Raw genomic sequence first — 238,633 nt, 5'->3', positions numbered from 1 at the left:
CCCACATTGACCCCAAGCATTTAGCGAATGTGGCTCGCTAAAACCTACCCGTGTATTCACCCCTTAGTGACCCCGTACACCCCAGCGAGTGTGTCCCGCTAACCCACTGGCCGAGACCTACGGTAGCTAGAGGTCAGGTTACGTCCTTCATCTCATAGTTTTACTCCATAGCATTAGTGTGTAGATTCTTACCTAGTCTAGAGACTAAGTCTTGTACACAAACCTATGTACCGAGAAGTTATTCCCTTTCCCTTTTCCTTGAGGATCAGTTCCCCGTAAGGCTCCCACGAGTGATCCTACTTCGCCCGCTAACCACTGCTCTCGGACTTTCTCCCACTAGAATGTCTAAGTCAGTCGTGTACAATTCTCCCATAGAGAACTTTCCCCATGCCTTTGTACACGGATGCATTATTCATAACTACCAGAATCCAATGCTCCCATTGGCTAAGACGCGCCCCCAAAAGTGTATATAAAGCGCGCAGAAATGGCAGTTCTGGTCATTGTTGATCTGGGCTCTGACCCCGACAGAGTCCCTGACATGTACACGTAGATTATCGAGCTGTCCGCTCACTGGCCATAGACCCTACGTCTGTACACAGATAATCATGTACGCCGTAACTTTACATTGTATATAGTGCGCCCTCTATTGACCTGAGATGTAAATAATCACGAATAAAGTACTAGTGTGTGTGTGTAAGATATTTGTATCTGACTCTTTATTTGATAATGTCTCTCAACCCAGAGAGACGTTACACTGGTGGCCAGCGGTGGGATACGAACTTACACACACCATCGAACTATACCATGACTTTTAATTAAGTCACTTCATGTACCCCTCCACTGAACGGATCTCCCAGCTTTAGACTCTGACTTTCTGCTTGTCAATATCAGCAGCCAACATGCCTGCCAGGCGAAAATCTCGCAGGTTGCAGTCGTTGTATGATGATGATGACACCAACCTGTATTCAAGTCTACAGGCAGAGAGTGCAGAACTTCAAGAACTTAAAAAACAGTTCGAACTTTTCAAGCTTCGTTCAGTGGAGGCGGAGAAAGAGCTGAAACAACTGCGAGCAACTGCTGCATTACACAGCCCATCAACGGCTGAGCAGACAGATGCCAATGTTTCAGCGAAATTGCCCAAGGACTCACAGCCAGTGATGTCTGCTCCCAGTACTGCCCCTTCCACCGTTCCACAAGCTAAACCAACAGCAGCAGAGCAAGCAGAGCCCCGTCCTCTCCGAACCCAGCCGAGTCATAAGCTGGATGTTCCTCTCCCTCGCCAAGGAGAATTTGACGGCACGAAGTCATGGGAAGGCTTCGTCCGACCTCTGATGGGTCTCGCCGAGGCTTGCGGCTGGTCCGAGGAAGAAAAGCGCTTCCGACTTGTCAGCAGTCTACGTGGAAAGGCGGCCGAGTACGTGTACCAGCAACTGGATCCCGAAGCAATCAAGTCGTCCGACACCCTGGTGAAGGAGCTTGGTAAACGATTTGGCGAACGACAATTGCCAAATTACTACATCGCTCAGCTAGAAGCGAGGAGACATCAGCCGAAGGAGAAGCTGGCGGAGTTTGTAGCCGACATTCGCCGCCTCGTCTTCCGTGGCTACCCTACGGCAGATCCAGTTACCAGAGAGAGCATCGCCCTTCGCCATTTTCTGAAGGGCCTCCCCGACCAACAGATGGCAGTTTCCGTTGGCATGACGAATCCCCAGTCCCTCGAGGAGGCAACAACGGCGGTGGAAAACTTCCTGAGCCTCCGTGACACCACAAGCTCGGGAAAATCACATCGTGTGAACACCGTACAGGCAGCATCTGAGGCTGATCCCGGGTTCGTCAACCAAAAGCAGTTTAAACAGTTCCAAGACAACCTCGACCGACGGTTAAACGGAATTGTCAAACTGATCAAAGATAAGCCCGCCTACAAGCAGAAATCCGCCAAGCCTGCTGAAGCCAAGAAACAGCAGATGGATGTTACTTGTTTCAAATGTGGCAAGCCCGGCCACTTTGCAAACAAGTGCCCCGACATAGCGGCCAAGGAGGTCGTCGTCATACAGACGGAAAACTAACGCGGACCGTGCCGTCCGGCCTGGCACCGGTCCGTCCCAATGAACAGAACACTATCCGAATGGGTAGACAGCAATTTCAAGGCATGTCTGCATTTTTGCGAGTGCAGATATGCGACCAAGACAGCGAACTTTTAGTCGACACCGGAGCGGCGGTGACCATCATTTCTTCAGCACTTTTCAGCCAGATCCCTGCTGAAAAACGCCCTGAACTCAAACCCCCGTGCAAAAGCACAAAACTAGAAACTGCAAACAAGGAACTCATTGACATTGAAGGTGTTGCCACAATCGACATGATGATTGATGAACAGCACTTCCATTGGGATGCATTTGTCGCCCCCATCAGCGATCAAGGAATCCTTGGCTATGACTTTCTATACCACTATGATTGCATATTGGAGGCACGCAACGGCATACGAATTGCTGGTAACTGGGTTCAGTGGACAGTCCAAGGAGCCCCTCCCCGTGTAGTTAAGATTGCACTGAAGCAGAACACTACAATTCCAGCATGCAGCGAGTGGGTAGCAGAGGGCATAGCTGATCATCACAAACTGAGTTCCATGTATGCAGTCGTTGAACCTGCCAACCTTCGTCACAATGTTGTGGTTGGCAGTTCACTCATTGATCCCCGCCGAGAAGACATCGGCATACCTGTCCGACTTGTGAACACTTCACCCGAGAACATTGAACTTCAGGCAGGTACAACGCTTGGATATCTGCATGAAGTTGATGCGGTTGAACTCATAGCCGAGCAGGAAAACTGTGAAACCGATCACCTCTATCGAGTAATGTGTGTGTGCAGAGAGCATGCCCGTCCAATGTCATACGCAGTCAACCCAGTCAGTCCCGCCGTCTCCGACACCCCAAATCCTTCTGACAAGTGGTCAGAAAACCTACAGAAACTGTACGAGAGGAGTTGTGAAAACCTGTCCCCACACCAGCAGAAAGCATTGTGTGAACTTTTGGCCAGCCACGAGAACACTTTTGCCAAATCCGCGGAGGATTTGGGAAAAACGTCAATAGTGCAGCACACTATTGACACCGGCGACGCACGCCCCATACGACAGCCTCCCCGCCGTCCCCCCAAGGCATTTCAGGGCGAGGAGGAGAAAGTTCTCGAGAGCCAACTCAAGGCGGGTGTGATCCGCGAGTCAACATCCCCCTGGGCATCACCAATGGTTTTTGTTAGGAAAAAGGACGGCACAACTCGTCCGTGTGTCGACTATCGTAAGCTGAACGATGTTACGCGCCGTGACGCGTATCCCCTACCCCGTGTTGATGACTGCCTAGATTGCCTGAGTGGGGCAAAAATCTTCAGCACCCTCGATCTGCAGTCGGGCTACTGGCAGATTGAAGTGAAGAAGGAAGACCGTCCCAAAACCGCGTTCGTAACCCGAAGTGGACTGTACGAGTACGTGACCATGCCTTTTGGGTTATGCAACGCACCCAGTACCTTTGAGCGCTGTATGGAGCTAGTACTCAAAGGTTTGCAATGGCGAACTCTGCTGATATATCTAGACGATATCATCATCCTGTCATCAACATTTTCCGAGCATATTGAGCGTCTTGGTGAAGTCCTACGCCGACTAGGAAACGCTGGACTGAAGCTGAAACCGAGCAAGTGTGAACTCTTCCAGACGGAAGTTCTGTTCCTCGGTCACATCATCACACCAGATGGTGTCAAACCAGACCCTAGTAAAGTTTCTGCTGTGCAGAACTGGCCCACCCCCAAGAACATAACTGAAGTACGCTCTTTCCTGGGACTATGTTCTTACTACCGTAGGTTCATAGCCCAATTCGCCACGATAGCCAGCCCCTTACATCGTCTGTTAGAGGCCGGACAGACGTTTAAGTGGACTCATGACTGTCAAGCGGCTTTTGAGAAATTAAAGGCCGCCCTCACCGGCAACGAAGTCATGTCATATCCCAATGATGATGGGTTATTCATCATTGATACCGATGCTTCAGATAGTGGCATCGGAGCCACTCTATCGCAACTCCAGTGGTGTGATCGGACCCAGAGGGAGGAAGAACGGCCGATAGCATATGCTAGTCGGTCGATGACAAAGCCGCAGCGTCGCTACTGCACTACGAGGAGAGAACTCCTCGCAATTGTCACCTTCCTTCAGTACTTCCGACACTACCTACTGGGCAAACAGTTCCTCATCAGAACTGACCACAGCGCTCTTCGATGGGTCATGTCTTTTCGTGAGCCTGTCGATCAGATGGCAAGATGGCTTCAAATCTTGTCTCAGTTCGACTTCAAAATCGAACATCGACCAGGGAGGAAACATGGCAACGCAGATGCCCTCTCTAGGGTGCCATGTGACCCTGACGATTGTCCGTGCTACGACGGAACGACCATACTCGCTGAACTCCCCTGCGGCGGTTGCGAGAAGTGCAAAGCCAAAAGCGAGCTGTGGTCCGATTTTTCGAAAGTCGACGATGTGGTCCCCCTTTCGACCAGACGAGTAAACGCTACCTCCGCTGAAGTTCAATTCCCAAAGAGAACTTCAGCTGCTGACGATCAGCCCTCGAGCAATGACGTCAACCCTCAGGCCAAACCCGTATCCCCACGGACAGTCCTCGTACTGATGGCAACGTTGGTAACCCTCCTACTGGTTCCTGTGTGTAGCATTGGTAAACTTATTTGGCGCTCGTGCAGTGAGTTTACCTGCAGCGACTTTGACGATGGACAGTTCAAAGGTCGTTTTTCGCACACAGCCACGCCTACTGGAGAAACTCCCGGGCAAGCCAATTTGCCCACAGCCATTCGGGTAATACGGCCGAACAACCGAACTAAACCTGCTACAATATCCTCTGATTCGGCTGGAAGAGAGTTGGACTGCAACGCGCCCTGCATCCCGCAAAAGGATGCCGATGCCGGTTCAAGTACCGGGCAGCAACTTGCAGAACAATCGAATCCAACCGGACAGCAAGACGACCAAGATGGTGAGGTCACGAGTGATCGTACCCCTTCTAGCGCCCCCGCCGGTCCCAGCGCCGGACGAGCCACATCTTGGGTCGGTGGCTACACGACAGAGGAAATAGCTAAACTGCAGAGAGCAGATCCAGACCTAAGGATCATCATGGAGTTGATGACCAAATCACCTGAGAGACCAAGCAGAGACCAGATAGCACGCGAAAGTCCCACCACTAGGAACTTGTGGTTGCTATGGCAACAGCTGGTGCTGAAAGACGGTGTTCTTTTTAAAAGATGGGTAACTCCTGACCAGACCCAATCTTACCTGCAACTTGTGATTCCTCAAGCACTGCAGAGTGCCGTTCTTCAAGCTGCACACGACGCCGTCACCTCTGCTCACCTCGGGGTGAAGAAAACTGCTCAGAAAATCAAATGCCAGTTTTACTGGTACAGGCTTAAGGAAACAGTTCGTGACTGGGTCCGCAAGTGTGCTAAGTGTGGTGCCCGCAAAAGGCCACACACAACCCCCAGAGCACACCTCGAGGATTATCGAGTCGGCGCGCCGATGGACAGACTAGTCACGGACATCCTTGGTCCATTCCCTATCAGTGATAATGGGAACAAATACATCCTTTTAGTCGGTGACCAATTCACAAAGTGGATGGAAGCTTACCCGATTCCCGACCAAAAGGCAGAGACGGTGGCTCATAAAATCGTCTACGAATATATTTCCCGTTTTGGCCCACCCCTTGACATTCACTCCGACCAAGGCCGAACTTATGAGTCTCATCTCATGCAACAAGTTTGTAAGCTGTTGGAGATCCACAAGACTCGAACTTCCCCATACCATCCATCCGCCAATGGACAGGCGGAGAGATTCAATCAAGTTCTGGTTGACATGATCGCAGTGTATGTTGACAGTGACCAACGCAATTGGGACATCCACCTCCCACTTCTAACTTCAGCGTACAGAAGTTGCCAGCATGAATCTACAGGTTACTCGCCTAATATGCTTATGTTAGGCAGAGAAACCCATCTACCAATTGCGCTTGTACTCGGTGGCCCCAACACAGAGGACCAACCTCAAGATGAATGCGAGTATGTTGCATCCGTGAGGAAACGGATGGAAACCGTCCATCATCTGGTTCGCCAACATCTTGGTAAATCCGCTGAAAGACAGAGGAAAGACCACGATCCCCGAGTTTCCCAAAGAAACTATCAAATTGGTGACTTGGTGTACATGCGAGACAGCACAAAAACCCCTGGGTTGTCTCCCAAGCTAAAACGAGCTAAATGGGCAGGCCCCTGCGTCATTCTCAGAACATTGAGTGATCTTCTGTTTGAAGTCCGGTTCAAGCAACGGGGAAGAACAAAAATTCTTCACCATGACCGACTTAAGCAGTATCTCAGTGACGAGGTCCCAAAATGGATGCTGGACCTTCGTAAAACTTTGATGGAGAAGGGTTCTCTTTCAAAGGATGATGCTGTCCCCCGCAGTAACGCCAGGAAAACATCCAGCACCAAACGCGCTGATGACCCCTCATCAGCCCCGCCTGCTACAGTATCTGTTTCCCCGACACCAACTGTAGCGCCCTCTGCGACAGGAACTTCGCCCTTGTCAGAGAGGAGGAGTACCCGTTCTAAGAGAAGGCCAGCGAGACTTCAGGATTATTCCTAGTCTCCCAGCTCCTTTTCCACGACGCTTATTCATGGTCGATGAACTGCGTCGAGTGAATGAACTCAGTGTTTCACCCTCCATCACTATGGACACTGAACTTTTATTTTCGTCGTTTTAGATGAATATTTACTCTTTTTGTTTTGATTATCTCTCATTTATCCGCATTTAAAGGAAATGTAACCGTTCGTTGTTTTCTTTATGTTCACTTTTAGGTTTTACACTTTTTGCATGTTTTTAGCGCTCCAGTTATCTTTGCTTTTCCTTAACTCTTGTTCTTCCATAATTCCTTTTATTACAACGAGGACGTTGTAAAAACTAGGGGGAGATAGTGTTGCGTTCCCGCAAATTGCGTAGTTTACTTCTTTCCCAACCAGTCCATTCCACTCCGTGCACAGCGTAATGCTTGCAGCGATCCTGTGTGCCCTCACACAGCGCGAAGCTTACCACGAAGTCTTAGACACACGTATAAGTGTGCAGCACATTATACAGTACGCTATTGTATAGCGCGCAATGCATGTAGCTCTCACTGCTATTGAACATGTACCGCCATGGGACATGTACTTAGGACTTGGCCACTTTCCCTCCACCTTTCCCCGGAGTCGATGCGAATTCCCCTCACACACCTTACCTCGCATCCGACCCACATTGACCCCAAGCATTTAGCGAATGTGGCTCGCTAAAACCTACCCGTGTATTCACCCCTTAGTGACCCCGTACACCCCAGCGAGTGTGTCCCGCTAACCCACTGGCCGAGACCTACGGTAGCTAGAGGTCAGGTTACGTCCTTCATCTCATAGTTTTACTCCATAGCATTAGTGTGTAGATTCTTACCTAGTCTAGAGACTAAGTCTTGTACACAAACCTATGTACCGAGAAGTTATTCCCTTTCCCTTTTCCTTGAGGATCAGTTCCCCGTAAGGCTCCCACGAGTGATCCTACTTCGCCCGCTAACCACTGCTCTCGGACTTTCTCCCACTAGAATGTCTAAGTCAGTCGTGTACAATTCTCCCATAGAGAACTTTCCCCATGCCTTTGTACACGGATGCATTATTCATAACTACCAGAATCCAATGCTCCCATTGGCTAAGACGCGCCCCCAAAAGTGTATATAAAGCGCGCAGAAATGGCAGTTCTGGTCATTGTTGATCTGGGCTCTGACCCCGACAGAGTCCCTGACATGTACACGTAGATTATCGAGCTGTCCGCTCACTGGCCATAGACCCTACGTCTGTACACAGATAATCATGTACGCCGTAACTTTACATTGTATATAGTGCGCCCTCTATTGACCTGAGATGTAAATAATCACGAATAAAGTACTAGTGTGTGTGTGTAAGATATTTGTATCTGACTCTTTATTTGATAATGTCTCTCAACCCAGAGAGACGTTACAATACGTATTCCTCGATACCGCGTTACTGTGATAATTTATCACAGAAATCCAGAAATCAGAGATAATTCCTTCCGCGATACCGCGTTACTGTGATAATTTATCGGATCGGGGGGGGGGGGGCAAAGGGGGCCATGCCCCCCCCCCAAACGAAACCAATTTTTTTTTTAGTTTTTAGGTTAAAGTGGTCAGAAATTGCCTCAGATCGCACCACAGAGCATCTAGAATCCAATTTTTTTTCGGGGCCCTTAAGCGGGCCCCGAACCCCACGCCGTAATTTTTTTGACCCACTTTCTTGGGGGACCAAATTTTTTTTGGCCCCCCAAAAAAATTGTGTTCTGGATCCGCCCTTGCCACAGTAACGCGGTATCGAGGAATACGTATCTTTGATTTCTGGATTTCTGTGATAAATTATCACAGTAACGCGGTATCGAGGAAAAGGTATCTCTGATTTCTGGATTTCTGTGATAAATTATCGCAGTAACACGGTATCGTTGAATGATTTATCTTTGATTTCACGATTTCTGTGATAAATTATCGCAGTAACGCGGTATCGCGGAAGGAATTATCTCTGATTTCCTGATTTCTGTGATAAATTATCGCAGTAACGCGGTATCGTTGAATGATTTATCTTTGATTTCACGATTTCTGTGATAAATTATCGCAGTAACGCGGTATCGCGGAAGGAATTATCTTTGATTTCCTGATTTCTGCGATAAATTATCGCGGTAACGCGGTATCGCGGAAGGCAATTCAAGCTTCCGTATTTCAGTCACACTCAATCAAGAGTTTGGAAGGGAATTCCCTAACTTCGACAGACAAGCGCCACCAACGTTGAAATCTATATTATCTTTGCACAGGCCGTGTTGTATAATGTAGCGTGAATATCCGAGGGACTCATTGGTAGTGTCACGCCCCAACTATCGCATCGGTCCCAACTATAGTTGGGACTGTCCCAACTATAGTGCGGCAGTTGGGTCGGCCCAACTATAGTTAGGACTGGAGTTGCGCCGGATGCTTCATGCTTGATAGATCTTGTTGGATTAAATGTTCCGCGGCGCTGGCACCGTGTATTCGTCGTGCATGCATGCCGCAAGGCTGGCCGGTCACGTGGTACTGCCTAGTTGGATGAGTTGTCCAGCTGCTGGGTTGATTGTCCAGCAACATTTTGCAAAATTCATTACCATGGCCGGCCAACTAGTATAGATGGGCCCCACCCATAGCTAATGTCAAAGGTCCCAAGTAAAGTCGGACAGTATGTAACAGAGCTGTAGGGAATGTTTTATAGTCGTCGTACATCAATGTAAACTATAGTTGGGACCGCCAAATACAAATATTGCGGTGGCCCAACTACAGATGGTCCCCACCCATAGATAATTTCATTGGTCCCAAGTAAAGTCAGATGTGTATTAGAGTTGTAGGGAATGTTTTATAATCGTACAACAATGTACACTATAGTTGGGACCGCAAAATAAAAAGATTGGAGTGGCCCAACTATAGATTCGCCCCATCAATAACTAATTTCAGTGGTCCCCAGTAAAGTCAGACGTGTATCAGAGCTGAAGGGAACGTTTTACAGTTGTACATCAATGTAAACTATAGTTGGGACACCGCAAAATAAAAAGATCGGAGTGGCCCAACTATAGATGGGCCAGCCCAACACTGGAACTTACAGTTGGGACCGTCCCAACTATAGTTGGGACAGGCCCAACTATAGTTGGGACAGGCCCAACTATAGTTGGGACCGATGCGATAGTTGGGGCGTGACAGTAGTATTGCGAATGCGTAAGTACGATAATATGCTATTTTTAGGATCATATATGGGAGATTTACCTGTCACGTGCGAGGGATTAGCCTATAAATAGGGACAAGGAGTCGGATTTTCATATGACAATGTGTCCAAATTCCTTTGGCTGGCTGCCAAAACTCATGTCACATACAATGTCAATAGCTCCATTCTTGCATATTTTCGTGCATAATCACAATACTATTGAACTATTTTGTTCGCGGGCGACTTCACACACAATATGGGGACGGGAATCAGGCTCTGCATGCCGGCTAGCGCTAGTAGAGGCGGGAAGCGTGGCACTAGTATACTATCAGGGCGAATTGAACACCACCAGGCACCAGCTGAATAAGTTTTGACGGCGTTTTGAGATTTCTGTAATGTTCTGTTCATTTTTTTTGGGGGGGGGGGGCGTAAATCGCGCCAGTTCGGGTGACGGCAAACTAAACACGGCCGGGAAGGGGGGGGGGGGGGGCTCGAGTGACAACCATTCGGACCGTCAATAAATCAACATGCATTTACTACCAATCCGTCTAATGAAGGCAAAACAGTAAAAGAAAACTTTGCCGCGCCGCTCGCGCGGGCAAGGGCTGCTGCTTCAGAAAACTCAAGTTGTGGGCGGGGATAATATTACCTGATAATATTAATTAATTACATGGGGCTCACGGATGTGTCCAGAATGGCATCATTTTGGACCTTGTGAATGACCACAATACATACCCACTAACTGGGGCGCTAGAACTCCTTTTTTGACATTTGGGATTTTGGTTTGTCGTACCATGTTTTATTTCTCCATGGTCGTATCACGACAGACCAAAATCCCAAATGTCAAAAAAGGAGCTCTAGCGCCCCAACAGTTAGTGGGTCTAGCCACAATATTTTTGGCAAGGAGGTAGGCCATATATGCTTTTTTATGTCCAAGTGGTTATAAGTATAATTATGTAGAAACACTTGTGAAGATTACCAGTTTTATCCAGCTAGGGAAGGGGCGAGGGAAGGGGATGGAGCCCCCCCCCCCGCACGAAATAAAAAAAAAAGTTTTTTCTTCAAACAAAACTACAAGTATCTAAAACCGGAAATTTACAGGCTTCGTGGTTTGATTGACAGAGTAGTACGACTTACCCGTACCAGGAAAAACGGTTCGAGATGGAAGACCAATTATTTTCCAGCAAGACTCAGGGTATGTCAACTCGAAATGGACAACATTCAAGGAGGGGCGAAATTCAAGGGCGTATTTCACTTGTTGCAGGCGCGGTTCTAGAACCAATATTTTGGGGGGGCTAGCACGGTGGATCCTGAATTTTTTTCAGGGAGGCGTGCTGAAATGTTGACCGGTTATTTTTTCCAGACACTTAGGCCTCGGGGGGGGGGGGGCCTAATGCCATATTTTCAATGGGGAGCGCCAGTAAAATCATAAAATCATTCACACTATATTAACTAATGCACCCTTGTCACGGCTATTTCTTCTTTAGGGGGAGACCGTTCGCATGTACATCACAATCCTTCTTTTTGCTAATGGAATTTTTTTTTTTACGGAATTTATTTTGGGGGGCTAGACCAACTTTTGGGGGGGCTACAGCCCCCCCCCCTAGCCCCCCCGTAGAACCGCGCCTGACTTGTTGATCTCTCTTCACAGAGATAAGCGATTCCGAAGGAGTGCTCAGTGATGAGGCGAGCTTGATGCTAAGTCTTGGCCCGCGACCTTGCTCCATCTGACGGTATAGGGTCGGACTTGCATCCAGGAACACCTCCGACCAAGTTTTGGTAAGTGGTACTTCCATTAAGTCGTTTTTCCTCCAGATTTTTTCGAATTTGTGTATTTTCTCTGACACGTTGATCAGAAACGTCTTCGCATCTTTTCCATCCATGGTGCAATTGGTACAAAAAATCGTTGCTCGATGAATTAATTTTGATCTTGGAAACGTCAAATACCACCGGAATGCAATTTTATTTTAATTTTTATTTTAAATCTTTAGACAGTTCATAAGTACAATCTAAAATGTAAGCAGGGGCTGTCACGGAATGAACAAAAGTTTAAAAACTGTCATCAAATGATGTGCTCATCCATACCCCTGATTAAAACTTAAGGTAAAATTACAAAGGTTCAGATATAAATCGATATTGATAACCGAAATGAAAAAACAAACCCCAAACCTGGAAAATATCAAGAAGACCCCCTCCACATCAAAAAAGAAAAAACGCACCAAAACAATGGCCACCCCCAGAACTGTATAAACAGGACTAAAGACAATTGGAATTCCCATCCAAGTAAAAAGATTCGAAAAAGGGCTGATAAAAAGGGCTGGAAAAAAAAGAACTGATGAAAAGGGATGGGAAAAAAAGGCTGATAAAAATGACAAAACCCAACAAAACGGGCCACATGTTATAACAATTAAAAATTGCTAAAACTCTACAACAACCGAGCTCTGAATACTTTAAAAGACTCTTCCACAAGACTGTTTCGAATCCCCCCCCCCCCAATCAAGCTTGGGAAAAGCCTTAGGAAAACGAACTACCCCACAGTATTTGTACGCGTCAATACAAGCTTTGTTACGGTGAAAAGTGTAAACATCCTCGTGTCTGCAGTTAACTAAAAATGAATCGATAAAATCATTCATAAAATCAGATCTAGGGGAAACTAATAGTTTGGCTATGAAGGACAAATTCAAATACTCCCTCCTGCTTTCAACAGGTATTAACCCCAATGACGCCATCCTGTCTTCATACGACTGTCCTAAATAACCCTGACGCATATATCATGCGAGTGGCTTTTCGCTGCACAGACCAAAGTTGATTGATATGCTATTTAGTATTACCCGATAAAGCTACCAGATCGGTAAACCATAGAGCTGGGTCCTAGCTCTATCGGTAAACCCACCAGACAATGATTTTATACAACTGCGCACTACAATCGGGCACTACAATCGAATTAACCACGTATCATGGTACATGGATGTAGGGAAGAACCCGCGCACCGCCGATGTGTTTATGCAAATAACATCTTGATCTTTCGCGGCAGGCACTGTCATCAGACCAATGAAATAACAGTATCTACACACCTGCAGCTGAGCTCGCTGTTGATTGGTGCGCACGCACGTGCACGGGGCGACCGCCGATACCGGCCCCGCGCTGGGCCATTACTACACTATAGACTGCGCCATTCATAAAAACGAAGGGTTGCAACGATCCCCGACAATTTTTTTTGTTCAAAAGGGGTGAGGCGTGCTTCAACAGCTTCAATTTTTCTGAGTCTCATACAGGCATACATCTTGCTCTGTATTGGTTTAAAAAAAAAGGACACCGAATGAAAGATAATGAATGGAATTTTCATTACAACATACTTCATTTACATGGACTGGAGGAAGGAACACAAAACGAGGATGTTTGATTGAAAACCATGTACAACAATGCATTTCGTCGCTGTGTGCTACAATGACACACACGGAAGTATTGTGATGCTACTGCACGTCATTCCATGGCGGCACATCTATACTGTCCCCTGACATGGGCGTCGCCAGGATTTTTTCTAGAGGGGGGCAAAAATTTTTTTTGCCAAAAAAATGCTTGTATTTCTCAATACATTCTCGATTTATCAGTTTTAGAGGGGGCAGGGACATTTCCCCCCCCCCCCCCCCCAACTCATTAAATTTACACCACTTTGTCTTCGCGCCTCTTTTTCTTCTTTTTTTTCTTTTCTTTTTTTTCTTCCTTTTTTTTTTTTTTTTTTTTTGCTTTTCCGGGGGGGGGGGGGGCAAGTGCCCCCCCTTGCCCCCCCCCTCGCGACGCCCATGTCCAGGACACAGCCATTATTTTCCTGTCATATTGAAATATTGAACAGTTCTTGAAAAATAACTGATGTTTACAAAACGGCATAATTTTTGTCATGTTTTTTTCCCAAACGACATCCGCATATGGTGTGCGTGTAACGGCGAAAAATGGCTCTCTAAAAATCCTGGTCCAAATGATTATGTTGCGATTTAGTTTTTAAATTGCAGAGACATTTTTCAAATTGCGATTCAACATAAATGACGAGTGTCTAAAACCGAAAAATTACAGGCTTCGTGGTTTGATTGACAGAGTAGAACGACTTACCCATACCAGGAAAAACGGTTCGAGATGGAAGACCATGCATTATTTTCCAAGACTCGGGGTACGTCAACTCGAAATGGACAACTTTCAAGGAGGGGCGAAACTTCAGGGCGCATTGCACTTGTTGATCTCTCTTCACAGAGATAAGCGATTCCGAAGGAGTGCTCAGTGATGAGGCGAGCTTGATGCTAAGTATTAGCCCGCCACCTAGCTCCATCTGACGGTATAAGGTCGGACTGGCATCCACAAACACCTTTGACCAAGTTTTGGTAAGTGGTACTTCCATTAATTCGTTTTTCCTCCAGATTTTTTCGAATTTGTGTATTTTCTCTGACACGTTGACCAGGAACGTCTTCGTATCTTTTTCATCCATGGTGCAATGCATTTCGCACTTGTCATCGGAACGACAGGAAGATCATCCTCCAGCACCGGACCAACTTGAACAAAATGAGAGCGCCCAGTCGAATCGCTTCACAAAAAGTATGTCGCAACCAGAACATGGAAAATATTGATCAACAATGTTTCACCAACCCCAACCCCATCAACGCCCCCCCCCCCCAAAAAAAAAAAACCCCATAAAAGAAATGTTTGTTTCTCTTTTCAATTATTACCACGACTTACCTGGCACAATGACAACGTTGTCTACAACTATATACGCCCCTATTTCATCAAATGGAACCATCCATTTCGGAATCCCCAACGACCTTTCTATTGTCGAAGTGGGTTTTGGCCAGCCGCGGGTTTTCGCAATGCATATATACATCATAGGAATTCGTACGATCGACTGTGAAAGGGTTTTAGTTTGGTTTCGAGATGTATGGTGGCCCTGAAGGGACATGCGATTTTGTTTGCAATGTCGTGAATTTTATTGCATACCTTTGTCGCATACCTTTGGGGTGATTTCATTTTTGCGGGCAATTTGTTAGTGACCTAGAGAGTACGCAAGTGGCGTTGGTCCCATTTTGTATACCCAAGATACTTCAAGGCAGGAGCTTGGGTACCAGGCAGTTACCTTTGTCGCATACCTTTGGGGTGATTTCATTTTTGCGGGCAATTTGTTAGTGACCTAGAGAGTACGCAAGTGGCGTTGGTCCCATTTTGTATACCCAAGATACTTCAAGGCAGGAGCTTGGGTACCAGGCAGTTACATTTCAGCGTGGCCAAGGTCATACCAAACTAAACTTAGCCGCGTTATGGGCCCAAAACCTAGCCGCGTTCTTAGCTGCGTACTTTTTAATACATTTTATTTGCTGATGACTCAAATTTCATAAAGATATTGATGTTCTAATTAATACTGCAAATTCCGAATTAATTAAAATATCGGACTGGATCAAAAGAAAAAAATCACAGGAGTTGTTGAGAATATAATACATTTATCCAGATTAAAATTAAAACATTGTGACGATTTTTAATGTTGGTTCTGCAGCGATAAAGATGCCCCCTCCTACGGCATCGGAGACAGTACGCGTATACTGCACATACCGTGCATAGGCCTATTTGCACACAAAAAACCTAGGTGGGTAAAACGCGGAACTCTCATTTTAAAAGGTCTTCCCGGGTGAATTTCCGAAAGAAAAAAATCACAGGAGTTGTTGAGAATATAATACATTCATCCAGATTAAAATTAAAACATTGTGACGATTTTTAATGTTGGTTCTGCAGAGATAAAGATGCCCCCTCCTACGGCATCGGAGCCAGTACGCGTATACTGCACATACCGTGCATAGGCCTATTTGCACAAAAAAACCTAGGTGGGTAAAACGCGGAACTCTCATTTTAAAAGATCTTCCCGGTTGAATTTCCAAAAGAAAAAAATCACAGGAGTTGTTGAAAATATAATACACTTATCCAGATTAAAATTAAAACATTGTGACGATTTTTAATGTTGGTTCTGCAGAGATAAAGATGCCCCCTCCTACGGCATCGGAGCCAGTACGCGTATACTGCACATACCGTGCAATAGACCTATTTGCACAAAAAACATGGGTGGGTAAAACGCGGAACTCTCATTTTAAAAGGTCTTCCCGGGTGAATTTTGGAAAGAAAAAAAATCACAGGAGTTGTTGAGGATATAATACACTTATCCAGATTAAAATCAAAACATTGTGACGATTTTTAATGTTGGTTCTGCAGCGATAAACATGCCCCCTCCTACAGCATCGGAGCACGTACGCGTATACTGAACATACCGTGCAATAGGCCAATTTGGACAAGAAAAAACAGGGTGGGTAAAACGCGGAACTCTCATTTTAAAAGGTCTTCCCGGGTGAATTTCCGAAAGATAAAAATCACGGCATCGGAGCCAGTACGCGTATAATGCACATACCGTGCCGTCGTATATTAATAATTGTGTGTAGTATTTGCAGAACAGTGCAGAACACATGCTGTACAGGGATACATGCCGTTTACAAACCAAGGGTGCAGCTTTGACTCAGTGCTCTGTGAAGCACATGTTTTAAACAGTTGATAGGGGGATAATGTACCGCTGCAGAACGAATTCTGCCGAAGTAACATTATGGAATGATCGTAATGTTTTATTTGCAATGTCGGCAAGTGTCTTATATCCTCCACAAGTTCATGGGAAGGCCCTCTGTATTTAATAGTTCCATGTTTTACCCAGGCAACGCGATCAATGGGTGCGGGCCTCCGAGAGTTTCGCCTTTTACACAGGCAGAATCAAAATTAAAAATCATCACAATGTTTTAATTTTAATCTGGATAAGTGTATTATATTCTCAACAACTCCTGTGATTTTTTTCTTTCGGAAATTCACCTGGGAAGACCTTTTAAAATGAGAGTTCCGCGTTTTACCCACCCTGTTTTTTTTTGTGCAAATAGGCCTATTTCACGGTATGTTCAGTATACGCTAGCCCGACTGCGTCTGGCCGTACAGTACTATCGCAAGCTCTGTAGTACGGCCAGACGCCCGATGCTTCCACAGAGACGGAATTTTGTTGGCCGCCGATGTAGCGATTTTGCTACATCTTTCGATCGCGATTATCTTTTCATCCAGGACACAAATTTCCAAAGTTAAGGTTCGTAGTGGTAGAGCAACTCATACCTTTTCGAAAAAACGTTGTTTGGTCTCAATATTTTCATCCATCTGGCCACAAGACGAATTTCAGTCATCAGATTCCACAAATATCGTCCCCCATGCGATCCCCCATGCGATTTCAAAATGGCGGCCGCGCTGTAATGTATGCAATATGCAGGCGCGCCCGCGCAAACTCATGAATATGCATAACAGTCTGTGACGTATGACCTCGTGTTTTTGGACGTGCGTGCGGCGGGGCCGTACGTCCAAAAACACGAGGTCATACGTCACAGACTGTTTATGCATATTCATGAGTTTGTGCGGGCGCGCCTGCATATTGCATACATTACAGCACGGCCGCCATTTTGAAATCGCATGGGGGATCGCATGGGGGACGATATTTGTGGAATCTGATGACTGAAATTCGTCTTGTGGCCAGATGGATGAAAATATTGAGACTAAACAACGTTTTTTCGAAAAGGTATGAGTTGCTCTACGACTACGAACCTTAACTTTGGAAATTTGTGTCCTGGATGAAAAGATAATCGCGATCGAAAGATGTAGCAAAATCGCTACATCGGCGGCCAACAAAATTCAGTCTCTGTGGAAGCATCGGGCGTCTGGCCGTACTACAGAGCTTGCGATAGTACTGTACGGCCAGACGCAGTCGGGCTAAGTATACGCGTACGTGCTCCGATGCTGTAGGAGGGGGCATGTTTATCGCTGCAGAACCAACATTAAAAATCGTCACAATGTTTTGATTTTAATCTGGATAAGTGTATTATATCCTCAACAACTCCTGTGATTTTTTTTCTTTCCAAAATTCACCCGGGAAGACCTTTTAAAATGAGAGTTCCGCGTTTTACCCACCCATGTTTTTTGTGCAAATAGGCCTATTGCACGGTATGTGCAGTATACGCGTACGTGCTCCGATGCTGTAGGAGGGGGCATCTTTATCTCTGCAGAACCAACATTAAAAATCGTCACAATGTTTTCATTTTAATCTGGATGAATGTATTATATTCTCAACAACTCCTGTGATTTTTTTCTTTCGGAAATTCACCCGGGAAGATCTTTTAAAATGAGAGTTCCGCGTTTTACCCACCTAGGTTTTTTGTGCAAATAGGCCTATGCACGGTATGTGCATTATACGCGTACTGGCTCCGATGCCGTAGGAGGGGCATCTTTATCGCTGCAGAACCAACATTAAAAATCGTCACAATATTTTAATTTTAATCTGGATGAGTGTATTATATTCTCAACAACTCCTGTGATTTTTATCTTTCGGAAATTCACCCGGGAAGACCTTTTAAAATGAGAGTTCCGCGTTTTACCCACCTAGGTTTTTTTGTCCAAATTGGCCTATTGCACGGTATGTGCAGTATACGCGTACTGGCACCGATGCCGTAGGAGGGGGCATCTTTATCGCTGCAGACCCAACATTAAAAATCGTCACAATATTTTAATTTTAATCTGGATAAATGTATTATATTCTCAACAACTCCTGTGATTTTTTTCTTTCCGAAATTCACCCGGGAAGACCTTTTAAAATGAGAGTTCCGCGTTTTACCCACCTAGGTTTTTTGTGCAAATTGGCCTATTGCACGGTATGTGCAGTATACGCGTACTGGCTCCGATGCTGTACGAGGGGGCATCTTTATCGCTGCAGAACCAACATTAAAAATCGTCACAATGTTTTCATTTTAATCTGGATAAGTGTATTATATTCTCAACAACTCCTGTGATTTTTTTCTTTCCAAAATTCACCCGGGAAGACCTTTTAAAATGAGAGTTCCGCGTTTTACCCACCCATGTTTTTTGTGCAAATAGGCCTATTGCACGGTATGTGCAGTATACGCGTACTGGCTCCGATGCCGTAGAAGGGGGCATCTTTATCGCTGCAGAACCAACATTAAAAATCGTCACAATGTTTTAATTTTAATCTGGATAAGTGTATTATATTTTCAACAACTCCTGTGATTTTTTTCTTTTGGAAATTCAACCGGGAAGATCTTTTAAAATGAGAGTTCCGCGTTTTACCCACCTAGGTTTTTTTGTGCAAATAGGCCTATGCACGGTATGTGCAGTATACGCGTACTGGCTCCGATGCCGTAGGAGGGGGCATCTTTATCTCTGCAGAACCAACATTAAAAATCGTCACAATGTTTTAATTTTAATCTGGATGAATGTATTATATTCTCAACAACTCCTGTGATTTTTTTCTTTCGGAAATTCACCCGGGAAGACCTTTTAAAATGAGAGTTCCGCGTTTTACCCACCTAGGTTTTTTGTGTGCAAATAGGCCTATGCACGGTATGTGCAGTATACGCGTACTGTCTCCGATGCCGTAGGAGGGGGCATCTTTATCGCTGCAGAACCAACATTAAAAATCGTCACAATGCTTTAGTTTTAATCTGGATAAATGTATTATATTCTCAACAACTCCTGTGATTTTTTTCTTTTGATCCAGTCCGATATTTTAATTAATTCGGAATTTGCAGTATTAATTAGAACATCAATATCTTTATGAAATTTGAGTCATCAGCAAATAAAATGTATTAAAAAGTACGCGGCTAAGAACGCGGCTAGGTTTTGGGCCCATAACGCGGCTAAGTTTAGTTTGGTATGACCTTGGCCACGCTGAAATGTAACTGCCTGGTACCCAAGCTCCTGCCTTGAAGTATCTTGGGTATACAAAATGGGACCAACGCCACTTGCGTACTCTCTAGGTCACTAACAAATTGCCCGCAAAAATGAAATCACCCCAAAGGTATGCGACAAAGGTATGCAATAAAATTCACGACATTGCAAACAAAATCGCATGTCCCTTCAGGGCCACCATACATCTCGAAACCAAACTAAAACCCTTTCACAGTCGATCGTACGAATTCCTATGATGTATATATGCATTGCGAAACTTGACTTAGGAATGGCTATAGCATGCCTACGCGTTTGACTAATCCACGACACATATTTAATGTTTGTTTTTATTTTGAAGGTTTAGGCCCCCTGAAATTGATTTGTGTATACATGCTTCTTGGGACCTACAATTGTATTGAATTATTCCAGCTGGGTTGTTTTGTATTCCTAAAACCTCAAAATAAATTTTAAAACAATTCTGGATTTCATTATTTGTGGGTCATGACCTTTTATCAATGGAAAACAATCCTAGACCCAAAGCCAAACCAGATAGCCTATGGGGTCCGTGCACAAGTATCCTATCAACGGCCAGAAAAGGAGAGTTGGGGGTGATCTAGACTGCATCCCGATCCATCCACTGCGTATTTCAAATGTATAAACGTTTATTGGAGGCGGGGACTAGTCTCGGAGACCATTGCAAGTTGAATTTAAACGTATTCGCTTGCCGACAACGCCTGATGCTCACGCGAAGACGCGGTGGCTATAACTTTTGCACATTCAGGAAGTTGTGTGTATTTCACGTGCGGAACAGTTCATTGACTAAGTCACAACTCTGCCTTCCACCTTGGCTTGGGGTCCCCAGTTCGAATCCTACCTGGTCAACATGTGAATTAGGTTATTAGTCCCTAACCCAGTTTATTACAGGGTTTCTCTCCCAATGCTTAAACAAAAACATTCACATCTGTCCCCCCCCCTCCCCTATTGAGCCAAACCTCGATCCCTCCCTGCATGTTGCCACTACACGTCATTCTACAACTTTAATAGCTATATTCTGATTCAATGTAAGGCTTGCTTTCTCTAGTTTTGATTGTATTTGGCCTTTCGTTTTTTTTAAAATTGTTTTCCCCTCTTTGATTCAGGGACGAGGAATTGTTGTTGAACTATATGGCCACGACGTCGAGTTAGGCTCCACGCCTAGCCGTGTGGTCGGGTCACAAACCACACCTCCATCGCCGCACCTTTCCACATCACTCTGGAGCATTTCGGATCGGCCGAACCAACACCACCAGACAAAGACAAGGAGTCCGAGGATTCCTAAAAGAGGTATAGTGAGCATTTCCCCCTTTATGGTGAGGGTTTAACGTATTAGTCCGTGTAAGTTAACGCCCTAAACCAAACAAACCCCAGCTATCCCTATTGATATCAGCTTGTGTTACCCACCAAGTAGGGGTAAAGTGCCTTGCCCAAGGACATAACGTACAGTCAGCAGTGAGATTAATGACTGTCTATCTTGAGCAAAGAACCCTATCCATATCGATATCAGTTTGTGGCTGTGCTAATACCCACTTATTAAGAGAGGCAAATAGGTGTAAAGTGTCTTGCCCAAGGACGCAGCATATGGTACGTCAGTGGTGCCGGTGGGATTCAAACCCTGGACTCTCTGATAAAAGGCAAAGGTAAAACAAACTCCTTTTGTCTATTTTACAGGTGTGGCTTGCTGAATCGCACGCCCAACCTGGCCAATCCGCAGATGACCCCATCCTACCTGGACTTTGGCACGTGTCTGGTGTCGCAGCAGCGGGAGCTGGAAGTGACCATCAGCAATCCGACGGGCTCGGCCAGCTTCTGGACGGTCATTTCTGGTGAGACTGGACTTTTACGAAACATTGCCCAGTGGCGTAACTCCACTTACGCATAATTTACGTGGCGCAAACTGGCATAGCATTTCCATTGCGCAAGATTTCAGTTGTGAAACATTTCACGAAAGTGACTTACACCGTGACTTAAACTTCCAAGTTTATCTGTGACGGGAAAGCCAGAAATCTCTTTATTCAGAACAAATTGTCCAAAATTCACTAGAAAAGGTAGTCAATGCAGATCTGTCATTGAATGGGCCCTAATGTAAGACTGTCAGCCATTTCATACTAAGCAATGAATGGGTTCCAACAAGTATATGGGTTCATATCGTTCAACTCTTTCGCTACGGCGAGCCGCTGACAGCGGCACACAAAAACTGTACATGTCGTACGGCAAGCCGCTGGCAGGGGCTCGGTGACATCACTGTAAATAAACAGGGTAATCCCCATGGTGTGTGCCTCATTTACATAATTTATATCGTATAACCTCCGACCCTAGTTTGAGCCGCTCGACCAACGGCTCTCCGTCTCGCCTAGCTGGAGTTACCCAGCCCTGATAAAACTCAGGGCTGGGTAACTCCAGCTACGTCTCGCCGGGGTCTGCTGCAGGTTATTTTGAGCAGGTTGTTTACAGAGAGACATTTAAAGATGGCGGCGTCCACATCGACACACGGCGGAATTTCCAGAGATTTATTACGTACAAACGTGAAAAAAATCGGGAAATTAAATTCAGTAGCGAAAGAGTTAAGTTACAAAAATTTCCTTTTTTGAAATATTTTATTTCCATTCCTCCCCAAAACAGATCCCCAGAAGCAAGCGGAGGAATTGTTCCGCGTTGTGCCGTCATCCGGCTTTCTGAAAGCGCATGTCACCCACGTTTCTCGCAGCAAAATGATCCACAAAGTTCACTTCACCGCCAGGCAAGCTACTTGGTTATTGTTCATAAATAAATAACAACTGAACACCGGTCACTTACTGTACATCTTGGATATTGTTCTCAAAGTTCCATAAATATTGTACACAATAGTCCAAAGTTGCCTTTCTTTTTTACAAGCAGTTTATTCCAGATTTGCTTTTAGTTGCTCACTGTTACATATACATGTAGGATAGATATGCTTGTCAAGGCCCCTACACACAAACTTCAGTCGACTCTCGTTAATACAAACTCAGCAAGGCCTAGCAAAATGTTTGGCATTTCAGAATTTTGTATTAAGTGGAGCATCGGTCCCATATAAGTCTTTATGTTCTCTAGTAAACCAGAATTTGTTTTAACAGAGCTTGTTTTAACGGAAGTCGACTGTAACCATACTTCTGCAACCATGTTTTCTTGATACAGTTTTCTAAACAAAAACATAAGTATTTTTAAATTTTTTTGATGTGTTACTTGAAAAGCATGATACAGGGCAGTAATTACAGTAATGACATCCAATTACTCCAAAAATATAATTATAGCAAAAAATATAATCTTCCTTTCTTTTCGGTCATTTTTGTTTTCAAAACAGGCACAACGTGGCCTACAGGGGCAAGTTTATCTTCCAAGGCATGCTGGGGGAAACACCTCAGGAGCTAGAGGTCAGAGGTCAAGGGTCATACGACAGCCGCCACGAAGCCTTGGTCGACGTGTGACCAGATTCTTTAAGTTCCTTGAAGGGGATGGACACCATGCAAATATTCAAAAATGAAACTGTCAAAAAATTGTGAATTATCCGTCTTGATTGCAAGTAAATGATAGGATCAAGCACCTTGTGAAATTGTTGCGCATGGTATGCTGTAAGTTTTGCGCATGGTAAGAGGAATTAACCATTATTTCCTTGTGATGGTTAGGGCCAAACCACTGTGCTTTCAACGGAAACCTGCTCTTTGTGTCAAGAAAAATAAAGATGCATTTTCAGTTTTCTCAAAAAGTATATCTAATAAGCTGCTTCTGATTCACTGTATTGTTGTTAATAAAATCAGCAAAAATACAAACAAAAAAATTGGAAATGGTGTCCATAACTTTTAACAAGGAAGCTTCTTATATCACTGGACATGAACTTGGCGTCAACCACATGAACATAAAATTATCCGACCAATATGTAGAATGCTGGCCAAAAATGTATTATTAAAATAATTGAGGAAAAATTTCTGCATTATATGCCTCATATGTTTGGATTTTATCAGTTAATTTCTATATATATTTTAAGCAGTTTGACTTCATTGTAAAGTCTTTGCAAATTTATAAATATAGGTCATCAACTGTATATAGTTAAGGCAAATAATAAACATGTACTGCAGAATTTTTTTTAAAGTACTGAGTACACGTATTGTCACAATATTGGAAACTGAAGCATATTTATTTCGCTTTCATTTTTTTTTTTTGAAAATCATTTGTATTACATGTAACTTTGAGAATTGTTTTATTTGATTTATTTTCCCCCTATTTTGGAAGACAGTAAGAATTTGAAAAATGAAAATCAAAAACTTGACAAAAAATTCTATGCATAAGGTCCAACTGGGCATTTGATGCCTTGAATCTTATTATCGCACAGGTTCCAATATTGCTGATACGATGAAAAAAAAATTCATTAATTACTTAAAGGGAATAACGGCCTGGAATGCACCCAATTGGGCTACAAAACACGTTTGAAATGAAATGATATTAATTGGAAAGAGCATTTAAAAGTTGAATATGAACGTCCACACAACCATCCGTTATAAACTGGGCGTTTTTCTGTTATATTTGCAAGAACCATGCGAGAACGAATTTCAGGGGTCACTATTTTGACATTTTGAAAAAATCGAATTGTTGAGTGCTAGTTGTGAATCCAGTCGCACGGTATTGCATTCTGCGGACGTCCAGAAATAACATTTTGTGTATCAGTGCTGTGTGTATTCACATATACACACACAGAACGTGTACGAAACATTGAATAGATACAACTTGAAATATGTATATATACTTGAGTGTGTCAAAAAATATTTGTTGCGTCCGATGTGAGCAACCGGGCATTTTCGTCTTTGCTCGGAAACAAAAAGATATTAGGGTAGTTTCCTTTCAACCAGACCTTTGAAATATGGTAAGTAAACAATCGAAATCATGAACTTTTCGGGATTTCAGGCCGTAATGCCCCTTTGAATAAGCTCTACATAGCTGCACATAATTTTATATTATACAGTTAAGGCCAAAAAAAAAAATATCCGGTCTCTGGTCAGACCGAAGTTCCGAAATTGATGCGGCGACGCGCTTTTTTTTGGGGGGGGGGGGGGGGTTGGCTTTTTTTTTTTTCAAGCTTGAATTATACAGACAAGGTGGGTAGGCCTACTATTTTGCTTTTGTGTGTCCTCATTATACATTGATGTCCTCCATAATTTGCCTTGGTGCCCTTTCATTTGCCTTGGTGCAATTTCCCCATTCCTTGGTGCTCCTTGGTACAAAAATTTGAGGCACGGCAATAGAGGGTGCTATTGTAGCTTCCGTGTTAATTTGAAGAAAAAAAAAAGGTTAACGCGCATGATTAAAATCAACGCGCGCGCTGACCAGAGACCGAGTACTTTTTTTTTGCCTAATGGTAGTACTTGAAAAAATTCACCCGAATGCAGCGTACATACGGTTATCTAAACTAAAGCGCTTTTAGCTCTATAATCCATTTAAAACAATCTTCATGCAATTTTTATGTAGATGCAAGACACTGGTATCAGTAAAAGAAGACAAGGCATGCCTGGTAAAGCAGGTCCTAGAGTGCACAAAATTCTGTATAATTGATTTAGAATGGTTAAACCTTTCACAGTGTAAGCTGAAAAATGCTAAAAAAAGCCAATTTTGCATCCACATAAACTGAGGACTCTTGACTTAATATTTCCTACAAATAGAAGTATATGAAACCATGGAGGAATAAAAACACATTCCTCCATGATGAAACACACGGTGCCAGACTAAAGGCACATGTGGTGTAGATGCCACACGGGTGCTGGGATCAAGAACAAAAAAATCTTTGGTCGTGGAACCATGGTCTAAAAAACTAGAGAAGAGGAGTTCTCAACTTGGACAGATGTTGCTCCAATCCAAACATTGCTGATTTCGTTTTGCGTCCAATGAGACCCTCACTGTTAAAAACACAAAGGAAAGAAAGCAATTTTTGTTTAAACTTTGTTCTTTTTTTTAACAAGATTTACAGAAAAAAAGTGACTTTTTTTAACAGCAATATCTATACTCGGTTATTTTTATTTTTATATTCACAGAATATGTGACTTATTAACAGCAATATCTTTGCACTGTTCTGGTTTTTATTGGTAGCTGTCCTTTACCAAACGGATCTCATATACCCAAGGGCCAGCCTCAGCCAATCGACAGGTCTCCTATACCCTTGGCAACCCACCCCTCTGCTTCCCCAGTCCATACTGACACACACCACCGACATGTCATTTGAAATGGGATTCATCATTTCAGAAAAGCCTACAGTAAACAAATAATGAATGTTTATGAGAGCAATGGTTCCATTGTCACTAAGTGAAATTATTCTTTGCATTGCACAAATTAGAAACAACACCTGAATAAATCCTCGTCATATGATTGGTCAGAGCCACGAATAGTGTGACCGTGCAATGGAAGTTTCATTTACCGATGAATAGAACTTGGGGGGGGGGGGGGGGTGGCGGTGCGGCCAGACCTTCGGTTGAGATGAATAATTCAATGACGTGATCCAGCAACCTACTAATAAGATATTTGGGATTTATTCGGGCATTGTAAAATATGTACGAAAAGAGAAATAACCAATAAAAGTCAGCAATTTCTTTGCACGTTCTAATTTCAGCAAACCACTGGGCAGTTACTACATGTAAAGTTTTGCCTTTATTCCCCCCCCCCCCAAGCATTAGTATTTTCTTTTTTACCAGCATGTGAAAAGGGGCCATGGTCTTCAGTCTGGGAATATTGCTTAAACCAGCAATTGTAATACAAAACGCTTACCACTTTTTCCCGGCTGGAGACTTAGACGGAGCTGTTATTGCCCTTCCCAAGCTTGTCAAAGGCATCTTGTTGGGATGCCATAGCTGCGGCTTTTATCTCAGCCAGGGCCCTTGCTCCTTTGTCCTCTTCAGCACCTGTTGCTTCTGGGCGAGGCGAAGGGCAGGACTCGGGATGCTCGCCTCCAATGCGGACACTTGCCAAACCTTCCTCAAGGCTCTCATCTCTGGAACGCAACGGCCCCGGTGCAGCATCGCCTGCCGCGTCAGTCGAACCATCCATGCTTGACACGCCATTGCCCGCTGCGTAACGATGTGGAATAATAATAACTATTATTCATTTGTATAGTGCATATTCCATCATAATAATGTTCAAAGAGGCTTTTCATTTTACAATTCTTTAAAAATACACAAATAAAGATGATGCAGGAAGAGCCTTCATCATCTTTATCTCTTTTTCTAGCTCTTTTATATGATCACTGAAAGATTTCTTCGCCAAGAACTACGCAGCTTTTTTACTCCTTTAAGTCTTGGTTGCTGCCGATCCTTGTCGAAATTTTCTTTGGAGATAATTCAAGGTGTAACACTAGCGTTTGCAACAACAGATCATGGATTCCTCCATGAACAGATTAATCTGAAATTCGGAACATACTTGAGGGCCATTCAAATTGTTCCATGTTTTTAAATTTTGATTTTCTATTGAAAATGTGGGTGGATGGGTCAAATTAATTTATTGAAATTTTTGTTAAAGAAATTCACTTTTTTCAATTAAAAAGATAGAAAGTAGCTCTTTTGACTGGCCAATACTACTCTCTGCGTTCCGACTGATTCGTACATCCTTTCGCTCGTAACCCCCCCCCCCTTTCCATTCCCACCCTGGGACGCTGGGATACTCTGATAAATTCACGCTCTGATTATACGGTTGAGTTGTCTCAACGGTCGACTTGTCCCGAGTCGAGTTGTCTCAACGGTCGACTTGTCCCAAGTCAAGTTGTCTCAACGGTCGACTTGTCTGACCCCCCTGCGATAAAGTACTGTACGGCATGCAGTCGGGCTGTTGTGCGCTTTCTTGTGATTTGCACAATCATAAGAATGCGCATGCACATTCTTGTGACTGCGCAACCGGACCCTTGCGCAATCTTCGCAAAAAAAAACCTCTTTCAGATTAAAGGGACACTAGGTCCTGGAACAGCCCAATTGGGCTACAAAACGCGCTTTGAATGAGATGATGATAATCGGAAATAACTTTTAAAAGTAGGATATAAACATCCACACAACTATCCTTTCAAAACTGGGCGTTTTTGTGTTATTCCTGTATTATGCTTGCGAGAACGAATTTCGGGGTCCACTTTTGCGACCCCATAAATTCGAGCTGTTTGGATGCTAGTTGTGATTTCATTCGTACTATGCTACGCCGATAACCGGCCACAGCTGTAACCGGCCACCGCGAGAGGGCGCTATCACGACCAACCAATATCACCCACGATATCCATGTTCTGCGACAGGTATCAGAAGTGACGGTCGATTACATACCATGCACAGCGCGCTGGTGCACAGCGCGCATGACGTCACGCGGAAGCGTAATACCCGATGACTGTTTTATGCACCGACATGAGGTTTACCACTCGCATCACGGCTGCGGTACTGGAACGGCAACCGATAGTGCATAAAACAGTCATCGGGTGTTACGCTTCCGCATGTCGGACATAAATCACGGCTGTGATTGGTCAGAATACCATGGGGCGGTGTTTACTGGATCGGTCCCATTCATCGCCACGTGCCAGATGTTATTCTTGCTGTTCTAATTCTGGTGTCGGCCCGTTTGTTATTGGAGCTAGCTATGCTATTTTTAGGGAGAGTGACGCGTGCGCAACGCAACACAACACAGTACCCGCGAACTGACTTAAGTAGGCGCACTCCAACCAGGGTCTTGCTCAAACAAGTAGCTCCATGGGTATCCTGACCATTTTGCTGTTTTTCAAAGTTATTTGTGTAAAACAAAAATCATTGATCCTTATGCTGTAGTGAATTTTGCTAAACTGATAAAACGGAAGAACCGTTTATTTATTATTTATCTTAATACCGTTTGACCGTTTTACAAAAATGTAAAACGACGTTTTCTTTTTTGTTTTTGAGGAAATCCAAAACGGTGCAACGAAATAACGGTGTGTACCGGGATTGTCCGGCCCTTTCTGAAAGTTATCTAAGTTTCCGTGTCAATTATTGAGTTCAAGCATGCAACTTTTCCTCGGATCAGCTGATTTCCTCTGTGTTACTTCCCATGTGTGCCATTGAAAATAGAAAAACACCGTACAAAGTCTGGGAAAAATTTGAATTTCCTTCTTTTTTTGGTGATTTCCCAGTTGCATGCCTGTGAGTGTGAGTTGTAAAGTCACCCCAAGATTATTAATCTTGGGGCGACTTTACAAAAACACAATAGAAACAAATCTTATTTACCGTCCGGCCCATATGATTTTGTATTCATGAAAAAATAAGTGAAGAAGAATACAAAGGTAAAAGGGGGTAAGAAACACCTGCACAATGACCGGCAACTACGGCACACACCATGGGCCGCCTCTGATGCTCTATTGCCATCAATAATTTTAAGATTGTGAGGTTGACTGATCTATTTTGTATTTAAATGTTGTTAAATGTGTCCAAAATAAATTTCAAAAAATAAAATAAGGATGAGTCAACTATTCTATTTAAATATTTCACAAGTTCAAGCTAAATCAACTTTAAATAAAAAAGAAATAACATGAAATAATCTCCGTGGCATGGAAGTGATGAACAACAGTAGCGCTAGCACAACTTACCCGAAAAAACGTATCGAGATGGATACTCGGGATGTGTCAGCTCGAAGTGGACTATATCCAAGGAGGGGCGAAACTTGATGGCACAGCTCACTCGTTGATCTCTCGACACAGAGATAGGAAGAGAATCCGATGAAGCCTCTGATGATGCGAGCTTGATCTGAAGTCTTTCCATCCCCCCTTGGTATAAGCCCGGGCATATATCCGCTAATACCTCCGACCACGTTTTTTCAGGCGATATTTCCATCAATTCGTTTTGCACCATGTCTTTTCGAATTTGAGTGTTTTCTCGAAGACGCTCACTAGAAACGTTTTTGTACCTTTTCCATCCATAATGCAATTAGTAAAAAGGAATATGTTGAATTGTTGAAGACCACTAGCACTATCGATAAGAGCATGTTTGCGCTATTCTTCTTATTTGTGACTGGCTCCACAAAAAGGGCATTAAGTCACGCTGTGCATTATTGTGCAATGGCCCGCTCAACATAGAGAGGGTGAAAATTTTGTCAAAATGTGATTTTCATTTTTTGTCATGATTGACATCTTTAATACCTAGAGTTTCAGGTTTCATTCACAGAAATGTTGATTTTGATGAACAAAGTGGAAAAAACAACCAGTTTGTGTGCATCGTTCTGTTGTTCTACAACAAAGCCAGCTATTTCAAAGCCTGTTTTCTCAGTTGTGTAATTTGAACTCCAAGGAAGTACATGTACTTAATATGCAAAAATACGTCATATCTCCAGAACAGAATGGGCTATGGAGCTCTATTATATACCAAATGAAAGCTTACATTGTGGGCTTTCCAACAAAATATATAACTCAATTTCACTTTTTTGCAACATAATACCCTTTTTGGTGGAGCCGGTCACATTTTGGTCGAATCCATTTCTTAATGGCAGGGCGGTGCAAGTTTTTGGAGGGGCACTTTATTCGCTGTGTTTTGAATTTATAAGATATACATTTCGACTTCGTAACGCGTGCTGTCTGGTATATGATTAAGTCCTTAAGTCATTTTGCATGATCGGAATATAAGCACCCCTTGTGGTAAGTGGTTGGAGTCCCCATACCTTATTTCCCAATGTTTGTAAAACCATGGACAAATAAAACACAATGCATGCATTATGACTAAGGCCAGGGTTTTTAAAACCCTAGCTACTGCATAATGCATGCATTGTGTAGTAGGGTTTTGTGGTTTTCGAGGGTTTTGTGGTTTTCGAATTGCGATGTTTGCGCAATTCGAGGGAACTTTGATTGTTTGTATGCACTGCGTAATTTGGCTCTGTGCATATAAGTTAATTCCTTCCTCCAACCGTCCAATCAGTTACCGTTTGAAAATCGTCACAAGATTATAATACTAAAATAGGGTAAACGGTAAAGGGTTCGTTTTTTCATTTTTCTTTTGACAATTTTCAAAAGGAATATACATCATTTGCTTTTGCTGTAATTTTCAGAAATGGATGGAATTGGGGGTTTGGAAATATAAAGCAAATATAGCTACATTGAATTTGTGGAGGTTTTGGGTTCGAAAATGCTATAAAAACCAAGAAAAACGATCATTTTCCTGTAGTCTGGTTCCCTGACTCCATATAAGAAGAAACAGAGCAGTTTACATACATTGGGGAATTGTAAGGTCAGGGAACCAGTCTAGCTGGCTCGTACCCGTTCATAGGTTTGTAATCGATTGCAAACAAGTGCAATGGTCAATTGGGGTCAGTATTTGAAAAAAAGCCAGTTGTTTCCAACGCTGATCGGCCGATCAGCGTTGGAAATTGATACAAAAATAACACTTTTCTTGAAAATGACAGTATACCAGGTGCCATAATTTTACAGGATGCTTTAGACTGTCATTTACCAACATCCTATTAAGGTATTTCGCAAAAACTTGGTAGCTTTATTTTTCGATGTTTGCAAATGTTGTATATTCCCTTTAACTGATTGGACGCTAGCTCTATGTGTACATGGACCAAGTTTGCCTGTGTTTCTGTTGTTCGTCCCATCGATCCCTAGTTAATGTCGTTGATTGTTGCATGCATGGAGGAATAAAAACGTAGTCTAGGCGATCGTGTAGTGTCGGGCCCCTGTTTTGTTTTGATTAAATAAGAGTAAAAAATGTTTTTTATTGCTCAAAAATCACCTTTACAATCAAAAGCAGACTTTTCTCAATTCTAATGACACACGTTTTGCAGTTTTGAACAGTTTCTTGGTGTAGAAATCACGATTTCCCTGCGCGGTTTGTGCCTTGCGATTCAGCGCGCCGTGCATTTGTGTGACTCACACCGTGACGGTCATGACGGTACAACTACAAGTACATCGGCCGGTGATTCGCCATCTTTATTTTCGTGTTGTGTGCCGTGGCCTAGCCCCATACTATAAATGTGGCCAATTTACTGGACTACCTCCGTAAACATAGGCCACACTTAGTTCCACATGTACAAAAACGTGTCGCACTTTGTCAAATTTTGATTTTCACATTTAGGCTTAGTTTGTTGGGGTTTTTTGCTTTAGAAGCATACTCATAGCCTCTTTAGGCATTGATAGGCTAATCAGAAAGTGCTGCCTTTTTCAGATGTCTAATTTTTGTGAAATTTCATGTTGAAATTTTGATACGCAAACGTGTGCAAATGAATCTGGAATTTTCACTAAAATTAGACATTTGAAAAAGGCAGCACTTTCTGATTAGCCTATAAAGAGGGTGAGTATGCTTCTTAGTTCTAAAGCAAAAACAAACTACAAACTAGGCCTAAGCCTAAATATGAAAATAAAAATTTGACAATGTTCGACATGTTTTTGTACATGGTGGAAGTGTGGCCTTTATTTACGGAGGTAGTCCAGTAAAATTGCTGTGTGGAGTGTTGTCGCCGCGCTGTCATCGTCATTTTACCCCCAAATTTCCCCTCAAAAATCTATGACATACCTGTTTATTGAGAATGTCGCCAACTAGTTTTGGTCTAATAATTTTACAGTGGATTTTGTTCAACCGGGCCCTACACTACACGATCGTGTAGTTACGGGCCCGGTTCCCTAAGACAGAGAGAACAAAATCATTAGAATTGAGAGAAGTCAGCTTTAGGTTGAAAAGGTCAATTTTGAATGATTAAGTTAAAAACACCCTCGACTCTTTTGATCAAAACTGAATTACATGCTAAAGAGGGGCTCGCAAACTGCACAATCGCTGAAATCATTTCAGGAAAGAACGAGGAAGCCACTCCATTTTGAAAGTATTTTCATAACAAACTTTTGTGGAATGTTGGAAATTCCACTACTGCAATTTCAATCCAAGGTATTAACCAATTATTGTATCTCATCAAGTGTTATTCTTTCCTGTTATTTCTATACTGCAACCACATGCCTTCTTATTAAAGTTTAGCTCTGCCCACGTTGATGGGTCATATAATCCCTCAACTTCAACTGTACCCTCAATTACAAGCAAGATTACAAGCAAGATTTTGCTCTCTAGCAAAGCACTCGAGAGGCGAAAAATCAAGTGCGCAACAGTCAACTGAGTCAAGAGAAACATCTGGTACTGGTCTCTATTTTTGAACATCGCTCCATAGTCTGCTACCAGAGAGGTCAGTCTTTTCAAACAGTTGGACATGTACCACTCTAGTCTTTAAGGCTTCAAATTGAAATCACTTGGTTTCACTTAGCATGTAGAAGTAGATCTGTGGCTTTGCGGTGCCCCATAGTTCTAGGGGTAGGCTTTACTCTCTCCAATGTTGAATGCGGAGGGTGCAGAAGAGGCCCCCCCCCCCCCACCCTTCGTCCCCCTTTTGATTTGTCACATTTTGATTTTTTTTATCCATATTAACAGGAAATGCTTGACGATGTGAAGATTCCGTGTTTTGTCGAGGGAATGGCCAACCCACTCGTCCACTTAATTCATGTATTGTGAGCGGCCTTATATGCCTAGTGACTATCGAGACCCCGAACCCTAACTGGGAACATGGGTAAGCTTAGCGAATATCCTCTGGTAAATTCTTCCTTGGTAGATGGGAGGGGCTTTAGTAAAAAAAAAACGAAGTAAGGTAGACGCAGTGGAATTTCACTTGCCTTCCACCTTGACTTGGGGGGCCCCAGTTCGAATCCTACCTGGTCAACATGTGAATTAGGTTATAAGTCCCTAATCCAGTTTATTGAATATCATTGCAGGGTTTCTCTCACACCGCTTAAACAAAAACATTCACATCTCCCCCCCCCCCCCCCCCCCCCCTATTGAGCCAAACTTAGATCAACCCCTGCATGTTACCGCTACAGTTTATTCTTCAAACTTTTTTGCTATTTCGGTTCGGTTGAAGGCTTGCTTTCTCTAGTTTTGATTGTATTTGGCTTTTCTTTTAATTTAATTTTTTTTTCCCTCTTTGATTCAGGGACGAGGAATTGTTGTTGGACTATATGGCCATGATGTCGAGCTAGGCTCCACCGACCCCTAGCCATGTGGTCCAGGTCTCAAACCACACCGCCATCGCCGCACCCTTCGAATCCACATCACCCTGGAACATTTCGGATCGGCCAAACCCCCGACACCACCAGACAAAGACAAGGAGTCCAAGGATTCCTCAAAGCGGTATAGTGATACATTTCCCCCTTTACAGTGAGGGTTTAACGTATTAGTCCGTGTAACGCCCGAAACCAAACAAACCCCAGCTATCCCTATTGATATCAGCTTGTGTTACCCACTTTTTCTCCTGGGAGAATGATTAAAGAGAGACAAGTAGGGGTAAAGTGCCTTGCCCAAGGACATAACGTACAGCCAGCTGTGAGATTAAACCACTGATCTCTATATAAAGACTGGATGGCGGATACCCATACACGAGTCACAGGCTTGAATTTACATTTTGACCAGATCGCCCCAGGTCTTTCAAAAATGGCCGCGTATATATACAAACGTTCTGCGCGTGCATACAGCGCGCGCTGTATCATGAGTAAACGCGCATTTTGATCACGTACACGTATTGTGATGATCTAAAAAAGGGACAAATTTCTGTCGTGATTATATTTACAAACGTAAAAAGTGAACTGCGGCATTCAAAAGTAAACCACAACATTTGACAAGTTGTGAAACGTGGTCAGTGGCGGTGGACAAAACGTAAACCACGCGAACTACGCATGGGCGTCGCCAGGATTTTTTCTAGAGGGGGGCAAAAAAAGTTTTTGCCAAATAATGTTTGTATTTCTCAACACATTCTCGATTTATCAGTTTGAGAGGGGGGCAGGGACATTTTGCCCCCCCCCCAACTTATTAAATTTACACCACTTTGTCTTCGCGCCTCTTTTTCTTTTCTTTTTTTTTCTTCTTTTTTTTGTGTTGTTGTTGCTTTTCCGGGGGGGGGGGGGGGGGGGGCAAGTGCCCTCCCTTGCCTCCCCTCGCTACGCCCATGGAACTACGATGTTACAAAGACGGCAACTTGTCCTTCATAGATCACCAGCCGGTCTCACCACTATGGCGTCAAATGAATTCATTGTGCGGTTCTTTATCCGCTATCCAGTCTTTATATGGAGATCAGTGGATTAAACCCTTGTCTGATCCTGAGCAAAGATTAACCCTATCCATATCGATATCAGTTTGTGGCTGCGCCGATACCCACTTATTAAGAGAGGCAAATAGATGTAAAGTGTCTTGCCCAAGGACGCAGCAAATGGTACGTCAGTGGTGCCGGTGGGATTCAAACCCTGGACTCTCTGATAAAAGGCAAAGGTAAAACGAACTCCTTTTTTCTATTTTACAGGCGTGGCTTGCGGAATCGCACGCCCAACCTGGCCAATCCGCAGATGACCCCATCCTACCCGGACTTTGGCACGTGCCTGGTGTCGCAGCAGCGGGAGCTGGAATTGACCATCAGCAATCCGACGGGCTCGGCCAGCTTCTGGACGGTCATTTCTGGTGAGTCTGGACTTCAGCAACCAATGGACCGATCCAGTAAGCACTGCCCCATGGTATTCTGACCAATCACAGCCGTGATTTATGTCCGACATGCGTGCACAAAAGTCCGACATGCGTGCACGCGCGTATGATGCGCGCGGCAGGGAAATGCAGTGCGGCATTGGAGAGGAGCACGTGTTAATTTGCCCACGTGCGCAGTGGGAGGAGCTTACTGGATCGGTCCATTTTACGAAACATTGCCCAGTGGCGTAACTCCACTTACGCATAATTTACGTGGCGCAAACTGGCATAGCATTTCCATTGCGCAAGATTTCAGTCGTGAAACATTTCACGAAAGTGACTTACACCGTGACTTAAACTTCCAAGTTTATCTGTGACGGAAAAGTCAGAAATCTCTTTATTCGGGACAAATTGTCCAAAATTCACTAGAAAAGGTAGTCAATGCAGATCTGTCATTGAATGGGCCCTAATGTAAGACTGTCAGCCATTTCATACTAAGCAATGAATGGGTTCCAACAAGTATATGGGTTCATATCGTTCAACTCTTTCGCTACGGCGAGCCGCTGACAGCAGCACACAAAAACTGTACATGTCGCACGGCAAGCCGCTGGCAGGGGCCCGGTGACGTCACTGTAAATAAACAGGGTAATCCCCATGATGTGTGCCTCATTTACATAATTTATATCGTATAACCTCCGACCCTAGTTTGAGCCGCTCGACCAACGGCTCTCCGTCTCGCCTAGCTGGAGTTACCCAGCCCTGAGTTTTATCATTGGGTTGTCTATAGACAACCCAATGATAAAACTCAGGGCTGGGTAACTCCAGCTACGTCTCGCCGGGGTCTGCTGCAGGTTATTTTGAGCAGGTTGTTTACAGAGAGACATTTAAAGATGGCGGCGTCCACATCGACACACGGCGGAATTTCCAGAGATTTATTACGTACAAACGTGAAAAAATCGGGAAATTAAATTCAGTAGCGAAAGAGTTAAGTTACAAAAATTTCCTTTTTTGAAATATTTTATTTCCATTCCTCCCCAAAACAGATCCCCAGCAGCAAGCAGAGGAATTGTTCCGTGTTGTGCCGTCATCCGGCTTTCTGGAAGCACAGGTCACCCACGTTTCTTGCAGCAAAGTGATCCTCAAAGTTCACTTCACCGCCAGGCAAGAACTTGATTTTTGTTCACACAAAAAAAAAAACCCAGTCATTTACTGTTTATCATCGATATTGTGCTCAAAGTTTCATATATTGCAGTGTTGTACACATTTTATTGCTCAGAATGTAGTCATCCAGAAATTTCTATTATGATCTGACATAAAGTTCACATCACTAAAAAAGAAATTATAGGACTAGAGAAAACTTGGACCTAAATTAGACACCTCAATCCCACTCCGGATGTCTCAGTCTGTAAATGAAATCTGCACACCGTGGCACTAAGATTTCTTTATTGTTTATAAGCAGTTTATTTCAGATTTGTTTTCGAGTTGTTCATTGTAACATGTAGGATGCTTATGCTCGTCTAGCATGAACCATACACACAACTACACACAAAATTCGGTCAGCTCTCATTAATACAAACTCACCACCAAAATCTTTATATCAGAATTTTGTATTAAGAGGAGCATGGCTCCCATGGACATAAATTCACAGTGAGGACCAAAACTTTATGTTCTCTATAACCAGAATTTGTATTAAGGCCAAAAAAAAAATACTCGGTCTCTGGTCAGTGCGCGATTTTAATCATGCGCGTCAACCTTTTTTTTTCTTCAAATTAACACGGAAGCTACAACAGCGCCCCCTATTGCCGAACCACCTCAAATTTTTGTACCAAGGAGCACCAAGGAATGGGGAAATTGCACCAAGGCAAATGATAAAGGCACCAAGGCAAATTATGGAACAAAAAAAAAAAGCCACCCCCCAAAAAAAACCGCGTCGCCGCATCAATTCGGTCTGACCAGAGACCGAATATTTTTTTTTTTGTGGCCAAGCAGAGTTTGTTTAAACAAGAGTCAACTGTAACACCATACTTCTGCAAGCAGTTTTCTTGATACAGCATTCTAAAAAATAAATCAGACCTTTTCTTTAAAGTCTACACATTTTTAACGAAAACAAAAGTAGTTTCCCTTTTTGACTTGTTACTTTAAAAGCATGATACAGGGCAGTAATTATAGTAATGACATCCAATTACTCCAAAAATACAATTATAGCAAAAAATGTAATCTTCCTTTCTTTTCGGTCATTTTTTGTTGTTTTTAAAACAGGCACAACGTGGCTTACAGGGGCAAGTTTATCTTCCAAGGCATGCTGGGGGAAACACCTCAGGCGCTTGAGGTTAGAGGTCAAGGGTCGTACGACAACCGACACGAAGCCTTGGTCGACGTGTGATTGTAAAGGTTGGAAGGGGATGGACACCATTTGCAAACAATAAAAAAAAAACATCAAAAAATTGTGAAACATCCTATAAAATCATTGTGTGTGGTAAGCTGTCATTTTTGTTTAGAAAATGAGGACTTGCCATGTTTTCTGCACAGTGGTTAGCACCAAACCAAAGTGCTTTGACTGGAAACCTGTTCTTTGTGTCGAGACAAAACAAGATACTATTTCACCCTTTTTCCTAAAAAAAAGGTATGATGTCAACCTCGTCCCCGGGGTGTCAAGCAGTACGCGCCCATCACTACCTGCTCTCTCACCCTGGTATTGGATCATTTGCATGTGCAAGATTTTTGAACACGTATGCAAATGAGGAATAGTCTGGTGCCTGCATGTGCGTTACATTAGTGTTTGTTTTTGTATCCAGTGTCTGGGGTAAAAACAGAGTCGATTCGTGGCAGCGCGAGCATGGCTCGAGTTACGAAAACACGATTTATTTAAGTAAACTGTTACGATTTTATCGAGACATCATGCAGTATCATATTTCATATTAATATGAACAAATTGGAAAGGAAATGAGTATTTTCGAGAAGGCATAGACAAATAACACAGAAAATACATACTGCACGTTGTGAATAACACCAAGTACACGATAAAAATCCATTACCAGCCAATTGCGGTATCAAATCAGGATACAAAAAGAAAGTTTCCTATCCAGGGCTTACTCTTGGGAAACAGGTTTGGAAATAAAGTAAGCACAGGGGACGAGGTTGGTATGATGGCTACTTAGCTGAAATTTTGACACGGTTAGTTTTTTAATTCCTGCTTCAGATTTATTGTATTTTGTTCCTTGAATTGGCAAAAATACATATTGTTTTGCAAATGACGTCCATTAACTTTAACAGAAAAGGTTCTTATATCACTGGGCATGGAAGTGGCTTCAACCACATGAACATAGGACCATCAGACCTATATGTAAAGTGCTGGCCAAAATTTCTAATTAAAACAATCGAGGAAACCATTCAGTATTACGTCTCGTTTTATGTTAAGAGTTCATCACAGATAACCTTTCACTTCATACTTGGAAAGAATTTGCATAAGTTGTTACATATTTTTACAGAATATAAACTGTTTTAAAAACAGTGCATCTTGTTTATACATGTTAATAAATTTGATAAAACAAATGAATATACCAGAACTCATCGTACTAAAGATTTTTATTACAATTACCGAGTACATAATATTGTCACAATATTGGAAACTGCAGCATATTATCCTCCCCCCCCCCTCCCTCGGCCTTTTTGAAAAGCACTTGTATTAATGTCAGTTTCAGAATTGCCATCTTTTATTTCCTTTTTTGGAAGACATTAAGAAATTGAAAAACAACGAAATCTTACAAACTTGACAGACAATGCTATGCATGATGTTCTACCGGACATTTTGTTTCGCAGGTTCCAATATTGCTGATCACGATTAAAACCAAAAATCTTCAATAACAAACTATGCATGGGTGCATATACGGGAATAATAATGAGGGAGAGCATTTGTAAACATCTGGGTTCAAACTGGTTAGTTGCCTGGATGCCAATAATGAGCCCGAGCCGAATACTGGCGATGAGGCCCTACACCAGTTTTAACGAAACGTTTAAAACTGCTCCACCACACACTATAACTCCCATCATGAATACCTTTTTGGTCAAAAGTTCATAAATGTCAAAAAAACTGACGAAGTTCCGACGATGTTTCGGTTCAACGTTTTACTCCATGTTCAGGCCACTTTTATGGTGCATGTCGCGTTCCGACGTGTAGTTTGCTAAACGTCTCATTCTCCTTATAAGGAGATCATATCAGTGGATTTGAAGCAGCAGGATGTAGCTGGCATGTGCGGTGCGCACAACACCCATGCGACATGGAACGCTGTTTTAAGCATCGGTCTTTAACGGCAGTATAAGACCACCCATGTGATGGGCTCTCAACCAATGGGAATGGCAAAACTGCCCCAGGTATTTATGAATATACATTTAAGAGATGTTACAGGTTACGTTCAACAATGCACAACTGTAATCTGCTAAACTAAAGCGTTTTTATCTCTATAATCCATTTTTAAACAATCTTCATGCACATTTTAAGTTCATGTTGATTACATTGAACAAAATCAGCTACTCTTTTTAACAGTGAAGCAAAAAAACCCCCCAAAAAACCACAATTTCAATATACAAGATAACTACGCACAAAAGTATACCATTAAACTCAACAACTGGATTAAAACCTTCAAGGTCTTCTATATTTTCTCTTTTGCAATCAATTGAGCCCTTTTTTTATACCACAGATTATATTTCTTGTGTCTGTACATATTTGTTAGTCGTGATGCTTGTAAACAATTTTCATAAGGTACTACAAATATTTATAGAATAAACAATTTGTTTTTACAGCAGTGATGTTTATACTGTTTATAACAGTTTCTTTTTTTCTTTTCGTTTTTTTTTTTTTGTTGGCCATGTTCCTATTGACCAGTTCAATTAAACCAGCTCCAGTTACTTATGAGATGTAAAACACAATGGAATGCGATCAACACCAATTTTTGGAAAGAATTTAAAAACTACAGATATTTATCTCTGCTTTTCAAAAAAGCACAGGTATACTATGTACACGTTATATAAACACCTGACATGCTTATGACATCCCTTCTTAGAATTTACATTGAATAAAATCTAGCTTCTCGTTAACGGTGAAGCCAAACAAAAGACGTAATTTCAATCACGAATCCTGTTTAAATACAGAATAACTGTGCACAAAGCCGTAACTCCTGTAAGTTTTGTCGCATTCAGCACGAATTTAATGTATCTAAACATATGTCGTTTTGTATTACGTTATCAAACATGCAAAATTTTGCATGAGATACGGCCTACTATCTTTGAAATGGGAGGCCGTACGGACTTCAGCGTTCGTTGGATGGAAACAGTTGCCTCCGTAATTCCAAAAATTGACCGTATCTCAAAAAGTCCAAAATTCAAATTACAGTTGGATGTGCAACATACAAGTCACCTTATGTACACAAAACGCCATCTTGGAATCGCTTTAAGGAACGACCGCTAAACAAGACAATCTATTTTTTGCTACAGCAGTGTTCTACCTAACTTAATTATTCCAAGACCTTTGCTATATCCAGGCGTCCGTTCTCCACCAGCCACGAATAGAGGGCGCCCACTTTGGCTTGGGTGGTGGTCTCCCAGACTTGTAAGACACTCTTGGCGCCCTTGCGTGGGTCAGGGTCGTTCTCCCAAAGTCGTATCTTGTTCTTGGTGACCGGCTGAAAGACGCTCTGGTGCTGCTTCCTCAGCCAATCGGCTAGATCCTTCCAGTTGCGCACACCTGGCATACACAGACATGATAAACGGCAATTCAAGGGTTCATACCAGGCTTGCATGGATGCTTTTTCAGTCGCTTAAAGGCACATCCGAACATTGGTACGATTATGAAACTACACATTAAAGGCAAAAACTTCAAGCTCAAATTGGAGAAAAAATTCCTTGCAACTTGTAGCAAGGCAGGAAGCATATCTCACTCTCTCTCTTTTAAAATGACCACATACAAAAAAGTGCCTTCCCTTTAATACGTTTACATGATTGAAACCACTCAGATTGGTAGAGAGTGAAATTCTTGTACCAATGGAGTGGACTGCATCAATGATCAAACATTGAAGTAAAACAACTAAGGAAAAAGTAGATGACGAATGGTGTTACCATCCATGCAACCTTCCATTCACCCACTTCTTTGATCCCGCAAACAAGTGTTATTCAAGTTGTTTATTGACTGTTGTTCCATTTGTTGCTTTGTGATTTCCTGATGTGAAAAGTTTTTCACTTCACTTGATGATTCCTACCAGGTCCCTGTTAAAACTTACACGTGACTAGTCGGCATTACTATTGGCACAGGTCTGATGCTGTGAACGTACCTGGAGCTTTACGCTTCATCAAATTCAAGGCTAGCGATCTATTCTCCTCTGCTGGAAAAAAATCTTTTCATGAGCCCCCACACTGTATACACAATTTTTCTATACAGCTCTATTGTTACAAGCGTGATTTGTGATGGGTTCATTGGCTCCATTCAGTAAACTGACGCACGAGATGTTTTGTGAAAGCATCCATGTGCGTAGGCGAAAATGAGACATACAATTGTGAAAAGGACTGGTAACCTTGCCGTTGGCCCGGAACAAAATAAAATGTCTCAGAGTTATTCAGGAATCGGAATGTATGCTTTGTCGGACTTGTCCCACAATTATTAAACTTCAACTGAGAAGGGACTTCAACTGTGAAATGAATCCGTCTGAAATGGTATCACTTGGAAGAAAACAATCATTAAAGGTGGTTTGAAAAAAGTGTGCCAACAGACACACTTCACAAATTTGTTATTTATTAAAACAAATTTGTTATTTATTAATTACTGCAAAATTGCGTTCCAGTGGGAATCTTCGTCACATATACTAACTGACTGAATGAAAAATCATGTTCCGAGTGCTGATTTAAGAAATGTACATTTATGAGAGTACGTGAACAAACGAAACAGTATCTTTGGAATCTGAAGTGCTAGCAACGGAATCCTCTTACCCCCCCCTCCCCCCCCCCAAAAAAAAGGGCATAGATTTCTCTCTGTTTCCCAAAATGTATAGAATCTAGTCAACTTAAAATTCAAGAAGTTAGTTGCCAGGACCCAAACTCTACAATAGCCCCAAAACACCCACCGTCAGTGTAGCTCAGCATCTCCTCAATGTCTTGAATCGTTGAGTAGGGCAAATTGCCAATCTTGGCATCATCTCCCGCAGCAGGGCCTGTGTCAAAGAGGAACAGAAAGCTGAAAGCCAACTTTGAAGATGAATGGACAAGATAAGTTTGCGGTAGCACCATGTGAATAAATCTCTTTTGTGAGTATGTGTGGTTCTGAAAAGAACCGGAGGGACTCAACGTTTCAAGCAGTATGCTCTGCCCGTCGTTGGGAGAAGAATGGAAAAAAACAAATCTGTGCTTAATAAATTGCTCTTTTAAGAATGAAGCCGAGCCGTTCCATTTTTTTTGCAGATACCAGAGGGCTAGCCTAGCGTCCTGCTTTAACCTTTCTCACTCACTGACTGGACTGGTGACTGATTGTAGACTGGTAAGGAGAATTGGGAAGTGCTATTGTATAGGAGCACCTCATAACACCAATGAATGAGTATTTCTTGAAGGTATCTCGTACGTCCTCTCTGCAGTTCTGGAGAAACTTCTGAAGTGCCCAGTGTTTGAGGAGAACCAGGCAGTGCTATTGTATAGGGGCACCCCATAATGCCAATGAATAGGCGGAACTGTTTATTTTTTATTCATGTTACCTATCACTCCTCCCTGGTTGACGTGTTTCTTGAAGATAGCTCGTACTTCTTTTCCCCAGTTCTGGAGAAACTTCCGAAGCGCCCAGCGTTTGTCCAACTCGCTGTCCGAGTTATTCTTCTTGTAATACGTAGAACTCCAGTCCTCCATGACAGTGTCAAGTCGGCCGTTTCCCTAATGCAGAAATAAATACAGTATATTGTATGTGCACAGTTAAATGCTCAGTAAGATGGGGGTGGGGCATCTTTTTTGTACAGTCCATATTGGGATTAGGCTGCCATTTGGGGCATATTGGGCTAATAGGGGTGCCAATGGGTGCATTGGGGGTGGGGTACATTTTTGTACAGTCAATGGGCGTATAGGTATTATTGGGCAGCCATTTTGGGCGTATTGGGTATATAGGACTGCCAACAGGTGTATTTGGGGAGGGGTACTAATTTTGTCCAGTCAGTGGGCGTATTGGGATTTGGCTGCCATTTAGTACAGTCAACGGGTGTATTGGGGGTAAGGTACCATTTTTGTACAGTCAATGGGTGCATTGTGGGTGGGGTACTGTTTTTGTACAGTCGACTGGCATGTCAGGCTGTTGATGATGTTTTCTCAGACACGGATATGCCTGTGACATTTTGCCCTGTGGATGTCCCATGGGTAGTCAGTCACAGACTGCTTCGTTGGTAGGTTCAACTTACCTCTTGCGATCGGTATCCGATCTTGAGGCACTGCCCTGGAGAAATTCTGGGGCCATTGTGCAGGTCTTGCTTAAGGGCGTCGAAGTCAGCCACAAATGGATCCAAGAACCTCTCCAGGTTACTTAAGAAATTCCCTGTGAAAAAACAACAAAACAAACAAACAAAACAAATGAACAAGCAACAGCTTTTTGACTTTTTTATTAGAGAGAACAGAAAACACACTCATTTTCTGGATTCAAACCCCAAACAAAATCACGATGACAATTTTAGCGCGGAACCAGCCTATTGCAAAATAGCAGCAACGTGCAATTTTTGCGGTGATGAGCTTAAATTTTCGCTAAATTCGAAAGTATCTCTGGACACTATCAATAAAGAGAGATACACTACTTTTCACAATTTGAAACCTATCATGACTCTGCAGTTGAAACGCTTGAAAGTTGCCTACGTGGAGACACTGGCAATTTTGCCTATTAGTTATGGTATGGAGATCAGTTTTTTGATAGACATGTTTTCAAATTTCATCTACGCACAATGCTGCAAAAATTGTATTTAAAAAGAAATAATGTCGCGCATGCGCAGAGCTGAGCTGCTTTGAATGGGAACTAGCAACCGGTCCTCATATTTTAAGGGGGGCGGAGACCAGTCTAGCATGGAGCCACGCAAACTCCGTCGTCAGACTCACTCGTGAGCTCAGGTGTAGACTCTCGCTTGGTTTCAACAGGGGAGCTCTCCGCAGGGAACTCCTTGCAGAAATCCCTGGCCAGCTGATGCAGCGACTTCGCACGGATGGCGGTCAGCAAGGTGGGGACTGTGGCTGATCTGGAGTGCGTCTTACGCCAGTGCAGCAAACACTGGTAGCGTTGCTCCACTACGTGTGGGTGGCCAAAACTTGCATTCCCGATCTCGACGTCCGTAAGTCCCAGCTTTCGCATCAACGGTTTCCAGTCAGCAAGGGTGAGATTTTCCGAGAGCCATTCCATCATTTCTGTACTGACGGGACACTCGGTCTGATTTATGGTAGAAATATAATTTAATGAAAAAGAAGCAAGGAAACGTAATAAATGGAAAATCATGTGGGATCCATCTTTTAAAAAAAAAGTCTAGTGTATACCAACATGAGTGGAATAGTAAGAATAATTTGACAGATGGAACGTTTTGCCTCATGGATTTCATCTGTCACCCAGTTTTTCATTGCACGAATTAGAAACATGCTTAGACAACACGTGAATGAAACATAAACTTCTATTCACAGTGGAATAAAAGTTCTTTTCATTTTGCAATGTGCCCGGGTCGTGGATTGGGACGAATAACTTAATGACTTGTCATCAACAACCTACCAATCAGATGACCCGGATTCATTCAGGCGTTGTATAAAATGTGCTGAAAAAAGTCATATGCAACAGAATTCGGTAATTTCTTTGCATGTTTTATTTGTCCCCAAAGCATTAATACTATTTCCTTTTTTAACAGCATGTGAAACTGGGCGAAGGTATTCAGTCTGAGAATGCACTTGGACCAGCAATCATGATAGTCGCTTACCACTTTTTCCTTGCTGGAGACTTGGACGAAGCTGTAACTTCCGCTCTCAAGCTTGTCAAAGGCGCCTTGTTGGGAGGCCATAGCTGCGGCTTTGGTCTCAGCCGAGACTGCCGCTCTTCCTGCCGGTACTTTGCCTCCTCCTGCAGCTGTTGTTTCTGTCTGCGGAACGTCGGATCCGGCCTGCAGTGCTGGCTTCACATGGGTGTTGGGCAAGTCGGTCATCTGGCCATCTGTTTCCACAAGATGCTCCGAGCAGACGGGCGAAGGGCAAGACTCGGGATGCTCACCTCCAATCCGGACACTTGCCATGCCTTTCTCAAGGCTCTCAACTCTGGAAAGCAGCGGCCCCGGTGCAGCATCGCCTCTGCCATCAGTCGACACGCCCATGCTTGACACACCCATGCTTGACACACCCATGCTTGACACGCCTGCTGCTGGACGCCGTTGAAGATCCTGCAGCATCTTCAACTCTCTGTCAAGCTTCTCTACACGATCACTGAGAGATTTCTTCTCCAACATGTCCAAGAACCACGTGGCTTTTTGACTTTTCAAGTCCAAATTTTCACTCTCAGCCGCTGCAAGTTGAGCTTTCAACTCCTTGATTTCTGCATCTTTGCTGGAAGCATAAACCGCGACTGCTTGCACAATGCTCTCTGATGTAGGGGTCGCCATTTCAGAGGATTCATTTGGATCTTTAGCAGGGTTGGTACTTGCCATAGTCAAACAATTGTACGAATCTGTAAAAGAGTATCATATAGGAATACGTAATAATCAATGTCAGCTCTTTTGACCTCAAAGAAAACTAATGAGAAGTTGCGCATTGACTGAACTTTTGTATTGTCCTTGTTGTCTTGTCCTGATTGTTTTATTCATTTGTGTGATTTTTGTTAATGTAAAGTTAGTCGTACTTCATTTCTTCATTTTTTACAACTGTTGGTCAGATTTGAATTATAATGTATGTTTTATCCAAACATTGTCTGTATAGTACCGCATGTGTAATTGATCTGGTATTATGATTTTAGGAATTTACTTTTAACCACTGTAATTTTATGAATATATCATTGTCCTAGGCCTGTGCATCCGCGGGTAGTAGAGGAATTGCTTCGGTCTGTATCCCGGACCAGCCGCATTGCTAACCTGCATGAATGGAGCCAAAGACAGAGCCGAAGCCGGGGTTAAAGAAAAAAAACCAAGAGGGCGTCCTCCAGCACAACGACAGGTCTCCGAATTGAATGGACAATTTCTCTTTTCTTCCCGAACGTAAGTGAACCTAACCACCACCAGTTTAATTTCAAATTCCCACAAAAGCCTGTTAGGGGCACATAAGACAGTTTCAGGACCTTTTTTTGTGGTGAAATCTGAAGATTTTGATTAAGGGTATGATGAGTGTTACTGATTTGATTAATAGTACACACAGTGATTAAGGGATGATCCTAAGACTCTAGCCAGACGATGTCAAAATGTTAAAAAAAAAAACGATTTGAAGAGTCTACTATATAATCGGACTAGTCTCCCTATGTCAGTTAAATTAGGCAGTGCTGTTTTTTCTTATGCGGTCAAAAAACCAATACCATATTTTTACCAGTATTAAGTACAGTGGGAGTATTCAACTGGATGCAGACCATATTAAGGTTAATGCTAGTCTGAGTAACTTGTCGCCTTTTTAACGTACATGCGCGGATGCGGGGAGGGCATGGAGTAAATTTTAATCAATAGAGGGCACATTATTGGAAGCCTGGATGCACGGATGCGGGGTGGGCATGAAGTAAATTTTAATCAATAGAGGGCGCTTTATTGGATGCCTGGATGCACATGTGAATGAATATGGAGCATGTCAGCTGGAGTTACTCAAGCTAAGTCAACCCCAGACAGGGCTCCGGAGTGCTCTGAAATGTGCAAAACTAAATACGGCCCACTTTACTCACAGTTTAGCCAAGAATTCCACTGGAGCAAAAAAATGTCCTCAGACTTCACCAACCAAGTTTGCAGACTGAATTCAATTTTTAAAGGAGACTTTTCTTCAATATTTTGCACATGAGAGGGAAGTCAAGTGATTTCAAAATGATTGACCTCTTCATTCAGTCTCAATAGTCTGGTGGCTTGACTATGGAGAAATGTGTAGTAAATTGAGACTAGTTCCCGCTTCATGCTTCTTTAATTCTTTTGGCATGGTTGATTGATGCAGTACTGAAGCTGTGTTGGACTGGTTGTTTGAATGTTGGACACTTCGCCCCATTTCCACGTCGCCCCATGTCACTTCGCCCCTAACCACTTCGCCCCATCCCCACTTCGCCCCATCCCCACTTCGCCCCATTCCCACTTCGCCCCATCCCCACTTCGCCCCATCCCCACTTCGCCCCATTCCCACCTCGCCCCATTCCCACTTCGCCCCATCCCCACTTCGCCCCATCCCCACTTCGCCCCAGCCGTTACATGTAAAAAAAAATCTCATCTATTTTTTTGGCTTAAAAAAAAAATTCAACAGATTTACTCATTGCTAACCAACGGAAAGAATTAGCCCATCACCAAATGAAACAATTCATAACCAACCTCTCAAGCTAGGCTCTCCCCTACCGACAAAAAAGCTTGAAGTAAAAGATCCAACTTTGTTCCCAACCCGGCTATACCAACCCGTCTCCCACTTATCTGAGAACGACAATACCTTTGACATCCTAATTTCATTCTTGGAGAGTGAACGGACTTGAACATTTTCCTCAAGGCAGTGAGTTCCTTCACTGACCCATGCCTACGGATTCTTTTGAATCCATCGGCTGATGATTTTATTCACAAGCCAATAGGAGAGGCGTCTCTGAATGGGATAGAGCCATCATTTCTCTCATCTGTGTCTCGAGCACCTCATCAGAGAGTTTGTATTTTTCCTAAGTTTCTAGAATTGGGAGCATTTATTATCTGGGGTCTTTTGCAGTTTATTTGGTCTGCACCCCAAGCCTTCACCTTTTTCATACTACATGGGGCGAAGTGGGGATGGGGCGAAGTGGGGATGGGGCGAAGCGGGGATGGGGCGAAGTGGGGATGGGGCGAAGCGGAGATGGGGCGATGTGGGGATGGGGCGAAGTGGGGATGGGGCGAAGTGGTTAGGGGCGAAGTGACATGGGGCGACGTGGAAATGGGGCGAAGCGTCCGACAACCGGTTGTTTTAGGTGCCGGTCTATTTTCTTGTTTTGCATGTTTTCAATACCTTCTCATAGTACACAGTATTGAACATGTTGAATGAGACTAGTCCCAAATTTTGGACTAAGTCAACCCCAAACCAAACAACCGAACAACATTGACCAAACAACATGAACATGACTGACATGACCTGATGACTGATGAACAACATTGACCAAAACCACACGAAAATACGAACCGATTTTCCTTCCTGGCTATGAACAGTTCTCTAGGGAAGATTGTCACATAATTTCGGTCGTAACCATGGTAACTGGTAAATGTATTACAAAGCTACGGAAAAGTTTAATGCTTCAAGCATTTCGTTCGCAACGTCCACAGCTTTCAGTCACACTCAATCAAGATTTTTTATGGAAGGGAATTCCCTAACTTCGACAGACAAGCGCCACCAACGTTGAAATCTATATTATCTTTGCACATGCCGTGTTGTACATGTAGCGTGAATATCCTATTCAATGAAATATGGACTCATTGTAATGGTAGTATTGCAAATGCGTAAGTACGATAATATGCTATTTTTAGGATCATTATGGGAGATTTACCTGTCACGTGCGAGGGATTAGCCTATAAATAGGGACAAGGAGTCGGATTTTCATATGACAATGTGTCAAAATTCAAGTCCTTTGACCGGCTGCCAAAACTCATGTCACAATGTCAATAGCGGCATTCTTGCATATTTACGTGCATAATCACAATACTATACTATTGAACTAGTTTTGCACGCGGGCGACTTCACACACAATATGGGGACGGGAATCAGGCTCTGCATGCCGGCTAGTAGGGCGGCAAGCGTGCCACGAGTATCAGGGCGAATTGAACACCACCAGGCACCAGCTGAATAAGTTTTGACGGCGTTTTGAGATTTCTGTAATTTTCTGTTCATTTGGGGGGGGGGGGGGGGGGGGCGTAAATCGTGCCAGTTCGGGTGACTGCAAACTAAACACGGCCGGGAAGGGGGGGGGGGGGGGGGGGGGGGGGCTCGAGTGACAACCATCCGGACCGTCAATAAATCAACATGCATTTATACCAATCCGTCTAATGAATTCAAAACAGTAAAAGAAAACTTTGCCGCGCCGCTTGCAAAACCGAGTCTTTACTTATTTGCCGGGATGGGTTGGACGGGCAAGGGCTGCTGCTTCAGAAAACTCAAGTTGTGGGCGGGGATAATAGTACCTAATAATATTAATTAATTACATGGGGCTCACGGATGTGTCCAACTTATGGCATAATTTTGGACCTTGTGAATGACCACAATACATACCCACTAACTGGGGCGCTAAAACTCCTTTTTTGACATTTGGGATTTTGGTTTGCGGTCGTACCATGTTTTATTTCTCCATGGTCGTACCACGACAGACCAAAATCCCAAATGTCAAAAAAGGAGTTCTAGCGCCCCAACAGTTAGTTGGTCTAGCCACAATAAATTTGGCAAGGAGGTAGGCCCTATATGCTTTTTTATGTCCAAGTTGTTAAAATTAAGTATAATTATGTAGAAACACTTGTGAAGAGTACCAGTTTTATCCAGCTAGGGAAGGGGATGGAGCCCCTCCCCCCCCCCCGCACGAAATAAAAAAAAAGAGTGTTTTCTTCAAACAAAACTACAAGTATCTAAAACCGGATATTTACAGGCTTCGTGGTTTGATTGACAGAGTAGTACGACTTACCCGTACCAGGAAAAACGGTTCGAGATGGAAGACCAATTATTTTCCAGCAAGACTCAGGGTATGTCAACTCGAAATGGACAACATTCAAGGAGGGGCGAAATTCAAGGGCGTATTTCACTTGTTGATCTCTCTTCACAGAGATAAGCGATTCCGAAGGAGCGGTCGGTGATGAGGCGAGCTGGATGCTAAGTCTTGGCCCGCCACCTAGCTCCATCTGACGATGTAACGTCGGACACGCATCCAAGAACACCTCCGACCAAGTTTTGGTAAGTGGTACTTCCATTAATTCGTTTTTACTCCAGATTTTTTCGAATTTGTGTATTTTTTCTGACACGTTGACCAGAAACGTCTTCGCATCTTTTCCATTCATGGTGCAAATAGTACCAAAAAAATGTTGCTCGATGATTTAATTTTGATCTTGATAACACCGAAATGCGATGATATACAACTGCGCACCGGCGACCCGTGAGTGACTCTATACTCGAACATGCTCGTTTACCGTGCGTGCGATTTATTCCCGATAATGATCAAACCAACGGCCGCCGGGTATGTTAGAAAACTGGCAGGCGCTAGGGGCCTTTACTGAGGATCTTTAGTATGTACCGCCGTGATTATATTATGCAAATGCATGATACTTTTCAATGCACTGTAATGTCAGATACACTTGGCTGTCCTATTTTAGACCAATAAAATTACAGTATCCTATAGACACACCTTCTGCTGATCTACAGCGCCGGGTAAAAACAAGCAAATTGCCGCCCACATTTTGTACCCACCCGTACTGCGCCATTCATAAAAACGAATCCCCGCCTCTTTTCGCTCAACGTACAATGTACATGTTTTTTTTTGTATTGTACATGTACAATGGCGGGGATTCGTCACAGTGCTTTTCCCGGCGCGGCGCGGTACGTGCTTCGCTCACTGTGTGTCAACCGGACGTTTTCTCAGGCATACTTGCTCTGTATAGGTAAAAAATTTTGATTGATTGAAAACGCATGTATATTTCGTCGTTGTGTGACGAATTGATTCTATTTTTACTCCAGACACCGCATACAAAAGCAAACGCAAATGTAACGCACCAGACTACTCCTAATTTGCATAAGGGAATAACAGTGTGAGGAGCCGATCTTAATTCACTGCGTGTTATGCATGACGGGACTTTTTCGGAAAAAAATGCGCAGCCCGTACAAAATGGCACTCAATCTTTACTAACAGGGGTGTGTGACTACAAATTTGTATCCTTGTGGAGACACACACACAATAGGGAACAAAACATTGTAAAGGTCTCCACAGGGCAATTTCTATAGATGAATAGGTCTCCACAAGGTTTTCACGAAATAGATATATGGGTTTTACTCAAAAACTAGGAATTTCCAAGGTGGGTTGATCCGTCGCAAATGAAAGAGTTTTAGAAAAGGGATATTAAGTCCAAATTTCAGCCAAGGAAACTAATTCTGGTTAAAATAAGAGCATTTTGAAACTTCACTTTCAAAATTGAACACTTTACTACACGAGAACAAAGGAATGTCTCCACAAGGATACAAATTTGAGAATGTGTGTGTAGGCTGTGTGATCTTGTTATACTTTACGACTGAGGACTTATTGATGGGACAGTAAGGTGTATTTCTTCTTTTTTTTTCGTTTAACGTGTGCACACCGACTTAATGTACGGTTTGGTTTATAAATGTTATGAACTATTGATTTGTATTTTGTGTATTGTCCAATTTTTTATGCAACACGGCCCCTTGAAAAACCACCTTGGTTGAATGGGTTATACACAAGTTTAAATAAATAAATGAATACGGGATTATCAATAACCGCTAGGACCCAAGCCAAGTCCTCGGAAAGTGTTCGTGTACAACCTTATGGGACGTGTTGAGAAAAAGTTACAGTAGAAACAACGGGAACAAAAGAAGGGAACAATATGAGGTCCTCATAAGTATAGGATAACACGACTGTGTGTATTTTTTTGGGGGGGGGGCTGAAAAATATTGTCTTATGATGATATTATTAACCCTTTCATGCACGCTCAAGCCATATATCGCGCATGCTTTGGTTATTACCTATAGAGCTAATTAAAATATAGCTCTATGTTATTACCACACTAATGACATGCCAGTTCTTGACCACAGGTTTTGGACGAGTTTTAGTAAACATCGCCCTCACAGGACAATGCTATGAAAGGCATCTCTTTACTTAACTTGTGGTGTGACGTAAAATACACCCAGGTCCATGGAAATGTATGTTTAAATAAATAAATTATTAACACAATTATGGCCTCTGAGGGGGATAACACTCTCTGGTGGTTTCACTAAATTAATAATGGCACAGACTTGTAAAATGAGTTTTATCGTTGGGTGCATGCAGTTAAAAAGTTAAAATGACGCTGAATTTAAAGGTATTTTTTTAATGCAAGCAATGAATATTAACCTTTTAAAAAAAATTTAAACACTCGCGGAAACGGGAGGCATTCCTCCCGTTTTTTAACGTGCCGTGGCGGTAACCTGACCGTGAGATTCATCAGAATTAGAATATTATGGGAATCAGATTAGCATTCTGTAAACCAGACTGCAATAATGAACTTCGGTCATAAAAACACCATCTATTTTTAGTTTCGTTCAAGTGTATAGGCTGAAAAAGAGGCACTCAGCCTCTAAACAAACAGGGCCTATGTGTTACCGTTTTGGCATGCAGCCTAACTTTTAATCTATTTTTTTTTAAATAAATATGAAAAAAAAAACATATTCCATGCAAAAACCGATGTGGGCGCGAAAATGATAACCTATAGTATTTAATTTTTTATGGGACCTTACTGCATGATGTTTCCCAAACGGCATATTTCGGACCCTGTGAATGGCCACAACATTTTTGGGGGCTACTACATGATTTGTGATACGTACATGTATGAACTTGTTGATTAAAATCTCGAGGTTACCCTAAAACCGAACAGACCTTTAGAATAGATCTCGATGGCATAAAGAGATCAACGGACTAAGAAGTCGCACGACTTTAATACCCGGCAAAACGTTTTGAGAGGGAAGACACATTTTCGAAGACTCACCGTTTGTCAACTCGAAGTGGACAACTCTCAAGGAGGGGCTAAACTGGAGAGCGCATTTCACTTGTTGATCTCTCGTCACAGAGATAATTGATTCCGAAGGAGCGGTCGGTGATGAGGCGAGCTGGATGCTAATTCGCGGCCCACTAGGACCCAGCTCTATCTGACGGTATAAGGTTGGGCACGCATCCGCTAATACCTCCGACCAAGTTTGGTTAAGCGATACTTTCATCAATTCGTTTTTCCTCCAGATTTTTTCGAATTAGTGCGTTTTGTCTGACACGTTGACCACCAGAAACATTTTTGTGTCTGTTCCATGTAATGAGTGCAAAAAAAGCGTTGCTCGATAGTTTTGCACTTGCAAGTGTATAATTCATATCGAAATAAATGGCATATGCAATTATCGCCGCGGCACAAATGGGGAAGTATGGTAAAACCCGACAGGTCACACAAATCAGGAAATGCTGGGGCGATCCATATTCATAATGGGGGCCGCGCGCGGCAAAACGTTTGAGTTATGATCCGTCTCGATTTAAACAAAATGTGCGTGGCCCCCCCCCCCCCATTATGAATATGGATCGCCCCAGCATTTCCTGGTTTGTGTGACCTGTCGGGTTTTTTTGTCTGGTGGTGACAAAAAACCCAAGTATGACGTCATTCGACGGAATGTTATGCTATGCTAAATTCCGCGTCCAGAAAGTCACTGCATTGTAATATTATTACAACGCAATGACTCTCTGGACTCGGAATACAAAAAATGTAGCATATCTGTTATTGGACAAAAGAACGAATTTTGCACGATGTGTCCCGGCCGCGGTGCGGGGAACCGTTGCTCTCTATTCAACCTTGGAGCTATATCTGAGAAATTTAGGAATTTCGTTACACAAGAAAAATAATAGAGATTGAAAAAAAAAAACAATTCACCGATGGACCGGATTCGGAGCGACCCCAGCTAAAACCGGTTTTGTGCGTATACACGGTAAACACTAATACAGTCATGTGAAGCAAAAGAGACTACTTTACCCTGTGGGTTTTAGGAACAAAAGTACACTCTTAAACAAAATTAATTGATTATGATCGACCAATATCAGAAGGTTTTAACCAATTTTATTGGGCAATAATTATGTGTCCAGCCGACTTTTTGGTCAAAATGATTAAGAGACCTTTAGTAGCTTTTTACCAAAGTATTTAAAACCGAAAATTACAGGCTTCGTGGTTTGACTGACAGAGTAGTACGACTTACCCGTACCAGGAAAAACGGTTCGAGATGGAAGACCAATTATTTTCCAGCAAGACTCAGGGTATGTCAACTCGAAATGGACAACATTCAAGGAGGGGCGAAATTCAAGGGCGTATTTCACTTGTTGATCTCTCTTCAGAGAGATAAGCGATTTTGAAGGAGTGCTCAGTGATGAGGCGAGCTTAATTGATGCTAAGTCTTGGCCCGCCACCTAGCTCCATCTGACGGTATAAGGTCGGACTGGCATCCAAGAACACCTCCGACCAACTTTTGGTAAGTGGTACTTCCATTAATTCGTTTTTCCTCCCGATTTTTTCGAATTTGTGTATTTTCTCTGACACGTTGACCAGGAACGTCTTTGCATCTTTTCCATCCCTGGTGCAATTGGTACAAAAAAAAATCGTTGCTCGATAAATTAATGTTGATCTTGGAAACGTTAAATACCACTAGAATGCAATGCTATACAACTGCGCAGTGCGCTCTACAATCGGGCGATCCGCGAGTGACTCAAGTCTCAACCTCGGTTCAGTTCGGTCCCTTTGAGAGCCCTGTAACGGGAATCTACTGTGTATTGTATACCACGTAGCTTAGCCTATCACGTTACATGATGTGGGGAAAGCCCCGCGCGCTGAGCTCGCTGTTGATTGGTGCGCACGCACGTGCACGGGGCGACCGCCGATACGGCAGGCAGGGCGCCGGGCCATTACTACACTCCGTGGAACTTGACTTTTGTGGGCTAAAGTAAACCATGGAGCTATAGCTCCAATGAGTAAACAAACAAGGGAACACACTACCAAGAAAAAAAGGGGGCATCTAATTTTCGATTGAAATGATTTTTTTTTTTAATTTAAACACTCGCGGAAACGGAAGGCATTCCTCCTGTTTTTTAACGTGCCGTGGCGGTAACCTGACCGTGAGATTCATCAGAATTAGAATATTATGGGAATCAGACTAGCATGCTGTAAACCAGACTGCAATAATGAACTTCGGTCATAAAAACACCATCTATTTTTAGTTTCGTTCAAGTGTATAGGCTGAAAAAGAGGCAATCAGCCTCTAAACAAACAGGGCCTATGGGTTACCGTTTTGGCATGCAGCCTTACTTTTAATCTATTTTTTTTTTTTTTTAAATATGAAAAAAAAAAAACCCCATATTCCATGCAAAAACCGATGTGGGCGCGGAAATGATAGCCTATAGTATTTAATTTTTTTTATGGGACCTTACTGCATGGTGTTTCCTAAACGGCATATTTCGGACCTTGTGAATGGCCACAATATTTTGGGGGGCTACTACATGATTTGTTATACGTACATGTATGAACTTGTTGATTAAAATCTGGAGGTTACCCTAAAACCGAACAGACCTTTAGAATAGATCTCGATGGCATAAAGAGATCAACGGACTAAGAAGTAGCACGACTTTAATACCCGGCAAAACGTTTTAAGAGGGAAGACAAATTTTCGAAGACTCACCGTTTGTCAACTCGAAGTGGACAATCCTCAAGGAGGGGCTAAACTGGAGAGCGCATTTCACTTGTTGATCTCTCGTCACAGAGATAATTGATTCCGAAGGAGCGGTCGGTGATGAGGCGAGCTGTATCCTAATTCGCGGCCCACTAGGACCCAGCTCCATCTGACGGTATAAGGTCGGACACGCATCCGCTAATACCTCCGACCAAGATTGATTAGGCGATATTTTCATCAATTCATTTTTCCTCCAGATTTTTTCGGATTCGCGTGTTTTCTCCAACACGTTGACCACAAACATTTTTGTGTCTGTTCCATCCATGATGACGAGTACCGAAAAACAAACATTGCTCGATCATGAGTTTTAATATCGGATTGAATGGCCTATTATATTTACCGCCACCGCAAGTTATAGAAGTTAACAACATTAGTTTTGGCGGGAAACATCTTTGGACTGATCCATTCCCAGAATTCCAGTATAGGAGCCATGCGAGTTTTTGATCGGAGCACGAGCACGATTGTGCAATGGGCATATTTTGTGACGCAGCAAGTCAAACAGCAGCGTGAATTTTAGAAAAGAAAAAGGCGGGACAATTCTGGGAGTGATCCATTTCCATTATAGGGGCCGTGCGAGTTTTTATCGGAGCACGAGCACGATTTTGCAATGGACGACGCATTTTATTGTAAAGTATAGGTAGAGCCAATTGAGAAAAGAGAAGGCGGGGAAAACCCGGGAGTGGTCCATTTCCATATTAATGTCAATTTAATGTTAACCCAAAGGATTTTTGTTGCTGTGCCATCATTAATCATATACGTGTCTTTGTTGGATACATGCATGTACATGTACATAATTATAAACGTGATTTTTTGTGTACATAATATTAGTAATAGGAAATAAATACATATACAAAGAATTGACCAATCAATCAATCAATCTTAACTTATTAACCACCTAACAATACAGAACAATATGCAGTTTTTCGTTCCGCATGCCTATCACATACCTGTACTGGTTTTTTTTTTTTTAGCTTATTGCGAAACCGTGAACAGCCTTTTCACGGTCACTCATCCTAAGGGAATTCCCGGGTATGGCGAGATAGCTATTCATGTTATACGCGGTACAATTCTAGAGAGCGCCACCAACGTTGAAATCTATCTCATTCACTGTCAGGTTGCCGCGGCGTGCACTTCGTACGCGTAGTCTAGTTCTCTATGGGATTTATACATGATTGTCATGTACAATGTACATTAGTGCATGTATCGGGCCAATGAGTGGCGCTAGCAGCCGAGCCAGACGGCCGGTGTGGACGGTAATTCTGTCCCCCGGTAAAAGTGTCCGGGGGACAGAATTACCTAATATATTTTCATTGGGTTAGCCAAAGCGAGAATTTACATTTGAATGGAATCAGCGGAGTGTGACATTAAGGTGTGGTTGAACAGGCGTGTTCAAGTCACTGACCGAATTCACCAGCAAGCAGTACGGACGTCAAATTTGTGTGTGTTCTTTTTCGTGCCTAAATCGATAGAGCAACCATGTCCTTAAATGAACAATCTTCTTCTGCACAAGAAGTACCTGTCTCCCTGAAACTTGTCGGAGATACCATCAAAGCAGCATTGGGAGATTTCAAGGGGTATTTGGATACCTCGCTCGCCTCATTCAAAAAAGACAGCGAGCGTAAGCAACAGACGACGTCGGAACAAGTACAACAGCTGAAGCGAGCTTCGGAGCTGAGTTTCCGGTTCAAAGGAAACAAAACCCAATATGATTTCAATGCAGGTATTGTAGAGAAATTAGGAAGGGCAGAAAATTGTCTCAAAGAAGACGACGGTGGGTCAGCAAAATCCCTGGTGACAGAGGTCATTGCAGATGTAAAAAAGCGAAACAAGCTGATAAGACTAGCCGATAAATCTGACGCAGGTTAGTGGATGAACAGAGTATTGTCATTCAAATGCTTTGTAATTAGCTCAGCCTTTTTCCTTTGTACTTGCCAAGCTTGGAATACCTGAACTGATGATGAGTTTAAACTTAGCTTATTATTCAGCAAATACAAGTAGTAGGAATTGTTTTTATAAAGCAATGCCTATAGAGGCATACTGCGAATTCTGTAAGATGTATTCAAGAGAGCCTAATGGGCTTTCGGTGACATTCTTTACGAAACAATTAGCATAAAACGTGAATTGCATTGACAGATTAGCCACTAAAGATTCACCGATACGTAAAGTACATTTCTTTAACCTATATCGCTATACCCTTCTTACAGGCTGGACAGCTGTAGATGAATACCTCAGTGACGAGCTCGCTAGTAACTCCGAGGATGACAAAAGAATCAGACAAGCTCAAGCAAGGGCGGTACGAAAAAAGCGCCTTCAGAAAAGCAGTCAGCTTGCGAACAAGCGTCAACGTCAAAATGCTACATTGGAGCAGTTTTCTCCTTCTACTTCTGGCACTGGGCTTTTTCGAAGTTTTCAGCCAAACCGTAGATTCATGCCTGGGGCTACCTCTGCTTGGAGCGCAGGACCAAAGCCAACGGACTTGTGCTTTGCCTGCGGGAAACCAGGCCATTGGAGACGCAACTGTGGACAGCAAAGGCAGGCAATGGTGGGAGGAAAAGAACCAGCAGGGGGTAGTACAACTCAGCCCCGACAGTGGTGAATCAGACGACTCACATAGTGTAGCAGAAAATGTAAATACAGAAACAGGGTATGATATCGACTTTTTTCTTGCAAACTATTATGAATATGAACAGGGCAATGATGAGCCATTGGTCAAAGGCAGATTGAAAGCGGCTGTAGAATTTTGGAGAGGAATAGACGCAAATCCAACAATCATAGATATTATTTCTAATGGATATAAATTGCCTTTCATTAACACGCCTAATCCCAGAAATTTCAAAAACAACAAGTCGGCACTAGAAAATAGCAGTTTTGTTTCTGAAGCGATATCAGATCTTTTGAGTAAAGGATTGGTTGCCGAGTGTGACAAACTACCACATGTAGTTAATCCATTGACTGTAGCTACCCAAAGTTCGGGAAAGAAAAGATTAATTTTAGACCTTCGTTATGTGAATCAATTTCTTTGGAAGGATAAGATTACTTTTGAAGACTGGAAAGTAGCAGAGTCATATTTCCAGAAAGGTGATTTTTTATATTCTTTTGACCTTAAGTCAGGTTATCATCATATTGAGATTTTTCCTGAGCATTGCAAGTTCCTTAGTTTTGCTTGGACCACAGAAGGGGTCACCAAGTACTATTCTTTTTTAGTTTTGCCATTTGGTTTATCCACAGCCCCATATATTTTTACAAAGTGCTTAAGACCACTAGTAAAACACTGGCGTACTCAAGGATACTTTGTAGTTTTGTACCTCGATGATGGTTGGGGCAGAGCGGGCACCGAGGAAACTGCCAACTTGATTGCTTCAAGGGTAAAGTCTGACCTTTTGTCGGCGGGACTAGTGCCGAATGTTCAGAAGTCACAATGGGTAGCTACGCAAAGTTTGACTTGGTTAGGTTTGGTATGGGATTCAAAAGACTTTTCAATTAGAGCCTCTGACAGAAGAATTGAAGATATTGTTAGCTGTATCAATGGCATTCAGATCAAGCTTCCCTATACCTCAGCTCGGAAGCTGGCCTCAATTACCGGTAAAATTATATCTCTTGGTCCGGTAGTGGGGAAGGTCTCTCAATTGAAAACAAGGTTTCTGTACATGGAAATTATACGGAGAGTTCACTGGGACTATGAATATAAACTTGCTAGAGACTGCAGAGTCATTGAGGAATTAGTGTTCTGGAACTCAGAAGTTCAAACCTTGAACAAACGGTATTTATATGAATATTCTCTTCCCAAATGTTTTGTATATACAGATGCGAGCCAAGTGGGCTGTGGTGCATGGACAGTCGGATGTGGAGGGGAGTTGGTCCTGCAAAGGAATTGGTCGAGCGCTGAAGAAACCAAAAGTTCCACGTGGAGGGAATTACAGGCGGTTTCCCTCGCTTTGCAAGCATTTGCGAAGAGTTTAGAGGGTAAAGTAGTGAAGGTTTGTACTGATAACAAAGGCGTTGTCTCGGTAGTCAGCAAAGGCAGTATGGTAGAAGAGTTACTTGTACTCAGTCTGGATATATTCCAATTCTGTAGAAAGCATGGTATTCAACTGGAGGTACAGTGGATACCCAGAGAGCTCAATCAAAGAGCTGATGAGATTAGTAGGGAGATAGATTGGGATGATTGGGGTGTATCATACATATTCTTTCAATTCATTGATAAAATATGGGGACCTCATACAGTTGATCGTTTTGCAGATGAAACCAATGCAAAATTGCCTACATTCAATTCCAAATACTCATCCCCTGGCACAAGCCAAGTAGACGCCTTTTCGTGCAATTGGCAAGGAGAAAATAATTGGTTAGTCCCCCCTATAAACTTGGTGGCGGACGTCCTAAGACACTTGAAGTTGTGCAAAGCAGAGGGCACTTTGGTTATTCCCTGCTGGCATTCAGCCCCTTTTTGGCCGTTGCTCTTTTCCCATCAAAGTTCGTTTCGAAGTTTGGTCAAGCATACCATGCATTTTTCTGATTCGTCAGATATATTCGTCCAAGGTCGGAATCACAAGTCTTTGTTTGGATCACCTTTATTCAAGTCCGAAGTCCTTTGTGTCAGACTGAAGTTTTCATTATGATGAGGAATAAGCCGCATGGCAAGGTAGCCGCATGGCAAGGTAGCCGCATGGCAAGGTAGCCGCATGGCAAGGTAGCCGCAAGGCAAGGTAGCCGCATGGCAAGAAAAGAATTGCCGAATGGCACGTATATAAAAGAATAAATATTAAATATAAATTACTTTATTAATTACCTATTTCTCTGCAGAAAATATAAAGACGATGAGTACTCTTCAACGTTGGCCATGATTCTTGACGCATCAAGAGCCCCCAGCACCACTAAAAAATACAACGCTGCTTTTGCCGCATGGCAACAATGGTGTAAGGTGGAGAAGATCAATCCGTTACCAGCCAATGCCAATGACGTGTGTCGTTATTTTATACATCTCTTCAATATTGGTGCTCCATTCTCGAGAATCGAATCAGTTTTCTATGGCCTAAAATGGCGTCATGATTGTTTTGCGGACTGTAAAGAAAACCCATGTGACAGTAAATTTTTACATAATGTATTGCAGGGATTAAAAAGAAGATTAGCTAAACCTGTTGAGAAGAAAGAACCCATTACACCAGAAATATTAAAGGCTGTCATAGACAAGTACGCAGTTCTGAACAGTCTGTTAGATATTCGATTATGTACTATGTTGCTTATTTCATATGCAGGTTTCTTGCGTCATAGTGAACTTATCAACATCAGAAGATGTGATCTCCAATTACATTCCTCATATGTTAATATCTTCATAGTTAAAAGTAAAACTGACATTTTTAGACAAGGAGCCTGGGTGATCATTTCAGCAACAAATACATCTACGTGTCCAGTCAGAATGTTAAACAGATACCTAATCCTTGCAGATCTTGTAGATGAAGATTCAGATGAAAGTTTCCTTTTTCGACCAGCTAATTATATTCGAACAGAGAACAAGTACAAACTAAGATCAGGGCAATTATCATATTCAAGATGCCTTGATATATTTAAAAGCGCCTTGTCTTCGGTAGGAGTCAACCCCAAGCGTTTTGGACTGCATAGTCTTAGAGCTGGGGGAGCAACGGCTGCGGCTCGTATTGGTGTGCCGGACAGGCTTTTTAAGAAACACGGACGTTGGCGTTCGGAGACGGCAAAGGATGGCTACGTCCACGAGTCGTTGGAAGACAGACTTTCTGTATCCAAAATGCTGGGTTTATAGATAGTTTATCAGCTGTATGTTGGTTCAGTAAGTTGTAATATGGGCATTTCAATCCCTGGATGTGTTAAAAAGTGGAAATAAAACTTGATGTTTCCTGATTATGATTGTATTAAAAAACCCTTATTTCCCGCTCTTTAATTCCTGAGTATGATAATGTGGAATAAATAATATGGGCAATGCTTGCCATCGAAGTTCGGTGTTTCCCAAATGGATTGCATTATTTGTTGTTGTTAACCTATTTTCTTGCAGGTTGGGTAATACAGGGTGGGAAAATACGAGGGTAGGCGGCATTGAAAATAATTTATTCGCGATTGAGGGGCGAATTAGAGAATAAATATATTTTCATTGGGTTAGCCAAAGCGAGAATTTACATTTGAATGGAATCAGCGGAGTGTGACATTAAGGTGTGGTTGAACAGGCGTGTTCAAGTCACTGACCGAATTCACCAGCAAGCAGTACGGACGTCAAATTTTCATGAAAATGTGTTAATGATTGATATTGAAATTGAATGCCTCTAATCAAGCCACTTGTTATCCAGCTTCATTATATTGACAGATACAGTAGAAGTAGAATGCCGTTAGCAGACGATTCCCTATCTTGGCTGTCAACTTTCATCCTACAAGCACAGAGACGGAAACTCAAGACCTTGAGTTCGGATACTTCTGTCTCGACGCAGCTTAAACTGTCCCCAAGATAGCGACGCATCCTGAGCCGTGTCCGCGCAATGCTTGCCATCGAAGTTCGGTGTTTCCCAAATGGATTGCATTATTTGTTGTTGTTAACCTATTTTCTTGCAGGTTGGGTAATACAGGGTGGGAAAATACGAGGGTAGGCGGCATTGAAAATAATTTATTCGCGATTGAGGGGCGAATTAGAGAATAAGGTAAAAGTGTCCCCCCTGTCCCGTTAATTGTGTCCCCCTTCAGGTAATTCTGTCCCCTCCAGTTAATTCTGTCCCCCCTGGTTTTGCACGCATAAGTTGCTATATTGATGTTATTATAATAAATTCAGCGCACAGGTATACATTTTTAGATTTTTCCACCCTTCATCAATAATTATCAAAATGAAATTAACGTTTAGATGTTAATCAACCGATCTATGTTTCTGCAAGAAGGCACGCGTAGTAATACTCAACCTATCGCTAGCGCGCACGCGCATCAGCCACCGATACGCGTGTGACTGTCATGGCGGACTTCAATGAGGAGAATTGGCAAAATTATACGCGTCACGGGTCACCGCGCCGCAGGCCTGCTGCTGGTGCAATGTTGTACCCGTCCCCGGCCGCGGCCCTGGCGCCCTCCGTAGGTGCGGTACACTTGCGCGCACGCCCACCATGCAAATCGTTCGCTCCCGAAGTCGTCATCAAAACGGGAGTTGTGCTTTGACGTATAAAGCACCATTCCCGAATTTAGCAAGGCGCCGCGCAAAAACAGTTAATAACTTCACTAATATACAGTCTGGGTGCTAGACTTGTGACGTTGCACGGGGGACACATTTACCAGGGGGGACACATTTAACGTCGTGCAGGGGGACACATTTACCTAGAGGGGGACAGGTTTACCTAGGTAAAAGTGTCCCCCGGACAGATTTACCGGGTCACGACCCGGTAGATCTGTCCGGGGGACACATTTACCAGGGGGGACAGAATTACCTGCCACACCGGCCACTGAAGCTGTATTGTCAACAACAACAAATGATTAAAAAAATACACATTCCGTTGTGCACGCCATGAGTCGCAGCTAATATTACGATATTTACTCTAACTTAAAATATGCTGTTTTTTGCCACCCACCCCCAAAAAGTATTGGAGTTAAGCGGCTAAGATCTCAAGATTTTTGTGGCTAAGATTTCAAATTCACAAAAATGATTCTATTTCCAACTCCCTCTATTCTATCCACATTTTTCTCAAAAATGTGAAGAAGCAGTGGCGCACCCAAGATTTTGCTTGGGGGGCTAATTTTTTTTTTTTTTCGGCCGCAGACAATTTTTTTTTTTTTGGGTGGGGGGGGGCGTTTTTGACGTTGTCGTGGGACTAAAAAAAATTTAACAAAATGCTTTTAAAAATATATATAGTGACAACTTCTTGGGGGGGGGGGGAGGGCCTCAAGCCCCCTGAGGGCCCCCCTTGGGTGCGCCACTGTGAAGAAGTATAGAGTGCAGCAAAACATTATGTATACTCCGACATGCATGAGTTTTCAACCCAGTAGGCCTACATGTCGCAAAAAGGCAAACATTCGAACTTTAAACTTATTTTTTTTTTCTTTCAGGGTTGATGTTGTCTGCCTGTAAAGGCCTTGTTTATACGCAATCCAATTCTACCCTTTTCACTCGTTTTGTCAGTATAGCTAACTGCGATATGAATTCATAGGCCTACAGCCACTAAAATCAATAGCTCCATTAGTATGGACACTTCTGTACCGCATTCAATCAACCGAATTAACCTTTAGACACGCACTATGAAAATCCAGAATTGAATCTAGTACGACAATGCAGTCAAGAGTTAAATAACCAGCCAATAGAAATGTGTGAAATCGCAACGGCCCATGACGTCAATGACCTAATATGGAACATACGGGCGTAGACCATTATGATTGACGCGCATCATTTATCAGCGCATAATACCGCGATCACTTCGTACGGCATGTAATGAGAATTTAATAATAACATGCACAAGCACTGTTGTGCAATATGCTTGGTGTGTCTGATTGTTATTAAATTCTTACAACCTGGCTCACTTACTAAGTATGCAGCAGTGTTCATGATACCATATAATTGATGTACCCTACACGGCAACCTCGTCCCCAGTGCTTACTTTATTTCCAACCGCGTTTCCAATAGTAAACCCTGGATAGGAAACTTTCTTCCTGTATCCTGATTGGATACCGCAATTGGCTAGTAATGGATTTTTATCGTGTACTTGGTGCTATTATTCACAACGTGCAGTGCGTGTTTTCGCGATCATTCGTCCACGCCTTCTCGAAAATACTAATTTCCTTTCCAATTTGCTCATATTAATATGAAATATGATACTGCATGTTGTCTCGATAAGATCGTAACAGTTTGATTTCAAAAATCGTGTTTTCGTAACTCACACCGTGCTCGCGCGCTACGAATTGACTCTGTTTTCACCCCAGACACCGCATACAAAAGCAAACGCTAATGTGTAACACATATCCAGGCACCAGACTGTTCCTCATTTGCATATACGTTCAAAAATCTTGCACATACAAAATACCAGGGTGAGAGAGCTGGTAGTGGTGGGCGCGTACTGCTCGACACCCTGGGGACGAGGTTGCCCTAGGCCTAACGTGGCGCAGCCCCCAAAGTGGCTAACTTTGATTTTTCGCCTGTACCGCCTAGCTAGAGCAAACGTTTTAACTGAAATTTCACAGAAGTGAAATTTCATCAAGTTCTAAACACTTCCGTTCATAAATCGCGAGTTTATTTACCCATTACAAAGTTAAAAGAAACATTTATTTTGGCGTGATTTTCCGATTTTATTTTCAAGTGCAAAGTGAACCCTTTGAAAATGCCCCGAAAAATAAGAAAATAATTTTCTGACAAACATCTGGATGGGTTGTAATTAGAGATAGTAAATACTTTATTTATTATCAAGTTTACAGAAATTCTTAAATGTTAATTTGGAATTTTCCGAGATTTATTTAAGTGCGCCACGTTAGGGAACACTCCGCCAATTTGTGCCCAATTTCCGGACGCCACCGTTTTTGAATTTCGGATTAAATTTTATGAAACCGAAATTGTTCACAGAGGTTAAATAGCAAGCATTAATAAGGTAAAAGTACTCGTATTTTACTGCATGAATTTAAGGTTTTTCAACAAAGAGGTTTGGCAACACTACACGAGGAAAGTCGGGTAAGCTTCGAAGTGCGCCACGTTAGGGAACACGACTATTATACTTTATAGTGACTGAATTTTTACAAACTAATAGGTTTAAACTAATTGCAAGGTGGTACTCGAATTTTTATCACATCAAGGTGGTCGAGTTAAAAAAAAAAAATTGGTATTTTTTAGCGAGCTATACTGCCGGGGGGGGGGATTAAGAGGGGAAACTACCCCCTCCCTCTTTTCCCGACGTGTTGCCAATTTTTGCTTCATATTAAAAAGATATTTATCTGTAAATCAAATAAAACTGGAATATTTCTCGAGCCGACTCTGTGACCATGCTGTGATATATAAGTCATGACGATCAACAACAATGAAACAAAAATTGCATAATTGAATACACACTTACCTGGCGCAACGTTTTGAGATGGATGACCAACTTTCCAAAACTCGGGGTATGTCAACTCGAAGTGGACATCTTTCAAGGTGGGGGAAACCTCTAATGCGCATTTCACTTGATCTCTCGTCACAGAGATAAGCGATTCCGAAGGAGTGCTCTCGGATGAGGTGAGCTTGATGCTAACTTGCGGCCCGCCCCCTCCCATCTTCGTGTTTGTTTCATCCATGTTGCCTCAAAATAAAAGACATAAAATAAAGTGAACATCAACTTGATAGCCCAGCCAGAATAGAACTCATCGCCACGAAATTGTGTCCGCGGCATGCATTTATATCCATCGGGTGAATCCATTTCTACAGATAGGGGAATACGACTTATGGCTGGGACATGTTTTTAGAAACGTGTGTTGAATTTAAACATGTTAATTGCGTTTCGACTTCGTTTCGACTTCGTACTGTGTCCTGTAATGTATACATTATCTGATTTTTGAACCTTTTTTCCCCCAAACCTTACTATCCGCATAATACTGCGATGCGATAATAGGGATTCCACCTTCCTCCATTGGGCAAGTCTATTCACAGGCGTCGTTAACCACACCTTCATAGGATGACTGGCATGCCCGCGTGTGCTCACCCTTGGCCCCCTGCGCTCGCTGTGGACACAAAGCGTCCACTTTTGACATTGTTTAGCGCTAAACAATGTCAAAAGTGGACGCTTTGTGTCCACTGCACTATTGACATGTAGCAAGGCTGGGAAATGCTTCTAGCGCGCGGTACCTCTACATCTATTGTCAGCGCGCCTCCGCCTATTTCTAATGGAGCGAAGACCTAGACCTAGCTCTAGATAACAGATTCGGCTGCAGCCTAACAAACTTTTTGTCACCAGACTTTTTGTGTGCTGTTGACAGAAACTCAGAAAGTACGCGAACTTCGTCGTTACAGTTGTCTGTTGAACCTTTGCCGACAAGTAAATGTAGTCACATTCAAAATCGGTGCGGTGGCGTCCGGAAATTGGGCACAATCAGCCGAGTGTTCCGTATCGTCAGTTCACCTAAAACGACGAGAACCTATTTTCACGCACTCGCATTCAATTTGCGTTGGACAACGCGCGCACGTTGCCATCTCAAGCTACATAATGCATGTGCCATGGTCAAAAACAAATTTTGTTAATTACTAACATTATTGGATCATTATAATTCAGGCCCCATTCGGTCCCCGAGAATTTCGCCGGACTGCCGGATGATGGGCGTCATTCGGTGGAGGACGGGGGCAAGACCTCCTCCCCCGCCCTATAGGGGCACCATGGAGAAATAAAACACATTGTGTTATTTCTCCATGGGGACACTAACTGCATCCTGGAACCGTTGAGACCAATTGTGCTACAAAACGCGCTTTGATTGAATCCGATGAGGCAAGATTACCATATGCGAAGTTCACTAATTTTCCTCTGTATTGACTAACGAGCCCCTAGATAGCAATGTCATGTCATCAAAGTCAATTTGAGCAGTGAGAAAATACAAGCATTTTTTTAAAAACACTTAGAATTGTTCAGTCCAATCTCATAGGGTTTGTACACAGGGTGTTGAGTGAACTTCGTATATGGAAATCTTTCCCAAGATGATGTTAATCGGAAATAACATTAAAAAGTAGGATGTATCCTAAACATCCACACAACTATCCTTTCAAAACTGGCGGTTTTTGTTATTCGGTTTTTGTGCTTAGCCCTTGCAATAGTCGGATAGTTCTGATCAACGAATGTCCCCCCCCCCCCACACTTTTGAAAAGCGATCATTGGCGCCCTTGCGCCGGACAGTTGATATTAAATAACGACGACAACTCCCGGGCGGCAAAACTCCCGGTCAATTTGGCGAGGAAAATCGCTGAAAAATGGAAGTGCGGTGTACGATTACAAGCAATGCCTGGATTGTCTTGTGCGATATGTTAATGAGCTATTACGTATGCAGGCTGGCCGACACGTCACCACCGTTATAGTAAAAAAGTTAAAGAGAACTAATTTAGCCAACAAGTAAATCCCGCTCTAAACTTCCTTTTACAAACCACGAAATGAAGGTTGTGTTGTCTTTAATACCTATATTCAAAGCCGCGTAATTTGGAGACACTCTTTATCTCAATATGCTAAAATATAGCAGCCGATGAATAACGTAAATAACTGAGGTATTCAAATTTTGTAATAAATATTCCACAGAATTGCGGAGTCCAGTGAGCGAGGGCTAGCTGACATCTGGTTCAATTTCATGGTTCTGCTTTCGGTGGGGAAATCCCTTCTTACTGCAGCAGACATTCCACTTACGGGTAAGCGAGGAATTGTGACTTATGAGCATGTGTGGGCTAAGGATGTTGTGCTTACGGTGTAAGCGCAGAATTTTTCTGCTAGTGCTGTTAGCACAGAATGGTGATTGGAAGCGCGGACTGCTGTGGTTAGCAGAGCCAAATTTCATGGCGTTGCTAAGCACATGATTTTCTGATTACACCTCTATGTTCCGACACCCGTATGTTCCGACTGCACATATTCCTATTCCTAACCCTAATCCTAACCGGGAGTAACACAATCTAGGTTGTCGGAACATAGGGGGGTCGGAACATAGAGCAGTCACCGATTTTCTGCTAGCCTCTGTCTATTTCATGGAGACCATGAGCATAAGCACAGCAAAAGGCACGCTTACTTCAGAGGAAAAATTTGATTAACTTAGTGACGTAACAATAGAAATCTCCATGCATGCACGACCGTTAGCACATCCACACCGTGAAATAGTGCTTAAGGTTACGAAATTTGTCTGCTATGCCAAGCACAACTTTTCTGCTAACTGTTGAGCAGTGCTGTGAAATTGGGCTCTGAAGAGGTCACTCATGGCGCTGCTAAGCACACAATTTTCTGCTAGCAAAGCCTCGGTCTATTTCATGGAGACTGTAAGCACTTAGCAGTAAGCACAAAAGTTTGCTTACTTCGGAGGAAAGAGTGCTTAACTTTAAATCAGTGATGTAACACGTAACGATAGATATCTCCATTCGTGCACAACTGTCAGCACATCCACGCAATGAATCAGCGCTTAAGGTAAGCACAATTTTTACCTAACTGTAGTGTTAAAGAGGTGGTGGAATGCTCGAAGACATTTCCGTCATTTTTCGGGTATATGTAGCCTAAGGTGTGATGAAATAAAAACGACTATTGTTTCCGTCATGAAATGAGTACAAAGGTACTTTTGGAGCTGTTTTTTAAGTCCTGTCATGCCTGTTTCGACCTGAACGTGCAATTTGTGTAAAAGTCGTCGTTGCGGGCAGCAAACAAAACCAGTAAATCGTGACGTAATAAACAGGACTCCCGATGCGCAGAGTAGCATAAACGAGTCCTGTTTATTACGTCACGATTTACTGTGTTTTGTTTGCTGCCCGCAACGACGACTTTTACACAAATTGCACGTTCGGGTCGAAACAGGACCTGAAAAATAGCTCTCAAAAGTACCCTTTGTACTCATTTCATGACAGAAACAATAGTCATTTTTATTTCATCACACCTTAGGCTACATATACCCAAAAAATGACGGAAATGTTTTCGAGCATTCCACAACCTCTTTAAGCAATGCCATGAAGTTGGACCCAGCCGGTAGTTTAATGAATACTTATTCGCACTCCTATATCTGAACACATCACCAGACTATTTGAAAATGAAGACAAAATGCACGTAAATAAGAAAAGAATGGATACACGAGATAAATTCTGAAGTATGAGTCCACAGAAGATTTTATTGAAAGTATTTTTTTTTTCTAAAGGTATCTTTAGAGATAAATTGTGATCTTAGGAAACGATGGAAAAGTAGTAATCTGTATACAATTGGCACCGAAGAAAACTATGCCAGTTTCACAGCCATGACAGCAGCGCTTGGCATGAGAACGGCATCTCAAAAAAACAAAGTTTAAATTTCAGAAAATAAAAGAAATGCGTAAAAATCTACCAACAGCACGCAGGACCCGTACGTTTTGTCTCGACTTTGCTACTATAAACAGTGCTAACTTTTTAAGCACCACGTTAATAAATTGCTGATGGTTAAACAGAAAACAAGTGCTGTATTTTTCTAGTGAAGTTGTCTTCCATTTTACGTTTTTAAAAACTTTCAGTAAAAAATGATCCGAAAATACACGTAATTTGATCCAGTGACTGATGACTACATACAATGTATACAGCTCTGCTGCCCACCAAGTGGTAAAACATCACCCATGCACAGTCGAGCCAATAACAAATCATTATGACCAAGCAAGCAACACATTTTGCTCATTGGAACCAGTGAAAGCAATAAGGTCACATGTATGTGAAGTCTTTGAGCAGTAACCTATTTCTGACCCCCTATCCTCACTGTACACATACGCTACCAGGAAGTTGATACAAGAAAGATACCTACACATGTATACACATGTACACTACATTTCCTGTACATGTGTACTGTACCTACTACCTACATATTACAAAGCAGTACGAATACCCAAAACTTGCCGGCTAATTGAAGCAGCTAGTCTTTTTCATTTAGTAATGTTGCAGTCTCTGAAGTTGAATGTCCTCTACAAGCATTAGCTAGTGGTGGCACAGGGAAGATGTAAACATTTTTAGGGGGGGGGGGGGGAGGGGAGTGAAGGGTGCAGCGTTCTAACAATTTGTGATTCATAAAAGCTGGTCCTGGTAGGTATATGAGAGAGTGCATTGATTTCGTGACAATTTATTAAAAGCAAATTGTTGCTGTGCATATGTATACATTAGCTCCCCCCCCCCCCCCCTCGGCATGATGTATGCAATGTTAACAACTCCCCTCCCCCCCCCTTCGTGCATATACTTTAAGAGCGACCCCATTAGTAGCCATTAGCCAAGCCTTCTACACTAATAAGAAAAAGAAAAAACTGTTGGGATAAACTAAACTAACTTATATGCTAAAAGTGGTATTAACTAGCACCAATACCTCATGCAAAAATATAGTTAAACCTCAACCAAAATAATTAGCCTACCGGTAGATCGATCAACATCAATTTGCAAATTTTCTGTCCAAAACTTATAAATCCATAATTGTATCACCTTATTGTCCAAGTTCACATTAAAATTGTACATGTTAAAACAGAAACAAAAATCAATTAACAGTACATTTGCTGTCTGTAAATGTGACCTTGTAACAACTTGTCAAATGCTCACAAAAGAGTTACTGGAATTCCCACAGACAAAAGAAAAACCAGAAAAAAAAAATGTACCAGAAATTTAGAACAAAACAATTGTCCAATTGGAATGCTTTACTGCTTGGTTAAGTCCCAAATATTAAAGTGAATTTTGGTTTAATAAAAAAAGAGGATGAAAATCAGTATTTTAGAACCAAGAAATATCAGAAAAATTACTGATTTCATCTCGACACTATTTTAAGTGGAAAGTTCAAATTTGCGCTGCATAAGTACTCGTTGCTTGTTAAACCCAGCAACATATACATACTTTATTACCACGACAGTGGGGAGGGGCTTCATCGGGTCAACAAGAGGGTCCAATTTTGTGATTTGGCAAGTGGAAAAAAATGTTTAGTGGATTTGTAAGCACTTAGACTTAGCAAAAGAATCGTCTTAAAACTAGTAATGATAATTTTGGTTGGTCATTAATTCTTGGGTTATTCGTAAGCAAGAAAAAATTCTGTTGCACTAAGCAGGACCCAATTTCAACGCTGTGCTTACCGTAAGCCAAAAAACCCTGCTTACTGTAGCAGAAAATTTGTGCTTACGGTAAGCATGTTTCACAGGTATGCAAGAATTTTGGCTTATGCGCATACACCCCGTAACTTTGGATCCTGTGCTAACGGGATAAGTGCAGAATTTGTCTTCTAGCGCTGTTAGCACAGAATGGTGATAGTACGCGCAGAACATATGATGTGGTTAGCAGAGCTACACAATTGTAAGCGGCTCTGCTAAATTGGCCCTGGGGTCGTTGGCGCTTTGTTCAGGCATTGATGGCCTCTTTCTGTTTCTGCACGTCGGACTCCTTGTAATGCTTGAGCGAGCGTGCCGAGGGGTCGTCTGTGTAGCCGCACCACTTGGGCATCCAGGTGTACGGGATCCACTTGGAGTGACTCCGGAAATGCTTCTCGAAGATCTGGCGGTAGAAGAACGCCTCTTTGGTCTTGGGCGGGTTGAAGGGAAACAGCTTAGGGGAGGTCTCAAGCATGGAGTCGTCCACCTACGTTCAGACAGCAAACAGAGTTATCGGTTAAGCTATACACTGTATACTCGCGAAGGCCCCCTTCAATGGTGGAAGCGTTGTGCTAGCTGTTGACCAAAGCAACTTCCCTGTAACGGAATATCTGGACAATTCGGGTGCGTCACAATGCAGTGCGCCACCAAGAGTTTGCCACAGAGAGTTCATTTTTCCCAGTGCATTGTGGGAGATGGTCAAATTATTTGCATCACGGGACATTTGAAATTGTTGGGTTTTCCAGTCCGTAGTTTTGAAAGCGTTTGATTCGAGTATTTGTTTGCCCTTTCTTTTCTTTTCTTTTTATCAATATGGTGTTTTTTTTTGTAAGGCGGCAGCACGCTATGCTCCACTCTATAACAAATTAGCTGAAGTTGTTTAGTGATTCAACACTCAATCAAATGGGCGGTTTTGTCGAACTTTAACTTCAAAAAATGGACTCTCCGTAGCAAACTCTTGGTGGCGCACTGCATTGTGAATCACCCGAAAGCCCTCTCGTAGACGGCCATCTTTGTAGGCAACCTACAACTGCATATACTGTATTACAAGGAGGTAGCAAAATGTTCTAAACACGCACGCATGTCGCTCGAAATTTCTTCAAAATATGGCACAGCCTTTGCAGGTCCCAAAAATTTGACTCCCGACATGCCGATACACGTGACTATCTGTAGGCAGTGACGTCATTTGAGAGAAATCTATAAGCTAATACAATTGAGTGTCCACTAGCAGGGGGCGCCCTACAATGAGTGCATGTGAACTATGTGTACAAGTACTCATTGGTGGATCCATGGGAGTGTTACAGAGGCTAAACCTCCCCCACCCCGGCCCACCTTTGACCCAACCCCACCCACCTACAATTGTTGATTCTATTCAAATGGCTCCTCTTATACATCCCCATCCTGGTAAAAAAAAAATTGCACGCACAGGATATATTCATTTTCACCCTCACAATATCTTACGACGTACCTCTTGACTGATGAACTCTTGCAGACTCTCGAACCACGACTTCTTGACGGACGACACGCCGTCGCTGAAGGCCTCCTTGGGACGCCAGAGGATCTCCGCAGGCAGCAAGCCCAGGCCGTCAAAGGCCTTACGCAGGAGGTACTTCTCAATGCCCTGCTGGGGGCAGCGCATGTCGGCCGGGAGCGACAGAAAATAGGATGTGAAGTGGTGATCCAGGAGTGGAACGCGGAGTTCAAGGCTTGGTGGGAGAAATAAAGACAAACATTAACAGGTACACTTTAAAGATCCAAATTAAAAACAAGCAAATTTAGTATTTTCATTGCTTGCCAATCAAAAACATTTGATGAGCTCGGTACATTTGATGCTGTCTGAAAGCTTACAAGAATAAAACAAGAATTCCCATGTTTGCTTGCTAGCTCTTTCAGAGAACTGGGTAGTAAAAATCCAATGTTAAAATTTACATCTCGCCATTGGTATAGTCGATTCCTTTTAATGCAAAAGCAAACATTTTTGTGAGGCGTGACCAAAAACAGGGTGGGGGTGGCCAAATTGTGTTGTGAACCCTGTACCAGGGGCTTTGAAGTAAACAAAAGAAGAAGAGGAAGACATTCTCACCCATGAGCTGCCGTGGTACGGTCTGCTCTCAGCACGTCGTAGAGGTACAGGTCCTTGAGAAGACGTCTGCTTTCCTCGTCGCCCTCCTCTACTGAGGGTTGCTGGTGGAAGTAGATGTAACCCTGAGCCAACTCGTCCGAACCCTCTCCAGAAAAGATCACCACCCTGTCAGTCTCTTTGCGGATGTAGCGCGCCACTAAGTACATACCTGTGAAGTATAAGTGGAAAAGATCTTGTTGATGTTGTTGTTTTGTAATGTTCTGCTTGCACTGCTATTTTTTTTTACAACTTGCAGGCCAAACCACTGAAGAGCCAATCAGAGTGCTTGTAAATACCCTGGTCACTCATGGACTACAGGAAAGTGTACTGTCTATACAGTGCTTCATTCACGGACACAAGCGGTGATTCAATGAAACTCGTTCTCCAACATTTCAATTTTCCTTCTAGAGTGAGTGGTATTTTGGTGACATCACTGGTAAGTGTTTCTGTAAATCAAACTGGAGGTTCTATGATCCGTGAGGGTTGAAGTTGTCCAGTTTTTAAACCTCTGTAACTCGACATGAATTCAACTTGGGGACGCACACAATGCATCTAAATTCATCATTAACTTTGGGCAATGTCACAGAGTTTGGAAACGGCGTAATGGAGGTATCTGTAACATTGGTCCTGTCAACGAAACCCCTAGGCCTCGGCGAATGTGATCTCTCGCTGACTGTGCTCTCTGCAAACAGTCCGCTAATTAATGTGCATGGTGCAACGTAAGCAGCCTAGTTGAAACCATCAACACAGCATCCTGCATACTGACATTTTGGGGGAAGGTTTTGGGTAACCCCCTCCCCCCAAAAAAATTCTTGCTAGCAACTGAATATAACTATTGGTGGCAACCATTAACTTGTTGTCATGTTATGTTACATATATCATTTCTGAATCCAAATACATTTTAATGGATTTCTAATTTGCACTATAACTTTAATTATTTAAAAAGGCAACACGACGTATCCAGCGTTTTCTAATGTGCACTTTAAAACCCATTAACTAATTAACCACGTGTTAGATTACTTCAAAATGACAGCTTGCCAGAAAGAATAATTTCACAGGGAGGTTAATCCCCTTTTTATCTTTCAACCAAGTATGTTTTTCAACAATAATTACGCCAGTTACTTTTTGGATAGCTGCAAATGATGGACTATAGCTTTAAATCTAGATTTTGGTTATGAAAACCTTTATGTTTACAGTTGGTAATTAACATGTTTACCGTTCAAGCATGACAATGTGGCAAACAAATTGGTTATATTTATGTACTTACCAACTGATGCTCGGATCGTTGTGATGTCGTAGCTTTCTAGCGAATAAATGACATCCTCTAACGCAGCGATTCCTTCTTCGGGAGTGAACGACACCTCATGGTGCTCGCTGCCGATGTGTGCTGCCACCTACAGTCCCCAAAAAATCGGAAACAGGAGGTGCGATCAACTCGTAATCGAAATAATCACAGAGCACGCCAGATTTTTTAGGGAAAGAAGTGCTTCAATGATGCCATTTTAGGAAATCAAACTTAAAAATGTAAGGTTACTAACAGAGTTTACATTTTTTTTCCAGTCAAAAATTGCATTTTGGCAATCTTACAAATTAATAAGTTCGCGCTGGAATTATTTTGACATTGACCAGACCCAGACGCGGGATTGTTTTTCACATGTCTCGATGCCAGACGGGTTCAGGCCGTCATCTGCGGGTAGCACACCCTGATATTTCCTTCCTCGTTTGCTGCGAGCGGGTCGCTGACAGATATTTCCGGCCTCGCTCGTTGCGTGTTTATTTGTCATCCATTCTGAATACCGCAAAACCTTTGCGTGTATACAAGTCATCCAACGTGAACAGGTAAAAGTCTGGAAATTTGCTTTAATAAATAATACATGTAATGATATTTTGACTTTTTTTTGCCCCCAAACTGGCATCTTTCAAATATCTTCATTCACCCATGGATACAAAAAGTTTGTTGTGGGCGTTGGCCCAGAAATGGGATCACTCACAAGCAAAAATTGCAGCAAGTCACTATGGGACGATGGTCTTTTTTTTTACTAAGTTTTGTGATATGTTTTTTGAAATCTTTAATTTTTGAAACCAATGGTTTTGTGATAGTGTCCTAATTAGTCAAAAGGTAAAAGTTGTTTTTCTTAAAAAAAAGTAAGAAATAAATAATGGCAATGTAGCCTTTAGTGTAACCTAGAGATGCTTTGAGATTTCATTTTGGACGTGATTGCAATGCATTCTCATCTAACTAATTGACCAATCCACTAAGAGGTTTCGACCAATCACATCGAGAACATGCACAGTGGGCGGAGCTGAATGGCTCAGTCTATTATGACATTTAAAAAAACAAACAGAAACCCCCAAATAGACTGGTACCTTTCTGGCGGCTAAGACATCAGGGCTTCCCTCCATGCCAATGGCGTAGGTCTGAATGGGATACTGGATACCAGACTCCTTGGCCAGCTTGACCACTAAAGAAGCAATCAGACTTGAGTCGAGACCGCCTAAGAATCATAAAATGACACAAGAACGTGCACATGCGTATGACAAACAAAAAAGTAAAAACCATCAGTCAGGTTTGCAAAGGCTTCCCCAATGTTTGTAAATTGGGGAGTCAGGTTGGCGTAGCGGTACTTTCCTCGCCTTCCACCGCTGTGACCCGGGTTCGATTCTCGCCTGGGCCAATATGTGGATTTGCTTTTCAGTCCCTACCTGATTCCATGGGTTTTCCTCAGAATACTCTTCTGGGCTTTTCCTCCCACCTCTACAACTATAATATCTTCACATTGTCTTCTTCTTTACTGGGCCCCATGGGAAATCAGTGGATTCCACTGAATCTAGCAAGTTAAAATAAGAAGTAAATAAATAAACAAATGTTTGCCATTACTTGAATACCCAAAAAATTGCAGGGGGCCACCTTTCTTCTAAATACAGCAAAATTGCTAACAACAGAACGTATATTTGCTTCGAAATATTTTCTCAATTAGCCACTTGTGATAAATGCCATTTTGTTCCAAACACTCGTAATGGCTGGTCTAACTCACCAGACAGCAGGCATCCGATGTGACGATGAGTCATCAAACGTTTCCGCACAGCGTCAGTGAGTAAAATGCGAATGTTTTCATGGATTTCATCAGCTAAATAAATAAATAAAAAATACATTTTTTTAAACGTAATTTCATATCTTTAAAATTCCAGGATTTGAGTTTGGGAGATTTGCAGAATTGTTCTTTTGTTTTTAACTTTTTCTTGTGTTGGGAGAAATTCTGAAAAAGAGTTGAGTAGCCTACATACAGCGCGTACAGAACGGGACATTTTTAGGACAAATTCTCCAAAACTGATCATAAAAGTGTAAAATATACTAGAAATTATAACAGCCCGTGCCTTCAAAACAGGACATTTTATGTCGAATTATGTGACTCATTTTTCTGTCCTAAATTTATTTAAATACAATTTAAAAATATTCAATCATGAAACAGTTGTTGGCTTTACAATTTGGTTGCAAGAAAAATTAAAACATGAAACAGTTATGGTTGTATAATTTGGTTATAAACAAACTCAAACATGAAACAGTTCTGGTTTTATAGTTCGGTTACAATCAAATTCAAACATGCAACGGTTGTTGCTTACAAGTTGGTTGTATGGCCAATGAAATGTCGGACCACTTGGGCTTCTTCTCAATGGTGTGGAACTGAATGCGCTCCGCCAGCGTTACTTTGCCAGTGGGGGCAAGGTCGTAGCTCTCAATGTGTCCCGGCGGAAAGGGAATGATTTCAATTTCGTGGTCTTCATCTCCGTGTGCTAACCCAAGGAGTCCTGTGTTTAAAAAAAAAATGAACAATTCAAATTGTCCAACTGTAAACTTCCATTTAATTTGGCTGTATACGTTTATCAACTGCTATTTCATGTGCAGCAATAAGAGCAAGGCAATAAGAGCAAGGCAGGGCTTTGGTTTTAGTACAAGTATCATTAAAAAAAAAAGGCTCCAATATTTGGCTACTCACATAAGGCATTTAGAAACTCCCCCCCCCCCTCCGGAAAATAAATATCAAATTCGAGCAAGAATTTGCATCTGTGAATTAACCCAAAATTTGTACCCAACTTAATTTCATACAAAGTTTTATGATATGATAGTAATATCCATTTTTTTCCTTTCTTTCAAATCACTGTTTAAAAACACACGACATCCAGATTGAAGGTTAATGGATACCTTTGGCCTCTGAGCAGATAGCTAAGAGTCCGTCGTCTTTGAGAAGTCTGAACATCGGCCGGACGCCATATGTGTCTCTCCCGAGAAAAACCTGAAAGTTTACCATAAAATGAAAAAAAGGTTTTGGGACCCCAAGCCATTAAAATCTGCAGAGTGCTAGATCTTCTGATATTATTGAAAGCCAAACTAAAAAAAAAGACAAAGGGTTAATAAGGATTTAAAGAAAAAATGTCAAAGTATTGTGTCTGTTAAACTTACGTGAAATTGTTATTTAAACATTACAAAAATTTACCGTAATCAGTAATTTTTCTAGTGAACAGACTAAAATTGTAGTCTCAGCTTTTGTTCGAGGCACTGCAGGGGTGCACGTAGTTCATTGGCTATGGTATCTGACTTGTGTGCGATGGATGTAGGATTGAACCCAGGTGTAGAAGACATGATGCTTGTGTTCTTGGGCAAGACACTTTACTACAATTGCCGCTCTCTTCCACCTAGATTTATAAATGGGTACCTGCGAGGGTAAAGACCAGATTGCTACTGCAGGAAACTGGTTTCTTTGCCTGATGAACAGGGGTAGTAACTGTGAAGCATTGCGCATTATACAAGTGCTATATTATTAATATTTTTACCTTTTTTGCGGCTGTGTCGAGTATACAGAACGCAAAGACTCCGTCGAGCATTGATGCGGCATACTCGGCCCCTCCTTGGGCATACAGATGAATGATGGCCTCTCCATCGCACTCCGTCAGGTATTTGAAGCCGAACTGCTTCTGCACCTGCGAGCCAAAGCATGTAACATTTAACCCTAACCGCTCTGAATCCTTCAAAATCCTCTTTGCCAAAGTGCAGGAATTTGGAGGATTGAGGTTACATGGCCAAAGTGGGTCACTGATTTCGTAGGATGCACTTTGTCAAGGTCTTGGGCCGGACCTTGTGTTGTGTTTGCTCAGCCATGCATAAATATAGGCCTGGATTATGCTTGGAATCCTCCATACTGCTTCAGGATGTCGCTGGCCAAGCTTCAACATATTGACAGTCACTGCTGCAGGATTTTGCAGGATTCAGGCAGTGGTCAACCCTCCACGGGCCATATTCAAGAAATAATGGGGGAATTGCAGGATTGAGGCTATGCTATTTTCCCATGAGGCCAATTGGAGGATTTTGCAGGATTGAGGCTACATCCCAGCTAAAAGGCCTAGAGAGTCATGGTAAAAAAAAAAACTTAACCAAAAAATACTTTTATGAAGGTATTGCAAAAGGCTTGATTTTTTAATGGGACCAAGATTTTTGTGAGATGAAGTGTTTGCAAAAAACTCTTGCGCTCACCGTGCGGTAGTTGTAGATTTCCCCGTTGTACAGGACGTAGATGTGAGGATGGCTCCGGATTCTCATTGGCTGCATTCCATAGATGTCGTCCACGATGACCAATCGGTGGAAGGCCAGGCAGCAGTTGTTGTAATGGTTGATGTTCTCGATCCGGAAAGAGTCCGGGCCACGGTGCGCGATCTTGAGGGCGCTGTTGCACTGCTTGGACACATCTTGGTCGCAGCCGAATAGAGCCCAAATGCCACACATGGTTTAATGCTGATCTCGCTTCCTGGTGTAAAACTGATTTTTTTTTTCCAGAAAATGTTAATAGCAAAATTTTGCAGCAAAAACTACTACCTCTGATAGAAAAATACTTACATAACAGCAATGTGCAATTTTCTTAATACATGTAATAACCCTAACTGAATCATCAATTTTGACGTTTTGAAGTTTATGGGTGTGGCATCTTAAACACTTAATCCGTGAACTTCAGTTAAACAAAATGAAATAAATTAATATTCATGTTCATGGTTAAATATGTTCTGTCCATGCTATACAACAAATTTGATTTTTTTTCTCACAACAAATATTGACCTTTAAATTATATATTTTTCAGTGAAAAAACTGATTTTTTTTATAATTTTTTTTATTTTGAAAAACAAATTTCAATGATCGAGATTTCAAATGATACATATGTGACATTAACAACAATGACTACAACTGCAATTTAAAACAAAATTCAATTCAATTTAAATCTTCATTTTAAACCCAGCGCAGATACTTTGATAGGGAAAGCAGACCATACAAATTTTGTAACTATGTGCTCATCAGCGCTTGGAATATGTAGGCAACTAGGCATACTAAAGCATGCTTGAGTGACCAAGCTTGTTTATTTCCCAATATGCATTCCCAGCCTACATGCCATATGGCTGTCTGGTGGTCTTTATTATTACAGCAAATATAACAGTCCATTTAATAGTATGCAAGGCCTTGGGACTATATACCATTTGCAGTCATCCTTGAAAAAGTGTCAAAAGCCTTCTGGATTGATTAAAGGGAATATACATCATTTGCTTTTGCTGTAATTTTCATAAATGGATGGAATTGGGGTTGGAAATATATAGCAAATATAGTTACACTGACTTTTTTGAGGTTTTGGGTTCGAAAATGCTATAAAAACCAAGAAAAACAATCATTTTCCTGTAGTCTGGTTCCCCGACTCCATATAAGAAGAAACAGAGCAGTTTACGTACATTGGGGAATTGTAAGGTCAGGGAACTAGTCTAGCTGGCTTGTACCCGTTCATAGATGTGTAATTGATTGCAAACAAGTGCGAATGTCAATTAGGACAGTATCTGAAAAAAAGCCAGTTTTTTCCAACGCTGGTCGGCTGACCAGCGTTGGAAATTGATACAAAAATACCACTTTTCTTGAAAATGACAGTATACCAGGTGCCATGATTTTACAGGATGCTTTACACTGTCATTCACTAACAGTCCAGCAAGGTATTTCAAAATGATTTGGTAGTTTTATTTTTTGATGTTTGCAGATGTTGTATTTTCCCTTTAAGTCCAAACAAATATACTGGTAGATTAAGTCAACTAGGCATCATATTAAAATTTATATCATGCTGAAATTAACCTCCAAAATGAAAAACTGGAATGTTTCTAAAATTTGGTGTCATAAAAAGTTATTTCTTTTTATTTATTTATTTGTTTTCCTGGGGGGGGGGGTGTTTGAAATATTTGTAAAATTTCTTATTTGTACTTTTCTTATTCTTAGACCGACTAAAAAAACAAATAGTTTATCGTCTGGGATTTTAGAAATAAATGAAGGAGGCGGGTAGTGTTTTTTTCTTCCCGAAGTGTTTTTTTAGCCGTGTACTGGTCTCGCATTTTTTCCGTTCTTTAAGCTGGCATATTCTATAGCGCCCTCATCAAATGTGAGTAGGCCTACACCACATAAGATATTAAATCACCATTTCTCATTGAACGAACGCGCGGCCTAGTTGATAATGCACCTGCCTCGCAAGCAACAACACCGCTCGAGTTTGAGTCTCGGTGACCAATGTTTTTCAAGCTTTTTTTTTGCCCCCCCCCCCCAAAAAGTGGTTTTTTTTTTTAATTTTCAACCAAATCCTACATTTAATTGAGGATTTCATTTCTTTTTTATTGTGATTCGTGGCTCTGGAGGATTTCTATTAAAGGGAAATAAAGTCCGAAATTGTAATAGGTCTGATTCCCATCTCTTCAACACATAAGTCGCAACGACAATGTTAGCACGGAACCAGATGAAGATTCGTCATGGTAACATTTCTAAGTCCCAGGTTTCTGCGCCTGTTCAGATCTGTGCCGGTGTAGCATGAATTTAGGTTTTATGAAATACGGACTCATTGGTGGTATTGCGCATGCTTATGCATAGATAATTCGGAGAGGGACCGGTCACGAGAGAGGGTTTAACCAATAAAATTTTCATACGAGTCTGATTTTCATATGAGTCTGATTTTCATATGACACTGGTACAATACTGAAAATACCTGGGGATCGGTTCATGGTCAAATATCCACTGCCTTCTGTTTTTTTTTCCAAAGATGGCGTCTTTTCTAAGATGGCACGCGGAGGAAAGATTCCCATATCTGGCCATCACTTGTCATCCTGTGCACAAACCCTATGAGACTGGTCTGAAAATGTCTCTGTTTTCTCAGTCAATACTTCAATATTTTCCCTGCAAATTTTGTATTTTTATGATATATATATATATCACTTTCTGATGGCTGATATGTCACTGAAGGGAAAATTTAGTGATGGCCAGATATGGGAATCTTTCCCTTGTACGTTTTGTTGGAAACAAATAAAAGACAATATGTTGACAATGTGTAAAATATTGCAAATGACATATGAATTTAAAAAAGAAAAGAACAAAACTAGGCGGGTGGAAAAAAGGAAGCGGGCGGGTACGAGAATCTGGTTTATTATTTTATGTGGCCTTATCTTTTACAGGCATTTTAATGTTAACGATGTGAAAGTAAACTTTGAACAAATTTGCAATTCATCATCTGTTAAATTTCCTCCCTTCATGTTGCAACTTATTTAATGCTACGTTTTGCTGGTTGAAAAAGCAAAAGAGTAACAATTTGTTTATCAGTTCATTTCGTACCCGCATCTAAATCGCAGACTTTGCATAGGCTTAGGCCTTTAAACTTGCAGTAGGCCTAAACATTACATAAACATTTAAAGTTAACGTGATAAAATTCAACATAAATCAATGCGATTTACAAATGTAATGCATTCATACACAGAGCAAGCAATGAACATATGGTTCACATGAATGAACATGATGAACCCGAACATTAAACAACAAAATCGGGATCTTTTACGGAAAATCCAAAAACTCACCTTGCACGTTTTTGTAGACAAATCTACGATGGACTACGGACGATGTGTCGCTGATTTACAATTGCCGTAAACAATAGCATACATCAGCCTTAACCCAAGCCTGACCCAGGCAAGTTTCCTTGAAAAGATGATGATGAAACAACACGCGCGAACTCTTCCCCCCACCACCCGTGCGCCACGTGCGTGACGCGGTCGACGAAAGGCATTTAAAAATCATTAATATTCATGTTAGGAAGTTGCCCAATCAGAGGGAGGAAATGGTAATTTATGATGGCGCACAACCAATGATATCGAAGGACTGAATAATTTGCATATTAAAGCTCAGCTGGGAGCGCTGAGAGGAGGGGAAACGCGTTCCCAAAAAGTATGGAAAGCCAGGTTAATCTAACATTTCCTGCGTTTTATATTTTTGGATAAAGCCACTCTGTAAAAGCAGCGTCGACTTAAAATGGTTTTACCAGTTCATTTTGTAATAAGATAGTGTAAAAGTTTATTTCAATTGACAGTTGATGGTTGATTTAACAATAAATGCCACTTTAATCAGAAATATTTCCGATTTTTAAAAAATCCTTTTAGGCCCTAAGTCATATCCATAGGTAGGAAAACATGCCCGCGCTTGAGGGCGCTGTGCTACAATAACTCGCACCTAAACATGTCCTCTGTTTGTGGGAAATTGTGCAACATTTTTCCAACAAAACGAACATTATTTCCCAAGTTTGCCATGTCAGCATCACCGTTAGTGTAGCGGTTGGAATATTCGCAGCCTTTTGGTAATCGTGTTTCACTTTGCCAGTTGTTAAGAAAAGGGTTGGAGCGAGTTTGAGCCATGTTTGGAAACTTGTTCGACGACAGTGGCGAATCGGGTGGCACCGCCGCAGACAAGGGGAAATCCCCTGTCGAGAAATCCGGCGGCCGACCGGGGGGAACGTCGTCGCTTCCGTGCCCGCCCGCTCCTCGCTCGAGTTGCGGTTTGTCGGGAATAGACAACAGGGGTGCAACCTGCTACATGAACGCCCTTCTACAAACGCTACTCTTGACCCCAGAATTTAGAGGTAAATATTGGGGTTTTTGGGGGGGGGGGGGAGGGGGGCGGGTTGTGGATTTAGGAAGGGGGGGGGGGGGGTTCCCCCGGCAGCGGAAGTTCTGTTGTGACCGATATGATATTTGTTCGAAGTGGCTATCGTTACGGCAGTCGTTGTTTAGCGCCCTCTACGATACTTTTTTGATACGCACGCACCTGTATATAGTTATTTGTTTCCACACGTTTTAGCGAGCAGTGCGACAGCTCAATCGACAGAGGGTAGGATTTAGCACCGCGAGGTTGCGGGTTCGAATCTCAGTTTTGCACTTGAATTTTTTTCCTTTTCTAACCTGAGGCTTTGGAGGATTTTTTTTAAAAGGGAAATAAAGTCCGAATTTCATTAACGTTCAAATTCACTTTTTTCCTTCTAATTTTATATTTTCTTGTCATGTTTTTATAAAAGTTGCAGTGTACCGTAACGATAGAAAGTGGGAAATGCGTTACGGTTGCCGTAACAATAGCCACTGCGTCAAAACTACACTGCGAATTCCTGATAAAAAAAAATGTGTTTAGAATAAACAGAAATTTCTGTTGTGACCGATATGATATTTGTTTGATAATATATAAATAAATAAATAAATAAACAGTCTTGTCCAAAATTGCAAATATACATGCCATTGCCCTAACTCTGTTGTACTGAAGTAGCAAATGAATGTTTTTAGATTTTAATTTTGAAAGTTGTTCTAATTTGTCAATTTATCTTCACTTGCAATAAAAAGATCATGAAACTGTACAGCAGGTTGTCATGAAAATTTTTTAAAACTATTTACTTTCAGAGTCCTTGTTTGCACTCGGCCCGTCAGAGCTCGGAGTTTTGACTGATCAGAATGAACCAGGAGCAAAGGTATGAGTGATGGACAAGATTTTAGATTTATTTTCAGGAAAGAAGAGGAAACTGCATATTGGCTTAGACTAGGTAAAAAAAAAATAGTTCCTGCAGGCTTTTTTTGCAAGAAATTAGAAAGTATCCTGAATCCACCAAAATCCACCAATTTTGCCATCTAAAAAATCTTGGTGTCCTGAGTCCATCAGAAACGACAAGTGAGTCCATCAGAATCCACCAGTGTAGTACATAAACCTTGTCATGTACACACCAAACATATAGCCAAGGAGTTAAACTGTTGAGATCCTGAATCCATCAAAGTCCCCAACTGCTCAATATGGAGGTATCCTAAATCCATCAGAATCCTGCAGTGCCACTAGGTTAACTGTCCTGAATCCATCAAAATCCCTCAACTTTTGCAATAATTATGGAGATATCATGAATCTGCACAAATCCTCCAAAACAGGGGTGTGGATATTGATGGATTCAGGTACGTTAGGCATGTTAGGGTTAAAAAAGGAAAGAGGCGCCCCTTTTTTGTTTTCAAGATGGCAGATTGTCCAAGATGGCGGTTGCATTCTACCATTTTCCCCACTATTTCGCCGATACTTTTATGTCCAAAGAGGCCATCACCCTTTCTACCAGATTTTGAAATTGCCTTCATAGCTACCATTTTGCAGGGAACAAATAAAACGACAAAAATGTTTTTATTCCAAATGTGATATCACAGAGATCTTGGCTTGACATTCTCTTAGAGCATCCTCTCAGCTTCTCACAATATACAATCTAGGAACACAATGAAATGACAGAACTGCCACTGTATTGTATTGTTTGTTTTTTATCTATTTATTTCATATTTTTATATCAGGTGCGGGTTATTCCCATCCAGTTGCAGAGATTGTTTGGACGTTTGTTACTTTTAGACCAGCAGAGCGCATCTACTGAAGAGCTGACCAATAGCTTTGGCTGGCAAAACAGCGAGGTCAGCAGTAATTTCAATTTAAAGGGAATATACATCATTTGCTTTTGCTGTAATTTTCAGAAATGGATGGAATTGGGGGGTTGGAAATATATAGCATATATAGTTACGCTGACTTTTTTGAGGTTTTGGGTTCGAAAATGCTATAAAAACCAAGAAAAGCAATCATTTTCCTGTAGTCTGGTTCCCTGACTCCATTGAAGAAGAAACAGAGCAGTTTACATACATTGGGGAATTGTATTTGTAAGGTCAGGGAACCAGTCTTGTACCCGTTCATATGTGTGTAATCAATTGCAAACAAGTGCGATGGTCAACTGGGGCCAGTATTTGAAAAAAACAAGCAAGTTTTTTTCCAACGCTGGTCGGCCGATCAGCGTTCGAAATTGATACAAAAATACCACTTTTCTTTAAAATGACAGTATACCAGGTGCCATGATTTTACAGGATGCTTTACACTGTCATTCACTAGCAGTCCAGCAAGGTATTTCAAAATGATTTGGTAGTTTTATTTTTTGATGTTTGCAAATGTTGTATTTTCCCTTTAAAAAAAAAATTAAGTGACAAACAAAGTTTTATTAGGTTAATTCACGGAAGTGTCACGTATTGTCTTTGTCAAAATAGTTGTCTTAGTCATTATAAATATCATTGTCATAAAAGTTTCGTTATTTTGATGATTATAAATATCATTGCCATGAAAGTGTCATTATTTGTATAATTTTCGTCAGTGTCATAATAATAGTCTTTGCCATTACAAATGTCATTGTCATAAAAACATGTCATTTTTTTTCTCCCAGGAATTTCAGCAGCACGACGTGCAGGAGCTGAATCGGATCCTCTTCAGCGCAGTCGAGGACTCCCTCATCGGTACGTCGGGCCAGAACCTGATATCGCGCCTGTACCACGGCATAAGCGTGAACAAGGTGAGTCTATCGTTGCAGTGCGTGCGCAGGTGAGGGCGCTCTTTAACCTTACAACCATTGCGAGTGAAGGCGCTTGTCCTGTACCCTGCACTGTTTTCAGCAAAGTAAAAAAAATCCTCGTCCGGGCTTTTTGAAAAGAAAAAAAAAATTATGGGAGAGGTGCCCCCCTTTTTATTTCCAAGATTGCGGAAGGATTGTTCCATCGTCTTGACATTTTACTGACATTATGTCCCATCATGTAGAGCGCTGTGGTCCAGTGGTTACGGTGTTCGACTCATGTGCCATGGTACATGAGGTCGAAATCCTGAAAGGGAACATGGTGCATGTGTTCTTGGGCAAGGCACTTTACTACAATTGCCCCTCTTCTACCCGGGAGTATAAATGGGTATCTGTGATGGTAGAGACCAGATTGTACTGATCTCGAGCTGCAGTAGAAAAATGGTCTCTTGGCCTGATAAACTGGGGTAATAATTGTGAAGCCTCTTTAAGACCTTTGGTATAAAGCACTAATTAGGCCAAAAAAAAAAGTCTCCGGTTTCTGGTATGCGCGCGCGTCGCCGTAGCCATGCGCGTCGGCAAAATGAAAAAGTTTTTTTTTCAATGAAAGATGATGTCTCAAAACCGCCAAACTCACTGCTTTGACTGGAATCCTGCTGCTGCACAATTTTAACGTGTTTTTGGATGGGGTTATGATCGAAAATAAGCTTTATGTGGCCTCTCTGGACTCCCATATATTTGCACTTAAAGTTTAAATAGTCGGGCACCATTTGCAGTCATCAGCCGACATTTGAGGCAAAAAAAATCAGGTAAAAAAAAAAAAAGCCGCGTCGCCGCACCACTTTTTGGGCAAGCTCCATACCAGAAACCGGAGACTTTTGTTTTTTTGGCCTAAGGTACCATATTATTATTATTATCAAGCTCAAGGATACAATGGATTTCAACTTGATCCATGGCTAGACTTGCCTTTTTCTAAAACAAAGATAACTTTGAATTATTCATCAACATTTGAATTATTCATCAACATTTTTGAATTTCTTTGCCCAGATTGCCTGTGAGGAATGCGGGAGAGTCAGTGAAAGAGAGGTATGGCTTCCATTGTTTTTAAATTATTCAAAACACACCTCCAGCTGATTCTTTATCCTGATTGGCTAAAACACAGTCACATGGTGTTGATGTATGCAAACACATATTGCATTATTCATCACCTAAGCCCACAACTCAATTCTGTGCTTTGCAGTTTATAACTGCAATATTTACACTAATATATTGACGCCGAAGTCGCCCTGAACCAAAATGGCATTTTGGAGCAACTCAAATCGACCAGAATAGAATTTGGTTTCAGCCAGGGGAAGTTTATGTAATTTTTTTCCATTGACTGGACTCTTGCGTCGTTTTGAGTGACAGAAACAGTCAGTCTTTCACGTGAAGTCATACCAGAAGAATTAATTTCACCAATCTGGAATTGTTTTTTCCTCCGTAAATCCAGGAGGATTCACTGGACCTAAACCTAGCCCTAGCCCTAGCCATAGTTTAGTATTGATTCCCCATCCCCCTTCCAGTGTAAACAAATATTTGATCGCATGAAAGTAGAGAATTTGAAAATTCAATTTTTCGAATTGACACAGCACTAAACCCTAGCCATAGCCCACTTTACATTTATATTTTTCCCCCGTAATCCAGGAGGATTTCCTAAACCTAACCCTAGCCATAGCGCACTCTTATGTCTAAGTTTTTTTCCCGTAACCCAGGAGGACTTCTTAGACCTAACCCTAGCTGTAGCCCACTACTCAGGCATGGAGGACAGCCTCAAGACCTGCTATGTGGACGTGGAGCGGATGGAGGGGCGTAACCAGTACCACTGCAGCAGCTGCAACAAGCTGGTGGACGCTGTCAAGGTCAGGGGTCATGTCCTTGCTAAGTAGCAAATTAAACCGCTTACTAAAAAAAATACCCCCAAAATGTCCAAGAAACAGTTACGGCAATATTCATGGCATCAGATTTTAGCTGGTAACCTGGCTAAGCAATAAGCAAGTCTTTTCTGCGCGTAACTAGGTTTGACCACAGGATGAGGATATCACTGCTTAGCTCAGATGTCTATGCTTAGCGTAAAAGTAGTTTACCGGTAAAAGTACCTCACTGACTCATTGAGGACTCACTGTCACTTGTGAGCCGGGCAGTGCTATCTTATAGGATAACATGTGACACTAATGAATGGGCTAAGTTCGGTCCATTGTGTAGACCAGATGCATGAAAAGAATTCCAGTGAATATTTATTCTCAATAGAATTTAGCAAGCGCTGGGACTAGCTTAATATGCTTACCTTGTCTTGTCATTTCTTCACAGAGCGCCAAGCTGCGATTGTTACCCCCGATCCTGACCGTGTCGCTCCTGCGGTTTAGCTTCGACTACCAGAGATGCGAACGCTACAAAGAGATCGGAAAGTACACTTTCCTGAAAGAGATCGATATGTCGCCCTACACTGAAAAGGTATGTGCATTCCAACTTTTAATTTTTAGTCAGCAGTTTGATAAAGTTTCTGTTGATGAGCCACGCCAAGGCACATTTAGCACATTTGCCACACGAGGCACATTTGCGAGGCGTTCTGGCAGAATGATACAGAACTGGGCCGAGGTTGAAATGAGGGTTTGCAGGTATTAGGAGAGAGAATAAAATTCTCCTTATAATTGCACTTTAATCGGACATTCCGTCGACAAGTTATGTCTGTTTGAAAGCTCGCATTTATTTTCACGTCAAAAAAGTGGAATACCAAGAAAAAAAGGCCATAAAAGATACAGCTGTTTTGCAGTCGTGAAATGCAAGATGCAAATTGCCCAGTTCCAGGATCATTTTGCCAGAAGGCCTCTCAGATTTGAAAACAAGCTCTTTGGTGTTATAGTTGAGCTACCTATGAGGGATACAGGTCATTACAAGTCATCACAAGCTATTCAAATGAATATGACGAAGGCATTCCTTTGTTATTAATCATCCCCTGTTGCTTGCGACTAGACTTGTGATTTACTTGTGACTGGAGTTGTGATGTACTTGTGATACATCACAAGTACCTTGACAACAAAACTGCAGTTTTGAAAATATAATTCTGAGAGTAGAATACTCTTTTCTGTAACCTTTTTTAACCTGACATTTTTTGTCGTTTATTATACAGACGGAACCCAGTGAAGACACGGTGTATGAGCTGTTCTCTGTGCTGATACACAGTGGCAGCACACACGGAGGGCACTACCACGCTTACATCAAGGACATCGACGGACTCGGCACCTGGACAACACCGGTTAGGTTCCAAAGTCTTAGTTCTTGGTTCTAAGTTCCTGTCGCCTAAGAACTGCTTTGTCTTTGGTTCTAGATTTTGTGTTTTTGCAAGTTGGCAGGTCAAGATCAGGGTATGCCTTTGGGTCCAAGCTTTCAAGAATCAGATCTGGAGCTTGTTGATACTGAGAGCTTGCTCTGGTTCTGGGTTTGGTTCTGGTTCCGGGTTTAGATCCGGGTTTAGTTTGCGGATCGGGCTTCCATTTTAACTGTAGAAATTCCTTTGGTTCTCAACTGCTAGAATTTGAGCAAGGTACTAGTTTTATTGGTTCCTTGATCTTGCTCTGCTTCTGTTTATCGTTCTAAATCAGGATTAAGGTTCTCGTTCTTTAGTTCTGGATTAGGTTGTAGTTTTGGCTTTTGCTCATGCTTCGGTTCTCATCTGCCAAAATCTAGATCAGGTACTACTTGTATTTGAACCAAAAGTTTGTTTTGTACAAGATTTTGTTCTAGTTCAGGGGAAGGGTTCTAACTTAACTCTTGGAGTTTTCGATCAAGCTTTGGTTATCGGCTCTTACTTTGGTTCTAAGTTGCAAAAATCTGGATCTTTTTTGTCCGAACTCCAAGGAGAAGGAGATAATCCGTCTGCCGAGCAGGCCCTTGCCCTCGTCGGAGGGCAAAGTGGACCTGATTGAGCTGAGCTCTCCTGGGGAGTTGCTGGCCGCTATACTGAGGAAACGCGGCGGCCTTGGCTGCACGATGCCCATTGATAAACTCTGCCAGGTGAGAAAGTCAATACTGGAAGGCAAAAAAAAACTAGTACCATTTGAACCAGATCGCGCCGGAGGCAGTGTATACACGCAAACATTTTCAAAAAGTCAGATCAGTTGACTGAAAAACGACAGAGGCCGGAAAATATCTGTCAGCGAGCCACTATGTATATGTACATATTTATACATATATACTTCATTTTTTTTTCCCAAAATTTTAAATAGCTTTGATTGCATGGAACATGACTTATGTTTTAATTCAAATTTTATTAGAGGAATATATTGCTAGGTACGTGTACATATTTAGAGATGTAAAATAATTTCATTCAAAATTTTTAAGTAGTTTTCCATGTGTGAAATTGGATTGTGTAGGCCCTCAGTGAAGAGACCGGTGTTTCCTGGAACAAGAGATTCAAGAAAAAAATTGGTACCGTTACCAAGGTGAGTTGAAATTTCAAATTTGATCGTTAAGTCCAGTTTTATCCCAAACTGCAGTTTTAACCGTGAGGCTAGAAAAATGACTCGCCTTGGTTCTTCCTTTTTTTTCTCAGTTTGTCAAAGCTCACGAGGAAATGTTCACCTATGATCCCCGCACGAACTCAGTGTCGGTCACGCAATCGTTGCAGAGTCTTCCTGTTGCCATGGCAATTGGTGAACTGAGCCTCTCCGACCGAACAGTATCCAAAAGCGAACCCTGTCTCACCTCGTCCAAACGCGCCGATGTCGACGAGACGTCTTCGATGGAATCAAGCCTCCAACCAAGTGAGTCCCCGCCCACGCAAGGCACCCATGGGAGGGGAGATAGTGACATACCAGCTACAACTGAGGTTGTAGAGGGTGACACACACAGTGGGGGAACTGTGGACATCAGCAGTGACAAGGCCCCCTCCCCCTCGGCATATAAAACAAGCCAGAACCAACCTGGAGTAGAAACACAAAGGGATCCTGTAAAAGAAACCCACGAAAGTTCCCCCAAAGGCTCAGGAACTGGACAAGGGGATGGTGTGATGCAAAACAACCATCACCAGGTCTTACAAGAGGCTGAAACTGACACTCGGGGAAGTAGCATCGGTCTTACGGAAGCATGCGGAGACTGCAAACCTGGCTTCCCCCAAAAGAAGGTAGAGAACGACAGATCCGCAGACCCAGCACCACATGCCTCCTGTCACTGTCAGAATGACCAGTGCAAGGCCCAAGACAAAGACTGTTGGTTTGACTTCAACGATTCCAGAGTCTTCTCCATCGACGAAAGCTCGGAGCTCACGAGGCAGTTCGCTGGACGGGAGAGCGCGTACATGCTGTTTTACAGACGGAAATCGATGGCAAGATCTAAAAAGGGTAATTTTTTTTTTCTTTGGAAGTTGTTCTGAAACAAGATGACCAAAAAAATGGCATTCTTTCGCATAAGTTTACCAGTGGTAACTTAAATCTGGTCAAATTGGGCGTAAAGGCCAAAATATGAACATTTGTACACAAAATTCGCCAGAATGATTAATCATCTTTCAAAGCTTAAATCATAAAAGTAAATCTCTGTTTAGCTTGCTGGTTTATAAAAGAAAACAAAATTCTGCATTTCAGCTGAAGCGGACCCATGCCGCGATATGCCGGAGTGGTTAGTCAAGGAACTCACCGAGGCCAACGAACAACTGGCAAAACAGAGGTAGTTAATAATGTCTTTGTCACTCTCATTGTTTGTCTGTTGCAGTATAAAACTAGGAAAGCATGGGGTTTGTGTCCTTGGGCAAAACACTTTACTGCAATTACTCTTTTCTCTTCAGAACTTATAGATATCCTCATGGATTGATTTGTAAGCATTAGCGCAGTCTTTCTTTCACAATCTTTTTTTATGAATCTGATAATTTCTGTGCTGGTTGTCCATAGGCAATACACTTTACAACAATTGGTTCTCTCAACCCATTTCTTAACAAATGGGTACCACTTCTAAAGGGAGAATTGCATATATTGCTTACTTTTCCATCCATTACTAAAGGTGGGAATCTTGGGGGGGGGGGGGGGAAGACATTCCTGTTTACTCAAATTTTCTACCGAACTGGACCTCTTACATGAAAAATAAGAAAAGAAAAACAATCGACTGGTGTTGCTTGTTCCTAGGGAAGAATATGACCGACTCACCAACGCCATAGGTCTAACCCTGTTGGAGAGTGAACACTACGAGTACAAGTCTGGCACCCTTCACAGGAAACCGGTCGACGGGGAACCAGTTACCCTCACTCTGGACCGGAGACGATCAGTGGCCGACCTGAAGATGGAAATCATTGAGGTAGGGAAGATAGGAGGAACCGGTCCAAGTTTTGTGAGTGGTATCGTGATTTCTCTAAGCCATTACTTTTCTTGTTAACAGCTTTTTGTTCTTCGAAGCTGCATAAAGTTGGCTATAGGCAATTGCCTGTTACTTAACTTGAGACGTAAGCACTTGTGAGAACTTGTGAGGACTTATGTGGACTTGTGAGGACTAGTGAGAATCTGTGAGGACTTGTTTGGACTTATGAGGGCCCTTGCGGACTAATGAGGACTTGAGGACCTGTTTGTGAGGATGTGTGGGGGCTTACGATGACTTGTGATGACGTATGAGGGCCTTTGGGGACTGGTGATAACTTGTGATTGACTTGTGTGGACTTGCAAAGACTTGTGAGGACTTGTGAGGACTTGTGAGGACCTTTGCAGCCAAGTCATGGACTTGTGAGGACTAGTGATGACTAATGAGGTCCTGTGAGGACTTGTGATTGACTTGCAAAGAATTACAAGGACTTACGAGGACTTGTCAGGACTTGTGAAGCCAACTGATGGAAATCTGAGGACTTGTGATGACTTCTGAGGGCCTGTGAGGACTTGTGAGGACTTATGAGGACTTATGAGATCTTTTGAGAACTTGTGAGGACTTTAGAGGACTTGAGAGGGCCTGTGAGGACTTGTGATGACTTATGTGTGACTTGCGAAGACTTGAAAAGACTTGCAAAGACTTGTGAGGACTTGTGTGGACTTGTGAATCCAAGTGATGGACTTGTGACAAATTGTGATGGCTTGTGATGGACTTTCAACTACTTGTGAAAACTTGCAAAGACTTGTGAGGACTTGTGAAGGACCTGACTTATATTATGAAGTTGCCATTCCCGTTAGAGTTTGTGGTGAGATTTTAGAATAACATTCTCGTCATCTCATTTGCACAGATACTAGGTGATGCTGCACTGAACGGCATGTCAGCCAAGAGCCTACATTTGCATACGGCCCAAGAGCTGCCAGCTGGTTTGCACCTGTACGATTGCATATCAGGTGATTATTCATTCATGTAGTCATTTGGCATGCAGCTTGCTTATTTGAATGTTTGCATATTCATGAGAATCACAGTTAATCTGGGAGAACCGAGTTGATTTGTAGCAGTTGAAATGTAATGCTCAATTTTGAGTCGCCAGCCGGTTTGCACCTGTACAACTGCATATCAGGTGATTATTTATTCATAAAGTTATTTGCATGCAGCCTGCTTATTAGAATGTCTGCATATTCATGAGAATCACAGTTAATCTGGGAGAACCGAGTTGATTTGTAGCAGTTGAAATTTAATTTCCTCGATTTTGATGAATGGTTTGCAATTGTTTGTAATTTGTAAATTGTTTTTTTCTAATTGCAATGAACTTTGTGCACTGTTTTGCGACTTGTGTTTTTGGATTTCTTTTTTCCTTCAGAAAGTGACTCGGCCATCCTGCAGGATCTTGAGCTTACCGACGGGTCCATCCTCTTCCTCTGGGACGGCAACAAGGTCGACGGCATGCCCATGAAGACCGGCGCGGCCTGCGTGCCGGTCCTGATCCACCTGACCTACGCCGTGACGCGCGACAACCGCGAGACCGGGGAGACCTCGCGGGGTTTTGCCAGGGACCTGACGCTGGGGGAGCTGCGGGCCCAGGTCAGCGTGCAGTCGGAGATTCCCCTGGGCCTGCTGCGGATGAGCAGGGTGGTGTCGGAGGAGGCGGTGGTTGTCAGGGAAGAAGATGACGGCAAGACTGTGGAGGAGATGGGAATGAGAGACGGGGACAAGATCATCGCCGAGTACAAGAGGAAAGGGTGGGTGCCGTCAACTAACCCTAACCTTACTGAATCCAACAGGATCCAACGATATCATATTCCCGTTGGAGCCTGTTGGATTGAGCAGTAAACCCTGTGTGTACAATCCTGATGCAAAATGTTGGATTCAGCAGGCAACTGATCATGAACCGCATTATAACGCCATGTTGGACTCCATTGGATTCAGCAGACAACTGATGGTGATGCAGACTTTGCGGCACTCGGATGTAGACCAGGTCATTGGAGAGCCCTTGTTTAAAAAACAATTACAAGAAATAGAATTCCCTTTGATCATGTGGTGTTTTTGTGTTTGTTTCTTTGACAGGAAAGCTTCATCTCTGGCGGCTAACGAGGCTTTGCGTCATAGCAGGCTTGTGTGTTTGACGGTGGAGAACCGTTGCGCAGCCGTGGCTCAGGCAACAGATTGGCCATTAATGCAAGTGGAGATCGACAAAGATGTGGTAAAACATATTTTTTAAAGTTCCTCACTCTGTTGTTTTTTGTTGCCCCTGTTTCCAAAGGGCCAGCCAGTAGTCCTCTTCGCACCTATCTCACTGATTGACTGACTCACCGACAGACTGTCCTTGTGACTTAAACTTGTTGATGGTCTGGACACTTGTGCCCTTAAGCAAGGCACTTTACCATTATTGCTTCGTCCTTCGGATGGGACGTAAAGCCGTAGGTGTGTTGTGTAATGCAATGCATGTAAAAGAACCCAGTAACGCTTTTGGCTAAGAGAAGGGGGTTTGCCCTGGTGTTTCTGGCCTCCTGTTAAAACTCCCTTGCGGAGTCCTTAGGAGAAGAACCAACCAAGATACCAAGAATTAAGTCGGGCAGTGCTGTAATATAGGATTACCCCATAACACCAATGAATGGGCTAAATCTTGTCCATTGTGTACACAGATACCAATGTGATACAAAATACCAATGAATAGCCATTCTGTTATACTATTTTTTCTTTTCTGAAAAACAATTTTGCTTAGCAATTTTCTTTTCTGATTATTTTGTTGTCCCAATCCATATCCAGACAGTTTCTGAGCTGAAGTCCGTCATCATGTCCAGCCTCAAAGAATCAGGGAGTCAACAACTTGATGCACAGCGTCGTCTCAGAGTTAACGTGTACGGTGGGGTCCTTCAGCCTCCGCGTAAGTAGCATGTAGCTACTCTTCCCCCCACCAAATGCCTATGACCCACCCACAAGACAACCACAATACAGACCATCTCAGCTGCCTGGGGAGTGTACAGCTCTATAATGCTAAATCAACCACACTAACCATCTCTGCCCTCACAGGTACCCTGGGTGGGGAGAGGCCATGAATGACAAAGTGCCTTGCCCAAGGGCACACGCACCAAACTTTGGGCATTACAGGGCCAAGGTCCCATATTTTCAGTGTTTGCTTTGTAAATTACAGTTATATTTTTTTTCTGCTTGTAGTTCATGAGAATCTGAAGATCGCAGAGGTGGGAATCAAAGCAGGAGTGGAGGTCGTCGTTGAGCCTGGCGAGCCGCCCAAAGAAAAAGAGGTTGCCAAGTTTTCATTTCCTCGAGACCAGTTCTCAAGAATTCCTCAATAAATTTTCTGTCATCATCGACCTCATTTATCAGCCACTGACAGAGAGCCTATTTTTTTTCAATCTTCTCTGAAACAAAAGCCTTTACTTACAAGAGCAAAGATTCAATTCATTGGTCCCTGCCTGTTACTCCCTGTACTGGCCTTAACCATCCTGCCTGTTACTCCCTGTACCACCCCAAACCACCCTGCCTGTTACTCCCTGTACCACCCCAAACCACCCTGCCTGTTACTCCCTGTACTGCCTCAAACCACTCTGCCTAGTACTCCCTGTACCGCCCCAAACCACCCTGCCTGTTACTCCCTGTACCGCCCCAAACCACCCTGCCTGTAACTCCCTGTACCGCCCCAAACCACCCTGCCTGTTACTCCCTGTACCACCCCAAACCACCCAGCCTGTTACTCCCTGTACTGCCCCAAACCACCCTGCCTGTTACTCCCTGTACCGCCTCAAACCACCCTGCCTGTTAGTCCCTGTACCGTCCCAAACCACCCTGCCTGTTACTCCCTGTACCGCCTCAAACCACCACATCGATGGTTTTTGTGGATTTATCAGGAAATAAATACAACGTATTACAATATAGTACATGCTCTGATGGGTTGATCTTGTGTTTTGGTTTCAAAATTTTGATAAACTGAAATTTTGATTGCAGATTACAGTCAGCTTTGCTGTTTGTTGTGGCGGAGTTCAGAAAAACCACCATGAAACAACCGTTGACAAGAATTCAACTGTGCAAGAGGTACAAATGCTTGTCTGTTCCATTTATTACGAGTTCTCCTTTTGTTTTCTTGATCCTGATCCCCTTTAATTAAAAAAACAAAAACAAAAAGAAAAACAATAAAAAGATCGAGTGTATTAAAGTTGGTCACAGGGCGCATAAAACTCTGTTCAATTGATTCAGAATGCCCAAAAAAAGTTAATAGAATTGGCTGTAGTGGTGACATGATGGAAATGAAAAATCCACTTTGGCAATTTGCTTGGAGACTTGACTAATTACCTACGTATGTATCATGAAAGTATGTGCAATAAGGCACCAGACTAGTGGTATATCCTGCAGACGGACTGAGAGTTTCATTAAAAGAGTCCAAATTTGATGCTTCACAGAGTTTTCTGTTCCTGTCAATTTGTTCATGTTTAGACTCTAGAGCTGATGGCGGGCTTAGCCGGGGTGACGGGGGACCAGTGGCACCTCCGGAAGAGCAACTGGTGTGGGGAGGCGGCGGAGTTTCTCCAAGACCCTGTAAGTTGGCCGCTTCTCGTGGGATCTGAAACCCACGACCTCGGATTACGTCTTTGTGATATTGTTCTTCCTTCTTGTTCTGTTCATGAACCTTTGAGTCCCCCACTGCTCTCATGCACAACGTGGCACTCGCAATGCCGAAGCCAAGTAATTTGTATGTAGCCACCGATATTTCATAGCTGAATGTCTGGTTTTTATCCCCCTGGCTTTCAAGCCACTCAGACAGGGAAAAGGGAAAAGGAACACACGAAAATCCTCGATTTACACCATAAAGAAACGTGCTAGGGTCTGCGTGTTCCATTTCACCGTAAAGTTCAGGCATCAATCTCAACCAGACTTGAAAGGTGGTCTGTGGAGAGAACGCCTATGTCAAAAATCTTTTCCAATATGGACATTTACGAGGTCTCTGGAGAGATACTAATGACTCCAACATAATGTTAGTCCCGTGTCTCACCCAAACTCTACATTCAACCCAAACTCCCCATTCAATTACTGGTACCTGCAGGTTGGACAATCAAGGCTGTCACTGACAATTGTCCTTACTAACTGCCTGTACATGTACATGTATACAAACTGCCAGGATGCCAGGGGAATTGCCCAAGTTTTGCTTGCAGTATTTTTTTTCTTCATCTTGGCACAGGGAGTAACTTTGGACCAAGAGGGCGTCCAACATGGTGGCTTGTTGCTCCTTGAGGAAGGCCGCTTGCCCCCCAGGGGTTTTATCCGTCTCCCCGTCTGGCTTTACCCCTCCCCGGACAGGGGAGCGGCCACGCCCCCTAACGCCCAGGGGGAGATGCTGCAGTGGATCCACGGCCACATCATGAGTAAGTCTTGATGCATTTTTCGAAATCACGGCTTCATTGTCAGCATTGACAGCCAAAGCCAGAATGAAGGCAATATTTCGTTTTTTTTTTAGATCTCGTCTCCCAAAAGTCCAATCCGGACGAAAGTGACAACTCCGACCAAGACCCCCTTCAGTCCCAGCATGCCTTGCTGGGCAACGTGGAGCTTTCCCAGGATGCCACGCTGACGGACCTCAAGAATCAGATCCAGACGTTGCCTCCGATGGCCGAGGTCGCCCTGGCCGGTCCCGGGTTCCTGCGATTGAGACTTGTGGAGGAGGGCATTCTGGGAAGGGTTCTGCGCGACGACAAGCAGACATTGAGGTTAGATGGTCAGCCGCTGATTCAGGGGGGGGGGGGGGGCAATGTGAGTCAAAGCAAGCCCCTCCCACCCCCCTGGTTGAAACCCCCCAAAAAGAAATTATAACAATTCTGTTAATAATAATTTCCAATATGTCAACCTGTCTGCGACACTTGGACACAGAGGTGTACCATCGGGGGTAAGGGTGTTATTTTGTCACTATTTTGTCACTATTGTGCGATAGTGTGCATGATCATCAAATTTGAACTCTGTTGGAAGATGATACCAGCCTCCCCCCTCCTTCCCCCCACCCCCCACCCCACTGTTTGAAGTTATGGATACCAAGTGTCCGCAGAATAAAAAAAATCTGTCTAAATTTCGGCACTGTTTTGCTGATTTAAAAAAACCTGACAGGCCTGACGTGGCTATGTATGCGGCTAAATCCGCATGGTTTTGTGTCAGTGTGTTACCGAAAGTCATAGACTTAGTATAACAGAACCCAATGTTGGCATGTTCGTCGTACCCAACTTTTTAGGTGTATTGAGCCCTTGTGCGGCCGGGTGCTTACGTCCTGTGTCTTACAAAATCCTTCAAATCCATGGAATTGGTCCCTATTCCGATGGTTGGGTCTGTTGCAAATGAAACAGCTTTTTTATATCTTCTGGGTTTTCACTTGCAGGAGGTCAAAGGTCACAAGTGCATCTCACATCGCTGCTCAGATACTTCAAGACGAAGAGAATCTCAGGTTAGGAGTGATTATTGATAAATATTGATCAAATTGTGCAAATTATTGATCAAATACTGTGAATCAAACCCGCAACTAAGCATAGCTCAATGATCCAGCTTTAATCAGTTTTCTTCATTTGTTCTTCATTAGTAAATTTCCTTTCTGTCCCTGAATTCTTTTAATATTTAGTTCGAGTGCAATAGTCTTAAACATTTGCCAAAGAATACCGGAAACCCGCAGCTACGCCGGCGACGAGGAGCTGATATGGGACACGGCCAAGGCGGCCACAGCGCAGAGCCTTCGGCAGGTCATCGCGGACCGACTGCTCCTACCAGTGGAGCAAATCGCGATTGCGAAACACCTCCGCCAGAAGTTTGAGTGGTTGCCGATAAAGGACCAAGTGACAGTGAGTTGTTTAGCTTAGAAAAAATCTGCTAAGGAGCATCGTGTGACCAGCTAAAACGTAATGGGATTTGTATTGCTTGTGACTGACTCCCAGTAGACTTATGCTGAGCAAAATAATTTGCTTAGTATAAAACAAAATTTCCAGAGATGTTAGGTTACCAACCAAAGTGTCATGTGATGCATATTATCCGTAACTTGTTCCCAGTTCATTAGCGCTTAGCAAGCAAATTTGAAACCCCTTCAGAACAAAATGTTGCAACCTGATGCCACTTCAGCGGTCTATGGAGAGTCAGAAAAAAATATTTCCTAACAATATTTGAAATGCTTGTCAGTCCCAGATTCATGTCTTAAAATCATTTTTGCAATGACTGAATTTCATTAAGATGATATATGAAGAAAAACATGGTGTCAGAATGCATTGTTTTCCCTCGCTTCCTTCAAATTTTTCTTCCACTCAAAAAGCCATTATAAGTAAATAATTTCCTAGTCATTGCTTATGAAAAGTTTAAAAATTTACTGATTTGTACCAGGCCAACTGAGAAACTAAAAAGACAATCGCCACATTTGTAGACTAAAAAACAAAATTGGATTCATGATTTTTGTTTTTGTATTTTAGGAGAGCAAAACTGGTAAGGGGAGAGGCAAGAGGAAAGGAGGGGGCGGGGCCAAGCCCAAAGTCAGCCTGAAACAACCCCCATACAGTCTGAAGGACGGAGATACAATAGGTGTCAAGGTATGAAAATGTTCTCAATAAAATCCTTGATTCTCTGGGATTTTTTTTTTGGGGGGGGGGTCGGGTGCGTCCTTGTTTATTCAGCAAACAAAAAAAGTGAGTTTAGCTGTGTTGCGGTCGAGTTACTTGTGCGATGGATCACAAGTCATCACAAGATCATCACAAGTCCATCACAAGTTTGTCACAAGTCCATCACAAGTCCATCACAAGTCTGTCACAAGTCCATCACAAGTCCATCACAAGTCCTCCAGTCCCATGTCAACTCCCAAGCTATTCAAATGAACCGTGACGAGGGCATGTCTGCCTATTAATTGCGACCAGACTTTGTGAATTGACTTGTGATGGTCTTGTGACCAGGCTTGTGATGTACTTGTGACTAATCTTGTGATGTTCTTACGATCCATCACAAGCACGTGTACATTTACTACAACACTGGGTGGAAGCATTATATTCAGTGGTGATACCTTTTTTTTCTCTTCGTATCATTGTCTGCAGGACTTGAGGTTTGATCCTGTAAACCAAGACGACTTCACGACAGAGGAAGACCTTGCAGGGAAGAGGCGGCTAGAGACAGAAGCTGAAGAAAAGAGAAAAAGGTAAAAACACAGCAAGCACAGTGGCTGAGTGGCTAAGACGTCTGCACTAGTATTCTGAGGGTTATGGTTCGAGTCCCTCCCAAGCTTCTGAATTTCATTATAACAAGCACTCAGACTGCACCGAGTATACAGTGCTATAAAATATAATGAGCACAACCAAGGATAGCCCATTAATACCTGTACTACATTGTATTACATTGTATTACATTGTATTACATTGTATTACATTGTATTACATTGTATTACATTGTATTACATTGTATTACATTGTATTACATTGTATTACATTGTATTACATTGTATTACATTGTATTACATTGTATTACATTGTATTACATTGTGTTAATTCCTTAAGGTATCTATAAAACCATAGAGTGCTTGGGCGGTTTCGGGCTCCACAGTGGCTTAACCTCTCTCTTATTGAAATGTTGTTTTGTTAACTCTGCCAAATGGAGGTGCTGCCCTCACGGGTTTTTGATTTCTTGACAGACGACAAGAATTAAAGGAGAACAATGCAGCCTGGGCATTTGAAGGGCGTCGACCCAAGAAGCCGGAGGTGGGGCTGACCATCCGTGTAGCGGACTTCAGATGACGGCCTTTGTATGTGCGTGAACCAACGGGGGCGCTATTCAGTATTAAAAGTTACGTTCCCTGTGCTGTTTTTGAGTTTCATCGTGGAAAAAAGTAGATTGCTTTTTCCAATGTGCTATTTTGTAGCAATTAAAAGTTAATCACTTTTGAATGAGACATTTACTACACACACAAAAATCAGCCAACGATTAGTTACTTAAGTTTCAAATTACTGTTTTGAATTGGTTCAAGCCAAAAATTCCGTTTTTACGGGGAAGGCTGGTTCCCACACCACAATCAGTATTGATAATGTATGGACTGGGAACCAGTCTGCTGGCAATGTGGATCCTTTGTGCCCAAAACAAAACCCTTTTTTTTTTAGAGGGTTGCAGATGTAAAAAAAAAAATGGGAAAAAAATGAGCTTTTTTGGTTTGGAATAAAACATACGAGTTGTAAAGTTAGTAATAGAAAGAAATCAATTTGTTTAGGAGCATGAGAAACACAGACTTTAATCAGTGTGCAACCATAGGTGTTGCCAGAACGCCTGGTAGGGTTGTAGGCGATCGTAAATTGGGGATAAAACACAAAAGAAAGTAACATAGGGGTGGGGGCTGGGCATGATCTAACAATAGAGGGGGCTGTTCAAGAAGGATACGTCTGGACACCCAATGACACTGGATGTTGTTGTTTATGCTAGACTTTGTTTTGACCGTTAATTACATTATTTTACGAACAAGAATGACAAGTTGGCCAAAAGTGACAAATGGAAGTGTTACTTCACCCCCCACCCCAAAAAAATGCCCCCTCTAGTGACACAAATTGTGTTCATGCACTTAACAAAGTAAGCTGTAATTTCCTATCAACAAAAATCAAAGTAAAATTTCAGTGTTTTTTTTTGTTTTTTGGATAGCTGTATACATTTAGGTTATAATAATAATAATAATTTTTTTTGGGGGTGGGGGAGGGGAGGATGGGGTTTTAAATAATGGCCGACTGTTAAAGCTTCATTTTAACATGCTAGTAAAAACTAGTCCTGTCTTTATACACTACATATTTTTTATTTATAGAAAAGTGCCTTACAAAACTACATGGTTCTTCGAGAATGGAAAGGGGAGGAGCCAAGGGATTTAATTGTTAGCCCCTTAAAGACAATGGACAGACACCTGCAATCACAAAGGCAATCTAGAAAATAATGTCTACTTTTGTTCTTAAATAAAATCTTATAAATGAAGAGTTGATTTCCAAAACGTGATATATCCATTTGAAAAAAAAGTTGAAAATGTGTATGTTTTATGTCAAAGTTTTATGACTAAAAGCAATATAACCAACCGTTTCTAAACTCCATTTTTGGCTCTGTTATTTTCTTAAATTGTGTTAAATTATGATAAAACCTATCGGAACTGACATTGGGCACCCAGGAGAGAGCGGGAATCTAAAAGGGAACAAAATGGTGTTCATCACGTTTTGGGGAAAAAAAACTTGTCAAATCTAACGTCTTCCGTTCTTCAGCATTTGTAAGAGAATAGGTCATAAGTCGGGCTTTATTCATAATCATTGATTAAAACATCCAGTACTATTATTTTGTGGTTTATTATGTGAACCCCAGAAATTGTTTGAATAAATCCTCAGTGAATAATCTCCATTCTGTGTATTGTTTTTTTTTAACTACCAGGGGCAGATTCAGAGTACATGTACCAGTTAATAGAGAGGGGGTTGGGGGAAGGGGCAGGGATGGGGAAGTTGTATCTCTTCCAAAAGAAAGGTTTCTTGATTTATACTCCCCCCCCCCCCAATTTCTACTTCAAAACAGGTTTCCCACAAAATTAAAACAATGAAAATAGTCCTTAAATTAATTTTGTAAGATTGAATTTGTATTAAACAGATGCTTATTTTCTAATTTTTAGTAAAAATGGTCAAGGTGTGTTTCATTCTGTTGTACAATTCAGTGGCAGATCCGGCGTTTGTCAAATGAGGTCATTTTTTTCACTTGAAAGAGCCCTCCCACCCCCACAGCCTCAATCCCCGCCCCCCCCCATAGCCTCACCCCCCCCCCCCCCCCCGCACTAAGTTCTCTGGATCCGCCCTTGCAGTTGGCTGTTGAAATTTGATTTTCAATTTTTCCCCATGTAGACTCCGTAGTCCTTTTAATTACAAAACTTAACACTCCAATTTAATAATGTATTTCAAAACGAACCACATTTTTAGTCCCAATGTGTACACATAATGTAAAAAGCAAAAGGTTACAATTTAAACCAATTATTTTCTGGGGGCGGGGGGGGGGGGGATAATAATCGTGTTTATCAATATTGTAACATTTTTGGGTCAATTTACTTTCTTGGCAAGAACCGAGTTTTTCGTGACTGTGATTTTGGCCACAAGCCAAAATGACCTGGAATAAAAGTCGAAAGACTTCTACGTGTGTCATTGCAGTCCCGCGCAACTCGTTTCATTCATGTTTTTCGGATCCATGTCCGTTGAACATTGTGACAATTCTTCTTTAGTAATTTTTTTTGGGTAGACTTTGACTTCAAAGATAACCATCAATAAATAACAAAATGTGTCCTAGCAGTGATTCTTACGTTATACAAATGGATACTCATTAGTCTGAACGACTAGTATTTCAGTCAATCAATTAAAATGTTTGGGTATTTAAATTGAGTAGGAGCCTTGATTTAGCAAAAGCTACCTGATTGGTCAATGTTCCAATACGTGGTTTGCCCGCGTTTCATTATCCAATCAACGCGGGAGGTTCACGCAGCCACCTGCCAATCAAAATCACGTGGGGAGAGCACGTGGGCAGGGCGAAAAATTTGTGGTATTTGTGCGTGCCGAACGAACGCGTACGCGTTAAGCGGCCTCTCTTTCACAGACACAATCCCAACACACAGGCAGTCGAGCAGTTTGGCTCTTTAGCCACTTTATTCCTCCCCAAAACCGGAGACAAACTCACCCTAAATTTCAATAGGCTTGTAAACTCAACCCTCAACAACCACCACAATGAATAAAATCTACTGCGGGAACCTGAGCGAGGACGTTACGGAGGATGCCCTGCGCGACCTCTTCGAGGAAAATGGCGTGCCCGTCTCCAGCATGGTCGTAAAGCGCAGCGCCAACCCGAACAGCAACGCCAGCCCCTTCGCTTTTGTGGACGTTGAGAACGAAGAAATGGCCCAACTTGCCATCGACAAGCTCAACGGTCAGTTGTGTATATCACAGTACAGTAGTGTGCCACATATTTGACAAGAATTTGGTCACAGATTTGACAGGGGACGGCTTTATTGATGTGAATTTTACGACGATATTGTACGAAGAATTGCAGAGATGTTTGCGTGGGTTGGGATAGGTCGCCATATTGAAATGACGTAAACCACATGCTCGCCATGTGTGTGTAACTCCGCATGCATTTATGAACGGTCGGTTACTTTACCCATGGCCATGCACAGTCGTACGTGTATGCCGTATCACGTGGAGTGCATGGTGGGCCCATTAACTTACACGAAGTTTAATTTTTCTGTCCTTTTTAAGCTAGCTGTTCAAAGGTATTTGTTGTCTTGCAAAATTGTAATGTTTATTGTTTTAACTGTCTGTGAAATTAACATGTTTAATAAAAGATTGAATTTAATTTGATGAGGTGTCCAGTCATTTCTCTAACTTGTTTAACATGTTTAAAAAAGTATTATTTTAACAAAACAAGAGGCAGGTAATTTCTTTCTCAAAAGTTTTTTTTTCTCAACTCAAATTTGTTACTGTGGAATCTGTGTTGGCAGAAAAAGGGGAAATTTGGATTGATAAACTGTCCCCAAACTTGTGACAATACACTTTTAAAATGTAAAAACTAAAAATAAAAATCTCATCTTCTAAAAAAGAACTTTTATTTTTTTAAACATGTTCAACCAACAACTGAATCATATATTTTAATTATTTTTCTAATCTTGTTTTATGCCACATAAATTTCCACTCAATTAATAATGAAATTGTGTATTTTTCACTGTGGAAGTAAATCACTCAACTCAACTTTTTACAAGGGAAACATTTATTTTGGGCATGTACATGTAGGATACAGGAAATTGGGATTCTATTTCGGATTTTTTCCCCATTTGTCATTTCATTTTTTTGAACAATTTATTTATTCAGAGGGAATGTTGAACATTTATTTGTTATTTTTGCAAAATTAAGGAGTTTGTTTCAGTCATGATTTTTTTCTCTCAATTTTGTTTGTGTATTGAAGTTAGGTTTGTTTCATACTTTCAGATGAAAGAGACAACTTGTTAATTTGAAAAGAAACTTTTGTTCAAAGATTGGTGTCTATACTCTTTAAGTAGAATTTTAAAAAATTCCTGTATTCCTAGTCCTACTGAATCGAAATAATAACAACTTGTTAAATTTAGTGCAGATTCTCATAAGTACTGCCCAAAACATTTTAGAGTATGTCTCGCTTGCAGAAAGTAATGTGCAGGATAATTGAAATTGCATTTATGATAAAAGTTACTTTTTTTTCTTTTCAATTTCAGACTACAACTTACTTGGATCAGTAATGGTTGTGGAGCACTCTGTCCCCAAGCGTGGGAGAGGCAACAGGTATGACAAGATTTTCAAGTATATTGTCACTAAAATACAAGTTTTTTTCCCTTTTTTATTAAATGGTTTTAACCACAATTTAATTTTTGCAATGTGCAGTTAAAGAAATCAAACCTAAGATTTTTCTGACCTTATCCGAACAGTCGCCACAAACCTGTGTTTTATTTAGCCATCAATTATTGAGATCAGAGCAATTTTTACAAAAAAATCACAAAATTAAGGAAAGAATGTAGTATCCAGATGCAAAGTCTTCTTTAGTTTTGTACTAAGAGTGCATTTTCAAAGTATTTTCTAAAAAAATTGGACATTTTTCTCAGTCCCAGATTCATGTCTTGACAGCATTTTAGCAAATGACTGACCTTCATTGAGATAATTTATGATGGAGAAAGTGGCGTTAGGATGCATTATTCTTTCTAAAATGAATGCCAAAAATTATCCAAAATTGTCTCCAAGTTTAACAAAAGAAGGGAGGATACACCTTTGGCTTTTAAAATGAGGACAGATGAGGACAAAGTAGGTTGTTGTCCTCCATGGCAACTCGTTAAACGAAAAGGTCAGGAACCCTTTTTAAGAGGGACACTCAAACTTCACTTCTGTATGCATGAAAAGGAGTTAAAAGCACTGATATATAATAGTGTAATAGAGATCAGTGGTTAAAAGCAGTGATCCATTATATCAAGTAGGATTCTAGTAATAGGGGGCAGGGTGGTTGGTCACTTCAGAAAGTAGGGGGGGGGGGTGTGTTACACATCCATACTTTGGCCTCCTGCTGGCCACATTTTTTTCTGTAATATAAGGCAGGTTTTGTTAGCAGGCCAGACACAGTGGTATGTCACCCTTGTTCACCTTCTGTCTGGAACCTGTGGGCAATTTTTGTAACTATTAGGGATATAAATTACACCGCTTACTGGTTGTCGATGAAACTGCTTACTGTTACAGCCAGCTATTTGTGTCCTTGCTTTCAACTAACTCATTTAACCTTGGGAGTGTTTTTTTTTTTTTCGTCCCTGGAGTATTAAAAGTTAGTAATTCACTGTTTTGTCTTGAAGCAGTTTGTCTAGACAGGATATTACTGAAATGATTGTAGATGGCAATATCTATTTAAACGTGTCCTGTCTGATAAAGAAGATGATATTTATAGACCATTATTATGTTGATCATTATTTTTCCCCATTTAAATCAACGTAACCCAGTGCGTGAAATTACGGTCGGACATCGGACATTTTCCGACCACTTTCATGGTTTGTCCGACCAAATGCAGATGTGCTCGGACAAAATGTCCGAGTGATTTATGTTTTCTTTGTGGAGTTGTCTTTTTCAGAAGTATGAAATAAACGCTTGCGCTCAAAAGTATTTTGTTGGTTATTTCCGATGATCCGGTCTGTAATACTTACCGTACGCTGAGCTGCTGCTAACTACATGTTGTCTTATATTCACGCAATAGATGCAACGCGTTTACACCCCAATCATTACACAGTCTGGTACAGCGCGGCGTGCACAGCGATAGATTGGCATTCGTACGTACGTGCCGTTTGCCAAAAAATAGACGTGAAATCAAGTCGATAAATTGTGTTTCGATCAGCAGTCTTCGTGTTTCTTCTACAAATCAATTAATACAACTTTTTGTACTTTTCAAGTCATTTTATGGAAATGAGCAGTGGCCGTTTGTGGAATTCCCAGTTAATTTCTATTGGGCAAAAGTGTTAAATTGGACCTGATTCAACCTCTATATATTCCTTGCTATAATGATTCGATCGAGCCTCTTTGGACATTCAGAACTGCAATTTCACCCAGTTTAAGTTATGTGTTCTTCAGACTTGAATGAGTCTGTATAGTGACGAGTCTAAATATTATAAGGACATTGACGCGCATACATGTAATGAGAATTTAGCAAGATCAAAGTAGGTTGTGTTGCGCGGTATGCTTTAAGTGCGTGATTGTTACTAAATTCTCACAACGTGGCTTACTACAGAAACGAGCGCGTGAATGCCCGGCGCTTGTCATTGCAACTACATAGTGTGTATTATGGATACGTACGTACGTAAACATACATACTGTACATGTACACACGTGTATGTACCGTCCACGTGTTTGAAGTATAGTAAACGTGGCCTTTTGAAAGTTCGTCTCAGATGGCAGATCAAAACTTGACAATGGCAGAACACTTTTGATTGTGCTCGGACATTTTGTCCGACCACTTTTTTGGTCTAATTTCACGCACTGTAACCAAAGCAAGGCTGGAAGGAAAAACAGTGGTCGATTTAGAGGGGTTTTACATGCACAGGTGCATGTAACTTTGACTCTGTGCATGTAAAATTGTGCCTGTGCATGCAAAATTTTCTGTTTCTCAGCCCCTTTTCAAGGAAAAAGCTTAGTTGTGCATGTAACTTTTGTTTTCTAAAGCGACCCCTGAGGAAAAATAGTCTGGTTCCTTTTCGCGCAAAAAAACTATCATTCAGTACTGCTATTGGATACAGGGAACATGACTGAAATGATGGCAGCATGAATAAGGTCTATAGCCTTCCATTAATTTCAAGAACCCTTGTTTTAAAACTTACTACAGTGTGACTTTATATGAAATAAGCATAGTTTTTTTAGAGCATGGGGCCAATGTCATAGTGCTGCTTTAGCACAAAATTTGCTTAAGCACAAAAACGTCTTGCTTAATAAAATCAGGTTACCGGCCAAAACTCCATGCGATTGTTATGCTAAGTAAACAACAGCTAAATACCAGTCACAAGCAATGTACATCACATGGAGTTTTGGCCGGTTACCTAATTTTACTAAGCAATGTTTTTCCGTGCTTAAGCAAATTTTCTGCTTAAGCAGCTCTATGAAATTGGGCCATGGTCTGAAAGCACATGTAGTTGATACTGATAGACAGGAATGTATTGTAGACTTATAAAAAGTGCTGGGCTTGCAGTAATAAGGTTCTCTCTCTAAAGAAAAAAAACCAGTTCACCAATTTAACCTACACTGGCGCTCTCCAATGACTTGGCTGAATTGTCTGGGTGTGCAACTGCAAGGGGGCCAGGTTCACTGAAGGTTTTTCAAAGGGGGTCGAAAGTTCAGACTGGGCTGGTGCTACCTATAAATCACACTGTCTGGTGTGTTAAAGGGGCAGTTGAAGTGACGGTGGCAGTTGCATATTTGTCATGCTGTTGAATGGTGTGTTTTGCCAGTGGTGTTCCCTTTAATTTATTGGCAATTGAGATGGCCACCTTTTGAAGCCTAATTTTGCCACGCAGATATTTACAAAATTGAGGTGTTCCCATCTTCCATAAACCCTTTATCTCTGGACATTAATTGCTTGAAAAAAAAAAAGACCTGCCAAGATCTTACAGTTACAATTTGTGCATTCGTACATAAAAATCAACCCCCAAGTTTTGCCATGTTGAATCAATTAATTTAATTTACCCTTTTCGGTGTTGCTGTTTCCACAGCACGTCCTTGATTTCCTGTGAAAACATTTTTTTAACATAGGACCCCTGGGACGGGCCGCCTTCAAGACAAATGATTTTTTTTTCCTTTCTTAAAAAGACTGTTTAAATTCTCCCAACAAGATACCCAATTGGCATGAAGCTTATGAATATTCACAAGTAGTGTGATTGTATTGGGAGTCTGGCAAACCCTGCTAATTAACCATTGTTACACTGTATTACATTGTATAAGTTTACTCCCTAAAGGCTGATGACTCTATGAAACTCAACATTGTCAGGCAGTATTATTTTGCTTGCCTCTTTTGTGTGCAAAAGCCCTGACCCCCAGTTTTTTACCTCAATGGCTATTAGGATTTTGATGTGCCCCATATGTTATGTAACCACCTGTTGTGATAGTTTGGTTACACACAGTTATCATCTTTCAGATCTGGGGAGTTATTAATGTTATCAATTTAAGTAGAAGCACCTACACGCACATGTATGTAAGCAGATTTGTGGTTGAATAATACCATTGGTAATTCGTTGGCATCTATTAGCAAACTTTCAAGTTGGAGGCTGCACTGAATCTAATGCTGACAAATTTATGAAATAATTCTCATCACCTAACAAAAACATTTTTTTAATACTTTATTTAATATTCAAGCAGCAAAAATCTGAACAAATTTAAATTATTAGTTTTAACTAATAAATTTGATTATGTTAAAATTCATGGGCTTTGCTGCACCTAGAGTTTGTTGTGGTAATTTTGCCCCATTTTATTTAAAATAGTATTGGATTTAGAAATATTAAGGAAGCTCTGAAGTAAACGTTTAAAAGAATTCACAATTCACAAAAAAAAATTAGGTTTTTCAATTTAGAATATAAACGTGTTTGCATTTAAAAAAAAAAAAGAATAATATATTGTGATAGAGAAGTTTGAAATGTGTGGTTTTAAAGGGTTAGGGGCCTGTTTGCGGATAATGGCAATCATAATTGTGGTTTTCAATCACTCAGTTGTAGTAGGCACACACAGCGCGTAATGTGCGCGTAAAGCATGAAGTGCAGCTTCTCGCGAATTGTGACCAGTTTTAAACAACGCTGACTGGTGTTTAAACCACGGTTTAAGATCACCCACGTGACGTCTTGCAGGCCTGGTTTGATTCAATATTGATGGAGTATGATGGACGTGGGCCTGGAGGTCTAAAGCAAAGCATGCATTGGAAGCAGTGTGGTTGATGGATTTTGGCTGACTTGGTTCAGAACTTAAGAAAAGACAGTAGGGATCTAGGGTTAATGTTTAGGAGAGTGATATCAGGAAAGTTATAAACTTGTTCCGTTGTAAAATTAGATAATTATAATTAAAAAAAAGTATTCAAGTCGCAGATCTGGCTAAGGCCAGCTCCAAGCTTGCACATGCTCAGTTGTGAGTTTGGCGTTCCCGCTGCGAACATCAAAACCCAGTGCCGCTATCTTGTGCTGTCTTTAACGCTGTGATGCCATGAGACGAAGCACTGGAACACAAAACCCATATTGGAAGCATCCGTATATGTTTCTGTGCTCAAATGTCAATTTCTTTATCAGGAAATGTTTAGTACAGTGAAACCCCAAGTCAAACCTCAAGGGAACAGGTTCAAAGTTTGACTTTAGCAGAGTGTTGAGTTAGGCATGGTTGTATATCATTGTTATACTACTGAAGGCAATGGATTCTTTGTTTGACTTAACAGTTGTTTTGAGTTAGGCAAAGTAAAAAAAAAACCAAGTTTCTCCCTTTTTTTTCAATACTTTATTTAATATTCAAGCAGCAAAAGCTGAACAAATTTAAATAATTAGTTTGAAGTAAAAAATTTAATTTTGTTAAAATTCATGGGCGTAACTGCACCTAGGGTTTGTTGTGGTAATTTTGCCCCATTATATTTAAAATAGTATTGGATTTAGAAATATTTAGGAAGCTCTGAAGTAAACGTTTAAAAGAATTCGCAATTCACAAAAAAAAAAATAGGTTTTTCAATTTAGAATATAAACGTTTTTGCATTAAAAAAAAAGAAGGAATAAAATTGTGATAGAGAAGTTTGAAATGTGTGGTTTTAAAGGGTTAGGGGCCTGTTTTGCGGATAATGGCAATCATAATTGTGGTTTTCAATCACTCAGTTGTAGTAGGCACACACGGTGCGTAATGTGCGCGTGAAGCATGAAGTGCAGCTTCTCGCGAATCGCGACCAGTTTTAAACAACGCTGACTGGTGTTTAAACCGCGGTTTAAGAACACCCACGTGACGGGCTCTGGTCCAGTAGGATTGGGTAAACTGTCTCAGGTATTATTAAAGCTTTTTTAACTTTCATTTGATTTTGCAGGAGCCGCTCCACCAACATCCAGGTGCATAACATTCCCCTGAACACCCCGCTGCAAGAAATCCAGGACCTGCTGAAGACATTCGGCGAAGTCTCTTCCTGCGAAAAAGGTAATACAGCCCTTCCACAAGTCGATTTTCATCCTCGAGTCGAACAAAAATAACCTGTTTCATTCATGTATTGCGGTGCTTAAGTCAGTTTGGGTAGTTGATCAGCTGAGCGTCCCAGGTTCAAGTCCCGCATTAGTCAACCTTTTGTCTTCATATTTTTTTTCGTCAGGCCGGGAGGGTGCTAACGGTTACGGTGTAAACGCCACCTATGCAGCCGTGGAGCAAGCCCAGCAGGCCATCAAGCAGCTCAACAACTACGAATTCAACAAGTCCATGCTCAAGGTAAGAACACCAATTAAACCCTAAACCCTACCTCAATCCTACAAAATCCACCAGACGGGTTTTGGAGGATTTGAGCTGTATTGCATAGTGAATAAGACTGTTGGTCCTCTAAGTACAAAATTTGAATATACGCCCTTTTTTTTTCTTTGTCTTTTGCTCGTCAGGTGAACTACAAGACTTCCGGGTCTCGCCAGGGCAATCGCTACAATCGCAATCCCAACCGCAACCAAGGGAACGCTGTGTTTCCAGTCAGGTACGAACTTAAACCTTAATTTTCAAGTTTAGTAAATTTTATTTTTGTTGGTAGCATTGTGAAGTATTGATCAAGACAAGACGATCCTAGTAGAGCTGTTACATGAGTGCACAAAACTATTAATTTGATTTAGAATGGCTTTTTTTGTGGGAGGGGGTTTCGTGCATCAGTAAACACAATGGGCTGGATTTAACCCATTCATTGGTATAATGGGGGGTCCTATGCAATAGCACTGCCCGGCTCGCAAGAGACTTGGAGTCGGTGTAGTACAAAGAGGACTTGAGACTGGCCCACTCACGGACCACCAACGATTTTAACTTCAACGTTGTCATCACGGAATACATTTTCGTTGGCAGATTTTCTTGAGAGGAAAATAAAAATTGGAGATTTTGAGAGAAAATAATGTAAATTATGATTATTTTTGTAATTGGCCTGTGTAATTCCCATGTGCTTGGCTCTGTTAAATGCCCTGGAATATCCAGCAACATTATGTAGTGCCAGCGTTGTGAATAAGACTTTCTATCACTTCAGCCGTGTGTGTGGGCCGTAGCTCTATCAAAAGCAATCATCTCCCAAGCTCTGCTGACTTGAAGCCACCCACAGATTTTAGCCGCCCACCCCATTTGTAAACACTATCCTTTTTTTAATAATCCTCAGACAAGATCAGTTTCAGAAGTAGTCATTTTGTAATGGTATTGACACCGAGTTTTGCGTGGGAGGTTTTTCGTGTCGTTTTGCTTGATTTGGAAAGGTCGACAGGTTTTGTATCTGTTGGGACGCTGTTGTAGAAGGGTATTTAAAGTCGTGCTTAGGTCTCGTAGTCAAACATGAGTGCACACAAGTATATTGCTAGCAAGGCGCATGTATTTCTGGCAGTAATTTTTGAAATTTAATTTTTCAGTTTGGTAGTTTGAATTCCGTGAATTTCAAGGACACTGCAAAAAATAAATAAATAAATTTGAGGTACTGACAGATTTATACATTAACATCAATTCAACATTCAGAAAATGCATTTAACCCTAACCTCCCCAACTCCATCAAAATCCATCCCCCATTTTGGTGGATTTTGGGGGACTTGGTCCTGCAGGCCTGGTTTAACTCAATATTGATGGAGTATGATGGACTTGGGCCTGGAGGCCTAAAGCAAAGCATGCATTGGAAGCAGTGTGGTTGATGGATTTTGGCGGACTTGGTTCAGTACTTAGTAAAAGACAGTAGGGAGTTAGGGTTAATGTTTAGGAGAGTGATATCAGGAAAGTTATAAGCTTGTTCCATTGTAAAATCAGATAACTATAATTAAAAAAAAGTATTCAAGTCGCAGATCTGGCTAAGGCCAGCTCCAAGCTTGCACATGCTCAGTTGTGAGTTTGGCGTTCCCGCTGCGAACATCAAAACCCAGTGCCGCTATCTTGTGCTGTCTTTAACGCTGTGATGACATGAGACGAAGTACTTGAACACAAAACCCATATCGGAAGCGTCTGTATATTTTTCTGTGCTCAAATGTCAAATTCTTTATCAGGAAATGTTTAGTACAGTGAAACCCCAAGTCAAACCTCAAGGAAACAGGTTCAAAATTTGACTTCAGCAGAGTGTTGAGTTAGGCAGGGTTGTATATCATTGTTATACTACTGAAGGCAATGGATTCTTTGTTTGACTTAACAGTTGTTTTGAGTTATCAGAGTTTAACTTAGCAAGATTTCACTGTATGCTATTGACGGTTTGCCCTTCAGAAGGGTTGTAATGTGCGTTGGTGTGATTTGTTTTCTCAGAATGTTGGTTCCCAGCGATACGGTGGGTGCCATCATTGGAAGAGGCGGCAAGACCATCAAGCAGATCACTGCTGAAACCGAAGCAAGGTAAGAAAATGGAGAAAAAAAGTCTTTAAATTCTTAAAATTGAAGAAGAGAGAAAAATCGCATTCATAAAGCACATCCATACCGAAAAAGAAAGGAAATGGATTAAAAGAGACAAAATTGCATTGATGAAGTACATTGATTAAATTACTCTTTCATGAACTAAAACCCCTCTCGCCCCTCCCCTTTCCAACCCCTACCACCCCCCCCCCCCCCCCTTAATGACTGCCTGCTTACACTAACAAATGAGGTCGTCCTTGATTCCTGGTTGTGTTTTCATAATACCACCCACGTTGACCATTGATGTACTGGCTATTTTGTAATTCCCCCCCCCCCCCCCCCCCCCCATGTGAACAACCCACATTGTGTAATTAGTGCACAAAGAAATCTGGTTTGCCGAGATGAGAAATCTCTTGCATGTCAGCGTCTCCTTGACGACAGTTAACCATGACAACAATCGCTATGGCAAAACTGCCTAGCCTGTATGTTGCCTCATCCATCCCCCCCCCCCCCCCCCCCCCCCCCGGGAGCGACAAGGCTGTACTAATGTAATAAATTCAGAGAGTATGATATTAACACGTACATGGAAGCAGAGAAGAGTAACGATTGCAATTACGTGTACTTCATATTGTTATCAAAGATGTTCTGATGTATTCATTGACACAAAGGTTTTCATTTTTTTTAATGAGTTTGCGAATGCATTTGCAGTGTTTTACATGGCATCTCATGTCATAATTGGTGTGAGCAAAATGTCACAGATGTTTGTTTCAAAACGCAACCGATGAATATTTGGGAGGTTTTTTTTTAGTTTTGGGGATTTTTGGTTTTGTTTTATTGCTTTTGTGTTTTTCACAGACGTCTTTTTCACTTGAGTTTATCCTTAAATGTCAGTTTGACTTTTAAGTAAACAAGAATTTGTTTTACATTGACTTGGTGTAATGAAGGGGATGTGGGTTAAAAAAAGAGCTGTAAAAGCTTCTTTTAAAAAAAAATCATTTCAGAATCTAACCAGAATTATCCCCAGCTGTATTGATTTTGAAATCCTTGTTAAATATGTTACTGAACATGCTGAATTTATTTGATTTCCAGAGCTGTGCACCTCTTGCAGACTGTATAAGGATTTTTTAAACAAGAAAGAAATGGTTTCTGTTTCACAAATGAAAATCAAATCTGATGTAGAAAACAATTTGGGCTGGCAAATATTTGTTTTTAAATATTTTTTATTAAAGGTAGTGGAAAATATGTTTGCAGTTGCTCAAACTTGTTTGAGCAGGGTTATTTTCATGTTCTTCTTTGCCACTTGATAGAATGAAAATGAATTTTCCCCAGAGAGATTAAAAATTTTTTTTTTACAAGTACATGTATAACTCGATGTCAAAAAAGGTTTAATACAGTCTTCCACTTTTTATCAAAAAAAAAACCAGATGTGATTTCCGTGGATAGGGACTCCTCCCCCCCACTTTGCGTTGTTTTGTCGCCCTTACACAGACCCACTCTGCCTTTGAGTCATCAGTGAATAACGGGCCCAGATGGAGGTTTTATAAAAAGCCAAGGCTTCCTGTATTTAGGGTTCCCGTTCAAACCAACCAGAAGCTAAAAACAGACGGTTTTTGTGCGATTGTGTTTGGCGTAATTGATTATTTCCTGAAAAGGGACACAAATTCCACGGGGTCAACCAAAGGGCAGCTGGCCCATTGGTCAATGAGTTTGTCTTTGAACATCTTTAAGAAGGATATTCTTTTTGAACACGTTTTAGATGTGCGCCATTAATTTGCTGATTTTAAGTTTGGTTTGACAATGGAAAATAAGGCAGTTTGTACATTTATCTCCTGCATGCCAACATCAGAACAAATAATGGACAAACTTTATTGCCGCATGTCATATATCAGTCTTGATGTTCCCTGTTCTGACAACGTATTTCAATATTGAAGGATTCTATCCCTTATTAATCAAAATCCGAGATCTCATATTCTAATGTGGGGCAGCTTATCCCTAACTCCCTATTCCCTTTTTACTAGGAATCATCATCAATCCTCCAAGCACTTGGAGCACTTGTGTTCAAAAATGAAGGATACCTACCGCCACAATCCTTCAAAATCGTCAGACAGTCACGCCTCAAAAAATGCATTCATCCTAAATCCTCCAAAAGCCTCCTCCCTTTCAAACACCCTTCATCCTCAATCCTCCAAAATCCTCATGTGCTTCAACACCATTCATTCTGAATCCTCCAAAATCCTTATGTTTCTCAAACACCATCCATTCTGTATCCTCCAAAATCCTCATGTGCTTCAACATTATTCATCCTCAATCCTGCAAAATCCTCATGTGCTTCAACATTATTCATCCTCAATCCTGCAAAATCCTCATGTGCTTCAACTTTATTCATCCTCAATCCTGCAAAATCCTCATGTGCTTCAACATTATTCATCCTCAATCCTGCAAAATCCTCATGTGCTTCAACACCATTCATCCTCAATCCTCCAAACCACTCTGAGGACTTAACAAAATACTTCCAAACCTCTCTGGTTTTTATGAGCTTGCCCCTACTCCGCCGATTTTGTCACTTTTCCCTTCCGTTCTGTTTCAGCAGCTGGTGTGTTTTTTTTTAAGCAGGATGTTATTCCTTGTGTCATTTCTCTTAAAATAGCGCCCATGCCGAAGGGATACTGTGTAATGCACGCTTGGTCTGATTGTTGCTAACTGGATGTGATAGAGGGCGGCATTTGCATTCACTGTAACCCTCACTTTAGTTCAGACTTCGACCTTGTTAAAATCTGGCTTTTTTGTGACTACAAGACCAAGTTCTTCTGCTGTTGTGCTGTAGTACATAACAAAAGCCATAGCCATGGACGCAAAATTTAGATGTGGCTTCATATTCATTTGAAATCAAGGTAGTACAGTCGACTCTCGTTAGTACAAACTCTGTTCATACAAATTCTGGTTATAACAAACATAAAGCCTTGGTCTCGACTGTGCATTTATGTGCACAATGAATGGGACTGATGTTCCTCTTAATACAAAATTCTGATAAAACAAACAATTTGGCTAGGTCCGAACGAGTTTGTATTAACGAGACTCGACTGTACTTGTATTGTCACGTCATTGTAGAAGTGAATAATATTGAGACTGTTTGGATTGTCTTGGTTGTAAAAATGTCTTTACAGTCATTTAGTAATGATTGTTCGTTGAAAGCGCAAGGTGCTTTTTCACATTTTGTAAAATGGCTAATTTTTTTCTTCTTAATTTTCCTTTGAATTTATTTCCAGGATCGACATCCATCGCCACGAGAACCCAGGATCTGGAGAGAAGGTAAAAGTGAGGAAACAGTTCCAGTATTTGTTTGGGGTGCTTAATTTTTATCTTTAATCCACTAAACACCTCAAGTCAGAAGTAACCTTTTACTTGACCTTTCCCTGGGCCGTTTTTGGCTAGGATCTATCCGCAATCCTGCAAAATCCCCCAACTGCCACCATGTAAAAATTGGATACAGCATCAATCCTCCAAAATCGTTAGTTTTTTTTGTGTGTGTTTTTGGTGTACGTGAACTATATACACCTCGAGGACAGACAGACAAAGGGAGAACAACAGATTCTTTGTTGTCCTCGAGAGTTCATCTTTTGTTGAAATCGGTCCTCGGTCGTGCGTTTGTGTGCTTAGTCTATGGGAGAGTGTTATATTACAGGGACAAAGGAAAAGACAAGCATTGTCCTCGAGAGTATAGTAAAACACGACTGTGTCTTTTTGTTTGTTTGATCACAAAACATTTCAAATTTTGTCTTAAATAAGTGTGAAGAAAAAAATCCATCAGAAAAGACATCTGAACATAGCGCAACCCCATACACTTTGTCAGTATGGAAACAAAAACACTCCACAAAATACGAATAGTTGACCATGTTTTTGGGTGTTTTTTTGAATTTCATTTAGGCTGTGACCTATTTTGGCAACCCCGAAGACTGCACCACCGCTTGCAGGAAGGTCCGAGAAGTCTTGAGCCAGGAGTTGTCCCAGAAAGGGTAAGGTCGTGTCAAAGGTCATTTGGGGTCAAGTCCAAAGGAGGGTCATTTCTGTTTGCGTAGTGCCCCACAGTTACTTCTGACGTCCCTTGAAAGTACATGTTCATTTGTACTCGGTAGCTTTGTACCTTGTATGAAACTTTACCTCAAATTCATCTGACCTCTCTTTTACTTCTCTTGATCGCCATAACAACAAATTGAAAAATACTGGGGTGGGTCTCCCAAAGCTTGGGATTTCCTATTTATTTTTGTGCGACTTCCCAGATGAATGCTTGAAGTACAGAACATGAGCCATTGGTTAGTGTACATTGTTCATTTTGGGCAGATTTAGAATGGTCATAACATGAAGGGAAAATGTTCAGGATTCAGTTTCATAAAGCCTTCTAAGCAAGAAATGCTGCTTAGTAAATTTCTGTGTTAAGCGAAAAATTCTGCTGGGGACCAGTCACAGGTCGTGTATATCACATGCCTTTTTGGCCGGTAACCTGTTTTTGCTAAGCACATTTGTTACGCTTAGCAAGTTTTCTAGGCCAAAATTTGAAATCACTTTTTTTTTGGCAAACTTGTTTTAATCAATCGTTTCTCATTTCAGGTCCCTGCCCCCACTCAAGCTGCTGGCCCACGATGCACTGGTGGGCCGTCTGATCGGCAAGGGTGGAAGCTCCCTCAAGCACATCATGCAGGAGTCTGGTGCCACTATCACCATTTCCCCGTAAGTATGAAAAAAAAAAAAAGACAAGGTCCCGGACTTGTCTTCAAGTCCTACAAAAATTATCTTCAATGGTTTCAGAATGGCAAATCAGTGTGAAGTCAATTCGTGTCTCTGGTCTACACATTAGCCATGTTTTAACCCATTCATTGGCTTTACAGGGTAATCCTATATGATAGCACTGCCGGGCAGTCACAACTCCCAAGTGACAATCAGTCCCTTAGTAGTCAGTGTTAGTCAGTGACATAAGTACGAAGAGGACACCAGACCGGCCATCGGACACCAGTCAAAATTCTTACTCGTAACATGTCAAGTAGTTTAACGAAACCAAGAACCGCAGATCTGGCCAAGGCCAGCTCCAAGTTCACACCCCTCAATTGTGAGTTTGGCGTTCCCACTGCGAATATTAACACTCAGTGCTCGCTATCTTGTACCGTCCAGTACCGTGGTGATACGAGACAAAGTACTGACACAAACCAGAACAGAGGCGCAAGCATCGCCTGTCCATAAGTCATTTAAATATACATTTGAAGACTGTAAAGGTATGCTTGTTATCAACTCTCTTTCCCCATCTTGTGCATTTCCCCTCAGCTTACACGAGCTGACCGTCTGCAACCCTGAGCGCACCATCACCATCAAGGGCACCTTGGACCAGGAGTCCAAGGCCGAGTCCCTGATCACGGCCAAGCTGCGCACCGCCTACGAGCAGCACATGCAGAGCATGCAGAACCAGCAGCAGCAGATGTTCCCGGGCATCAACCACATGGCCATGTTCTCTGGCGGCGGCGAGCACAACCACGGCGGCTACCAGAACCAGGGCATGGGGGTAAGTCACAAGTCACTAACAAGGCCATCGCAAGTCAGTTACAAACCCATCTCAAGTCAGTCACAAGCCCATCTCAAGTCAGTCACAAGCATCGGTGTTGTAGGCAGTCCATTACAAGCCATTCACAAGTCATCATAAGGCCATCTCTAATCATCACAAGCCCATCACAAGTCGGTCAAAAGCCCATGACAAGTCAGTCACAAGCCCACTGCAAATCAGCCACAAGCCCAACGCAAATAAGCCACAAGCCCATCTCAAGTCGGCCACAAGCCCATCACAAGTCGATCACAAGTCGATCACAAGCCAATCTCAAGTCGGCAACAGCCCATCTCAAGTCAGTCACAAGCCCATCTCAAGTCGGTCACAAGCCCAACTCCAGTCAGTTACAAGCCCAACTCAAGTCGGTCACAAGCCCATCACAAGTCAGTCAAAAGCCCATCACAAGTGGGCCACAAGCCCGTCTCAAGTCGGCCACAAGCCCGTCTCAAGTCGGCCACAAGCCCGTCTCAAGTCGGCCACAAGCCCGTCTCAAGTCGGCCACAAGCCCGTCTCAAGTCGGCCACAAAGCCATCTCAAGTCGGCCACAAAGCCATCTCAAGTCGGTCACAAGCCCATCTCAAGTCGGTCACAAGCCCATCTCAAGTCGGCCACAAGCCCATCTCAAGTCGGCCACAAGCCAATCTCAAGTCGGCCACAAGCCAATCTCAAGTCGGCCACAAGCCCATCTCAAGTTGGACACAAGCCCAACTCCAGTCAGTCACAAGCCAAACTCAAGTCCGTCAAAAGCCCATCACAATTCGGCCACAAGCCCATCACAATTCGGCCACAAGCCCATCAGTGTCCGCCAGTGACATTGTTACAAAGAGGACAATAGGCTGGCCCTCGGGCACCGGCCAAAATTCGCAATCCGTAACATGTCAAGTATTTGAACAAGGTCAAGAATCGCAGGTCTGGCCAAGGCCAGCTCCAAGTTCACACCCTTCAACTGTGAGTTTGGCGTTCCCACTGCGAAAATCAACACTCAGTGCTCGCTATCTTGTACCGTCCAGTACCGTGGTGATACGAGACAAAGTACTGACACAATCCCATCACAAGCCATCACAATTCGATCACAAGCACACCAATAATCAGTCACAGTAAAAAGTTGTATCTGTTTAAAAATCTTTTAACAGCAAGGACCTATTCCTGGTCTGTATTATCCCAACCCACGTGGCTACAGAGATCAGCGCATGCAGCAGGAGTATCCCAGAGATGTGAGTAACTCGCTTCAAATTCATTTTGTTCTCATTTTTTTAAAAATTGTTCTCGCTTGCCTGTTTCAGCCTTCTATAAAAATGTCACATAAAGAAGATTCATAAACAATTTAAAAAAATAAGAAGTGAAGGTTGGTCAAAGTTTAGACAATGAAACATTCAGATTGACCATTGGTTCAAATAACTTTAGAAAATGTAGTTCAACTGTAAAATGTTGTCAAGGAGGAATTCCATACATGGACATCATTAATTTGTCCTTGCAGTGACCTATCAGCCATCGGAAATCGATAACATGTCCTTCAAAGTTAAACTTGGCAGGAAAAATATTGAAGCGTTTACTGAGAAAACACTTGGAATTTTTCAGACCAGTCTCATAGGGTTTGTGCACAGGGTGTCAAGTGATGTCCAGGTATGGTTCGATTCACTCAAATTGTGCACTTTTGGCAATTTTGAGCGCAAGGTACCTTAATCTAAGTGCTATTCTATAAGTTCTAAGTTTTTGGAACCTTGTTTGGCACCAGGCAAATGAGACCACCTTTCTGTACGTGCCCAACGAAGCCGTGGGTGCCATCATCGGCGTCAAGGGCGACATCATCAAGAGCATGTGCCACACATCCAACGCCTCGATCCGGGTGAGTGAATCCACCTGTCCCATCCCAAAATACTTACCCATTTAATAATCTGCAACATGTTCCATACTTAGCATGAAACTGAACGTGTATAGACCAAGCCAACAGGCCCCTGCGCAGGCGGGAAACAACACACAGGCAACAACACGCGTGCCTCTCCAGTGCAACGCATTTTCCAGTCGCGCGATGTTGAAATGTTAGCACACGCATCTCGGACATTTGTGCGCGCACGTCGGACATCTGTACGAGCATGTTGAATATTAATCACAACTGTGATTGGTCAAAACGTTATTGGGGCGGAGCTTAGTTTGTCTGTCTATTTGTGACGTCACCAAGTTTTCGCACTGCTTGGCATGTACATTTGGGTAAAGTACGAACTGTACTTAAGTAATTTCATTATCCTATAAATCATAACGATATTACTCCATCTCATGTGCAGTCTTTGTTAAAGGTAGAGTAGATCTTTTGCAGCTGTCCAAAAACTAACTGACGAAATTATTGCTGAAAAGCTTACTTGGTTTAAAGGTAGTAATGTCACTAAAATCCCTGTGAAATTATTCTTTATGGCATGCTGTCATTTTGAAGAAAACAATGAAAGAAGGCCTTTTCCGAAGATGCGTCAAGTGACGCATTTTTGGAAACCTCCGTTAAAATTTGGTTTGTAAGTAGGCGAATCTGTGAATGGCTGTGTCGAAGTGTTAACACGATGTACACACGCGCGCAGTTGCTATTATTCGTCAGTTCAGTGCATGATATCACATACCTGCCATCTACTGAATGAGAACATGTCTTGGACACCGATTTCTGGGCACAATTCAAAATATGACTCGGCAACTTAGAATGTTGTTTTCTCAGAAAATACGGCATTCACAGAGCTAAAAGTTCATCATGTTGGTTCTTAAACACCCATCTTCAGATTTTGCGCACATTTGTTTCTTTTATAATGAAAAAAATGCACAAATGACAAAATGATCTACCCTACCTTTAACGAAAACTGGTACCCCGCACTAAATCCCAATTGAAGTTACATGTTAACACACACCCATTACCCTTTTTCCCCAATCATTTCAGATTGCTCCAGCTGAGAACCAGGTAAATATAGTGTGTGGCGGTGTCAGAGCCCTTTTTGCTCTTCTTTTTTTTTTGCGTGGAACTGGACTGTAGAAACGTTTTTTTTAACTGTCTAGTAGCTGCGTTGTCCATACTCGCCTTGAAAAGATATTTTTCAAATTCGTCAAAAAAATTTAAAAATGAATGTAATAACTCTGATTTTTCTGCTGAGAAAGTATAAATATAGCAAGTATATACCCACAATTTTCCAACTTTCGAGAGCAAAATGAGAAAAAAAAAGTGATAATTGAAGAGTTACACTTTTTAATTTAAGGTCGAGCTTTGGACAGTGCATCTTTTTAATAGTAGCCCCTAGCTGTGTGTGACTACAGAGACTTGAAGACCCGACATTCCCAGACTGCTGTTCCTTTCGTAGCTAGACAGAACTAACCTTTGATTTCTTTGCTTCATGTGTTTTCGAAGTAAGGAACCCTTCTCGTCTTGAAATCAAACATTGCACATTGAACAATTTTAACACAACTTTTGGTTAGGTGACCACTGTAGATCAGTCACACTAGGCCCCAAGAACTGTGAAAAATTAACATAAGCCAAAGGTAGGCGGGGCTTATGGCCAAACCTGGAACGGTCCATTGTGTGACGAGGTATATCGGGCAAACTTGGTCACACATCGCTGTAAGAAATACACACTAAGAAATGTACACTATCAAAGGTAGGCGGGGCTAATGACTAAATCTGGAACGGTCCATTGTGTGACAACAGGTATATTGGGCAAACTTGGTCACACATCACTGTAAGAAATACACACTAAGAAATATACACTATCAAAGGTGGGCGGGGCTAATGACTAAATCTGGAACGGTCCATTGTGTGACAACAGGTATATTGGGCAAACTTGGTCACTCATCGCTGTAAGAAATACACACTAAGAAATATACACTATCAAAGGTGGGCGGGGCTAATGACTAAATCTGGAACGGTCCATTGTGTGACAACAGGTACATTGGGCAAACTTGGTCACACATCACTGTAAGAAATACACACTAAGAAATATACACTATCAAAGGTGGGCGGGGCTAATGACTAAATCTGGAACGGTCCATTGTGTGACAACAGGTATATTGGGCAAACTTGGTCACTCATCGCTGTAAGAAATACACACTAAGAAATATACACTATCAAAGGTGGGCGGGGCTAATGACTAAATCTGGAACGGTCCATTGTGTGACAACAGGTACATTGGCAGGTGGCCACGGTAGCTCAGTTGGTCATACTTGTCACACATCACCATGAGAAATATAAACAAACCAAAAGAAGGGCGGGCTTCTTGCCAAATCTGGAATCGTCCATTGTAAAGCACCTGGCTTCTATTCCCCCCCATTTGCTTATTCCAGATTGCCCAGCGCGAGAACGAGGCCGCGACAGAGCGCAAGGTGACCATCATCGGCTCCCCCGAGTCCCAGTGGAAGGCCCAGCTGCGTCTCTTTGAGAAGGTCTGCGGCCAGGGTCACTTTGAGACCAAGGAGGAGCACCTGCGATGCGAGATAGGCGTACCCGCCAAGATGGTCGGCCGCATCATCGGCAAAAAGGGCACCAAGGTAATAGGATTTGTAGGATCCCCATCCCTTCAGATTCCTTCAAATGCCACCAGGAGTTTTGGAAGATTTTTCTGATATTTTTTTTTTTGGTTGAGAAATAATCTTGAATTCGTAATTTGGTTATTTTTTTTAAGGTGCGTGATCTGCAGCGTGCAACCTTTGCCCGCATTGAGGTCCCCCGGGCCAACAAGGAAGAGGAAGACGCTGAACAGAACCCAGACGACTCTGAAGCCGAAGTCATGGTCAAGATCTATGGAAACTTTTTCTCCTTGCAGGTCAGAATCATTCCTATTTGTATCCCTCCCTCAGCCCCCCCTCCAAAAAAAACATGACAAAATTCCACTTTCTGTCACTATACCAAGTCTCATGTTCAGAGCTCCTTAGCAATAAACAGACCAAATAAACAAGTCTGTCGCTAAGGTCCCCAGTACCCCCTACTCCCACAAAATTAGTAGGCATGACCTCTCATGCTCTGATGTCCAAACCAAGTGAGAAATACTTTGAGCTTAGGGTCCCATTGCGGGATGTTCTCGGTCAGAGTATGTAAAATGTCCCCATTGCCCATCTCACAAAAAAAATGACTTGTACTCTTTTCTGTTTCCTTTCTGGACAGGCCGCCCAGCGTCGTCTGCGCAAGATGCTTTTTGATTTCACCAACCGCGGCAACCAGAACCAGTACAACAACTACAATCAAGGCGGGTACAATCAAGGCGGGTATCAGCGCCGCGGCCGCATGAACGGTCCAGGGCCACAGTAAGAGGACCCTCAGCTACCCCCTCCCCCCAAAAAAATACACCCCCTACCTCCCAATAACCTCACCCCCCCCCCCCCTCCCCTCAACCTCAACTCTGGGGTCCCTGTCCTTGTTGCCATCTTGAAAAGAACGCTTGTGACTTCCTGATTTGTGATTTGGGGTCTGAATAAATTTGCTCCAATGTATTCTCTCTTGTGAACTCGAGCTTTCTTTTCAAGATGAAGCCTGAACCCTCAAAACGCCCGAAAAGGCCGAGATTTTTTTGGTTTAATCTGGAAACCAAAGTTTCTGGTTGTGGATTTTTTTCCCCCCCCCCCCCCGAAGGTTTTTTTGGTTGTGGTTGACAGTAGCAGAAGTTGATTATTGGTGCATACGTCGGGCAAATTCGAAGCCTTTTTTGATTGCTGAGATTTGCACCAGATTGAGATGAATTTGTGAATGAATGAATACCACCGACTGTGTTTTTTTCCCCGGCTGAATTGTCGGGCCTGGCTCTTTGACATTTGGAATGTCGGAAAGGAAAGAGCCAAAATTACAAACAAAAAAAGTGTGCTGGGCGCAGACCATGACACCTTGAGGGTGACCACAGGTGGTGGTGTGCACTTTTTTTAATTAAATAATGGACCGTTGAACTGGTTCTTCTGCTTGTTTTTATTCCCCTCCGAAATTCTTGACTTGTCACCCCTCCCCCTAGAAATGGTGGGACCTTGCTGGACGCCAGCTGTTTAGAACCATCGATGGATGGGAAACTTCAGTACCCGACTGAACCTTCAAATTGAGTTCGATGAGTCAAAAGTGTCAGATTTCCCAGTGGAACAATTATGTTTGTTTGTGAGGGGTGAAAGGTCAAGAAGTCAACTTGCAATGAGTTGTCATGCAAGTTTTAAATTTCAGTTTATTTTTTTTATGATTTTTTTTTTTTTAAACGAGAGGGAATGATGGATAATTTTTTGGCTGAAGTTATGATGAAAAGTTGAACAGCTATGAAAACAATAAGAGGCATTAATAATATGGCATTCCGGCACAAAAGTTATGGGAGAATATTAAAGAGAAAAAAAAAGGTAAAAAAAATAGTAAAAATAAAAAAATGCAAAAAAAAATAGTAAAACATAAAAAAAACTTAAAAAAATAAAAATATATATTATAAAGAGAAATTTAGTTTAAAACAATATGGGCCATTATTTTGTGGAGAGAATTGTATATTATGGCCATATTTGTTACTTTATTTTTTACTTTTTGATAAAAAAAAATATAAAAAAAAGATTATTAAAAAAAAATGGAGATTCCATCCAGTGCTACCTCTTGTCCAAAAGTCTGTAATCGATAAACTTTTTTTCCCCAATGTTGGAGAAAAATTTCACAAAGATGAGACTCAAATTTGGCGTTGAAAAAAACAAAACAGTACAAATCTGTTGGATCGATCAGACTTTGTTTTACAGAGCAACTGCTGCTGCATTGGTGTAATCTACATTTTTGGATTTACGTTAAAAAAAGAAACAAACAACCTGCAGACTTGATCAAAAAAGAATTTTCAACCGAGAGAAACACAAAACAAATTCCAACTGGGTTATTTGGCAATAGAGGATATAAATCTCATGGTTGAAGGACCCGAATTTAATGTGGCTTTTTTTTGCTCACTGAAAAGGCGTTGGCTCATCATAGACAGTGACAAAATTAGCTTGTTAAATGAGGATCCTTCTAACTTTCCTTGCAACACCATATCGTAAACGCGTAGCTTTCTAAGTATTTAAAAGTTTATAAATCCCAACTCAGAAGACAAACATCAAGTATTATTTGTGTTACTTAAAAGTATGGAACGTTTTATCTCCCATTTCCTTTGGAATGGGTGGACTACATCAAAACGAAAAAAAAAGCAACATTTGAGTGACGTAACGTAGTCCCTTTTTTTCCCAGTGCCGTATAGTGTTAACGAACCAGGCCGTTAAAAGCCTAGCCTCCAATTTCTCTATTTTTTTTTTTTTTTTTTGGCATGTTTCTCAGAGCAATCAAATAGGAAGAATTTAATATCAACTGGGTGTCATTTGGCACATGCGATGTGTTCTGTACTTCAACTTTTGTGCCTTGTGATCCTGGGCGAGTATTGAATTTTTAAATTTGTTTTCAACTCGAGCACTTGCAAAGAAAAAAACTCAATAATCGAGACACTTGCCCAGTGATTGGTATTGTGATACTCTCACTTTTTCATTTGAACAAATTCTTTCAAATGATTGATTTGGGATTCATCCAAAAAAAAAAAAAAAAAAAAAACACCAACCAAACCAGTGTCTAACTCAAGCAGGTCCGTGCATTTCTTTCAAGAGAAAACGGACAATCTCTTGGTTTGCTTAAGTTAGCATTGACTTTTCATAGACGACGTTTTTCAGAGCGAAACCACACGAGTTTCCATATGACTATGGTAATAAAACGCATGTGGAAACCCACCATGACATTTTGTGGGGATAAGATAGATCAGGGTTCTGGGATAGTGAAGATACATTTTTCTCGGACTTTATTGGACTGTAGTTTCTTGAAACTAAAAAAAAAAAAAGAGGCAACAAAAAAACAAGCAGATCGGACTTGAAGACAATATCATTATTGTCATTTTTACTTCTTTTTTTTGAAAAAAGGAAGCAGCACTTTTTAGTGCGAGCTTATTGTCTCGTCACCTTGGTGACGATGATTTTTTGCAATCTAAAAACCTTGCAAAAAAAACCAACTGAATCGTTGACGGCTTGGGCCAGAATGCATGAACACTGGAACCCACACCATTGTCCAGGAACATTTTTACAATGCTATATTAGACCGTTGGAAAACATGGTAGTCTGGCATCCAAGCCCACTGTGACATTACAAAGTCGAGTACCTGCCTCTACTTGGAAGTTAATGCAGAGAACAACCCAAATTTCTGTGTTAGGAGGGAAAAGGTGACCAATCAGTATTTTGGAGAATAGTTGGAGGGAAAAAAAACATAACAGGAGTAGAATTTTGTGATTCTTTGGGACAGCTCTTGTTTCAGCGACTGTGTGGTGCAGAGTGGCAAGTGCTTTTGACTCGCTGTGATGACTATTTAAAGGTTCCATGCCATGTTATTAACATTTTCAGGGATAGTCCGAAACACATGCTAAAAAAAAAAAATTACACCTCACACTTGGCCTTAAAACTTGATGGAAGCCACCTGACGATTTCTTTTAGCATCTGTTTCAATATGCTGGATGTATTTTTTGTTCCTTCTGATTTTGGTGTTTTGTCGCAAACGGGCTTTAATTTCTTTTTAAAACAATTATTTGTTGCTTTAATGATATTCATACAAACAAACAAAATGTAATCTTTAAGTAGATGTTGAGGGATCCGTTGACCCTAAGTCATTCACTTTGGTGGGACGTGCCCTGATGTAGTTGTAATTTTAAACTGGAGTCAAAAAATAAAGTTTAATGTTTTGTGTTTTATGGTACGATAAAGAAGAAAACAAACAGAAGGCTTTCGGGCCGAGCCGTTTCATTGTTTCAAACTAGAGGAGTTTAATCGGATAAATTAACGTTGCACTTGTTTCCAAACCGTTTCCATTTGTTCACTTGTTACTAACAGATTACAATTTTATTAGATTTAGCGTCATTATGTACACCACAGAAGAGCATTATTATTAGTAGTAATTTTAAGTAGACTTTTAACTTGCCTGAACGGCAAAAGATTGATTCTGACAAGTTATCCAAGGCAATTCCACCAGCTGTCATGAACTTGCTCACGAGATGTCGCTCTTTAAAAAAACACACGAGCCATCGCTTTGATTATAAAAAACAGTGTTTACAGATATAACACCAGTTTCATGTTATATGAAGTTTAACCTAGGTAGGAATTATTAAGTACGTTAATTCATTAATCAGAAACTTATCTGAAGTTTAAAAAAAAAAAATTAACAAAAAGTCTGCATACTTTTGCATTGTACACTTTGTGATTAGTGGCATTTCGTTTTTGTTTCATTATACAAATGTAGTAGTTTTAAGAAGATTTTTTTCAGGACTTGACTTGATCATAACATGGCATGGAATCATTTTGGACTTCTCTTATTGTATACGCTTATTACACTTATTGGTTCAATCTAGCAGTGCGTTTGTAACGATGTAACACTTTTAATTAAAAACGTCTAGAGGATTCCCGATTTGAAATTCTTATAACATACCAAATTCTTATTTAAAACAAAAGAGCGGAACCATTTTTGAAGACTTGACAAAGCCTTAGATCTTCTAGCTCAAAAAAAAGTATGGACACAGCAATTTTGTCAAAACGGGTTTGGAATAAAGTCTTGCCGCTGTTGTCTACGATTTTTTTTTTGAGATGGAGGTCGAACATTTGAAGAATTTCAGAGTGTCCACAGAAATGTATTGTACGGGTGCTTGGTCACTTCTGAAATTCTATGGCCAGTTTCCAAGAGAGTTGCTTAAAATGTGAAGTAAGCAAGCATGCTTACTGCTTTTGCTTAAACAGAGAACTATTTCTGCTTAAAACTCATTTCGGTTGAGGTTGAGTCATTTCTCACCGAAGAACTCATTTTCATGTGCTGTAGATTTTGTGCTGCACACCACTTTTCAATCGTTCAATCGAAAAACAAAGTCACCAATTTTTTGGTAAACCATTTTTCGCACATCAATTTCCCTCGCATGGATTGGTGTTTCGACTCGCTGTCAACATCATTTGCTAGATTGAGCTCAATAATTCGTCGGAAAAAAATTTGGAGGGCAACTCGACCAAAAAAACCAAAGTATAGCACTACTGAGCTCTACTGTGAAAAGTAAAGTTCAAATAGTTTGCCAGAACCAGTTAGCCCGCCAAATTTTTGTAGTCGACACTTTCAGGGAAAATGGTATCCATTACCACATCCCTTTTGTATTAACTGCCCGTTTGCATTTTCTCATTTACACATTTTATGTTTACTCTTACTGGATTAAAATCAAATTATTCATGTTCAGTGACATGTTTGTGTGGTTGTCTCAATTATTTTGCGTTTTACCGTGAAATTCCCCAGCTATTTTAATGGATATGAGTATATGCTGCATTTGTCAACCATATTCCAGTTCCATTCGTGTGATGGTGCATCTGTAGCCACACTTTCCTTTAGAAAAAGAAAATTATTTTTGAGTGAGAAATGAATGATCTCATGTCGAGATAATTATAGATTTATAGTGGGAACAACCTGCCTTTTGTCTGGAACAAAGACAAATGATAAAATGAAAATGTAAGACATTGAAAAGGAATAACGGTCGCGTTTATTTTCTCAAAGTATTGCCGATATGAACCAAAGTCGATGTTGAAATAGGGAAAACATTTTCATATTCACCATGACAAAACTTGGAATAGGACTGAGGGCGCACTTCACGAGTGTGGGCAACCATCGATCAATGTATTATTCTTAAATTGCAAGGCCAAATTGGGTGGGTGTGTTTTTTTTGTTAAACGAATGAAATAAAATGACCTTGAGAATTACACGTCGGTGTGTAGTTGAGAGAAATGCTCTTAAGTTTCTAAAGAAAGTACTTTTCATTGTTCGGGCAAGGACATAATCATGACGTAAACGGCAGATCCTTTAGGGATTAAAAGTTAATCTCACAGGAAAGGAAGTAATGGAAATCTTCAGTTGTTCAGACCGTCGCTCGTAAGACTATAAAACCCCGAATAATCAAAATTATATTATTCATAAAAAAAGTCAAGAAGTTGGAAGTCGTTATGCGCGTGCGCCAAACTTCACCTGCCCAAAATGTAAAACTTGCGGTTTCATGCATGCATCAGACATTGCATGCTGCATAAAACGTATGTAGGCAGGCGCGCTATGTACATGTGTACATGTACAGTACAGATACTGTGTACATTTGAATATCATTGCTGCATTTGGTTGTGTGCAGTCGAGTTGTGTGCGGACAGAGCAAAGGAATTTACCTTCAAAAATGACGAAATTCTAACAGGTATGTGTTCAGTTTTTTATTGAATTGACCCCAAAAGCTGATAAACCTTGTCATTATCTTCACGAGGAGAATTTTTTGAAACTGTCACCTGTTGTAGAACGGAATTATTTGCGTTTGAAAATCGGGAGAAAATGACCGGCATAATTTTGTGCACTCGCCGTGCTGACTGTACTGGCTGACTGACATGAGTGACGTCGCCGCGTGGAAAAACCACGGAAGTTATCTTGGAGAAATTTCCCCTCAGCCGGTTGGCTCGGACATGTCGGAACGCGAACGTGGGCCTGCCAGTCAGTAACCACTTTTACGGAGAGACTGTTACTATGTAAACAGTTTTGTTTGTCTGATAAAATATGGTTAACAGTTTTATTCAATTATTACCTAAGCCTATGCTGTGAACATTATTTTTGGGTAAGTAGACAAGCCTGTCATGCCTGTAGTGTTACAAACCATGCATAGCAAACTAAGGACAGGTTGTGTACAAATTATTGAAACTGTACAATGTACTTCCGGGAAGTGTGAAATGTGTTTTGTGCCAAAATATAAGAGATGGTGTGTCTCAGAGTTGGTTCTTTATTCCTCCAAGTTTGAAAAAAAAAAACCCACAATTTTGCTATCACAGTATTGGTAGCTGCACTGTAATGTTTTGAAAATTGAAAATTTATCAAGAGGTTTAAATTGTGTCTTCAATTTTTAACAAGGTTAATTAACTTTGGCCTTTCATTGTTTCTTGGTCGTATAAAAAAAAAGGAACAATGCAATAAAGTTTAAATGTTGACTCGTGATTTAGACAGCATTTGTCAACCTAGTTGTGCACGAAACATGTGCACGAAATATATATGTGCATAGGTTAACGCTTACTTTATTTCCAACCTCGTTTCCAATAGTAAGCCCAGGATAGGGAACTTTCTTTCTGTATCCTGCTTCGATACTGCAATTGGCTAGAAATGGATTTATATCGTGTACTTGGTGTTGTTATTCACAACGTGCAGTACGTGTTTTTGCGATCATTCATCCACGCCTTCTCGGAAATATTAATTTCCTTTCCAATTTGTCAATAGTAATATGAAATGTGATACTGAATGTTGTCTCGTTAAGATCGTAACAGTTTAATTAAAATAAAATCCTGTTTTCGTAACTCACGCCATGCTCGCGCTGCGACGAATTGATTCTGTTTTTACCCCAGACATCGCATACAAAAACAAACGCAAATGTAACGCACAGGCAGGCACCAGACTATTTCTCATTTGCATACGTGTTCAAAAATCTTGGTTTTGCAAATGATCCAATACCAGGGTGAGAGAGCAGGTAGTGGTGGGCGTGTACTGCTCGACACCCTGGGGACGAGGTTGGCTCAAAACGTACTGCGCATGGCCGAATTATATATTTGATTGTTGGATGGTACCGGTAGGAAGTATGTAGGAGTCGGGCTTCTTTGGTGGTGAACAGAGCTACATGTAGCGGTCGGCACTAGACGTAGCGTTCAAGGGAATTAACGGCGGTCGTTAAAATGCCTTGATGCGCTGCGTGATATCCCATAGCTCACCACAGTGGCCCGGAAGGTGCTAATTGGGGATTAAAACCAGGGGGATTTCCATGCTAACTCCTTCTATTCCTACCTCCATGCTCATACCTAGATGTTTTTGCAGGAACTTAAAATTTCCCCCAATACAGCATTTATGTAATGATGTACAAGAAGTTGCATCAATGAGTTTAAAAGAAGACATAGAATCATGCAATCTTCAAATACCTTTAGTTTAGGACTTACAAATTCTCTTTAAAGAGCAATATTGATGAGACCTTGTGGATAATGAAATGTGCTGACGAAGAAAATGACATCACCCCAACGATCAGCATGACGCTGTCTCCTAAAATGTTATAGATCACGTCCCTTGGCTACTGGTTTGTTGATTAATTTGAAGGTTACGTGCTGATGTTATTGTAATGTAAACTAATGATTCATGCGCTGCCTATGCACGGGCAGTTGTATAGACTATAGGGTTTAATGCACTGATAAACGTGATAAGGCCTATAAAAAATTAAAAAGTCGTTAGTTGCTATCTGTCACTGTCAGTTACGTCTCAACGGACTTGAGAAAAATGTTTATCTACTGGTACATGTGAAAGTACTTTTTACCACATACTTGTACCGGTACGTACAATATACTGTTGTACATGAATGTGTTCATGTTGATGTAGTGTATACATATGTATGTTCTTTCTTGCATGCATGTATTTCGTTAAAGGGGCACTAGGTCCTGAAATCCCCGAAAATTTCATGTTTTGGATTGTTTACTTATCCTATTTCAAACATGTGGTTGAAAGGAAACCAACCTAATGTCTTACCGTTCCTGAGAAAAGACGAAAAAAAACCCGGTTGTTTACATCTGACACGACGGAGTACGAATACGTTTTTCGTATCGTTCTCTAGTGTACGATATACACGTTGTGTGTCTCAGGATCAGCGGTGACCAATCACCAATGCAAAAAAATTGGTTTCTTCAACGTCCGCAAAAGGCAAACACTTTACGCATACGAATAAAATCACAACTAGCATCCAAACGGCTCGAATTTATGGGGTCGCAAAAGTGGACCCCGAAATTCGTTCTCGCACACATAATACAGGAATAACACAAAAACGCCCAGTTTTTAAAGGGTAGTTGTGTGGATGTATATATCCTAGTTTTAAATTTTCTTTCCGATCTTGAAACATAATCTCGTTCAAGCACATTTTGTAGCCCAATTGGGCTGTTCCAGGACCTAGTGTCCCTTTAATAAGAAAGCAAAGTCAATTGACACACATGTAATTTCGTAACAGCGCTGCTTTCATGTTCACCACTTAGGAATAGCTACCGGTAGACTAAGTTGTATACTTATGGAGCAACGAAGAGAGCACGTTCTGTGATTGATGAAAGAGCCAATGTTGCGTACAGTGCATTAGGTTTTACTTCTTGAAGGAAGTTTTTCAGTACGTCTAATTCCAGGCAACAGCGGCAAGCCAGAAAACTAGCCAACAATGAATGATCCTGCTTTATTACACTCGTCAAGTACAAGTGGGATGCTAGGATAGATTTCACAGGTTGCCAGGTAGCAACTGACCACCACCAAGTTCACAGTAGGAGTCCTGTTGGGTTCAATTTGCTGTGGCATGCCTCAACAGTGAGCGACTATTAGCAATGTGGTTGGCCATTACTTATTTGATACACCAAAGCTCGTAAGGAAATGAAGTACCTGTTTTCTTGGCCTTTTCACACTGCCTACCCGTGTTAAACTCTGTTAATTGAACACAGGTCAATGAGGCACATATACCGTCTACATTTCCGCCGGTGTGTACATGTATCGGGTGTAGATTTTGGACTCTGTACCGGGTAGAGCCTCTCAACGCTGGGCCTGACCAGGGTTGGATTTTACTATTCAGGCATGCAACTTTTCCTCGGATCCTCTGATTTCCTCGTTTTTGTTACAGGTTTCTCATAAATGCCATTACAAATTGAAAAACACTGCACAAAGTCTTGTGTGGTTTGGGATTTCCTCGTTTTTTCCCCTAAATTCCCAGTTGTATGCCTGACTATTGTAGAGGGTTATTACTGTGTAAAGATGGATGTTCACATGTTTTTCTTGCTAGTTGTGTAAAAGATGTACACATGTTTTTCTTGAAAGGGGTTCTCCAAATCTCTCTGCTTGACCGGGGTCCGAAAGCGACATTTTGCACAGTGTGAAAGGCCCTGTTTAAAGAGGGCACAAGGTCAATGTTGTGTGTGTTGTGATTGTTGAACAGCTCAGGTATTCTAAAATACATCCATCTGTAACCTTTCACAAAAAACGTAATGGTAATATTGTTTGTATTCGGTCTTGCATGTCCAGTGACCCAATCCATGCCACACTGACTCCATTGTATTGACAGAAGTAGGTATTTTTGATGAACTCACCAACAAGGCAGTGTTGGATGTGGGGTCAGTTTGATTTTGTAGGTCAAACTGAAACCGCACACTTGATGTGTAACCCAAGTTCAGTCCCCCATCTTTCACTGTCCATTAACACTTTCTGCTAGAAATAGCAGGGAGATGAGAAGAGCTAGAGCCTAGGGGAGTAGCTCCGATACGTCAGGGGAGTGCGGCTTATTGGAAACAGATTGCTCTTGTTCGTGGCATTGGCATAATGTTCTGTGGGGAGTTTTGACACACTTTTATCCATACATTTTCATGGGGTGTGAAATACTGTACACTTACACACAGATTACTTACTCAATTTTTGTTTTGTTTTGAGGGGTTGCAGATGTTTCAGGTAACATGATTAAACAGCAAAGTGCAAGAGAAACAAGCTCGATCAGAAATATCTGGGGTCAACGAATTAGTGTTCTTGCATGAGTCATGTGATTGTGCCATGTAATTTCTGGAAGCAGTAGTGTTTTGAGTGAATACAAATCAGGTTTTTCGACCCCCGTGACCCCATGCTTACCTCTGATCCCAGTTTGGTCATGTGACATGTTGGGGCTGGGCTACTGATATTTTGACAAAGTTTGGTTGAAATTGGTTATAATATGTGGGAGCAATAGACAATGTTAACATTGGTTACAAAGTAACGGACTAACGGAGAGACATGATGATTTGTTGAACTGCTACATGTATCCCACAGCTAAAAATGATCTTGTGCTCAATACCAGCTGTAAACAACACTTTAAGTTTTGTGCATTTCAATTAATGAATTTAAATTTACTATAATTAGCACAATATATGTACTGCATTGTATGACATTTTTGCGTGTGTAAATATTTCCTGATGATTTCGTAAGACCATAGTGTGCTTGGGTTATTTTGAGCGGTACAGGGAATAATATAGGAAGGCAGTTGGGGGCAGTAGAGGTTCTAATGGGTTAACCCTAACCCACCTCACTCCTCCAAAATCCTCCTGGCGGTTTTGGAGGATTCTAGAGGATTGAGGATGAATGGTGATTGAATCAAATGAGGATTCTGGAGGATTGAGGATGAATGGTGATTGAAGCACATGAGGATTTTGGAGGATTGAGGATGAATGGTGAATGAAGTACAAGAGGATTTTGGAGGATTGAGGATGAATGCATTTAGAGGCAGGACTGTCTGATGATTTTGAAGGATTTGGCGTTGGTTATCCTTCATTTAAACACGAGTGCAAAGTTTTGGGATGAGGAGGATTTTGGAGGATTGAGGATGAATGCATTTTGAGGCAGGACTGTCTGACAATTTTGAAAAATTTAGGCGGAGTTGAAAAATGTTGGCGGATTTTGGAGGATTGAGGATGGTTGTAAGCAACAAGGGCCTAGGGGGTTAGGGTACATGTACAACGGTAGTTTTTTTTGTTAATCTGTTGACTTTTTTCAACAATGATGTTCCGTACGTTTTGTACAAAACCGGGAGCCAAGGATGATGTTCGGTATAGCCGAATGTTCGGTATAGGGGTGTTCGGTATAGCGGCGTTCCACTGTATGTACTGCATTGTATGACATTGTGCGTGTGTAAATATTTCCTGATGATTTCATAAGACCATAGTGTGCTTCACTGCTTGGGCTATTTTGAGCGGTACAGGAAATAATATAGGAAGGCAGTTGGGGGCAGTAGAGGTTCTAATGGGTTAATGTTTCCATGTGAAATTCATTGTAAAATTTCTTGGGGGGGGGGGGGAACCAGAGGGAGAGGATTCTTTGCAAGTTTAGCACAGGCCTTAAGTTTTACTTGGCTCGAACTCTCCACCCTTACAAGCCTCACTTGCAAAGTTCGCACAGCAATCATGAATCATCCAGCTCTCCGCCGCACACACGTCGGGGCTCTCAAATTTCACAACACTGATGAGCGACTGTCCTCCCGCCAAAGTTGATGCATGCAGCATGTGTTGCGCAAAAGCAAACCGCTAAAATTGTCACCCATCATCATCAGTGAAAATGTTGCATTATTGACGAGCGTTCTGATGAGAACGAGAGGCCGTCATTTTGTTTTTAGGGTCTCAAGGCTAAGCCGTGTACATGTTTAATGGGTTTCAGGTAAGATCAAGGCTGATCTGTGGTTAATTTTATTTAGGCAAATTGTATAATAGCCATGCAATTTGAGCAGTTTACCATATGTTTCAGCTTGGAGTACCCAAGGCTAAGAAAGAATCCACATTCTAGCTAGCCTCTCATTACTTAACTTAAAAGTTGAATAATTGGTTTATTAAATTTTTTCATTTGCTTGTTTTATTAACCTAAAAATGTTTGGACAATTTTTGATTGCCCTGAATAAACTAAATCAATTTGTCCGTTCATGAATGTCCTTTCCTCAAATCCTCACAGGCTTCTTCTGTACAAATGTATACAGTTGTACGCTGTACTTTAAATATTCTTGGGACAGACATTTTGCTAGTATAATTTTCCAGGTACATGTACATCTTTATTACTAGGCCGTGTTAGAAACGGGCTTTCAGAGCTGCGGCTGTTGCCATATCATATTGTCTTCTGTCAGCATGTTCTCATTATAGTTGGTAACGCCAGCTCATACTCGGTGCAAACGCGAAATTTGTGACGTCAGGGCAAGTTTTCGCACCGCGAATTCGCTAAAGTTGAACACATTTCAACTCTGGCGAATGTCGCAGCAGCTGCTTCGTGACGTCAAATTTGCACGGCATTCGCATGAAGTACGAACTGGCCGTAATACTAATAGGCAAAGACCTGGACAGTAGCTGTAGACAAGTAAATCAAACACTAGCAGCAGTCTTTGTATACTGATTTACACCATACATGTACACGTATACAAATTTTGAATGGTAAATTCATTCATAGTTTTGAATGTTTACCTGGATTTCACACCTGTGTTTGTACAGTAGTGCATGTCTTTGTATGCTTGCAGTGGGAGTTATTATAGTAGATGGCCGCCTTATCAAGTCAACGTCAATAGCAATTGATTTGTTTAACAGCATTCATTGATTGACACTAAGTGTTTTACGCTGTTTGGATAAGAGTTGATCCTGTCAGCAAGGTTTGCACACAAACCTTGCATTGGTTTTCACTGGAAGTCTTCCTGTACAGTTGCAGATTAATCTCATTAACGCTGCAGATTGATTTCGCAGGGCATTACCTCTGGCATGTGTTTTAATACAATGTACTGTACATGTACATGTTCATGGTTTACCGGTACTTGCAGAAGTTTTCACTAAAAAATATGCCACTTTTACTGCTTAAGTTGCAGCTAAATTTGAACCTTCTTTTCATACTCATAGTGGTTAGGATACAGGTGTTATCATGGAGGAAGGAACACCCCTTCCTCCATGGTGTTATAAATGATACATTTTGTAAAGCCCCCCCCCCCCAGTCCCCTCACGCCATCTTCTATTTCCCAAAACTTTTTTTGGAGAGGGGTGTTAAATGAAAATTTGAAAACATAATTCACAAATCCTGAAAATTCTGACAATGATTCCATTGCATAGAAACTTGGGTTACAAAATACAATGCATACGTGTGCAAATGTACATGTAACAACTCAAAAGCGAGTGTACCAAAACAAATTTGAAACCCCTAGCCCCCACCCCTATAAAAAAAAATCCTTGGTCGAAGACTCTACCTGCCTGCAAAAAAGAAAATATTACACATACATACACAATGTGCAGTGAACCATCTAGAATGTGTACAAAATGTACCTATAGGCAGCATCTGCAGTGTTCATGACATGAAATCAACACAATCATCCCAAGGACATTTTGACTCAAGACATAGTAATTGCATCAGTCATCATCACTAGTGGATGTCCCAATGTTATATGAAGCAGAGCCTGGTGTGTGTATTGTCCATGGTAGCATGGTTTACGGTTTGTTTATTTGAAATGACACATGGCGGCCAAAGGCTGAATCCTAGCCATTTTTTACTGTCAAGTAAATATTTGAAAGACACAAACTAACCTCAGGACGTAAAATATACCCTGCAAGTGTAAAACCCTGTAGAATAGTCGAAACAACAGAGAACTCTATTGCCAGATGCACACTTACACCTTTGGCCAAGAATACGTAAAATGTCTTGGAGTTTTTTTTGGGAGAAATTATGTAAAATCTAGTGTATTTTTTTCATACCTGTGTAAATTACAGAATAGTTGTGTTGACAAATTGGGACCTGATTATGAATTACAAATATTATACATTGTACATCAGCTAAATGTAAATAACTTTGTTTGTAGTCAGAAAAGTATTTACCATCCCAACTCCATCCAAATCCATCCCCCCCCCCCCTCATTTTGGTGGATTTTGGGGGACTTGATCCAGAGGGCCTGGCGTGACTAACTATTGATGGAGTATGATGGACTTGCGCCTGATGGCCTGAAGCAGTGCTAGGGGTATCCGATTGATTTTGCCTAGCTTCCTGTACTGCTATTGTGATAAACGTCATGTGTAGCAAGTCCATGAATGTCAACCAGTGCGTCAGTGGTGGATTCCATTATGTCATGTACAGTTTTGTATTGGACGCACAGCGATTGATGGATTTTGATGGACTTGGTCCAGTTCCTAGTAAAAGACGCTAGGGAGTTAGGGTTAAGTTTTATAACAGAACATATCACAGAATAGTGTGGACCTTCAGTAAGTTATGATCTTTAAAGTCAATGTCACTGTCACTTTGTGTGATTGTCAGTTTGTGTGACTCGTACATTGTGTGGTTGCCACTTTGTGTGTGTCACTTTGTATGATTGTCTGATTTTCACATGGTGTACATTTGTAAATGTCAATGTGTGTGATTGTCACTTCGAATGCAGTTAAGCTGTGCACTTTAATTCCTTGGAATGGTTTAAAAATGATTGGATTGACATTGTAAGCCACTCACTGTATTTTGATTCTACACCATGACTCCCCTCCGGGTATGAGGAGTTTTGGTTTCATAGATTGGATGAAACCGTAGATGAAACCTAAATAGTTATTCCATTGTTGGAGCATTGAAAGGGTCACTTGTTATTGGTTTGTTTTCATAGCGCTCGCTCAACTGTTTAACTTACAGCTTTTGTAATCTTCCTCTTTCTTTTTTAATATTTGGTGTAAAGAAAATATACTGCTAAATTTAATTTCAGTACATGTATGTGATGTAACAGTGCACCTAATGGACGTAACTTAAAATTACTTTTAGGTCTGAAAAAATATATTGTACACTCTGAACTTGACTTTGTGTTCCACAACTGCATCAGATAACCGTACAGGCATGCAACTTTTCCTTGGATCAGCTTGTTTTTCACTTCACACTGATAGCATTGAAAATTTTAAGGTAATATACATGTATTTCAATTGCTTTTGCCGTAATTTTCAGAAATTACCAGAACCCCGGATTTGGGGGTTCGTATATTATAGCAAATATTGTTCTACCGGTACTAACCTGTTTAAAGTTTTGATTTTATGAATGCCATAAAAAAAAAGAAGTTAAAATGCTGTTCTTGTTAGTCTGGTTCCCTGACCCGATGCTTCAAATGAAATGGAACAATTTACAGAGTATACCGGTACAGACGTCATGGAATTGTCCGGTCAGGGAACCAGACTACTGGTACCGGTACATAGCTTGCAGAAATGTGGAATAACTACCGGTACATAAGGGCAATTGGGGGCAGTATTTGCAAAAAAAGCTTTTCTTTTTTCCAACTATGGTTCGGCCGAATCATCGTTGGAAACTGATACAAAATTTCACTTTTCTTGAAAATAAGCATGTACCAGATGCAATGATTTCCCAGGATGCCTGAGACTATTATTAGTAAGGTATTTCATAACGTTTCGGTTTTTTAATGTTGCAAATATGTTGCAAAAATACAAGGTATAAAGTTTTGTTGAGCTTGGAATTGACCTGGTTGCTTGCCTGACCCTAACTTCCAGGTGCTTCTACAATAAAAGTCTTCCAGAATTAGCCAACACTGCACTAGAGCCCATGGCACATTCTTTATTCTTTAAAAAAAAAACAAGAATGGGACATGAGCCCCTTGTAAACGTACATTTTGTACATGTACAGGTATGTAATTGAGGCTAGCCTCCACATAAAAAACATTGTACTGTCAAAATACTGCACAGCCTGGGAGTTGATTTTGATGCATTCCGGATAGTAAGGGTCAAATGATAAAACGTTATTCTCAAGATGTTTACTCATACTACATGTGTGCATGTGTGCTACTTGTACTATGTAGGCCTACCCTATGTACATTATGTAGGAGCAAATTCCAAATCCAAAGACTCAGTGGATGGAAATGTGCTTGCCTCTTGCCTCTTGCTAGCATTGCTGAAATAAGTGATAGAAAAAAATAGCACTGTACAGAATTTAAGTTATGTTTGATACAGAATGAGAAGAGTCCGTATCAATTCTGCATCTTTGCACCTCGCTTACACCTGGCTGGGAGGCAGGAGCTGTGATGACCGACATTTTCATGCCTCCGTACTCTCATCGGATGCACTCATGCGTTGCCCTTAATTAGAGGGTACAGGTGTGCCACCTTACAACGCTATTTTGTCAAGGGAGGGGGGGGGGGGGGATAGGGGAATATAATTCCTTTCACTTTTCTTCCGAATCCTGATACTGCAGGTGTACATATACAAAGCAGTCGTGGGATTGTAAATAGCAAAAGTACATTCTAAACAAGCTGACTTGAGGATTGAACTTTGTGATGATAACCTCCCTGTTGCACTTTCTGTTTCAGGGACTCAAAGGGCAAGATATTATTTCTTGAGAAAGCTGTCAGAATCCAAATAAGTTAAAGCCCTCGTACTTGGCAACATATTAGAATTTGCATGTAAATACGCATGCAGCAAAAAGGGCCCATGCAATGTATTTTTGTTTAACCCTTACCCTGAAAATCTCAACGGGATCCAACTATATCGTAAACCCGTTGGCTCTTGTTGGATTGAGCAGTAAACCCCATCTACACATGTACGTGTACATTGTACACGTACATTATATTTATAATACAGTCAGATTCTGTTGGGTACTGATAAATAACGTCAAGTTGGACTCTCTTGGATCCAGAAGACAACGAAAACTTAGGCACAGTTGGATTCTGTTGGATTGAGCAGAAAGTAACCGTTGGACCCTGTTGGATTTAGCAGGGTAGTCCTGCTCAAAGAACTTTAATGCAATCCTTGAAAATGCAGCTTTGTGTCCCATCTCACCTTATTTTCAATTTGTTTTGCCATTTTGAATGTAGACAGTTGCCAAAAAAAGCGTTTCAAGAACGATTCATTGCACAGTTTGTCAATTTCCATTGCCTGTACTTTGTGCATGCTACAGAGCAGTAGCCTGGAGGGCTACAGGGTGCGTGTACCAAATTTAGTCCTTGGATCTTGTTTGGCTGGTACGCTGTCCAACACGCTGTCCAAACATTTAGAGGACAATCCAGTCAAACTAGGAAGAGACCCTTTAAGGTTGAAGCCGCATGTATGGTCGTCTGCTCCTATTCACTTGGTATCACAGGTCTGGCCCCAGGGCACCGGTCTCCTTTAAAATTCAAGAGCTCCAAAAACGATACTTTGGATTTCCTTGCAGCAATAACAGTCTGAGCGGTATTAACCAGGAACTCATTTCGTATGCATTTATTCGGGGCTTTGCCGATCGAAGACTGGATGAATGGTTGGAACTCGGAGGAAGCTCAAATGTCAACTGGCTCCTGTTTTGACAGGCTAATGAGGACGTGAATGAAAATAAACTGTAAACCTTTTACAAACATTTGGATTTTTTCCCCCTGGATATGTCTTCCATTTAGCCTTTGAACAACCTTGAACATGTAATGCTTCTTTTTATAAAATCATTGCCTTGAACTCTTTTGATGTTTGTCATGTTAGGGAACATTGTGAGCTAAATGGGGTCTATTGTTTTTTTAAACTCCACGGCTGGATCAACAAAGCTTGTTTTCATTTTTCTTTTCATTCTCATGTCAGTTGTGAGTTATTTAATGTTGAAAGAGGAAATCTGTTCAATTGAATGTTCACAAAGACTTCGTTTGGTTTTGGTTCACAGGCTCATGAGGTTTTTGCAGATCTCTAGATCAATTTTTTTTAATATTGCAAAGTTGTGATAAAACTAGCGTCAAACTTGTAATAAATGAAAAGAATTGGAAAAATCGCCATCTACAAAGAAATATAGTTGTGCAAAATTAGTTTAAATTGTTAAAAGCTGTTGTATCTTTAAAGCGTACAATGAGTGTGCTAGTGTGTACAACGAGTGTGCTAATTGTTATTCTCTTAAGACTTTTTTAATAAAGATGGGGGGATTTGTCAGGATTTTTCCCCATTTCGGGAATTTTTTGGTCAGGATAGTTCCTGATTTCAATTGTTATAAAGAATCCCTTTTGAAATCTCAAATCCCTCAGGTTTTACTGTCAACGTCTTTTATCTACCAGTACAGGTATATAGAACAAAAGAAATGGGTATCGTAAGTAGTAACTTTAGGTAAATTAAAAACACACAAAAATGATTATTTTGCGGATTTTTCAGTTTCCCAGAATCTAATCCATTTCTTTAGCATAGATGTAAAATCCAGGCTTGGTATTATGTTTCATTTGTCTCCTAATATCAAAATGTTGAAACTCGTGCAAAAGTCTGCTGGATATTGTATCAGAAATAAAAGCTCTGATGAAAAGCGACCTGTCATTCTATGCCAAGGTTTCACCAACATCTTTATTCCAATCATGTTGACTGAAAGTCCTGCAAAGGGCACTCGCCGCTGTAATTTTTCCCCCTTGCGTACCGGTATTATTTGGTCAAGCGGCGCAGTGATGGGCTTGTGTTACTGAAGATGCATTCTGGCCCAGTGTTTGTTCTCAAGTGATTTCTCCGTTGCACGGTCTGAAAAAGTAAAGAAACAGCGCTGCACACTGGTGTGTTCCTGAGGCACACAAAAATGTTTACTTTTAGTCATCAATCTGTGCATGAATTGTAGACTCTTCCACTAATTCTCTCTCGTTTGTCAATACGGTAGTTTTTTGTGTCTGATAAAAGTTTTACTTATCTGTGGTAACATATTTCTGGGATAAAACGTAAATCTGTTATCTGTTTAAAAATGTGATTTAATTCTGTGAACTTTGGGTGATAATCCTAATCCAAAACACTATGCATAATTGTGCATACTATTGCATAATTACACATTTTTTCATGTATTTGACAGATACATACTTTATATTCCCTTCTATGATTATCATATGGTGGAATATTTACATTTTAGAAATGACAATATTTCTGTTTCGTATCTCACAAACCCTTAGAAACCAAAGTGTGATGAGTTTCATTTTACTACATTAATCATTACGAATTGTAATCCTAAAAAGTGTCGCAAAATCATGGGAACACGGAACAATAATATATAATTTCCGATGTATACAGCATACACTGTATGCACATTTACCGGTACATAAATTTACCCTGTAAATGTATGGTGATGAATATTTACACCACACACAGTATGTAAACATGGAGAGTTTCTGTATTGTCTGTAGGCTTTCATTTTTGGCAGGGGCAAGGTATGTCCAGCACTTGAAAAGTATAATGTAAGCATGAACATACGCATGGCGCATGATTTCTTCTAGAGTAGGATTAACATTGCAAACTTTGCCAAGACCCAAAACACTCCATGTGTAGACAGTGGACAAGTAGTCCACAAGTAGTTTGTACGTTTTGACATTCCAGTTTGCACAAGGTATTTATGGCCACATTTCCTTTGTGTCAGGTGGTAAGACTATCCCCTTTTTGTCAGGAAACCGCCAGGGTCACCTGTTGACCCAGGCCTGTTGTGTGGTTTCACTGGTTTGGTCTGTTTTGGAGGTTTGGGAACTCAATAAAAAGTAAGTGTGATTGGGAAAAGTATACAATAGGTGTAGTATGTATTGTAGTGATTCATTCTCTAAACATTTGGCAGCTAAAAAACCTTCAAATTGCCATTCAATTGCATGTTAAGACTCTGTAGAAATGCAGCTAATAACAACAGAAGTTGTTGTCTCGTAAGTGATTAATGTAATGTTGGTACAACTGTAATATAAACATGTTGACAAGGTTTACCGGTATGTTTTTACTTTTTATATACAGGTCTGTAACATGTACATGTACAGTGTATATTTTTAGTTAATTTTTTCTAACCCTTTGAATAGCACCCGTGTATTACATTGTATTTCTTCTCAATATATACCATAGAGTGTTGGGGCAGTTTGGGGCAGTATGAGGAGTAACAGGCAGGGGAATTAGGGACAGTTTGATAATGGGTTAAATTAGTAAGAAAAGGTTTTTAAAGAAAAAAAAGTAAATCAGAAAATGATTGGTGTATCGATTATCAGCAGGGAAAAAATGTAGCTAGTGATCACTGATATATAGACCACTTGAACTGTAACAAAAATAAGTACATGCATTCAGTTCCTTACTGAATGCACTTTTCTTACTAATTTAACCCATTCAGTTCCTGTACTAGTGGCATATTGAAACAAATTTTTATTCAAAACAAAATTGAAAAATGCAATACTGCATTCACAACGAGAGTATGTGACCGCATTCCAATATGGCTTGGCGACAAAATCCTTTGATTTTCTCTTCTCGTGTACCTCATTGCCCCCCCCCCTCCCCGAAACCTGTTACTAATAATACACTGCATTATGCATGAGAACTTTATAACTACGGTATATCCAGGTCGAACCAGAAAAAAAAATCCATCATCTTCGTCAGTTGTTCCCAATGAATAAGCCAACAGATAGCGGACAGAGAAATTGTCAGGGATCTGTAACTGGACACCTAGGGATGACCATTCAAAAGTCTGTGGTGGCCCTTGAGCAAGTGAGTCACTGTGCAGTCTGATTGGGCAGTAGGGAGCTCTGATAAATATCCCTACAGATGATCATAACTAGTCGAGATGGAGCCTACCGGTAGATGTATTATGCACGAGCGTTTCGTGGTGTGGATTTCGCAAGTGATGGAATTTGCTTCTTTGGATATTTTTGTTTTCTTCAGTAAAAAATATCTAACTCTAGCTGCTATTATTTATAAATGTTTATCTGTTTAGCATTTTTTTTTGGGGGGGAGGAGTTTTTTTGTGCTGGTCCCAGAGGGCAAATCTACAGTCATCTTTCTCCGTAATCTCACTGACTGACTGACTGACTCATTCACTGTCACTTGTGAGTTAGACTCGCTTAAGTCTCAAAAATTGGACCAAAAAATTGTAATTCACATGACTACGTACCACATGTAAACCCTTATACCAAAATGGTCCGAGACCAGTTTTACTTGGCTTGCTTTCATGTTGTTGATTCATATATGGTATGTACATGTACATATTAGATTCATGTTGCGCTGTGCTTTGAGAAAGAAGAAAATAGAAATAAAGGGAAGTATTATGTTCCTTAAAAGTGAAAGTGCTGATGAAACTGAAATGTGTATGCAACAGAGAAATTGATTGATTTCCGTACTGTGCACGTACATGTGAAGACATTCATACACGGTACATACTGCCATATCATGTAGGAATAATTCCTCCATGCTATGTACAATTACACACTTCACATATTTAGTCATGTTGCTATTTCAGTTTGAAATATTTTCCTTCTAAAAAAAGAGCTATATTTAACTTAAGCTGGGGAAGTGGAACTAATTGGGACTTGGTTAGAATGGATGAACTGATTACAAACATGTAACGGGCCCCCTCCAAAAAAAAATAAAGTCTGCTTCCGATTACATGGTATTCAAAATTGGATAATAGGTAGGAAGTTTTGGGGTTTTTTTTTGGGGGGGGGGGCAATTTGTTTGTGTACGATCATATGGAGGCATCTGCGTGTAGTCAAGGGTAAAAAAGGTAGTATTAAATTGATGGTTTTGGGTGTTTTTTTCCCCTTTTTTTCCCATAAAAAAAATAGGATAGGGGCTGTCAGAATAGGGTAGGTAGGGAAACCGGAAGCAGAACAATTTTTTTTGGGGCCTAATTATTAAGCATGCCTCACACTCACAAGGCCTGTGCATAAACAGAAACCCCTGGCCTAGAAAAATGCAACATGCTTTGCGAACCAACAGATTCAGTTGATATAGCTAAACATGAAAGTAGATTTTCATAAATTGTCTTGAACTAAAATAAACATGTGAATATTTCCTTGATGTTATCGAGCGTTATTCCTGCCCCAAGCTGTTGTTGAGCATTTGACTTCTGGGTATTTCGGTTGATTAAACTACGAGGAAGAAGAGGAAGCACATTAAGAATGATGATTTGTCATCAACTTGGTAAGTTGCGGGGAAAGGAAAACCAGTTTCCTGAGGGCTATACCCGCAGATCCTGTTTGTGAACTGTGCATGTATTTTCAAGCTGTTATTTCCAGACAGTAATACGAAGAAGTAAAGTATGTAATCTCAGGTGGGGCTTGACAAAATACATTTGTATGAACTCTAAAGAAACTACACTGTACACTACACAGATCTTGAGATTTCATTTGTCGTATCTGTGTGTGGACATTCAGTCTTTCGTCAACTGTTGGCTATTGAGCAAATGTGCAGCGTGTTGAGAGAAATTTATGGTCAGTGAACCAGTTTTGGGTTGGCGGCACTTTCCAAGACAAGACACGAAGAGTGCTTCTCCAATCAGTGGTGATGAGACGGGAGGGATTTGGGGTTCGAGACGAGGAGACGAGAATCTCCTGGAGATGCACCATCATCTACCGAAGATCCACTCTGTCGTCGCTGCGTTCCGGGCACAATTTCCCGAGCTGAGACGTGACATCATAATGACATGTTGAACCAAGTTTTTTTTTGTTTTTCCCATTTTTTTTTTTAATTTGTGGAAATGCCTACTGCTGACTGAGGTCGGATTTAGGTACATGGTTGGAGACTCCACACCCCACAGGAGTAATTGTTTCAGTAGAGTGGATTTTTCTTCCTCTCAAAAATTCCTTCTTGTCTCAAAAAATGCTTCTTGTGCAACATGTCGCCCGTTCTGACGGAGGAACATTAACCTATTCTCAACACTCTTTCTCTCTGGGACTCCTCTATATTTGTCTCAAATGATAATGTTTGGTGATCTCTTGCCAATGATTGTTTTTCCACTCCACTAAACCTGACTGCTTGTCCATCAGTTTCATTACCTACACTTTACACTTGTCAATTTCCGAGAAGCTGATTTGATTTTCGTTAAACTTTGTGTCCTTTTTGAGTTGATTAATTGTTTGAAATTATTTCCTGAAGATGTAATCTGTAACTATTCCAAAAAAAAAAACATATACGACTAGCTTGTTTCCATAGATTATTGGTGAAAATGTAAAATTTTGTTGGGAAAACTTATGAAATTTTTGGAACAGTCAAAAGAATTTTTTTGGGGGGGGAAATTTCTGTTCTTTGAAAATAAGTCAAAATATTTCATACAGTAGATTTTAACAAAAATTATTGATTTAAATTTTTGGGTAATTATGGTTTAGAACCCCCTACCTTCCAATTTTCCCTGAAGCATGTACATTAAATATTCTGATTGTGTCAGATTGAATGAAACTTTATTTGTAATTTCTTCAAGTTTTTCTTCAGAGCTCAAACATAAAAAAATGTCATGAACTCAGATCTCAGTCGAATAATTTTATCTTGTCATTAAGTGAAAAGGTAAAATTTGCATTAAATAATTACACGTACAGCCTACAGGACATGTACATCATGCCCTCTGTTTTATGAATAGCAATAGCCTCTCTTTGCCTCATTGATAGTCGGTCGTTGACGTGTGCGCACAATTCGCTGAAATGGCTCATCCGAATGGATCATAGGAAGTGCTTGAGAGTTCCTCAGCTGGTGACCACTGGCCTGCTGTCACTCGGTCAACAACATCGGTCACGGGTGGTTGGGGCGTGGCTTGGATATTGAGTAGGAGGTTGTAGACTGGCTACATGTATTAGTGTATTGATTCGGATGTTGAGTTTAAAGGGAATATACATCATTTGCTTTTGCTGTAATTTTCAGAAATGGATGGAATTGGGGGTTGGAAATATATAGCAAATATAGTTACCCTGACTTTTTTGAGGTTTTGGGTTCGACAATGCTATAAAAACCAAGAAAAACAATCATTTTCCTGTAGTCTGGTTCCCTGACTCCATATAAGAAGACACAGAGCAGTTTACATACATTTGGGAATTGTAAGGTCAGGGAACCAGTCTAGCCATGCTAGCTGGCTTGTACCCGTTCATAGGTGTGTTATCGATTGCAAACAAGTGCGATGGTCAATTGGGGCCAGTATTTGGAAAAAAAGCCAGTTTTTTCCAACGCTGGTCGGCCGACCAGCGTTGGAAATTGATACAAAAATACCACTTTTCTTGAAAATGACAGTATACCAGATGCCATGATTTTACAGGATGCTTTACACTGTCATTCACTAACAGTCCAGCAAGGTATTTCAAAATGATTTGGTAGTTTTATTTTTTGATGTTTGCAAATGTTGTACTTTCCCTTTAAAGAATTGATTATAGAAATGTGCAGACTGTCTAGAAATGGAGTGGTTTGGTTTCACAGTAAATACATGTACACGTACATGTACACGTACATGTACGTAAGTTGCTGTTATGTACAGAGCATTGTGATTGGTTGATGAGTTACATGTTCAGCTCACTAGTAGTAGCTTGTAACAAAGGACCCCTCCCACCTGACAATCAAACAGTGCACATTGTTGTAGATCACAGCATTTGGTCATGTGATCATGTGGGCCTGGTCACTTGTTATCACAGACACTGTGAGAAATGTACATGTATACAAAGGTAGCTACCAGTAGATGGATTTGAAAATAAAATGATTGAGTTGACAAAATGCAGCATGTTCATTTAAATGGTGGGGCTTGAAAACTTGGGAAAAGAGGACAGAAAAAGGTGATTGATTCAATATTAATTGGCCGAAGAAAACATGCCTTCTTTTCCGCAGCCCTTTTATATACATGTAAATCAGGGGTGTGAAATCTCAGCTGTAAAGCTGATTTCAGCTTTTTTGTTTTGGATTTCAGCTTTTTTTCCCTCACCTGCTGTGTACAAAAGTACAGGAGATTTCCAAAGTTCAGCTTTTTTTACACCTTTTTGAGCTGTTTTCAGCTAGTTTTATCAGTGGTCACTCACACCCCTGATATGTATACACATAATCCAGCAAAATATGCAACTTGCAAAGTGTACGTGTACACTGTGTACACAGCATGCACTATCTGTGCAGTTGTCAGAATTGTTTTAAAATAATTGAAAAGGTAGCAAGCGTGCACATTGATGCATGTTGCTCTCAAGCTAATAAGCACGTCTCGAGATAAATGAACGCCCAGACAAAGACAAATAAACCGGGCACCGATGTCTACAACAATCGGGGATAATCGCCATATGTTGTGATGCAACTGGGCTCCAACCTGAACGTGTAATTAGTTTAGAAAAGTCATTCATTACTCCAGCCTTACTGAGCAGTTGTCTGTCATCATCAATGACAAATGCTTAGAAAAAAAAATAGAAATGAGAATTAAAAAAAAAAAAAAAAAAAAAAAAAAAAATGGGGGGGGGCCTTTATAGAGATTTATGTAGTTTGTACAGTTTCTTTTATTTGTGAGCCATGATATGTATGGTTATATCTTTCCTATATACTTAACCCATACTCTCAGTACCACCCCAAAGCGCCCTGCCTGTTACTCGTTATAAATATCACTGCACTATACATGGTTTTGTGGAGTAATTAATCGATTTAATACAGTGTGGTGTAATTTGTTAGTGCGCTAAAGTAGGAAAATGTATCAATGTGCAAATATAGCACAATTATGTGGTTGGTTTGTGTGCATTTCATTTTCATTGTTTTCAAAATTATTTATTAATAGTATGTTTCAGGTGTCTATATGCTCATTGAATTTTGATTTGATAATTCCTTGTTCCTGTTGTGTGGTCACATGTAGTTATTCTTTCACTCCTGTATTCATTTACAAGTCACTTTAATTAATAGTTATTTCCTTGTTCATTTCAGTGTTGTCCTTTTGTGTAATTGGCATTGGCATTGGGGGGGGGAATATTTTTTTACCCTGCTTGTATGTGTTCACTGTTTCATTGCATTTGTTTCATTTTCTTGGGAGTACTTCACAGATTGTAATATGTTGCAAAGGCTACTACAGGGTGAGTCAACAAAAGCGGAACCCAAACCCCCACAAATATATTTCATGTTTAAAAAAATATGTAGCACCAAAAATAATAATGACTGGAAAGCTAATTTCATAAGCTACTTTTAGATGAAAAAAATTACTGAAATTGCTCAATCCGTTCAAGTAAAATCACCATTTAAACACAATGACTCTAAAACCTGTCTCGTCCAAAAAAAACCACCAATTTATTGTGTCGTTTGACTGTTTGGAACAACAAAGGAAATGACACGGGATACTTGTTTCAACAACTGTCACCAACTGTAGTACACAATATCTTTATTAACAACCCTGGTTAGGCAAACAATATGATTTATAAAATATACTTTTTTTTTTAAAAGACGGGCCTTCAAAAGGACTTTGTTGCATATTTTTAACGTTTAAACTTAGATTTTATCGCTGGAGATGTTTGAAGACAATTGTGATGACGATTCTTGAAATCGCAGTTTTTGGACGAGACCGGTTTTAGGGTCATTGTGTTTAAATGGTGATATTCTTTGAACGGATTTTTGGCCAATTTCAGTAACATTTTGATCTAAAAATATGAAATTGTCTTTCCAGTCATTATTATTTTTGGTGCTACATATTTTTTTAAATATGAAATATAATATTTTGGGGTTTGGGTTTCCCTTTTTTTTGACTCACCCTGTATATGTATATACACATGTACACGTATGTAAAGTGGATATTTGTGTCTAAACATGGAGCTATAAAAAGGAACTTAGCCAGATTCTCCGTAACAGTGAAATTGATGGCAAGGAAATAATAAAAAATGGCACAAATGTTCACTTCACCATTCTCTGCAGAGTCCTAGCCTGAGAGAAGTGATGGAAAAATAGGGTTAGAGAGGGCTGGCACAAGTCTAGGGTTTCTCACATCCTTCCCCATCATGGAGTAATGACACGCTTTGTGCCTCGCTCGTTTGACTGTGACTGCCTATGAAAGTGATCGCTAAGATCAACCTCTCCCCCCCCCCCAACCCAATCTGCTTGATGCTGGATAAAAGCATCCACAGCCATTATTTTGAGACCGAAGACAAGAGATCATGAAATGAGATTTTGTATACAAACACTGGCGAGACCACATGATTAGTTTTCCATGTGCAGCCTGATAATACCCAAAGATAGTGCATTTCCAGATGTTCTTGTTTTGTTCGGGAGCGAAAAAAAGGAGAAAGACACTGTTGGTGAATTAGTTTCTTGTTGGACAGAAAGGATATGGGGACAACTACATGTGTACATGTAGTTTTCGCTTTGAGTCAAATTGTGACCAAAACAGTCAGGTTAAGAGGAGATCACTTTCTCGTGTTGACATTTGACAGAAGACAGTCTAAATTTGTACTTTTGAGGATGTAAACTCTTTTATTTCTGGGTCATTCAATAAATTTGGGGTCCAGAGTGTGACTTTTCTCCCCCCCCCCTTGCCTTGATACTTTTTAATTTGCCAATCAAGTATCATTATAATACTTCAGATGATCTTTTATTTGTTGGGTAGGTAGTTTGCTACTCGTAATCACTCTGGGAGGACAACTGCATTAATTAACCCTAACTCCCTACTGACATTTACTAAGTACTGGACCAAGTCCGCCAAATTCCATCAACCACACTGCTTAACAATGCATGCTTTCCTTGAGGCTTCCAGGCCCAAGTCTATCATTCTCCATCAATAATAGTCAGACCAGGCCTGTCGGACCAAGTCCCCCAAAAATCCACCAAAATGGGGGGATGGATTTTGATGGAGTTGGGAGTTCGGGGTTAATTAAGGAGTGCATCAGAATGACTAAATCATAGACATGTCAAATGGTGAAGGGAAAAAAGTGGACCCCAAATTTATGGAAGGACCCATATGTCTGAGTGAACCAGCCAACTTTATTGCATGAACCTGAAACTTCCATGTTTGTTTCTGTAGATGTTTTCCCAGTTGTCCGTTGAAGATCACGTCATATTTTTAGCTCATCCATTTCAGGGAATTGAGAAGAGATAGAATTTCTCTCTTCGTGGGCCTTAATAAATCTGCAACCCATTTATATCCAATGGGCGGTACTTTTTTCAGCGAGGTTCATTGTAATAGATACTCTCAAAACCATCTCCAAAATGGACTGGAAAAAAGGACCGAAAATCCCCTTGAAAAGAAATGTGATACTTTGTCCGTAATGACTGTCCTCGTGGGGGATTTCGTTAGAGTCTTGCCTTACCAGTGTGCGCTGCAGAAATGTATTTTTAGGGAGAAAATAGAAACTTGTTCGGGTGCCTTTAATAAGTGTAGTATTGTTTGACCTGTCGAAGGAAAAATTTTGTAAAGGCTTTTCAAAATGTTTTCTAGCTTTCAAATCTTTCATTGTAGTTTGATTCTTGAACTGTAGATCATTGAATGTATACACACACTGCAGCAATGTTTACGTGTACATGCTTTAGTAAGCGAGACTACAAGTGCTACAATGTACATGTATTTTTTCATTGAGGTGCGTACATGTACATGTACGTACATTGGTGTGTACAATTATAGTGCTTAATTCACATGCACAGTTGTCACAGTTACTATGAACTTTTGAGTGTATTAAAAAAAGTTATGTGTGCACACGTATTTAATAACTGTTAATGAAATTTGAAACCTCATCGCCAAGTGTGAAAACATTGATAATTATATTGTTTGTATTTCTTTGTAAACCACTTGAAATGAACACTGTGCACATGTACACAATGAACTAGCATGCACAATGTACATTTATTATACATCTACAAATGTATACATGTATAGATGTGTACGTACCGATATTTAACATGCATTGTTCGGCACACATGTATACAACTGTACACGTCCCTGAACAATTACACTGATAGCATTTAAGGAAGTTGCAATTCAGAACTGCTTTGCTAACTTCCTTTTAAATTTATCAGGTGCCTTGTTACGTACACCTTTTCTATGAAACCAACGTTTCAAAACAATCAAAAAGGTAAACATTTTCATGAAATTTGGACCCTGGTCGTTTCCTGCGGGTCAAAATTTCTCCCTAACCTCTGCATCAGTTGTTCAAATCGCACATAAAAAATTATGAAAATACTATTGTCTGTTTTGTTTTTGGTTTTTGTTTTTTCAACAGGAAAGGATACCTTTCACGGAAAAAATGTATTGCATTACCATACCGTACCTTATTGAAATGGAAAACTTTGTTCATGTATTATTTTAATCGTTGTATTTTTTTCATAACATACATGTACAGTGTTTTGTTTATATTGTCTCTGATTGCACTGGGTGGGGATTTTAATAAGTATTCTGGTAATTTAGAGTTGTTTTCGGAGTTTCAATTTTACATGCAAATACAATGTACATCCTGATACATGTACTGAGAATAAGTGTGTACAAGCATATACATGTAATGTCTACAGTTTACATGTACTTGTTTTGGTACAGATACATGTACGTGTACATACATCTAAGCTAAGATTTTTTTTTCTCTCCCTCGTTTTTAAATTTTCATTGTTTTTTGACTTTGTAAATGCCAAAGTCAAATTCTGGAATTCATACATATGTACATGTACAACAAATGCCTGCTGTAGTGATTGCCATCGTAATCATTCCAAGCAGGTGACATAAATTTTTCCCCCTAGCAGATGACAGATCCATAAAATGATCTCTGCATTTTTATTATCGCTGCTTCAGATAACAACTTGAATTTTGAATATTTGTTAATTTTTTTGTCTTTTTTTTTACAGGTCCATTCAAATTTCCCTTTTGACTGATTGGATGATACACGAAGCGAATAAACGTTTGCCCGTCTTCGGTTAAGCCACCCCACCCGGACTAGTTTTTTTTTTTTGGCCCAAGAGGAAGCGGAAATTGCCAGCAACCATGGCGATTCTTCACTCGCCCTCCGTGGGCCTGGAGGACATGGCCAAGCTGACGGATCTTCAGGATCGGAGCATCTTGGAGAACCTTCAGCTGCGCTACAACCACGACCAGATTTATGTGAGTTGCCTCCGTTTTTATCCCGTTTCTGATTGAATCGAGACCAACGTTGATTTACGGAATTAGGTTATCTTGTTTGGGGAGGGCAGGGTGGCCGGCAAGTGGGGGGGGGGGGGGGGGATTTCAATGGCAGTGTGATGTATTCATTACATTTGTAATGTATTCAGTGACGGTGGACATTTATTTTAGGCGTGAAGGGAACAGCAGTGTTTTGATTAAAGTGAAGTGAAGCAAATCGGACAGATAAAATTACAGTATCGGGGCTTGGAACGAAAAAAAGGATTTTTCAATTTTGTGAGGATTGAGAATGTGCATGGCCTGAGATTTGTTGAGGCTTTAGCCAGGATTTTGTGAGAGATATTGGATGGATTGGAGAGGACTCAAAAATATATTGCACGCTCTACATGTAACAATATTTCGACTCGTGCAATATTGCTATAGTTGCAATGGTTGTATCCCCCCGAAAAAGTCCAATGTTATTCTAATTAAGACTTAGGGGTTAAATTGAATCTGGGTTATGGGTTATGGTGTGTGTTCGACTGGTGGGTCTGCATTCTGCACCAGTGAATTGCACAAAATTAAATGCTGGTAAGCATAAATTCTTCAAAAACCAAAAGATGACCAGGATTTTTTTCTTTTTTAATTTCTTTAATTTTGTTATTTACTGTTATTTTTTAATACATTTATAAACAAAAATGGCGTCATCTCGACGCTATTGCTCTTGATATTTTGATTTAGAAAAAAATGGCTATCGTACAAGCTACATGTTTGATCTATATTATTAAGTTTTTTTTTTTCAACTAATGATTGAAATTGTACGAGTTGATTGATGCGCCTAATAGCTACCGTATTCCTGATTTATCTGTGCATTCTAAAAGCCTGGTTACGTCCGTCGGGTAAGATTAAAGGCATTTCGTCTTTCGATTCCAATTTCAAGAGTATGGTGATGTACATTAATGACCGCAAGTAAAGCGAAGTGGACTGAATTTGTCCCAGGCCGTAGTATACAAATTTGCATTGAAATTACAATTAGTACTTAACATTCGAGAATTAGCTGTTCCCTCTGATTTGATTTACGAGCTTGAATAAAAAATGTCTAGGGAAATCAGAAGTCACCAGAGGCTTGGATTTGAACCCGGACGATATCCACAATTAAATTGTTATCTCAAGTGATCGCCGTTTTGAATTGTAAATCTTTCCGGAGCGATGACTAATCCGTTTTCATTGGCCGTGTGTCCAACAATCTAGTTTGAATATTCATTACCCTTGACAGACCTGTTTCTCTCTGCTGAATACAGATGTACCTTGTGCATTTGAAGACACAAAATGCTGGAAAAGTCATTACGTTGTAACAGGCCGAGCAGGCTGGGGCGTGGCGTGGGGGTATTAATCAAAAGAACTACCAAAGAAAATACTTGGTAAACTAGACATAAAGGATGCTCGTTCAAGAAAAAGGAGGAGCTTATAAAACATAAAAATTGTATTCACATGTTTTAGCTGAGTTTAAACCGCTTATTGAATACAGTGGAACGCCGCTTTAACAAACATCGTGGGATCCACAGAAAATGTTCGGTATAGTGATTTTAAGGTGCCAGTGCTCCAGTACTCACTTTTCAATAAATAGCGCCATTCATAACTTCACCCTGCACGCCCTGGTAGTTACTGAAAGACGACTGCGAACACGTGCCAGCTATTGCACTTTATAATTACACAGTTTTGGGCTTACTACCTACATTGATGGGTGGAATTCCCCTTCTTTCCCTTGGGGAAATAATAGCCACTTGTCGCTCTTCTGTTGACATATATTTCAAACACAATGTTCGGTTGGTTTTTCTGCACAAAAATCAGGAGCCAAGGATGATGTTCGGTATAGCCGAATGTTTGGTATAGCGGTGTTCGCTATAGCGACGTTACACTGTAGTAACATTAAATGAGATTACATCATTACTACCGGTATGATGCTTAAATCTACCCATTGTTGCATTTTTTCTTTATGATTGAGAAACCACAGGAACATGTAGTCTTGTTGGCTTTCATGTGAAGTGAAAATGAATTCTAGCCGGGCTGTAAAACATTTCCAAAATTCTAGTAAGGTAATCCGTTCTCCCAATTTTATGGAGAACATGGCATCAACTAAATGTATGTATGATTGCGTAAGTTTTTTATGAAAATGTTATTTTTCCTTTTTTCAGACGTACATTGGTTCCATCCTGGCAGCCCTGAACCCCTACAAGTCCCTCCCCTCGTACTACGACAAGGATGTCATGCTGGCCTACAACAAGCGGCACATCGGGGAACTGCCGCCCCACATCTACGCCATCGCCAACGACTGCTACTACTCCATGTGGAAGCGCAACGACAACCAGTGCGTGCTGATCAGGTGAGGTCAATCGCAGGTCACAGGTCAAGGGGTCAAACTTTTGTGACAAAACAAGGTCGGAGGTGACAATGGTTAACCGGTAACTGGTATTTGGCTTATGTTACGTTTTTATTCTTAGTTTTGATATTTTTCGATACATCAAGTTTTTTCTGCAGAAAGCGGTCTCAACATTTTTTTTTTTTAATGTTGAATTTGAGCTTAATGTGTCAGTCACATTGTCATAGAGGGCGCCCTGGCATTACGTCATAGAAAGCTGATCCGATGAAGACATCTTTTCGTGAGCACATGCGTTTTCATTGGCTGCTTTGTGTTTTTAACCATTCAGCACTCTAGAGTAAAAAACCATTCAGTTTTATGAAAATGGATCTTGGAACGAGACAAGGGGATTTTAGAAGTTCATTGATGTCCTCACCAACCTGTTTTTAAGGAGGCATTCCATATTTTTAAAGCCCTTTTCAAACGCATTTATTAGCCTGTGTGTCCCCTGCATGCTTGGTTCTTGTACCACTGTCATAATTTGCCTCTAAAGAAGGTATCTGGTTAAGATCGGAACGTCAGGCCCTCTTATAAAAAAAATATAAATTTAAGCCAAAGTATATAGGTGGGTTTTTACATTCATTAAATGTATCTGTAGGCCAAGTATTTTAGGACAGTCCAGTATTTGAAAATTACCTGATTATTACAAAAATTCGCCATCCTCTCTAAAAACATAAAAAAGTTGTTTTGTGTTTAGGTTATTTTTTATGGGAAGTGAGGGGGGAGACATGCACGTGCCCTCAGCAGAGGTTTGGGTGCCCTCCCCCCTCCCCATTTCAAATCTTGAATTGCACACACACAATATGTTGCCCTCAGTGCCCCCCTTGAAATATTGGTGCCCCCCCCCCCCAGGTGCCCCCTTGGAGCTTAAGCCTAGTTACTCCACTGGTTTGAATGTCATACATGTATTTGTGTGAGGCAGACGGATCTAGCATTGGGCACCTACAAAAAAATGCCTGCGCTATCATGAGATCACAAGTAATTCAGGTGTTTAAGTCATGAATATCATGGCAGTTTGCGGCTTCAGGTCTGCAGAGGAATAACAATTGGCTAGATTACCAAATGTAGATCACCTTGATTCCAACCGATGCGTGACGAAGATGACCGCAGCGCAATAGCAGGCTCTGTCTCTGTGATGTATTGCAGTCACATGTGCAGCAATTTGTCCTAATGGTCTAGCATCAGTGGAGCCCTAATCCAGGGTATCTGAGAAGGGGTGATCTTGTGCGGAAAAAAAAGCGGGCGCTGAGGGGAAAAAAATGGGGCAGTTTGTGGATGTATGTCTCCCTCCCTGTAGATTTGTCTCTGGATAGAGCTGTGGTCAGAGAAATCTACTCCAAAGCTGTCTGATTGTAAAAATGTATGGCTTAATGTGTGTAGTTGATTGTTACAGGAAATGGTACCTTAGGGAGACATGGCCTTAGGGTTGTGCAACTTTAATGATCCCTTTACCCCAATTTCCCCTTATCCTTCCCCCACGAATTTTGGTATGATTTGGACCACAGACAATCGATCTAGCCTATTTGCGACACTACAATTTTGCCTCTAAATAGGAATTGTGACATTAGGGAGACCTTGTCTTCCTAGTGTCTGGTGTCTCCCTAAGGTGTAACTAATGATGGCAAAATGTCTCCTTAGAAGGTATACATTAACCTAACTCCCTAGGCTTTTTTTGCTAGGATGTAGCCTCAATCCTGCAAAATCCTCCAATTGGCCTCATAGAAAAATAGCATATAGCCTCGGTGACTGTCAATATGTTGAGGCTTGGCCAGTGACATCCTGGAGTGGATTTCAAACGTAATCCAGGCCTATATTTTTGCACGGCTGAGCAAAAACAACACAAGGTCCGGCCCAGGACCTTGAGAAAGCGCATCCTACGAAATCAGTAACGCACTTTTGCCATGTAACCTCAATCCTCCAAATTCCTCCACTTTGGCAAAGAGGATTTTGAAGGATTCAGGGCGGTTAGGGTTAACATGAATTCAGTGACCTCTTTTTTTGTACAGTTTGTTCACTGTGTGGTTAGCTGGCCTAATTTTGGCCCCCTCCCGTCTTCCATATCATAAACCAGCAGAAAATTCTGCAGTCCGATTTCCAAAAGGCCCAATTCATTAAGCTGCCTAAATAAAATGCTGAACTATAATAATGCGCATAGTTTATAAAGCACACGTATCAACCAGTATTGGTGTTCAAGAGGCTTCATCTTAATTACCCAAATATTAGCCGGTAATCAGTCACAATCAGTAGATATGACATAGTATATCTGGTTGGTAACCTGTTTACACTTAGAAGTAAATCAAGGGTGAGATTTGTCAGGATTTTTTTCCTTGTTCCAGGATAAAAAAAAAATTTGAAATCGGGAATGCCTGAGGTCTTACCTTAAAGGCGTCATTAGCAATAAAGGATAAGGGAGCAAAAGATTTTTTTTTTTGAGGGGTGCCTTTAGACAAACATGTAACATAAGAACCTACGTTGCTCTTCGGCATTCCTCGGACCCTCTGCTGATTATTTTGTGGAATTTTCATTACCCACAATTTCACCCCTGCAGAGTATAAATCTGCAAAATGTTGTTGACTGTCTTTCTGCCTCCTTCACAGCGGCGAGAGCGGAGCCGGTAAAACGGAGAGCACCAAATTCATCCTGAACTTCTTGTCGGAGATGAGCCAGGCCTCGTCCCAAGCCAGTGTGCCGCAGTTGTTTCCAGGCGGAGCCCGGCTACGAGTGGAGGATGCCATCCTGCAGAGCAGGTAAGATTATTAGCTTAGCGAAAATCTTCTACTTACTAACATGTTACTGGCCCAACTTTCATGTAATCTACGTTACTTTCCACTGGTTCCCAGCTCATATTGGAATTCCTGACAAAAATGTGAACAGCTTGTTTAAAGGGAAGATACAACATTTGCAAACATCAAAAAACGAAATGCTCAAATTATCACGAAATACCTTACTGGATTGTTAGGGAATGACAGTCTAAAGCATCCTGTAAAATCCTGGCTGCTGGTATGCTGACATTTTCAAGAAATATTGTATTTTTCTAACGCTGATCGGCCGACCAGCGTTGGAGAAAACTGGCTTTTTTTTCAAAAATCGCTCCTAATTTTTCATATTGAGTTGTCCCGCATTTTCTTTGCAATTGATTACATACCTGTGAAGAGGTACATGTACAAGCCTGCTAGACTGATTCTTTGACCTTACAATTCCCAAAAGTCTATAAATTGCTCTGTTTCATCATAAGAGGGGCCAGGGAACCAGACTACAAGAACATGATTGGTTTTCTTCGTTTTTCCAGCATCTACAAGCCAAAAACGTGAAACAAGTCAGTTAAGCAATATTTGCCATAACATACTAATCCTTCAAATCCATTTATTTCTGAAAATTGCAGCAAAAGCAAATGTTGTACATTCCCTTTAAAATATTCTTCTACATTTTTGGTTTTGTATACTGCAGTCCTATCATGGAGGCATTTGGCAATGCCAAGACCATATACAACAACAACTCAAGTCGCTTCGGCAAGTTTATCCAGCTCCAGTTCTCCAACGAGGGCAGCATACTCGGAGGCACGATCCAGGACTGTATCCTTTTATAGCATGTAGTTGGAAAATCAAGTTTAAAAACAATGTATGTCGCCCCTTCAAACTCGCCCCCCCCCCCTAAAAAAACTACAAAATATTTGCTAGATTCTCGGAACAGCTTTTATTATCAACAATCTAGTCTCGCTACTGTTCATACGTGGTTAATGGACGAAGAAGTTTAGGGAAATTTGCATTTTCAAGTTTTAGACTGTATTTCTTAACTGGGGATTCTGCGCCATCCAAAGATCTTCTTGAAAAGGTGGGTAAAACTTGTTTGATGTACTTGTCAAATTGTGATCGTTTTGATTAGACTGGTACCGATTTGTTTGCAGCTTAACGCACAACGGTGATGCGAGTGATTGCATGGCTGGAGCAGTGCAAAAAGCGCTCGCCTCTTACCACTGTGGCCCGGGTTCGATTCCCGGCTCAGGTCAAATCTGAGTAGAGTTGTTCATTGAGTGTCTCCTGTGGTTTTTTCCCGGGTTCTCCGGTTTTTCCCCCTCTGCAAAATCAACACTTTGATCTGACTGTGCTCTGTGGTAAGACATGGCTCGTATGTAACAGCGGCTGCCTGAGATACCTTTACATACCTTTGGCTGAACCATGTTGTAGCCACATCCTTCACACTGCAGCTGTCTTGCAAGTAAGGATGATTAGGCCCCCCTCCCCCAAGAAAGTATTCCCTTTTACAGTTGTAATGTTTTTCTCTTTGGTAGAATCGTGTCGTCGGTCAGAATCCTGGAGAGCGCAACTACCACATTTTCTATTGTCTACTGGCGGGCGTCTCTGATGATCAGAAGAGTGAGTACAAATATGATGATGCCAGTAACGATAATTTCTCGTAGTATACTCTTCGAAAAATGCCATGTACAATTCATGTTCTTCCTCCACGGTCCTAAAAAAAGGGAGTAGTCATTTACTCATTTCTGATCTGCACACGTATTTGAAACGTTCAAAATTGTGGCCAGGGATGTGTTTGCCTGATTCCCACATGATTCTTTCCCAAAGTTGACACATCTTCATTTGTTTACACGTATAATGTTGATATAAGTAGTTTATTTATAGTATTATTAAATTTTGTTGGATATTTGTATAATTTATTTTTTTACAGAGAAGCTTTACCTGCGAGATCCATCCTCCTACTCCTATCTGAACAAGAGTGGATGCATCTGGGATCAAACTATCGACGATGAGGAAAACTTTCAGGCGGTCATGGTAAAACTTTAAAAATGACTTGAATTTGTCCTGAATTGAATGCTTGCTCCTCCATTGTGTCTTCCCGTGCTTGAAGATGATTATGATTGTGTCCTCGGGGAAGACACTTTACTACAATTGGATCTTTCACTCAGGATTATAAATGGGTATCAATGAGGAAATCTTTCGGGCTGCCATGGTAAAATTTTCTAGAAGAAATCGAAATTGCCCTGAAATTCAATATTTGCTCCTCCGTTGTGTCTCCCCCTGCCTGAGGATGATGGTGCTTGTGTTCTTTGGCAAAACACTTTACCACAATTGTATCTTTTCCATTAGAATTAAATAAGGTATTGATAATAGGAAAACTTTCAGGATGTCTTTTTAATTCTTTTAAAGACAATCTGAAAATTTCCTGAAACTGAATACCATCTCCACCAGTGTGTCTTCCCCTGCCTGAAGATGATGGTACTTGTGTCCTCGGGCAAGCCACTTTACTACAATTGCTCCTTTTTACCCAGATCTCATGTCCTGATGACCAGGGCTACTCATTGTGAATTACCAAACAACTTTGGGAGCATCTGAAAAAAAAAAGGTGTTTTATTCCTCTGTTTCATCACAGGAAGCATTCACGGTGATGAAGATCAACGATGAGCAGATCAATGACATCTTGTCCCTCCTGTCGGCCATCTTGACCCTGGGCAACGTTCAGTTCATCACGGCCGGTGGCGCTCAAGTGAAAGACATGCAACGTGAGTATGTCAGGAACAAAAGTTCAAAAGGTCATACTGTGGCTGTCTCAAGTGGGAAAATGTCCTCACAAGAGAAAACATAGATGCAATGTTTCCATCATTTTCCAACCTTGGGGGTTGTGTTGGTCTAGTGTGAACATTTTGCTTTCAATACTCGTATTGTGTGGTTTTGTAATAAAAAATTATCTGTGCTAACTATCCAACATTCTCACACAGGGGTTAATTTTTCATGTCTGTAGTGATTCATAGTTATAATTGTTGATTTTGTTAATGTCCACACTTTGTGGCTTTGTAAGGTTCTAATATGTCATACATTTGTGAAAATTACATGTTCGTGTTTTGCATATTTTGTGATTGTTGATTGGTTGATTGTTGACTGTATTTCTACTTAAAACCAAACCAACATGTGCGCAGTCAGGTCAAGAAAGATGTGCAGAAGTATTCCAAACTTATCATTACCATTGTTATGCCTCCTACGGTACCTTATGTTCTTCCGTCTCTGTGCAGCTATACAGATTGTGGCTTCACTGCTCAATGTCGATGAGTACCAGCTGTGTGACGCCCTGACCCTCAAGACGAGGCTCCTACGTGGAGAAGTGATCAGCACACCGTTGGAGGTCGATCAGGTAGGGTCCTGTGAGGTGTCCTGAAAGAATGTGTGAGGTTATCACATACTGTAGGCAGTGAACCTCAAGATAGCTGATGAGGTACTGAAGGGTGCCTTGCACATGTATTATCCATGAGGTACTTTGAGGTACTTCTGAGGTTCCACTTTTGTCTGTTCTTTGAATTTTGCAATCATCTTGTGTACTCACACAGTACTTTAATCACAAGTCATGAACCACAGAGATACATACCTGTATGGGGTATGTGTGCCCATACAATGCGCATGAGGTACCTGTGAGGTTCCTCCATTGGACATTTCCCTTCAAATTTAACATCCGTATCTGAGGTTCACGTAAGTATCAATCATGAACCTGAAGAACATCATGAGGTATACATTTGTGAGGTTCTAACGTAGGCTTTTCCTTCAAAGATAGACCCCCTGTTATTTCTTCCATACGCAGTGATTTTTATTTATTACCTTGTCATGAGTCTCATAGATGTACTTCTCACATTGAGTCAGTGAGGTACCTGTGAGGCACACCCAGTGAAGTTAATTTTGCATTACATTTACAATTCCAAGGCTAGAACCTCGGAGATAGATATCTGGCATCGATAGATTCCAACATCGAGCCAGTGAGGTACCTGTAAAGTGCACCTTGTCATGAGTCTCATAGATGTACCTCTCACATTGAATCAGTGAGGTACCTGTGAGGCACACCCAGTGAAGTTTATTTTGCATTAAATTTACAATGCCAAGGCTAGAACCTCGGAGATAGATATCTGGCATCGATAGATTCTAACATCGAGCCAGTGAGGTACCTGTAAAGTGCACCCAGTGAAGTTTGTTTTTCACTAAATGTTCAATTCTGTGGCTAGAACCTCAGAGGTACATATGAGGCATGTGTGAGGTTCCCTTAGTACAGTTTTCCCTCATTCACAGGCTACTGATTCAGTGGACTCCATGGCCATGAATCTGTACGGCCGCTGCTTCAAGTGGATCATCCAGCGCATCAACCGCTGCATCAAAGGCAAGGAATTCTTCCGCTCTGTCGGCGTCCTGGACATCTTCGGCTTTGAAAACTTTGAGGTGAGTCTTTAAGGATTAATTTTTTTTTAAAGTCAGATATTTTTGCTCATACCATCTTTGTTGATAACCCCTACGGGAAGAATGCCAATTTAACCTGAGATTGAATCTCAGGTAACCAGTAAAACGGCCGAGGTTTTACATTTTATTATTTTTCACTGATGTTTTTAGATCAACCGCTTTGAGCAATTCAACATCAACTTCGCCAACGAGAAACTCCAGGAGTACTTCAACAAGCACATCTTCTCGCTGGAGCAGCACGAATACAACTCGGAAGGGCTGGAGTGGGTGGACATCGATTGGCAGGACAATGGAGAGTGCTTGGACTTAGTAGAGAGGGTTAGTACCCTGACTCATGCACTGATATTTGGGTTGAATTCTTTCAGGGATCATAGTGTTTGTGTCCTTGAGCAGGACTCTTTACTACAGTTGCCTCTCTGATGGAGAGTGCTTGGACTTTGTAGAGAGGGTTAGTACCCTGACTCGTGCACTGGTATTTGAGTTTGAAGAATGACGAAGATTATGGTGTTTGTGTCCTTAAGCAAGACACTTTACCACAATTGCCTCTCTCACCCAGAAGTGTAAATGGGTACCTGTGAGGGAAGAGTACGCTGCATGACATTCTGGATTGAAGCCTGGTTTGTGTACGGAAGATACAAAATTTCAGTGGATTATATTTTTCTTCTGGTAGAAACTTGGCATCCTGGCACTCATCAGTGAAGAAAGCCGGTTCCCGAAGGGCACGGACGAATCCATGCTGGAAAAGCTGCACAGCAACCACGCAGTAAGTATGAACCCAGCACGTTCCGTAAAACTCAATTTCCCAACCAAAGCACGCAAAGGCTCATTACTGATTCTATATTTGTTTTGGACTATTTTCTCTGTGGCAGAAAAATGCCTTCTACGTTAGGCCCAAGGTGGCGGACGGCCGGTTTGGGATCCGGCACTACGCCGGCGAGGTCTACTACAACACCAAGGGGTTCCTGGAGAAGAACCGAGACACGTTCAGGGATGACATCCTGACACTTCTCAAGGAAAGCAGGTATGAGTTTGTTGGGTCAGGTTGGTGTAGCCGTACTTAACTAGCCATCCACTTCCGTGGCCCAGGTTCAAATTCCTTTTGTGAGGTGTGATATCTCTTGCCATTTCTGAAATGATGGTCTCTTCACCAGCTTCAGCTTTGTAACTTGCCCCTGAGATGTTTTGCTGCACGCATTACTAGAACTAAATTGAAAGACTTCTCAATTTTTTTTGTGGAACTGTTGGATTTGGAGAAATATTATTTATTTGATCTGAGATTGACAATCGCCAGAATTTGAGCTGGAGTCGGAAGCTGATGCCACAGACAAATCTGAGGTATGAGGAATGCTAATGGATGGGGTCGTTAGTTCCCAGTTTACAAATCTGGTGGTTTTTTTTGCCATTGTAGGTCGGATTTCATCTATGACCTGTTTGAGACGATGCTGCAGTCCAAGAATCTTGGGGACGATAAGATGATGCGCAAGAAACCGACCGTCAGCTCCCAGTTCCAGGTAAAGATGAAATCATGCTTTGATCAGGAGAATCCAGAACTGTTTAGGGCTAAAGATGTCGGTAAAAAATCAGAGTGGTTTACTGCTCATATTAGCAAGAGTTTGCTTATCACATCCAGGCAAAACACTTCTGACGCTGGTGCGAGTATATGGCAGACTTGTATAACTCATGACTCGAGACTCGAATCAGACTCAGACTCAGTCAGAACTCTCACTTGTTGGACTTGGACTCAGTGTTTGCAATTCTCTGAATGATATAGGGCACCGATGCTCTCTTATGTAGAGACGTCTGCCCAAGAGTTAAAACATTTGTTTTCAATTCAACTCCCAATTCTTCGATTGGATTTTGCAAGTATCCGTAACGCAAGTGTTTATACTGAAAGTTTGATCCTTAGGTGTAATACTGCAAAATTTAATTGAATAGCACTTGGATTGGTTGTGGGGAAGGAAAAATTAGCTGTTTTTAATCTTGAAATACTGTATTATGTTTATTTCAGGAGTCGCTGCATTCGCTGATGTCCACACTAAATTCCTGCAACCCATACTTTGTACGCTGCGTGAAACCAAATGCACAAAAGGTAAGTTCCTGAGGCATTCAATCCAAACTCTAGTGGTTGAATTCAAGTAATATAAAAGATCATGCTTATGTTTTCAAAACAAAACGTTCAGTTAAAGATTGAACATTTAATATGGAAATGAACAAAAGCCAGATTTAAAACTAAACACTGTAGGAAAAAAAAATGCAAAATTAAACAAGCGGTAAGTTGAGGTTGATCCCAAGATACCGTGCTGAACCTCATAAAACCTTGAGGTAAACCGCGAGGTAAATCCTGAGGAAAATCGCCAGGTAAACCTCAAGGTAAAAGTCCAAGTTAACCTCAAGGCAAACCTCGGTGGTAAACCTCGGTGTTAAACCTCGGTGGTAAACCTTGGTGGTAAACCTCAGTGGTAAACCTCGGTGGTAAACCCTGAGGTAAACCTCGAGTTACGGCCTGTTTCACTTTGCATTGACCCCTTATATAGTTATATTGATAGGAAGTATCAAATACTGTGCCACCTATATAGATCAGTCATAGAAAGCAACAGATCGATTATTAAATTACCGAACTCGGCTTAGTTAATCACATCCTGTTTCCTCTCTGATTTTTCTCCGATTTCCCCCCGAAGGCATCAGCCCAGTTCGACGCCAACCTGGTGGTCAACCAGCTCCGCTACTCGGGCATGCTGGAGACCGTCAAGATCCGCAAGGCTGGCTTCCCCGTCCGTCGCCCCTTCCCCGACTTCATCAAACGCTACAAGGCCTTGGTCTACAAGGAGGACCAATCCCAGCCGGCCCGGCTCTGCGTCTCGCTGCTCTCCCGGCTGGACGACCGCAGACAGCTCTGGCAGATGGGCAAGACCAAAGTGTTCCTGAAGGAGACTCTCGAGACGCAGCTTGAGAAGGATCTGAACAGGGAGCTTGGGCTGCTGGCCAGCAAGATCAAGGCGTACATCAAGGGGTACTTGGCCAGGTGAGTTAGGAACACAAGGGGGGGGGGTGGATTCAATTTGTTTTCCAAATGGAGCAAATGCAAAAATTGCTGTAGGGTAATCTCCTGATTTGAAATGATTCTTAATAAGGGCAATTCCACGGAATTATAGACCTCAATGCCAAAAATTCAAAACAAAGATTAATTGCCACATATGAAACATCTTTATCATTGTGAAACTTATTATCTGCATTCTATTGTAATACGGGTTTTTTTTCTAACAATGTCCAACAGACAGTTCAGCTGTTACTTTTAACTGAAAAATTAATTAATAATCACACAAACAAATCATTTGTCCGAGTGCATCCAATATCGTGGTGTTTCGATTTCTACTATCACAAAAAAGTTGGATTAATAATTTGTTTTTGTGTCCATTGTAGTAACAAACTGATACGTTTTATCAGAATTGAAACCCACTTTATGATAACGAATTTTGTTATGCACACTGTTGAATTGTCTAAAATGTACGTCTGACACCATGGAACTGCCCATAAACAAACCAACCAAACCAAGAGTTCTCTCACATATTTTTTCAAAATATCAAGTGGTCACAATTTAGTGATATGATTCAAAGATGTTACTTCATCTTTTTGGGAGTTCTTGCAATTTTATGTGAAATTTGAAATTGCATCATAAATTTGAAATAATATTTTCTCCGTTACTAAACAGGAAGCGATTCAAGAGGATCGTTGCACAGATTGTCATCATACAGAAGACAATGCGGGTAAGTGTATTATAAAACCCCGTAAAGAAAAAGAATACATCTGAACAATATTCCAGTTTGAAATACCGATTCACTACCACCTCTGTGTTGAACCAAAATGCTCCAGACTTGTCTAACTTATAAAACGGGTCCAACAGGTTTTTGTTTTTCTTAATATTTTTGCTTAACTACAATTTGTATTTTCACCGATGCTTTCTCCTAGATGCAACACTGCCGCAGGAGGTACCTCAAAGTGCGCAGCGCGGTCATCGTCTTCCAAAAGTACGAGCGTGCCCGCGTGGCGCGCAAGGTCTTGGAATACCTGAAGGAGGAGAAACGGAAGGAGGAAGAGCGGCTGAGGGAAGAGCAGCGGCTGAGGGAGGAACAAGAGAGAAGGTAAGAGCCTTGTGCCCAAAGTAATGGAAGTAAGATTTGAGGCTTTGCATGGTGGAGATACTAAATAATGAAAGGTTTGCGGAAACACCATGTGCGAATAATTTCTCAACTAAGAGAATGGTTCTGAAAAGAACCATAATTATTGAAAGTAATGGAACTTGAATTTACTTAATACTCAGCTGCAAAGCACAGTTTTGCTGTTTACAGTGCTCTGTTGATTTTTGTGGTTCAGGAAAACATTAATATTTTATTTGCAAACATAACATTCAGTTATCATGATATAAACAAGAATTTCATCTTTATTTCTGAATGATGTGTGCATCCTCGTTAACGCAGAGAGCTGGAGAGACTGAAAGCCGAAGAGAAGATGCGAGAACTTGAAGAACTGAAGAAGAAGGTAAGGCCAAAAAAAAAAAGTCTCCGGTTTCTGGTATGCGCGCGCGTCGCCGTAGCCATGCGCGTCGGCAAAATGAATTTTTTTTTTTTTTAATTAAAGATGATGCCTCAAAACCGCCAAACTCACTGGTGTGACTGGAATTCTGCTGCTGCGCAATTTCAACGTGTTTTTAGATGGGGTTATGATCGAGAATAAGCCTTATGTGGCCTCTCTGGACTCCCATATATTTGCACTAAGTTTAGTCGGGCACCATTTGCAGTCATCAGCCTACATTTGAAGCAAAAAAGTCGGGTAAAAAAAAAAAAAAAGCCGCGTCGCCGCACCACTTTTTGGACAAGTTCCATACCAGAAACCGGAGACTTTTTTTTTTTGGCCTAAGAGACAATTTTCTGTGGCCATGAAATAAAATCTGAGGTTTATTGTTGATGCATATCCTGCAATAAACCAGTTCGATTTTCTGACTGCCTGTGTGCATTTAAAGATTTGTCAAATTTGTCAGGGTAGATAAGAAGGCGTCCAGCCCCTGGCAAGATATTATGTCCCTAGGCAAAGCACTTTGTACTTACTTGCCTCTCTCTAACCAGGGGTACAATTAGATACCAGCATTGCCACAAACTGATATTGATACAGATCAGTTTTGTGACTAATGACGAGAGAGCCTTGGGTTTGAATGCAGCTGCTGGCCATGGGTTGTGTCCCTGGGCAAGCCACTTCACCTTAACTTGCCTCTCTCCACCCAGGAGTACAAATGGTACCGGCATTAGCTGGGTGCAACCTTCACCGGATTGGTACCCCTCCAGGAGAAACATAAATATTCTCAGTTGTTTTTGAGACGGACTCTACATCGCTAAATCATGAATCAGTTTACATGTCTTCATTTCTGTTATCCCCTGCAATCGACAGATCGAGGAGGAGGCGCGTCAGAGGCAGGAAGAAGAGGAAGCCCAGCGCAGACTGGAGGAAGAGCAGCGTCAGGCCGACCTGGAGAAAGTCAGGCAGCTGGAGATTGCCAGGAAGCAAGAAGAGGAAGAAGCTAGAAGAAAGGTGAGGGTTTAGAAAAATGGACAGTGGGTGGATTTCTTTCCAAGTATTTCTTCCTCAAAATTTCCTGTAGAACACAGTAAATCTTGTTCAGCATGCCATCGAATTCCAGCCAGCCGTGGTGCTTTGATGATGTTGTCTCCCCCGACGCGAACAAAAACTAATCCAAAATAAGCCATCAGGAACACTGTAAGGGTCTTTCTCTGAAGCTATACAATGATTATAATATACCACATGTTCCCACGTGAAACGAGTACCATTCTTTTAAGCAATTACAATGTGTCCAGTCAATGTTCCTGTAAATAGGATTTTACTTTTAACCGATTACATGACAAGTCGGTTTCAAGTTTGGGTGACAAGAAACGGCGGATGTTCAATAACAGAGGTTGTTGAAGTTTATTTGAATATGTTTTTCACTGACTTGACTTGCAATATGACTTATGGTTAACTTGTCTGGAATGTTAGTCCTGCAACTACAGGATTTCCCGAAATTACTAAGTGGAACCATTTAGTTTTATTTCAAATTTCCTGCGAAAAACTTGGAGCCCACCGAGGGAAGAAAGCAACATTGAACAAGTGGTAACTCGGAGGTGAACCCGAGGTACCCTGTAATACTTTGTAAAAACCTTGAGGTTAAAATTACCTGCGAAAAAACTTGGAGCCCACCGAGGGAAGAAAGCAACATTGAGCAAGTGGTAACTCGGAGGTGAACCCAAGGTACCCTGTAATACCTCGTAAAAACCTTGAGGTTATAATTACCTGTGAAAAACTTAGAGCCCACCGAGGGAAGAAAGCAACATTGAGCAAGTGGTAACTCGGAGGTGAACCCGAGGTACCCTGTAATACCTCTTAAAAACCTTGAGGTTAAAATTACCTGCGAAAAAACTTGGAGCCCACCGAGGGAAGAAAGCAACATTGAACAAGTGGTAACTCGGAGGTGAACCCGAGGTACCCTGTAATACCTCGTAAAAACCTTGAGGTTAAAATTACCTGCGAAAAAACTTGTAGCCCATCGAGGGAAGAAAGCAACATTGAACAAGTGGTAACTCGGAGGTGAACCCGAGGTACCCTGTAATACCTTGTAAAAACCTCGAGGTTAACCTTGTGTTACTACCTGTTTAATGTTACATTTTCACCCCTGATGTCTCTGACTTGTAAAGAACTGATCACAGCTCTTCTCTTCTCCACCGTCAAGCGATCATACTCCTAGCCTCCAAAAATTAAAAAAACTAAACATACTTTATCCTCTGTGTCTGATCAGGCAGAGGAGCAGCGTCTAGCCTTGGAAGAGGAAGCCAGGAAGCTCGCCGAGGAGCAAGAGAAGCTGCGGATCGAGGAAGAGGAACGCCGTCTCCTGGAGGAGGTTGAGAGCCACCAGCAGGAACTGGACCGGCTCCGAGCCGAGCAGCTGGAACGCGCCGAGAGACAGATCATGCACGAGTTCGATCACTCCATCGCACAGGTATGTCAGCGATAGTTTTCCATCATTCCTAGATGGATCCATAAAAGCGTAAGAATGCTGGGGTTGGTTTGGGGCAGTACAGGGAGTAACAGGCAGGGTGGTTTGGGGCAGTACAGGGAGTAACAGGCAGGGTGGTTTGGGGCAGTACAGGGAGTAATAGGTTAAACTGGTCCGCGACTGGCTTAACTGAAGTTTGGGAACCAGAAAGTCATAAGGCATGGAAAATGTTCATGTGGCCCCCAAAAAAGTGCATTTTGTTTACTAGTGATGCGACTTCACTCTGTAGTCTGGACCCAAGAAGCTCCTTACATTGGTTAAATGTTCCTTGATAAGATAGCTTTTTGGTAGAGCTAGTCAAAAACGGAGTTTATTACTGTGGACAGAATTATGGCACTCATTGATTCGCTTGAATTATGCCAAACGTGAAACAGTGTTTTGTATCGGTTCTGTGTGAATGTGCACGTGATAGGTCGTTGATTCCCTGAAAAATCTATTTTTAAACATCCTTCCTACTCTATTGTTTGTCCTCTGCATAGTCAGTATGTGTAGTGTGTTTTTCCTTGTTGTGAGAGTGATTGAATTACACTTGAACCTCTCCTGAAATCCACCTTTGGTGTAACCCAGATGTAAACTCACTGGTGTACACGTACATTTAGCCCAACCCCTTCACCCCCCCCCTCTCAACCCCCCCCCCCCCTCTAAACTCCCTCAAACCCCTGCCCTCAACTCCCTCAATCCCCTCCTCCCCTTGACCCTACACCCTACCCACTACCCCCTACACCCTACCCCCTACCCCCTACCCCCTACTCCCTTCCCCCTACCCCTTCCCCCTACTCCCACCCCCTGCCCCCTACCCTCTACCCCTACCCCCCACCCGCTACCCACAACCCCCTACCTGCTACCCTCTACCCCCTACCCCCTACCCCAACCCTTTATCCCCTACCCCCTACCCCCACCCTCTATCCCCTACCCCCTATCCCCCACCCGCTATCCCCTTTCTCCTATCCCCTTCCCCCTACCCCCTACCCCCACCCACTACCCTCTCCCCTACCCCACTACATATTCCCCTCCCCTATTTTTTTCTTGTGTGATTTGTTCACCCCTGAAATTCGTTAACAAAACTAGTTGTTAATTTCATAGCTACATGTACATGTATCACAGCCTGCCCTACCCTTCCCCTTCCCCTACCCTTCCCCCTCCCCATCTGCCCGTGTGACTTGTCTTATGTCTGTGTCCTCTTTCTTCTGCCATCTCTGCTGCCTAGCTTGCAGCTCAGGAGTCACATGACTTTTACTCGGCTTTGGAACAGGTAAGTCGGGTTCTTAACACCTTCGTGTGTGTGTGTGCGTGTGACCTTTGACTTCTAACATTTTCAAAATTGCATTTATAATCATTTAAATATCATTGTTTCTGTTGCATTTTACTAATTTCTGTTTATTAACATTCAACATCTGTTTGATTTCACGTCGTTTTGACAAGACTTCACCTATTTTTAATTTCAATGTTATTTGGGGGGGAAAAAGTTTGTTTATTTGCAGTTTTAATGACTGTATTTATATACTTGTGTTTTTCTTACAATCAATTCCATCCTAAATGCATCTATCGTTTTAAATTCTTTTTCCAGCCAGCGGAATTAGATGTAAGCAGAAGATTAATAAATAATGATCATATTTATTTTTCGTTTTTTGGTATTTACATATACAGTGTAAATCTGTGCTCTTAATTGTCTTTCATAATTGTCTCTTTAATTGAATATTTGTGTTTTCAGTTAAAACATTTTTTTGCTTGCTTGACAACATATTGCTTGTATGCCATTTTTCAGTTTTGTGTCATTTTGATCTTCAAGAAGTGCTTGAATATTCTGATTGAAAATGTCCGTTTACATGTAAACAGTACAGAGCGATTCTTTTTAGTCAAGCTCTGTGACTTTTTCTGTTCTTTGCTCATTTCTTTGTTCTTTTCTGATCATTTTGCTGTCTGTGCAGCAGTATATTTTGCACAATGTTGTCCATTTATTTTGCCCAATTTACCGTTACACCTTTTTTCCAACGGTGATTCTCCCGTGCTGTAATATCCTGTTCAATGGCGGTTGGTTTTGGCGTATCTGCTAAACACAATTGCATTATCCGGTTCGTTGGTAAAAACGTCATACACGCGTGCGCACCACTGATAACTAGCGCCCATTGGATAAACGCTCAATGTGCATTAACTTCCGATTCCATTCCTGCTATGCTACACTGTATGAAGTACGCATGATTGAATTGAGATGACGCCACACTAACGAACCGGATAACTTGCACACAAGGAACTTGCTATCGGATTCCCCAATTTGCCGTGTGACCTATCTTCCACGTTTCTATAGTTCTCAGCTGATTTTGGTTAGGGAAGAATGCAAAATTAAACAAGGGGTAACCCCAGGTTTTACCCTGAAGTTACCACATAAAACCCTGTTCAATGCCAAACAACCTTTGAGGTAAACCTTAAGTTACCGCCTGTTGGAGTTTGCATTCTCTCCTTAAGCATATAAGGCATAAATCTGCTTAACAATATTTTGCACTCTGTGAAGTTTCATGAAGATGCTGAGCAGACAATATTGCTTAGGCTACATGTATGTCCGAATTACGTGGCTACGGCTTGAAATTACACACAGGTCCATGCGAAGTGGCTGCAGCCACGTCCTTAGCAAGTTTGCAATTCTCATCAAGAACAAGCAGATTACCAGTCGCAGGCACTAAGCACTGCATGACATTTTAGCCGGTGACCAGTTTTGTGCTTGGCAAGAATTTGTTTCGGCGCTTAGGGCAATTCTGTGCTTGGCAGTTCTTGGGAAGTTTACCTCCGAGCTTCATCCTTATTACTGCTAACCTCTTCTCTGTTCTGTCCTCCATCTAAGATTGACGACTCGGAAGAGGACGATGAGAACGCATCTAAGAAGTCCGATGACACTCACTACTTTGAAGGCTTCCTCCAGATGAAGACAGGTAAGGGAGAGAGGGCGGAGCTAATGAGTTTAGAAGGGGAGGGGCCCAGGAGGTGTCCTTGACTAATGGACGATAGGCTTAAAAAAAAAAACAATTTTGAGGACCTAACTTATATCTTGAGATGATGGAGGTGCATTTTTGAAGTTTGTATAATAATTCTCGGAAGACAATATTTTCATGTTTCAGAAATGTAATAGGCAGAATTGTAGAGTTGTAATTTGATAAGAACTTGGTTTACAGTCTAAGCTGAAATGCAAATGTGTCTTCAAAATTATTTGCAACATTTTATTTTATCTGCATCCAAAAGAGTAAGGCATATCATAAGATTATTTGATAATTAAAAATCATTTGAATCTGACCCTCGCAATATCAATTGGCATATAATTTGTTGGGTTTTTTTTTCGTGTGATTTACTCGTTTCTTTAGGAGGAATGGTGAACTCTTGGAAGAAGCGATGGTTTGTGTTGAGAGACGAGACGCTCATGTGGTTCAAGACCAAACAGGTAAACTCACCAGAGAAAAATAAGCGTTGAAAAAATGAATAAGAAACTAGAGATTGTTCAATTTACATCTATATTGTTTGACATACGGTATGTTTTCCACTGTACCAAAATGTATGCGGGTTGTATGTTTTCAATACTTTTTTCACTGGTTACCATTCAACAGGAGGCTCTCAAGTCTGGCTGGCTGATGAAGAAAGGAGGGGGAACTGGTACCCTGTCAAGGTGGGCAGTGATGCCTTTTTCATATTTAAGTTTGGTTGTTTTACATGATTTCAAATTTTGACAGCTATGTACATTCAAAGTTTAGTTTTTCATGTTATGTGGTTGAAATCTGTGTTCAGAAACTTCAATTCTCTAACTTGAGTTGGGTCAATTTTGTTTCAGACGAAACTGGAGAAAGCGCTTCTTTGTCCTGAAAGACACTAATTTATCGTACTACGAGTCCGACAGCAATAACGCCAAACTCCTGGGCAGGATTGATGTCAAGGCATCCAAGTAAGAACACAATTTTCCATTTTTCTCCTCAAACTTCCTGAAAGCTGGTTTTTTTGGGGGGGGGGTCTCCAGTATTTCAAACTTGTGGTGTATGAAAAAAGTTGGGTTAACCATTTCGCGTCCGAGGACGTAATACCACGCACTGGCTGTTTTTGTGCACAGCACGGCCGATGGGTTAAAATGTTAAGATGGCCTCAGCTCGCCTCGGGTGATGTCTAAACATGCTAATCCCTCGTGTCTTTTGTACACACACGCACAAAGTCTGTGGAGTCGGACTGTGTGTTGATCTTGAATTGGCCGTTGCTCCAGTTCACACCCCGGAGTATTGAAACATATGAGGTTTCGGCAAGAAATATCGTACAAATACTGTTGAAATGACTCTTGCGAATCAGTATTTGTGGCGTTTGGGTGTATATCAGAAGTTGGCTGGAAAATGTTGCGTTTTGCGAAAAACAAAGTTTTCAGCGAAAAAAAATCCCGGCGCAAAGTTGTTATTAAAGAAACCCAGACCAGCAGTTATTACGGTGAAAAGGTTCAAGTTTGACTGTTATGATTTTTTTTGCAGTGGTTGTAAGACAAATGTGGGGGGATGGTTGATCATGTCTTTCAAATCATTTTACTCTACTACACAGAAAAATAAGTGACAGCAGCTATGGTCGAGAAAATTCCATTGACGTTGAAACTGACGACAGGACGTACCACTTGGTGGCAGAGTCGGCTGATGACTGCAGGTATGGATTTTCATGAACTAGCTGGACTTTTTCTCCTAAGTGTGATAATAATAACGGAGATTTGTAATGCGTCATGTCTGTCACATCGTGACACTCCTGGTGCAGTAAATATCCCTCTTACTTTGCTGTCATCTGATAAAAGTCATAAAAGTTCTGTTCGAAAAATTCTAGACTTGAATCTTCAACAAAGCAATGAACCGAGTCATCTTCTTTAAGTAAATTTAAAAAAAAAAGAAGCTATTTCATCCAGAAAAGTGCCAACTTCCATATAAGGAGCAATGTGTTACGAATAGGAATGCACTGAGTTTGGGACACACCCCTAAAGAGTTCATCAAGATTCGTCTTGATGAAGAATGGATGTTGGTAATAAATCTAAATTTTGTTGATTTTTGTTGTTTAAGTGAGTGGTACAGCATCCTGACTCGGGTCAAGAACTCGCAGGACTTCGAGCTGAAGCTGATGCACGATGAGGAGGCTAACCCCAAGAATGCCATCGGGTCGCTGGACGTCGCCATCATCGACTCGGTGGTCCCCGTCAATATCACCGAGAAGTAAGTCATTTCTAACTTGGTCGTCGGTGCTGAAATATACCAAGTTGTCATTAAATCTGCATTAGTAATCACAATTGTTCAATCTCAAGCCAAGTCTCGATAACTTATGACTGGTCTCCCGGTTTCAAATGAGGTGAAAGGATCTGCAAACGGAATGTGACAAAGTCATTGTTCACCAACTCTTCCTTCTGATTTGATTTGTGTTTGACTTGATCGAAACCCCAAATATAGGAGCTGAGTTTGAGCTTAGAGTAATGTTTTATGTTTTCACAGCTAAGGTATCATAGGTATATATGAATGACTGAGCAGACTGCCATCAAATCTCACAGCATATCCTACCTAGTAGTGTTTTTGGGTTTTTTTCTCCAGGCCTAACTGTTTTGCCATTATCACAGCTGAGAGGGTCATCAACCTTCAGGGAGAGACTCCAGTCGGCATGAACAATTGGCTGGCAGGTAATAATTAAAAGAATTTTTTTTTTTTTCAAATTAAAAAAAAGTAATAAGTTAAACTTTAAAAGCTCAAACAAACATTAATAGAGCATACATTTTTAACAAATCTTAACACCCTGGAAAAATCATAAGAACAAAATTTGAAAAAATTTTAAGGACTAGGCTAGACATAAACTGGCTAGACATAAAACACTTGTTCATCAATTAGGACAAATATTGACGGGAAAAAAAAAGAGTCTTTAGAAAAACATTGAAACAAATCAATTGTCATTTAGTCCTTTACCCTAGATCGCAATGGTATGGATATGGACTTTTGCAAACCTAAGCACTGTTTGTGGCTATTCATCTTCAAATCCGCCTTCCCTCCCCCTTCTCCCCACCAATCACCAGCTCTGACCCAGTACCACAAGGGCAAGCGCACCCACAAGCAAGAGGACATCCTCCTGAGCGGCTGGCTGACCAAGGAGAGCGCCTCCACGGGCACCCTGGCCCGCGTCTCCACAGGCAGCCGCAAGAAGCGCTACTTTGTCCTGACCGCCAACTCGCTGGAGGTCTACCGCAGCGTGGAGCTGCAGCAGAAGATGGGCGCTATCGCCTTGAACAGCCTGTGCTCCGTCACGCTGCCCGACGAGAAGATATTCAAGGAAGAAGGTGGGCCTGGGGGAGGAGTTTCTTGTTATGGGTGGAGTTCTTATTTGTCATGGAGGGGGGGGAGTTTCTTTTTGTGGGTGGAGTCTTATTTGCCATGGTGAGGAGTTTCTCTTAGAGTGTGGATTTGAATTTGCCCTCAGGAGGAGCTTCTTTTTGTGGGAGGTGTTTAATCTGGCTATAGGGGAGGAGTTTGTGGGAGTAGGGTGGAGTCTAATTTGCCATGGGGGAGGAGTTTCTTTTAGTTGTAGGATTCCAATTTCCTTGGGAGGAGTTTCTTTTTGTCGTAGGAGTCTAACTACCTTGGGGGAGTTCCTCTTTGTGGGTGGAGTCAACTTTGCCCATAGAGAGGAGCTTGTGAGAGGAGGGTATAGTCTAATTTGGTCTGGCGGAAGAAATGTTTTTATGGGTGGAGTCATATTTCCTTGAGGGAGAGTTTTTTGGGGGTGGAGTATAACTTGCCTTCGGGAGGACATTTAAGAGGAATTTTTTTTTGATTGAGCCTAATTTGCCCTAGGGAATTGATATTTAAGGGGATTGGAAACATGAATCCTTCTATGACGTTTGTGCCAAATTACATAATGATATGAATGGTTCATAGCCTTTACAAATAATTAAAACATTTTCTAGCAAACTGTTCTATATAAATCAGCCTGTAGAATGTATGCTGTGTGTTTGCAGTTTCTCACAGGGATGACTTCTTCCTTGAGTCTTGAATTTTTGCATTGGAACAGAGAAGTGGCACTACTAACCACCATCGTATTCCTTACACCAAACCCCTCCCAAATCTTTCCAAAACCCCCACCCAATCCCCAGCCCACCTCCTTCCACCCTAAGCCCCAGTCCAAATCTATGCCCAGTCCAAATCTAAGCCCAGCCCAAGCCCAATTCAACCCAGCCCAGCCTCAACCCAGCCCAGCCTCAACCCATTCCATTTCAGCCCAGCCCATCCCAGCCCAGCCCAGCCCATCCCATCCCATCGCAGCGCAGCCCAACCTAGCGCAGCCCAGTCTACCCCAGCCCACCCAGCCCATCTCAAACCCAACCCAACTCGTCCAAGTCCAGCCTAGAGCAGCCCATCCCCACTACACCCCAACCCCACATGGGCACCTTGTCCAAGCCCCAGCCAATCTTGGCCGAGCCCATCCCAAGCCCAGCCCAGCCCAACCTGAGGCGAACCCACCCAAGCCTATAGCCCACCCAAGCCTATAGCCCACCCGTTCCTTTACCCATCTTTATACCTCAATTCAATACCACTCCTCCAAATACCCGATTGCAGATTCTTCATTGATTAAATGCACATTTAATCTTTGCACTGACTTGGGTGATGTGCACCAGTGTGTTCACCGGATACCATTTAACCAAATTTGCATATGATACTAAATTTGCATTTCTCCCATTCCTACCCGTTTTTTTTCCCTTTTGCCTGTTTCAAGCCTGCCCACCGCCCGTGTCCGCCCCGAGTTCCCCGAGCCATAAAAAGAGCCGTAAAAAGAGCCCCGTCCAATATATCAGTTTTCCCACCCAAACTAGCCCCACCCACAATGGCTCCACCCAAAGCCTCAACTTGAACTACCTCAATTTCAAAGCCAGCACTAATAGCCTGGTAGGAACGCTGATCCGCAATAAAAAGAAAAAACGCAGGGGTAAGATTGAAAGAATGTCGAATGCGTGTTGTCATTTTTGCACCGTGGATCTCTTGAATGTCGCACCGACAACATTCCGTTATGCCTGCATGATTAGTGAATGTCGTAGTCATGAATAAATTATCAGGATATGAATATGCATGATTTTGAGTGTGATATTTGAAATTGGAATGCATGTATGAGGGTTTTCTCATTTTAGAATGATGGTTCCTGCGATTATCATTTCTCTTTCTGAGGTTATGGTTCTTCAAGAGTTTTTAGCTGGTTCAGAATGACGATGTTATTCTTGGTGATTTGACGCTTGATTTGTTGCCTGTGATGATATGACTGTTTTTGTGAAGTGGACTTTTTTTTCAAGTGCTGTAATGTGTTCATATTTCAAAGTGATAATCGTTTTAGTATAAAGGAGTTTGATGTGGGCTCCTTGGCAGAATATTTCAAGAAGTAGAGAACATGAACTGATAATTTTTATTTTGGAAATCTTTCTCTGTTACATAAATGAAATACATGTCATTTTAAGGATTGTATAGCAATTTGTGACGATTTTTTTTTATTTTATTTTTTGATGTACATGTATTTATAAAGTCGTTTGCATGTTGATATCTCTATTCACAGGATCGAGCATTTAAATGTTTTTTTTTAAAGTATAGTTACATGAATATACACTACTACATACTACAAATCATTTCATGCATCAGTAATTTGTGTTTTATACTTTCAGTGCAAATTAATTGTCATATAAACAAAGAATAACTATATATACATGTAATAAATGCAACACAATTTGTTTTTGATTGCACATTAATATTCACGGTAATATTCTAATTACCATTTTTTTTAACTCCACCCCTTTTTTTGCACCCGTTGCCTTCCCAAAACCATTGCTCCTCATATTCTAGGTAGTCTGGGTAACATCTTATCAAATGGTGTCATGCCCATTGACACGCCCATCCAGTCCAATGGCGACAAGGCCACGCCCCCATCTAGCCCCGCCCAGTCCAACTCCAACACTTTGCGTAGACGTTCCAATAGTCTTGTTTCCACGCTTATGCGGTCTAGTAAGCGATTAAGTAGACTAGATCGCGAGGGTACGTATGCTGGCCGGGAAGCTCCGCCCCTAATGATCAACTAATGAATTATGCATGATGAGCCAGTTGATGCTAATTTGCATGCATAAACCCGCCTTCCCCTCTTGTCTCCAGTGGTATACTGATAAGCCGCATCCGATTAACTTGGCTATGACTGGAAATAACACACAGGTCTATGAGAGGTGGCTGCAGCCGCCTCCATAGGCGCATATGCAATTTTTAGTTGTAGCCAAGTTATTCTGACACAGCCATGTATTGCCTGGTGATGTCTAATTTATTATGCATGATAACTCCCTCGTTCAATGTCTGTTAATTAATCCTACATAATTTTGCTACCCAACATGCCCAACCTAATTATGATTTGCATATATGCGTAATACATGCATATTCATACAAACTAAAATTAGTATATCCTTGCTTGATTAATTTTAGGCGTAGCTTTTTCTCATGTTTGGTCTCAGTACAAAACAGTTTTACCTGCTTTATCCCTGAAAATAAGTAGCTTATCATTAGTTTGTATTCTCTTCTTTACTTGGTTTATTTACTTTTGGTCCGTGCATATTCCTTCCCAACCACACATAAACTAACTGCACTAACAATTACACTTCTTGCATGTAATCCTGAACCCATTTCAACCCCGCTTCAATATCTTTTAAAAACAAACATCCTTGAAAAAAAAAATCATGTTGTGTCTGTTTCTCCTGTCATTTTGTGTAGTCCCCAACGTTTAAGCTTTTAATATTTTCTCTCCTTTGATAATTTGTTTACCATTTATCTACGAGGACTCTCTTCTCCTATGTATTCCAAGCCTACGAAAGAGACTTTGTCAGATAGCATTTCAATTCTTTTCAAAACACAAGGGCACTGTTTTGAAACATCTGATCAGCCAGATGTTGAGTTCTTGTGGGTTTCATTTGGGGGAAGGTATAGAAAATGTATTCCTTAAAAAGTTGCATCAACTTCCCTTTTGGTGATTGTAATTTTCAAATGATAACCGTTTTGTAGGATACTGGAAGTTTGTGGTGCATGGGCGCAACTGTTCTTTCAATCTGTACACCGTGTCTTACGATGATGCCTGGAAGTGGACCTACGCCATCCAGGACGTCATCGACTGCAAACCCAAACTGGAGACGCCCTTCCAGATACTCATCAGGGAAATAAAGGTGAGAACTTGTACTCGGGTTGCATTTTTTAATAAGGTTGAACAAAGAAATTGCCTGGAGCGGGGTTTGAACTTTGGATCTTCGGATTACCGCATCAGAGCTCTTCCAACTGAGCTATCCAGCCTGATGTTGGTGGTCCCCCCCCCCAAAAAAAAGTTCTTCTTGATTTCCGTTTCAATATACCAAAATAAAACCAGATTTGATTTTTTTTAATTTGAGAAATAGGTGATAGCAGGCAATAATTAATAACGATTGAATGAGCCTCTGTACTGATGACGTCACACTTTGTTTACGTGTGCGCTTTTCTATGGGGTTACGAAACCGTCGTTCCCACAAGGCTCCCATAGGAAAGCACACATGTATAAACAGAGTGTGACATCATCAGTACAGATGCTTACTGATTAAGGTTTAACCCTAACCGCCCTGAATCCTTCAAAATCCTCTTTGCCAAAGTGGAGGAATTTGGAGGATTGAGGTTTCATGGCAAAAGTGCATACTGATTTCGTAGGATGCACTCTGTCAAGGTCTTGGGCCGGACATTGTGTTGGTTTTGCTCAGCCGTGCATAAATATAGGCCTGGATTATGCTTGAAATCCTCCATACTGCTCCAGGATGTCACTGGCCAAGCCTCAACATATTGACAGTCACTGCCGCAGGATTTTGCAGGATTCAGGCAGTGGTCAGCCCTCCACGGACCATTTTCAAGAAATAATGGAGGAATTTGCAGGATTGAGGCTATATATGCTATTTTTCCACGAGGCCAGTTGGAGGATTTTGCAGGATTGAGGCTACATCCTAGCAAAAAAGCCTAGGGAGTTAAGGTTAATAAGGAAATTAACATGAGTAGGAATTGAACTCGCAATCTCCCAAAGGCTTATCGGCACTCTAGGCTACATTAGCAGTCTGCCAGTTTTTTTTCGCTACTATGTTTCCCTTTGAATGTGCCAAAATAAAACCTTTGTGATGATTATATTTTTTCCCAGGAGTCGGCGATAGCTGGTGATCTGACGAGCATCGAGCGCATCTTCCGGTTGAATCCCATCCTGCGCAACACGCCCCACCCACTCAAGGCCCCCCTCCTGCCTCTACCCTACGGCATGATCGTCAGTTCCAGTAAGTCGGCAGCAATGACCGGTGTCAATTCACGGTTTACCTTTCTTATTATTCTTATTATTATTATTAATCATTTCTGGTAATGAAACCAAGGATTCCTCAAAAGCGCCCTTGGCACTGTAGCTCGCAAGCCTGAAGAAACCTGTGGAGAGAAGACAATGAGAAGAAGTTACAGTTTTAGAGGCGGGAGGAAAAGCCCAGAAGAATATTCTGGGGAAAACCCACGGAATCAGGTAGGGACTGAAAACCCAATCCACATATTGGCCCAGGCGGGATTCGAACCCGGGTCACAGCGGTGGAAGGCGGTGGAAAATACCGCTATGCCAACCCGACTCCCCAAGTTGATGAAAAAAAAAGTGACCTAAATATTGTGGCAACCAGGTTTTAAAAGTATTGGCATACCCTGGGTACAGAAATGAAAATGACTATTTTTCATCCCTGAAATTAACGGTCGACTCACTGACTGAGCGTCACTTGTGATTTAGCCTGGTTGTTGGCTGATGAAGAGAGTCGGGCAGTGCTATCATGTAGGATTTTTCCTAAAATGGGCCAAGTCCAGACCGTTGTGTACAGATGCATGAAAAGACCTCCAATGCATAGCCACTCTGAACTACTTGGGCCTGCTTCACAAGGCTTGTGTGTCTTGTTTTATCAAGAATCAACTGAATGATAAATTCTTCCCCCGGTTTTTTTGGCCTCATAGACCAAGAGAAGGGTTACACAACGCTCAACGACGAATCGGTGAAGGTCTTCAACTCCCTGCTTGGCTCGGAGAATCTCCCAGATCCCATGCCAGTCATCCAGGTAAATGCCTGCAGAACTAATCATAACCAGCCCTGGTTAACTAGTGAACAGTTTCGACTCAAGATATTAATCCTGGTTAATGGTACATGTGTTATTACTAGTAATCCAGTGACGGGTAGAGACTGTAAAGTGTAAGGAAAGCATTGTAATTTTCGATATATCTGTAGATAATTGACGTATACTTGGTAATAATCTTTACAGTTATTGTTCTTATCAGGTTAATATATTGAACTGAGTTAAATCGGGTTATAATATATTACAAACAGTGTTAGTTTCACTTGTTGTTAAATTTGATCAGCAGTTTTTATCACCATCACCAGATTTTATTGGAATATTTACCTGTGACAGGAACCTTAAATCCATTGCCATTTTTAACCAGGAAGCATTTTTAATCCTCCAAATCTTCCAGAACCGAGCACAGTTAATTGCAAACAGTGGTTTGATTCTTCGTATTCCTGCAAAATGCTGCAAAAATTGTCCTGGTGGATTTTTGACGGATCTTTGAGAGTAACATGGTGAACCAATATTTTAACTTGTGAAAGAAATGCTGTGTAAAGAAGCCAACAAGGAGTACAATTTGTCCTGTTTTGTTTTTCTTTGAACATCAGGGCATCTTGCAGACGTGTCACGATCTGAAGCCCCTGCGGGACGAGGTTTACTGTCAGATCATCAAGCAGACAACCGGGGTACCAGACCCGGACAGCCTGGGCAACCTACGCAACTGGCAGATCCTGGCCTGTCTGTGCAGCAGCTTCCTACCCAGTAGGAACATCCTCAGATACACACGCTTCCACATGAAAAGGTAGGTAACTGGCAGATCCTGGCCTGTCTGTGCAGCAGCTTCCTGCCCAGTAGGAACATCCTCAGATACACACGCTTCCACATGAAAAGGTAGGTAACTGGCAGATCCTGGCCTGTCTGTGCAGCAGCTTCCTACCCAGTAGGAACATCCTCAGATACACACGCTTCCACATGAAAAGGTAGGTAACTGGCAGATCCTGGCCTGTCTGTGCAGCAGCTTCCTGCCCAGTAGGAACATCCTCAGATACACACGCTTCCACATGAAAAGGTAGGTAACTGGCAGATCCTGGCCTGTCTGTGCAGCAGCTTCCTGCCCAGTAGGAACATCCTCAGATACACACGCTTCCACATGAAAAGGTAGGTAACTGGCAGATCCTGGCCTGTCTGTGCAGCAGCTTCCTGCCCAGTAGGAACATCCTCAGATACACACGCTTCCACATGAAAAGGTAGGTAACTGGCAGATCCTGGCCTGTCTGTGCAGCAGCTTCCTGCCCAGTAGGAACATCCTCAGATATACACGCTTCCACATGAAAAGGTAGGTAACTGGCAGATCCTGGCCTGTCTGTGCAACAGCTTCCTACCCAGTAGGAACATCCTCAGATATACACGCTTCCACATGAAAAGGTAGGTAACTGGCAGATCCTGGCCTGTCTGTGCAGCAGCTTCCTACCCAGTAGGAACATCCTCAGATACACACGCTTCCACATGAAAAGGTAGATGGGCAGGAAAAGGATTGTTAGCGCCTATTGGATAAACACTCAAGTTGCGTTAGCTTCCAATAGTTCCAATGCTACTTAATGGGCAGTGGGCATGGTTTAGACTGAACTGACGTCACACTTACAAACGGGTTTGTGATCGGGTCTCATGCATATTCAGTTTTAGAACCAAGGTATCATGCATATTCATATTATTGAAAGTAAGCTTGATGGTGATTTTTTCCGTGTAGGCAAATTGAGTTGTACCCTGACACCCAGACAGCCCGCTATGCAGAGTTTGCCATCGAGGCTCTGAAGAGGACCAGGTCAAGGGACTTTGCCCCCTCCAGGTCAGAGGTCATTGCCATCCTGGTGAGTCCATTCAACATTTCCTAAAACTCTACTTCACTTGAGCTTTGGCTTCATCCCAGTCTCAAGAATTGTTTTAGAATCATGTAAAAGGTTCCCAGCCATTTTGGGAAACAAAAAAAATCAGGGAAAACTTGAGGAATTTGACGGTGACCCAGAAGGGAAAGGTTTTCGCCAGTTTGGCATTTGCGCGTCTTGTGCCATGTGTCCAACTTGTGTCCATTGACTTAGGCCAGCCCTCAAATTAGAATTCCTCCCCAGACGATTTGGGGTTGAGCCCACCCAGTATGTCCAAGGGATTGGGACTTTGGATGGAACCGATCGAGCCTGGATTAAACCCACCAGGCTTCTGCACCGTGCTCTGGCTCATCACAAAGGAACCACTTGTCAGGAAGTTGCCTGTGTATCATCAGTAAATCAGTAGCTCTACTCCAACCACCTCTTGTCTTCCAAGCAACCTCGTTTTTAAAGGCAATGAAAGGAAAAGTTTTGTTTTCATAAAGCGCTGGGAAGCCTGCTTGAATGACCAACCATTAATTATTATGCTTACTGTTGATTTGACTGTTTGAAGGGTCGACGCGAGATGAGCGCTACGGTTTTCTGTCATGGAGAGGGCTCCTGCCAGATCAACATCAACTCGGCTACAACGGCTGGACAGGTTAGTTGCTATTCATTCGATGGAAAAAAATCTACCAGCTTGAGTCGTGTCATTTATCACAGTCTTATGAGAATTCCCTGTTGTGATCAACGTGTTTTGTTTTCTGCGTCCAGGTGGTCCACACGCTGGTCAAGGGCATGGGTTTGGATAAGTGCCACAACCGCTTTGCCCTGTACGAGCGCAGCGGCCACGTGGAGAAGGCCATCGAGGACCGGACAGTCATCGCCGACGTCATCGCCAAGTTTGAGCGCTACAAGGCCCGGGGGCTGAGTGACCGCGGCAAGCCCTGGCAGCTCTTCTTCAAGCTCTTCTGCTTCCTGGACACCAAGGATGTGGCCCAGGGAAGCATCGAGTACAGCTTCATGTATGAGGAGGTAAGCGGGAATGAGACAATTTTTGTGCAGCAACTCCAGATAATCGCAATTTGGTCTCGACCTTCACAGGTACCCATTTATACTCCTGGGTGGAGGGAGGCAATCGTAGTAAAGTATCTTGCCCAAGAACACAAGCACCATCTTTCCCGCCAGGCTTTGAACCCATGTTACACGGCATGTGACCACAGCGCCCCACAAAATTTACACCGTCCGTAGCCAGGCCTGCCAGAGTCATGCTCAACCAAAATATTGTTAGAGCAACTCAGGGCGACCCTAGTAGAATTGGGAGCTAACAACTTCCAACGTTTTTTCTCTCCTAGGCCTGTGAGGATGTCATTCGTGGCTTCTTCCCCACGACTCCAGAGAAGCTGGTCTACCTGGCCGCCTTGCGCACCCAGTTCATTCGGGGAGACTACGTGCAGAACGACTGGATGTAAGAATCTCTTATATTTCTCCCTCGGTTTACAGTTTACTACAGTGTATTTTATCCTTGATAAAATCACAAAACCATACAGGGATCAGGCAGCTTTGGCTGGTGTAGGTAGGAGTTACAGGCAAGGCGTTTTGGGGCGGTACAGGGATACATGGGTTATGAAAACTCCACGTGGATTGTAGGTATTTTTCTTCCGTCCTTGGTTTAAATCAATGCGTTCAATCCATGAATAACTAGGAATTTATTCATCTCATCACTGCAACATTGGGTATGTTTTTTGTGTGTGTTATCAATGGAAGGGTTTGCCAAATAAATATTGGTCCTTCTTAACCAACCCCTTCCAAAAGAAAAGAAGGAATTCAAATGTGATCATTATTGTGGATATTTGTACTTTCAGACGTGACTTGAGTGAAGCCTACCCAATCGACAAGCTCAAGAGCCAGCCAAAGAAGGAAGAGATAGACCACGCCGGGTTCCCCATGAAACAACGCAAAGAGAACATCATCTCTGTAAGTCAGTCTACTTCAGGAACTTGTCCACATGGGACTAGAACCTTCCTTTTCAGTTCTAGAACCGGTCTTTACATTTTTGGAACCTGTCCTGTCAGATGTGGAACTTAGCCACTCAGATATGGAACTTAGCCACTCGCATCTAGACCTTACCTGCTCAGGTCCAGAAGTTGTCCATTAAGTTCTCAAATCTGTCCAATTATTTCCAGAACCAGGCCTCTTAGATCTGGAACCTCTTCACTCAGATCTGGAACCTCTCCACTCAGATCTGGAACCGACCACCTTGGATCTAGAACTTATCTACTCAGAACAAGAAGTTGTCCATTCAGGTCCATAAATTGCCCATTTAGGAGTTCTGGAACGTGTCCAATCAGTTCTAGAACCTGGCTTCTTAGAAATGGAACCTCTCCACTCAGATCTGGAACGTACCTCTCAAACATTCCTCCAAAACATACCTCCAAAACATACCTCCAGGCCAAAAAACTTGAAACTGATTATTAGAAAGAAAAAATATAGATTACTCCACTCCCTAAGACACTTCGTTCTCTTTATAAAGGGAACCCTGAGGGGCCTCGGTGAAAAGACTCTGAAGAAATTGCAGAAGTCGGCGTCAGATGACTCCATCCTGGATTCGGTGTACGCAGATGACATCTCAGCCACAACCACGCTGGTCATTGAGAAGTGGAAGACCCTCAAGGTACAAAATGAGCTCTGGAAGCAAATTCTGGAAAGAACTAGCAGTGTGACAGAAATGTTGCATCTTGTAAACAAACTGGATTGTTGATGAGTTTGTTAATTTTTTCCCCTTCAGGGTATGAGTCCCGAGAAAGCCCAGGAGTCCTACATGAGCGTCATTCAACAATGGAAGTACTACGGAGCGCGTCTCTTCGAGGTGGAGAGCACCGACGGCCGATTCCCGCCCAACCTGTGGCTAGCTGTCAGCGCTAGCATGGTGGCCATCCACAAACAGGGAGAGCCCAATCCCATCGAGGAGGTCACCTATGAAAAGTGAGTGGCTACCAGGCTAGGTTGTTTGGCTTTTGGATTGGATAGTTGGCTGCAGGTGGGATGTGTGGTAGACTTTCCAGCTTCGCATACAAACGGACTTATTTTTCATCTGTCTTGATTTATCTTTCAGGATCCTGTCTTTCGGAGCGCCTATCCCCAACGAGTACAAGATTGTGGTGGAAGGCAGACGGCATGAGCTCTCCTTTGAAACCAATCAGGTACTGAATTTGATTTCTGAATTTTATAAAACATTGCTTCAGTTTGCCTGAATCTACCCCTCCCTAAAAAAGTCTGTCTTCTGTATCCATCTGCATGTACATTCTGTCCCTATTTGGAAGTCTTCAATTTTTTGTCCTTGAGCAGGTAATTGCATGTATTTCTGTCATGTGAAGAGTGAGATTGTTAATGGCATGTGATTGACCTGATTATTGACATTTTGATAGACACATGATGGACATGTAGCTGGAATGTAAAATGACACGTACCTGTCTTGTGATGTACATGTGACATACATGTGATGTGATATGATGTACATGTGATGCATATGTGTACATGTTATTTACATGTGATGCATATGTGTACATGTTATTTACATGTGATGCACATGTGATGCACATGTGATGCACATGTGATACACACGTGATGTACATGTGATGCACATGTGGTGCACATGTGGTGCACATGTGGTGCACATGTGGTGCACATGTGGTGCACATGTGATGCACATGTGATGCAATGTAATTGACATATGATGTCTTGTAACTAACATGTGATTGCCTCTTTGCTGCTTCCCCAGGTCTTTGAGATTGCCAAGTTGATGAAGGCCTACATCAACGAGATCGTGAGGAAACGGCAGAGCTTGGTGAGCATTAACAACGGCAGTATACCGCACAAGACCAACGGCAACATGACAGACTCGGCAGTAAATGAAACATATTTTTGATGAAACTGTAATAAATCTGCTTGTAATAAAATACTATAACGACAATATTTCAAAACCCTGCAGTATAGAATTTGTATATTGATTGAAACATATATATCGAACATAACAAAGGCTGTACGTGAAACTTGATGGAAACGTTCAGATCTTTTTCAAGTTTGTTTGCTTTTAGAGTATTATTTTATGTGGGAAACGGTGAATTAATTTTTTTATTTGTTGGGTCGCTTCTGCGCTTCTTGAATTTAAGAGTGTTACCATGGTGTAGTGACATTTAATTTTATTTTTAACACCCTGTATTTTGACATGCATCAACGATTGGAAATTATTTGCAGCATTTTTCCCTTCGCTCAGGGAACCATTTTTTAGTGTTGTCATTTGTGATGCTTAAGGATGCATTGTTAACTTTGTATAAAACCGAAACCATGTGCCATCGTACTTAAGCATATGAGTGATACGATCCCTTTTTTTTGTTAAGACACAATATTTATTATTAAGTTTTTCACAATGTGGTCCAAGTGTAAAAGAAGTGATGTGGAAATGTCTTAAATGGAAAAGCTTTTTTTTCCTTTTACATGTAATTATACTAATCGTGTACACACGGAATTCTTTGTAATTTACTCCCAAAAAGAGAAATAATTACTAATGAAGAAAAATGTGAAGAATTTGGGGAAGCGTTTTTCTAATTAACTAATCCACAGCAGATAAGATTTCATGATGAGATTTTATTAAGTTCACATGCTGAAATGTTTAAAATAATTTCTCAAGTTGTCATTTCAGTTTTTTGACACTTTTTCATCTTTTTTTTTAACGCCCTGCCTGCTAAGCTAGAGAGGTATACGATTTATGCGTGTGTCACAAATGTGTGTTCATTACGAGGCTTACCGACATTTTCTTGATAATGTACAGCATTCCACCAAATCTAAATGGCTGTCCAGAAAATCCAAACAAACAAGCAAACAGCATTTTATTATTAATTGGCAGGCATTTATTAGTGTTTATTACTGTACATTTTTTCAGGGTTTTTTTTTTTAGGGGGGGGGGAGCTTTCTGAATTTTCAAGCACATTTTATTTTTTTGGTAAATTTAATTCATTTTTGTTACCCGAGTGTACAAATTTTCCATTTCTAAGTCCGATTCAGACTAAAAGTACTTGAAAATGTATATTTGTACAATGTTCTCAGTTCATGCTTCCTCTTGCTTTCCTGGTGTCATTGAAAAAACAAAACAAAATTTCCATGATGCCTTGCATTCTGTGTTTACTGGTGCTATTATGTCAGTTCTGTATTAAACATTTTTTCGTTTAAAAATGCTGTAGATCAGAGGAGAAATCTATTACGTCACTGCTTTGCTGTGCACAGCGGATCATGTTCAGTAGAGTAATTGTAGTTCAAAAATGAAAAATCATGAAGAAAATATTTCTATTTTCAGTTCAAGTTTGGCAGGGTTCTAGATGTATTTTAAAGCCCTATGTAATTAGATGTCAATTATCGATGGATAAAGTTGTTAAGCTGAAAGACTTTGGGGAAGTGAATTTATGTGAACATTGTCATAACTAGAATTGTGCGCAATTATGCTGTGACAAATAAAATTAGATGTGTGTACATGCATAATGCACGGCAAAAAGCTGTAAATAATGTTATATTTTGCTTATTGATCAAAAAGAGGATTCATCATTGGTTAAAGACTTCAATCTTTTGAATGTTTATCTCAGGTACACATTTTTTTTCGGGGGGGGGGGGGGGAGGCGGATGGGGCAAGTACCATTTTGTAGTCTTTCCTTTTTTGTATTTAATTTCTTTCTGTATAGATACTGTATTAACCACTTGATGCAATATACCATAAGAAATGTACTGTAACAAAAAATGTACAAATATTACCTGGTTTGCTACTAATAAAAAGAACAACTCTTTTGAAAGAAATACTGGCATCCTGGTCCTTTTTTCCCCCTCATTTACATATGATGAATATTTATGACATGGTAATATACCAGGTGCTCATGGGTAATTTTTAATTTTTTTTGACATAGGTTAACCTAAGGTTTATATATAACGTCCGAACGAAATTCTTCAAGAGCCAGTTGGCTCAGTAGGATGCGCCCAGGATCCGAACCGGGAGGTCCCCGGTTCAGGTCCTGGGCGGTCCTGAGGAGCTTTTAGACTTTTTTTAAAATATATACTAAGTTTTCTGACAAAATTGTGCATGGGTGGGACTTGAACCGGGAACCCTTGGGTATGTAGCCTTACACTCTTACCACTACACCACTGGGTTTTTCTTAAAAAAGTATGGATTCCGGTAATTAAAACCCTTAGGATGTTCTGACTTAGTCTCCAGAGAGAGTTGGAAGCTGAGGGGTAGAAGCTTTGGACTTAGGTTTTCTGCTGATCGACTGGCTTGGGAATTTATTAGCTGGATGGTTGATACTTATACTTTAATACTTATACTTTATACTTAATACTTAAATATTTTATCAGTCATGTTTTGAGGGAAGTATAAGCTTGTACTAAGATTTGCTGGAAATTGAGTTATTTACTAAATTAAATGCATTTCTTTTAAAGTGAATTTCTTGATAATGAATAAATTTAATAACGGGCACATAAAGACAAGAGTGTCACACTGCAAACATATTCAACTTGCCATTTCATGGTTTTGAAATTTATTCCTGAATTTTGATACAAAATTGCAGTACAAAATATACATCGAATTTACAATGCGTAACAATGTAATGTTTATACAATGAGTGTTAACTCTTAAAAAGTTTTACCATAATACAGCAAATGAAAAGCACTTTCTCTGAAATATTAACCAGATATAGAGTACATTTGAAAGAAATTTTACAACTGTTATTGATAAAAAATAGCTCTCTTCACATCCTATTTGTTAGGGCGAATAATTATAAATTAACATTCACCAACAGACTTTGAAAATATGAAATTTACGTAAAATACCCCTTTTAATCTAGGTTTTTTATTTTTAAAAGCAACCCCTACATGTAGTCATATATTGGACTTTTTCTTTGTTTTTGAGCTGGGTGTAGAAAACCGCTTAATTATATTTTATATAGAGTGGAAACTTGATTAAAACAACGATTAATTTTGGTTCAAAAAAATGATAAAATTTTGATTTCTCGAAAATTTAACAAAAATTATTTCTGGGTCTTAAAACATACTATCAAAGTTCAATAGTTGTTAATTGTGCAGAAAAAACACCATTTCTAAAAGATTCTCGGAATTGTCAGTTTGCATCAATTTTTAGTGAAACATTGAAGGTTAACCTTTTGACCCACTTATAATAAAAATCCACTAGGTGTAGCCTAAAATATATGTCAAACTATATTCAAACTACATATATATTTTGGGGCTCACAATGCGTCTTTGGAGTATATTTCAAATAACGAAAAGTTTTGACCCAATTTCAATAAAAATGCAAGGTTAACCCCTTACCATTTTGATAAAATAATTTTGGCTCAGAAATAACCAAATTGTGAATTTCTTGCAAACTTTTAAAAATTGCTTCTGGGAACTTAGAATAACAAGTGATGCTTAAAAATGTCAAATATATTTATTTGGCTCAAAATGCATTTTGGGAGAATGTGGAAAAAAAATAAAATTTTGAACCAATTTTAATACAAATGCAAGGTTAACCCCTTACCATTTTGATAAAATAATTTTGGCTCAGACATTACCCAAATTGTGAATTTCTTGCAAACTTTTAAAAATTCCTTTTGGGACCTTGAGAATAAAAAGTGATGCTTAAAAATGACAAATATATTAATTTGGCTCAAAATGCATTTTGGGAGAATGTGGAGAAAAATAAAATTTTGACTCGATTTTAATAAAAATGCAAGGTTAACCCCTTACCATTTTGATTAAATAATTTTGGCTCAGAAATAACCAAATTGTGAATTTCTTGCAAACTTTAAAAAATTGCTTCTGGGACCTTAGAAATGTCGATTATATTCATTTGGCTTAAAATGCATTTTGGGAGAATTTGGAGAAAAATAAAATTTTGACTCGATTTTAATGAAAATGCAAGGCTAACCCCTTACCATTTTGATAAAATAATTTTGGCTCAGAAATGACCAAATTGTGAATTTTTTGCAAACTTTTAAAAATTGCTTCTGGGACCTTGAGAATAAAAAGTGATGCTTAAAAATGACAAATATATTAATTTGGCTCAAAATGCATTTTGGGAGAATGTGGAGAAAAATAAAATTTTGACTCGATTTTAATAAAAATGCAAGGTTAACCCCTTACCATTTTGATTAAATAATTTTGGCTCAGAAATAACCAAATTGTGAATTTCTTGCAAACTTTAAAAAATTGCTTCTGGGACCTTAGAAATGTTGATTATATTCATTTGGCTTAAAATGCATTTTGGGAGAATTTGGAGAAAAATAAAATTTTGACTCGATTTTAATAAAAATGCAAGGTTAACCCCTTACCATTTTGATTAAATAATTTTGGCTCAGAAATAACCAAATTGTGAATTTCTTGCAAACTTTAAAAAATTGCTTCTGGGACCTTAGAAATGTCGATTATATTCATTTGGCTTAAAATGCATTTTGGGAGAATTTGGAGAAAAATAAAATTTTGACTCGATTTTAATGAAAATGCAAGGCTAACCCCTTACCATTTTGATAAAATAATTTTGGCTCAGAAATGACCAAATTGTGATTTTTTTGCAAACTTTTAAAAATTGCTTCTGGGACCTTAGAATAACGAGTGATGCTTAAAAATGTCAAATATATTAATTTGGCTCAAAACGCATTTTGGGAGAATTTGGAGAAAAATAAAATTTTGAACCAATTCTAATAAAAATGCAAGGCTAACCCCTTACCATTTTGATAAATAATTTTGGGCTCAGAAATAACCAAATTGTGAATTTCTTGCAAACTTTCAAAAATTGCTTCTGGGACCTTAGCCTAACAAGTAATGCTTAAAAATGTAAAATATTAAAAAATATTATAATAATGTAAAAAAAAATTTGGCTCAAAATGCATTTAGGGAGAATGTGGAAAAAAATAAAATTTTGAACAAATTTTAATAAAAATGCAAGGTTAACCCCCTCCATTTAAATTTTGGCTGAAAAAATGAGGTTTTTATTATATAACTATAAAATGGAACAAAAACCTATATGGGTCCTCAATTTTGGCCAAGTTTTAATATAAATATTCAATATTAAACCCTCACCATTTCAGACATTTGTTTGCTCAAATATATCAAAATTCTGATTTGCTTGAAAATAAAAATATGCTTTGTGTTCAAAGGACCAAAATTGAAGCTTATAAAATGCCAAAATGTACTTAGTATGGCTCCAACTGCATGTTGGGACAATTTGGAAAAAGGTCAAATTTTGACTCGATTTTAATAAAAATGCAAGGCTAACCCCTTACCATTTTGATAAAATAATTTTGGCTCAGAAATAACCAAATTGTGAATTTCTTGCAAACTTTTAAAAATTGCTTCTGGGACCTTAGCCTAACAAGTGATGCTTAAAAATGTCAAATATATTTATTTGGCTCAAAATACATTTTGGGAGAATTTGGAAAAAAATAAAATTTTGAACCAATTTTATTAAAAATGCAAGGTTAACCCCTTACCATTTTGATAAAATGATTTTGGCTCAGAAATGACCAAATTGTGAATTTCTTGCAAACTCTTAAAAAATTGCTTCTTGGACCTTAGAATAACAAGTGATGTTTAAAAATGTCAAATATATTCATTTGGCTCAAAATGCATTTTGGGAGAAATAGGAGAAAAATAAAATTTTAAACCGATTTTAATAAAAATGCAAGGTTAACCCCTTCCTATTTAAATTTTGGCTGAAAAAAGAGGTTTTTATTATATATCTATAAAATGGAGAAAACCTATATGGGCCCTCAATTTTGGCCAAATTTTAATGTAAAAAATTCAAGATTAACCCCGCACCATTTCAAGCTTATAAAATGCCAAAATATACTTAGTTTGTCTCCAACTGCATTTTGGGAAATTTGGAAAAAGGTCAAAATTTGACTCGGTTTTAATAAAAATGCAAGGTTAACCCCTTACCGTTTTGATAAATTTTGGCTCAAAAATGACACAATTTGAATTTGCTTGAAAAAAACCACAAAAGATACTTCTGGGTCTATAGAATAACAAGTGAAGCTTAAATGATGTCAAACATTTTTTTTTGGGGGGGGGGGGCCCGGGGGTGTCAAAATGTGCCGGGAGGATTAAGAGGATTTGGAGAAAGGTCAAATTCTGACAAAATACTGATTAAAAAATATGCAAGGTTTACCCCTTAACTTTTTAAGAAATTTTGGCTCAAAAATTATGAAATTTTGATTTACTGAAAAAGGGTTTTTTGGGGTCCACATGGAGTAAAAACTGAAATTTTAAAAACCTATAAACTGATAAATGACTTTATTTTTGCAAAAAATCATTTTTGGAGAAACGTTTTTGCAAAATTTTGAATAAAAATATCAGGTTAACTAACATCTTAAAGAATCTTAATGAATTTTAATGAATTTTGGCACTTTAAATGACAAATACTTTGGATTCGTCAATAGGCTTCAATTTATCTTAATGGTGGCTGACACAAGATCAACATTGCACTTGGTTATACAAGGCCAAGAAAAAAATTATTGTGTTTCCTATTACATTGTACATTGAAAAAATGGTAGGGGTTGGGGTTGGGAGGAAGTTTTTTTATTTTATTTTTTGGCTTTTAACTTTTTATAGCCAGACAAAAGGGATGGGATAACAGCCGACTGATTTTCTTAATTAAATATTTCTTTAATACAGTTTACATGTTAATCAACTGTGCATTCTGTATCTGCTGTGCTGTTTATATGCTTAGATGCTGGGTATGGCAAAACTGCACATTGACTAACTTACAAATAAATGAAATTAAAATTTCATCAAAAGCAGGACGATGTCCAGAAAAGTAGGGCAGGGGGGGGGGGGGGGCACCACAAGTCTTTTATACATTTTGTAAAAAAATTTTTAGAGCAACAAAAATTTAATTTCTGCTTGGTTTTCTAAACCAGGTGGGGTAGTAAGAAGCACATTTTATTTTTCTTGGCCTAAAAGAATTTTATAACAAAAATTAAGAACAGTTTATAAAATTCTCTTCTCACTTTTCTTTTCACCGCAAAAATAAATTAAATAAAAAATAACACAATAAATACATAAATAGATTTATAAAAAAACCCAGTGTACCACAACAATGGATCAGCAGCTACAAAGTGGTGTCAGTTGCATGCTGTCACATGATCAGGTGACAGATATGATCAGGTGACAGACAAGGTCAGGTGACAGACAAACCTCGCATCCATTGTTCAATTCATTTCTTACCAGATCCCTGAAATGTGGATGCAGTTTTCAGCTAATCCACTGACATGTTGTAATTTCTGGCCAGCAGCTTGATCTGTGAAAAAAAAATAATCAAAAACTTAATTTAGTCGGTACAGCCAAGTTATTGTCAATCTCCTACTTCAAGCAAGATAGAACAGAGGAACAATGGAACAACAATGTCCAGGCCATGAGTGTTCACAGGTATTTTCAAATAACTTGGGACTAAGGAGGATCTATAATATACAGTCAAACATCTTTATAACAAGGTCCTTGGGACTTCACAAATTACCTTGTTATAACAGGTACCTTGTATTAACAGTAATGGAAAACAAAGAAAAACAAAGACTTGGGACCTAAAAGTCTGCTTGTTATAAGCAGGTCCTTGTACTAACAGTGCTCTTCTTATCAGGGTTCAACTGTACTATAAAATAACTGTCTCTACGTTCATCTTTGATTGGCTCATTTTAATCTCATCATATGGGCAATTCCACGGTAACTCACGTTACATTTTTAACGTAATTTTGAGTTTCCTTGGGCTGTAATTACCTTACTGAAAAGGTTTAATAACTGTTATCCCCATGGTAGATAGAGTAGACCTAGACCTAAGCACCAAAGATGACATCCAGAAAAATGTGTTACATACGAAATTGGTTACTCACGTTACGAAAATGTAACGTGAGTAACTGTGGAATTGCCCATATCACCTTATTCAATGTTAACACCCCCTCACACACACCCACTGATGACCAATGAGGTGAATCCAGGAGGATCTATAAGCCTGCCTATCGGGGGTAATAATATTACATAACAGTCTTGTTTTGATTTGCTCTCACCTTTTCCTTGGACCTCTCCAGCCCCCTCAGCATGTCTCGCACCATGGTGAGCCGGTCCCCGTGTTCTCGCTTGTCCTCCTCCAGCTCTTGGCACTGCTGCTCGTACTCCCTCCGGTGGCCGTCCAGGGCCGCGATCCGCTCTTCTATCTTCTGCACCTCCCCCCTCAGCCGGTCCTGCTCGCTCGTGATGTTGGCGATTTGTTTCTAGGGTGCAAAAGACCACAAAAGAAACGGTCAATAACGAGCTCTGCTTTGACAAGGTCGGTGAAAGGTTATGGTTAACTTCAAACTAGAGACTGGTAGTACTGTTGATGAAACCCTTCCAAACTGGAATAATATTTGAAAAAATTTTGGCTTCGGAAGTACGAAGTCTGAAATACTGCGGGTGTTGGATCTGAAGTTGAGATATGAATGTCTGAAGATGTGACAAAACCTAACGTATCTTAAATACAGGACTAGAAGAAAAACGTTAATGGTGGACCTTTCAATTTTATACTAAGAAATTCAAGTACACTTTAAGTCGTCAATATATCCGACTCACATGTTTAACCAAAACCTTCCTCAATCCTCCAAAGTCCTCCATGTAGTTTTGGAGGATTTTGGAGGATTGAGGCTAAAAGCATTTTGAGAGGCAGGGCTGTTGGAAGATTTTAAAGGATTGAGGCAGTGGGGTTATTCTTCATTTGAACATACAATGCAAGTACAATTTTTGGAGGATTTCTGAGGATTTCGGATTAATCCAAGCAGAAATGTCCTGGGGGTTAGGGTTAACTTTCAACGGTGACAAGGACTTAAAAAAAGGATGTGTTCCTATTTTATACAATGTACAATTTTTTTTTTATGGTGGGTCGCCGGATGAAACTCTCATTACATTTTTGCTTTTATTTTGTATGCAATCATAAGTTCTAGCAGTTAACCTACATGCTTGAATCAACTGTTCTGCATCCCGCGTTTGCTGAGCTGTTTACATGATTCACCGCATGGTTTAGCAAGACCGCACTTCCAACTAACATTTCAAAAATGGAAATACAAATTTCAAAAAATGGCAACACAGTGTAAGCAAACACTGGACTGAGGGCGGCACCAATAGATTTTTTTTTTTTCATTTTTTTTTTTTAGATTTTTAAGAATTCAATAAGTTCCGTAAGGCCAAAAAAAGTCACTGGTTTCTGGTATTGGAGCTTGCCTCAAAAGTGGTGCAGCGATGCCGCTTTTTTTCCTTCAAATGTCGGCGGATGACTGCAAATGGTGCCCGACTAAATTTAGTGCAAAATGTATTGGAGCCCAGAGAGGCCACATAGCTTATACTCGATCGTAATCCCATCTAAAAACACATTAAAATTGTGCAGCAGCAGGATTCCAGTCAAACCAGTGCGTTTGGCGGTTTTGAGACATAATCTTACATTGAAAAACAACTTTTTAATCTTGCCGACGCGCATCGTGGCTACGGCGACACGCGCATTCCAGAAACCGGAGACTTTTTTTTTTGGCCTAATAGAAAACACTGATTTTTTTTTTTTATTGTGTTCCCGATTGTAAATCTGTTTTACTTCAGAATTTAAAAGAGGCCTAGAAAATGCACTTCATCATTCATGAGCCTTTGAACGATTGAGTTACAACTGTTATGAAGTTACAGATATCATCCAGGGAATTAGGGATAAGCTACATGTCACAGTTCTTGTCACAAAACTGGTACTTCCATTTTATTAATCTGCTCGGTCTATTCACACATCACAAATACGATTAAAAATGTATTGTTTGAGTTTACACTTGCTAATGGTTAATCAAAAAAATGAATAATATGCCTCAGGAAAAGGATTTATGAGGCAACACAGTTTAGCTACTTTCTGAATTTAGACACACAAAAACACTCATGCTGAAATTTGTATCCTTGTGTACTAAAGTTTTCAAGTTTGAAAGTACAGTTTCAAAATGCTCTTATTTTAACCAGAATTAATTTCCTTGGCTGAAATTCGGACTTAATATCCCTTTTCTAAAACTACTATTTGCAACAAATCAACATACCTTTGAAATTCCTAGTTTTTGAGTAAAATCCATACATAATGTATATTTCGTGAGAACCTTGTGGAGACCTATTCATCTATAGAAATTTTGTTCCCTTTTGTGTGCATGTCTCCAGAGGGCACGGTGTATCAGATCAGGTCTAACCTTCTACTTGCATCAGCTAATTTGTGTGAACACAATTAAGGAGAGTCCTACAAATGTATGAACTAAGTATTACCATTACAATATCTGAAATGCAAACATTAAGCCATTAAACCTTACGCAACATTTTTCGATTAAATACAGATTTTTTGCAAACTGACTATAAATTACCTATATATGTAGTTAAGTCATTAAATTTTACGCCACATTTTTCGATTAAGTAAAGGATTTCTGCAAACTGACTAATTACTTAATGACAATGTAATCCCTTAAACGCTATGCAACATTTTTGATTAAATACAGATTTCTGCAAACTGACTCTTAATGGGCTTTTAAAAGTGCAGCATATATTTACCTAATAAGTTACTTATTTCTCCAAAGATAATGATTTTTTTTCTTTAATACTTCTTAGGAAACCTCAACACGTAGGAACTGAAGATCAAAACAAATTTAAAATGTACAGTCAAACACCTTAATAACAAGGTCCTTGTTATAACAGGTACCTTGTATTAACAGTAATGGAAAATAAAGAAAACTTTGGACCTAAACATTTTCATTGTTAAAGGCAGTATGTTGTATAAACGGTGCTCTTCTAATCAGGTAGCAGACCAGTAAATAAACCTCCATAGACCCCAATGGTAAATGCTCACACTTCAGAAATTCTGGGAAAATACTCACAACTCTCCAAAGTGTTCGAGACACACATCAAATTAAAACTTATTTCATCATCTTTCATTTTCTGTTCAATTTTCGGGGGTTAACTGATGACTTTTAGGAGAAATTTCCATCTAAAGATGATCACCCCTGAAAATAGCCCTGAAGCCCATCGCCATGTTGAAAAACGATGCCTACACTCCATTGCAAAATAGAGCGCTTTAAGGGCCCCAATTTCATCCAAATTGAATGGAACTACAAGCTCACAGTCCTGTGCACGGCTTCCACCCATATTTTTTACAAACCCTCAAGTTCATGGCCCACAGCATGCTTAAATACTGAAGATTGTGATTTGGCCGGCGCAGGCAATTTTGTACCGATTTACTGGTCTGCAACCATCAGAATTTGACTGTATAGTATGTACATGTAGGTGATCACCTGTGAGGACAGCTGTGCAAGTCTATTATGGCATATATCAAAATGAATGGCGACCGGTGGTGCTCGCTTTGCGATTATAGCCAAGGAGGAACTGGGTGAAATTTTGCACAATAATAATACATTCAGTGTTTTGTGTGAATGTTTCAGTTATTAAATGACACAAAATTAACTTTCTTTTCTGATTGTTTGCTTGAATTCAAATAATGTTTCACTTGATCCAAATACTGCATGATCAAAAACATGGTGGAATGGACCAATGCAATACCGCAGCTGCCTGATGAATATTTATGAGGTATTGCCTCGGGAGATAGTCCCAATCATCCAATGCCTCAAGGTCATTATTTTCACTATTTCCCCACAAACCATGTTGTATTTGTACTGGGTATATCGTCCTACAGTACATGTAGGTAATAAATACTGTGTCCTTTGCATTGCTTTTAAATGTTCATCATGGTTTGGGAAAATACGAGGTGCGATGTTTCTAGTTTCTCCTGCAGAGGAAAACCCGTTTGAAAAATGTGATGTATGATATCAGGAGAGTGCGGGTCGCTCGACGAATGTCCTTATTCCGGAGGTAATAGATCACAATGTTGAGCCAACTATTTGTTACCAGTGGCATCTTGACCAGATAGAAAAGCAGGTCTTGTGTGAGTTCAACAAGCTGGAGTAAAAATACAATGGCGAACAGTGAAGGCAGAAGGTTTGCAAGCATCCCGGACACAACCATGATGAGGAACGTGTTCAGAGATTTCCTGTTCTGTCCTGCCAGCTGATTTGCTCCCAGAGCGACTTGGTTGTCAGCGTGGATGCGTCGGGCGTGACGACGAGAAATCATGAAGAGTCTGATATATGTAGCTAGAATTGCCAGCATCGTGCTAAACAAAATGCACATGTAAATCACCAGTATCCGCAAAAACTGTGCATTTGAATTAGCAAAAACACACTGCAGAGCAAGATTGTTATACAAGGCGAACCACTTTGCCTCCAACCCATTCCAGATTGTTAAAGACAAATTAATGCCCCAAGCACAACATACTGCAACTCGAGTTCTCTTTACAGTTACAATGGAAGGGTAGCGAAGGGCATACACCACCGAAATGTAACGATCTATCGTCAGCAGGAATAATGACAGGATAGAACTGCTGGTGCAAACAGGTTCTAAAAGTGCTTGAAGCATGCAGAGCACATCTCCAAAGAGCCAGGCACCAGATAAGGCAGAAACCGTCATCGGAAGGCTGTAAAAAATCCCAACTCCAAGATCAGCCACAGTGAGAGATCTCAGAATGACTTTGGTGGTGTCCTGGACGCTGTCCACACGTCTCAGAGCAAGAAGACACAGTGGGTTCAGTGTCAGGAGGAGAATCGTGGAGAAGACTTGCACGATGCAGATGATAATGCTGGCGCGCCCATCCTCAGTGACGTCGTCCCAAGTTGCTGGTGGATTGGACACATTGTATGCATCCAGATCGGTATTGGTTTGGGTTGAATTCATGGTGAGACGATGCGGTAGTCTTCACACAATCTTTCCAAATTTATCTCAGAATTGAGATCAGATCACAAACTCCTGATGATCAAAGTCGGAGTGTAATTGTAGTTATTTCTTCTCAATAATGCATCTGGCAAAAAGTGTTGATCATGCCAACGAGAGTAAAATTTATATAGTCTATCATCAGACTCTCTGATTGGCTGTGCTTGGATTGTTTGATTTTTATTGGATAATGCAAATTACTTCTTTTTAATAACAATTTCAATTATGTTAAAAGGTATCGATCCATCCATGCAAATCCTGATGTGTACAGAAGCTATGTCTTGAGTTTACACTGGCTAATGGTTAATAAACAAAATGGGTAGAAAGTCTTGGGATGAGGAAGACCAACCGGAAGTCTGCAAAAGGGTTTTAACTTCCAGTCCCATTACCTAATTGGTATGATTCTGTGCACTTAATGTCATCATGCGACAGTCATCCTTGGAAGTCATCATGGGACAGTCTGCGCTACGGAGGGAATTTTCTGCTGTCCAATCCGATTTGTTACCCAAGCCCAGTCAAAGACTCCGTACTAAAAGTTTCAAACTGTTTCAGACTGTAACTTCGTTTGTGGTAGTCTTGTTCATAGGAAGTTACAAATTATGAAATATCGTCCTAGGTAATGAATTCTGTGTCCTTTGCATTGCTTTTACATTTTCATCATGGTTTGGGAAAATACGAGGTGCGATGTTTCTAGTTTCTCCTGCAGAGGAAAACCCGTTTGAAAAATGTGGAGTATGATATCAGGAGAGCGCGGGTCGCTTGACGAATGTCCTTATTCCGGAGGTAATAGATCACAACGTTTAGCCAACTATTTGTTAGAAGTGGCATCGTGACAAAATAGAAAAGCAGGTCTTGTGTAAGTTCAACAAGCTGGAGTAAAAATACAATGGCGAACAGTGAAGGCAGAAGGTTTGCAAGCATCCCGGACACAACCATGATGAGGAACGTGTTCAGAGATTTCCTGTTCTGTCCTGCCAGCTGATTTGCCCCCAGAGCGACTTGGTTGTCAGCGTGGATGCGTCGGGAGTGACGACGAGAAATCACTAACAGTCTGATATATGTAGCTAGAATTGCCAGCATCGTGCTAAACAAAATGCACATGTAAATCACCAGTATCCGCAAAAACTGTGCATTTGAATTAGCAAAAACACACTGCAGAGCAAGATTGTTATACAAGGCGAACCACTTTGCCTCGAACCCATTCCAGATTGTTAAAGACAAATTAATGCCCCAGGCACAACATACTGCAACTCGAGTTCTCATTACAGTTACGATGGAAGGGTAGCGAAGGGCATACACCACCGAAATGTAACGATCTATCGTCAGCAGGAATAATGACAGGATAGAACTGCTGGTGCAAACAGGTTCTAAAAGTGCTTGAAGCATGCAGAGCACATCTCCAAAGAGCCAGGCACCAGATAAGGCAGAAACCGTCATCGGAAGGCTGTAAAAAATCCCAACTCCAAGATCAGCCGCGGTGAGAGATCTCAGAAAGACTTTGGTGGTGTCCTGGATGCTGTCCACATGTCTCAGAACAAGAAGACACAATGGGTTCAAGGTCAGGAGGAGAATAGTGGAGAAGACTTGCACGATGCAGATGATAATGCTGGCGCGCCCATCATCAGTGACGTCGTCCCAAGTTGCTGGTGGATTGGACACATTGTACCGGTATGCATCCAGATCGGTATTGGTTTGGGTTGAATTCATGGTGAGACGTTGCGGTAGTCTTAACACAATCTTTCCAAATTTATCTCAGAATTGAGATCAGTTCACAAACTCCTGATGACCAAAGTTGGAGTGTAATTGTGGTTATGTCTTCTCAACAATGCATCTGGTAAAAAGTATTGATCATGCCAACGAGAGTAAAATTGATATACATGTAGTCTATCATCAGACTCTCTGATTGGCTGTGCTTGGATTCTTTGATTTTTATTGGATAATGCAAATTACTTCTTTTTATTAACAATTTCAATCATGTTTAAAAGGTACCGGTATCGATCCATCCATGCAAATCCTGATGTGTACAGAAGCTACATGTATCTCTTGAGTTAACACTGGCTCAGAACAAGAAGACGCAGTGGGTTCAAGGTAATAAGTTGTGTTTCCTTTGCATTGCTTTTAAATTTTCATCATGGTTTGGGAAAATATGAGATGCGATGTTTCTAGTTTCTCCTGCAGAGCAAAACTCGTTTGAAAAATGTGGAGAATGATATCAGGACAGCGCGGGTCGCTTGACGAATGTCCTTATTCCGGAGGTAATAGATCATGACGTTTAGCCAACTATTTGTTTGAATTGGCATCACAACCAGGGAGAAAAATAGGGCTTGTGTGAGTTCAACATGCTGGAGTAAAAGTACAATGGTGAACAGTGAAGGCAGAAGGTTTCCAAGCATCCCGGACACAACCATGATGAGGAATGTGTTCAGATATTTCCTGTTCTGTCTTGCGTGCTGATTTGCCCCCAGAGCGACCTGGTTGTCGGCGTGGATGCGTCGGGCGTGACGACGAGAAATCATTAACAGTCTGATATATGTAGCTAGAATTGCCAGCATCGTGCTCAACAAAAGGCACATGTAAATCACCATTATGCGCAAAAAGTGTGCATTTGAATTAGCAAAATCACACTCTAGAGCAATACTGTCATACAAGGCGAACCACCTTGCCTCGAATCCATTCCAGATTGTTAAAGACAAATTAATGCCCCAGGCACAACATACTGCAACTCGAGCTCTTGTCTCAGTTACGATGGAAGGGTAGCGAAGGGCATACACCACCGAAATGTAACGATCTATCGTCAGCAGGAATAACGACAGGATAGAACTGCCAAAGCAAACAGGCTGTAAAAGTGCTTGAAGCATGCAGAGCACATCTCCAAAGAGCCAGTCACCAGATAAGGCAGAAACCGTAATCGGAAGGCTGTAAAAAATCCCAACTCCAAGATCAGCCATGGTGAGAGATCTCAGAAAGACTTTGGTGGTGTCCTGGATGTTGTCCACACGTCTCAGAACAAGGAGACACAGTGGATTCAAGGTCAGGAGGAGAATCATGGAGAAGACTTGCACGATGCAGATGATAATGCTGGCGCGCCCATCCTCAGTGATGTCGTCCCAAGTTGCTGGTGGATTGGACACATTGTATGCATCCAGATCGGTATTGGTTTGGGTTGAATTCATGGTGAGACGTTGCGGTAGTCTTTACACAATCTTTCCAAATTTATCTCAGAATTAAGATCAGATCACAAACTCCTGATGATCAAAGTCAGAGTGTAATTGTGGTTATGTCTTCTCAATAATGCATCTCGCAAAAAGTGTTGATCATGCCAACAAAAGTAAAATTGTTATACATGTAGTCTATCATCAGACTCTCTGATTGGCTGTGCTTGGATTCTTTGATTTTTATTGGAAAATGCAAATTACTTCTTTTTAATAACAATTTCAATTATGTTTAAAAGGTATCGATCGATCCATGCAAATACTGATGTGTACACAAGCTATCTCTTGAGTTTACACTGGCTAATGGTTAATAAACAAAATGGATAGAAAGTCTTGGGATGAGGATGACCAACCGGAAGTCTGCAAAAGGGTTTTAACTTCCAGTCGCATTACCTAATTGGTATGATTCTGTGCACTTAATGTCATCATGGGACAGTCATCCTTGGAAGTCATCATGGGACAGTCTGCGCTACGGAGGGAATTTTCTGCTGTCCAATCCGATTTGTTACCCAAGCCCAGTCAAAGACTCCATTTTAGAAGTTTCAAACTGTTTCAGACTGTAACTTCATTTGTGGAAGTCTTGTTCAAGGGAAGTTACAAATTATGAAATATCATCCTAGGTAATGAATTCTGTGTCTTTTGCATTGCTTTTACATTTTCATCATGGTTTGGGAAAATACGAGGTGCGATGTTTCTAGTTTCTCCTGCAGAGGAAAACCCGTTTGAAAAATGTGGAGTATGATATCAGGAGAGCGCGGGTCGCTTGACGAATGTCCTTATTCCGGAGGTAATAGATCACGACGTTTAGCCAACTATTTGTTAGAAGTGGCATCGTGACAAAATAGAAAAGCAGGTCTTGTGTGAGTTCAACAAGTTGGAGTAAAAATACAATGGCGTAGAGTGAAGGCAGAAGGTTTGCAAGCATCCCGGACACAACCATGATGAGGAATGTGTTCAGAGATTTCCTGTTCTGTCTTGCCAGCTGATTTGCCCCCAGAGCGACTTGGTTGTCGGCGTGGATGCGTCGGGCGTGACGACGAGAAATCATTAACAGTCTGATATATGTAGCTACAATGGCCAGCATCGTGCTCAACATAAGGCATATGTAAATCACCAGTGTCCGCAAAAACTGTGCATTTGAATTAGCAAAATCACACTGCAGAGCAATATTGTCAAACAAGGTGAACCACTTTGCCTCAAACCCATTCCAGATTGTTAAAGACAGATGTATACCCCAGGCACAACATACTGCAACTCGAGCTCTCATCACAGTTACAATGGAAGGGTAGCGAAGGGCATACACCACCGAAATGTAACGATCCATTGTCAGCAGGAATAAAGACAGGATAGAACTGCCAAAGCAAACACGTTGTAAAAGTGCTTGAAGCATGCAAAGCACATCTCCAAAGAGCCAGGCACCAGATAAGGCAGAAACCGTAATCGGAAAGCTGTAAAAAATCCCAACTCCAAGATCAGCCACAGTGAGAGATCTCAGAATGACTTTGGTTGTGTCCTGGACGCTGTCCACACGTCTCAGAGCAAGAAGACACAGTGGGTTCAGTGTCAGGAGGAGAATCGTGGAGAAGACTTGCATGACGCAGATGATAATGCTGGCGCGCCCATCATCACTGACGTCATCCCAAGTTGCTGGTGGATTGGACACATTGTATGCATCCAGACTGGTATTGGTTTGGGTTGAATTCATGGTGAAACGTTGCGGTAGTCTTTACACAATCTTTCCAAATTTATCTCAGAATTGAGATCAGATCACAAACTCCTGATGATCAAAGTCGGAGTGTAATTGTGGTTATGTCTTCTCAATAATGTATCTGGCAAAAAGTGTTGATCATGCCAACAAGAGTTAAAATTGATATAGTCTGTCATCAAACTCTCTGATTGGCTGTGCTCGGACTCTTTGATTTTTATTGGATAATGCAAATTACTTCTTTTTATTAACAATTTCAATTATGTTAAAAGGTATCGATCCATCCATGCAAATCCTGATGTGTACAGAAGCTATGTCTTGAGTTTACACTGGCTAATGGTTAATAAACAAAATGGGTAGAAAGTCTTGGGATGAGGATGACCAACCGGAAGTATGCAAAAGGGTTTTAACTTCCAGTCCCATTACCTAATTGGTATGATTCTGTGCACTAAATGTCATCATGGGACAGTCCACGCTACGAAACGAATTTCCTGCTGTCCAATCTGATTCTTTACCCAAGCCCAGTCAAAGACTTGGTATACATGTAGGACGTTTCAAACTGTTTCCGACTGTAACTTTGTTTGTGGAAGTCTTGTTCATAGGAAGTTACAAATTATGAAATATCGTCCTAGGTAATGAATTCTGTGTCCTTTGCATTGCTTTTACATTTTCATCATGGTTTGGGAAAATACGAGGTGCGATGTTTCTAGTTTCTCCTGCAGAGGAAAACCCGTTTGAAAAATGTGATGTATGATATCAGGAGAGCGCGGGTCGCTCGACGAATGTCCTTATTCCGGAGGTAATAGATCACAACGTTTAGCCAACTATTTGTTAGAAGTGGCATCTTGACCAGATAGAAAAGCAGGTCTTGTGTGAGTTCAACAAGCTGGAGTAAAAATACAATGGCATAGAGTGAAGGCAGAAGGTTTGCAAGCATCCCAGACACAACCATGATGAGGAACGTGTTCAGAGATTTCCTGTTCTGTCCTGCCTGCTGATTTGCTCCCAGAGCGACTTGGTTGTCAGCGTGGATGCGTCGGGAGTGACGACGAGAAATCATTAACAGTCTGATATATGTAGCTAGAATGGCCAGCATCGTGCTCAACAAAAGGCACATGTAAATCACCAGTGTCCGCAAAAACTGTGCATTTGAATTAGCTAAATCACACTGCAGAGCAATATTGTCAAACAAGGTGAACCACTTTGCCTCAAACCCATTCCAGATTGTTAAAGACAGATGTATACCCCAGGCACAACATACTGCAACTCGAGCTCTCATCACAGTTACAATGGAAGGGTAGCGAAGGGCATACACCACCGAAATGTAACGATCCATTGTCAGCAGGAATAAAGACAGGATAGAACTGCCAAAGCAAACACGTTGTAAAAGTGCTTGAAGCATGCAAAGCACATCTCCAAAGAGCCAGGCACCAGATAAGGCAGAAACCGTAATCGGAAAGCTGTAAAAAATCCCAACTCCAAGATCAGCCACAGTGAGAGATCTCAGAATGACTTTGGTTGTGTCCTGGACGCTGTCCACACGTCTCAGAACAAGAAGACACAGTGGGTTCAGTGTCAGGAGGAGTATCGTGGAGAAGACTTGCACGATGCAGATGATAATGCTGGCGCGCCCATCCTCAGTGATGTCGTCCCAAGTTGCTGGTGGATTGGACACATTGTACGCATCCAGATCGGTGTTGGTTTGGGTTGAATTCATGGTGAGACGTTGCGCTAGTCTTTACACAATCTTTCCAATTTATGTCAGAATTGAGATCAGATCACAAACTCCTGATGATCAAAGTCGGAGTGTAATTGTGGTTATTTCTTCTCAATAATGCATCTGGCAAAAAGTGTTGATCATGCCAACGAGAGTAAAATTTATATAGTCTATCATCAGACTCTCTGATTGGCTGTGCTTGGATTGTTTGATTTTTATTGGATAATGCAAATTACTTCTTTTTATTAACAATTTCAGTTATGTTAAAAGGTATCGATCCATCCATGCAAATCCTGATGTGTACAGAAGCTATCTCTTGAGTTTACACTGGCTAATGGTTAATAAACAAAATGGATAGAAAGTCTTGGGATGAGGATGACCAAACAGAAGTCTGCAAAAGGGTTTTAACTTCCAGTCCCATTACCTTATTGGTATGATTCTATGCACTTAATGTCATCATAAGACAGTCATCCTTGAAAGTCATCATGGGACAGTCCATGCTACAAAACAAATTTCCTGCTGTCCAATCCGATTCTTTACCCAAGCCCAGTCAAAGACTTGGTATACATGTAGGACGTTTCAAACTGTTTCCGACTGTAACTTTGTTTGTGGAAGTCTTGTTCATAGGAAGTTACAAATTATGAAATATTGTCCTAGGTAATAAATTATGTGTCCTTTGCATTGCTCTCAAACTTTCATCATGGTGTGGGAAAATATGAGATGCAGTGTTTCTAGTTTCTCCTGCAGAGGAAAACCCGTTTGAAAAATGTGGAGTATGATATCAGGAGAGCGCGGGTCGCTCGACGAATGTCCTTATTCCGGAGGTAATAGATCACAATGTTTAGCCAACTATTTGTTAGAAGTGGCATCTTGACCAGATAGAAAAGCAGGTCTTGTGTGAGTTCAACAAGCTGGAGTAAAAATACAATGGCATAGAGTGAAGGTAGAAGGTTTGCAAGCATCCCAGACACAACCATGATGAGGAACGTGTTTAGAGATTTTCTGTTCTGTCCTGCCAGCTGATTTGCTCCCAGAGCGACTTGGTTGTCAGCGTGGATGCGTCGGGCGTGACGACGAGAAATCATGAACAGTCTGATATATGTAGCTAGAATTGCCAGCAACGTGCTCAACAAAAGGCACATGTAAATCACCAGTATCCGCAAAAACTGTGCATTTGAATTAGCAAAAACACACTGCAGAGCAAGATTGTTATACAAGGTGAACCACTTTGCCTCGAACCCATTCCAGATTGTTAAAGACAAATTTATGCCCCAGGCACAACATACTGCAACTCGAATTCTCATCACAGTTACGATGGAAGGGTAGCGAAGGGCATACACCACCGAAATGTAACGATCTATCGTCAGCAGGAATAATGACAGGATAGAACTGCTGGTGCACACAGGTTCTAAAAGTGCTTGAAGCATGCAAAGCACATCTCCAAAGAGCCAGGCACCAGATAAGGCAGAAACCATCATCGGAAAGCTGTAAAAAATCCCAACTCCAAGATCAGCCACAGTGAGAGATCTCAGAATGACTTTGGTTGTGTCCTGGACGCTGTCCACACGTCTCAGAGCAAGAAGACACAGTGGGTTCAGTGTCAGGAGGAGAATCGTGGAGAAGACTTGCACGATGCAGATGATAATGCTGGCCCGCCCATCCTCAGTGATGTCGTCCCAAGTTGCTGGTGGATTGGACACATTGTATGCATCCAGATCGGTATTGGTTTGGGTTGAATTCATGGTGAGACGTTGCGGTAGTCTTTACACAATCTTTCCAAATTTATCTCAGAATTGAGATCAGATCACAAACTCCTGATGATCAAAGTTGGAGTGTAATTGTGGTTATGTCTTCTCAATAATGCATCGGGCAAAAAGTATTGATCATGCCAACGAGAGTAAAATTGATATAGTCTATCATCAAACTCTTTGATTGGCTGAGCTTGGATTCTTTGATTTTTTATTGGCTGATGCAAATTACTTCTTTTTATTAGCAATTTTAATTATGTTTAAAAGGTATCAATCCATCCATGCAAATCCTGATGTGTACAGAAGCTATCTCTTGAGTTTACACTGGCTAATGGTTAATAAACAAAATGGATAGAAAGTCTTGGGATGAGGATGACCAACCGGAAGTCTGCAAAAGGGTTTCGACTTCCAGTCCCATTACCTAATTGGTATGATTCTGTGCACTTAATGTCATCATGCGACAGTCATCCTTGAAAGTCATCATGAGACAGTCTGCGCTACGGAGGGAATTTTCTGCTGTCCAAGCCGATTCGTTACCCAAGCCCAGTCAAAGACTCCGTATTAGAAGTTTCAAACTGTTTCAGACTGTAACTTCGTTTGTGGAAGTCTCGTCAAGGGAAGTTACAAATTATGAAATATCATCCTAGGTAATAAATTGTGTTTCCTTTGCATTGCTTTTACATTTTCATCATGGTTTGGGAAAATATGAGATGCAATGTTTCTAGTTTCTCCTGCAGAGGAAAACCCGTTTGAAAAATGTGGAGTATGATATCAGGAGAGCGCGGGTCGCTCGACGAATGTCCTTATTCCGGAGGTAATAGATCATGACATTAAGCCAACTATTTGTTTGAAGTGGCATCACGACCAGCGAGAAAAGTAGGGCTTGTGTGAGTTCAACAAGCTGGAGTAAAAATACAATGGTGTAGAGTGAAGGCAGAAGGTTTGCAAGCATCCCCGACACAACCATGATGAGGAATGTGTTCAGAGATTTCCTGTTGTGTCTTGCCGGCTGATTTGCCCCCAGAGCGACTTGGTTGTCAGCGTGGATGCGTCGGGCGTGACGACGAGAAATCACTAACAGTCTGATATATGTAGCTAGAATGGCCAGCATTGTGCTCAACAAAAGGCACATGTAAATCACCATTATCCGCAAAAACTGTGCATTTGAATTAGCAAAATCACACTGCAGAGTAAAAGTGTTATACCAGGCGAACCACTTTGCCTCGAACCCATTCCAGATTGTTAAAGACAGATGTATACCCCAGGCACAACATACTGCAACTCGAGCTCTTGTCACAGTTACAATGGAAGGGTAGCGAAGGGCATACACAACCGAAATGTAACGATCTATTGTCAGCAGGAATAACGACAGGATAGAACTGCCAAAGCAAACACGTTGTAAAAGTGCTTGAAGCATGCAAAGCACATCTCCAAAGAGCCAGGCACCAGATAAGGCAGAAACCGTCATCGGAAAGCTGTAAAAAATCCCAACTCCAAGATCAGCCACAGTGAGAGATCTCAGAAAGATTTTGGTTGTGTCCTGGACGCTGTCCACACGTCTCAGAGCAAGAAGACACAGTGGGTTCAGTGTCAGGAGGAGAATCGTGGAGAAGACTTGCACGATGCAGATGATAATGCTGGCGCGCCCATCATCAGTGACGTCGTCCCAAGTTGCTGGTGGATTGGACACATTGTATGCATCCAGATCGGTATTGGTTTGGGTTGAATTCATGGTGAGACGTTGCGGTAGTCTTTACACAATCTTTCCAAAGTTATCTCAGAATTGAGATCAGATCACAAACTCCTGATGATCAAAGTTGGAGTGTAATTGTGGTTATGTCTTCTCAACATTGCATCTGGCAAAGATTGTAGATCATGCCAATGAGAGTTAAAATGTATATACATGTAGTCTACATGTATCATCAAACTCTCTGATTGGCTGTGCTTGGATTCTTTGATTTTTATTGGATAATGCAAATTTGGTTTAAGTTTGGTTCAAGGTATCGATCCATCCATACAAATCCTGATGTGTACAGAAGCTATCTCTTGAGTTTACACTGGCTAATGGTTAATCAACAAAATGGATAGAAAGTCTTGGGATGAGGATGACCAACCGGAAGTCTGGCAACGGGTTTAATCTTCCAGTCCCATTACCTAATTGGTATGATGCTGTGTACTTAATCTTATCCTCGAAGATAGCTGTACATGTCTGCACTAATAGTGCATGCCGCACTGCATCGTGGGACAGTTTGCGCTACGAAGGGAATTTTCTGTTGTCCAATCTGATTCTTTATAGAACTGAATCATGTGCAAAGATGCGCGACTCTAAATTTTATTCAACTGGGGCACAGATTTAATTACAGGCATATGCTCATTTATCCCAAAAGTTACCTACTGAACTACAGTTGACTCTCGCTAGTACAAACTCTGTTAATACAACATTCTGGTTATAACAAACATAAGGCCTTGGTCCCGACTGTGCATTTATGTACACAATGAATGGGACTGATGTTCCTCTTTATACAAAATTCTGATATATCAAACAATTTGGCTAGGTCCGAACGAGTTTTTATTAACGAGACTCGACTGTACATGTGTTATCAATAAGCTTACTTGGATAAACCCTAACCCTGCTCAATCCAACAGGATCCAACAACATGTATTTGACATAGTCGCTGGGTATTGTTGGATTGAGCAGTAAACCCCTGGTATACATTCCTGTTGGAATCTGTTGGATTCAGCAGGCAACTGAAAACATTCACAGAGTCGGATTCTGTTGGGTGCTGGTAAATAACGCCAAGTTGGACTCTGTAGGATCCAGCAGACAACAGCAAAATAAGGCACAGTTGGATTCTGTTGGACTGAGCAGGCCAGTCATTTTAGATTTTCAGGTACCCAGCAATTTGGCAAGTCGGTTTGTGTGGGACTGGGTTGAATTGAGCAGGAAACTCATATGAGTAACTGCCAGACTTTGTTGGACTAAGCAGGGTAGTCCCGGGGAACTAGGGGGTTAGGGTCATAGTACTAAACAATGAATTCTGTCTGGCTTGCTGTCTCCTGGGAGAAATCAAGAAATGTAGGTAATTTCCAGTGATCAGTCAATTGCTCGAGTTTTGGGGAAAAAAGAGTCCCATATATGGAATCATGTTTCATGATCAAAAGGCTGTGCATGGTTTGTTTCAATGTTTTCTGAAATTTAGTGTGATGTCCACTGGGCTGAAACTTCAACACGTTGGGCTTTGAAGTCTTCTTTTGATTTTGAGTGGTGTTGGGATTGTACCAAAATGTAGGGAAATTCATGCACAGACAAGAAAGTTTAAGGAGCACTCACCTTCTGTTTAGTGATCTCTCGGTTTTTCCTCTCCACAGCGGCTAAAATGTCCTCCTCCTCCCCTTCCATCGCCTCGCAGCGAATCAAAAGATTCTGATACTCGTTGAAATATTTCTCGGCCTGCTCCTCTGGTGTCATCTTCCGCCTCCCTGTGCTCCCTGTCTCCACCCCTTTCTGTTCACCAAAATGTCCACCCATTGACGGAGGGTTCGTGTTGTATCTATCATTGGATTGGTCGTACGCCGGATGAACCACTCGCCCCTCTGGAGGATCTTCCCTATAATTGGAGTGGTACAGTCCACTTGCATTAGGTTTTGTATTGTTCACAGGGTGACTGGAATATTCCGAGGGGTTGTAATTTTGATGGGACGTCGGTGCCGGTTTGGGATTCGTTGAGAGTTGAGTGAGTGGGACTGTCGTGCGGTGATTGCTCCGTGTTGATGGCGTTATAATTTGCTGAAGCGTTGTGTTAACTGCAGTGGACGAAACTGCACGGAGAAAAATCAAAACAGAAGTATTAGCAACACTGGTCAATCCAAAGAGAGAAAATCATGTTCATTGTAAGAAGCACTACGCAATTTTGGTACCTTTGGCCCTGCAGGTGGGGCACTTGATCCTGTCTTCAGCACACGCCTCGCACAGGGTGTGGCCACAGGGGATGAGCACGTACGGTGTATGATCCGGAGCAACCTAAGAACGACCCAAAACTTTTCTCAATAGGCTTTATTCACGAGTCGGCCATATTAAATTGAAAGCGAGGTAAAATCTTCATTTTTGGAACTTGCGAAATAGAAATGAAAGCAATGAAATAAAGTTAATTACAAAGTAACACCAGTCTGCTCTGATGAATAATTTTACATTTGTGATTAATTATATGCTAATGTTTATGCCACATTTTAAAAAAAATGGGAAGCGAGGCTTGGAACGCATAGAAAGTCTGGCACCATCCCATTCAACAGTTTACAAGGCTTATTTACACATACCAGATTTTGTCGACTATGTCGCGCGGTATTGTCGCACATGCACGTGTGTGAACGAACATATACGTGATATGTTGTGCAATTCCAAATTAGCGCGATAGGTCACACGACTTTGTCACATACGTGCAAATGCACTCAATGATTTGTGGGTATATATTAAGACGCGCGACAACATCGCGTATATGTATGTGTAAATAAAGTTCAGGGAACACGATCAAAAAAGGCTCCCTCTTGAATAAGGTTTATTGTCACAACTACATGTACATGTAGATTCAACTAGGTTTGTACAGCGCAGACCGTCACTTGCTTCAAATCTGGCACAAGTCAATTTCTTTTTTCATTCCAACACTGTACTTCAATAAAATTCTAATATTTTGCTTCTTACCATAAGCTGTTTACATTTGCTGCATTTATGACTTGACATCGTGCTGCTTTCGTCATCGTGGTCATCTTCCAAGACACTTTTCCCTGTGAAGCCGACCGACTGCATCATCTGACTTCTCTCCTGTTTCAGATCGGCTCTGACTTTGCTGGCAATTTGGTCCGCCAGCTTATCGAAAGCATCGGGGGCCATCAAGTCTCTAGTTCTCGGCCCGGATTGGCTGGCGTCCTCGGCCAGTCTTTCGTATGATTGGCCGACAATTGGCCTCTTGGAGTCTGATTGGCTGTCTGTTGACTGGACGGATTCCGATTGGACGGTGACTTTGGTGGGTCTTTCCGATTGGCTGGAAGTTCTTTCACAACTGAAGTCCCATTGGTCCTTGTGTTCTTTGGAAGCATTTGATTGGTCAGTCCTGAATCTGGACTGACTACTCGTAGTGGACGGATCGCTTTCAACCCCATGATACAAATTTGGCTCGGAGCCCGTGTGTAACATTCTCCCCTTGGAGACAAACTCACTGTGTTCGCCAGGACTCTTTGGCTTCTTTGTTGAACTGGAATCACTTTTTGAAGATACAAGACGATTTGATGATGGGGGTCGCCCTGATGATGGGGGTCTACCTCCAGTGACCTTTGACACAGCACCATCCTTAGCACTTGTGGATCTTGGGTTGTTTGTTCCCGACGCAGACCCTGTGTTTGTTGGCCGGGCTGGGGAAGCAGAGCGTGCTCTCACTGATGTTGGCTTTTTCTTGGAGCCACTTCCAACTACCCAGGACACTGTATCTAAATGAAATTTTAAAAATGTAAGTTCAATCGTGCACGTCAAAACCATGGAAACATTTTTTGACTTCTTCAAAACTGCATCGAACAGATAACCCTACAAAACTTGGGATCCTCTCAAATATAGTTGAGCTTAACAGTGCAAAGCAGAGTTGTAATGACTCGAGTCAATGACTCGACTCGAGTCCGACTCGAGTCACATTTTTTGGCGACTCGACTCGACTCGAGTCCCGACGGGTAAATGACTCGACTCGACTCGAGTCACTGCGAGCAAATGACTTGACTCGACTCGAGTCCCTCATCAGAATGACTCGACTCGACTCGAGGAAGGCTAATAAGACTCGAGTCCCAAAATAAAAGCAAAAGTTACTTGCGAAAAATATTTGCAATGACTTACGCTGCGCCGTTCGCGTTGCCAGTTTTTGTTCACGTCACGTTAATGTTCGCGAATAATGTACGTTTATATACAGCGGCAGTCTGTTTCCTTCCTCCATAATGAAACAACAAACATACACCGTGTCGCGGACTCCCACCTTGTGGTTCTATAGCATGTAATGCTAAACCTGGAACCAGACTTAAAACGCATTTCTCAATCCGTGGTTTCATCATTGGTTTCGGGCGATTTTGAAGTTCTTGGTGGAACGCTGGCTAAATTCATGTCCCGATTTCACACACAAAAATGGATACGGACGGGCCCACCTTTAAATAATCAGAAACAGTTTTGTATAATGCAATTAGGTTTTAACGTTGTCAGCGATCAGCGAACAACAAAATCTAGACCCGAAGCCAAACCAGTTATAAGACCGAAGTTTCACATCTTCTTATCTGTGACGTGAGCTAGCAATGGAAACTATTGGTTGGGTACCATACAGCATACTTTATGTCTTTGGATTTCCGTAATAGACTGGTGCCTTGTATTCTTTCTCTCTTGTGTTTGTTGCTTTTTATTGTAAGTAAGTGTTCAAATATTTGTGACTCGAATTGACTCGAGCTAAATACTTGACTCGACTCGACTCGACTCGACCACACTCTGTGACTCGACTCGACTCGACTCGACCTTGTTGACCTAATGACTCGACTCGACTCGAGTCACTTCTTTAAAATGACTCGACTCGACTCGAGTCACAAAAATCAGTGACTCGTTACAACTCTGGTGCAAAGTCCACTTTTGCGAACTTCTTGTTTTCTAACCTGTTTTTTTGGCTGTTTCTTTGGAAGCTGTTTTTGTTTTCCCCTGAGCACCTCTGCTTGGCCTGGTATTCGATGATGATGATGTTTGTTCTGACAAGGAGGCTCTCTGGTTCATCCAATTCTTCTGCATGCGCTTTATCTCTTGAACCTTAGGATAAATTAATTTTAAAAAAATATTAATGGCCAAGCAATATATATGATTTTTATTATATATTATATTTTGCCTTCATAAACATCACTTTAAAAGCTCCGTTAAAATGCTTGTAACTAAATCTTCAAAAATATTTATTGTATGAAATTACAAAATATATATTTCCATTTCTTACCAAAATACCAACGAAAATTACACCAGAGAAAGGTTGCTTGAGGTTACAGAGTCATTTTGGAATGATTAAAAAAACGTATGAGATTACAATCAGACACTCGTTTTCAAACACTGAGTGACTAAAAGCAAAGCATTTAACTATGCATAGTTAAAATGCTAGCTATTAAATGATTTTCAGATTGATTTTTTATAGTTGAGGAAAAACAGCATTACAAGCAGAAATTTGCCGGAAAACACCGGAAGTCAACTGGAACATTTATCTGAAAACTACCTGCAAAACAACAGAAAAGCTTTGTCTGGGACAATAAAAACTGTGGAATATTTTAAGCTCAAACGGGTAGGCGGTATGCCACCGTGTCTGAGAACAGCTGTTCTGGATGTTTGTCCAGCTGTTTTATGATGCATCACGTTTATACCCAGATGCCTTCCGGTCTTTTTCAGTTGCTTTTTAGGTATTTCTGATTGATTTCCAGTGTTTTTTCATGTTTTCCGGTTGATTTCCAGTGTTTTCTGGTTGATTTCTAGTATTTTCCGGTTAATTCCAATTGGTCTCCAGTTGTTCCCATTGTTTTGTGGTTGATTTCCGGTGTTTTCCGGTTTATTTCCATTGTTTCCAGTTGTTTTCCCACCAGTGTTTTTTGTTTGATTTTGTTTGATTTCTGGTGTTTTCCAGTGGATTTCTTTTGTTTTTCCAGTGTTATCCGGTTGATTTCCGGCATGTCTGGTGCTTTCAAGTTGTTTTTAATTGATTTCCAGTTGTTTTCTAGTGTTTTCTTTTTGATTTCCGGTGTTTTCTGGCTGATTTCTGTTGATTTCTAGTTGTTTTCCAGTGTTATCCGGTTGACTTCTTGGTGTTTTTTGGCATGTCTGGTTGTTTTCAACTTCCAGTTCCAGTTCCAGCTGTTTTCTGGCATGTAGGATGGAACGCCGTATTATCGCGGTACTTATCACGTTTCTCGTTCGGAATAGAGATTGCCCACTAACCTTCCAGAATTGTCCTGTCTTATGTGTAGTATAACTCTTCCTTTTTAAATTAAAATAAAAAAATCTGACGGGTAGTGTGATTTATTCCGTGTACGATGCCTGTGAAAATAGACACGCGCGGCGTGTGCGAACGGAGGTGGACTCCCTATTATCGCGGTATGCGGGAAGTGGTTTTTATAATGATCCCAACTTTTTTGTTCATAGTTTATGTTTGACCAAAACACCCCCTGAATAAAGTCTGATATTTTCCCTGTAACGTTCAAGTTGATTAAAGACAAAATGTCTGCAGGATGATTTCTTAAGACCCTGCCCTTCCCCCGAAAGGAGAACACAAATCCCTGAGGCATTCACTTTACACGGTGTGCCGTTTTATTTTCGCTAACGCGCGGTGCTTATTTTGATCCCGTAAAAGTTGTTACGATTTCGCGCTGCAAATATCGTCGTTCGACTTCATTTTACATTTGCAGCTGAAGAATGGGAACCAGACAATGGAACTTTCATGGACAGACCGCAACTAAAGATTTATGTTAAAATATAAACGGTACCTTTTAGCAGACACGGTGAGGGAAAATTTTGCAAGTTTTGGAAAACCTTAATATTTATTAAAATCGTTAAAAGTCCCGAAAGACACAACATTTTTTAATCGTCCTTTTTATACAACTCGGTAGAAAATCCTTGATGACTGGTGAACTGGATAAAAATCGCCACTTCAAGGAGTTTTGACACTGTAAAAAGAGAAATTTCCCATGCCGCGATAATAGGGATGCCGCGATAATTAATAGGGAGTCCGACTATACATTTTCTTTTGTATGTTTCTTTTGTGTGCTTTCCAGTGAAGTATTACCCTGGAAATATTTTGCTAAGGCAAGTGACCCTCAGCGACAAAAAAATTTCGAAAAGCGCCCCAAAGTAATTCACTCGCCTTGAACTTTGAACAGACTTCAGTTGCAACTTGCAACAGGTCAAAAATTAGCAGACGACGTTTCTGCACTGCCGACTGCCGAGTGCATTTGACATTAAGTTTTCTGTAAAAAAACTCACCTTTTCCGATATTCCTGGAATCTTTTTTGAGGCCATTTTTACACAGGATGTATTTCTTTATAACTAAACCACAATTTAAGTCAGTTACAAACAGTTTCCCCAGCTTAAATAAATGAATATGCCAAACGAAATTGTTGCATCGAGTTTCGTTTTTGCAGCCATTTTGTTAAGTACTACAAATAGTAATTCATGAAACCACGCAATTTCCCGTCTGTATTTGTTCTTCAATAAAATAAAAGGTAAAAAGATTATTTGTATTCAGAATCATAGCGCTTTAAAAAAATATATTATAGCAATGCAACTAATTTTTAGGGAACAATCAGGGTAAAAGATGTTTTTTTTTGCCCTGACGAGGTTGTCAAATCTCGCAGAAGACGAGAAAACAATATTCGGCGGCCATTTTAATTTGGCGGACGCTAGAACTTTAGAAGGTCTTTCCATCATAAAAAAACCCCTTGAAATTCCTCCTTTCAGACCTTCTTTAGTTTAATCAAAGAATTATGTCGTTATTCAAAGATTGATTAGTAAGTATTTATTATTGTTTGATGATGACATAATCGCACTCACATTTGTTTGCTTGTATGTAGCCCCATAAATGTGGCCTATTTACGTAAATTTACTGGACTGCCTCCGTAAACATAGGCCACACATCCACATGTACAAAAATCGTGTCGACTTTGCCAAATTTTGATTTTCACATTTAGGCTTAGTTTGTAGGGTTTTTTGCTTTAGAAGCATACTCACCCTCTTTATAGGCTAATCAGAAAGTGCTGCCTTTTTCAGATGTATATTTTTCGTGAAATTCCAGATTCATTTTTACACGTTTTACGTTTGCGTATCAAAATTTCAACATGAAATTTCACAAAAATTAGACATCTGAAAAAGGCAGCACTTTCTGACTAGCCTATAAAGAGGGTGAGTATGCTTCTAAAGCAAAAAAATCCTACAAACTAAGCCTAAATGTGAAAATCAAAATTTGGCAAAGTCGACACGATTTTTGTACATGTGGATGTGTGGCCTATGTTTACGGAGGCAGTCCAGTAAATAGGCCACATTAATGGGGCTAGTACCTACCCTGTTTTCAAATGCCATGTAATCGGATGCAGAACTTTTTTTTTTTTGGCCTTAGCTTAAAAGTTTCATGTTTGTACTCAGGTTGCTGTTTTTATTTGGCATATTTACAGGTGAAGCATTGTTTATGTAGGCTACCATCATGTTTCAGATTGGCGAGGAAGATTTCTCATTTGGAGATGACGAGGTAAATGAAATAATTAAATACGCTAAGTCCTAACATTGGTTCAAGCTAGTCTTACATGACAGATTAGAGATCTAACAAGTGGGATAGCATTATTCTCCCCATCCAAAAAAATATGTCAAGATACTCAACACCTTTTTTTACGTGGCCAGTAAATGGCAATAGTTGAATTGAAATCAAAGAATGTATCTATTTTCCTTCAATTCTCTGTCAGGATTTTTGGTCAGAAGCCCTAGAAGTTGAAGCTGCAACCACTGCAAGCAACTCCGGCAAATCGGTTGCCAGTTCCGTGACCCATGGTGGAAGCCTTGCCGCTGAGAATCACAACCAGCAGAACCAAACAAGAAGCTCTGCCACGGAGAAAGCCCTGTTGCCAAGAAGCAAGGGTCTCTCAACACAGACACCTGGACAGCATCTGGCAGGCCTCAGAAATGCACCAAATGGCCTTGGGGCTGCCACGACGCTGCAAGTTTCCAGCAAAGGCCTTCCAACAACCCCCGGGAACCAGGCCAAGAGGAAGTTCTCTTTCAAGCAGAAATCTCCAAGAGGCAATCCCACTGCACCGTCCGTTGATGCTGCTGTAGGGGCAAACAAAAGGGCAAAGTATGATGAGCAAAGACCAACACCTTTCAACAACACCCATAAAATCTCAAATGATAAATCTGGACCGTTGCAAGACCTGAGCAAGATTGTTCAAAAGCAACCAAGCGTAACTACAGGAAATCTCCAGCCACCAGCAAACCAGATTTCAGGAGCTCCAAAGCTCAGGCAGCCCCTAATCAACTCAAGCAGTTCAACAGTACGGAAGGATCAACAGAGTGACAACCAGGGAATAAACCAACAGTTTCTTCAACAGAGAACAAATAAAACCTTGCTCGACAAGACCAGAGAATCTCAGACCCAAAATGGTCCAGTAACTGGAAGGGATCCGACACTTCATGCAAGAGCAAACCAAAATTTCAGGCTTCCAGGACAGCAGCCTGACATTGCCACAAGCAAACCTGCAACCGAACATCCATTCGAGTTCGGAGACAATTTTGATGAGGAAATGGACCTGTCAGAGGACTATTTTAATTGGGATCCAGTAATTGAGCCATTGAGTACCACAAGCGCAGTTTTGAGTGAACCCAAGTCAGCTTTCATAGCTAGTAATCATTCAAAACCTTGCCAAGAGAAGAGAGCATCTCACAGTGTTCAGAACATCTGCCACATTTCCAAGCCCATTTCAATGCCTTCACCACCTCTGGGCTCTACGCCTGGATATTCCAACCCAAGCCTCACCATGCAAAGTGGCACGTCAAACACACAGGTTAACTCGAATCAACTAAGACCCATCTCAACACAGGGAGGCTCTCTGCGATCCGTAGTTCCACCAAACAATTCATCATCTGGTGCTCCACAATCTGCACAACTAAACAACTCCCTCAGTTCAACCAGATTCAACTCTCCACTCGCCACACAAAACCCTCGTCCCAATTTCCCTCAGACACGAACTCAGCAGTTGCAGGGCAACCCTCCAAGGATGAACTTTCAACCTCGCACCCCATCACCCAGCTTCCCTGCCCCTCGACCCGCTACCCAGTACCCATTGAGAACAAACACCCCCATGAGGGCTGGTACACCCGGGTACACTTCCCCTTCACCACGTTTCCAGGGTAGGGGAGTCACACAAGGCGTAACATCCGCTCCGCAGACCCCAAACATCCGAACGCCCAACACCAACATTTCAACTCCTCGTCAGTTCGCAACACCCGCCCAATGTTTCCAAAACTCTTGTACCAATCGAGGCAGCACGACCCAGGGGGACAGACCCTTTACCACACATGGTGCCAAACCCCAGAGCAGAGGGACACCCACCCCTCAGACCCCACTCCTAACATCAAGGGTCGCCCAGTTGTTTCAAACGCCTACTACTAGCAGCTCTGGCCCCACCCGGACAAGAGTGAGGAAGTTTCCAGGACCAGCGGGAGTGTTACCAAAACTGGTTCGTTCCATTTGATGATTTGGGGTTTTTCTTTAGACATTGAAGAATTCCTCATACTTTGGATACATCCAATCACACATAGGTCAACGTTTTACTCACCAACAAAACTATTCAAGTATTTTGAGTATTTTCTCGCCTCACTTTTAAAAGCCCTAGAATTTTTTTTCGTTCACTGTACATTTGAAGTCGGTGAAACAACCTGAGAACTAAACATTGCCCTTTTCAGCATTGTTGTTTGATTGACATTACAGGCACAAGGTCAGAAGCTCAACGACATCAAGTTACCATCTCCAGAAAATGATCCAGATAAGCCAAGCACAAGTTCTAATAAACAGGGGGTAAGTTAAAAGGTACACAATTCAATTATGTACAAATGTACCTTTTGTTTTCTTTTAAGGTACCCCTAAATCTGCTGAAGCGCTCCGAACTGTCTTTTTGAGAACTTGCAGAGTAAAAATATCAAAAATGAGATCTAGTTTTGTTCACCCCACCCCTCACAAAATGTAGCACCTACTTCTGTAGCCGTAAAATATTCTATTTCAGACTGTTAAGGCTGGATACCTAATTTAATACAAAGTTTCCTGTCCCGTTTTTTTTTAGGAGTTGGACAGTTCCCAAGATGTCGGCGAGACCGATTTCTCTCACGGTGCTTGGCAGACCATGAAGACCGACCTGGGCCTGGACGAGGGCGACCCTCGCTCCATGCTGGCGAGGAACAACATTGCGCTGGTTCTCAGAAAGGTAAGGCACTACTTCATTAAAGATTGGCTGTGTGCAAATTTACATGGCTACGACTGGAAATTACACACGCGCCTATGGAAACGGCTGCAGCCACTTCACATAGACCCGTGTGTAATTTTCAGCCGTTTAGGAGCACACCTATGTTGTAAGGTCAACTGTTGCAGTCTTTTGGAATGACTTCTGCACCTGATTTCATCAAACTCTTCGTAACTTTGATGCATCGCAGTGCTGCGACGCGTCATATCCCTTCGATGCGCCGCAGCTGCGACGCTTCCTGCGATCCATTTCACAAAACACGTCGTAAGTGCGACGCGTCGTAGGTGTATTTATAGCACAACTTGGTGACTGTCTTATGTTTTAAGTCAGCGTACAGTAAATAGTCATCTGGTATTCAACAAAGAGTTGTCGGATCTCCGCTCAAAATTTGTTAAAACGTAAAACAAAATTGTTTTTTGTTGTGCGATGCAATTGTGAAGGAAAACAAGCTCTCAGTGGACTGTATAGCTACTTTGAAATTTCAACTGCAATATTCCAATTCATAATGAACTTTCTATTTACAACTTTACACACATTGCCTCGGTATTATAATCTCGTTCATGTAATGTTTATGGCATTAAACTGGCTACGAAAGGGACTCTTCTTATTTTGCGATGACCACTAGACACGTCGTAACTTGCGACGTGTTTTAAGCCGTTGTCAAGGAACTTACGACGCGTTCATCACATTGCAACTTTCGTGAAATGGATGATACGACGCGTCGCGAGTTGCGACATGTTACTCGTCGTAACTTGAGTTGCGACGCGTCACAGTGCTTTGTGAAATCGGGTGCAAGGTCTTTTCAACGGAGAATTGATGCCTGTCTAAAAGCCAAATTTCTATTTGGGTCGACCTGTGTTGCTGCTAATATTATTTGGCTTGGCATGACTCTGGTTGCCAGTCTGAGACAGGTGTACGTTATCGAGCTTTACTCGTTTTGGTCATCCACAGGCAAGCCTGAAGCAGCTGACCAAGAACAAAGTGCCCCACCTCTGCGTGATGATCAAGGCCGTGGCCTTCGACGCCGACGCCAGCGTGGTCCTGAGGGACCCGTCGGGCGAGATGCAGGGAACCGTGCACAGGCGTGTGGTTGAGGAGCACCAGTCGGAACTCAAGCCTGGCAGCGTCTTGGTCCTCAGACAGGTAGATTATTCTTAACCCTCACTCCTCCTGGGGCATTTTTTGTGTTTCTTGAATCCTCCAAAACCACCACTGCAAGAAAGGAATGGTACCTTCTTTGATGAGTATTTAGCTAAACTGGAAATCAAGCTTGGTTCTGCCTTACCGCAGTCCTGAAAAATCCTCCAAAACCTCCTGGTTGAGTTTTACAAACGTGGGATGATCTGATTTTTCACCAAGACTCTGATTACAGAAGATAAGACAGGCACTTTAAATGGTCCAAGCCAATGCTCTTCCATGAACTACAGTTCTCGGTTGCCTCACAATATACCACAGCTGGGGTAAGGAAAATCATAGGTACCGAAGTGTCCAAAATGGAATTTATTGATTGCTCAGATCATATCAACCAATTTTACTTCTTTTTCAAAGGTTGGTGTTTTGAGTCCCTCGCTACGCAACCACTACCTCAACATCACCCCAAGCAACCTGATCCAGATCTACCCAAGCGAAGCCATGGGCCTCTCCCAGTCTAGCCAGAGGACTCCCAAATCACGGTCCCGGCATCCGTCAACCAGTAAGGAGGGGTTGTCTGCAGAAACCGAGCAAAACACCCCAAAGAGGTCGGAAACCTCGGAGACAAAGAGCAGGCGCCACTCGGGAGGAGTTAAAAACGGCACCCTGGTAGAGGCATCTCCAGACGATACCTTCTGCAAGCTGAGGAGGTTTTCCAGTGGAAGCAGACTTGTCGAGGAAGGCAAGCATGCTGAGGTGAACCATCGAGCATCCAGCAGCTCTGACCTCAGGCTTGATGAGGAGACTACACTTTCCAATGGAAACCACAGCATTTCAAGCAGACTGGAGGCCGAGTCTACACATTTCAGTGTCAGTCATGGAATAAATGAGCCAAAAAGCCCTTTTGCCAAATCATGCACTGTTGCCGCCGCTGATACTCGCAGCACCACAGTCAGAGAATGCAACTCAATGTCATCCTTTTCAAATGTCCAAAAGAGTGAAGACTTCACGGAGCTTCTGGCAGACATAGGTGATGACTTCTTTGAGGACTTCTGAACCCTTCCCTATCAAGAGATGTATTCAGTCACTCATAAAAATCCCACAAGTCGATCACATGTCAATCACATGTCGATCACATGCCAATCACATGTCGATCGCATGCCAATCACATGGCAATCGCAAGTCTATCACATGTCAATGACATGTCCATCACATTCCAATCACAAGTCCATCACATGTCAATCACAAGTCAGTCAGTCTGAAGTCAAGTGACAAATGTTACTCCCTTGAGCTGCAAAAAAAAGCATCCCCTTCTATCATTAACCTTCTCCTGTTACTTATGACCATACTTGAAATTTGACGTTTGATTGATTTCTGATGGACTTTAGTTCTCAAATTAGGTTTTATTTTTTTGCAAAATTCTGCAAAAAAAATATTCAGTGTGCATAAATGCCAATTATGTTATTACATATGTATTATTTGATGTCTTTTATTTTTCCAGTTTATAAGTGGTTTATTTGAAATATGAATTCATATTAAAACAGTAGTATGTAGGTAGTGAAATATTAAACTACGCAACACAAGACTCCGGCCATGAAAAAGAATTCTTGGAAAATACTTATTTCTTAATATATGTCCAACTATTGAATAAATCAGGCATTGCTGAACATCACAGTGGATGATTTACACAGCTTGCAACAACATGCATGTTGAAAGGAGTGACCAATTTTAGGGGATGCATTTTAAATTCAACACACTTTTTAGACAAAGTTCATTTGGGAAGTGGGAACTCTTGTGTTAAAGCTTACAACACAATGTAATAACACAATTCCATAACATCTCATAAATTCGGTAATTATTATTACGGGAAATGGTACATTAGGGGGACGTCCCCTTAGGGTTGTGTGCAAAAACTTTAATAATGATCCCTAACCCCAATTTTCCCCAGTCTTACCCCTACAAATTTTGGTACATTTATGGTTTGGACCACAAACAATCGATCTAGCCTATTTGTGACAGAAAAAAATTGCCTCCAAATAGGAGCTGTGACATTAGGGAGACATGAAATAATTTTTTAATGAAATATTATTTCATTCCCTATTCCCTAATGTCCGGTGTCTCCCTTAGGCGTAACTAAGGCCCCCCAAAAAATAGTTCTGCTTCCAATTACATACATGGCATTTGAAAATAGGGTAGGTAGGTAAGGAATTTTTTTTTTTTTGGCCAATTTTTTTTGTGTACGATCATATGGAGGCATCTGCATCTAGTCAAGGGTAAAAAGTAGAAATTGATAGTTTGGGGTGATTTTTCCTCATTTTTCCCATAAAAAAAATTAGGGTAGTGCCTGTCAGAATAGGGTAGGTAGGGAAACCGGAAGCAGAACTATTATTTTTTTGGCCTAATAACTAATGACGAAAACATGTTGCCTTGAGGGTACATTAACCGGAATTAGCCTGTTCCTAACTTAACAAACACTATTAACATTTTTCAAAGCAGTAAATTTATTATTCAAAACCACCTCAAATCTCGTTGGGGTCAATTTCAATAATCAATTTATCCTTCTGTTTTAGTGTTTACCATGGGAATTTATTCCACCAATGCCGAATGCATTTTTAATCCTTTTTTTTGTCTTTAACGACTTCCAATTAATTAAAATGCAATCGGCAAAATGCCGCAGCTTTGGTCGTAAAAGTTAGGCTCAAGGTAGAATTTCTCAATATTTATAGATACATCAGTTAAACTGGGGGCATTGGATGATTTTGAAATCTGATTACCAAGTGAGGTGTTTTTGTTTTACATATATAAATATTTCAAACCAATGTCACTCAAAATTTGAATGAAAAGAATATGAGCATTACGATTCAATTTATTCAGCTTATTGGATATTTTAAAAACTAACTCAATAATAAGCAGAACTCGATAACAAGCAGGCCTGCATATTAGTTGAATGACCTTATAACTGTCATGAATATTCATCTATTTTTCAATATGTTGAAGACAATACAATTTTCTTTCCTAAAAATAGTAAAATAAAAATAAAACAACAGACAAATGTACTGTACATACATATCTACTTCTTGGAGTGTGATTATTCTTCTTAACACCCGTGCAATTTCGGGAAATATTTTACGGGTTTTCCAAATTCTTTTCTTTTCTTTCTACATGTTTTTAATTAATAACAAAACCTATAAAAACGTTGTTCATTTCAAAACAAATTCTCACACCATATCCGTGCTCAGAATAATTGGCTGATATTTTTCCCGAACTACAGTGTATAGTTTATTTCGTGATGTGCTGAATAAATGTTTTTATTCCCCGTATCCGCGTACGCAAACAACCCAATCCTTTACCTACCAAACCCAATCGGCCTAACGTGAACTAGTTTCTTCAATTCAATTAATCTCTTTCAACACTTCAAAGGTAACTCGGTTAATGTAACCTCAATTTCCCCAAACAACTTTTCATTCCGAACCCTTGGACAATATTTTGACTAAAGGCCCTGAGCCCAAATCCAATTTGCTCGATACAATGAGAGAAATCGCCAATCCAAACAGCGCGCCACTTACGGCAAGAATTTTGTAGCCCCCTCGGATCAGTTTTGAGTGTCTGTTTCGTATGTGGTGCGTTTCAAAAGGGGCGATGTTTTCCTCGACCGAATGCGACAGTGACACGACCCACATAATTCAATGAGACTTTTGTTTCCAACTTTTCTAGACTCGATTTGCCGAAGAAAAACAGCGGGAAGTTTTTAAAACTGCCACATCATATTTATCACCCGAAGCATGATCCAGACGAGATAATCTGAACATGCGACCGTTCAGCACGCACATTGACAGCCCTAGATGTGGAAAGATGAGGCTTTTTAAATAAAATATTCTCTTCTGTTTTTTTGTCTTCTTTTATCACAGCGAGGCAAGGCGTAGACCTCAATTTCGCACGTGCTCTCGACATTTCAACAATTTGTTTTTGAAGACGTTCGTTGGAAATGGGTCACTAATAGTGCTTTTACACGCCAGGGTGTCGCTTTAACCTTTCGTTATAACCGAAAATGTGTACATGTATCCGAGTTTGTCTTCAACAAATTTCTCCCCTTGTACAATTTTGCCGGGACCGAAGATATTTGCTGTTATAACCGGAGTTTCGTCTTATCCGACAACGTAGGCTACTAACGGGAGTCGACTGTACACGTCTCGCGGCTCTTCTTAAAATTCCTCTGGATTTGGTATTGAATCATGTCTTAAGATTCCAGACATGATTATCATTGAGAAATAGCGCTAGCAAGACTGTTTTTTGCTTTTCCACAGTTAACAAGCCTCCGTAAAAAAGTGAAATGGGCCAGAAAATCTTTCTAAAACGCAGCTAGCCCATATACCTAGCCTATGCCTCCCCAGCAGCGATTGATTTCCACATTTCCATATTGCGAGTGCCCTTGTCACTCATGCGTGAAGGTGCGATTCGAGATCGGTCTATTTTGCAAGTCTGAGCTCTGCTTTTCTGACCGTATAATTATGGGCAGGTGCACGATATAACTGACAGGTGACGGTTTGCAACTCAGTTTTTCACTTTTCTGTTTTGCTGTTGGGGATGAATAAACCAATTTTTGACTGGTTTTGAAATGACCAGCCCAAGATCTTCATATCCATGGAAACATGACCTAGGCCTATATTATTTTTTCAAAGAATTAGTTTTTCTATAAATCAGTGCAAGCAACGGTAAACTTATGGCTGTGATTATGATCCAAGCGTGTAGAGTTGGTTTGGGTGTTTGTTTGTTTGTCTGTGAGTTTATTCGGTTTGTTTGTCAGTCGTGGTCGTTGGGTTGCTGGGGTGTTGGAGTAAGATGTTTAGTTGTTGGCTAGTAGTAAAAAAAATAATAAGTTCGGTTTCAGTGGCATGAAACGACTGTAAATATTTTCATTCCCCCTGTACGGGATGCTGGTCCATCGAGGGTTACTCCCCAACTAATGCCGGTACCCATTACTCCTGGGTGGAGAGTGGGTGTGAAGTGGCTTGCCCAAGGACACAACATACGGCCAGCGGCTGGATTAGAACCTGACTCTCTGAACCGGGGAGTCACAAACCCCTATACCCACTGGGCCACAATTCTACGTTGATTGTTCTAATGCCCCATTTTGACCGTGGATTTACCTAGTGGATTTCAGCCGACGACCTATTTCACTCCAGCGCACACTGACAGAAATACAAAATCACTGATCCTATCTTTGGTAAGTTTGACTAATATGCCCAAATGCCAAGTAGAGGTCAGTTTAACCCAGAAAATAAACCTGCAATATATAGGCCTAATCAATCATCAATATGGGAACGATCGTAATCTTTGACAACCTCGGGCGCAATTGCCGTGAACCGCTAGTAATCTCAGGTGAATCTCCTAATAATTTGATCGTAAACTGAGATCGATGATGTTATCCCTCGTCCCCAGGGTGAAAACTACTATGCGACTGATAGTTTGCCCCTGGTCGATTGGGCATATACATCGCGTGCAATTGGTCATTTGGATCGGAATTACTGCATTGGCAGGCTTCGAACCTTCGGCCATTTCTGAGTGAGTTATTACGTACAAGCTGAGCAACCTATAGGCCTACGTAAACAACGCCGCAGAATCCTTGTTCAGTTGTTCTGCACGTAAAGCCTCGACTTTGATCCGGAGTGATTCCCGGAAGAAATCAATCCTTGTTCACACACAAACATATGGCATGCTGTTCCTCAATGTTGACAATAGGTTCTGTGTCATTTCTCAAGGGTGAAAGATTTTTTGTTATTCATGCGGCGGGGGTAATAGAGAAATATGTGTGCGGTCCCTCTGTCGATTGCCCCTTTTTATATTTGCCCAGTGCATGTATCGAGGCTTTACCGGGATCCATCTCGTAATTAAGATCGTGACTTCAACAGCGGCAGAGAAGTTTGCCAAGTGCAGGCTCGGCCCACCCCTATGCTTACACTTACTTCCACTTTCGGTTTTCCTTGCTCATATCCGAAGAAAATTGACCAGTTGAATTCTGGTTTCCAAACCGTGAATTTTCTGATTTTTTTTATCGGAAAATCTCAATCTCCATTCTCGGCATATTATTATGTCGGACGCAAACTTGACTCCTACCATGGATCTTTCCTCCAGGCTCAACAAAGGTCCTAAAAATCCTTGACACCTACCACAGATCCTTCATCCATGCTCTTACAAAGGTCCTAAAAATCCTTGACTCCTACCATGGATCCTTCATCAATGCTCAACAAAGGTCCTAAAAATCCTTGACACCTACCACAGATCCTTCATCCATGCTCCTACAAAGGTCCTAAAAATCCTTGACACCTACCATGGATCCTTCATCCATGCTCAACAAAGGTCCTAAAAATCCTTGACACCTACCACAGATCCTTCATCCATGCTCCTACAAAGGTCCTACAAATCCTTGACTCCTACCATAGATCCTTCATCCATGCTCCTACAAAGGTCCTAAAAATCCTTGACTCCTACCATGGATCCTTCATCAATGCTCAACAAAATTCCGTTGACTCCTACCATAGAACCTTCATCCAGCAAGGCTCCTACAAAGGTCCTACAAATCCTTGACTCCTACTATAGATCCTTCATCCGTGCTCCTACAAAGGTCCTTAAAAATCATACATAAAAATACTGACCTTTAATGTAAACTTTTGAGTTTGAATTTTTCTTTTGAAACAAAAATTATCATATATCCCTCCATATCACATATATAAGGTTATTTCCCTCATTAGATCAAAGCGTTTCATATGATAGGAATGATCAATCCCTAATCAGTGGGCTATAATACAACACATTCCTGTATTCATCCCCACTACACACTGAAACATTTCCTGGGTTAATATTTTACCCAAGCAAGGGTGTGAACTGCAACTACCCGAAATTGGGTTATGCTTTACCCAATTATTGTTTGGGTTATAATTTCTGTTAAATTCAACCAAAACTTGTGGTCATACTTGAAATTAAACCCAGGCAATTGTTCAGTGAACACACTGACATAAACAGGCAAGAAGCAGCCCTTCGTCGCTCAGGACTAAATATAATCACCCATATAAAGTCTGACATGACTGGTACCAAAAAAAGTACCGTGGCTGGGAAAAGTGTGGTCAAGCGCCTTGCCCAAGGACACACACACACACAAACCCCTTGAGAGAAAAACATACCTCGGCTAAGGAAATCACCCCGAAATAAAAATGTTTTCCTAACCTTTAGAATTCTTAAAATATTGTTCTCCATGGTTGTGAAAACAGTATTCCCTATTCGCACCCGTCAGCCGAAAACAGTCAGCCGAAAACATCATGGCAACAGAACTCTTCAGGATATTTTTGTCGTACGCTATCGTGACCTATACAAGCAATTTCAGATCAACCCCGTTATATTTACGTACCGCGCGTCTTATTTTTTTATCCCCATCTTATTTATAGCAACTCAATATGTTTTGCACCCAATATACTGCCAGCAATGCACAGTGGTGATGATACCGCGGAAATAATGGCGCAGGAATGTAAATTCTGACAGTTTGTATAATCGATACCACTCATGTCGATGCTGGCATTTTCGATTAATGCACATGCCTTGTATCTTGATGGGATCATAATTTGTCAACGCTGGTCGCAGCTGTGGCTTTATCTTTATTTCGATGTTCTGATTATCGATTCTTTTTCGAGTTCATGGCTGACATAATATTAGCCCGTATAGCATATTCTGTAACCCATTGTGCCGTACTCTGGAATATTTTAAATATAAAATAAAGGGATACCTTTTCCCCGGTAAACAGTGCTTACAACTTTGAAGAAATGTTTCCAAAATGGCCGTTTCCATTATTGGTGTCACTCAAACAAACGATATGGAGAATTCTTTGGAAATTTGGAAGCATTCGCACAAGACACTAACGGCACACTACTTGGCTGTTACAAAATCGAAAATTTGTGTTTCACAAAACGTAGATTCGTCACCAGCGCAATACATGAACGGATCAACACAAGTTGGACGGTCACCAAACTTAGTCTGTAATTAAGTCCAGCAGTACGGGATGTCATATTTTTGTTGGCTGTTGATTTAGAGTCGGCTACACGTCGTGCGCTGCGTGGCGTCGTGCGCACCTTGTGTGGCTTGTCACATTATGGAGCAAAGACCTTTATACATGTATGTTTAGTATAGCCGTCGGCTTGGCAAATTTGAAATTCAACAGAGTGTGGCTTCATTTAAAGTGCACGGACGGGTGAAGCGTTGGTTGATTTCACCAACTGAACACAGAATGCTATTTGACATTGTCTGCATTTCAATAGTATACAGATGTGATTATAATGAAGAATGTTACCTGCGTGCTTTAAAATGGCGCGATATTAGTCATTGCAGCCTGGTGCCTTCACTCTACATCTACATCTAAGTGAATACTGGACAAGACCAATAGGTATTTTCCATCAGACTTCCAAGGACGTGTCAACATCTCCTCGCACATCACAACTGAGAGTGCAAAATTTAACAATATAAAGAAGTGCGCATATATTCAGTGACTGGAACAACTTGGGGCCTTGCTTCATTGTTAGGAAGTTCAGTGCTCAGAAGTCTCGGAACCCGGAAATTCTCCATGGTCATACATGTATTACTTTAACCAGGTAGGGCATACATTCTTTGAAAGTTACTGATAAGCTATAGTTATTGTACAACTACATCGGATAGAATGTTAACGTTGCCTTAATGCAGCACCGGTACAAGCAACAATTCGTACAACAAATTAAAATTCGCTCGTATACACCCACCGCCCTAACACGGCGCTGCATTGGAAGGCTGATATCTTCAGGATGCCGCGATGTAATTTCTTGAAGCCCTCATTGGCTAGAATTTATTTGAACAATAACATGGGTCAAAAGCTTGCTTGTAGCTTGTAGCAAGCTACCCACAATGCTTTGCAACGCCTGTGCTTCCTTCAAAAAATTTGGTGAAAGAGCCCTTCCCAGCGCCGGCGCACTCTTGTTTGGGCGGTGGGTACGAGCGAATACTTATAAGTATATTTTTTTTGCATAACAACATGGGTACCAGCTGTTGTCTTTTGTATACTCGTTTTTGGTTGGTCCTCAGATTATGCTATGTTTCACACATCAACACAAGAATTTGGAATCACTTTGACATCTATACTACAATTCAAGGAATCTCTGTCTGTCTGTCTGTCTGTCTGTCCGGCTGTCTGTCTGTCCGCCGATTATCTCCAGAACTGGGCACCGTATGGAGTTGAAAATCGGCGGGTGCATTGTTCGGGACAACAGAATGTGCAGTGCCGAGTTTGAAGTAGTTTGGACGAGGGGTTCTCGAAAAAGCTGCAAAAACAACAGTATTTTCTGAGACCTAGCGCGCCAGAATATAGCCTAGAACTCCGCGCACTGCCGTTCTTTTATATTGTTTACGTCATGTTAAAGCAAGAGCGCGCGTGCTCAATATGACGCAAACAATGCAAAAAAGACATGGGCACATTGTAGGGCGATAGCACTGCACACCATGTCTTCGTACGTTAGTGGCATGCACGGGCACGGGCACATGCATTTTGTAGTCAACTGAGCAACCATCACTGCACTGTATGTAGGCGGTCGACTGAGCAACTCTAATACAATATGGTATCGCCCTACAACTACGCCCTACAGTTGGGCAATACCATATTGTCCAGTAGGGGTAAATATCAGTGTCGGGGGTTGACGACATATTGTGCGTTTAACTTGCGAGTGTGCGTTCACACCATTGAATAATGTGCGTTATTTGCACGAGCTGCAGTTCTCAACTGCCCCCTCCGAACACGCACATTTTCGACTGGCCCTGCACTAGTCTATACTATAATTCAAGGAATCTCTGTCTGTCTGTCTGTCCGCCGATTATCTCCAGAACCGGGCACCGTATGAAGTTGAGAATCGGCGGGTGTATTTCTCGGGGCCACAGAATGTGCAGTGCCAAGTTTGAAGTTGTTTGGAACAGCGGTTCTCGGTTCTCGAAAAAGCTGCAAAAAAGCAGTATTTTCGGAGGCAAACGTGGCAGCTTAGAACATAACACCACGCACTGCCGTTCTTTTCAATTGTTTACGTCATGTATAGGCTAAAGCGCGCGCGCTCAATATGACGCAAACAATGCACGGACACGCGCACGTGCAGTGGTGTAGGCCGACACATTGTCCAGTACTGGTGAATAGCACTGCATACCATGTTTTCGTATATACACGGGCACATTATTTTTGCAGTCGACTGAGCGACCATTGTAGGTGGTCGAACTTCAAACTTGGCACAAACTTTGACGTAAGTGTGCGTTCAACCTGTGAAAACAACACCATTGAATCGCGTGCGTTGTTTGCACGAGCAGTTCTCCAAAACTCTGCAAGTATGCAACCTATACCAGCGGCAAAGCAATTTGCGCTTCCCGAACATGCACATTTTAGACGGGCACTGCACTAGTCTAACTATAATTCCAGGAATCTCTGTCTGTCTGTCTGTCCGTCGATTATCTCCAGAACCGGGCACCGTATGAAATTGAAAATCGGTGGGTATATTTTTCGGGACAACAGAATGTGCAGTGCAAAGTTTGAAGTTGTTTGGACCAGCGGTTCTCGAAAAAGCTGCAAAAAGCAGTATTTTCTGAGGCAAACGTGGCAGTATATAGCTTAGAACATAACACCCGCACGCACTGCCGTTCTTTTTAATTGTTTACGTCATGTTAAAGCTAAAGCGCACGTGCTCAATATGACGCAAACAATGCAAAAAGGACGGACACGCGCACGTGCATTGCAGGGCGATACAATGTCCAGTGTGGGTTAATACTAATGGATCAATGGGTGAATAGCACTGCATACCATGTTTTCGTATGTACACGGGCACATTATTTTTGCAGTCGACTGAGCGACCATTGTAGGTGGTCGAACTTCAAACTTGGCAAAAAATTTGACGTAAGTGTGCGTTCAACCTGTGAAAACAACACCATTGAATCGCGTGCGTTGTTTGCACGAGCAGTTCTCCAAAACTCTGCAAGTATGCAACCTATACCAGCGGCAAAGCAATTTGCGTTTCCCGAACATGCACATTTTAGACGGGCACTGCACTAGTTACTACAACTGTTGAAACTGCAGTTACAATATAATTTACGTTTTTTTTTAAGATGGTTTTTCTAATGATCATCAATACCTTTTGGGTACTGTTTGTTTTATGGTTTTAATTTCACCAGGTATGTTTATGTTAATGTTATCATATCTCTCGGCCCAGGAACGGCGCTTCCGGAGTAGCCAAGCCCGCACCGGGCATGTTCATGGTTGCCGTACGGGCCCGCTGCGCCGATCGCCCCGGGCTGTGTATCCGCTCTGAGAAAGGTAAATAATAGACGTTCAACGGTTTGAGTTGACGATTACCTGAGGCAGTCAGCCCGTTTTTTTCTCCAGGAATTAAAGTTATCGTCAGGAGGGAAAATATATTCCCTGTTTTATGGGGTTTTTGGTGGTCCAAGAGAGCTATAGTGTCCCTGTTGTCCCTCTCTCACGGACTGACTGACTGAATCACTGACCGACTCACTCCGGGCAGTGCTATCGTATAGGATTACCCCATAACGGCAATGAACGGGTTCCCTGGTCTTGTTCTCGAGGGCCAGAAAAAAACTCAAAATCACGTAGCATGCAAATTCCCACCAGACTCTGGCTTTGTAAAGTGCATGTACTTTATAAATTAGCTTGTCATTTGACAAATGAGAAAACATTAGGCCTAATACAAATCAATCTTCTCTACCAATTTTAGTTTTATGATTCTATTATCGACAGCTCCACAGCCAACTTGAAGCTCTTAGGCCTACATTACAGCTTTTAATGTAATGAATTGTTTATAAGAGAAGTAGACAGGCGTAACCGGTGGAGTGTACGAAATAAATCACAACCAACCTTTAGAAAGTTGATGTCATCATGATACGTGAAGTTGTCGTTTGATATAGGCTGTACACTTGAGGTTTTGCCTCATCTGAAATGACAGAGTTTCTCTGACAGGCGCCAGCGGATGTTTTCTTGTGCAGATTCCCCGAGTTTTTTTTGTCCCGTTGATTTATAATAACACATGGAACAGAATTACCAAAAATAGGGTGATGGCACTATGACGCCATCTTTGGTCGGGTTCCCTGACGGCTGCACTGACAGTGTTTATGGGGCTGGCCGCTTGCGTCACCGGTACCACTCTGGTTTATATACCACTCTGGTTTTGGGTTTGTGGTATAGCAAGAGTTTGTGCTCGTATTTTTAAATGTTCTTTTCAAAGTATTTTTGTTCTTTGCTCCAGGTTTGGCACATGACATTGTTTAACTACTACATACCTCAGAGACAATATATGCATTTGCAATCATTTTTTGGTCACTTATGTTAAAAGATCAATATTTTAATACCATTAAATTGAATTTTTGAAATGTGCTCAACAAGTAGGGGTAGGTCAAAATTCCTGTCAAAAGTGGGTTTCCTTCTTTTTGCACCATCCTGTATAGCTTTACTATAATGTGGTCGATATTCGCTGTTACAACCAAGAAACGATTTGCAATTCTCTCACGTCGGCCTTACGCCGTAACATTTTCATTCAGTGCCGTAACACATTTCATCAGCACGGGCCGCTTATTACACGCCTATAAATCACACTCAATTGAGTTTAGGCCATCACCATAAAACAAGTTCATTCCGCATCCATATTAAAACGGGACTGTGTTTTTCCATTTTCGCTAAGTCTTTTGGGATAAGTCTTTAGAGTGATTTACGAATGCACTTAATCTCCTTATCGCTGTCGGAGGCTTTTCCTGCCCGAGCGATTAATTCATTTTTTTTTTGCGCCCGCCCTTCTTGGAAAGTGGTCATAAAACGCGTGAATGGATATATAGGCTTATATTGAGTCAATCTATGACAATTTTAACATTTTGAATTGAAGACAGCATTAGGGGTCATCTTCATCATCGTACTGTAAAGATAACTATATTGAATTATATGGCATTGAATTGTGTATTATTGCTAAAGGGCAAAATTGCTTGTTTCAGTTAAAAAAAGAAGAAGAATCCTTCTAATTGAATACAGCCGGTGTATCATTATTTTACGATATCGTTTGTTTTTGTTTAACGGTTTTTTATCTCCGATCGGAAATCGTTGTACAAAGCACATCCTTTATGCAAAGTGATACCGCCATCACAGCTGTCGCATAGATAAGACGAAATACATTTGGTAAAGGGTTCTCCTCTTATATCATATCTGTCAACAGAGGTTATCTGGCGTGCTTGAGGTTATCTGGCGTGCTTGCTGGGAATTTCTGATTACTAGGCGCCCGCAACTGCATGTTATCTAGCGAGACTTGCAACAAATTCATTCATTCACGAATCAAACCTGATACTTATACACGTACGCCCGCGAGTTGAGCAGTCTAGACG

General features: G+C 41.3%; 12 protein-coding genes and 2 long non-coding RNA genes across 23 annotated transcripts; 9 read left to right on the top strand and 5 right to left on the bottom strand.

Annotated features, from left to right (window-relative positions):
• Nucleotides 1–20,385: 20,385 nt before the first annotated feature.
• On the top strand, nt 20,386–24,057 carry LOC119719542 (deleted in lung and esophageal cancer protein 1-like). The gene is made up of 5 exons (XM_038189005.1): nt 20,386–20,496; nt 20,742–20,925; nt 21,310–21,464; nt 22,261–22,378; nt 22,961–24,057. Exons 3-5 carry the CDS (start codon nt 21,353–21,355, stop codon nt 23,082–23,084), a joined length of 354 nt encoding a protein of 117 aa, XP_038044933.1. The 5' UTR covers nt 20,386–20,496; nt 20,742–20,925; nt 21,310–21,352; the 3' UTR covers nt 23,085–24,057.
• Nucleotides 24,058–32,269: 8,212 nt separating this feature from the next.
• LOC119719541 (deleted in lung and esophageal cancer protein 1-like) lies at nt 32,270–37,799 on the top strand. The gene is made up of 6 exons (XM_038189003.1): nt 32,270–32,781; nt 33,024–33,159; nt 33,580–33,776; nt 34,939–35,093; nt 36,137–36,254; nt 37,353–37,799. The coding sequence occupies exons 4-6, from the start codon at nt 34,982–34,984 to the stop codon at nt 37,474–37,476; spliced, it is 354 nt and encodes a 117-aa protein (XP_038044931.1). The 5' UTR covers nt 32,270–32,781; nt 33,024–33,159; nt 33,580–33,776; nt 34,939–34,981; the 3' UTR covers nt 37,477–37,799.
• Nucleotides 37,800–38,272: 473 nt separating this feature from the next.
• LOC119719493 lies at nt 38,273–48,636 on the bottom strand. The gene is made up of 7 exons (XM_038188973.1): nt 48,420–48,636; nt 45,050–45,786; nt 44,193–44,517; nt 43,511–43,644; nt 42,824–42,995; nt 42,203–42,289; nt 38,273–40,833 (listed from the first exon to the last, which is right to left on the bottom strand). The coding sequence occupies exons 2-7, from the start codon at nt 45,764–45,766 to the stop codon at nt 40,604–40,606; spliced, it is 1,665 nt and encodes a 554-aa protein (XP_038044901.1). The 5' UTR covers nt 45,767–45,786; nt 48,420–48,636; the 3' UTR covers nt 38,273–40,603.
• A 1,416-nt stretch (nt 48,637–50,052) lies between these two features.
• On the top strand, nt 50,053–74,850 carry LOC119719492. Of its 3 annotated transcripts, XR_005269948.1 has the most exons (5): nt 50,053–50,168; nt 54,340–54,473; nt 67,943–68,049; nt 72,952–73,198; nt 73,838–74,850. It is a non-coding gene; the product is annotated as an uncharacterized LOC119719492 (long non-coding RNA). The 3 variants fall into 3 exon arrangements; XR_005269949.1 differs by lacking the exon at nt 54,340–54,473 and having other exon boundaries at nt 50,066–50,168; XR_005269947.1 differs by lacking the exons at nt 50,053–50,168; nt 54,340–54,473 and adding an exon at nt 66,535–66,655.
• On the top strand, nt 57,033–61,688 carry LOC119719491. 2 transcript variants are annotated; one of them, XM_038188972.1, is made up of 3 exons: nt 57,033–57,585; nt 57,929–58,351; nt 59,529–61,688. In XM_038188972.1, exons 1-2 carry the CDS (start codon nt 57,201–57,203, stop codon nt 58,318–58,320), a joined length of 777 nt encoding a protein of 258 aa, XP_038044900.1. In that variant the 5' UTR covers nt 57,033–57,200; the 3' UTR covers nt 58,321–58,351; nt 59,529–61,688. The 2 variants fall into 2 exon arrangements, with proteins under 2 accessions (XP_038044900.1, XP_038044898.1); XM_038188970.1 differs by having other exon boundaries at nt 57,929–58,368.
• LOC119719490 lies at nt 59,530–61,691 on the top strand. 2 transcript variants are annotated; one of them, XM_038188969.1, is made up of 2 exons: nt 59,530–59,701; nt 60,525–61,691. In XM_038188969.1, the coding sequence occupies exon 2, from the start codon at nt 60,562–60,564 to the stop codon at nt 61,495–61,497; it is 936 nt and encodes a 311-aa protein (XP_038044897.1). In that variant the 5' UTR covers nt 59,530–59,701; nt 60,525–60,561; the 3' UTR covers nt 61,498–61,691. The 2 variants fall into 2 exon arrangements, with proteins under 2 accessions (XP_038044897.1, XP_038044896.1); XM_038188968.1 differs by having other exon boundaries at nt 59,530–60,363; nt 60,428–61,691.
• LOC119719489 (asparagine synthetase [glutamine-hydrolyzing]-like) lies at nt 69,466–82,665 on the bottom strand. 2 transcript variants are annotated; one of them, XM_038188967.1, is made up of 11 exons: nt 82,486–82,665; nt 79,109–79,379; nt 78,412–78,558; nt 77,783–77,873; nt 77,203–77,388; nt 76,617–76,709; nt 75,949–76,076; nt 74,849–74,975; nt 73,543–73,750; nt 72,928–73,165; nt 69,466–71,946 (listed from the first exon to the last, which is right to left on the bottom strand). In XM_038188967.1, exons 2-11 carry the CDS (start codon nt 79,355–79,357, stop codon nt 71,710–71,712), a joined length of 1,704 nt encoding a protein of 567 aa, XP_038044895.1. In that variant the 5' UTR covers nt 79,358–79,379; nt 82,486–82,665; the 3' UTR covers nt 69,466–71,709. The 2 variants fall into 2 exon arrangements, with proteins under 2 accessions (XP_038044895.1, XP_038044894.1); XM_038188966.1 differs by having other exon boundaries at nt 79,109–79,390; nt 82,486–82,664.
• A 434-nt stretch (nt 82,666–83,099) lies between these two features.
• On the top strand, nt 83,100–103,031 carry LOC119719488 (ubiquitin carboxyl-terminal hydrolase 40-like). Its single transcript, XM_038188965.1, has 27 exons — nt 83,100–83,537; nt 84,343–84,410; nt 85,258–85,371; nt 86,163–86,288; nt 87,333–87,371; nt 88,037–88,183; nt 88,632–88,775; nt 89,452–89,577; nt 90,180–90,335; nt 90,695–90,763; nt 90,874–91,660; nt 91,901–91,982; nt 92,435–92,603; nt 93,511–93,613; nt 94,024–94,402; nt 94,728–94,863; nt 95,430–95,547; nt 95,838–95,926; nt 96,627–96,713; nt 97,113–97,214; nt 97,855–98,038; nt 98,131–98,380; nt 99,037–99,102; nt 99,274–99,490; nt 100,106–100,222; nt 100,718–100,818; nt 101,308–103,031. The coding sequence occupies exons 1-27, from the start codon at nt 83,312–83,314 to the stop codon at nt 101,408–101,410; spliced, it is 4,305 nt and encodes a 1,434-aa protein (XP_038044893.1). The 5' UTR covers nt 83,100–83,311; the 3' UTR covers nt 101,411–103,031.
• A 1,176-nt stretch (nt 103,032–104,207) lies between these two features.
• Nucleotides 104,208–130,048, top strand: LOC119719386 (insulin-like growth factor 2 mRNA-binding protein 2). 3 transcript variants are annotated; one of them, XM_038188815.1, is made up of 16 exons: nt 104,209–104,585; nt 105,901–105,967; nt 111,738–111,844; nt 112,014–112,126; nt 112,291–112,379; nt 114,149–114,235; nt 117,499–117,541; nt 118,157–118,245; nt 118,838–118,957; nt 119,546–119,780; nt 120,953–121,033; nt 121,555–121,665; nt 122,734–122,754; nt 124,125–124,328; nt 124,463–124,603; nt 124,942–130,048. In XM_038188815.1, exons 1-16 carry the CDS (start codon nt 104,387–104,389, stop codon nt 125,083–125,085), a joined length of 1,851 nt encoding a protein of 616 aa, XP_038044743.1. In that variant the 5' UTR covers nt 104,209–104,386; the 3' UTR covers nt 125,086–130,048. The 3 variants fall into 3 exon arrangements, with proteins under 3 accessions (XP_038044744.1, XP_038044743.1, XP_038044742.1); XM_038188814.1 differs by having other exon boundaries at nt 117,499–117,547; XM_038188816.1 differs by lacking the exon at nt 122,734–122,754 and having other exon boundaries at nt 104,208–104,585; nt 117,499–117,547.
• Nucleotides 130,049–130,915: 867 nt separating this feature from the next.
• LOC119719381 (unconventional myosin-X-like) lies at nt 130,916–191,635 on the top strand. 3 transcript variants are annotated; one of them, XM_038188809.1, is made up of 45 exons: nt 130,916–131,035; nt 154,821–155,073; nt 157,266–157,453; nt 160,087–160,236; nt 160,937–161,061; nt 161,307–161,320; nt 161,778–161,862; nt 162,173–162,276; nt 162,875–163,004; nt 163,512–163,630; nt 164,551–164,697; nt 164,866–165,033; nt 165,386–165,478; nt 165,585–165,736; nt 166,124–166,226; nt 166,724–166,804; nt 167,394–167,737; nt 168,425–168,479; nt 168,682–168,854; nt 169,191–169,251; nt 170,155–170,295; nt 171,554–171,754; nt 174,648–174,735; nt 175,162–175,238; nt 175,402–175,460; nt 175,623–175,733; nt 176,366–176,464; nt 176,866–177,015; nt 177,385–177,470; nt 177,858–178,118; nt 179,552–179,761; nt 180,661–180,849; nt 181,855–182,012; nt 182,996–183,125; nt 183,829–183,929; nt 184,538–184,731; nt 185,677–185,797; nt 186,366–186,452; nt 186,566–186,826; nt 187,147–187,259; nt 187,657–187,768; nt 188,325–188,465; nt 188,580–188,776; nt 188,907–188,994; nt 189,573–191,635. In XM_038188809.1, the coding sequence occupies exons 2-45, from the start codon at nt 154,957–154,959 to the stop codon at nt 189,717–189,719; spliced, it is 5,931 nt and encodes a 1,976-aa protein (XP_038044737.1). In that variant the 5' UTR covers nt 130,916–131,035; nt 154,821–154,956; the 3' UTR covers nt 189,720–191,635. The 3 variants fall into 3 exon arrangements, with proteins under 3 accessions (XP_038044737.1, XP_038044738.1, XP_038044739.1); XM_038188810.1 differs by lacking the exon at nt 179,552–179,761 and having other exon boundaries at nt 130,918–131,035; XM_038188811.1 differs by lacking the exons at nt 179,552–179,761; nt 180,661–180,849 and having other exon boundaries at nt 130,919–131,035.
• A 705-nt stretch (nt 191,636–192,340) lies between these two features.
• On the bottom strand, nt 192,341–194,720 carry LOC119719384. Its single transcript, XR_005269918.1, has 2 exons — nt 194,237–194,720; nt 192,341–193,444 (listed from the first exon to the last, which is right to left on the bottom strand). It is a non-coding gene; the product is annotated as an uncharacterized LOC119719384 (long non-coding RNA).
• A 2,089-nt stretch (nt 194,721–196,809) lies between these two features.
• On the bottom strand, nt 196,810–220,233 carry LOC119719382 (flocculation protein FLO11-like). The gene is made up of 7 exons (XM_038188812.1): nt 220,068–220,233; nt 217,718–217,865; nt 215,748–216,529; nt 214,970–215,072; nt 214,383–214,870; nt 197,884–198,087; nt 196,810–197,123 (listed from the first exon to the last, which is right to left on the bottom strand). Exons 1-7 carry the CDS (start codon nt 220,101–220,103, stop codon nt 197,082–197,084), a joined length of 1,803 nt encoding a protein of 600 aa, XP_038044740.1. The 5' UTR covers nt 220,104–220,233; the 3' UTR covers nt 196,810–197,081.
• Nucleotides 204,813–205,859, bottom strand: LOC119719383 (beta-1 adrenergic receptor-like). Its single transcript, XM_038188813.1, has one exon. It carries the CDS (start codon nt 205,840–205,842, stop codon nt 204,832–204,834), a length of 1,011 nt encoding a protein of 336 aa, XP_038044741.1. The 5' UTR covers nt 205,843–205,859; the 3' UTR covers nt 204,813–204,831.
• A 235-nt stretch (nt 220,234–220,468) lies between the features above and the next one.
• On the top strand, nt 220,469–226,912 carry LOC119719474 (mucin-5AC-like). Its single transcript, XM_038188946.1, has 7 exons — nt 220,469–220,591; nt 221,252–221,325; nt 221,537–223,306; nt 223,558–223,644; nt 223,907–224,047; nt 225,035–225,226; nt 225,632–226,912. The coding sequence occupies exons 2-7, from the start codon at nt 221,281–221,283 to the stop codon at nt 226,268–226,270; spliced, it is 2,874 nt and encodes a 957-aa protein (XP_038044874.1). The 5' UTR covers nt 220,469–220,591; nt 221,252–221,280; the 3' UTR covers nt 226,271–226,912.
• Nucleotides 226,913–238,633: the final 11,721 nt, after the last annotated feature.

This window comes from Patiria miniata, unplaced genomic scaffold, assembly GCF_015706575.1.
Source record: "Patiria miniata isolate m_02_andy unplaced genomic scaffold, ASM1570657v1 HiC_scaffold_8, whole genome shotgun sequence".
Classification (NCBI taxonomy): Eukaryota; Metazoa; Echinodermata; class Asteroidea; order Valvatida; family Asterinidae; genus Patiria; species Patiria miniata.
This window is presented reverse-complemented; position numbering and strand designations above follow the sequence as displayed.

Coding starts and splice junctions, on each gene's coding strand:
- LOC119719542 (XM_038189005.1), top strand. CDS start 21,353: ATGACCCCATCCTACCTGGACTTTGGCACGTGTCTGGTGTCGCAGCAG. Junction 21,465..22,260: donor CTTCTGGACGGTCATTTCTG/GTGAGACTGGAC, acceptor TCCCCAAAACAG/ATCCCCAGAAGCAAGCGGAG. Junction 22,379..22,960: donor AAAGTTCACTTCACCGCCAG/GCAAGCTACTTG, acceptor TTTTCAAAACAG/GCACAACGTGGCCTACAGGG.
- LOC119719541 (XM_038189003.1), top strand. CDS start 34,982: ATGACCCCATCCTACCCGGACTTTGGCACGTGCCTGGTGTCGCAGCAG. Junction 35,094..36,136: donor CTTCTGGACGGTCATTTCTG/GTGAGTCTGGAC, acceptor TCCCCAAAACAG/ATCCCCAGCAGCAAGCAGAG. Junction 36,255..37,352: donor AAAGTTCACTTCACCGCCAG/GCAAGAACTTGA, acceptor TTTTTAAAACAG/GCACAACGTGGCTTACAGGG.
- LOC119719493 (XM_038188973.1), bottom strand. CDS start 45,766: ATGGCAAGTACCAACCCTGCTAAAGATCCAAATGAATCCTCTGAAATG. Junction 42,996..43,510: donor TCGGATACCGATCGCAAGAG/GTAAGTTGAACC, acceptor TTTCTGCATTAG/GGAAACGGCCGACTTGACAC. Junction 42,290..42,823: donor CAACCAGGGAGGAGTGATAG/GTAACATGAATA, acceptor TCTTTGACACAG/GCCCTGCTGCGGGAGATGAT.
- LOC119719491 (XM_038188972.1), top strand. CDS start 57,201: ATGTCCTTAAATGAACAATCTTCTTCTGCACAAGAAGTACCTGTCTCC. Junction 57,586..57,928: donor AGCCGATAAATCTGACGCAG/GTTAGTGGATGA, acceptor CCCTTCTTACAG/GCTGGACAGCTGTAGATGAA.
- LOC119719490 (XM_038188969.1), top strand. CDS start 60,562: ATGATTCTTGACGCATCAAGAGCCCCCAGCACCACTAAAAAATACAAC.
- LOC119719489 (XM_038188967.1), bottom strand. CDS start 79,357: ATGTGTGGCATTTGGGCTCTATTCGGCTGCGACCAAGATGTGTCCAAG. Junction 76,077..76,616: donor CATCGGATGCCTGCTGTCTG/GTGAGTTAGACC, acceptor TATGATTCTTAG/GCGGTCTCGACTCAAGTCTG. Junction 71,947..72,927: donor AAGAGTTCATCAGTCAAGAG/GTACGTCGTAAG, acceptor GTCTGAACGTAG/GTGGACGACTCCATGCTTGA.
- LOC119719488 (XM_038188965.1), top strand. CDS start 83,312: ATGTTTGGAAACTTGTTCGACGACAGTGGCGAATCGGGTGGCACCGCC. Junction 99,103..99,273: donor CAAGACGAAGAGAATCTCAG/GTTAGGAGTGAT, acceptor TTTAATATTTAG/TTCGAGTGCAATAGTCTTAA. Junction 100,223..100,717: donor GAGATACAATAGGTGTCAAG/GTATGAAAATGT, acceptor CATTGTCTGCAG/GACTTGAGGTTTGATCCTGT.
- LOC119719386 (XM_038188814.1), top strand. CDS start 104,387: ATGAATAAAATCTACTGCGGGAACCTGAGCGAGGACGTTACGGAGGAT. Junction 111,845..112,013: donor AGTCTCTTCCTGCGAAAAAG/GTAATACAGCCC, acceptor TTTTTTCGTCAG/GCCGGGAGGGTGCTAACGGT. Junction 114,236..117,498: donor ACTGCTGAAACCGAAGCAAG/GTAAGAAAATGG, acceptor ATTTATTTCCAG/GATCGACATCCATCGCCACG.
- LOC119719381 (XM_038188809.1), top strand. CDS start 154,957: ATGGCGATTCTTCACTCGCCCTCCGTGGGCCTGGAGGACATGGCCAAG. Junction 163,005..163,511: donor TCAAGTGAAAGACATGCAAC/GTGAGTATGTCA, acceptor GTCTCTGTGCAG/CTATACAGATTGTGGCTTCA. Junction 187,260..187,656: donor TACGTGCAGAACGACTGGAT/GTAAGAATCTCT, acceptor TTGTACTTTCAG/ACGTGACTTGAGTGAAGCCT.
- LOC119719383 (XM_038188813.1), bottom strand. CDS start 205,842: ATGAATTCAACCCAAACCAATACCGATCTGGATGCATACAATGTGTCC.
- LOC119719382 (XM_038188812.1), bottom strand. CDS start 220,103: ATGGCCTCAAAAAAGATTCCAGGAATATCGGAAAAG. Junction 215,073..215,747: donor GCAAATGTAAACAGCTTATG/GTAAGAAGCAAA, acceptor GGTCGTTCTTAG/GTTGCTCCGGATCATACACC. Junction 198,088..214,382: donor GAGAGATCACTAAACAGAAG/GTGAGTGCTCCT, acceptor TTTGCACCCTAG/AAACAAATCGCCAACATCAC.
- LOC119719474 (XM_038188946.1), top strand. CDS start 221,281: ATGTTTCAGATTGGCGAGGAAGATTTCTCATTTGGAGATGACGAG. Junction 221,326..221,536: donor TCTCATTTGGAGATGACGAG/GTAAATGAAATA, acceptor ATTCTCTGTCAG/GATTTTTGGTCAGAAGCCCT. Junction 223,645..223,906: donor CAAGTTCTAATAAACAGGGG/GTAAGTTAAAAG, acceptor GTTTTTTTTTAG/GAGTTGGACAGTTCCCAAGA.